General features: G+C 37.7%; 1 protein-coding gene and 1 pseudogene across 1 annotated transcript; both read right to left on the bottom strand.

Annotated features, from left to right (window-relative positions):
- Positions 1-72,298: 72,298 nt before the first annotated feature.
- On the bottom strand, positions 72,299-278,828 carry SEMA3C (semaphorin 3C). Its single transcript, XM_068972571.1, has 18 exons — positions 278,723-278,828; positions 276,565-276,705; positions 163,841-164,001; positions 161,128-161,190; positions 152,266-152,385; positions 143,549-143,639; positions 139,423-139,542; positions 137,873-138,015; positions 136,037-136,151; positions 133,409-133,478; positions 132,395-132,539; positions 123,102-123,324; positions 97,282-97,370; positions 93,721-93,762; positions 90,348-90,505; positions 81,216-81,283; positions 78,794-78,924; positions 72,299-75,065 (listed from the first exon to the last, which is right to left on the bottom strand). Exons 2-18 carry the CDS (start codon positions 276,665-276,667, stop codon positions 74,652-74,654), a joined length of 2,256 nt encoding a protein of 751 aa, XP_068828672.1. The 5' UTR covers positions 276,668-276,705; positions 278,723-278,828; the 3' UTR covers positions 72,299-74,651.
- Positions 243,648-243,798, bottom strand: LOC138080505 (U4 spliceosomal RNA; annotated as a pseudogene).
- Positions 278,829-288,358: the final 9,530 nt, after the last annotated feature.

Below are 288,358 nucleotides of genomic sequence, written 5' to 3'. Positions count from 1 at the left end.
ACAGAAAGACAGATATCATATGGTATCACATGAATGGAATCTTAAAAAAGAATGATACAAATGAACTTTACAAAATAGAATCACAGATTTCAAAAACACATTTACGGTTACCAAAGGGGAAGGTGAGGGGAAGGATAAACTGGGAGTTTGGGATTAACATACACATACTTCTGTACATAAAGAGCTAACAGTGACTTAGAGTACAGTATAAGGAACTCTACTCACTCTGTAACCATTCATTTAGGAAAAGAATCTTTTTTATTTTTTATTAATATAAATTTATTTATTTTAATTGGAGGCTAATTACAATATTGTATTGGTTTTGCCATAAGATAAACTAGACACACTCAGTCGTGTCCGACTCTTTGCAACCCCATGGACTGTAGCCTAACAGGCTTCTCCATCCATGGGATTTTCCAAGCAAGGATACTGGAGTGGGTTGCCATTTCCTCCTCCAGGGGATCTTCCTGACCCAGGAATCGAACCTGGGCCTCCTGCATTGCAGGCAGACACTTTACCCTCTGAGCCACCAGGGAAGCCCATACATCAACATGAATCTGCCACGGGTGTACATGTGTTCCCCATCCTGAACCCTCCTCCCTCCCTGTACCACCCCTCTGGGACGTCCCAGTGCACCAGCCCCAAGCATCCAGTATCATGCATCGAACCTGGACTGGCGATTTGTTTCACATATGATATTATACATGTTTCAGTGCCATTCTCCCAAATCATCCCACCCTCACCTTCTCCCACAGAGTCCAAAAGACTGTTCTATACATCCGTTTCTCTTTTGCTGTCTCACATACAGGGTTATCATTACTATCTTTCTAAATTCCATATATATGCATTGCTGCTGCTGCTAAGTCTCTTCAGTCATATCTGACTCTGTGAGACCCCATAAACAGCAGCCCACCAGGCTCCCCTGTCCCTGGGATTCTCCAGGCAAGAACACTGGAGTGGGTTGCCATTTCCTTCTCCAATGCATGAAAGTGAAAAGTGAAAGTGAAGTCACTCAGTCGTGTCCGACTCTTTGCGACCCCATGGACTGCAGCATACCAGGCTCCTCTGCCCATGGGATTTTCCAGGCAAGAGTACTGGAGTGGGGTGCCATTGCTTTCTCCATATATGTGTTAGTATACTGTATTGGTGTTTTTCTTTCTGGCTTACTTCACTCTGTATAATAGGCTCCAGTTTCATACACCTAACTAGAGCTGATTCAAATATATTCTTTTTAATGACAGAGTAATAAATGTATCTATATTTCTAACTGAATCACTATGCGGTACACTTGAAACTAACATGTTGCTAATCACCAACACTCCAATTAAAAATAAGAAGCTAAAAATAAATTGTGATACTGACACACACACACAAAAAGACCTTGCAACTTTGGAAGATCATAGCATCTGTGAATGGACTGCCCAGTAACTCTTATTTCTCCTCTGTCAAAACTAGTAGCCCAGGAAAAATTACTCAAACTAACTTATGGAAATAGCAAAAATCTTATTATTACTATGCTGCACTACTGTATTTTAGACTTTACATTACTTACAAGCTAATACATTGGCAGGAGACACAGAGACAAGAGACTTCGTTACAGCTCAGTAAAAACATGAGCATCAGCCTATCTGCGTCAGTCTCCCCTGATCTCAAATCTCACAGAGGAGATGCAGCAAATTCAGACAGACTATGCACACGATAGGTTTACATCACAGCTGAGGAAGGCTGAATTTCAGGAATCAGCCACTTTGAAAGCCAACTGGCAGGGAAGCCTTTTTTTTTTTTTCCAGTTGTATGCCAGGCTGAGCAGGGTATGGCAGGTTAATTTTTCTCTATTCTTTTTACCTATATGATAAAAAGCTTGGTAAACTTCGGTAAAAGACACTGATTTCTTCTGGAAGGCTTCTCAGAGCTCTTAATGTGATAGAAAATATCCAAGAGGAAAAATTACTCTTCAATGTTGCCTTTAAATTTTATGACCATGGATTCATTCTACTTAAGAATAACGAATGCTGAGTACATTTTTTTAAAAGCACTGTTGGCTATTGCGATTTTGCTTGCCTCTCATAATTCATTTCTTTGTCTTTAAAAAACACTGTACTATACTTAATCTATGCATGAATATGGGCTTCCCTGGTAGCTCAGCTGGTAAAGAATATGCCTGCAATACAGGAAACCCTGGTTTGGTTCCCGGGTTGGCAAGAGCCCCTGGAGAAGGGATAGGCTACTTGCTCAGGAACCCTATCCCTTGGGCTTCCTTAGTGGCTCAGAGGGTAATGAATCCAAATGCAATGCGGGAGATCTGGGTTTGATACCCAGGTTGAGAGGATCCCCTGGAGGAGGGCATGGCAACCCACTCCAGTATTCTTGGAGAAGCCCAGCGGGCAACAGTCCATGGGGATGCAAAGGGTCGGACACAACTGAGCGACTAAGCACAGCACAGCACATGCATGAATATAAAGTACTTAGTGCAAAAAAAGGTATGTATAAAGTGCTCAGTATTTGAAATGGTTGTTTTCCCTATTCTGTGGCTTTCACTGACACGCCAACCTTAATCACATGATCATGGTAGTAACTACACTGTTTTATGAAGTTTTTGTACCGCATTGTACTACATTCCTGGACTACAGAGCTACTTACATAAGTGCTAACATTCTAACTCCCTGATGTAACTTTCTAAAATTCTTTGCTTACTCTTACATATGAGATATCTTACTATTAATTTAATACTTCTTTATATTCAATATACTCACATTCTGTGCAAATTCTATTCACTATCTAACTACAGTTTGTGTCCCCTGAATTGTATGATAGATGAGTCTATCTGTTAATGCCATGGATATTTTGCTTAAAAAGGGGGTGTTGTCAGCCGTGGCACAGATAGTGGTGGCTCCACATATTCTGTCCGCTCCCCTGAATCCCTGAGACACCTATAATCAGGAGCAGTTACGCAACAAATTCTAGCAGACTAGATGGAACTGCTATGCAAGACTCCCTCAGAAGTGCTACCGAGCACTTAGCTGCTGTTCTACCTGACAACAGGCAGATGAGACGGCGGCTCCCATCAGCTTGACTTCCTGGGAGACCTTGTGGAACACAGCCCCATCAGCTGTCAAGTCTGCAGCATGTGGCATGAGAAGGATAGTCACAGATTATCCGGACTAGGGCACAGTCAGTTTCGGAGGGCCACACTGCTTATTGCAAATGCTAAGTCCTCATAGAGGTCTTCCCTGATTGCACACTATAAAGGAAGTACTCAGCCACTTCATCACATCACCTTAATTCTTTATACAGACTTTTTTTCAAAAAGTGTTTTATCACATAATGTAATGTAAGCTTAGTAAGAAATGAGAACTAGAATCTGATGATCCTGGAATAATATTTGGCACTTTGTAGGTGTTCCGTAAATATTTTCTGGCTGAATTTTAAGCCACTAGGTTTTCTGAACTCTTTGTTTATAAAATTCAGGATATATCCTTGTTTGAGAAACCATTCTGTAAAGAAGACAATTCTTATATTCTTACTGTGTACACAGATATATGTAAACAGACCCACATGCACACGTATATACATGTGTGTGCACACACATGTATTTCTGTGTGTGTGCACTTGTACTTCCCTTAGTTTATCTGCTTCAAAACTTTATAAATAACAGGAAATTTTTCTTATGACTGAGAGGTTAAGGTTCAGGGGCTTTAGGCACCTACTTACATAATCTATTCGCATTTTGAGCTTAAGTTGAGTGTCATCCTCATTTTCTTCCATTCAGTCACTTAGGAGTAAAGCGGCTTCTTTTTTGAGCCAACATGTTCCTTCATTCCTTTATGTTGCACACATTTCTCTGGAGCTCTGGAATATGCATAATCCCTCTGTAACTTAGCAGCCCTACTGAATCGAAGTACTGAACTTTTTTTTTATGTTAGCTTTCCCAAATTAGACTTCTGTGTTGTTACCCTCAATATTTTAATGGAATAGAATTATTCTTTGGTTACATTAAGAAACACTGGACCCCATGAATCACAGCATACCAGCCTCCCTATTTCCTGTACTATCTCCTCGAGTTTGCGCAGCTTCATGTCCAGAGGTGAGAAGTTAGATTTCTCAACATAGATTGTGTCATTTTCATAATAAGGATTTCCCAAGAGTTACCAAGAACAAGCTATGTTATTCAGTATTTCTAAAAAATATATATTTTTGAAGAACAACCTACTGTGCAGAACGCGGTTCTAGGAAATGGTCATCCAGACAAATGGTAAATGGGAAAGAACAGCTGGTTGAAGAATAGACCAGCCCAGAAACTTAGTCCTGGCAATAGCTTTCTGAGTGGATTTCATTCGCTTCTTCTATAAACTGAAGCAACTGAGCTAAACTAAGTGCTATTTATCTTGAAAACACGAATTTTTTTTTTTTAAAAACAAGAGTATATAACTTACCATACACTGTTACATGAGTACACTAAAAAAGTTGGTAAACAAGAATCACACTGATTATATTTTGAAAATAATCTGACTGAAATTATTCAGGAGAGAAAGGCCAAGAAAATAGAAGGTCCCTGAGCTCAGAGCCCCTAGAAAAAAGCAAAATCACAAATATTTGTAGAAAGTAGAAGGTCCCTGAGCTCATAGCCCCTAGAAAAAACCCAAATCACAAATGTTTGTAGGAAAACCATCAGTGAGAAGATCAGAATCTGTGAGAAAAGATCTTCCAGAACTAGAGATTTATTTTTTAAAAAAAGACTAAACACCACAGGGGGGAAAGGCATACCTGCGATACAGTCAGCTAACATACACTGGCAGGGGCTTCCCCATCAGGCTCTGCACCACCAAACACCAAATGAAAGCATGATCAGCATCACACATAATTAGGGAAATGCACATCCACACTACAAAGAGATATCACCTCCCAACGGACACGATGGCTGTCATCAAAAGACTGCAAACAATGAATGCTGGAGAGAGCCTGGAGAAAAGGGAAGCCTCTAGGCCACTGGGGGAAGTGTAAATTGGTAATAGTGCTGTGGAGAACAGCATGGAAGTTCCATAAAACCTAAAGACAGAGATACCGTATGATCCAGCACACCAATTCTTAGAACTCTATCCTGAAAATAACTGTAATCTGGAAGCAAAACAAAACACATGCACTCCAATGTACACTGCAGCTCTGTCTACAGCGGCCAACACCATGAAGTGACTGTGCCGTCTAAACAGAGACGAACGGACAGTCTCCACTCCAGGGTCACCCCTGAACAGACAAGACTAATGCACCTAAAGGATGCTGGGACCTTTGGGCTAAAATTTTGAGCCTTGAAAATTTATCTGGACTCAACCACTCGCAGTGGTTGGGTTCCCATCTCTAGTCTCTTTCTTTAGAGTCGCCCCAGTCACGGCGTGCTGCAGTTCATGGGGTCACAGAGTCAGACACGACTGAGCAACTGAACTGAACTGAGTCAGAAGCCACCGCATCAGCGGCACAGTGGGTTTGAAGGTTTCAATCCTAAAGGAAATCAACCCACAATATTCACTGAAATATTCACTGGAAGGACTGAAGCTGAAGCTCCAAGACTTTGGCCACCTGATGCCAAGAACACACTCATTAGAAAAGGCCCTGATGCTGGAAAAGATTGGAGGCAGGAGGACAAGGGGATGCCAGAGGACGAGATGGTTGGGTGGCATCACCGACTCAATGGACATGAGTTTGAGCAAGCTCCAGGAGATGGTGAAGGACAGGGAAGCCCTGCCTGCCACAGTCAGCTCTGGGTTGCAAAGAGTCAGATGCAACTGAACAACAAAGGCTTGAAGGGGCTGGGATTTGTCCTAGGCATCGGGGGTGGGAGGGCTAATGAGGAAGAAATAATGAGATACAAATGCTTGTATCTGTGTTTTGCCACGTGACACTCTCATTGATGAATTAGAAACAGGACTTTTCACTAAGGCTCTAGTGCTCTAAATAACTAGTTGGGGAATGAAAAAATCCTGCCGCCTTGTGGTCATTCCTCTAACAACACCTTTACAACTTGCGCTGATGGGAACTTATCCCTCACAAGGCCTGAGGGCCTAGAAATGACTGCTGCCCTCAAAAAAAGTTTTCGGGTAGGTAATACCATAAGAATTTGAAACAGGGAAGGCTTTCAAGAAGGCAATTTCACTGGGTAAGTTGTATTCCAACGGATTTTTTTTTTTAATCACACATGTAAAGATCCTCAGTATCACTCAATATTGCATGCGGGTAGGCTAAGTCGCCTCAGATGTTTCCCGACTCTTTGTGACCCTATGGACCACAGCTCTCCAGGTTCCTCTGTGCATGGATTCTCCAGGCAAGAATAAAGGAGTGAGTTGCCATTGCCTCCTCCAGGGGATCTTCCTGACTCAAGGATCACACCTTTTTCTCTTACATCTCCTGTACTGGTTAGTGGATTCTTTACCATTAGCGCCACCTGGGAAGCCACTATTAGAGAAATACAAATCAAAAATACAAGAAGCTATCACCACTTCCCTAACAGCTTGGTAAAGAATCCGCTGCAATGCAGGAGACCCTGGTTTGATTCCTGGGTCGGGAAGATCTGCTAGAGAAGGAACAGGCTACCCACTCCAGCATTCTTGGGCTTCCCTTGTGGCTCAGCTGGTAAAGAATCTGCCTGCAATGCGAGAGACTTGGGTTTCAATACCTGGGTTGGGAAGATCCCCTGGAGAAGGGAAAGGCTACCCATTCCAGTATTCTGGCCTGAAGAATTCCATGGACTATATATAATCCATGGGGTCCCAAAGAGTCGGACGCAACTGAGTGACTTTCATTACGCTATCACTGCTCATGGATGAGAATTATCATCATTTAAGTCTACAAACAGTAAAAGTTGGGGAGAGCCTGAAGACAAGGAAACCCTCTCAGGGTTCAATATAGAGATAGAATATGATCCAGCATTTATACTTTGGGGACTCTACAAGAGAGAGAACTACAATCTCAAAAAGTCACATGCAACCCAATGTTCAACAAAGCACTATTTACAGTATACAAGACGCAGGAGCAACCATAATGTCCATCCATAGATAAATGAAGAAATTGTGGTATATTTATACAGATGAGAGACCGTTACTAAACCACAAAGAGACTGAAATAATGCCATTTGTAGCAACGTAGTAGGATGATCACTAGATCCCTCTAATGGAAGAACTAAAAACCTCAGTGGAAGAAAGATACCATATGGTATCAGTTATAGGGAGAATCTAAAAATTGATATAAATCATTTACACAGACGAAAGAGATTCACATACTTGGAAAATTGAGGGAAATATTGGAGATGAGGAACAAATCAGGATGTAGGGATTAACATGTACGCACTCACGTTACAAAAAAATGCATCATTTACAATGGGCTACACGACACAAAGGGGAATCCCACTCAAATCCCTGAAATAGCCAACAGAGTTAAGGACTCAGAAAAAGGCTAGAAATTGGTTTATGTATACCTGAAGCTCGTGACTGAGCACCTTCAAAAATACAACACTGGAAATGAAGTATATTCCAATAGAAATAGTGATTAATTTCACATGTGAAATGGCTACTGTACTTCCCTCAGGCCTGGGTGTTCTGGGTTAAGGTCACCTCCTGAGGCATCTCTTGGGGGATTCAAGACAGCACTGTGCCTCTCCAGGCAGAGCTGAGGAGGAGGTGCCGGTAAACGACCCCAAATGGACCTGTGGTGTTTCTCCACTCTGAATGAAATCACAGTCTAGAGATCAGAGTTAGCCCTCCACAGGTAAACGGGATTTGCCTGCGTAGTCACGTAGTCATGTCCAACTCTTTGAGACCCCACGGACTGTAGTCTGCCAGGCGCCTCTGTTCACGGGATTCTCCAGGCAAGAACACTGGAGTGGGGTGCCGTTTCCTTCTCCAGGGGATCCTCCAGGCTCAGGGATCAAACCTGTGCGTCCTGCGTCTCCTGCACGGCCCACGGAATCTTTTACCAATGAGCCATCAGGGAATAATAAACAAACGAACCCAAAGAATGCCTGACCTTGGGCTACAAGAGCTTTGAAAACTGATCTGCTCTCCTCCTCCCCAGGTGGTGGGGTAGCCACTGGCACCATCCTTCCTCTATCATCCCACTTTCAGATCGCCCCATCAGCAGGGTGGATTTGAAGGGGTTGGGATTTGTCCTGGGGGTCAGTGGAGACTAATAGTGGGGAAGGAATGAGAAACAAGCCCTTGGGTGTGTGATTTGGCACTTATCACTCTCTACAAGTCAGAAACATGACTTTCACTAAGCCTCATATAACCAGAGTGTGGAATGAAGACATGCGGCTGCCTTCTTGCCATTTCATGTAACAGCTTTAGAATTGATGCTGAATGACACTTATTACTCACAATGACTGTGGGTGTGTAAGTAACACCTGCCCTCATTAATGGCCTGTAGTAGGTAATCCCGTAAGAATTCCAAACAAGGCAGGACTTTAAAAAGCCAATTTAAGTGGGAAAATTTTACTCAAACACGTTAAAAAAAAAAAAAAAGTAGAAACTCTCAGTATCAATCATTACTAAAGAAACGAAAATCAAAAATACATGAAGGTACAACTTCCCACCAGTTATAATGGTCAATTTCAAAACTTTATGAACAATGAATGCTGGAGAGAAACTGGAGAAAAAAGAACATTCCTAAGACACTGGTGAGACTGTAAATGAGTAACAGCCACTGTGGAGAACAGCATGGAGATTCCTTAAAAACCTAAGGACAGAGATACCGTAAGATCCGGTACTTGCACTCGTGGGCCTTTACCTGGAAAGAACTGTAATTTGGAAATGTTTACGCTATTTACACTATTAACAGTACACAGATACAGGAAAAAACATATGGTACAACCACAGATGCATGGATAAGAAATTTTGGTACATTTATATAAGACAAGGAAATGCTAAGTCAGTTTAGTCACTCAGTCGTGTCTGACTCTTTGCAACACCATGGACTGCAACACTCCAGGCTTCCCTGTCCATCACCAACTACCAGAGCTTGCTCAAACTCATGTTCATCAGGATGGTGACGCCACCTAACCATCTCATCCTGTCATCCCCTTCTCCTGTCTTCAATCTTGCCCAGCATCAGGGTCTTTTCCAATGAGTCAGTTCTTCGCTTCAGGTGGCCAAAGTATTGGAGTTTCAGCTTTAGCATCAGTCCTTCCAATGGATATTCAGGACTAATTTCCTTTAGGATGGACTGGTTGGACCTCCTTGCAGTCCCAGGGACTCTCAAGAGTCTTCTCTAACACCACAGTTCCAAACCACACCAGTTTGGAACCACACCAGTTCCAAACCACTGAAATGCTACTCAGTCATAAAAAAGGTTTGAAATAATGCCACTTGGTAAAACATATTAGGAAGACCGCTAGGTCATTCTAATTGAAGGAAGTCAGAGAGAAAAAGACAAATATCTTATGGTATCACCTATGCAGAAAATGTTAAGTTGATACAAAACTGAAAGAGACTCACAGACTTCAAAACCCAACTTAGCGACACTGATGGGGTAACACTAGAAGTGAGGAGTAAATCAGAAAGTTGGTCTTAATAGGTGTGAGTGCATGAGAGCTCACTCAGTCATGTTCAGCTCTGCAATCCCATTGACTTCAGCCTGCCAGCTCCTCTGTCCATGGGATTCTCCAAGCTATAATACTGGAGTGGGTAGCCATTTTCTCCTCCAATTAACATATAACACATTCATATAAAAAAACAGAACATCCACAAGGGCCTCTGTATAAAATAGGGAAAACTACTCAACACTCAGAAATAGGCTAGAGCATGAGGGTATACCAAAAAGGCCCTGGCACTGGCCTACACATACTTGAAATTTGTTGCCTCCATCAAAAAAACATACACAACTTGGAAATGAACTATACTCCAATATAATCAATGATTAATTGCTCAAGTGAAATGTCCACTGTATTCCCCTCAGCCTTGGGTGACCTGAGCTAAGGTCACTCTGAGGCCTGAGCAATGTTGGAACCCGGAGTTTACTGTCCTGGGCTGACAGAGCTGAGAGGGACGTGCCAGCAAATGAGCCCAGATGGACATGTGGTATTTTGTCCACGCTGAATGAAACTACAATCTCCAGACCAAGGTCGATCCTCCAAACTAAACAAAGACTAATACAATCAAAGAACTCTAGACCTCATGGCTAAAAGAGCTTTTAAAACATATTTCACCGCCTCATCTGCAAGTACTGGGGTATCCACTTAACCCTGTTCCTCAGGCCCAATTTCAGACCACAGCAGCATTAAGGTTGATTTGAAGAGGTTTGGATTTATCCTGGGGGTCAGTGGGAGATTAATGGAGAAGAAGTAATGAAATACAAGCCCTTGGTTGTGTGTTCTGGCATTTTCCACTCGCTATTACAACCCAGAAACACTACTTACACTCAGCCTCAGGTGCTCCAATAACCAGCGTGCAAGGAATATATCCTGCCACCTTGTGGCTATTTCTGGTAACAACAACTTTAGTGCTGATGCTGACAGGCCCTTACTACTCACACGACCTGTGGGCTTAATGAGTCCAGCCCTTAAGAATTGGCTTGGGGCAGGTAACTGAGTACGATTTCAAAACCAAGCAGGATTTTAAAAATCCAACTTCAAAGGGAAAATTTTACTCAACATTAAAAAAAAAAAAACCATGTAAAAATTCTCGCTATCACACAATATTAAAGAAATGCAAGTCAAAAATACACAGAAGTATCACCTCCAGCTGGTCAAAATGGCAATCATCAAAAGTCTACAAATAAAGGCTGGATAGAGCATGAGCAAAGGGAACCTCATAAGACACCAGTGAGAATGTAAATTAGTAACAGCCACTGTGGAGAACAGCATGGAGTTTCCTTAAAAACCTAAAGACAAAAACAATATATGACCTGGCATTCCTCTCTCAGGCCTCTACCTGAAAAGAACTATAATTTGGAAAAGACACATGCACCCCAGTGTTCAACAGTGCTCTATTTACAGTCTGCAAGACACAGAAGCAAACATAATGTCTAACCACAATAAATGGATGAGACATTTTGGTACATTTATATACAGACAAGGAAATCTTACTCAGCCATAAGACATGTTTGAAATAAAGCCATTTGATGAAACACAGTAGGATGATCACTAGGTCTTTATAAGTGAAGGATGTCAGGGAGAAAAAGCATATATACCATATGGTATCATCACTTATAGGGAGAATTTAAAGACGGATAAAAATGAACTCAATTACAAAACCAAAAGATTCATAGACTTCTCAGTATATCTTAGTGGCACTGCTGGGGAAACACTGGAGGTGAGGAATAAATCAATAGCTTGAGATGAACACATATACACTCATTATACAAAATATCATCCACAAGGGCCACCTGCATAAAATGGGGAAACACACTCAACACAATGAAATAAGCTGTAGGAACAAGGCCTCAGAAAAAGCCTGAGATTAGTCTATGTACACTGAAACTCGCTGTGTACCTTCAACAAACACAACATTGGAAATGAACTATACTCCAGTGGAATTAACAATTAATTTACAAGTAAAATCTGTACTATATTCCCCTCAACCCTGGGTGAGCTGAACTAAGATCAATTATATGAGAAGTGAGGATTCTTGGGACACAAGGATACAATGTCCTGGGCTGACAGAGCTGAGAAGGATGTGCCAGCAAATGAGCCCAGATGGACGTGTGGTGGTTGTCCACTCTGAATGAAACCACAATCTCCAGACCAGGGTCAGTCCTCCATAGCTAAACAAAGACTGCTGCTGCTAAGTCACTTCAGTCGTGTCCGAGTCTGTGCGACCCCATAGACGGCAGCCCATGAGGCTCCCCCGTCCCTGGGATTCTCCAGGCAAGAACACTGGAGTAGGTTGCCATTTCCTTCTCGAATGCATGAAAGTGAAGTCGCTCAGTCGTGTCCGACTCTTAGTGACCCCATGGACTGCAGCCTACCAGGCTCCTCCGTCTATGGGATTTTCCAGGCAAGAGCGCTGGAGTGGGGTGCCATTGCCTTCTCCAAACAAAGACTAAAGCACCCAAAAATGCTAGATCTTGGGGCTAAAGGAGCTTTTACAATTGACCCTATCTCCTAACCACTGGCGAGTGGGTTACCTCCTTACACCTTGCTTCCTCAGTGTCAGCCCATCTTCAGACCAACTAATCATTAGCAGTGTAGATTTAAAGGGTTTGGGATATGGCCTGGGGGTCGGCAGGAGACTAATGGCGAAGAAGTAATGAGAGAGAAGCCCTTGGGTGTGTGTTCTGTCATTTTCCACTTTCTTACAATCCAGAAACACAACATTCGCTATGGGGCTCTAATAACCAATGGGGAATGAATATATCCTGCCACCTTGTGGCCATTCTTGTAATAACAGTTTTACTGCTGATAACTGATGGGCACTTATTACTCCCAAGCCCTGTGAGCCTGGAAATGACTCTGTCCTCAAGTAATGGCCTGGGATAGGTAAACGGGTAGGAATTCAAAAGAGCAGGATTATAAAAAGCAAATTTTAATGAGTAAATTTTACTCAAACACTTAAAAAAAATCCACACGTAAAATTTCTCAATATCACTCAATATTAAAGGAATGCAAATCAAAAGCTGGTCAGAATGGCCATATCAAAAGTCTAAAAACAGTAAGTGCTGGAGAGGGACTGGAAAAAAAGGAAACCCCCTAAGACACTGGTGAGAATGTAAATTAGTAACAGCTACTGTGAAGAACAGCATGGAGGTTCCTTAAAAACCTAAAGACAGAGATACCATACAATATGGCACTTATACTCTTGGGCCTCTACCTGGAAAGAAGTACAATTTGGAAAACACGCATGCACCCCAGTGTTTATGCAGCACTATTTACAGTTCACAGATACAGAATTGCCATAATGTCCATCCATATATAAATTGATAATAAACTTTGGTCCATTTATATACAGAGAAGGAAATCTTCCTAAGCCATAAAAAGTGTCTGAGAAAATGCTGTTTGCTACAACACAGCAGGAAGATCACTTGCTCTTTCTAAGTGAAGGAAGTCAGACAGAAAAAGACCATCCGGCAAAATGCATGGCTTAATTTATTTGAATAGAATTGTCTCCACTCTTCCCTGTTAACATGTATGTTCACTGAGGTCAAGTACCATGTTCCATCCAGTGCTATGTAGATCTGAACTTGGCCACGAAGGTATACAATAAATACTGAACAGTGTTTAAGCTAAAAAAGAAAAGAATAAGCCAAATATACCATGGTATTATTTACAGGGAGAATCTAAAAATTGAAATAATTGAACTCATTTACAAAAATGAGATTCAGACTTCAAAAAGCACCTTAGTGACACTGATGGGGAAACACTGGAGGTGAGGCATAAATGAGTAGGTCGGGATAGTGTGCATGCTCAGTCGTGTCAAACTCTTTCTGATCCCATGGATTGCAGGCCACCAGGTTCCTCTGTCCATGGGTTTCTCCAGAAAACAATACTGAAGTGGGTTGCCACTTCCTTCACTGATTAACACATACACATTCATTAAAGAAAAACAGATCATCTACAAGGGCTTACTGCATAAAATGGGCAAACCTACTCAGCACCCTGAAATAAGCTACAGGGTCAAGGTCTTGGAAGAAGCCTAGGCATTGGTCTTGGCACACCCGAAACGCATCGCTGTGCACCTAAGATAAACACAACGTTGGAAACGTACTATACTCCAGCACAGACGGGCTTTCTCTGGTGGTTCAGTCAGGAAATAATCTGCCTGCAATGCAGGAGACCCAGGTTTGATGCCTGGGTCAGGAAGAGAGGGGAATGGCAACCCACTCCAGTATCTTTGCCTGGAGAATTCCATGGACAGAGGAGGCTGCCGGGCTACAGTCCATGGAGCTGTAAAGAGTCAGACACGAGTGTGAAACTAATGAACACTCCCAGTCCCTCAGTACAACTGACAAATGATGGCAGAAGTAAAATGAAATGTCTACTATATTCCCCTCAGTCCTGGGTAACCTGGGCAAAGGTCACATCTCTGAGGACTGAGCATCTTTGGGATCCAAGGATTCACTGTCGGGAGAGGGATGTACCAGCAAATGCACCCAGATGAACCCAATGTATTTGTCCAGCAGACTAGGGTCGGTCCTCCATAGCTAAAACAAAGACTAATGACCCAAAGATGTCTATATGTTGAGACTAAAAGAGCTTCTAAACTGATCTTACCTTCTTGACACTGAGTGGCACTGTATCCACATACCCCTTGCTTACTCAGCGCTGGCTCACTTGCAAACCCTTACATCACTAGCAAGGTAGACGTGAAGGGGCTGGGATTTGTCCTGAGGTCTGTGGGAGACTAATGGTGAAGAAATAATGACACTCGACCCCTGACTGCATGTTCTGACGTTTTCCGCTCTCCATTACGAGCTAGAAATATGACTTTCCCTCCGCTTCTGGTGCTCCAGTGCCCAGAGAGGCAATAAAGACATCCTCCCACCCTGTGGCCAATTCTGGAAACAACAGCTAAGAACTGATACTGATGGGCACTTACTACCTTGAAAGGCCTGTGGGCCTATAAATGATTCCTCCCCTCAAGAATTGTCTTGGGGGAGATAACTGCATAAGAATTTGAAACAGGGAAGGATTTAAAAAGTCAATTTCAATGGGTCAATTTTTCACAAAGTGATTTAAAACACACATAAAAATTCTCAATATCACTGTGTTAAAGGAAAACCAGAAATACACAGAAACGTCCCCTCAAGTGATCAGAACTGCCATCATCAAAAGTCTACAAACAGTAAGTGCTGGACAGGGGCTTGAAAAAGGCGAACCCACAAGGACACTGGTGAGAATTTAAATTAGTAACATCCAATGTGGAGATCAGCATGGAGGTTCCTAAAAAGCCTACGACAGAGATACCATATGATCTAGCACTTTCACTCCTGGGCCTCTAGCCAGAAAGAACTATAAGTTGATAAAGACACGTGCATCCCCATGTTCAACACAGCACTGTTACAAAGACACAGAAGTAACGATAATGTCCAGCCACAATATAAGAAAGTTTGGAACATTTACATACAGACAAGGAAATGATGGGATTCCCTGATAGCTCAGTTGGTAGAGAATCTGCCTGCAGTGCAGGAGACCTGGGTTTGATCCCTGAGTTGGGAGGATCTCCTGGAGAGGGGAAAGGCTGCCCACTCCAGTATTCAGGCCTAGACAATTTCATGGACCGTATGAATTCCATGGGGTGGCAGAGTCAGACATGACTGCGCGACCATTGAAAGGTCTAAGTAACGTCATTTGCTGCAACACAGCAGGATGGTCACTAGGTACTTTCAGTGAAAGAACTCAGGTAGATAGAGACAAACATCATCTGGTATCACTTACACACAGAGTCAAAAGACTGATACAAATGAACTCATTTACAAAACTGAAAGAGATTCACAGACTTCAAAGACCAAGTTAGTGACACTGACTGGGAAACACAGAGTTCAGTAGTAAATTAGCAGGTTAACACATACACAATCATTCTAGGAAAACAGATCATTCACAAGGGACTACTGTATAAAGCTGGGAAACTTACTCAACTCCCCAAATAAGCTCTAGTATCAAGGCCCTGGAACAAGCCTAGACATTGGTCTATGTATACCTGAACCTTGCTGTACACTTTCCACAAGCATAGCTTTGGAAATGAACTATACTCCAATACAATTAAGGATTATTTGCACAAGTAAAATGAAATGACTACTTTATTCCCTTTCAGTCCTGGGTGACCTGAGCTAACACCCCTTCTCTGAGGACTGAGCAGCCTTGGCACCAAGGATGCACTGTCCTGGGTTAATGGAGCTAAGAAGCATGTGCCATCAAATGAGCCCCAGATGGACCTGTGATTTTATCCACTCAGAATGAAACCACAACCTTCTGATCCAGGTTGGTCCTCTATAGCTTAACAAAGACTAATGCACCCAAAGAAAGTAGACCTTGGTCCTAAATAACTTTAAAACTGATCTCGTCTCCTCGTCATTGGGTAGTGGGATACCCACCTACCCCTTGCTTACTCAGTGCTGGCCTGCTTTCGGACCACAGCATCGTTAACAAAGTAGATTTGAAGATGTTGAGAGTTGTCTTGGGAGTTGGCAGGAGACTAACGGTGAAGAAGGAATGACACACAAGCCCGTGAGTGTGCTGTGGCATTCTCCACTCTCACAACCCAGAAACTTCCACTCAGCCCCTGGGGCTCCAATAAACCAGAGTGGGAAGGAAGACATCCTGCCGCCTTGTAACAACAGCTTTAGTGCTGATGCTGATGGGCACTTACAGCTCACGTGACCTGTGGACCTGTGAGTGAGTCCAGCCATCAAGAAATGGTCTGGGGCAGAAAACTGCATAAGAATTAGAACAGGGAAGGATTTTAAAAAGCCAATTTCAATGGGAAAGTTTTACTCAAACCATTGAAAAAAACACATCCATGTAAAAATTCTAAATATCACTCAATAACAAAGGAATGCAAATCAAAAATAGAGGGAAGGATCACCTCCAACTGGTCAGAATGCCCATCATCAGAAGTCTACAAACAGTAAGAGCAGAGCAGGGCCTGGAGAAAAGGGAACCCTCCAAAGACACTGGTGAGAATGTAAATGAGTAATAGCCCTTGTGCAGAACAGCACAGAGGTTCCTTAAAAACCTAGATAGATACCATATGATCTGGCACTTCCACTCTTGGGCCTCCACTTGGAAAGAACTATAATTTGGAAAAGACACAGGCACCCTATTGTTCAGCACAGCACTGTTCACAGGATGCCAGTCACAGGAGCAACAATAATGTCCAACCACAAATAAACTGATAAGAAATTCTGGTACATTCATACAGAGGCAAGGAAATGTTACTCAGCCATTTTAAAAAAAAACCTGAAATAATGTTTTCCGTAACACAGTAGGATGATCACTAGGTCCTTCTAAGTGAAGACAGAAAAAGACAAATATCCTATGGTATTATTTATGGGTAGAATAGGGGCTTCCCAGGTGGTGCTAGTGGTAAAGAACCCACCTGCCAAGGCAGGAGATATAAAAGATTTGGATTCAATCATCCCTGGGTCAGGAAGATCCCCTGGAGGAGGGCATGACAACCCACTCCAGTATTCTTGCCTGGAGAATCCCATGGACAGAGAAGCCTGACAGGCTACAGTCCACGGGGCTGCAGAGTTGGACACGACTGAGGTGATTTATCACGAACGCATAGGCAGAATCTATACATTGATATTAATATAAATGAACTCATTTACAAAATTGAATGAGAATCATGGACTTAGAAAACCAACACAGCAACACTGATGGGGAATCTCTGGAGGTGAGGAATAAATCAGTAAGATGGGATTAACACATGCAAATTCAATATAGAATAAACAATCATCCACAAGGGCCTACTGTATAGAATGGGGAAATCTACTGAGCTCTCTGAAATAAGCTATAGAGTCAACGGTCTGAAAAAGCCTAGACATTGGTCTATGTATACCTGAACCTCACTGCTATAAACCTTCCCCAAACACAACACTGGAAATGAACTGTAGTCCAGTACAATTACTGATTAATTTTACAGGTAAAATAAAATGCCTGTTTTATTCCTCTGAGCCCTCTGTGACCTGGGCTAAGGTCACTTCTTTGAGGACTGAGCAGCCTTGAGACCCAAGGCTGCACTAACCCAGGCTCATGACGCTGAGAAGGAAATGTCCCAGCAAATGAGCCCCAGATGGTCCTATTTCCTCCTGACAAAACCACAATCTCCAGACCAGGTTTGGCCCTCACCAGGTAAACCAAGATTAATGCACCCAAAGAACACTACTTCCTTTGGCCTAAAAGAGCTTTGAAAAAAGATCTCCACTCTTTATCTCCTGGCGTTGGCATTCCCAACTCCAGCCTCCTTTCTTAGTGTGACCCACTTGCAGACATCGTCAACCTCAGCAGGTAGAAGTGGGTGGGGCTGATCCTGGCAGTCTGGGGGAGACTAACGGAATAGAAGTAGTGAGGCACGGCCCTTCGTGTGTGTTCTGGCACATTCCACTCTCATTTACAAACCAGCAGCAGGACAAACCACCACTCAGGCTCTCTTTGTGCTCTTTTGTGAAAGTCGCTCAGTCATGTCCGACTCTGCGACTCCATGGACTACACAGTTCAAGGAATTCTCCAGGCCAGAATACTGGACTGGGTAGCCTTTCCCTTCTCCAGGGGATCTTCCCAACCCAGGAATGGAACCCAGGTGTCCCGCACTGCAGCGGATTCTTACCAGCGGAGCCACCAGGGATGCCTGGTGCTCCAATAACCAAAGAGGGGAATGAAGAAATCCTGCCACCTTGTGGCCGTTTCTTTTAACAACTCCACCAGAACTAACTCTGACGGGCACTTACTCACAAGGCCTGTTCAGTTCAGTTCAGTTGCGTCCGACTCTTTGCGACCCCATGAATCGCAGCACGCCAGGCCTCCCTGTCCATCATCAACTCCCGGAGTTTACTCAGACTCGCGTCCATCGAGTCAGTGATGCCATCCAGCCATCTCATCCTCGGTCGTCCCCTTTTCCTCCTGCCCCCAATCCCCCCCAGCATCAAAGTCTTTTCCAATGAGTCAACTCATCGCACGAGGTGGCCAAAGTACTGGAGTTTCAGCTTTAGCATCATTCCTTCCAAAGAACTCCTGTATAAATGACTCCTGTCCTTAGCAGCAGTCCTGGTGCCGCTGCTAAGTCACTTCAGTCGTGTCCGACTCTGGGCGACCCCATAGACGGCAGCCCGTCAGACTCCCCCGTCCCTGGGATTCTCCAGGCAAGAACACGAGTGGGTTGCCATTTCCTTCTCCAGTGCATGAAAGTGAAAAGTGAAAGTCGCTCAGTTGCGCCCAACCCTCAGCGACACCATGGACTGCAGCCTTCCAGGCTCCTCCGTCCATGGGATTTTCCAGGCAAGAGTACCTGAGTGGGGTCCTAGGGTATATATTATTCATAAGGTTGTGTGCCTGTAAATAACTCCTGCTCTCAAAAAATGGCTGTGGTAGGTAACAGCATAAGAATTCAAGACAGGGCATGATGTAAAAAGCCAATTTCAACAGGTAACTTTTACTCAAATAGCTTAAACACACACACATGTAAAAATTGTCAATATCAATCAATATTAAAGGAATGAAAATAAAAAATACAGAGAGGTATCACCTCCCAGTGGTCAGAACACTCATCACCAGAAATCTACAAACAGTAAGTGCTGGAGAGGGACTAAGGAAATGTAAACCTCCTAAGACACTGGTGAGACTCTAAGTTACTAACGGCCCCTGTGGGGAACAGCATGGATGCTCCTTAAAAACCTAAAGACAGAGATACCATATGATCTGGTACTTCCATTCGTGGTTCTCGACTCAGAAAGGACTATAATTTGAAAAAGACACAGTGTTCAATGCAGCACTGTTCACAGGATGCAGACACAAAAGCAACCACAATGTGCATCCACAGATAAATGGATAAAACATTTTGATACATTCATATACAGACAAGGAAAGGTCACTTAGCCATAAAAAAAAAAAAAGGTTTGAAATAATGTCATTTGCAGCAACATAGTAGGAAGATCACTAGGTCCTTCCAAGTGAATGAAGTCAGAAAAAGACAAATATCGCATGGAATCACTTACAGGGAGAATCTAAAAATTGATACAAATGAACTCACTTCACAAAACTGAAAGAGATTCACAGACTTGGAAAACCAGTTTAGTGACACTGATGGGGAAAGACAGAATGTGAAAAACAAATCAGTAGATTGGGATTAACACATACACACTCATTATAGAAAAAGACGATCCACCAGGGTCTACTGTTTAGAATGGGGAAACCTACTTGACACTCTGAAACAAGCTGTAGGGTTAATGCCTCCAAGAAAGCCTAGACATTGGTTTATGTATACCTGAACTTTATGTCTGTACACCATCAACAAACCCACCATTAGATATGCACTATTCTCCAATGTGATCAATGATTAACATGACGAGTGAAATGAAATGCTTTCTGTACTCCCCTCAGTGAAGGTGGCTTCTCTGAGGACTGAGTAGCCTTGGGTCGGTGGAGCTAAGAAGGATGTATCAGCAAGTGAGCCCCAGATGGACTTGTCTTATGTGTTTCTTCTGGATGAAACCACAATCTCCAGACCAGGCAGGCCCTCACTAGCCCTCACCAAGACTAATGCACTCAAAAAATGCTCAACCCGCCAGGCTACAAGAACTGTGAAAACTGATCTCTTCTGCTTGTCTCTAGGCATTGGGGCTCCCACCTCCAGCCTCCCTCCTTAGAGTCACCTCACTTTCAGACTGCTCCATCCTCAGCAGGGTAGATTTGAAGACGGTGGGGCTGATCCCATCTGGGGGAGACTAATAGGGTAGAAATAATGAGACACAAGCCCCTGGGCGTGTGTTCTGGCATATTCCACTCTCACCTACACACCAGACACACATTTTCACTAAGCCTCAGGTGCTCCAATAACCAGAGTGAGGAATGAAGAAATTCTGCCACCCCGTGGCCATTTCCTGTAACAACACCTTTACAACTGGTGCTCATGGGCACTCACAAGGCCTGCGGGCCTGAAAAAGACTCCTGTACTCAAGAAAAGGTCTGGGGTAGGTATTTGCATAAGAACTGGAAACAGGGCAAAGCTTTCAAGAAGCTCTTTTCAACCGGCAAAATTTTTTATCAATGGCTTACAGAAAACACATGTATAGAAATTCTCAGTACCCCTCAATATCAGAAAGATGGAAATCAAAAACCCATAGAAGTATTACCTCCCACTGGTCAGAATGGCCATCATCAAAAGTCTGCAAACAATAAATGCTAAAGAGGGCCTGCAGAAAAGGAAACCCTTGCAGGCCACTGGTGGAATGCAAATTAGTAACAGCCACTATAAAGAACATCTTGGTGGATTCCTTAAAAACCTAAAGACAGAGATACCATATGATCTGGCAGTGTCACTCTTGGGCTCCTATCCAGAGAAAACTAATTCAGAGAAGTCCCACGTACCCCAATGTTCAACCCATCACTATTGATAGTAGCAACCACAATGCCCATCCACAGATGAATAGATAAACATGCTAAGGTACATTTGTATTCAGAAAAAAAGAGAACGTTGTTCAGACCAAAAAAAAAAAAAAAGATTGAAATAATGTCATTTGCAGCAACACAGTAGGATAATCACTACATCCTTCTAACCGAAGGAAGTCAGAAAAGGAAGATAGAAATTATATGGTGTCACTTATAGGTACAATCTAAAAATTGATACAAATGAACTATTTACAAAGCTGAAAGAGAAAAACAACTTAGTGATAAGTTCGAAACATCACTTTGAAAACCAACTTAGCCATACTGATAAACACTGGTGGGTGAGGAATGAATAAGGAGGTTGGGGTTAACATATACACACTTACTATACAAAAACAGATCATTCAGAAGGCTCATCGTATACAACAGGGAACCCTACTCAACCATCTGAAATAACCTATAAGGGTAAAGCCTATGAAAAAGGCTAGACATAGATATATGGATACCTGAATCTCGTTGCTACACATGTTCAACAAACACATTAAAAACGAACTATCAGTTCAGTCGCTCAGTCGTGTCTAACTCTTTGCAACCCCATGAATTGCAGCACTCCAGGCCTCCCTGTCCATCACCAGCTCTCAGAGTTTACCCAAACTCATGTCCATCATATCGGTGATGCCATCCAGCCATCTCACCCTCTGTCGTCCCCTTCTCCTCCTGCCCTCAATCCCTCCCAGCATCAGGGTCTTTTCCAATGAGTCAACTCTTTCCATGAGGTGGCCAAAGTATTGGAGTTTCAGCTTCAGCATCAGTCCTTCCAGTGAACACCCAGGACTGATCTCCCTTAGGATGGACTGGTTGGATCTCCTTGCAGTCCAAGGGACTCTCAAGAGTCTTCTCCAACACCAAAAATGAACTATACTCCAACATAAATAATGATTAGTTTGACAAATATAATAAAATGCCTACTATATTCAGCCCAGGGTGACCTGGGCTAAGGTCATTACTCTGAGGAATGAGCAGTCTTGGGACATAAGGCTGCACTTACTCATAAGGCCTGAGGGCCTGTAAATGACTCCAGAGTTCCTTGCAGGACTGTTTAGACTCCAGAGTTCCTTGCAGGACTGTTTTTTCCAAGATTGGAAAAAACTATCATGTCTATTTATAGATGAATGGATAAATAAGTTGTGGTACATTTATATACAGACAAGGGGAATGTTACTCAGCCATAAAAAAAAATACTGAAATAATGCCATCTGCTGCAACATAGTATGATGATCACTAGGTCCTTCTAAGTAAAGGAAGTCAGATAGAGGAAGACAAATACCATTTAGTATAATGTACGGGTAGAATCTAAAAACGGATACAAATGCACACATTTACAAAATAGCAACAGACTCCCAGACACATAGAACCAACTTAGTTATAGTGAAGAAGAAAAACGGGGGAGGAATAAACCGGTAGGTTGGGATTAACATATGCACTCTCAGGTACTGAAGACGAGAACACCCACAAGGACCTACTGTATACAACAGGGGACCCTATTCAACACTCTGAAATAACCTATAGGGGGAGGCCTGTGAAAAACACCAGACGCAGGTCTATGTACACCTGAGTCAAGGTCTTCCCAGGTTGCTTGGTGGTAAAGAATCCGCCTGGCAATGCAGGAGACGCAGGTTCAATCCCTGGGTCAGGAAGGTCCCCTGCAGGAGGAAATGACAACCCACACCAGTATCCTTGTTTGAAAACTCCCATGGACAGAGAAGCCTGTCCAGTTCATGGAGTTCATGGAGTCACAAAGAGTCACACGTGACTGAGTGTGCAGGCACAGCTGAATCATGTTTGATTATTCCTACAAACACAACATTGTGAATGGACTACATTCCAAATAAAACAGTCATTAATTTGACACATGAACTGAATTACCTACTATATTCCTACCATATATACTATAATTCTCAGTGACAATAAATATTGCCGAAGGCCTGGGGAAGGGGGAACCATCCCACACTTCTGGTAAGCAAACCACACATCCTTACAATAAAGCTGAGTTCAGATTTGACTCAATTACCGCAGTATGAGGTTACATGGACTATGAAACAAATGTCTCACTACAGCAAGCAATATGTGAAGACAACTGTGATATCCCATACGTGAGAGTGAGTGCCTATCAGATCTGTGGCAGGTTAGCACAATGTTTCAGAATACCCTCCAACAAATATTGTGGCTAAGCCCAGTGACGTATGACCCAAGTGCATGAATTGGGAAGTGACCTATCCATTCTATGTAAGAAGAGTGGGTTTCCCTGTACAGTCTGTAACGCTTCTGAGTAATAAACTCTAAATTTCAAATAATGAAATATTTATCTGGAATTTACAGGCTCTTTGAAACGTGTGTTCTAGCACGAAAACTTTCCTCTGTCCTTTCTGTTAACAGTGTTTCACAATAAGGCTTTACCTTCTCAGTTGTTACTGTCATCAGGATAAGCTCTTGTCCTCATTTGTGAAGGAGGGGGAGTGGGTCCATTGTGCCTGCTCTCTGATCACACGCCTCTCTCAATTTCTAGTAATGTCCCTAAACTCAAGCTTTTTCTTTTCATACCTATTAAATTCAACCTCTCAGATCTGCATTTACACTGAATGATAAATGCCTGGTAAATTTAGATTATATTAAACACTGCTTCCAAAGCTTTTCACTTCTTAAAGGAATTACAACACGATGAATCAGGAAGAATGGTTGAGATTTTAAATTATTTCTAAGGTCCCTAAAAAAAAAAAAACAAACATTAGATTGAGCCATCCTAGCATCTTTTACTGGTCTACACAAATGCATTAACTTTCTGGCTTTTTGCTGTGAAATTGAGACAAGATGATTAGACAGAGTAGCAACAAATTGGAAGACTATGCTTGGAATGATTTGAGTTGAAAGAGGCTACATAAGTGCACATCAGTACGCACCGGTTGATACATAATTTTTTATCAACAAGTTATGTATCAAAAAGCTGATAAAGTATACTTTGTAAACAAAGGCTGTATCTAGCCTTTTTCTCTCTACCTGATCCTTCCAGAATTTGGCTTCTCCAGCTGGCTCCCCTGTAGACTCAACCAGTTATACTAATCATTGTTTTGATTTGTTCTCCTTGTTACAAAATTGTTTATGCTTTCTGTCTTTCTCTGGTATAGTAGGATCTTACTAATGTTACTACCTGTATGACTTATTTTGTCTATTTTGTAAGACTGTCTCTTGCATTATCCACTGTGTAAATAGGTCTCCAAAAAAATGAATGAAGACCAAAAATATTGAGGCATTTGATGTATTTACATATATGTAAATTTATATATATTCACTTATATATTTATATACATATATATGAATATTATATATACTTGCACATATATAAAAAATCACTCCATTTAGAATAATTGTAATAGTCCAATTCTAATTATGGGAAGAAGCAATAAGGGGAAACATCTCCTGGATTATCACAGACTAATCAAACAGGTGAAACAGGGAATTTTAGATTATCAACAGGGCCTAAGGCAAACATTAACACATTGAGTGGCCTATCGAAAGAATCTCTGCCTTGTCTAGGAATTAGCCCTCTACGTGCTATAGGACAAAATTGGTCATGGAATAACTCTCAAATGTTGGTTGATTTTAAAACCAAGAGGATGCACTGCTGACAAAGAATGTCACCTGCCATATCAGTCAACAAAGAATGTTGTCACCATCAAACCATCAGCTACTGCAGCTGTCCCCAGACAGTGCACCCTGAGGGGATTCAGGGTATTAGCCTTAAATAGTTAAGGTGCACATCAGAGCACAGATTTCAATGAGCTCAGACTCTTATATCTTCCACACGTAGAGAAGGGCTAAATTCGTTAACCTCAGATGTCTCTTTTTTCTTTAATTAACAATAATCTTTTGATATTCAAACACCTGGTTTTTGTTGCAAAAACTCCTATGTATACCAGCTCCTCCCTTTCCTCTTCAGAACAGTCCCTCAGAACATCAGAGAGGCTGTTTCTTGGGCACCTGAGAGGCTGTTTTTTCTCAGTATGTCTGCTGAATAAAATATTTTACTCATTTTTTAGATGGCTCATTTCTTTCAGTCAACATATAGGGCAGAAAGGGGCAGCTGTGCGGCACTGGGGTAGTGAGGAGCCGAGAGGAGAAACCCCATGTCCAAGGTCAGGAGGGGCGACCAAGAGGAGATACCCCTTGTCCAAGGTAAGGAGCAGCGGCGGTGCTTTGCTGGAGCAGCCGTGAAGAGATACCCACAACCACGGTAAGAGAACCCAAGTAAGATGGTAGGTGTTGCAAGAGGGCATCAGAGGGCAGACACACTGAAACCTTAATCACAGAAAACTAGCCAATCTGATCACACGGACCACAGCCTTGTCTAACAATGAAACTAAGCCATGCCCGTGGGGCCACCCAAGACAGGCGGGTCATGGTGGAGAGGTCTGACAGAATGTGGTCCTCTGGAGAAGGGAATGGCAAACCACTTCAGTATTCTTGCCTTGAGAACCCCATGAACAGTATGAAAAGGCAAAAAGATAGGATACCAAAAGAGGAACTCCCCAGTTCATTAGGTGCCCAATATGCTACTGGAGATCAGTGGAGAAATAACTCCAGAAAGGATGAAGGGATGGAGCCAAAGCAAACACAACACCCAGTTGTGGATGTGACTGGTGATACAAGCAAGGTCCTATGCTATAAAGAGCAATACTGCATAGGAAACAGGAATGTCAGGTCCATGAACCAAGGCAAATTGGAAGTGGTCAAACAAGAGATGGCAAGAGTGAACGTCGACATCTAGGAATCAGCAAACTAAAATGGACTGGAATGGGGAATTTAGCTCAGATTACCATTATATCTACTACTGCGGGCAGGAATCCCTCAGAAGAAATGGAGTAGCCATCATGGTCAACAAAAGAGTCCAAAATGCAGGACTTGGATGCAATCTCAAACATGACAGAATGATCTCTGTTCATTTCCAAGGCAAACCATTCAATATCAGAATAATCCAAGTCTATGCCCCGACCAGTAATGCTGAAGAAGCTGAAGTTGAACGGTTGTATGAAGACCTACAAGGCCTTCTTGAACTAACACCCAAAAAAGATGTCCTTTTCATTATAGGGGACTGGAATGCAAAGTAGGAAGTCAAGAAACACCTGGAGTAACAGGCAAATTTGGCCTTGTGTATGGAATGAAGCAGGGCAAAGGCTAATAGAGTTCTGCCAAGAGAATGCACTGGTCATAGCAAGCACCCTCTTCCAACAACACAAGAGAAGACTCTACACATGGACATCACCAGATGGCCAACATTGAAATCAGACTGATTATATTCTTTGCAGCCAAAGATGGAGAAGCTCTATACAGTCAGCAAAAACAAGACCGGAAGCTGACTGTGGCTCAGATCATAAACTCCTTATTGCCATATTCAGACTTAAATTGAAGAAAGTAGGGAAAACCACTAGACCATTCAGGTATGACCTAAATCAAATCCCTTATGATTATACAGTGGAAGTGAGAAATAGATTTAAGGGACCAGATTTGATAGATAGAGTGCCTGATGAACTATGGAATGAGGTTCGTGACATTGTACAGGAGATAGGGATCAAGACCATCCCCAAGGAAAAGAAATGCAAAAAAGCAAAATGGCTGTCTGGGCCTTACAAATAGCTGTGAAAAGAAGAGAAGCGAAAAGGAAAGAAGAAAAGGAAAGATATATCCATTTGAATGCAGAGTTCCAAAGAATAGCAAGAAGAGATAAAGCCTTCCTCAGCAATCAATGCAGAGAAATAGAGGAAAAGAACAGAATGGGAAAGACTAGAGATCTCTTCAAGAAAATTAGAGATACCAAGGGAACATTTTGTGCAAAGATAGGCTCGATAAAGGACAGAAATGGTCTGGACCTAACACAAGCAGAAGATATTAAGAAGAGGTGGCAAGAATACACAGAAGAACTGTACAAAAAAGATCTTCACGACCTAGATAATCATGATGGTGTGATCACTCATCTAGAGCCAGACATCCTGGAATGTGAAGTCAAGTGGGCCTTAGAAAGCATCACTATGAACAAAGCTAGTGGAGGTGATGGAATTCCAGTTGAACTACTTCAAATCCTGAAAGATGACGCTGTGAAAGTGATACACTCAATATGCCAGCAAATTTGGAAAACTCAGCAGTGGCCACAGGACTGGAAAAGTTCAATTTTCATTCCAATCCTAAAAAGGCAATGCCAAAGAATACTCAAACTACTGTACAATTGTACTCATTTCACATGGTAGCAAAGTAATGCTCAAAATTCTCCAAGCCAGTCCTCAGCAATACGTGAACCATGAACTTCCAGATGTTCAAGCTGGTTTTAGAAAAGTCAGCAGAATCACAGATCAAATTGCCAACATCCACTGGATCATCAAAAAAGCAAGAGCCAGAAGAACATCAATTTCTGCTTTATTGACTACGCCAATGACTTTGACTGTGTGGATCACAATAAACTGTGGAAAATTATGAAAGAGATGGGAATACCAGACCACCTGGCCAGCCTCTTGAGAAATCTGTATTCAGGTAAGGAAGCAACAGTTAGAACTGGATATGGAACAACAGACTGGTTCCAACTTGGGAAAGGAGTACGTCAAGGCTGTATATTGTCACCCTGCTTATTTAACTTATATGCAGAGAAACACTGGGCTGGATGAAGTACAAGCTGGAATTGAGACTGCTGGGAGAAATATCAATAACCTCAGTTATGCAGATGACACCACCCTTATGGCAGAAAGTGAAGAAGAACTAAAGAGCCATTTGATGAAAGTGAAAGAGGAGAGTGAAAATGTTGGCTTAAAGCTCAGCATTCAGAACACTAAGATCATGGCATCCAGTCCCATCACTTCATGGCAAATAGATGGGGAAACAGTGAAACCGTGGCAGACTTTATGTTCTTTGGGCTCCAAAATCACTGCAGATGGTGACTGCAGCCATGAAATAAAAAGGTGATTACTCCTTGGAAGAAAATTTATGACCAACCTAGATAGCATGTTCAAAAGCAGAGACATTTCTTTGCCAACAAAGGTCTGTCTAGTCAAGGCTATGGTTTTTCCAGTAGTCATGTATGAATGTGAGAGTTGGAGTATAAAGAAAGCTGAGTGCCGAAGAACTGATGCTTTTGAACTCTGGTATTGGAGAAGACTCTTGAGAGTCCCTTGGACTGCAAGGAGATCCAACCAGTTCATCCTAATGGAGATCAGTCCTGAATGTTCATTGGAAGGACTGATTTTGAAGCTGAAACTCCAATACTTTGGCCATCTGATGTGAAGAACTGACTCATTCAAAAAGACCCTGATGCTAGGAAAGATTGAAGGAAGGAGGAGAAGGGAATTACAGAGGATGAGATGATTAGATGGCCTCACTGGCTCAATCAACATGAGGTTTTATAAACTCCGGGAGTGGTGATGGACAGGGCCTGGTGTGCTACAGTCCATGGGGTTGCAAAGATTCGGACAGGACTGAACGACTGAACTGAACTGATGTAAAAATGACTTTGAAATGCCCAAGGAGCACATTTCAAAGACACAAGCAGGCAGCCTCCAGAGTGAAATCTACTGGGTTTTATAAATGAAGGCCCCTATGACTTCCAGTGGGCCAAGGAGCATCAGACAAATTAGGATATTTCATATAGAGAAAACACAGTGCTTTTAACTGAAGCCCCCTAAGCTGAGAGTGGCAAGAACAGATCTTCCAAAATCAGGTGCTAATATATGCTTTTCTCTTAAGGAACTCCAGAATGTGTGGTAGAATTATTTACACAGACTGAGCAACACAATGGAGGAACAGTGGTACATAAATTTTCTATTAATAACTTTATTATTATGCTATTATCAAGTTAAGAAAATATGTTAGCATATTAGTACCTGTAGCAGAGTCTGAAGAAATGTAGAATAATATTTTGATAAGTTGCCAACCTTGACATACTTTCTACTTAAACCCCTTAAAGGTGTTAGATGGAAATTGAGGGCCAGCTTTCATCTTACCATTTCTTGCTTAAACTGCTCACCATTTCACCCCTAACTCACAGAGCAAACAGTCTACTGTATCACTAAACTTTTTACCCAGCAAAATGATCATTTTCATGTATTGCCGTATATATTTCTTCAATGCCGTATGAGTGCAGGAAGTATTCTCTTTTCCTAAGGCTAATTCTTCCATCTGAGCATATAAGCATGCTAAAATACTTCCTATCATTCAACTGAAATGAACCAACAAAAATTCCTTTGCTACTGCAGTATTTTAGCTAAGTGGTCAAAGCGATCATTGCCTATCCCAACCGAAGGACATTCCCCTCCCTGCCATTTTCCCCACTCCCCACCCAGTGTATTTTCAACCAAGGAGTCAGAGTGTCCCCGTTAAAATGTTGATCCATGTCCTTGCTCTGCCTAAACCCTCATACAGAGCATAAACTGAAGTTCGTGGCCTCTCCTTCCAGACCCCAGGTGATCACTCTAGCACCCACCTCTAACTCTCGGCCTTACCTTCTGTTCTTTCTCTCCCTGCGTCACCCAGCTCTAGAACTAGTGAGTCTGGACTCAGTGACTCAACCCCTCACCGCCTCGCTGCTTTCAGATCACCTTTCCAGGAGGCCTGCCCTCACATTTCATTCTGCATGCCACTCTTGGTTCCTTCACTCTTGCTCAGGAAATACATGTTGAACAAAAGAAACTACCATACGGGTATGGACTAAGAGAGTTGGTAGGTAGGCTGGAGAGGGGTAGATGGATGTGAGCAATACAGAGGAGACAGAGATGCAAGGCTCAGTGAGTGACGGGATATGGCCTGTTAGTGGAGAGAGAGCCAACAAAGGAGAAGACGCAAGCAAAAAAGCCAGGGACGTGAGGACATAACGAGAGGCGAAGGATGAACTCTTCCTGGAGAGTGGGAAACAGCCAGGATTATCAAGAAGATAGAGACTACAATGCATCCTATTGGATATGGTGGCATGAAGAACTCTGAGAATAAATTTGATAAAACGCTACACGTACTCCAAGATCACTCTTGCATTATGCTTCTTCTCACCAAACAAGCCTCCTCTTCCCTCTTCTCTTCTAATCAGCACACATACATACAAATCTACGTAGCATACACACAAAGCACGCAAATACTCCTTCACTGGGCATGGTGACTCTAACTCACCCACAAATTCTTTGCTATCAAGAGGCAGAATCAAATTCTCTTCCCAGGGAGCAGTCTGGGCTTCAGGGACTCACTTGTAACCAGCAGAATGCGGCGAAAGCAGTGCGGCAAGGCTGCGGAGGGTCGAGTCCCACAAGTTGGCGCAGCTTCCTCCTAGCTTTGTCTATTCCAGCACGTCCCTTTGGAGCGCTAGGCCACGATGTAGTAACACTACGGCTGGCCACTCTGAGACCACAATACTGGAGAGATCAGAATGAGAAAAGAGGGGCAGAGAAATGTCTATGAAACCCCAGTGCTTCCAGTCTTGAGCTGTGTGACTCTCCTCAGCCCCCTCCAACACAGGAGAGAGGAGTCTTTGGGGATGACCTGGGCTTCAAACACCGTTTGACTATAACAACAAAACAGACCTGGATCAGTTAGCTCAGGCCACTGAAACTAGATACCACAGACTAGGTGGCTTAAAGGAAGGAATTTGCTTGCAATCTGGAGGATGGACGTCTGAGACTGGGCTATCGGCATCAGTCTACTGTTCACTAACAAGAAATGGTTAGTAGACAGCTACCTTCCTGCTCTGTTCTCACATGGTGTGGGGAGAGAGAGAGCAAGCTCTCTGGTGTCTCTTCGGTATAAGAGCGCTCACCTCACAACGAGAGCTCTGCCCTCATGGCCTTATCTGGTCCTAATTACCTCCCAAAGGCGCCATCTCCAAATCTTACCACATTGTCAGGTAAGGCTCCAATATATGAATTTTGAGGGGACACAAGACTCAACAGAAATCCTATTCTAATGCCTCAGGCTGGCTCGCACCAGAACGATGATAATAGCAACTCATTATTGCTGTTTTATGCCACTAAATTAGGTATAATTTGATATTCAGTAATAGAAAACAAGAACATTGGTGATTCTTATTCATCTTATAGGCTTCTGCCAGTTATTTCTGCAGAAAAGAATTTTCAGTAGTTTCCTTGCCCATTTCTCCCACTCAGGTTTAAGGTAGCTATTTCTATGTGCTTTCCAGAATCTTTTATTTCATTTAAATACACCATTTATCACAAATGAGTGTAACTGTCTGTGTCCCCTATGAAAGTCTCTGAGGGTAGACAATATAAAATTTAGATTTTACAAAAGTTTGTTGAAAGGATAAACATTTAAACCCATGCATGTAAGGTAACCTTGAAAACAAGCTTGTAGGAAGAGAGGAATTAAGAACACCACCAGATGGGGAAGGAGCAATATATTACTCCTAAAGAAAACACCATCAGTATTCTCAGCAACTTCATCTCCTGCCCAAGAACATGTGTGTGTGTCCTAGAGGAGAGCATCATCAGAGGTAGCATGCTTGTTTTTGATATAATTATATACAAATGATTACATGCAGCCACAGATGGTGATTAACATTGCAAACATTAAACAGAAAAAGATCCAAATGTACTCAATTAAAGCATATTTATTGAACATCTGCTATGTTCTTATTTGCTGTGAGAAAAATGAGAGAATTATAAGGAAGCCGCCAAGGAAGTAATTATCTAATTAGTGAGATAAGACATAAACACAAAAGAAATTTAATGTCTGAGGAGATAAATGGCTTAGTTGAGCATATTAAGATCTAATGCAACCCCACAGGAAATAACTCATATAAATAAGTGACCAATGCTTTGTTGAAAAATATTTTTCAAGGCTATGGCATTTAAGATTTAAGGATATGAGTTACACTGAGCTGAAAAATAAGAGGAATGACTTATACATTTACTAATACCACAATTATAAAAATTAAGAACTCTCTATTTAATTTCCTAATTAAGAAAAACAGAAGTGGTATCCTTTGGGATCTAACAATCAATACACTCACTGACTGATTTTCCTCTTTTAAATTTGTTTCTAAAGGATATTTTCCCCTGCTGTTATGAGGCCTAGATAGTTTTAAAACTTTTCTTGTGACTTATGGAAAAATGCTAAATCAAATTTAATTCAGGCCATCACACAATATAGTAAATTTCTTGTCTTTCTCCTTGAAATTCTTAAATCCAATTCCAAACAATTATTACTTATTTTGTAGGCTTTGAGGCTCAACTTCATACTTTTTTCAACAAAAACTGCAGTTTTCAGTTTTATATATAATGAGAAGTTAATATAAATGCAAAATCAGAAAAAATACAGTCGATGCAAAATGAAGAGATTAGAGAAAGCAAATAGAAATGTGTTAAACTAATCACCCTTTTCCATCCCATCCCTTCCTTTTATTCTCCATAGTAGTGAATGAGTCCATCATTTATCCCACTGTAAAGATCAACTTAAGTGGCTTTCAATTTAGTGGGGATACAAATTGGTAAATAGGAAACTGTAATACAATGTTCATTGTTATAATCAGGTTAAGATAGTAGGCGATGTATGGTCAATCAGACTGAGAGAAATGGAAAAACAACAACAACAACAACAACAGCAACAACCAGGAAGGATCAGAAAACAAATTGTTAACAAAATCAAAATGGAGAGTTCTAAGCAGGATTAATATTATATGAAAACATTTAGAGAGAAGGGAGAAGAAAAAACAAGTTTCATGTGCCTACAGTTTTAAGTGCAAGTTCAATTCAGTTCAGTTGCTCAGTCGTGTCCAACTCTTTGTGACACCATGGACGCAGCACGCCAGGCTTCCTTGTCCATCACCAACTACTGGAGCCTACTCAAACTCATGGCCATCATATTGGTGATGCCATCCAACCATCTCATCCTCTGTTATCCCCTTCTCCTCCCACCTTCAATCTTCCCCAGCATCAGGGTCTTTTCCAATGATTCGGTTCTTTGCATTAGGTGGCCAAAGTATTGGCGTTTCAGCTTCAGCATCAGTCCTTCCAATGAATATTCAGGACTGATTTCCTTTAGGATGGACTGGTTGGATCTCCTTGCAGTCCAAGGGACTCTCAAGAGTCTTCTCCAACGCCACAGTTCAAAAGCATCAATTCTTTGGCACTCAGCTTTCTTTATAGTCTAACTCTCACATCCATACATGACTATTGGAAAAACCATAGCCTTGACTAGACAGATTTTTGTTGGTAAATTAATGTTTCTGCTTTTTTCAAGTGCAAATTAGGGACTGGCAAGACTAGGGCTGAGAGATGAACAGTTAAGAATCTGTGAAGCAGGCTAAAGAGTACTGGACATTCTGAGGGTAAATTAGAGACACTGAAGGTTTTAGGTAAGAAAGTGACTTGACCAGACAGTATTTTAGGAAGATCATTCTAGCTACTGTGTAGAGAATGAATTGAAGGGTGTTATAACAAACTCAGTGAAAGATGTTAGCGATCTGAACAAAGCTAGTTCAAGTTTGAAATGAATGTGGATGGTAGTCAAGACATACGAAGGGGATGGAATTGACAGGATCTGTTGATTAACCTGTGGGCTATAAGATGACTTACCTTAAATGGTTGGGTAACATGATATGTCAGTCTCCAACACAGGCAACACAAAAGTTGGTGGGGTGAAGTGATGTGCTGAGCGATAGATGTGCTGAGATTTTCACAGCTGCATATGGAATGTGTAAGTGGAACTCAAGAGATGGAGTCAGAGCTCTAATTAAAGCCATGGAAGTGAATGAATTCATTGAACAGAAGTGCATAAAGTAAATAGAAAAGCTTAAACTGAATCCCAAGAAACACTAATTTTAAAGGATTGGCTAGGAGAGGAAGCCTTTCCAAAGACACTAACAGGGACGCCAGGAACTATAGAAGGAGAACCACCATGGAAGCCAGGATAAGCCTCTGCTTTAGGAAGGGAAGGAAGCATCAGTGATTAGCAGCATCCATGCTTAAGCTGAACCCTGGAGGATAGCAGGGGCAGAAGGGTGGGGGTGGGAACCAGACTGCCCAAGAGTGAATGAAGTGTTAGAAGTATAAAAAAGCTGTATGTAACTCTTTCAAGACTTCTAGATGAGAAAAAGAGGTCAGCAACTCAACCTCAGAATGTACAGTCATCAAAAAACTAAAAAAAGGGTAGCAAGAATGTTGTGACATGTAAGTGTGTATTTTGTCACTCAGTCGTGGCTGACTCTTTGCGACCCATAGACTGTAGTCCGCCAGGCTCGTCTGTCCATGAGGATTCTCCAGGCAAGAACACTGGAGTATGTGTGACATGTATAAAATGCGTAATTGTCCCTCTGTTACTCAGTGAGCACGTTATCTTCTCTGATAATGCGCAAGCAGACAGTCTTGATGAGTTTACAAAGCTTATAAAGTCCAACTCATCACTAATATAGGGTACACGCTCCTGTATGTGGGTCTCTCGTGTTCACCCAACTGAGGCTGCTGTTACTAAACTCTTCTCCTTTTTCTTCCACCCATGCTCAGTCAGAGGTTAGACCCTGCAATGACTGGGGTAAGGTGGTATGTAAAAGTGATCACTTAGCTTCAGTGCCTAGATAATTCTGGAGAATTAGAATGTGGAAGTTTTCTAACGGCATGCCAAGAAGATGACAATAAAATGGGAAGTTTTACATGATGCTACAACTTTAATAACTGCTGCTGCTGCTAAGTTGCTTCAGTCGTGTCCGACTCTGTGCAACCCCATAGACGGCAGCCCACCAGGCTCCCCCATCCCTGGGAGTCTCCAGGCAAGAACACTGGAGTGGGTTGCCATTTCCTTCTCCAATGCATGAAAGTGAAAAGTGAAAGTGAAGTCGCTCAGTCACGTAAGACTCTTCACGACCCCAGGGACTGCAGCCTTCCAGGCTCCTCTGTCCATGGGATTTTCCAGGCAAGAGTACTGGAGTGGGTTGCCGTTGCCTTCTCCTTAATAAATGCACCACATGCAAATAATGGTTATTTCTGGTCAGAGCTGTAATTTCTAAGCATTTTCGCAGGCATTTCCAAATGCTGGAAGTGTGATAAATACAGCTGTCATGTCTGTTATAAATTTGTATTTATTATTACCAAGCAACTCCAGTCTACAACTGAAAACTCCCTTTCACCCAGCTGTCCTCTTCTTGTGCATGTAATTGACTCAGTTTGGCCTCTCAGAGTCCCAGGGGTGCGCTTTGGCTCTCTGCTCACACGAAGTCCCTCACACATAGCACACTGCACATTTTGTTGTCAGGCGCTCCCACCCAGAACCTTTCTCCTGCTGACTTACATGTGATACTGCCAACTTCTTCCTCATCTTGTTGAGTCACTACTCCCCTGTGGTCTTGCATCTGGCCCAGGGACTTGGAGAATAGGGAGGCAGGCCCAGAATTCCTGGATATCTCTTACTGCCAACTGGGATTAACATCTGGGTGAGCCTAACCGTGCTTTCAGCTTCTATGAACTGGGGAGTGCAGTGAACTAAGCATGTCCAGCATGACAGCTGCCCAAGTCTTAATCCCCAGGCAAAGGTTAAACCTTCTTCGGTACACAGCCAGGATTTAGATTTCTTAATTTTTATCCCTCATTCGATTGCACTAGGACACTCCCATTTTCTTCTTTATTCCACTGCACAATGAAGTTAAAAATGTTTAATATAACTTAAAGAATTTTGTCTTGTTAGAGGATTAAAAGTGTAGTGAAGAAGAAGTGAAGTTGCTCAGTCGTGTCTTACTCTTTGCGATCCCATGGACTGTAGCCTACCAGGCTTCTCTGTCCATGGGCTTTTCCAGGCAAGAGTACTGGAGTGGGTTGTCATTTCCTTCTCCAGGGGATCTTCCTGACCCAGGGATCGAACCCCGGTCTCCTGCATTGCAGGCAGACGCTTTACCCTCTGAGCCACCAGGGAAGCCAAGGTAAAAATCATTGGAAGGCAATATAGAAGCTTTCTACTTTTGCAAGGCCTATTTTGCTTTGGACATGACTCACTTTTAAACGGTCAAGAGCAGTGTCCTCCAAAACATGACCCTGGAATATTGATCCCTAAGAATGTAATGCTATATACTCAAAGGAAAAAATAAAAATAAAAACGAGTAACAGACTGAGAGTAAGTCAGAGCAAAGCTGTTGGAGCACACAAAACTAATCAGGTCGCTTTACTGCAGAACCCTTCAGCTGTTAGTGAATATTAGTCAGTGGGAATACCTAAGAAGACAGGAATGAGTGTACAGCGCGGCCTGCTGGAGCTGCTGGCAGGGGCAGGATTCGCGTTCCACAGAGCACGACTAAGATATGCTCCTATAAGGGCGTCACTACCGACAGGCTCACACAGGCCATGCACACACATGAGCTCCCGATTCATCCACGGTTTTGAATTTGCTTTAGCTCCAACACCGGCGAGGACCATCACCCGAACTGCTCTCTGGTGCTCTTGTTTTTTCCTGTAGAATAGAGAAACTAAGTACACTTGACCCTTGAACACAAGTTCGAACTGGGCACGTTCATTTATGCACAAATTTTTAAAAATACATACAACAGTACTACATGATCCAAGGTTGGTTGGCTGAATACACTGATGTGGAACTGCAGACGTGGAGGGCTGACTGCAAAGTCATAGACTTGACTGTGCAGGGAACTGGTGCCCCTGAGTGCTGCATTGTTCAAGGGTTAACTGCAGTTTACTGACTGCATTACCTCGTGGGTACCAAAGGCATCATCACCTAATCATACAAATATCAATTTCCACTTGCAGTTTCTATCCAAACTGAAAGTAGAGCAAAGTTTATCATCTCCTTGGCCCTACCTCACACTTTAGCATCTTATTGCCCATCATGAGTCCACATAAACAGGGAATTTGACAAAGAAGTTATGTTCAATGAGGTATAATATCCTTTAAGAAATAAAAGTAAAAAGCTGATATTCCCCACCTAGTGACCAGATTTTCTGTATGTATTTCAAGAAACAATTGGTATGCTGAGGATGTTGAAAGCACAATATGAGAACATGGTAAACTATACTCTTCTGGTAACACAGTTGAGTATGACTCATCTTCGAGAGCCACAGAAGTTGAATAGATTCTACTGCCATTCTTAGGGTAAGGGGCTGAGTGGTGGCAGGATAGAAGCTGAGGAAGAATCCGCCTTTCCTGTTTGCCAGCGCTGTGCTGTGTCCTGGAACAGAATATCAGGTTCTCCCATCTATGTGTGGAGAGGTTTTGAATTCTTAGAAAGAAGGGTATCTTATTAGCCAAAAGTTTTCAAAAATAATTTTCAGAGTGTTCTACTCATCTCATATTTGAGGAACAATGTTCTCTTGGGACTTTACAGTTTGCCCTATTTCAGGACATGGTATCCATATACTAATGAGTTGTTACACTCTGAGCACTGGGGTTATTTAACAATGTGCCTCAAAACAGCATCTCCTGCTACAGACTGCCAAGAGGGGCAGTAGTTGCTTAGAACCCAGCAAGCAAAGGGTCTAATTTTCTCACTTCAAACTTAAAGGATAGAATATCAAAGAGATAAGAAATGAAAGCTCTCAGACTCAGCCATCATGGAGGGTGGTTTTCTTATCCAGACAATTGATGGAAGCAAAGATGTGAATATTATTAGCTATAATAATATACTAAAATTAATCTATTTGACAGATCCTTTATATAAGTCATATAATATAAATATATCCATATCATTTATTCACTATATAACACACACAATTTACAAAATATAAGTATTATATATAATACACAATTTAATATATAATACATTATTATATGCACTATATTTATGAGAAACATTTTTAAAAATATGATAAAATATGCCATATATCACCATGAGTATGACATAAATCCTTCCTGACTTTATTTCCCTCATTCACTTCCAAGACACCACTGAGAGAATCCGAGAACATGAGGCTGAGGTGACCATCACACACACAGACCACACCAGAAGAGGAAGAGGAACGGCTACACACTGACCACACCACCCCTCCCCCAGGCCAGAACAGCACGTTGCTAAGAGAGCTACCCTAAACCTTCGGTTCCTCCAGGTGGAAAAGAGAGCCCAGGGTGGACATCAGCTCCCCCAGAATTATACGTTGCTTCCTGGGCGCTTTCACTCCAGTCTTGACCCTTAAGAACTGTGGGGCAGTTGCCAGCACTTGACCACTAGAAATTGGGTTGTTGTGGAGAAGCCATGACAGGCTTGCAATAACTAGCGCTTGGACGGCGGCAGATCAAGTTCCCACTGCCAGGGCCCACAGTGTAGTCCCAACCAGCAGCTTTATCCATCTGCGGAGCCAAGACAACCGTACAGTCTGACCAGGCAACTCAGCAGGGTGAAAGTCTGCCTGATTCAGGTCCTCAAATGAAGAACTTTGCCAATCCTGACCTGCCCCTTCCCAGGCAGGGGAGCTGAATCTTAGTCCAAACGACTGCTGAGTTTAGCTCCCAGCCCCTCCTGACCAGAAAGCATGACTGGGGACACACGGAAACTACCTATCCCAGCAACGCTTGAGTGGCAGAGTCTGTAAACAGAGCTGATTGCTCTTGAAGCAAAGTCAGTGCACTCATCAGCCAAGGAACTTGGGGAGTGGGTTGGCTTGAGTCAAGACCATAAGGAGTCTTGTTGAACTTGAAGCTGGTTTCTCCATTCTGACCAGTCAGGGAAACTAATGCATAGCCCCAGCTATCACTAAACAGTTTTCAACTCCTCTATGAGGAGCACATGGGAAACTGCATAGCACATCCAATAGCCCTGCTTACAGAGGCACCTGAACAGAGTACAGCCCATCACTTCCCCTGTTTGCAGGACAAAATCCTTGACCTATCTGGCCAGGGAACTCAGTTCATAATCTTGCTTGACTTGAGTGCCCCAAACAGTAAGCCACATAAACACACTCCGGGGTCCACTATGTTGAGTAACCCCCATCAAGCCCTGGGCAGAACCTATAATTTATAGGCCTACCTGTGGCCTAGGACAGTACCAAGTCTGATCATCTAGAAAGCCTAGACAACCTAGAAAAAAAATCTGATTATCTAGAGAAGCAAGCAACCATGATGCCCATTCTATATCATTACCTGGACTGGAAACCAAGTCAGCAGACCTATCCAACTATTCTCAACAAGCAGCATCCCCCACCTCAACCCATGAGCTTAGGGCTAGGCAACAGCCTTATTCAAAAGTAAACCTCAATAGTAAGCCCCATCTGTCCAAGGGGTTACCATCAGACATGTCCAGAAAACCAAATCATAAAATCTACAAAAGAAGATGGATGACTCAAATGAACAGATACCAAAGTAAGGAGTCAAGAATTATAATAAGGGCTTCCCTGGTGGTCCCGTGGTTGAGAATCTGCCTTGAAATGCTTGGGACACCAGTTCAATCCTTGGTCTGGAAAGACCCCACATGCTGTGGAGCAACTAAGCCCGTGTGTCTCAACTGTCACAACAACGCAATCCACACACCTAGAGCCCATGCTCCACAACAAGAGAAACCAGCACAATGGGAAGCAAGTACAGTACAAGGTAGGGCAGCCCCGACTCTCAGCAACTAGAGAAAGCAGAAAAGACTAATCACAGCTAAAATAAATATTAAAAAATTATAATAAATCAGGTAAATGTGACGTTATCAAAGGAAACTAATAAAGTTCCAATAACTGACCCTAAAGCCATGGAGATCTATAAACTATTAGATGAACAACACAGAATAATCCTCTTAAAGAAGTCTGCTGCTACTGCTAAGTCGCTTCAGTCGTGTCCAACTCTGTGTGACCCCACAGACAGCAGCCCACCAGGCTCCCCCATCCCTGGGATTCTCCAAGCAAGAACACTGGAGTGGGTTGCCATTTCCTTCTCCATTAAAGAAGTCTAGTGAACTAAAAGAATACACAGCAACTAAGCAAAATTAGAAAAACAGTGTATGACCAAAAGATGAGGTTCAGCAAACAGAAACCATTAAAAAAAAAAAGTCAGAAATCCTAAAGCAGAAAATTACAATGACTAAATTGAAGAACTCAATAAAGAGCTTCAAAAGCAGACCCAACCACACAGAAAAAAAGAATTAGTAATGTCAAGGACAAAACATTTGATGTTACAGAGTCAGAAAAGCAAAAGGGAAAAAGGATGAGAAAAGAATGAAGAAAGCCTACAAGACTTCAGGAACAGGAAAAAAACAAAACAGAACAAAACTAGTTGTACTGTGGGAATTTCAGAAGGAGGTAGGGGGGAAAAAGTATTAATGACTAAAAACTTCCCAAACTTGGAAAGAGAAATGGACATCCAAATAAAAAAGTCCCGTAAGACTCCCAAAGAGTTTGAACCTAGACAGGGCTGTGCTGAGGAACATTATAACTGAATTATCAAAAGTACAAACAAAGAAAGGATTTTCAAAGCAACAAGAGATTAGAGAGAACGTAAAAGGGAACCAACGTAAGACATTCACCAGGTTTCTCAACAGAAACTTTTCAAGTCAGGAGAAAAGGGGATGACATATTTAAAATGTTGAATAAATCACACAGACAAAAACCCTGCCCACGAAGAACTCCATTCCCCGAAAAGTTGTTCTTCAGAAACAAAGAAAGACAATGACTTCACTTAACAAAAGCTGAAAGAGACCATTGCAAGAAACGCTAAAGATTCTGAGTGGAAATAAAAGAAGGCTTATAAACATCATAAAACATAGAAGACAGCAGAAAACGTATTAGCAATACTAAATATAGTCACATTTAAATTCTTAAATATGGCACTGATGGTGTATAAATCAGCTACAACTTTTTTTAAAGTTAAAAATAAAGACAGCAAAAATAACCATAACTACAATAATCTGTCATTGGTTGGATATGAAAATTATGTAAACTGTAACATCAGTAACCTAAATTGTGAAGAGGGAAGGGAGTGAGAGTGTAAAGTTTAGGAATGCTGTTGAAGTTAAGTGGTTATGAGTTTAAATAGGGCATTATAATATTTTTTATAAGATAAAAATAGAGTTGCCACAGGATCCAGCAATCCCACTCCTGGGCATATATCCAAACATAACTACAATTCAAAAAGATACATCCATCCCCATATTCATAGCCACACTATTTACAATCGGCAAGACTTAAAAACAGTGTAAATCTTCATCAACAGAGGAATGGATAAAGAATACCTGGCATATACATATGTGTATATACACAAACACACACACTCAGTGGCATATTACTTAGCCATGGGAATGGGAGCTAATGAAATAACGCCACTTACAGCACGGACGGACCTAGAGGTTATCATATTAAGGAAAGTCAGTAAGAGAAAGACCAATACCATATGATATTTCTTATAGATAGAGTCTTAATATACAAATTAACATAGCTATGAAACAGAAGCAAACTCACAGACAGAGAACAGACTTGCAGTTGCCATAAGGGAACGGAGGCAGGGGAAGGAAGGACTGGGTGTTTGGGATTAGCAGGTGCAAACTATTATACAGAGAATAGAATAAAACAAGGCCTATTGATTCATCACAGAATATTGATTATAGTTCCATGTGTTATAGTTCCCTTCATTGTATAGCACAGAGAACTATAATCAATATTCTGTGATGAATCATAATGGAAAAGAATATGAAAAGGAATATATATATATATGAATCACTTTGCTATACAGCAGAAATTAACACACTAAATCAACCATACTTCACTAACTTTTTTTTAAAAAAGATAACACTGACTACACAATGTGGAAATGAATTAGAAAGGGATAAGCTGAAGAGGAAAAAATATCAGTAGTAGATGATCCAAGGGATAGTGGGTTGATTCTTAAATTGAATGTAAAATTTTCCAAAATCAGAGTCAAGTCATATCTAAGCTATTCTGGCAGCTAAATCACACCCTCTTTGGCTCTGTGTATTTCAGCCAGTGGGGAAACACAGAAAAGTAGGGTCAACAGAAAAGGCAACAGGAACAACCACAGGTTAGTCTGTCTGAATCTGCCGTAAGTGGCTGACCTACAACAGCATCTCTCCATCCTGAAGCTCATCAGAACCACCGCAGAACTTTTAAAATGCTGATGCTAAGACAGAGATACTGATTTAACTTATCTGAGTTGGGATCCTGGAAACATCCCCATGAAGGATCAGCAGGGAGGACTGAGATCCAACAAGAGCCAATGAGTCTACCCAAAAATTCAGGCCTATCTATTTCAGCTTGTTAATTTAGGCTTCACAGTCAAAGGCAGATGATCTCAAACTTTAGTAGGCTTCAGAAGTCCATGGAGAGTTTGTCAAGGCTCTGATGGCCCCTCTCAGAGCTGCTGATTCAGTAGGCCTGAGTGGGACCTGAAAACTTACATGTATAACAGGTATTAAGGCGCTGCTGCTGGTCCAAAAACCAGACTTCGAGAACCACTAGTCTAAGGTAATCAATTTGGAAATCAGAATTTTAAAAATGATTTATTATTTTACTAGAGGAACTGACTTTTCTTATTCTTTTATTACTTTAGATACATAGAATCTTTTTAGTTTCACACCTTGTGTACTGTAAAAACATAAAAATGGAAAAAAAATGAAGAAACTATGGTAGGATTTTATCACAGATGTGAGATGTAAATAGAGCCTTGAAGGATTTCCTCACAATACAATGTATACTGACTCTTATGTTTTTTTAAAATAATTTAGAATGAGAGACTATATAATAATATGATGGTTCACTATTGTACATGATTTAGGAAAAGCTTGCCCACCATAATGATGACTGACCAATGTTTCTGTCTAAAATGAGTCTGCAACTTATGACAAACCCGGCATCTGGGGTTGGCCAGCTATCTCATAACTCAAACTCCGATCATGTTGATTCACTATTATTTTTGTGATACTATTGTTTGTTCAATTCTTTAGGAACCTTTGTTAGTTTAAAAAAGATTATTTTTCTCTGGATAAATATTACCGAAGAAATTTTGATTTTAGTCAAGTCTGATGTGTTTCTTGAATGCACACAAATCTCGAATGTACACAAATCGTTTCAAAGCTCTTATTAAAAGTTAAACCCTACCTTTACTTTAACTGTATAATCAAATATAACTTAGGTCAGGAATTTAATGTCTCTTCATATAAAACAACTTTCAGTATTTTAAAAAAATGACTTCCACAATGTCAAAATTCTTAGCAATACTTTTTCTGCTTAGCATATTAACCTTTCTTATGTCAACTAGTGAATCAAGTCTTATGGATAGCAAGGAATTTTCATATTGAATAATTTTTTAAAATCACATGTTTTAAAATGCTTGGCATGTTTTGTACAAACTATACACCAGTATTATTTTCAACAATAACAAAATGAAATATACTCAAAAGCCAAAACATACCACCACAGACTTTTATTTCTAAAAATGTACCAGTATCAAACATCACCAAAACTATGAATATAAAAATAAAACCATCAAAATGAAATGATGCTGTTTTGAAATGAAGGAACTGCCTGGTTTTTTCCCAATTAGGAGAAAAAAAATCTGGCTCAACAGATTCTGAACTGATCACTGAAGGCAAACAGACTTGGCTTTATTGGATCGTGACCCATAACTCTGGACTTTTCCGTCATTAACTCAGAACACTTTACCAGGCTGGAATATTCTAGAAGTAAGTGGCTGTTAAATCAGCTTTGGGGAAAATCTTAAAAACTGGCAGGAAAAGCCAACAAACAACACTTTTTATTAACTTATTCCAGATTAAACAATGGAACATGAGAACTTTTATTCAATTTTGGATGCTTGCTTAACTGTACCTTTACCCAAAGATTTCCTGATACACCTGCATTCAGTAAGATGGCCCCTGAACACGCCAAAACTCCATTACAAAAGAAACTGTGGTTTCTACTGCAGTCTCACAGTTGTCACTTCCACGCTCTTTAGAACTCTTAATTTATTCAGAACAATTCCAGCATTTCATGGCAATGGGAAATTATTTTAAGATACATTAAAACTGTAGACAAAAGACCTCAAGATGAAGCAGCTGTAAGCCCATAGTTGGATTAACTGTTTATAGTTCACATCATGCAAACGCATTTGAAAAATCACTGTTTTGTCAGAAATAATTTGTGGAGTAACTAATAACCATTCAAGAAACATTTACTGAACACCAATGCAAGACATGGCATCAACACTTCTCAATACAGGTTTAGTTTCTCTTTAAGGTATAGATTGCTTTTCATTATTTATTCATAAGCTAAGGAGACACATTTAGGTAAAAACAATCATAAAATATCTGAATGGTTAAACATACAAATCCATTAGCCACTAAAAGAACATTAGTATAAATTGTATTTTTATAATAAGGAGTATCACTAAAATCAGCAACTGAGATAAAATAGAAAGTTTGCCATATTATTGACTTTTTGATGTTTTAAGTATTTAATATTTTCATTTGGAAGTAAAACCTAATTCAGTTATCTTGTAAGACTGTACAAGAATATGATGATTTTTAATATTTTGAGAAAAAAGAAACAATAAATATGTAAGAAATGGATCAAAGTACAAATTAAATATTTATGGCACTCCTGTCTCTTTCCCCTTTGGTTTGCACCAAGAAGAGTGACAAATTTGAAATACTTGGCTCTAGTCAATACAGTAAATAATGTGGTCAAGCAGGAAGCCCAAAGAAAACCATGTAACATGATTTATGGTTCCTGGAAGTGACTGTGTACAGATTGGTAAAGACACAACTGAATCAAAACACTTTAGAACAAGAAAGAGGAACTAGAGATCACCTATTTCCACAGTCTCATCTCCCCATGAAGAAATTAAAACTCAGAGCTAATAGCAGCCCTCTTTGTAGGTAACCTTTTCTCATATTTCTGTGTAGTATAAATAGCACATCTAGTTGACACTTTTTCATGTGGTCTAGAATAAACTAGGGAAAACATGCCTGGTGCCTCTGAAATTTTCATGTGCCGATGTGTTTGTTGGACAGGACCCACGCCCTGACATCAAGTTCAATAAGTCTGAATTGAGCCCAGGTATACGCAGTTTTAAGTGACTGTGATGAAGTCATCCCAGGTTAGTGCTGAGAAATGCAAAACTGCAGACTGCAAGTTTTTAAAAGGGATATTATGTTGAATGAGCACACTTTTCCAAACAAGTCGCAGCTTTTTCATTAAACTATAATGGCTTTTCCTTACCTTTGCAACTCTAAGGAAAACGGAATGCTTGTTTAATCAAGAAACTGGGGAGACCACAGTTTCTATACTTGACAATCAGAACTACCTGGGATCCTCGTGAGACTACAGATTCACTGGGCCTTTTCCTGTAGAGTGTTATTTACAGGGAGATATGTGATGGGACCCAGGAAATCTGTAGTTTTCAGAGTCTTTCCTGGTAATTCTGAAAACCAACCCAGTTTGAAAAATACACCATGATCTGTTGTGTTAAAACACGCTCCAGCGGTTCTAAACTCTGGTTATAGAATCAACCCGAGGACTCAGGAAAACGCTTACCTCCAGAGCTTCGGGACGGGTCGGTCTGCAGTAGTTCTGAGAATTTGCAGTTTCAGGCTCCCAGGTGGTGTTGATACCTTGGGAAACTCTGGGCTGAACTGTGCTCTGCAAACTGAGGCAGAAGATTCACAGGAAAATGCCCAGAAGCCGCTGCAGTTTCGCTGCTGAAACCAGGGCCTTTGCTCCTGCTGCCTGAAGAACGTGAAAATGGCGGCCGCAGCTTTTTTCAAGCCTGGGGCAGGTGTTGCCAATTCCCAAAACCTGAACGCGAACCTCCTGGGCTAGATTCTGGCCCATGGAGCTCCCAGGCCTCTGGGGCGAGGAGGGGCAGCGCGGACAGAGTGGAGAGGGGCTGGGGGTGGGAAGCAGGAGAGGGGAAATCCTGCTAACAGCCAAAACGAAAGGTAACGCAAATAGGCAGGTAGGTTTTATTAGTAGTTTGTTCCCAAATTAGTTAAATCAGTGATCATATTGGAAACAACACGGGGACTTCCCCGATGATCCAGCGACTAAGACTTCCGGCTCCCAATGCAGGGGAGTTGGCATACGATTGGCCTGCCCTACAATGGCACCCCACTCCAGTACTCTTGCCTGGAAAATCCCATGAACGGAGGAGCCTGGTGGGCTGCAGTCCATGGGGTCAGGAAGAGTCGGACACGACTGAGCGACTTCACTTTCACTTTTCACTTTCATGCATTGGAGAAGGAAATGGCAACCCACTCCAGTGTTCTTGCCTGGAGATTCCCAGGGACGGGTGAGCCTGGTGGGCTGCCGTCTCTGGGGTCGCACAGAGTCGGACACGACTGAAGCGACTTAGCAGCAGCAGCATTCAGCCCCTGGTCAGGGAACTAGATCTCGCACGTGGCAACCAGAGTTAGCAGCTGCAAATGAAGATCCGGAATGCAGCAAGGAAGGTAGAAGATCCGGCCAGTGGCGGCTAAGACCTCGCTTAGCCAAATAAATAAATTTTTTAAAAAAATAATAATAACAAAGTGTGGGTCAACACACACACACACACACACACACGCACACACAAATTACCTCATTTTTCATTGAACTTGTGTAGTGAATGTTACTACGTGCTACCCAGATAGCCCTCACGACAGGCACACTTCCTTCCTCCCTGCTAGGGGGTTTCTGGGAGTGATGCCCAGACAGCAGCCCTCAGCTCTCTTCAGGAACTGCATCATTTGATGTGAGTCACTGTCCTCAGGCCCTGCTCCACTTCAGGAACAGCCAGTATCCAGTGAGTGGACATCTGGGGTCCCTGCCAAAACTGAATGATCTTGTAAACTTTAGAGGTCTCCGCAGGTTGCTAAGGTCTTTATTGCGATTGCATAATACCCACCCGCTCCATCTTCCCAGTCTTATAAATATTTGTTTACTTTTGGCTGCTCTGGGTGTTCCTTGCTATGCGTAGGCTTTTTCTAGCTGTGGCCAGTGGGGGTCGCTCTCTAGTTGGCATGCTCAGGCTTCTCATTGCATCGGTTCTCTTGTAGAGCTCAGGCTCTAGGCAGGCAGGCTCAGTAGCTGCAACTCACGGGCTCTAGAGCACAAACTCAGTAGTTGTGGTGACCGGGCTTACTTACCCTGTGGCAAGTAGGATCTTCCCAGACCATGGCTAGAACACGTGTCCCCTGCATTGACAGGAAGATTTTTAATCACTGAATCATCAGGGAAGCCCTATCTGCTTAACTGTATTTCCTTCTCTTCATTCACCCTTCAAGAAAATGACCCCCAGATATTCCTGCACTCAAATCTCCATTCAGATGATCACATAGCAGGTTCTATTAATAAGAAAAACACAAGAGAAATTAGATAAAATTATTAAAAAGAAAAAATTTCTACCTGGAAAAAAAAAAAAACTAAAGAAAAGGAATAAATGCAAAAACTCATAAAAATTCCATAAGAGGATCAATAAAGGAATAAAACACAAAAATCTATTAAAATCTAAAAGAGCAATACAATAAAATCTAAGGCCCTTCCTGTGTCAACAAATAGAAACTGAAAATGTAATGGCAAAATTCCAGGTAAAAACAAAAAGATTGATCTGCTTAGATAGAATTCTGAAAAGCAAAATAAAGCACATGATGTACATGAAATAAATTTTGAAATTTAAATAATGGAGGGTAATGAGGAGGAATGTTTTATCCTACCAGTTACCAAAATACAGTAATTTTATCAATATTGGATGAGGAATAGATACAATTATCAAACAAGAGTCTAAAACATGCTCATGAATATATGAGGATTAAATTTGTGCTGAAAGTTGCGACATTTACAAGTGGGGAAAGAATGAACTAGTCTAACAACAGCATTGAAATGAGTGACTCAGTTCAGTTCAGTTCAGTTCAGTCGCTCAGTCGTGTCTGACTCTTTGTGACCCCATGAATCGCAGCACGTCAGGCCTCCCTGTCCATCACCAACTCCCAGAGTTCACCCAAACTCATGTGCATCGAGTCAGTGATGCCATCCAGCCATCTCATCCTGGGTCATCCCCTTTTCCTCCTGCCCCCAATCCCTCCCAGCATCAGGGTCTTTTCCAATGAGTCAACTCGTTGCATGAGGTGGTCAAAGTATTGGATTTTCAGCCTCAGCATCAGTCATTCCAATGAACAACCAGGACTGATCTCCTTTAGGATGGACTGGTTGGATCTCCTTGCAGTCCAAGAGACTCTCAAGAGTCTTCTCCAACACCACAGTTCAAAGGCATCAATTCTTTGGTGCTCAGCTTTCTTCGCAGTCCAACTCTCACATCCATACATCACCACAGGAAAAACCATAGCCTTGACTAGACGGACCATTGTTGGCAAGTAATATCTCCGCTTTTTAATATGCTATCTAGGTTGGTCATAACTTTCCTTCCAAGGAGTAAGTGTCTTTTAATTTCATGGCTGCAATCACCATTTGCAGTGATTTTGGAGCCCCCCAAAATAATGTCTGACACTGTTTCCACTGTTTCCCCATCTATTTGCCATGAAGTGATGGGACTGGATGCCATGATCTTAGTTTTCTGAATGTTGAGCTTTAAGCCAACTTTTTCACTCTCCTCTTTCACTTTCATCAAGAGACTTTTTAGTTCCTCTTCACTGTCTGCCATAAGGGTGGTGTCATCTGCATATCTGAGGTTATTGGTATTTCTCCCGGCAATCTTGATTCCGGAAAGAAGCTTGTGCTTCTTCCAGCCCACCGTTTCTCGTGATGTAGTCTGCATACAAGTTAAATAAGCAGGGTGACAATATACAGCCTTGATGTACTCCTTTTCCTATTCAGAACCAGTCTGTTGTTCCATGTCCAGTTCTAACTGTTGCTTCCTGACCTGCCTACAGTTTTCTCAAGAGGCAGGTAAGGTCATCTGATATGCCCATCTCTTTCAGAATTCTCCACAGTTTATTGTGATCCACACAGTCAAAGGCTTTGGCATAGTCAATAAAGCAGAAATAGACATTCTTCTGGAACTCTCTTGCTTTTTCCATGATCCAGCGTATGTTGGCAATTTGATCTCTGATTCCTCTGCCTTTTCTAAAACCAGCTTGAACATCTGGAAATTCACGGTTCACGTATTGCTGAAGCCTGGCTGGAGAATTTTGAGCATCACTTTACTAGCGTGTGAGATGAGTGCAATTGTGTGGCAGTTTGAGCATTCTTTGGCATTGCCTTTCTAAGCATTTGCAAAACTGTCAGATTTATAAGCCATATCATATATTATAAAGTTAACTCTTCACTTACTACTTAATTCTTTAATTCCCATCCTTCTTTTCACTTCCACAAATTCATTGTTGATTTTCCTCATCTTTACTGTATGTTCCTCCTCTCCCTTTCTGTTCTGTCAAGAATGAAGCATACTTGTCTTTCCCATCTTAAACAGCTAGTCACAACAGAAGAAAAACTCTCAACCCCACCTGCTCCTTGGAGCTACCGCCATATTTGTTTCCTTGATGGAAAGAGTTGCCACTGTTACTGTCTGTGCTTCTTCCTCTCCGGCTCCCACTCCCACAGCAGCCTGCCTTCAGACCTCAGGACTCACACTGGGCCTCTGGAAACAGAATCTGTGACCAGAGAATTCTGGACTAAAGGAGTTTGAGGATGTTCTCTCAGGAGATGCACTAGTAAGGAAGTGAAGGGGCAGGATTGAGCAGATGGAGAAAGTGACCTACAGTGCATTAATAGTTCCTGCGGAGGCCCCAGTTGATCCTGTGGGGGGTTCCTCACTTGGAATCCCTCCAAGTGAAGCAAGGGTGCTGGGCCTTTAAGCCCCCACCTCAGACAGTTGCTGGGCTGGGGTGCCTTGTGCACAGTGGTGCCCTGCAACTGAGGACAGCTGCCAGTGCAGATGGGGACTCTCGGCTGAGAATGGAGTGACTGGTCCTACAGCAGGGACCTGGGTGAAACCACAGTATCTGCTCCATCACCGCCCCAGGGACTCACAACCTCTGGCTTTCTAGGTAATTTCTCCCCATCAGTGAAAAAGTTTGCCAGGGGTCTGGTTGGCCTGATTTCCTGGAGGGAAAATTATGAGAGAAGGGCTGGTAAGATGAACTACAGCCCCTGTTGCTGAGTCTGATCTCAGAACTAAAACTGATACTCACCATCTCTCTCTCTACCACCGATTCTAGACTCCCTCTCCCCTCAGCCAGTACCTCTGCTGGTCCAGGCATTTTGCCTGGCTGGATGTGAGCTACACCATCATTCCTGAAGCTCTGGAGCTCCTGGTTACTGTGCCATCTCCAGGCGATGGCTGCTTCTCTACACGCCATTGACACCAGGCATGGCGGTGCCACAGGCATCCCAGCGGACCAACTGAGGGCCAAACATGTTCATTCCTCCCGCTCTGGACCACAGCAGTCCTGCCTCCTCCTGAAGATGGGATCCATCTCCACTGTGGGAGGGTGGCTCCTTTCTTTCCCTGCTGGCCTCGCGGCAGGAGGATCTTAGGTGGCAGCAGGAGTCCGTGCTACTGTTACTGGAAATGAGAGCCTTTAGATCTGTGGAATCTACACTATATGGGTGGAAAACACAAATGCCTTCAAAGTGGATCATTTTGAGTTGTAATCAGAGCCACTCCTACTTTAACCCTTTGGTTCCCAGGCTCCAGAATTCTCCCTACTGTGGACACAGCTCCATGAAATACTAGTTGATTAAGGTTGTAGATGACACCCTGGAAGGTGTAGATGATACCCTGGAAGGTGGTTACATCCTCTCTGGATGCCCCCTTACCCATAAGCTGGCACCTCAGCTATGCTTTTAAGAGGCCAATCCATCTCCATCAGGCTGCTTGGTTCTGAGTTGTGCAGTAAAGTGACAGGCCCCGCAGACCCCCTGATTGTGTGCAAGGCCAGGATAGTGTGAGGCAAGAGAGGCATGTGGGGTACAACACTCAAGAGGCACCAATCTCAGGCCACATCTTTCCACACAAACTGACTGATCAGGTCCACCAATAAGGGCTCTGCCCATCAGGTGGCCAGCCCTGAAAATTCCCCGCAATATGAAAGGGATTATAGTGAAAAGTAATCATCTCCCCTCAGTCTCCATTTTACTTCCCCCTGAAAGATAAACATAATTGTAGATAGCACATATATCTCTAGAAAATCTAAGCATATACAAGCACATACACATATACTATACACACGTGACCATTTTATCTACAGATTGTTAAGTACTTTGTTAGTAACCTTAGTTTGAAAAATGTATCATAGCTTAGAAATGATTTCATTGATTATATAGAGCTATCATTGTATACAGAGAGAGCTGTCACTGTATATACAGATCACTATAATTTATTGGTGGACATTTAGGTTGTTTTCAATCTTTTGTCATGAAAACAGCATTGCAATAGATATGACACAATTAAAGTTTTGACAGATAAATTAAGATTTAAATATTATGGCATTTCAATTTTTGATTGAGGGTGAGCATTGTTTCTTATGTGAAAGACATTCATATTTCCATCTTTGGTGGATGATTGGTTAATATCATTTGCTTATTTTAATTAGTTTATGGACTTTTTTCTCTGTTTAGAGGCTCTTTTACTTATTTTTATAATTTGTGTTATAATTTTTGCTGTATAAATTTACCTTTTATGTTTTTATTTATGATGTCTGTGTCCTTTTTTCTAGCCTCACATAAATTCATATTTTACTTTAGTATTTTATCATTTCATATCCTACATTTACATCTCTTTAGCATTTTAAAAATAATTTGACATAATTTAAAATCTATTTCTGTGATCTCTCTCTGTTCATTCATCTCTAAGTTTGGATAGATCAGCTGGAGGAGGGCTTGGCAACCCACTCCAGTATTCTTGCATGGAGAATCCCACAGATAGAGGAGCCTGGCGGGTTACAATCCATAGGGTTGCAAAGAGTCAGACACGACTGAGTGACTAAGCACAGCACAGCACATTACCTAATTAATTTTAACAATGCTTTTACTCTTTAATAACTCTCACTCCCACTCACTATAACTTTATGTATGAATGTGCATATTGGCTGACCACGCCATAATATATTTATTTAAAAATTTTTTTCTAGGATACACAAAATGACTTAATATGCAAAGTTACTGAGACAATTTACTAGTTTAAAAGGTATAGGCAATAGTTATTTCCTTCTTCTTCTGTCACCATTGCTATACTTTTCTCCCCATTAGCTAGAACTTCACGCTAGATGACTTGCTTCTTAAAGGTTTGGAACTCTCATGTGCTTCAATATTGCCACTGGGTTTACTGCAATTGCCAGTTAGACTCCTGAGCTCTCAAGAAAATACCGGAAGATGATCCAAGGAACCACATCAATATACATACCCCCATCTTCCCACACTGTGTTGCAGCACCTCCTCTTTAAGGCATTCAAGACCACGTCCAGCGACAATGGTAACTCCTTCCTTCACCTGCTTTCCATCCAAAAAGAAAAATAGAAAAACAAAATACCTGTGAAAAAAGATCAGATCTGTGGCTACTAGAGACAGGTGTTGAGGGAGGGAAAATTGGCTAATGGTGATCAAAGGTACACATTTCTAGTTATAAGACAGATAAGTACTGGAGATATAATGTGCAACATGGCTACAATAATATCGACATACATATATAGCTCCATATTCTATATAAAAGTTGAAGTAAATATTAAAAGTTCCCATCATAAGGATAAAAAAACACATTTTAAAAATATTTATATGAGATGATGGATGTTAAACTTATTTGGGTAATTGTTTCACAATATATACAGGTCAAATAATTATGCTGTACACCTTACAGCACTTAGCGTATAGCAATTACACAGTGGTATAGATCAGTTAAGGGCTTCCCTGGTGGCTCAGGCTATATCGAATCTGCCTGCAATGCAGGAGACCCAGGTTCAGTCCCTAGCTAGGAAAGATTCTCTGGAAAGGGAAATGGCAGCCCACTCCAGTATTCTTGCCTGGAGAATTCCATGGACAGATGAGCTTGGAGGGCTATGCTCCATGGGGTTACAAAGAGCTGGACATGACTGAGTGACTAACACACACACACACACACACACACACACACACGTAGATCAATTAAGTCTCAATAAAACTGGGAAAAAGTAAATTAACAGAAATATAAACCTTAAACATACTTTTAAATGTAATTATTTGGGAAAGAAAGTTAATTTATATAATTGTGTGTGTATGTTCAGTTGTGTCCAGCCCTTTGTGATCCCATGGACTGCAGCCTGCCAGGCTCCTCTCTCCATGAAAATTCCCAGCCAAGAATACTGGGGTGGGTTGCTATTTCCTACTCCAATTTATATAGGTGATTAACATAATATTAGAGCATGTGTGAGTGTACTAAGTTGCCTCAGTTGAATCTGACTTTGTTGACAGTACAGACAGTAGCCTGCCAGGCTCTGCTATCCGTAGGATTCTCCAGGCAGGAATACTGGAGTGCATTGCAATGCTCTCCTCCAGGGGATCTTCCCCACCCAGTGTTCAAACTGTGTCTCCTGCGACTTCTGCATTACAGGTGGACTCTTTACTTTTGAGTCACTGGAAAGCCCACTGGAGCTTGTAATGAATCATGAAGAGCTAACTTTTCCAAGGCAATTTTGATTTTCAAACAAGTCACACAAATCTCTGTAGGGGAAAGAGAGTGCCATGCCTGGTTACTTGCTTTGGAGTATGAGGGCCTTCATATTCTTCTGCTTGTAAGAGTGGAACAAGCGCCCTGAGAACAAAATAAAGTATCTCCTTAATCTATCCTGCCACAGTTGAATACAAACGCACTTTCAATAGTTCATTTCCGATACTCATGTAGTTCTATGGTAAAAATTGTGTCATCCAATCTACCAGTCACTGACCTTCATGTCACTGTGACCCGCATTAGTTATCAGAGGTGATGGTTTGACACTATGCACTCACTCCTTTGTCTTGTCATTCATTTGCTACATCGTCATGAGCCGTTGCACCTTGTGCAGCGTGCTCTCTTCTTCCTTCCACAGGGCTTCAGCTTCACTCTGCTGCTGCTGCTGCTAAGTCGCTTCAGTCGTGTCCGACTCTATGCGACCTCATAGATGGCAGCCCACTAGGCTCCCCTGTCCCTGGGATTCTCCAGGCAAGAACACTGGAGCGGGTTGCTGTTTCCCTCTCCAGTGCATGAAAGTGAAAAGTGAAAGTGAAGTCGCTCAGTCGTGCCCGACTCTTAGCGACCCCATGGACTGCAGCCCACCAGGCTCTTCCGCCCATGGGATTTTCCAGGCAAGAGTACTGGAGTGGGGTGCCATGCCTTCTCCGCAGCTTCACTCTAGCATCTCGTTTTCCCAGGTCACCATACTTTCTGTGAGTCACCTTTGGATTTCTTGTGCCGCATTTCCCTGTTTGCGTCTTCTGTGAAATTTTCTGTTGCTCTTTCACAAGGAATTTTCTTTCTCTTGGTTACTCTATTTCCTTATAGACTCTGTTATGATTAATGATCAGAATTACGACATATTTTTATTCTTCCAACATAGTATTTCTAACGCTCACTCTATTGTGGCTATTGCAGAAATTCTGAATGTATAGCACTAGAGATTAGGTGAATAAACTTTTATGATTAAAATGAACTCATTTCTTCTGTACATTTGTCCTCCAGCTATAGTGGTATAGGGCTGTGTGTGTAGTGGAAACAAAGAATTAATGAAAGTTTTGAAACAACTTTTCATTTATGAAAGGAAGTTAAATCCTTCAAACTCTAGAATGCCTAAATTAAATACCAAGATTATCCCACTATGAAATGCGGCATTCAAATTCCAGTCCTATTCAAGGCACACAGATAAATCTGCATTTTGGAAGCCCTCCCTGATAAACACTAGTTGTAAGCAACCATTTGATTGATTACACACATTTCATAAATCAAAGGCACTGACCTAAAAGATCCTGATGGAAAACCAGCCTCTTTGAATAATCAGGTAGTCTGCCCTGTACTAGGTCCTGGGAAGAATTCAAAATAATCTGAAGCCTTTGCTTCTGCATACATACATGAAAGTTAAATGAAATATATAACAAGCAAGTCCCAAATATCAAAAATTGTACCTTTTTTCAGATAAATTCTATAGACAATATTCAGTTGAAACTTGTGAGAAATTAGAAATCGCATGAGCAGTTATTCAGTTGGTCTTCTGTTTTATTTCAAAAGGTTATTCTTATTGGTACTGTAATTTAAACTTAGGGCTAGAATTCAGAGATGTTTTAAAAAGAGAAATGGCAAAATAAGGAGTGGGGAACAGGAGTAATGTAGGGGAAAGCAAGAAAAAGAAGGGGAAGTGAAAGGGACAGAAGTGAAGATACAAGGAAGAGAGAGAGAATGTCATAAGTAAGAGCCTTTCTGCTGAGGTGCCTCTATGCCACGGGTCCCGGGATGCCCTCTGCAATAGCACAGAATGTCCAGGCTTGGATGGAAAACAAGTTCATGTGAGCTAATGACTTAATTTACCTTAGTCCCCATTTTCTTCCTTTCTATAAAGGAAGACTCTGACTCCAATGACCACCAAGACTCCTTTTTGCTTGAAAATACGAAAAGTCTATGAGAGGTCACACTCTAAGCCAGGTGGCAGCTGGGCAACTCAAGTAAGTGTTTACATTCTAAACACATTCCAAAAGCACCCTGTAGAGTTTGAAAAGGCCCCTGAATTTGTCCATCAAAAATTCTTAAATATGAGCTGCCCTTTGGACTTTGTCGAAGCGTTTCTTCTTTTGTAACAGACCTCTGTCTGAAAAAGCCATCTGGGAAATATTCACCTCAAGTTTCCTTGTAGGGTGGAAACATGGTTGCTTGCTGACTGCCTAGAATGAATACAAATCCACCCAGTGGTCATCAGCTGCCATCAAAACTCTAACTCACTTCAATTTGGAGGAGGCATGTGTGTTGGGATGGGGCCCATTCAATTAGTCTGTTTTAGCTGAACTCAAGTGAAGCAAGACTTAAGCCAATTCTTAACAAATACACCAGATTTTAGCATCTGGAAGGAAACTGATCCAAAACAAATTCTATGATCCATATAACATGTAGCTCTGGTGTGTTATCTGATTCCTGAGCAGTGACCATACTCTGGATGAGTAAGACGAACTTTTAACCCAACAAATGACAATTTACCAAACAACAGCTGCCCGGCCCTTTCACTAGTAGACCTATAAAAAGGCAAATAAAATAAATTGTGTTTACACTTATTAAATAATGGCTATTTTTTCTTTTCTTCTTTAGTCTGCAGAAAATAAGAAAGCTTGCAGCAATCACAAGGTTCAGCTCTTCTTCAGGAGATAAACCATGCCTTAGAAAAGCAGATAAGATTAATGTCTTTTCTTCTTTGGCTCAACTGGCTATTTGATTTTATCTTGAGCTCTGTTTTGAATCTTTTCTAAGGCAAAGCAGAATCTGTCTTGGATGGTTTTGTTAACAACGTGGGTTATACTATGTTTTATGACTAATTAAAATGAGACTGAAAACTGCATAATGGTGACGCAAATTAATTCACCCCCCATTTGGTCCACCCAAGACTTGCCTCAGCAGGTTTTGCCTAATCCTGTAGTTCTAGGCACTGTCAGGTGGTTATTGATTGAATTCGCAGATTCAGTTACAGCAAATGACACTATGTGTCCTGCTTCTTAATTACTTAATGCAGTCTCTATCGGTCATAACAATAGCACATTAAAGCAGGGGGCATAAATTTAGCTGCAATGAGCCTGGTTGAGGCAATTTTTATAAAAGCTGCTCTACCCAAGTGGGAGGATCTCAAATTCAGTTAGGCAAAGTGTTTCAGTGAAAATAGTGCGTTATCTTAAAAGCCATTTGGAAGATTTTATCTGCTATATATGAAATGACCAAATGAAAAAATTAAATTGATAACAAAAGCATAAATGTCTATATATTAGGGTCTGGGTGGGCAGGATAGTATTTTGCTTGACAGCAAGCTCCTTTTTAAACTAGGATAAATAGGGGACATGATGTCTAATTATTAAGCAGGATTCAGGGAGTCACGTCTACATACTCGATATGGACATTGAGTAACCCACAAGGCAGGAAATAAATTTAACAATAGTATCTATCAGTTTTATTAGAGTTTGAATACTTTATTATTATTTGAAATGAATTTACTTTTTGTTTTTTATTCATTTTTGGTTGGAGCTGACTGGTTAGCTGTTTGGTCCAAAAACGTTACAAGGAAAGGCCAATGATGAAGATTTAGTAAAAACTCCCGAGGTCAGCAGTCAGTGTGTAGAAAAGGTCTTTAAAAGATTATCTTCAAGATTGTTAAATGTCCTATGAGTGGTTGAAAGTCGGGTGTATTTTCTTACCGATTCATCATGTCGTACTGCCTGGATGTTCATCTGCTTCTATTAGGTCCTTTGCCTATCAACCGTGGCTCTTGTGTTTTTTGAATGATAGAGATTCAGAACCCAGAATCAAAACGCTACATGTCACTCAATAGCATATCCATCCCTAGTTTTCAAAAAATGCTACTGAAACTACAAAGACTGATCCAACTTGTTTTTCCAAAGGTTAATTATTGCCAAAATATAATTGCTTTTATAGCCTCATTAGTCTAACACTTGGAATGCTTAATATACTCTATTATCAAAGTTATATTTCGTATTGATTCTGTGGCATGTAAGGGAGGTAAACGGAAGGGATGTGTCCACTAGAAGGATAAGGTTACTACTCTTCACTAACCAAGTTTGTTACTAAGAATGAAGAAAAGTATCATAGGAACTAGTTTTTGGTCAGAAAGTTATCCACAATAAAGATACAGCCAGCAAGACTTTTCAGACCTTGGTTACTGAGTAAAAGACCAAGTTTTGAAATGTCTAGTCTATTGCTAAACTCCAACAGCTAGGCTTTCTTGCCTACTGATTCATCAGATTCATGTAGTTGAGATCATGAGACTATAGCATTTCTTTAAAAATAAAGGAACTTGGGTAATTCTCTTGTGGCATATACAAACCACAGCTCCTGTGTCAGTTGAACTACTCTGGTGAGTGGCTTCATCTTCAATGGAAGTGATGGACAAGTTCCTCCTCACTGACCCTGCTGCCATCTGTCATCCTGGATTCCACCTATAGTGCATTATCTGAGCCACACTGAGCAGGTTTCACCCTGGCCAAGGTCACTGCCCAGCCAATCAGAACTGATGGGGTCACTGCAAATATCCAAATTACTTCCAAATGGAGGTGCTGACAGACACTGTTAATGAGGGCTGTTTTGTCAGACTTGTTGATGACCTTTGACTATATTGCTCTTCCAGACTGCCAAGAGGCGTCTAGTTTTTCTCCCTCTGACATTTAGGTGGTATCTGATACTTAAATGCACTTTTGAGGGTAATCTGAATACAGTGTCCAAAGATACATTTGCACAGTGATAAAATTGAGAGCATCGTTACCCATTCATTAGCTAAGAAAATATTTTAGTCACTTTTCTTAAGACAGATCTAAACCTGTACCTCTGCATAACTATTATTAGAGAAGCAGATGTTAGATACATTAAACTATATAATTGTAAGTGCAGTACAATGATAATAACAGTGCAAATACTTTTACTTCTAAAAGATGTCGCATACCTATTTTTCCATTTGTATCCTGTGCTGATCAGTGAGGTGCTAAATATGAGAGAAAATAGATTATTCAAAGCTATAATTTACCTTCTAAAATAATGACATCTGCATCTGCTTAGATATTGTGATAAAACAACCAGGCTTATTATCAAATAAGCTCTTTAGTCATAGCCTTGACCTCAATATTAGATAACATTTCCAGTTATCTTTTGTAATAAATCAGCCAAGTCTCAACATTCTCAAGAAGTCACTTAAAATTATAAGGCTTTAGAGTGTCTGTGTGTGTGAGTGTTTGTATGAGTGTGTGTGTGTGTGTGTGTGTGAAGGTAGGAAACATATATAGCTAGATCACTGATAAGTCTACAGTTAAATGAAACATTCAGATTTTAAAAGTTTAATATATAATTTTGTTCTTTCATTTTAAAACTATTCTACCCAGAAGCTTTCTATTTATTTCCATATTTTTAGATATGCATGTCTCGGAGTTCTACTTAAATATCACTTTGTTTAATAATTCTTCACAGTCTCTTGATTCTTTGTTTTAATTGTCTAAGAGTTTAAATTATGTGAAGAGAGATCCTTGTATAATTCTGTTCCTTAGCTTCCAGTGTAGGCTCCATTGCCTGCCTGTTTTCTGCTTCCTCAACTAAATTTAATCTCTCTTCTCATAAGCAAACTCTTAACCACCTCGTGCCTCTCTCAGGATTCTATCATTCTCCTTTCTTCCAACTTAAATCTGGAAGGCTGCTTCACGACTTTAGATAAAATTATATTTAGTTTCAGAAATTTCCTTACAATAGCCACAACTTAGGAAATACTGTCTATTCTCCCTAAAAGTCACAGATGATCACTTTAGATATTTACTCTATGAATACTTTTTTTTCAGTAAAAATTATATCTGTAAACTTAGTCTTTTTCTTTCTTCAAAAAGAGTTTAATGGAGTCAATTTTTATGCTCCCCTTCTTTTGTAGTTCAATATCTATTTTTAAAAATCATTTACTATAAAGGAGCAAAGACATTTAGAACATGACTTATGATCTAATGTCTGGGGAACAAACCTAAAGTTAACTATGAGACAAAGATAAATTCAACATAAGACTTAATATAGATACAAAATTCTACAGAAGATGATCATCAGCATTCTTTATCCTTTGTAATTTTCCTTGAGTTATGCCATCCTTCCTTGCAGCTTCCACTCTCCACTTCTAGAGAGCCTCTTAGTGACTCCTATGCCAGTTCTGAAGGCTTTTGTATGAATATCCTCCTGGTCTTGTATCTGGTGACCTCATATTGGTAACCATGGTGGTGGTATTTTTACCACAGAAATGGGTAAATGCTACACATTAGGGGCTTTGTTCAGAGAAGGAAATGGCAACTCACTCCAGTACTCTTGCCATGGACTGAGGAGCCTGGCAGGCTGTGGTCCATGGGGTTGCTAAGAGTCAGACACGACTGAGCATCTTCACTTTCACTTTTCATTTTCATGCATTGGACCTCTCCAGTGCTCTTGCCTGGAGAATCCCAGGACAGGGGAGCCTGGTGGGCTGCTGTCTATGGGGTCGCACAGATTTGGACACGACTGACGCGATTTAGCAGCAGCAGCAGCAGGGGCTTTGTTGGGTTTCCCTGGTGGCTCAGATGGTAAAGAAAGAATCCGCCTGCAATGTGGGAGACCTGGCTTGGATTCCCTGTTTGGGAAGATCCCTTGGAGGAAGACATGGCAACCTACTCCAGTATTCTTGCCTGGAAAATCCCATGGACAGAGGAGCCTGGAGGGCTACCGTCCATGGAGTCGCAAAGAGTCGGACACGACTTAGCGACTAAGCACAGGACAAGGGCTTTGTTTTCTTTCTTTCTTTTTCCTTCTGGAGAGCTAGTTAAAACTTTGACTAGAACATCACTGATTTTAATTCCATCATAATTCAGATTAAACCTTGGTGAAAATAACATTTGTTTTTAAAATAAACATACAAAATCACATTAATTTAATGAGTTATTGCTATGAAAAATAAACAATGTGTCTTGGAGACATGTTGTCCCTATATTATACACAAGAGACAGGTAACTGTGTGCAAAGATAATTGTATACCTTCAAGTCCGCTTCAGCTGTCTCAGTTGATTGTCATGGTTGGCAAAGAAATGAAACAATTATTTCACTGTGAAGCCTGTGGGAAAAGGAGAAAGAAATCAATTGTCTCTTCTCTTCCTCCAAAATCTACCGTCATCCTGTCAACTATCAATTATAAAAGAAATAGAGCCTTACCACTCAAAAGTGTAATCTGCAGACCGGTAGCCACTGGCTTCTCCTACCAATGGGTTAGAAATGCGGCCCTCCGGCACAATCCTATCAGATGAAAAATCTACCTCTTAACGAGGTTCAGGTGATTCATACACTCATTAACGCTTGAGAAGCACTGGAATCGAGGGGATGGAAGTATAGGAGAGGTTGTAAAAGAAAGGGGCTTGGGCTGGTGATGTTGGCTTAGGCCAGAGGCGTATCCGTTGGGTTGTCAGTACAGAGTACACTGGCTTGTCTACAAAGGACAGACACAATAGATGAGAAACTTGGACTTTTTACGAACATTTGTTTCAGATGACTTTTCTATGCCCTACACCTGTGGTTGCTTGTCCCCCTCCCAGCAGCTGTTGAAGCAGACAGTGATGCTGACAAGATACACTTCAACTGAGAAAAGTGGAGAAAGTTGTCGCTGTGACCCGAGGGTGAAGCTCTTCATTTTTTCACCAAGTAGAAAACGTGGACTAAGGAAAAGCGCATTCTTTCATTTTGGCCTGGTTTTATACTGAGGCCATGTGTAGTGAACAAAGCCAAATGAGACTGACCCCCAAAAATCTGGTCTAGTTAGCACAACTGAACAGCATCCAGACAATCATTTGGAATCCCAGAAACAAGTTTTTACTTATTTGATGCTGACAGCCAAAAAGAATAATTTTTTGGTCTCATATGCACTTTTCTGCACTATACAACCACATCTCTAGGTCACATATAAATATGGAAAGAACCCTACATTGAGAAATAAAAGACCAGCCTTAATAACAATATATGTGACCTCTCTGCAGATCTCAGTTTTACCATCTGTAAAATGGCTGTGCATGTCAACTCTTGGGACCACCTTGGCCTTTCCACTTGTCCTCACACATTTCACCCCAGAGTATTCTCATCTGAAAGAGCCATTCACTAAGAACGTTTATTCTGTGGCTCTGTTTCAGTGTGTCCTGACTGTGTTCCCCTTGCCCTAGATTTTTTGAATTCTTGAGCCATACATTTGTCAAATTTGACAGAAAGATTTTATCAACTAAAATGTGCAGAAATATTGTAAATAATTCTACATATGAGTGTTATTTTAACCTAATCTTAATCGTTGAGTTTTCTTGTGATTAAGTGATGTCCTGAGATGCTACAATTGTTGTTGGTGTAGTTGGTAGTTACTAGAAATTCTGGTATGCTGAAGCCATATTATCTAAAGAGATAAATATCTATAAATAGGAAGATAAAGCTGGAATTCCTAGTTAATAGATATTGGTATAATACTTCCTATTAGAATTTGTTACCAACATTAAAGATCACTTTGAGTCTGACAGAGTACCTATGAATACATTATAATATAACAGGGTCTCATGGTTTAGAATACCCTACTTAGTCTCTTATTAATGTTAAATTTCTTAATATTTTTATGCCTTGGTTTCATCATCTGTTAGAGGGTAAACAATAGTAGTATATAATTCCTGGGTTTGATGATGAGAATTAAACAGAATAATGTATATAAGCAACACTACCTGGAAGTTACTGAGCATACCATTGACACTGGCTGTATTGTCATTATAAATAGCAGTGGTAGTAGCAGCAGCAGTAGAAGTATTTCTCTTATATAAAAAAACTAAATAAAGCACCATGTAGGAAATATTCTAATTCATTCAGCAATTATTCAATTAATCCACATCTAAATATTAACATCAAGGGCTTTCTTAATTTTGACACACTCATGCAATATAAACCTAACCTCAGTTTGCCCACTGAGTTATTGAGAAATGATAAATATTAATTATTCTTCTAGAAGGTTAAGCTTATCCATCTCTAACGGTATCCTCTCACTTCAAATTCCTTTGAGAAGCAGCCAGGGGCATCCATCCATCAAGCAAAGTAAATGTCTGCCCCTCATTTCTTCCTTCTTAAATATATCCTCAAAAACAAAGAGCAAACCATGTTTATTTCATCATTTACTCCACTTGTGTACATGTCTAACTTTATCTTTGTTCTTCCATACCTTTGACTCTCAAAATCAATCAATGGATTCTTTTTTGCATATCTATTTGGTTTCCCACTTCTGAAGCTCCAGAAATGTCCTTCTTCTCCCACATTAAGCCATGTGAATTCTATTCACCACAGTCCATTTGAAGATCTATCTGCAGCCTGGAACCGTATCTGGTTAATATAGTGAAGTCTCTGTTCTCTCCACTGCTATTCCTTGAGTGGTATGGGACAAAAAGGAAAGGTCATTTTCAACTCCAGTCTAGATGCTTGCTAGCTGTGGAACCTCTGGGCTTGTTTTTTCATCCATAAAATTCATATCACAATGCCTACCAAATCATTACTGCTGAGGAAATTAGATGAACTACTGAAAACATTGGACTTATGGCTAATCGAACACTAATAGAACAAAAACAAAGTAGATTATTTTAATCATGTCCTCTTGCTCTGGTGATATAAATTATTTCACTGTTGTTTGTCATCTTTTATTACTACATATTTAAAATTTGTCTTAGCTTTCTCTTCTAGGATTGAGATGGGGTTATTTATTTCTCACATGGAGGTAGATTGTATATTTCAAATTATTGATCATAAGTTTAAGTGTTTAGTTACCATAGTGGATTTGCAAACCAGTAGTTTCATATTCTGAAATCTGTATTACAGCACATAGAATTGATCCTCTCTTCATTATACATTATACTTCAAAATGATTTACTATGTACTATCCAAAAGGGATGACCCTTTGTGTTTATTAAGCACCTACTATGTAGTTAACAATATCCTAGATACTAAGAATAAAAAATGATTAAATTAAAAGCCCACAATGTAGCTGGCAAGAGAGAAAAATAAGACATTAAATGTTAATAAATGGAGTAAATGCTGTAACACAGATGGATAAGTCATGTGGAACAGCACAGAGGGATAAGCCAACCTTGGAAAGTGGAAGAAAGCCTCATAGAATTGCAATTTTTTTTTCCTCAATAAAAGTGTTGTAAGGAAGTCTGCAGAAAAGGTTTTATGACTTCTCTTGATAACTTTTTTAAAAAAGTAAAACAAGTTCTGGTAATCTCAGAAAACGTTAAGCACTTCCTCTACTGGTCTCTGGCTATAAATATTTTTTTCTTGACCCAGCTAGCAGTTTGAGTGGTGGCAGTGGTAGGGATGGTGCAGGGTAATGCTCTTTATTCAGAAACAAATGTCTCTTATTACTTCTTTCTTTCCTCAAATTCATCTTTCATAAATATTTTTATCCTCAAATATCCATAATTATTCTGTTCCTGAGAACACACCTGAACCCCCTCCATTTTCAAAGCCTCAATGCCAGCTTCCAAAGAAGCCGTCTCAAAGGAGTCAGAACCCATCTTTATAACACCACTTAATTTCCCTTTTTAACATGGCAGAGGAAAGCAGTCATCTGAGGTGGGGAAGTGTTGATTATGAGGAGCTATAACATTTCCAGAATCATTACTTCAATGCTGACCCTGGTGCCTTAATTAAAGATTTGAGTATCTACATACATTGCATTGTAATTTCACCCTTCTGAAAAAGGATATTTTACCACACACTCCATTCTCGAAATGGTCCTCTCTCACTTAGACCGCTTGTTTCTAAATGAGGGATGAAACTGTATCACTTGCCAGGTAAATAAAATCAGTATTAAGTAACTGGGTTATTAAGGCAGCTGGTCTTTACAAACTGTTGGTCTCTCGGTCACGTTGCACTGTACCTTCAGGAGGTTATTTATTGTGGACTCTCATCCATAAGGGTTGTTTGCATCTTCTGCTATTTACAGCCACTGACCATGTGACCCCAGCTAGACTTAAAACATTCACATATCATTGTCATTAATGGCTCCTGGATTTTTATCCATGACTCTTTGAATTCTGAGTATTGAAACCTAAGTCACATCCTCTTCTGGATATTCAGTTCAGTCGCTCAGTCGTGTCCGACTCTGCAACCCCATGAATAGCAGCACGCCAGGCCTCCCTGTACTGAGTAATAAATCCCTCTTTCTGTCAGTTTCTGCATTTTCTAGCTCCAGGACCAACTGTAGGGCTCTCTACAAGCCACCTTTGACTTCTTTCGGTGTCCTGTTTTCCATTTGGAGACATACCATCCCAACAAGTCTTCCTCAACCTCAGAGCATGAATACTGTCTCATATCACCCCTGCCTTCTTTTTCGAAAGTACACTCCAGGAGAAATTATTACCGGTTGTTTATACATCTCTTTAGTGAAAGTCAATATTTAAACCTACCAGTTATGTGCTCTTGTATGTCTTTGGCTCCTATTGATCTTTCTGTTCTCTTTGTTTGCATTCTTTGCTCTCAAAAGTCCTCTGAAATACAGCCAGGGATGTTTTGTATTGATGTAAATCACTCATGTAACATCTTGCCTTCATGACTTTTGTATTTCTTATGATAAAACCTAAACTTCTCCCTATGGTCATCAGGCCCCATGTGACTTGATTTCTCTGCCTTTGGGATACAGTTTAATACTTGACTCCTCTTCTTTCACTTGTATCGAGCCGCTCAGGTTTTATTTTCTTCCTCAAATCTGCCAGAATTGTTGTTGCCCTAGAGCTTTTACTGGCTTCTTGCTCAGCCTGACATATTCCTTTCCCCTGATCTTTGCATGATTTTTTCACAGTTAATTTCCTTCATAGAACTTATCTCAGCCTAAGTTTTACGTAATTATTTGTGTGTTTGTTTTGTCTTTTCTATCCAGGAAGTAAATTTCACAACAACAAGGATGTTGCTTTGTCAACAGGCTGGTTCCAAATTGGGAAAGGAGTATGTCGAGGCTGCATATTGTCACCCTGCTTGTTTAACTTATATGCAGAGTATATCATATGAAATGCTGGGTTGGATGAAGCACAAGCTGGAATCAAGATTGTTGGGAGGAATATCAATAACCTCAGATGACGCCACACTTATGGCAGAAAGCAAAGAAGAACTAAAGAGCCTCTTGATGAAAGTGAAAGAGGAGAGTGAAAAAGTTGGCTTAAAATTAAACATTAAAAAAACTAAGATCATAGCATCCAGTCCCATCACTTCATGGCAAACAGATGCAGAAACAATGGAAACAGTAAGAGACTTTATTTTTGGGGGCTCCAGATGGTGATTGCAGCCATGAAATTAAAAGACGCTTGCTCCTTGGAAGAAAAGTTATGACCAACCTAGACAGCATATTAAAAAGCAGAGACATTACTTTGCCAACAAAGGTCCGTCCACTTAAAGCTATGGTTTTTCCAGTAGTCATGTATGGATGTGAGAGTTGATCTTTAAAGAAAGCTGAGTGCCGAAGAATTGATGCTTCTGAAAGTGTTGCAGAAAACTCTTTTGACAGTCCCATGAACAGCAAGGAAATCCAACTAGTCCATCCTAAAGGAAATCAGTTCTGAATATTCATTGGAAGGACTGATGCTGAAGCTGAAGTTCCAATACTTTGGCCACCTGATGTGAAGAACTGACTCGTTGGAAAAGACCTTGATGCTGTGAAAGACTGAAGGCAGGAGGAGAAGGGGACGGCAGAGTATGGGATGGTTGGATGGCATCACTGACTTGATGGACATGAGTTTGAGCAAGCTCCGGGAATTGGTAATGGACAGGGAAGCCTGGCATGTTGCAGTCCATGGTTTCGTAGAGTCGGACACGACTGAGCTTCTGAACTGACTGACTGATACCTTCAAAGCCTAAAATACTGCCAGACATATAGTAAGTGCTCAATAAATATTTGGTGAAATAATTAATAAATTATATTCCCAGTATCAAAACATAGTAGTAAGATAGTTAATACTACCTGTATTCATGTTACATCAAGTCAGTTTTGAGCACTTTACATGAAGTATCTTGATCTTGACTTTCTCATGAGATTGGTATTATCAAAATGATCTCAGACCTGTAAAGTTAGGTGGTAGTAAGTTAGAATATCTAATCTAGGCATTCTGACTCCATGGCCTGGCCTCCGTGTTACCTAGTGTCCTATAAGTTATACTATGAAGGCTGTTGAATATGATTGTTTTTGTAGTGGAAAGACTTCTTTGTGAGATTCTAGGTAATGACACATGGAAGATACTTTAAGTTTGCATCTAAACTCTTTATACTTCATACTTTGTCTTCTTTAGAAAATTATTTAACTCAAGAAAAGTAACTAAATGCACTTGACTCTCAGTTTTGCCAATTTATAAAACAGACTAATACCTTCAGCAGATCCTATGAATAAAGCAGGTAATTATGTATAGTGTGCACCTTTAGGCTCATAGGAATTCTCCCAGAAAAATGCTCAGTAAATAGTTATCTTTAAGAGGATGTAATTGTGATAGTTTCATGGTACTATCTGATGATGCTGGGAGTTGCCTAACACATAGTTTGCCTTCTTTGCCAATATGAATTCAGACATGATTCAGAAAGAAAAAGCTGCTACATTCATCTCATATATATCTTCATTCAAGATTTTTTTAGTGATTTTTGTTTAGTGATTTTCAAAATTTGGAGTGGGTTTGTGTTCTTTGATCAAATTTGACAGCTTGTAATTTTAACTTAATCTAAAAGAAAAATATTATTACTTAGAGTCGTAGGGTCATGTGATACTTTAAATAAGATTTAGATAATGGTAATTAATAGTTTTGAAAATATAAACCTTGTTATAGTAGCATAAAATTGTGTGAAGCAAATAGAATATAAATATGGGAATATGGAAAATAGGAATCATTTACAATTTCTGTTAAAAAAGAGCTTGTTCTTTATGATTTAAAAATAAAATGGTTGGTACCAAATTCTATGTTTTGATTTTATTTTTGTCATTTTAGACTGTAATAAAAGTAATATAACTTTCATTTTAAAATGTCAAAATTCATCTTACTGTAAATCATATCCTTTCAGCTACTAAAAAATAACATTTGAGATGTTATTGTAGAAATGCACTCTGGGCTACATAGCTTTTCAAACTTCTATTAGAGGGTACTTGGGTGTCAAAGGGTGAAATCTCGTCAAGCTCATGGGAGATATTTAATGATTCCTCTTTGTTGTCAGTGGCCACGGCAATGAAGGGTGAGCTGAGGGGAAGAGATGGTGAGCAAACAGAGCTATGAGTTCTGTATTTCTGCCTCGCATCTAGGATTGTGTCCTGAGAAGGAACAATATCGTGTAAGGGAAAGTAACACACACATATACACAGCTCCTACTGGTTTTAGTGTAAGTGGACTTTGGCTCATCTTCCACAATAGTGCAAGAAGAGCTGAAAAATTCCTATTTCTCTGTGTGTTTGGATGTAGTGGAAAGCTCACCTGCTCTGAAAGGCTGTCTCGGCAGCAAGAGACAAAGCAGAGGACAGCTATGAACTGTTTGCAAAAGTTAAATAGAAAATGACACGCAAATTTACAAAGCATCACTGACTCGATGAACGCGAGTCTGAGTGAACTCCGGGAGTTGGTGATGGACAGGGAGGCCTGGCGTGCTGCGATTCATGGGGTCACAAAGAGTCTGACACGACTGAGTGACTGAACAGAACTGAACTGAACCACATTTTTAAAAGGAACAAAACAGTACCATTTGCAGAGATGTGGATATAGACTTAGAAAATGAAAGTTGCTCATTCATCTCCAACTCTTTGCAACCACATGGACTATACATGGAATTCTCCAGGCCAGAATACTGGAGTGGGTAGCCTTTCCCTTTTCCAGGGGGATATTCTTAACCCAGGGATTGAACCCAGGTCTCCCGCATTGCAGGTGGATTCTTTGCCAGCCGAGCCACCAGGGAAGCCCGGATAGACCTAGAGACTTTCATAAAGAGCGAAGTAAGTCAGAAAGAGAAGCGCAAATCTATAATATTATTTACATTACAATATTATATTCAAAATATTGGTTAAATGTATAATATTGAAATCTACAAAAATGATGCATATGAACTTATTTGCAAAGCAGAAATAGAGACAGATGTAGAGAATAACTTTATGGACAATTATGGATAGAAACTTAAGGTGGGAAGAAGAGGATGGGATGAATTGGGAGACTGCAGTTGACATATATACACTACTATGTGTAAAGTAGGTAACTGACGAGAACCTACTGTGTAGCCCAGGGAACTCTACTCAGAGCTACATGGTGACCTAAAGGGGAAGGATATCTAAAAAAGAGGGGATGTGTGTATACATAGAGCTGATTCACCTTGCTGTACGGCAGGAACTAACACAACATTGTAAAACAACAACAACAACAACTATACTCCCATAAAAGTTTAAAAAAAGAAAAGAAAAATGCTGCCACCACAGACACTAATATAGATAAATGACATCAAATATCAGTTGAACCATTTAGATATAATCTGAGGTAAAAGAGGGACTAAAGTTCAAATACTTAAAATAGTTTTGCTCTCCTGATGGAAAAAATAATAGCATACACTTCTTGAGCTTTTACTATGTGTCAGACCATAAGAATTCCTCGTGTATTAATTCATTTAATTCTCACAACTACAGGATGTGAAAGGTATTACTATAATTCCAATTTTAGAGAAAGCAGCAATTCATCAAGAAAGACATAACATTCCCAGGCTATATCATTTTCAGTGGAGGAGTTGGAATGGTAACTTGGAGCAGAAATTGAGATTCATTTTGAAATAATAAAAAACTGATTATAGCTGGTTCGGGGATCTCGACATGCATAACCTGTGGATACAACACACATACACCTGCATCCGTACAAATATCACTGGGAATTCAGTGAGTGTCTCAGGCAGATGTGGCCTGGATAGTACCTCCTCAGTTATTTTGTTTCCAGTGGTTGCTTTTCCTATTCATGAGTCAAGCTGACTCTCAACATCAAACCACAGCTTACAACTGTGAATTTTCAACTCAGAGGTACTATGGAGGTCCTAAGTTCTTTGTTTGATGAGCTACGGTACAGCAGAGATGGGAAGTTGATTATAAATCATACCCTCTCCACCCCTCAACCCACATACATGAGTAAAGGGGGAAATAATAAAACAAGAGGTTATAATTTCTTTTCCTACATAGAATTGTAAAAATGACATTTTGACAAGATCTAAGAAAGTAGGAAATTACTTTCATCTTATTGTACCCCCTTATGAGCCAAAGACTGTATGTATATTGAAAAATATTCAGAGAAACAATAGGAATGGCTTTGATTTTTATAATAATTCCATCACATATCCATTTGGCCATGCAGAAGTCATTATGCTTTTGATTTCATAAAATGTTTGGATGACATTTTTATATAAATAATTCAGAGGAAAAAAATCACTTAAGGAATATAATTCACCCTACTTTTGCACTTGAGGTTTGAGAGGTAACCTTACAAAGAATAAAGAGTTTCAATGTGTTTATTATCATCTCATTCTTCAATAGCACTTTATCTAAGTAACACTCACACATGGCAACATAATAGCCCTGAGAAACACACAGTTTAACCTGGGTGGAAAGTATTGTGTTATGAGGTAAATGGACAAATGCATTAGCCAGTAGAGTGAAGATGGCATTTTCTTATTTTGGAGCTAGTTCTTCCAGTTCTCAGTATCTGTGCACCAAGAGAGTAAAGTTATGAAATTATAAAAATTGAAATATATACCAGAGGCCCACTAGGAAAAACAGTTCATTGACAATGAAGTGCACTCAATGGCACATACACAAAATTTGTTGCAACTGGTTTCAACTTTGCAGAGGGGCTTGTATTTCCGTGCAAAAGGTGATTGGGTAAAATGACAGAGGCATAAACACTTATAAGGAAGTTATTTTTCACAATAGTCTTCCAGAGTTTTGTTACCATGCATAAAATTCAAATAAATTCTCAATGCCACTTGTTGAGTAACTGTTTTACTTAGTCTGTTTATTTACTTGTCTAGATTAAAGCTTTCAGTGGACTTGACTGTGCTGCAAAACAAAGCTGAGACGTGTCTCTCTTTACAGCCAGAAGAGTAAATACAGGAAATGGTGATTCTCTTGTTTTCTTAAAACTTGGGTATGAAATGTAAAGCATCAGAAAAATACTAAATTTATAAGAAATGCATTGATTAAAAAAAATAATTTTAAATTCAAATATAAGCAAGATACTGGGAAATGAAGCAATTAGGGAGTAGTTCAAAATCATCAGGTTGAAAGATTTGCGGAGATTTATTTACAGTTGTTCTTTTCCCTGTGGCTTCCTTCCCCTCACTTTCATTAAGGCTCATATAAAGTCTTACCCTGGTAAGGTATCATCTCATCTACTGACTACAGGCTCCCTGGCCCAGACCACTGGCATTTAACTTGTCAAAGGACACAACTGAAATATTCCTTCCTGTTGCAGCAATAGGGCACTTTCAAAATAAATAAGATATTAAGATATTTATTGAGCACTTATTATATAAGTTCTGCCCTAATACTTTACAGGTATTAATTTGGGCAAAAACTATAAATAAATAAAATAAAAGAAGTATTTATTAAATATAGCAATTTTTATCTTTAATAATAATTTTAATTAATAAATACTAGAATTGGAGAAGGAAATGGCAACCCACTCCAGTACTCTTGCCTGGAAAATCCCATGGACGGAGGCGCCTCGTAGGCTACAGTCCATGAGGTCACAAGGAGTCGGACACGACTGGGCGAGGACATGAGAATTGATTTCCCAGCAGTAATTTACCTCTGAAGTCATGCAGAGGGCTACTTGACATTTAGGGACACTGTGGTGAAAATTGAGAAAAAGGAGGAAAGAATTAAGTATTGGACTTTGGAATTTATGTTTGTCTTTACTAAATTGAACGAGGTCCTTCCTTACCTGGTACAAACTGCTAGAAATTATGAACACTTAGAATCAGATTGGCTATGTAATTTGCAGGGTCTGGTACAACATGAAAATTCAGGGCTCCTTATTTAAAATTATTAAGAAGTTCAAAGAGGTGACAACAGAGCATTAAAGTAAGTATGAATCCTTCTGACCACAGAAATATGTGTGACCGAACAAGTCTAACACCCATGAAACCAACCCTGATTGGAATATTTTTATAGAATAGAGAAAAGAGATTTGGCAATTTTCCCATGATAAGACTTCAAATTCTGGCAGTCTGGCTCCACACTCAAGCATTTATAAACTATACTTCCCCCTCCCCCCAACTGTAGACACAAGTCTGAATAAGTGTCCACAGATGTGAGTGGATATAAAATGTCTCTTAAAGAGAAAACAAATATGAATTTGCTTGCTGTGTATAATGTATCATGGAAATATACACAAAAACTGACAATACTGGGTGCTTCTGGGGCAGGACTTACATAGAGGTACAAGGAAAGTTTTCAAGTGTATCCTACTGGAACTTTTGAATTTTGAAATATCCAGATGCATTACTTTCACACACACACAAATAAATAAATGGGGAAAATAAGAACAATTGTAAGAGTCAGCAGATTCTATCATATCAACAAGAAATTATAAACTCAACATTAAAAAGGAAAATTAAAGACATCTTTGGGGAATTCAATATGTTTTATTTTGCCAGGCACATGATTTCTTCAATATCCAATTAAATATTACTGTGCTAACTACATTTCCTTACACAGAGTGAACATTCACTGTAATGACAGTTTCATCATGCTAGAATCTATTCACAAACCTACACTTTGAAAAAAAGTGCATTTCTAGGAAATTTTATGTACAATACAAATGAAAAACACATCAAGTCATTGAACTGTCAAACTACACAAAGTAAAATCAACCAATCAACCACCAACATTTAGTATGTGTTAACAATATTTTTGAGAAAGAAAATTTTCTTTACATTTGGCAGTTTTGTTCAAGAAGGGTCTCTATAATTTTAAAAGTAAAGTGATAAAAGTATATACAATATAATAATGTTTAAAGCAGAAGGCATTAAATAGCACAAATAATGTTATAAAACTAAACACCCTTATTGTCTATCAGTTTGCGTTTACATGAAGCAAGGGGACCTGTATAATTTACTTTATCCTTTGAGTCTAAAACAATTTTAACTCTGTACATAGAATAGATTGACCACGAACACAGAAGATGGTTTCAGCTTTACACACATTTCTATTTGTGTGTGTAGAGTGGAAATAAAGAACTACTTGTATAACAAACTTCTTTAGAGGCTACTTTAGAATCATACACACATTTGGAACAATAGCTCTTATTAATACCTTTCTTTTTGAAGAAACATTATTTATGTTGTGTTTGTCACTGCTACTTTTGCTCCATTGAGGCCTCCCCTTGTAATATCATAATTTACCACTTAAATAAGTTACTCATATTCTTAGATTCTGATAAGTGATTAGATTAATTTTGACAATGATTTCAGTTCTTGACACTTTATACTATAGTGCTTAGAAAAGTAATATATTTATCTTGATTACTTTCTTTATGGATTGTTAACTACAAATAAAACTTTTGTATCAGATTTTGATTAGGTATATTTCTCTTTGCACCTGGAAACATGGAAATTGTTAAATGTAAAACAAAACAGCAAAAGCTGTATTTTTAAAAGAAATACGAGGATATGAAGAAAATTTTATACTTCTCCCACCTAATTGGTATTTGGAATAAAAAAAATGAATATTAAATTACTCTAAACACAGGATCCAAGTATATAATAATAAGATAGTTATTTTATTCATCACAGACTTACCACATTTGTATTTATATACCAGTGAATATGATGTACCAACATTCTTTTAAAATAAAGTATGTCTATTATTGTTCAAATTAGAAATTTTTTCACTTCTCCATAAGATGAGTGTCTCTCCAGCATATACAAAAGAGCATTAAAAAAAAAAGAATCGGTGACTTAAAATTCCATAATGGTATCTGACGTTGGTAAAGTAAGCTAACCAATGAAATTAATTACTGAAGTTAAAAATTAGTAATATTTTTAATAAACTTCTGTCAATAAAATTTCTTTTTTTACCTTGTTTTTCTTTTTTCTCCCATTTTGATGGTTTTAGACCTCATATACAAGTTAGTATTTCAAAAAATTTTTCTTCTTATATTTTTTAACCTGCCATGCAAACTACAAAATTAGAATAAACATATTAATTGATTAAACTGTGTAAGATTATATTCTCTGAGTCTAAAATAACTTAAATATCTTCCAAAAAGGAAAGTGCTGTTGTTTGGAAGATGACTATGTGACAATATAAACTTAGAAGCTTCACTGACATAACTCCAGTCAGATATTATTGGTGAGGGTTCCTTTTATCTTCCTGAAACAAGGGAACAGAGATCAGTGACGGATATCAGCAACTGACAACTTTTGCCATCATAAAAATAACTAATACCATATTTCACTGGAAGCATATAAACTCCATATTATCTTTTAATGAACTGCTAGTGTTTTATGCAACTTTTAGATTCCCTCTTCCTTGTCTTTATTTTTTTATTCTACATTTCTTTTGACTCTGTTACAAGCATTTATTTCACTTTTACTATGTAAAAATTGTGAACTTGGCATTTGCTTTTGTATACAGATGACTATCAATTAGAAACCTAAATCCTTAAAGCAAGGATAGAAGGTCTCAGGTTATAGCCCTCATTCAATTAAGGGATGTAAGAATTCTAGTTTCACAGCCGCCATATTGATTTTGAAGAAAAGGTATATAAAGATATAAATAAAATCTAGGTTAAGTTAAATCTTTCTATGCACCATGAGGACCATGACATGTCTAGGGTTGTCAATATCATACAAGAAAATGCATACTCATTTCAGTTCATGTAACATTCACCTTTCTCAGTGAGTAACCACCTTCTTTAGGAGTTCCCCACGGGTAAAGCACAAGATTCTTTGCTAAAAATTTGATCACTGAAGACAGACCTTTATTAATGGAAGCATAAGCCCCATTTAAGACAACATTATGACTCTGGCAGCTGATTCCTCCTATTTCTACTTTTCCGGCTATTGATGAGAGCTTTTAACTTGCCGTAGTCCCCTCTCATCTTCTGAGATTCTTCTCCCTGTTGATGCTGCTGCCGAGTGTCTTTGCAGTACTGATTAATCATCTGCATTTCTGAATGGCTGAAAGCCCCCATGATGTCCTTCGGATGGAAGGGTAAAGCCCTTACAGAGCCGGCCCAGGTCCATGGAGACCATTTGTCTGTAACAACTGCCACCATTTCGGAATCTAAAACTTTAAAGTTGATTTTGGCTATGGTCTGCTTGAAGCTGTTTTCTGTTGCAATGCAGTGATACAATCCTTGGTCGGAATCCTGAACAGAGCGGATAAGGAGTCCTTGTGAAGTGGCTATGATTCGTTCATTCAGTTTGACCTAAAACAGAGATACCAGAGTTCTGAAATTCAACTCTATATATGCTAAAAAGGTGTGACTTGTAAAAAGAATTTCATAAGTTTTACAAAAGTATTGAGTATTAATTAACTTCCATCTTAGTGGACACACATTTTTGGCAAATTCCATTGCCTCTTTATTTTTTATTTACTTATTTTTGCACAGGAGATCTGGTTTCAGGGATACTGAATGTATTAAAGAGAAAGTAAAGGTATCACCCATATTGTCCCAAATAGCTTAAAGTGCATTCCCTTTGGGTAGAAGTAGTTTATTCACATCTAAGTGAGAGTTTTGAATGTTTCTAGAATGTAAATTACAGACAACATATATATATGAAATTCACAGTTTAAACTATCTATTTTACCCTGTATTTGTTGCCTGTTATTATAACAAAAATACTTATTGAGTAAGAACATGAAGCCATAATTAAATCATTGAATTTTACCTTTTTTTCAATGAATGAATGAATATTCTCCTAACCAATAATTGATTAAGCTGAGGCAGAGTTCTGAACATTATTGAGGAGTTTTTCCAATTATGTAACACAAAGAATGACTAAAAATAAGCTGGAACTTATTATAAGTACTCCAAGTGATTTTACTTTCCAAGAAAAGTAATAAGCTATGAGGTGAACATTTAATTATTTTACAGGCTTATGCTGGAAAAATATTATTTTCTGGATGTAAGCTAAATTCTGAAATCCATTTCCTTACAGGGCCAGCTATAGTATTATCAGTGAACACACAAAAACCTAAGTGGTAAGTAGTTCCTTCATATATATACTCAGGAATGCTCTTTCATTGAGGGAAAGAAATTTGACCCAAAGAAAAATAAGAATGAATGTGAAATGTTTTTCTAAATGATAAATTTCTATATAAATACATATTTTATTATTAATGAAATACAAACCAAAGATAGGTTGTTTTAGATAAAAAGTAGCTCACATACAAAAGCAGAAAAAGGAAAAATATAGCACTGAAATATGAACAGAACTGAACTAGAAAAGAGAGATTAAGAAAAAGGACTGAAACATATAAAGCAAAACTTTTATGTTCATTCAGTTTTTAAAACTTTACTATGCCTTAGAAATAGCTTAAATCATGTATAAATGCATACAGAAGTAAAAAATAGAGTCTTTCCTATTTGCATGAAATTGAGAAAAATTTTGGAGGCTAATTTGATAATATTCATTAATGTTTATATATAAGATTCAGTGCAGATATTTTATTTATAGGAATTTATATAGAATACGTGGTCTAACTAACATGCAGATATTCACTCACATGAATTTTCAAAAATTTTAAATTATTTTTTGGCCACACCATACAGCATGCAGGATCCTTGCTCTCTAATTGAATCCATGCCCCCTACAGTGGAAGCATGGAGTCTTAACCACAGGATTGCCAGGGAAGTCCCTACCTGATACTTCTGATAAGAGGAAAAACAAGAAATAATGTAATCAGTAGATAGCTTTAGTAAAGGCAAAGTATGGTCCTATAGTGAATACTATGCAGCCAAGAAAAATAAAGTGGCTCCATACATACTAATACTGAAATGTGTGTGTGTGTGTCTCACAGAGAAAGAGATACAAAGAAGGAAAGAGAGGAAAATAGGAAAATTATGGAGACTAGTTGGAGGACTATATAATTCTTAGCAGCCTATACTCTGAGAAGTGGGAATGAGTACTGAAGTGGAGGAGAGGAGGGCTTTTAGTCTTTATGCTATTCAATATGAACTATCTGCATTTTTCTCTGAAAGTTTTTACCACTTGTCTTACTAAAAAAAAAAAAGTTCAGTATTTACACATCATAAATGTGAGAAATATGTGCATGTTTGCCTAAATTACTGAGGAAGAATTAAGATAAATTTAGTTAAATATTAATAGCTTATTCAAATAAAGTGATAGTGAGTGGAAATGTGCTCTGCTTAAATTCTAGACAGACCAGAGTTTCATAATTAGGGTTAAGGTTTTTCATTATCTTAAATTATAGTATTCTTCTGTTTTTGAGGTTGGGAGAAAAATCAAGATAGCCATGCATGTCTCCACATTTTTGAAATTCTGAAATAAAACATTATAAATATCATGAAAGAGATAAAACACAAGATACATTCCTTTTAAAATTTCATTTGTTAATTTCTGTGACATGTAGTCAAGCCTGTATATATTCATGTATTTTAATTTTACACAATAGAAATTATATTCATCCATTACATATTTTTCCACTGAACTTTCTACTGAATAAAAGAACAGCATTTTATCTATGTTAGGTAAGCCCCTGTTTGAATTGTGGCTTTCCAACTCACATGCACATATACAGACTTTTTTGGCAGGATGGTTCGTGTCCACACGACATGTTCAAGCCTAAGAATCCATTCCTGTATGATGATCATCACCGTCATACATTATGACTTCTACCCCAGAGTAGTCTATAAGGCAATCATTCTTATGCTCCACATCCACTCCAAACAATTTAAAATTAATTAGACTGCAGATATTTCAAGACTAATTTGGTGATAGATAGCCACAAAACAAGCCTCAATATTTTTTATTAATGAAAAAATTTAAAAAATTTTATAAAGTTCTGCAGCAAGAAGGGGCCCTGAAGTCCACTGAGCCCATCTTTTCCCAGATATTTAAGTCTCATCTATGCAAGTCGTCATCAGCTTATGGTTTAATATTCCTGTGACAGGGAACACAAAATTTCCTAAACAGCTCGTAACATCTTTGAATAGGCAGGTCTGAGAGTTGGAAAGCATTTCCTCAAAAAGAGCTAACATCTACTTTAGTAATTCTGATGCAATGCTTCGCTTAGGACTGTATCCATTCTACGTAGCTCTCATTAACCTAATATGTAGTATGGAAACTGCGCAACAGAAAACACCCAAGTGCTGAAGGCTCTATTCTTCCCTTCCCTCCATCACGCTTTGTGATGTACTGTTAACACCACTGCAGTTTTGGGTACTTTAAGGCTTTATATATACATATGTATTTTTCTTCTTATCCCCTCATTAGTTAGGACAATGTGACATCAATATTACGGAATTCATTATTTATAATATTTCACTCTATGCTGTTTTACAATGTTTTCCTTTTAAAACAGCTCTTTATAATCAGTGAAAGGTTAATACAAGTGTCCTTTCATTTGAAAGTCAAGGTTTTTTTTTTTTTTTTACCTATCACTTAATAAAGGCAATGGTCCCATAAATAATGATTCCACACATTACCTATAACAAAACCCCAAGAGTTATGAATATTAAAGCAATGGAAGCATTACCACACAGCGGAAAAATGCTCTTTACCATAAAGGTTATGGTTAAGTGGAATTTCTTGTTGAGAAAAATTGAACTTTTTCAAAAGTCCCCTTTATCTTGTGAATCACACAAAGGTGCTGTTGTGTGAGAACATGGCTTCTGGATTTGCGCACATCTTGTTTCTTTTACAAATGCCTCCTTACATCAGTACCCCCATCTGAGTGTGCAAGCTCTTGCTTTAATCACTGTGTTATAGAGGTGAGCAGGCAGATAGGATTTCTAATTAATCCATCAACTCAGTGGACAAAGGATTTTAAAGAAGGTGGCACTTGTCATCCCAAAGACATTAAAGGATGTTCGTGCGTCCTTCCTTTTTTGTTTGATCTGTGCCTCACTGAGGGAAGGTGATTTAATGCTCTTTCCAAGCCCTGATTGATTGCTGCTCCCGCATTACTCACCTCTTTCCTCCTGTCTTTGTCTTTCTGTAACAACCACTTGATAGATGCCTGTGGAGACTTGGGGGCACACTCAAGAAAAGTGGTGTTATTTTTTACTCCATACTGAACAATTTCAGCTGCATTTCTGTATGCTGAAGAACAAAAATAAAATGAGAGAGAAGCAATGGAATTTGGATCATATTTTCTTATACAAATGTTTATTTCTCTATAAAATTGTGAGCAACTAAAGCAAAGCCCAAAGACAGTCTTAATTAGTTAACAAGTTTATACATTGTTTAGTGTGTTTAATCCAAAAGGAAGGAGAGAAAGATACAAGGGCATCAATGTTTATTCAAGAATTACTTAAAAAAAAAAAAAGAATTACTTTACACCAAGGAATGCACTTAATATCACCTTGAACATTTAATTATTACAACATCTTTGTGAATTACATTTTCTCAGCTTTCATAGGCTGTGAGTTATGAAAAAAACATATCCTAGGCAAAGAGTTAGTAAGTGCCAGGCAATACCAAGGCCAGGTTCATCCCGCCCCTAAACGCCACACTCAGTGTGGTATAGATGAAATTCAGAAACACTGGGAAAAGGCAGAGAGCAAGGTGTGGCCACAGTGGGATGCCATGGTTGAGAAAATAGTCTTTGACCTCAGAGATACCTGAGGTAAAATCTTGGCTTTATCACTACCAGCTGTATAACCTTAGAGAAGTTATTTAACATCTCTGTGCTTCAGTTTTACTTGGTTCTAAAACAGCTATTTTCAGACATTGTTATACTTAAATTCTTAAATTAGGAAGAGTATTCAGTATAGTTATGTGGTAGCTTAGACATGGGCAGTAACCTCATTCATAAAGTATGAATAGGAATAGATCCGACTTTGGAATAATTTCTTGAGCAGTAAGTGACATAATCTATTTTAAAAAGCACTTAGTTCAGGTTTTGACACAAAAATCGACACTGATGTTTGTTCCTCATGACCTCTGTTGCCAATACTCTTACCACTATGACTACTGCTACTATAAGTGGGAACTGACACACAGATTTCTAAAATACTCAGCAAACAGAGAAATAGTAATCTGGATTTATTCCCTCAGTTAGATGTATGAAACAATTAGCCAAAATGCGTCTTAATTTTCTTCTTGTGGTTTGTGTAGTTAGTGACAAGAATGTCATTATTTAAATAAAAACAAAAAGGCCCATGCTCACAAAGGTTAGCGACAGGAGTCTGTGTTAACCGTGAACTACAGAACCTCTATAGCACCTTGGTAAGCCTCGAGGAAGGTCTGGTGGGGTGGAGGTGGAGGGAGGGGTTCAGTGGAAAAATTATAACATAATGTCTCTATGTCAGGATGGGAAGAAAGGAATTAGATTAATCGTAAGACACACGGCCAGACTGCTGAAACTGTATAGTACGGTTGTAAACTGTAAAATTCAGAGCAGGATAACTCGTAATGGCCAAAAATTGGAAGCAGTGCAAGTGTTCCTTGACGGATACACACACACACACACACACACACACACGCACGCACAATGGGTTACATTTTTGCCTTAAGCAGGAAAAATATTCTGACACACGTTACAACATGAATGAATCCTAAATAAGACACTGTTGTTGTCTGGTTCACTGCTGGGCTCCTTCTGTCCATGGGATTTCCCACACAGGAATTCTAGAGTGGGTTGCCATCTCCTCCTCTCAGGGATATTCCCAATCCAGGGACTGAACCTGTGTCTCCTAAATTTCAGGCAGATTCTTTATTACTGAACCACCCAGGAAATCTTGAAGAAGACATTAGGCTAATAAGCCAGTTATAAAAGGACAAATATTATATGGTTCCACTTATATGAGATATTTAGACTATTTAGATTCATAGAGACAGAAATTAGAACAGTGGTTGCTACAAGTTGGGGAAGGGAGAATAGGGAGTTAGTGTTTAATGGGTATGGAGTTTAACTTTGGGATGATGAAAAAATTTCAGTGATGGATGGTGGTACTTGTTGTACAACATCGTCAATATACTTTATGCCACAGAACTGTACACTATAAAATGGTTAAAATAGTAAATTCTGTTATGCTATTTATCACAGGAAAAAACAAACAAGATATCTTTTCTTCAGAGGTAAACAAAAATAAAGTACATTTTTTCTTCAGAAAGAAAATAATGGCTAGAAAAATCTATAATAACTATCTTTGTGAAAGACTTACCAAGTAACATATCCAAGGATATCTGTGTTCCTGGACTTTTCTTTTACATAAATCTTAGTATACGTACAAATAATATGTAATTTTTAATGACCATAATGAATGCCTCTAATTTGCACAGTGAATCTTTATTTAAAATGACACATTTTGATTTATCACAGATTTCCTTTACTAAAATATGATATGGAGCACTGCTACTCTTTACCAAGTTTGACCACTTATAATTACCTTTTAGGTTAAATCCTCTGCATTGAGTCAGTGGATTTCCATGTCTCACATCTTGTCTTCGGCTCCTCCTATGAAGTGCAGAAATATATACAAGCGACTTAGAATTAACATTGCCAATTATGATGTATTTAAAAGACTTCATTTTAAATTGTGCAATCTTATGATTGCCTAAGGTTTCATAAAGGAAAAGGATCTGATTACCCGTATTTTTTGTTCAGTGCTTCAAATATCATGTGGGCACTTTGTTTTCAATTTGAATTAATTCAGAGTTTCCCTATCTATCACTCACGATAGATGAACCTCCTATTATATGTACTTCCTACATAGATGCTAGATTCCAAATTAGTAGGGTAAATTTTTATTTTAGAGACAGTCCTAGAAAAGTTTCTAATACAATAACCTCCAAAGTATAAACTTACTAGCATCTTCCACTTTATAATTTTTTCTTACTTTCAAACCATTTCCAGAAACATTAAAAAGTGTCCAGAACCAGAGAGACAAAGAAAATGGATATTCATATAAGGTTAAGCAAAATGTTTCATTTACTAGACTAAGCATTTTCCTTCATGCTCTTATTGTAAAAATTTTCAAGGCTGTAGAAACCTGGATATACACATACAACGAATGATGGCAACCTACACTCATAAATCGTGCTGCGCCACGTTTATATGTTCTCTCATATCCAAGTATATGTTATACACATACTACATATGCACATATATGAAGATCTTTAGAAAACAAGTTGCAGACATGATAATTTTATATGCTTAAATGTATGTACCTTCTAAGAATGAGTAATTTCTCTACATAACATTATAATTATCCTAACCATATCAATATTTATTTAATGATATCATATAAAGTACATTCTATATTGAAATTTCACTAGCTTTGCTACTCAAAATATTCCTTATGCATTTTTAAAAGTTTATTCAGGATCCAAACAAGGTTCAATCATTGCCTTTAGTTGTTACATATCATCGATTTAAGCATTTCAAAATTTTAGCTCATCCTTTTAAAATTGTTCACTATTTAAATAAAAGTTTAAAATTACTTGCAAACTAATTTCTTGTCTTAGATTCACTTATCTATTAGTGCCAATTGTATTACATAATACAACAAATCAAAACAGAGTGATTGAAATGACCTTAGCAATGAATTATGGACATGAACCTTGTTATAAAGGAGAAGGAACAGAATGTTCTTTATTGTGATTAACAGGGGTAAACTGATTGTCTATTATCAATTCTGAAAAGTATATATGGATGAGCATATCATTTAACTGGGCTAGTGAAGTTTCTCTTAATATTTTTATCCTTAATGATAAATTAAAATATTCAGCAAGAGAAAGAAAATATTAACACTGGGCTTATAAAATTTGCAAATCATAATTAACCTCAAGGTCAATAATAATGAAAAAAAAGTTATGGCAAACAGATAATAGTTTATATAATCAAAGGATTATATAAATCTATTTATGAAATATAGGTATAAAACTTTGTGTCATTTAAGGATTCTCTTCCCCCGAAAGCCACATGATCCCTATTCAGTTGAATATTTCTTGACAATTACAAACACAAACTAGTGAAAGTCACTCTTGTCTCAGGAATTATGATTAATACTGTACTTTAGAATAGGTCCTAAATCAGGTTTTTACTGCATTGTATTTGGTATATTATGAAGTCACACAATTATTTACTACCAGCCAACTTGTGAGTATATATTGTATGAGAACCACGTGATAGTTCTTATAGTTGAACTGGACATTTTTAGCCGTCTAAGAAGGAAATGGCAACGCACTCCAGTGTTCTTGCCTGGAGAATCCCAGGGATGGCGGAGCCTGGTGGGCTGCTGTCTATGGGGTCGCACAGAGTTGGACACGACTGAAGTGACTTAGCAGCAGCAGCAGCAGCAGCAAGTAAGCAATATTGTTCACAATAGTTTAATTTATTGTCACAGGATCAGCACTATGTTATGGTTTACTCAAGTACATGGGCCTTTATGCTTAGCAATCTGAATTTGCAGTATCATATTCCTTCCGGACTTTTAAATATCGAAAAACATTGCTACAGCTTTGCTTTAACGATGAGAACAATAAGGCAGCCATCTGAGTTCTCTATATCTGTCACCCAGGGATCAAACCTGGGTCTCCTGTACGGCAGGCAGACTCTTTAATGTCTGAGCCACGAGGGAAGCCCCTTCTATATGTATACATTCCCTTTTAGGTATTTGTAGAACATCGTGAAAGCATGATGGTAGACAGTCATATTACACTGCATGCGGGACTGGGGATTTGGCTCAAGATGTCAGTTTCCTCCATTATAGTCTATTCTTTTAGATAAACAATGAGATTATTTTCTTACTGTGTAAAAAGCAGATATTTACTTGAAGGGTAAACTTATTCTCGTTTTAACATTTCCAACTACATGTCTATATCCAGAATAAATAACATTAGAGATTAAATTGTATGTAGTTATGTATGGATGTGAGGGTTGAACTAGAGAGACAGCTGCGTGCCGAAGAATTGATGCTTTTGAACTGGGGTCTTGGAGAAGCCTCTTGAGAGTCCTTTGGACTGCAAGTTAATCCAATCTGTCAATCCTAAGGGAAATCAGTACTGAATATTCACTGGAAGGACTGATGCTGAAGCTGAAACTCCAATACTTTGGCCACCTGATGCAAAGAACTGATTCAATGGAAAAGACCCTGATGCTTGGAAAGATTGAAGGTGGGAGGAGAAGGGGCAACAGAGGATAAGATGGTTGGATGGCATCACTGATGTGATGAACTTAAATTTGAATAGGCTCTGGAAATTGGTGATAGACAGGGAAACCTGGTGTGCTGCAGTCCATGGGGTCACAAAGAGGTGGACACGACTGAGTGACTAAACTGAACTGATACAAATGCACAAATATTTAATGTGCTTGAGGATAAAGAGGAAAAATGCTTAACGTTGTTTACTATGAAAAACAGTAAAACATTACTATGAAAAAGATGTCTTTTTAAAAAAGAAACTACTCAACCAACGACATTAACAACCTTATTATGTCAAAGTACACCTCCCTTGATTTCCAAGTATAGCTGTACTTCTTTGTTTCCATACAAAGGGACATGCTTTCGATTTTAATGCCTATGAATTCCTCTGCATGATTTTGTCTTCCAGTTACAGTGCAATCGAAAATAAAACTAAACTAGTTAACACTATCAGATAAGATAAAAATACTCCAAATGATCCTTTACATTATTGCTATTTAATCTCCAAACAAAATAACTACTACATATGGGAATTTAGGAAATAATTCATACAGCAAACATGTTTTGCATTCACTAAAACTGTATGCTTTAAAAAATTTGGGAATAATGTGGAGAATTTAAATACTATAGATAGTTTTAATGAAACTCCCAGTATGCTAGCCAAAGACAGGTAAGGGTAGACCAAGTAATATCTTATAGATGTGTGTATACACACACACACACAGGTCAAAACCATAAAGAGACATCACTTCATACCTATTAGAATGGTTTAAAGAGTGGGGAGTTCTCTTGCTGTCTACATTTTCTTTCAGGAGTTTTGTGGTTTCATGTCATGTTCAACTGTTCAATTCATTTTCAGTAAATATTTGCATATGGCGTATGGCAGTAGTCTAGTTTCATTCTTTTCTTTTGCACGTGAAGGTCAAGTTTTCTCAATACCATCTACTGAAGAGACTGTCCTTTCCACTGTGTATTTTTTTGGCTCCTTTGTTGCAAATTAATTGACCATAAATGCCTAGGTTTATTTCTGGCTCTCTAGTTTCTTCTATTGGAGAAGGAAATGGCAACCCACTCCAGTGCTCTCGCCTGGAGAATCCCAGAGACGGGGGAGCCTGGTGGGCTGCTGTCTATGGGGTCACATAGAGTCGGACACGACTGAAGCGACTTAGCAGCAGCAGCAGCAGCAGCAGTTTCTTCTATTGATCTATGTACCTGTTGTTATGCCAATACCATACTCTCCTGATTACTATAGCTTTGTATAGTAATCTGAAGACTATACTCCCAGTCTGAAGTCAGGGAGCAAGATTCTTCTTTCTAAGATTGCTTCAGATAGCCAGGGACTTTTGTAGTTCCATAAAAATTTTAGGATTCTTTTTTCTATTTCTGTGAAAAATATCATTGAAATTTTGATACGGATCATCTTTAATCTGTTTATTGTTTTGGGTAGTATAAACACTTTAGCAATATAAATATTCTAACCCAAGAGTATGAAAAAACTTTCCATTTATTTGTGTTTTCTTCAATTATTTTTTCCATAAAAGACTTACAGTTTCAATCTTTTATCTCCTTCATTAAATTTATTCCTAAATATTTAATTCTTTTTGATGCAGCTATAAATGGGATTATTCTCCCTTAATTTTTCTTTCTTCTGGTTTGTTATTCAGTTCAGTTCAGTTCAGTCACTCAGTCGTGTCTGACTCTTTTCAACCCATGAACCACAGCACGCCAGGCCTCCATGTCCATCACCAACTTCCGGAGTTCACCCAAACTCATGTCCATTGAGTTGGTGATGTCATCTAACCATCTCATTCTCTGTCATCTCCTTCTCCTCCTGCCTTCAATCTTTCCCCACACCAGAGTCTTTTCAAATGAGTCAGCTCTTCACATCAGGTGGCCAAAGTACTGGAGTTTCAGCTTCAACATCAGTCTAGTCAATGAACACTGAGGAAAGATCTCCTTAAGGATTGACTAGTTGGATCTTCATGCAGTCCAAGGGACTCTCAAGAGTCTTCTCCAATACCACAGTTTAAAAGCATCAATTCTTTGGCGCTCAGCTTTCTCTATAGTCCAACTCTCACATCCATACATGACTACTGGAAAAACTGTAGCCTTGACGAGACAGACCTTTGTTGACAAAGTAATGCCTCTGCTTTTCAATATGCTATCTAGGTTGGTCATAACTTTTCTCCCAAGTAGTAAGCATCTTTTAATTTCATGGCTGTAATCACCATCTGCAGTGATTTTGGAGCCCCCCCAAAATAAAGTCAGCCACTGTTTCCACTGTTTCCCCATCTATTTGCCATGAAGTGATGGGACCAGATCTATTTGCCATGAAGTGATGGGACCAGATGCCATGATCTTCGTTTTCTGAATGTAGAGCATTAAGCCAACTTTTTCACTCTCCTCTTTCACTTTCATCAAGAGGTTCTTTAGTTCTTCTTCACTTTCTGCCATAAGGGTTGTGTCATCTGCATATCTGAGGTTATTGATATTTCTCCTGGCAATCTTGATTCCAGCTTGTGCTTCATCTGGCCCACCATTTCTCATGATGTAGTCTGCATATAAGTTAAATAAGCAGGGTGACAGTATACAGCCTTAACGTACTCCTTTTCCTATTTGGAACCAGTCTGTTGTTCCATGTCCAGTTCTAACTATTGCTTCCTGACCTGCATACAGGTTCCTCAAGAAGTAGGTCAGTTGGTCTGGTATTCCCATCTCTTTCAGAATTTTCCCCAGTTTATTGTGATCCACACAGTCAAAAGCTTTGGAATAGTCAAAAAAGCAGAAATAGATGTTTTTCTGGAACTCTCTTGCTTTTTCAATGATCCAGCGAATGTTGGCAATTTAGTGTAAAGAAACACAATAGATTTTTGTATCCAGCAACTTTACCTAATTATTTTATTAGTTCTAGCAGAAAACCCATGATACAAGGTTTAATAATGTACATCATATCGCAAGATTAATAATTTCAAGAATGTTTCAGTTCTTTATTAAGAGCATATGATTAAAATAACAATTTGTTGCATTAGGATGACAATGTGGAAACTATGCTGAAGTACACATTTTAGAAAAGACTAGTGGGAGAATATTAGAACAAATGAGTTAACTCATATTTCAGCAGAAACTTTTATAATGTAAAAAACACATGTAAGAATTAAAGATTTTAAAATTAAAAAAAAAAGAAGTCAAAAAAAAATCTCAAATATTCAATGATAGTTTTTGAATAAAGTATGGAATTTTAATTGTGAAATAGTTTTTTTTGTTAAATAAAAATGCTTGGTGGCTAAAGCCAATGTCTGAAAATTTTGCAGGGAAGGAGTACTCATTTTCAATTTCTTCGTGTCATAGAGAAGGCAGATTTGTGTATAGGACTATGGTAAGATTCACTGTGTGGTCCCTATATCACTTTCTTTCTTAGAAAGTGTAGTGCTTCAGTTCCCTTGAGCACTAAATTTGTTTAATAATAGATTGAAGATTGTTTTTCAAGTGTTTTGTTGTTCTTTAGTCCCTAAGTTGTATCTGAGTCTTCTGTGACCCCCTAAAGACTGTAGCTTGCCAGGCTCCTCTGTCCATGGGATTTCCTAAACAAGAATACTGGAATGAGTTTTCATTTCCTTCTCCAGGGGATCTTCCCAAACCAGGGATCAAATGCACATTTCTTGCATTGGCAGGTGTATTCTCTACCACCTGGGAAGCCATCTGGGTGTTAGACATGCCAATTTTTAGAACTGCTTACCAAGAAAAATTAATTATTGCCTTAGTAATAGTTATGAAAATAGTTTTTAAATATTGCTGCTATCATAACTGTGAGTGAATATATAGTCAAAAATACCACAAGTGAGCACAAAAATCATTTTTTATCTGAGATTAGTTAGAATTTGCTTCCCTCATACTTTGTGTCCAGGTGCAGACACATCTCAGGATAATGAAGTCCAGAAATTCTATGTAGAAATGAAAAGAGGCCATAGACCTCCTGATTAAATCTTAAAATAACATGGTGGAATATGGGTCTTTGAAAACAGATACTAAAATCTTCTGGGTAAAGAGGGGGACTTTTCATCATACCTGATGCCTTTAATACAGAAGACTTTGAAATTATCTGGGCCACTTTTCCTTACTCAGATTCAGATGTCTATGCCTATATGACAACTCCACTTGAATACCTGATAGGCATCATTAACTTAACATCGTCGTTTTCCCCACAAACCTGTGCCTTTCCTAGTCTTCTCTTTCTCAGGAAATGACATGCAGATATTTCCAATGCTCAGTTCTGAAAAACTGGCTTATTTCTGAGTCCTCTATTTCTATAACAGCCCAACATGCAATATGTTCGCAGATTCTGTGCGCCCTATCCAGAATCAGAAGACTTTTGACCACCTCCAGCTCTACCAAGCCACCACTTTCTCTCACGTCGATCATCAGTTAGCAGTCTAACTGTCTCGCACCTTCTGTTTCCTCCCCTCACATTCTCTTTCTATCCCAGGGCTTCGATCCCAGCCAAACCCACCAGATGAATTTTTTAAAACAAAATTCAAACAATACTACTCCTGTGCTCAAAAACCCTTCAGCAGTTTTCCACTTAACTCTAAATAAAAGTCCTTTGCTGATTTACTAAATCCTGTGTCATCTGGCATTTTGATCCCATTTCTTCCTACGTTTCCCCCTGCTCATTCTAGAATAGATAGCCTCATTAGTCTTGGTGTTGTTTTTTGGACAGTCTTGGCACGCTCCAGCTCTAAGGGTTCTGGTGCTTCTCTCTAAAATGCTATTCTCCCAAATAACGCCATAACACATTCATCCTCATCACACATCCTCACATTCAAGCTTTTGTTCAAATATACCTTGAGTAAACCTCCCCTGACCACCCATTTAATACTGCAGTCCCCCGCTTCACAGCCCCTATCTCTCTACCCTGCCCTTCAAAAAGTCATAGGTCTTACCATTATTTGATATACCTAGGGTTTCCTTGTTAATTGTCTGTATTCCCCTTCTAAAACTTATTCTCCCTCCAGGGAGGGATTTTTGCCTTTTTGTAGCTATTTTTTTTTTCAATGTTATGTGCCCAGCTCTAGAATCAGTTCAGTTCAGTCGCTCAGTCGTGTCCAGCTCTTTGCTACTGCCTGGCAAACAGTTTCCCTATGATACAAATACTTTGAAGTAATGCATAAAAGGATCAGAATAATCTTGATATGCAGAAGTGCTGGGTTGTTTTAATCTGTCAACCTGTTACTTGAAAGATCACTGGCACTCAAGGCTAGGCGTATTTGCTGTCTCCTGATGACCCTATGTTTCATGGGTTTTCCCCTTGTCACTCATCATGACCCATACTAAACTTTGAGTGAAAATAGCTGTGACTTTGACTGATCCTAAATTCCGCATATTCTTTGCTTTATAATTTCATTACTGGTATTTCCTTCCAACTTGGTGAAAGTTGGTTCAGAGTTTCCTTCCTAAGTCTTCTCTTGGCTAAAACGCACTGTGCCTCAGACTACCTGAACCTCTTAATCTAACCAATAATCATACACTCACCATTGCAGGGGGTAAAGCATGGTTATCAAGGTTTCAAAAGTATTCAGGGTATCCATTCTGGAGCGAGCTCCTGTTGCCTGAACTGGGACAAGTGTTTGATTACAGAAGAATTAAATGGCACAAGGAAACCCTAGGAAAGTTAGGTTTAAGGATATCTGAAGCATATAAAACAAAAAAGATAAACACTGGGTAAATGTGAAAGTTAAATGCTGCTTGACATATTTTAAGGGCTGCAGGTAGAGGATTGTGTTGCAGAGGAACTTTAAAATGAAAAAGAAATTTTTCCAAACTGCTGCTGCTGCTGCTAAGTCGCTTCAGTTGTGTCCGACTCTGTGCGACCCCAGAGACAGTGGCCCACTAGGTTCCTCTGTCCCTGGGATTCTCCAGGCAAGAACACTGGAGTGGGGTGCCATTTCCTTCTCCAATGCATGAAAGTGAAAAGTGAAAGTGAAGCTGCTCAGTTGTGCCCGACTCTTAGCGACCCCATGGACTGCAGCCCACCAGGCTCCTCCATCCATGGGATTTGCCAGGCAAGAGTACTGGGGTGGGGTGCCATTGCCTTCTCCTTTTTCCAAACTACTGCACTCTAATATTTCTGTGAGAATCCCAAGTTAAAATTTGTCCCCTCCCCTGACACCCAGCCCTCTGTATCCTTTGGTAACCACACGTTTGTTTTTTATGAGTGGCCATTTTCTTTATTTGAAGACTACATATGGCGCTGAACACAGCTACTACTTTTAGTGTCATTTTTACAGGATACTGCAATAGAACTGATTCCAATAATGTGGAGCATTGCTTAACCGTCTGATGATACTGATTTTGATTTTCAGCTGAATATTCAGTACTCACCGCTTTCCGGTTGGATAGAACCTAGAGCAAGAATGGCCATCCCAGGCACAGTAGGGATCCCTTGCCAGGCAGCAGTCAGCGCAGGCTGACCCGTAGATGTGGCAGCGATGCAGAGACACTTGGGCAAGTCCTTCATTGGAGCTCACATACAGCTGTTGCTATCAGAAGAATGATGGTGATTTATTTCAGACGTGGAAGTTAAAAGAGACCTTTCAGCAGGAACACATAATATATGCCCACAGACCCTTGGATGCATTTTGAAACAAGAAGCAAAGTACAGAAGGGTATAATGCCAAAATAAATAGACTTTCCCTATGTTAATACACCTATAACATTACCTGACTCGTTTAAAAAAAAAGCAACAACAAAAAACTCAGAGCATCATGTACTCTGAGTACCATGTCATGTGTTTTAGACGTTGAGATTCATTGTTCTCTCAGATTTGAGCTGATGTATTACAGATTTAAATTGTGATGTTTGTGTTTTTTCTTTGAATGCTTTCTCTTGGCAAAGCACAAGGGAGTGTTCAAGTTTGGCAACTCATCACCTTGTAAATTTGAAAAAGTCAAGTCTAAAATGCAGGACATTTTTAAGTTGAGAAAAAATAGTAAGCATTAGATAAAAATTTTAAAACAATTTTCACCTGCTTTTGAAAGTGAATTATTACTCATTAGAGCAATTTTAAAACAATTCAGAGGACTGTATTTATATTTAGACATGTTTTAAATGTTCTGTATGATCCACAAATCTTCAAGAGCCTAAGTTATAATAAAGATTCCATCTTCCTTCATTTGCATGGTGTCAAGAGCTTATTATGATACTGCCCCAGTTCTCTTGGCTATGCATAAAGTGGTTCTCAGGAGTTGAAGGGATAAGTTTCCAACTCAGAGTCCTTATTTTACAAAGGACTAATGATGTGTAACTCAAGTTAACATAGAATTTCTAAGTTGGAACTTGAATATATGCACATGTACACAAACGTGTGTATACGTGTGTGTATATATATATATATATATTTGCAAATTATATATAGATTCACAATTAAATCAGTGAGGGCATCATTGGTCTAACAGATTCTGGAGGCATATCTCTGAGATTCAGATCCCAGCTTCCAAAATTTTGCTGGGTAACTGTTCTAAATCTCAGCTTCCTCTTTGGTAAGATTGGGACTATGCAGCACTTACTCCATAAATGTTTTGTAAGAACAATATAAGGACTAATTCCACATAAATTGCTTAAAATAGTTTCTGGGACCTAAGTGTTTAATGAATATTAAGTAATAGTAGTAGTTGTAATAGAGTAAACTACCAGTGAACAAGCTAGCAATTTATATATTTTCAATTCTAATTAATTATTTGAATCACATCTCAGTTTACTGTGCCTAATATAAAATACTTTGTTCAGATCAATAAATTTTTCAGAAAATAGGCTGAAAATTACTGATCCTCATTTGAGACATTCAAGCTATAAGAAAAAACTATATGTTTCAATAATAATCATTTCCCTAGAAATATTTTAAATAAATGTTTATTGAATACATTAACAAATAATACATCAGCTTCATTAACTTATTCCAAGGAAATGTATTTATGTGAGGAAAGGATACAGGTAATTTCATTCTATAAATAACCTTTTTATTAATCTATTTTCTGTCATGGAATGCAAGGATAAATTAGAAAATAGAAGAGTATAAAATGAACAATAAATTTTTTAGTTTGAGCATGAGAAAAGGTACTAAATTCACAGAATTTAAATATATACAAAATACCATTGTCGATTTACAGTTCTTTTACATTTAAAAAATAGTGCAATATGTAGTTGTTAAAATCAATTTCCCCCAAATCAGTTACCTTGCCTTGAATATAATTGATTTAACTAAAGATTGTAAATGATCTGTAATAGAAGAAGCTGAGACATATTTAATACTTGGATTTTCCTGTGTATGTGTGTGTTGTACATTGTAATTTAATGGAGTGGACTGTGTATTACAAGTTACCAGTTGAATTAGGAGCTGGAATCTATAATTGTTTATTGGGCTACTATGACACACAAATGGCTGTGTCCATTTTGAATTTTGCTCTGATACTTTCTCTTTCCATTAAACTACTTTAAACGAAAGGATTCCCTGCTGACTTCAAAGATTTTCTGACTTGAGATCAGCTCGCTAAGAAATTGGGGAAAATGACAAATGGCTTCTTGCTACTTGGGAAAATGTTTGTTATGCACCATGCAAACATTTTGACAGATGAGATCTTTAGCTTCCTTGTACCCTATTTATTTTTCTTCATAAAATGTCATCAAGTGAAAATAGTACAAGACTGATTGGAATACTTCTTTACCTATAACAGACCAAATATGGTGAAGAACACCAAAGTTATATCATTAGTTATGCTAACACATAAAAACTTTATTCCATATTCCAAGAAAAATAAGTCTTAGGCTCTTACAACAAGCGTTACCACTTTAATTTAGGCAATTTATGTAAGTTAATTCATTTGTGAGAAAAGCATTACCTTGCAGAGGCAGATATAGGTCAGTGAAGTTAATTATTTATAATTTAGGGTCAGGTTGGTATTCAAATGCACATCACTATCATTCTGAAGCCTATCCCATTTTTGACTAAACTGCTCTGCCCCTTAGAACTTTTGCTTAGCAGATGATAGTGCCTTTAGGGTCTGGAGAGGTGCATGTTTTGCAAATGTAGAGACTGGAATTGGACTTTTTCTTTCCATGATCATTGTGTATCTGCATATGCAGGTGCAAATTAGATCAAACATTTCTGGTTAAAATCATAGTAAAACATTTATTCCCCAAACCTTGAAGCCTGATATGGCTTAGATTTGAGACATTCAGATTTTTAAAGTGACAGGTAAACCTTATAAAATAGTACGTTCTTAGAAATAAGCATAAAAGAACGCACTGCATATTTCAAACATTTGACAGTAGCAGGAACTCAAAAGAGGAAAAGAGGATTGATTACGCATTTCAAGTCCCTGAGAATGCTTGTGATGTTATAGTAGCCCAAATATTATGCTAAATTCTTCCTTCAGAAAGATTATTTTTATTTTGGTTGGCTTCACACACTGTAATATTTAAGAATAGAGGATACAAAAAGATTGGAATATCTTGCTGCATATACACACACACACACACACATACATATTCTACTCTAATTAATTTCTGTACCAAATAAACCTATTTTGTCTTCCACTAAAGCTAGTAAATTCCATATCAAAATTAAATGTGTGGTATATTATGAACAGTATTAATTATTTTGCTAACACCAAATTGAATTTTCAAAGTTATAAAATACATTCTTCTACAATAGTAAAATTTTTAGATACAAAGAAAATAAACATGGTCTTGTTTTTACCTTTTTGGATGAAATCTTCATTGTTGTTATAGGAGCATGATTCTAAAAAAAAAAAAAATTGTTAGTTGCTCAAATAATCCTTAAAAAGGATTTTACATGAAATACTTTTTATGCTAAAATTCAAGAAGTCATTATTTCTCTATATATGCACATATATTTTCAAAGTTTAGCAATAATTATCTATAAACTTCATTTCTTCTGTTCAAAATAAGGATGGATTTGTTACACAAATATATGCCTAAACTAAAAAATTAAGTAGAAATTATAACACATCTATCAATATAGTCATTAGAAATAAATGAAAATTAGCAAAACTTGAGATAATTGAAAAAACTGTACGCGAAATATTGAATGCAATGAATAATTCAGGATTGGATCTGGGTGCTTGGGTGGGGGGCAGTGGAATGGTACCTCATTTTATTCCTCCACAAGAAAAGCATTCTGCATAAGACACTATTGTTCACCTGTCAAATGCTGCTATGAAAAGAAGTATTTGCCTGAACTAGACATGTATGGGTGTGAGAGTTGGACTATAAAGCAAGCTGAGTGCTGAAGAACTGATGCTTTTGAACTCTGGTGTTGGAGAAGACTCTTGAGAGTCCCTTGGACTACAAGGAGATCCAACCAGTCCATCCTAAAGGAGATCAGTCCTGAACGTTCATTGGAAGGACTGATGTTGACGCTGAAACTCCAATATTTGGCCCCCTGATGCGAAGAGCTGACTCAATTGAAAAGATCCTGATGCCTGGATGGATTGGAGGCAGGAGGAGAAGGGGACGACAGAGGATGAGATGGCTGGATGGCATCACTGACTCAAAGGACATGAGTTTGGGTAAACTCCAGGAGTTGGTGATGGACAGGGAGGCCTATCGTGCTGCAGTCCATGGAGTTGCAAAGAGTTGGTCACAGCTGAGCGACTGAACTGTACACTTATTAATTCTCTTAGTTGAAAACAGAAGAACATTGTTAGATAAGGTTTTCTTTTGATAAGTGTGAATTAGTAAAAGAACCTAACAGTTATCTGAAATAGTTATCCTTTTTTAAAATTCCTCTGTTCTTAACTTTACTTGTTACATATCATTAGTTCCTTTTAAAGATTAAGGATTAGATTTGTGATTATGTGATAAAGTTTTGTGAAGCATGATCTGAGTAACTCAAGTGTGCACATGCTGCCAAAATCAACTCTGCCCATAATTATTTCACTTTCTGGAGTTACGTGTTCATAAAAACATTTAAAAAAGAATATAGTGATATCTCTAAATACTCAATTGCAACAAACCATGACATTCATTTAGAAATGCACACACATACAGGGCAAGATTTGCAATTTGTATCCACCTAAGGAAATATTAATAGCTGTATTTCGAATTCAAGTTAAGTTTAGGGAAGTTGGACATATTTTCAGAAAGAGTTCTGAAACGAGGATTAAAGAAGATATTATGGTTCTGTGCTCTTTAAAAACAAAGTGCTTGGTTTTTAAAAGTTACATTGAGTTTTCTGCAGTATATCAGTGTGACACTTGGCTAAGGATTTTTTTTTTCCAATTTAAATGTATTATTTCCTCAAGTACCTATCACCGTGTATCATACACACCCAATTATTTTTACCTCACCTCAAAAAATGTGACACAAACACCATGCTGAAGACAGTAACTTTATTTGGTAACTGTGTCTCTCAGTTTAGCCATATCAATCACTGCCACACACATCCGGAAGAAAGCTCAAGCATCCTTAGTCTCTCTTGGGTTGATTTCCTCCCACATGCATTTGGACTGACTCTATTTTTCCACTGAGAGTTTATTCTTTATGATGATAACACCAGCATAACTCATATAACAGATCATAAGTAGTTAGCACATGATCAGAATACCTCACATTTTTAAGACCTTTCCATAGAGTATATGTTTGGGTTTGTGTCAAACTCAATTAACATTTTCCAATTATCAAAAAAGATATTTCAGAATTAAAAATGAAGTGCTGAAATACAATCTTTGTGCTATCTTCAAGAAAACTACTGAATAAGACACTTCATACTATTTTGGCCACTCATGTTGCCCCTATTGAATTGAATGAGAAATGTATTGTTTGGTAAAATATGATTTTGGTTAATCCAGTGACATTTCTTTACAAAGCAAGGCATAGAAATGGCACTTGAATGCACATGGTTAATATTTTATGAGCACAATATTAATCCACTAATCACAAGGAACCTGATGCCAAAGTTAGTCTAACATTAAAAATTGTAACTTTAATAACATAATGGGAAATTGCCAGAATTACTCAGATTCTGTATTGGCTTTTTAAAAAATATTTCTTCATATTTAAAATGTATTAGCATGATCTAACATCATTGTATCCTAGTTACTTATGTGCTTAAAATACAGTATCTTTGGTGACTGTGGGAACATACATTAATACATTCTGAGTTCAGTCAACTGAGCAAGGCAACTTTCTGGATTAGCAATAGTTTGCAGTGAGGAGTTTTGAAGTGCTATTTTCACTCCAGTACAAGCTCACTCCGGTCTTTTGGTGTCCATGACCATTGTTTCTTAGTTACTTTAGTAAGAAATGTAAGTTTGCAGTGAATTGACTCCATACCAAAGTTTCTTCAAAATCTGGCTGTGCTTTACTCATTTTTCCAAATGCAGGTAAGAGGGATCATTTGAACTATCAATTTAATGACCTATACCTTAAGGAGAGAAGGGTTTTCAGGACACCATGTACCTGTTTCCCAGGCTCACGCATGTGAGCCTCTGTGCTAAGTTGCTTTAGCCATGTCTGACTCTTTGTGACCTTATGTAGCCCACTAGGCTCCCATGGGATTCTCCAGGCAAGAATACTGGAATGGGTTGCCGTGACCTCCTCAGGGGATCTTCTCGACCCAGGGATCAAACCTTCATCTCCATGTCTCCTGCACTGGCAAAGGGTTCTTTACCACTAGCATCACCTGGCCTGAATTTTCCTCTATGCCTTTTTTGTTGTGTTTTCATTTCCTTTTAACCCAAATTCAAGGACAAAGAAAATAAACAATGCAATTTCAAGACGGAACATGAAGTTCTAAGTTTAAAGAGACAACAATGTTTGTTTTATTTAACTGGAGTGACATTTGAATTGAAAGCAATAAAACAAGAGAGAACAAAGCAGTTTTTCTTGAAGTTCCTGGCAAAAAAATATGAGAAAGTTTTTCTAACAATCAATAATGTGGAATTATTTGGGTCTCAGTGGCTTGTGAAGCAAATGATAAAAGCCCTTTCAGGGCAGATAGTCTAGACCTTGACCATAAGAACTCATTTAAAAAAAATAATGATGACATCAAAATTCTTCAAGTTGTGATGATAGCTAAAATACTAATTTTTTTAAAGATAACTTGAAATGTAAAAAATGACTTCAGAAAAATATTTGTTCTATTCTTCTCATTTTATCTGGTATTTCCTACTCTCAAAAATTTATAACATTCATTTATTTGATCTTTTATCAATTTTTTTTCCTCCCAAGTGGTCATAAGATTACAGAATTCCATTTAACATGCATGTGCTGAGGTTAACAGAATAGATGTTCAAACCTTAAAGACTTCCAACTCCTCCAGAATGAGCTCACTGCGAGCAGAGCTGTTAGTAGGAAGAACAACCACCTTCTGCACAGTACCCCGATCTAAGAGAAAGAAACAATGAGATGTAGGAAACAAAGACATTTAGACATAAGACTACTGGCTTAACAATTTACAATATTATTTATATAATTACTTAGTCATCAAAAATGAGACTGTATACATTGAGCTATTACCATTTGCAATATTCTTATTTCACTGTAAGTCTTATATGTTTAAATTGAGATTAATTCAAAAGGAATTAATAGGAACATTTTATTACATTTTGCACATGTGCAGTAAAGCCATTTAACTATGAGAGAAGAAAAGAATGTCCAAATGTTGTATGAAGTCAAAAGTTCTGTTTCAGAACCAAGTATGTGAAATAGTCTTAACTTTAAGTTTAGCCCTTAAGAATATTACTCCTCCTAACCAACATTATAAAGTGACAGTTTCATATTTCTGTTAACATTGACATATAATGATTTGATTATGAGAAAAAATTATTATCTAAAAATATTATTATAGAAAAAATTATTATGAATGAATTTCTGTAATCATTGTCTTGTAAATCACTAGTACTAGAAATTGGCATTCGATCTGTAGCTGCAGAGAGTTTAGACATAGTAAAATGTTTCACTCACAATTCAAAATAATTTTAAAAGCAGAAACCTAGCTGTGGCTTTATTTCAGATGTGGGCACCAAAAGCTATGACAAACCTAGACAGCATATTAAAAAGCAGAGACATTACTTTGCCGAAAAAGGTCTGTCTAGTCAAAGCTATGGTTTTTCCAGTAGTCATGTATGGATGTGAGAGTTGGACCATAAAGAAAGCTGAGCACCAAAGAATTGATGCTTTTCAACTGTGGTGTTAGAGAAGACTCTTGAGAGTGCCTTGGACTGCAAGGAGATGCAACCAGTCAATCCCAAAGGAAATAAGTCCTGAATATTCATTGGAAGGACTGATGCTAAAGTGACGCTCCAAAACTGTGGCCATCAGAACTGAAGAACTGACTCATTGGAAAAGACCCTGATGCTGGGAAAGATTGAAGGCGGGAGGAGAAGAGAACAACAGAGGATGAGATGGTTGGATGGCATCACCGACTTGATGGACATGAACTTGAGCAAGCTCCGGGAGTTGGTGATGGATAGGGAAGTCTGGCGTGCTGGAGTCCGTGGGGTCGCAAAGAGTTGGACACAACTGAGTGAGTGAACTGATTCATGGAACAATTCTATGATTTTCATGATTATCGTTTTCAGTTGGGCATGTTTCTTTAGAATATTTAAACTATAGTGAAAGTTTCAAGTTAGATGGGTCAAGTGAACTTAAGTAAATAAAAAGGTACTTGTATTTGGGTCTTCCTTGGTGGTCTACTGCTTGCAGCTATAGACAACACAGGTTTGATCCCTGGTCCAGGAAGATCCCACTTGCCATGGAGCAACTAAGCCCTCAGGCCACAATACTGAGGCAACTACCGACAGCTGCCCACCCTAGAGGTCAAAGAGAAGCCATTGCAACGTGAAGCCTGAGCACTGCAACAGAAGATTACCCTGGCTTGCCACTACTTGAGAAAGTGCCAGCACATCAATTAAGACCCCGGGCAGCCAAAAATAAATAAGTTATTACATCTTTAAAAAGTACTTGTATTTCTCAATTAGAGACTGCCAAAACGAAGATGTCTAAGTAAATGCAATATATACAGAAATGTTACTTATGTCAAAAAATTTAGTTAAGAAAATTTCATCTGCAACATAAGCATTTTCTAAACATATAATTGTTATTCTACCAAGCACTTAAATTTTAGGTTTAAAAAAAACTAGTTGCAACTTGGTCATGTGAGGTTAAAGTAAATTTTTGAGTGCTTTGAGAAAGTAAAAATATATTTCCTCACCAAAATGTGTTCCTGTTAAAATAACTAATGAGTTGCTTTGTGAATATCAAGTCATCACTCTCTTAAAGTACGAGCATGTAACTGTGAATTTATAATTTTGACAGGTGCATTATCATCAACAGACACTAAAGCATCTTTTAATTCTGTTGAGAAATGTCACTAAGAAGAGATACTTGAACCGAATCGTACAGGACTTAACAACTAGGAGTCTATTAGAGATGAATTTCCGTTCTGGCTTAGCTGGTAAAGAATCCACCTGGAATGCGGGAGGCCTGGCTGGGTTCGATCCTTGGGTTGGGAAGATCCCCTGGAGAAGGGAAAGGCTACCCACTCCTGTCTTCTTGCCTGGAGAATTCCATGGACTGTATAGTCCATGGGGTCGCAGAGTCAGATATGACTGAGTGACTTTCACTTAAAAGAAAAAACTTGAAACCAATACTACAAGTCCCAAACCTCACATCTCAAGCTGTGCAATTACATAGCTAAGCATTACTCTGACATAAAAATTCCATTTATTATTTATAATTTCTATTTTATGAATCTAACTGTACAATAAAATAATTCTTAATAAAAACTAAACTCTAAGATTTTACCAACTAAAAAAATTAAAACCTACAAATAATAATAGTGATGTTTATACAGAAAAATAAGACCTAAGAGATTTTGTCCAAACAATCCTTGGAACTTTACAAGGATACAAAGTTTAAGCACCTAAATGTTAAAGTTTCAAACTACACTCTGTAGTACAAAATTCACTTCTTAAGCCATACTTAAAAATACATAAAAATCCTAAAGATTTGTAGGCTCTAGGCATAATTAAGAAACCTAGAATTTACTGTTTCATCGATTAACTTCTTTAGAATTAGTTCTGTACCAATTTGTGCTAGTTTCTTGGAAGATAATTAATGTAGGTATAAACTGGAAGTGGAAAAACATTTAGGCATATAGTTCAGAGACACACCACAACTGAAAATAGATGAAGGCGCTTGGAGGTGTTTCCTAGTTTCTGTTAAGAATTCAGCACAGAGAATAGTGTACACTTCTATGGGAATAGTATATACCAAAACCCCTAAAATTAAAGCCTTGAAATTATAACACCTAGGGAAGGATTTGTGTGATATTCTGTCTGTGTATGTGGTGTCTGTGTGCGTGGCTAGGTGAAAGTTTAGGGTGTAAAACTATCTTTGTTTTAGGTCATGTTATCATAAAGATCATCAGTTCAGTCCAGGTCAGTTCAGTCGCTCAGTCCTGTCCGACTCTTTGGACTCCATGAATTGCAGCACACTAGGCCTCCCTGTCCATCACCAACTCCCAGAGTTCACTCAAACTCACATCCATCAAGTTGGTGATGCCATCCAGCCATTTCATCCTCTGTCATCTCCTTTTCCTCCTGCCTCCAATCCCTCTCAGTATCAGAGTCTTTTCCAATAAGTCAACTCTTCGCATGAGGTGGCCAAAGTACTGGAGTTTCAGCTTTAGCATCATTCCTTCCAAAGGAATTCTTTCCAAAGGAACACCCAGGACTGATCTCCTTTAGAATGGACTGGTTGGATCTCCTTGCAGTCCAAGGAACTCTCAAGAGTCTTCTCCAACGCCACAGTTCAAAAGCATCAGTTCTTCGGCGCTCAGCTTCCTTCACAGTCCAACTCTCACATCCATGCATGACCATCGGAAAAACCATAGCCTTGACTAGATGGACCTTTGTTGGGAAAGTAATGTCTCTGCTTTTTAATATGCTATCTAGGTTGGTCATAACTTTCCTTCTAAGGAGTAAGCGTCTTTTAATTTCATGGCTGCAATCACCATCTGCAGTGATCTTGGAGCCTAAAAAAATAAAGTCTGACACTGTTTCTACTGTTTCCCCATCTATTTCCCATGAAGTGATGGGACCAGGTGCCATGATCTTCATTTTCTGAAAGTTGAGCTTTAAGCCAACTTTTTCACTCTCCTCTTTCACTTTCATCAAGAGGCTTTTTAGTTCCTCTTCACTTTCTGCCATAAGGGTGGTGTCATCTGCATATCTGAGGTTACTGATATTTCTCCCGGCAATCTTGATTCCATCTTGTGCTTCTTCCAGCCCAGCCTGTCTCATGATGTACTCTGCATAGAAGTTAAATAAGCAGGGTGACAGTATACAGCCTTGACGTACTCCTTTTCCTGTTTGGAGGCAGTCTGTTCTTCCATGTTCAGTTCTTACTGTTGCTTCCTGACCTGCATATAGGTTTCTCAAGAGGCAGGTCAGGTGGTCTGGTATTCCTATCTCTTTCAGAATTTTCCACAGTTTATTGTGATCCACACAGACAAAGGCTTTGGCATAGTCAATAAAGCAGAAATAGATGTTTTTCTGGAACTCTCTTGCTTTTTCGATGATCCAGCAGATGTTGGCAATTTGACCTCTGGTTCCTCTGCCTTTCTAAAACCATACTTCTTATTTTTATTTTTTTTTAAAGTCACAACAGTTTTATGGTTTCCGGCTGAAGCTTGCAAGGACCAGTGTCATCCTCAGTTCAGTTCAGTTCAGTCGCTCAGTTGTGTCCGATTCTTTGCAACCCCAGGGATCGCAGCTCGCCAGGCCTCCTGTCCGTCACATGGCAGCAATGAACACTTCTTGAGTGGAGACTGTGCAAAAGCTATGAGTGGAAACTGAGCACAATCTCAAGTCAAGCTGCGTGAAAGGGAATCTTGATTAAAGCCAAAACTATCAGCTTTGGAAATAATTTCATTAAGTATTCTCAAATGAGAGAACTGACTACTGTTTTTACCTAATGTTTTAACTAACTATGTATGTGTTAGTTGCTCAGTCGTGTCCGACTCATTTCGACCCCTTGGACTGTAACCTGCCAGGCTCCTCTGAGCATGTAATTCTCCAGGCAAGAATATTGGAGTGGGTAGCCATCCCCTTCTCCAGGGTATGAGAACATTATTGTACAGAAACAATCATTTCTTCTGAAAAATTCCTATAACAAACATATTTTATTCCAGCCATTTACAAAATAGAGCACAATGAACAGCTATAAAATTAGGCTAATAAGAAGCAAAAACTTACTTTTGACTCATTCGTGATGAAAGTTAGAACATTACTTTTATTTATTGTTTGCTTTCCTATTTTAGTTCCTTTTTGTTTTACTGTTAATGTGAGTAGATTTCCCTTGAGAGATTATTAAAAGATAAAAATACAGTTTCTACCTAGTAAAACATCAACTTATCTGAAATTCTTACAAAAAATCAGTTAAATATTAAATATCAGTAATTTAAGTATCAGTTTCTACTGCAAAATTAAGTTTAAAAAAATCATAGAAATGCAAGATCCCTATAGAGAAACAAATATTTAATGGATGCCTACTGTGTGCTTGGATCTATGATAAAAATACATTGTTCCAAGGAATTAAATATGCATTTTAATTCCTGTACTATTTCATATTTATACTTGAATTGACACTCTATGAGGTAGCATACCTCCAGAGTTCATTATACTGGTCCCTTTTTCATCAGTGTGTCACAAATGAACACATTTGTTCTCATTCTACATAATAAAGCTTTCATATACATAAATTAGAATAGTCATTCAAATTTGTGGATTCAAATATGAATGGAATAGTTTTAAATCCTGTGAGAATCATCACTATTAACAATTCAGATTTTGAACTTTGAGACTTTGAACTTTTATAATAGGGTTACTATTGTAAGTAAAGTGAAAGTGAAGTTGCTCAGTCGTGTCCAACTCTTTGCAACCCCATGGACTGCAGCCTCTCAGGCGCCTCCGTCCCTGGGGTTTTCCAGGCAAGAATACTAGAGTGGGTTGCCATTTCCCTCTCCAGGGGATCTTCCCATCTCAGGGATTGAACCTGGGTCTCCTGCATTGCAGGTGGATGCTTTACCCTTTAAGCCACCAGGGAGGCCCTATTTTAAGTAAGACAATACATAAACACAAAAAAGAGAGCTGTTTGGCTTTTTCCCAAACACTTAAAAGTGAAAGTAAAAGTGTTAGTCGCTCAGTCCTCTCTGACTATTTGCGACCCCATGAACTGTAGCCTGCCAGGCTCTTCTGTTCATGGGACTTCCCAGGCAAGAATACTGGAGTGGGTTGCCATTCCCTTCTCTAGGGGTTCTTCCTGACCCAGGGATAGAACCCAGGTCTCCTGAATTGGAGGCAGATTCTTTACCTTCTCAGCCACCAGGGAAGCCAGTTACAAATGAAGAACTCTAAAGTTTATGGTAAGTCCAGCTCTGACAATTAGTCTAATTTTCTAAAAAAGAAAGTTTTTATAAAACTGGACAATAACACTTTAAATTGAAGAATACCTAATTATCCAATGAAACCTTGCCTACAATATCTTACCACTACAATTTTATCATCCAAGATCAGTTTTAACATGTAGCAAAAGGTTGGAAAATTTCTTCATTAGTTGAGTGTAAATAGCTCTACCGCCTGTCTGTTTTATTCATTGGCCTTTTTTCTGCAGGCAGATTGGTGGCTCAGACGGTAAAGAATCTGCTTGCCTTTCTTCTACAGCTGCCAAGAATACACAGTACTCAATCTCTTTCTCAGATCTCTCTGAGTATATCTTTATACCCTCCACACTCTGTTTCTCTGGTCTAAACATGAGCACTACGTTCAAGTAGGTCTTTTTCAAATTCAAAAATCAGATCTTCTTACCTGCCATTCTCTGAACACCCTGCAGTTTAGGATTATCCTATTTAAACTGTGATGCTTAGAATTATCCATGACTATTCGGTTGTTTCACCACTCTGCAGACCTTGCTGAGATGGGACTATTTAAAAGACACAGCAGTAGTTTTCCTAGTTGACCAACAAACTTAGGTGACTGGTCAGGATCTCTAGTACTTGTAATCTCAGAAACAGCGATCTCAACTCCAGTGTGTACACACTGACAAGGCTCCACTCTAGATGTGTTTGTATTTCTGTTCCTCTTACAAACTATCTGACTCCTATAGTCTCCAGTTCAGATTTTCAAGAGACAGATTTAATTTGGTTCAGTGTAGTCATTATGAAGGCACACTGTAAACTGTTGCTTGGTTGGACATATCAGCTGTCAAGTGCTAATCTGTCATTTCAATCAGTTGGGGAACCAAGCCAATATACATGAAATTCCCCATGGCTACTCTCTAAGCTGGCCCAGGTTAATTGGATAATTTCTCTCAAAATGTATGGTAGACAGTTCTGGTTTCTTTTCCAAACTTATTCACAAAACCTCAGTTCCATATACAGAAAATACTTTTGAGGTATCCTTGGGCGAAATCACTCATTACTAAGTAAATAAATGGATTTAGGTTGTCTTCCACCAATTTCTACATATAGGTTTAAGAAAAAAATTACTAATGTCTCAAGAGCTCAAAGTCTAAAATTTGCTTTTTTTAAAAAATGATTCTTTAATAGTGGGTACCCATTAAATGTTAGTCATTTAGAAAATATGTATTCCAGAATGTCTATAAAATTCCCAATTACTTATGTCTACATAAAGTCATCTCTGAATCTATTAGCTTGAAGATGATAATACAGTTAACAAACGTCTTCCTTCTGGAGGTAGTGAGTCATTCCTTGAACATATATAACATAAATTTCTTTTATTGTTCTGAAGGATTGGGATATACAATACCTTATATTTCCTCAGGAAAAGCATCATGCCTGCAATATAATTACAGTGAAGCAGAGTGTCTTTCTTTTCTCCTTAAGCCTCAGTTTGCTTGTGTGTAAATATAAATTACAATGATAAATTTTGTAATGAGTCTCTGTTACTATGGTCTATCCAGAATCACTTTCCCTTTCTTGGAAATAGCACCCTGAGACAACTTTTGGAAACAACACCTCTCTCATTCTCCATCTACACAGTTAAGGAGTGGAGAATCTCTCAGCCCCAGGGAGATGCCATGACTTAGGTCTGTGCAATTAGAACATGTCTTTGCCCCTATGATTCATGCAGGAGTGGGCATAGTAACAAGTCAAGGCTTAGCCCTTCTTGGGAATTAGATAGGTGGGAGCCTCTTTCTATCTGAGATCAGGACTATTAAAGGCTTGTAAATCTGGAGGTCATTCCTGCCACCACAAGCACAGACTCCATCTGAGAACAAACAATAAAGAGGAAGACAGAGCTGAAAGATGGTGAGATAATTTCCTGAAAACATCACTTCAACACAAACTCAGCTATATCTGAAGCTGCCTCCTACATTTCCCAGTGGAGTACACAAAAATTTACTATTTTTAACTAGTTTAAGTAAAGTGTAAACAAAGTCACTCTCTGTTGAAAAAGTTCTAATAAATCTAAACGAATAATACATGGAAACTGCTTAGTATGATGTCTAGTACATAGTATACCCTCAGTAAGTGCAAAATATTTTAGCTCGACCACTAACTCAACTTTTTACATGATTGGAGTCACAACTTTTTCTGAAGACCAACTGTCTTATCTATGAGATATACATAATAGGCATGCCTTGAAAACAATAAAGCACTGTGACATGAATCAAGCAGGACACACAGGAGAGCTGCACAGTATAAACTTATATACAAAGATACCACAGTAGAGCCATCAACCCACATGAGTGCTCCTAATTTTCTTTTATTTCATTGAATCTTTTAAGAAAATTTCCCAGACAAATTTCTTTCCTGTATTATAACCTTATTTCCTGTATTATATATTGTATACCATCTAGGGTTTGTTTTTTTTTTTTCTTTGTAGTGCAAGAGATGATAGCAGTATTATCTTTAAAATTTACCATAGTCTCCAGATAAAAGAACAGCTTGTATTTATAGCATAGTTTAAAAAAACTCATTACCAGGAGGTTATCTGAACTGTCCTATGTGTATCTAACTACTGAGTCTCATCTAAACTAGTTGTTAGAGGTTTCCCTAGAAATTGTTCTGCCGAACTGTGTGCTTGCCACTGGGCTTCTGGTTGCCTGGAGATTTAGAAGAACTCTGCCTCCTTAATGAGATTTAGTCAGTTTCATAAACCTGGTTGTTATTCTATAAAAATATTCCAATCAGGGTTGGTTTCATGGGTGTTAGACTTGTTCAGTCACACATATTTCTGTGGTCAGAAGGATTCATACTTACTTTAATGCTCTGTTGTCACCTCTTTGAAATTCTTAATAATTTTAAATAAGGAGCCCTGAATTTTCATGTTGTACCAGACCCTGCAAATTACATAGCCAATCTGATTCTAGGTGTTCATAATTACTAGCAGTTTGTACCAGGTAAGGAGGGACCTCATTCAATTTAGTAAAGACAAACATATAAATTCCAAAGTCCAATACTTAATTCTTTCCTCCTTTTTCTCAATCTTCACCACAGTGTCCCTAAATGTCAAGTAGCCCTCTGCATGACTTCAGAGGTAAATTACTGCTGGGAAATCAGTTCTCATGTCCTCAATCAGTCTTGTCTGACTCCTTGTGACCTCATGGACTGTAGCCTACGAGGCGCCTCCATCCATGGGATTTTCCAGGCAAGAGTACTGGAATGGGTCGCCATTTCCTTCTCCAATTCTAGCATTTATTAATTAAAATTATTATCAAAGATAAAAATTGTTATATTTTATAAATACTTATTTATTTATAGTCTTCTACATCAATTTGTATACTGAATTTAAGAAATATATTTTAAAGCTCCCCCAGAAAAACAACTGCAAAAGCTCAGTTTAGTAAATGAACCCTCTATAGATAATATGATGATGAGAAATCTTGCATTGTTAATCTCTAAATTAGATCTTAACAATTGGCTGCTTTAGTTTGTACTAGTTACAGTATAAACTCATAAAAGATTTCCTTTTCCAATCAGGTTATCAAACTGCTGTTACATGCTTTTAATAGTATTTTTTAAATAGTATTTTTAGTATTTATAGTATTTTTTAAACTTGAGAATATAGTTGAACCATAAGTTTATAAAATTTCTATTAGGAGTTTAGTGAATACACCTTTAAGATGTGGTGACTCTATTCATGTACGCCCCCAATTTACTACATATATATGTATATTCCTAAACTAGGTCATCCAGCACATTCTCTCACGTTTAGCAGAGCCTGTCTCACTCAATAGGTAATTTAAATGCCGTGATGGTGACACATGTAGCTTCAGCTCTCGGGTAGTTAGGGCCCTACTAAATCATCAAAGGCGTCTCAAATATCTTTATTTGATGGGAAGTCCTTGGAGTTGACTGTACCAACAAATGTTCTCTATTCTGCATCTCCCAGAGTGTGATAATGTTAAAAAGTTTGCAGAGTTAAGTAACTTGGATTTTAATTGTGTGCAGTGTGCTCAGTGGTGTTGGACTCTGCGACCCCATAGACTGTAGCCCACGGGGTTCCAACTGTCCATGGAACTTTCCAGGTAAGAATACTGGAGTGGGTTGCCATTTACTACTCCAGGGGATCTTCCTGACCCAGGGATGGAACCGGTGTCTCTTGTGTCTCCTGCGCTGATAGGCGGATTCTTTACCACTGCACCATGTATTAGTACTAGATTAATCTAAGTTAAATAGGTTTCTTTGCTCTTTACTCCAGAACCTTTCAGAACTGTTCAAATACTTTTCTGCATTGTGAAGAAAATGTAGTATTCAGTGACTTTCAAGTTTATTTGTTGATACCATAACTTCATTTGACTCCCAAGCACCTACCACTCATGCTCTTTTAGAAATCAGGTCCTATTTTACAAACAGTTTCTCAAAGTGTGGTTGGTATTCAGTCCACCTCACTCAAAAAATTAGATAGTTTCAAAAAATTTTAGATGTTTATTTCCATGTCAGATCACAGATTTATCATTTTTAGAAGTGCTAATTTTAAATAAGCTTTAAAAAATAAATATATATCTGCTCAAACATTTGAAAATCACAGAAGATGAACAATGTAATTCTTTCTAATATATTTCATTTTTTGGTAGCTGTCTGTAATTCCCCAAAAAGCTGCTAAATTAATTTTCAAATATCTCTTGATTTTTTTCTGCCTAATTTCAGCTAAAATAACATCTTTTCTATGAATATGTAAAACCAATGACTTATTTGGAATATACTTAAGTATTCTGGGAGAGTCCCCAGGCAAAATTATAACAAAAAGTTTCAGATATTTTGGAAATCAAAGTGTATATATATATATATAGTATATAAAAGTATACATATATGAAAAAGTACATATATCTATCTACATGATATTAAAAAATTACTTAATCTCTAAACATTACAATAATATTAAACCTAGAGCTGGTATGGATATAAACATGCATTTTCATATACTTTTGGTAGAAATGCATTTTGAAAAATCTTTCTGGAGGGCAATATGTTGGTTGGTCATGATGCTATGACTAGAATATCCTTCTTGCAAGAAGTAACTATAAAACTGGATGAATTATAGAGCTAATACTTTCTAGGTAATGAACAACTGACAGCAAAAGACTAAAAGAAGAAAAAAGTTCACAAGGTAGTCTTCATGATTATTCCACCTTCAACCTGGGAACAATTTTTCAACAGAGGTGCAGAGAGCAGGCGTCCAAGTAGAGCAGAGCCATCCCACTGAGATGAGAAGGCAGGTATGAGAATTTAGGGCAGCGGAAGTAAACTAATTCTGTGGCACACAGTATCAAGAGAGGAAGCTGTCCAGAAAAGCGGTTCTAGAAGGCCACGTGGCAATCTCCTATGGGTCTATGGTTGATTACTGGGCTATGTATTTGCAGGAGGACACTCCCAAGGCTTAATGGATTGCAGCCTCTAATAGGAGTATGGAACAGACAAATTATGGGTGCAGCAGCTCTGGAGAAAGGCAGTGCTGCATTAAACTGTAGTTCTGGCTCTATCCGAATATACGGATCACACTGACACCTTGTTAGAACTTCTGGTATGCAGCTGACACACAAAAAAGCTGATGCTGTAAGAATAAGTGCCATGTTCTATAGTTAAGACGTACTTTAAGTCTGTCCTGACACTACTTGTAACCAAGATCTGAAAACACATACAAAGGAGAGAATGTGGAGTTTGTGTCCTGCTAAATTAGAGTGACTTACTTTAGCACTAGAATTTTAACACAGAGTAAATCAAGTCTTAACAAATTCAAGCTGATAACTGAATGATTGAACCTAAAGCCAAGGTATTGTCTACAATGTCCAGGATCAAGAACAACAAAAAGTATTGTACATGAAGAGAGAGAGAGAGGAAGAGAAAAAATTGGATGAATCAAGGGATGGTCTTCAGGAAGAAAAAGAAGTAAAGTTATCCAAGATGCTGAACTTAGTAGGCAACAACTTTAAAGCAGCTATTATACAGTTTTATAACTATGTTTAAAAAATTAAATCAAAACAGAAATGAAAAGAAGATATGGTCTTAATAAATGAAAATATATGAAACACTCAGCAATGAAATAAAAACTATAAAAAGTCAAATGGATATTTTAGAACTTAATTATGATAGCTAAAATAAAATATCAGTTTTATAGACTTAATAGCAGTTTGGGGTAGAAAGTCAGTGAATTTGAAGCGAGATCAATATAAATTGTCCAGTTGCAAGAACATAGAGAAAAAAATTAAAACAGTCTTTTGGGCATGGCTGACATCATCAAATGGTCTTATGTACATGTAATTAGAGTTCTGAAAGGAGAATAAGGGAAGACTGGGGAAGACAAAGCTATATGAAAAAATAATGGCTGAAAATTTCCCAAATTTAATGAAAAATAACCCACTCAAGTATTCTTGCCTGGAGAATCCCATGGATGGAGGAGCCTGGTGGGCTACAGTCCACGGTGTCGCAAAGAGTTGGACATGACTGAGCGACTTCACTCACTCACTCAATATATTGTAGATCTAGGAATTCCATGAGATCTTAGCTAAACAGATATAAAAGTCACATCATATTTAAATTGCTGAAAAGAAAATTTACAGAAAGAAATCTCTGAATGCAGCCAGAGAAAAAAGGCATTATGTTTTTATTACAAACAATGGTATCTGAAGACAACGAAATAACCATTGTTTAATTAATGAAAGAAAAAAGTTAACCCATAATTTTATATCCAGTGAAAATATTCTTTAAAAAATAAGATGAAATCAATCATTTTAGATAATGAAAGCTTAGAAGTTTTTTTGCCTGCAGACTCCCTACATTTGAAGAAATGCTAAAGGATGTCTTTTAGTCTGAATGGAAATAATAAAAAATAGAAACACTTCATAGGAAGATTAAAGAGAATCCAATATGACCTCTATTCATCAGGGTTGATTGGTTGGTCTGTAGATATGTTTTGGAATTTCTGAAGCCATTTGAAAAAATGAGAAAGTTGACCTAAGACCAAAGCTTAACTCTGCCCCCAGCTAAGGAGGACAGAGCCAAAAACTCCAAAAAAAGAAGCTGGGGCCCAGGTCAAACCACATGTAAAATCAGTCTACAATTGTGTTTTCCCATTTTGTGATCCAATAAATCTGTGAGAAAATGTAAATAACAATATTTCTGAGAATCGTGATACTAAAATAAAATACTCCTCCCTTCTCCCCCAAATATGTCAAGCAGAGATATTTGTGATATTTTACAGAGTAAAAAAAGTATTTATATTATAATCCCTCTATATAAGTAGGGGGTTACACTGTATTTGTAATGTGGGCTTATAATCTTTTTTCTGCAGCTCTAAATTTCAAAAGTTTTTTTTTTTTTTTTAATTGCTTTGATGGTAAAATCTGTTCTAACTTGAACTACTTCAGTCAGAAAATCTGACCTGCAGTTACCTAAGGCTACTTATAACCTGTATTCGTTATACTTACTTTGAGGACTTTTAAGTTTCACTGTAGCAATAGTACTATGGATTTCCCTGTGATCCAAGGTTCTGCAAGCCATTTTACCTAATATATTAATATATGTGAATATTACCTTTTCCTATTCACATACTTCTGAACACTGAAATACATTTAGTTTCATATTAGGGAATGTGAACTAGGATTGCTTTTTCTTCCTTTTTCTTTTTGCTCACCTATTATTTTCTTGATTAAAAAATTAACATTTAGCTCAAGCAATAAAAAATAATTTGAGATGTAATTAAGTCAAGCTATAGACTGAAATCATGTTCTGGTTATTACTGAAAAAGATAAAGTAGAATGTAAGTATTTAAAATTAGACCTATTAGAAATAGATGGGGAAACAGTGGAAACAGTGTCAGAGTTTATTTTTTAGGCTCCAAAATCACTGCAGATGGTGACTGCAGCCATGAAATTAAAAGACACTTAATCCTTGGAAGGAAAGTTATGACCAACCTAGACAGCATATTCAAAAGCAGAGACATTACTTTGCCAACAAAGGTCCGTCTAGTCAAGGCTATAGTTTTTCCAGTGGTCATGTATGGATGTGAGAGTTGGACTGTGAAGAAGGCTGAGCACCGAAGAATTGATGCTTTTGAACTGTGGTGTTGGAGAAGACTCTTGAGAGTCCCTTGGACTGCAAGGAGATCCAACCAGTCCATTCTGAAGGAGATCAGCCCTGGGATTTCTTTGGAAGGAATGATGCTAAAGCTGAAACTCCAGTACTTTGGCCACCTCATGCGAAGAGTTAACTCATTGGAAAAGACTCTGATGCTGGGAGGGATTGGGGGCAGGAGGAGAAGGGGACAACAGAGGATGAGATGTCTGGATGGCATCACCGACTCGATGAGTCTGAGTGAACTCCGGGAGTTGGTGATGGACAGGGAGGCCTGGCGTGCTGCGATTCATGGGGTCGCAAAGAGTCGGACACGACTGAGCAACTGAACTGAACTGAAAGCTACTATATAATTCAGGACACTGCTACTGAGTCTGCCTAATGCTATTCACATTAGAAGGAATACAACAAATTAGTACCGTTTTACCATAGGCTGAATGCTTACTACAAGTGTAACTGTGCTCTATGATGGTTCTCTTTTTGCTGTTAGCTTTCAAGAGTAGATAAACATTACTCATTAACAGCCCAGTTAATGGCAATCTCCACACTACTACTGAAAAGAACATATACCTGTTTCCCCAAACCTGCAATAGTGTCCACTATTCTTATTCTGGTCTTAAACTTGACAATGGTGTGAACTTGAACAAACCTGCCTCCTGTAATCCTTTGTGTTTTTCTATAACATGTGGATATAGTATTTGCTTTACAAATCTGACAAGGCTGTTCAAGATCAAAGCCAAAATCCTATATAAACCTTATCCAAGCAGTCCATCCTGAAGGAGATCAGCCCTGGGATTTCTTTGAAAGGAATGATGCTGAGGCTGAAACCAGTACTTTGGCCACCTCATGCGAAGAGTGGACTCATTGGAAAAAACTCTGATGCTGGGAGGGATTGGGGGCAGGAGGAGAAAGGGACGACAGAGGATGAGATGGCTGAATGGCATCACTGACTCGATGGACGTGAGTCTGAGTGAACTCCAGGAGATGGACAGGGAGGCCTGGCGTGCTGCGATTCATGGGGCTGCAAAGAGTCGGACACGACTGAGCGACTGAACTGAACTGAACTATAAACTTTACAAACAGTATACTTTTATTCTCAGTGTTCCGAAATTGTCCTTCCTTATTGTGAGTCTTTTTCTGTTACATAAATTACCTACTGTTCTTTTATACCAGGCAGATTCATCTATGATCTGTCATGAAAGGTTTTGCTTCCTTTCTACTTTTCCTAACACAGTGTACTCAAATGCTGTAAAACGCTGTAAAATAATTATGCACATATTATTCATAGCCTGTTTCCTCCCACAAGAATATAAACTTTAAAGAGACATTTGTGTATTTTGTTCACTGCTTATTCTAGTTAATGGCATCAGAATTTGCAACAGAATTCAAAAATACTTGTGTATTCACAAACATATATATGTATAGATAGTATGATTGATGTCAATTTATATATATATACACACACTGTATAGATACATACATATATGTACCTGTCAAATGCTTACCAATTGTTAGGCAGTACACTCCAAGTTTTGTACACATCATCTCATTTAATCTTTAAAATACATCCATAGAGTAGTGCAATTAAGAAAAGCAGGCTTAGAGATGTTATATAATTTGCTCCCAGACATAAAACTGGTAGATGGTACATAGCAGGATTGAAACATAGGTCTTTTGAAGTTAAAGCATATTTCCTAATCCTTAGCCTAGTCTAACAAGTTACTCTGTTTGCAACAAGGTTTAGGAGAAATCCCAAACATAATTGGAATTGGTTATTGTAGGAATATCTTTGGGAATTTTAATTTCCCATTTCACACTACCATGTGTAGGAGCTAGGATTTTATACATGCTTTGTACCCATTACTGCTGTGGAAAGCTTTGGGAGTTACATATTTAGATAAGTTAATGGAGAAGTAGATTTCTAGGGCAAATTTTAAGGCCAATGATTTTACTGATCTGACAATTTTATAAGGAGTGACTAAATTATAAGCTTTGATTTAGCTGAGACTTACCAAAAAATAGAATACAGCAAAATGCGCCATTTAAAATTTTTGATTTGATTATTTTTTCAATTAAAGTTTCTGTCCTCATGCAAAATATCTATTAATGATATATCTGATGTAGTAAAATGTGTTTAATAAGTTACAGTATAATATGTTCTGGTTCTCAAAGCGAATTTTCCCTATAATGATTTAGAAAAAAAATCTAATATTAGACCAAGTGATATTCCATTAACATATGGCTTATTATAATTATTTCCTGGTGACACAGCTAAAAAGAATACTCAAATAGAGTCTCAGGAATCACCAACATTAATGTTTTAGGATTGTGTAAATTACCAAAATGTACAAATTACTTTTCCGTATCTTTTGTTGTATTGTATTATGAATGTTTTATTTACAGTATCAATTTAAAATAAATGGATTTCCATGCAGGTATCTGTCGTATGCAAGGGTTTATAGAACCGACACAGGATGAAACAACCAAATTTCCAATGATGCAAGGAGCTAACTCTTTCTATTTAATCCTTTAAAATTTGCGGAAAGAATTACTCATCAGAGATTAATGGATTTTATGGTCACTATTAATTAGTTTATTTTCTGCACCAGTTTTACCATAAGATGGGTGCTTCTACAATAGTTTGCAAAGACTAAAGCACATAGAGAAGCTGGCCTGGCTGCCTACATTTTTGGGTGCTCTGGTAAAAAGAGGAGGTTTCCCTCTTCATCTAGTCATCTCTCAATACACTTGCTCATGCTAACCCATTCTTACTTCCTCCTGTTCACAACCCATTCTTTCCACTGAAATGGTTATTCTCCTCTCAAGCTTCACTGGTCTTCGAGAAGACAGGCTAATGAGGAAATGAACCTATTACAACGGCACTCGGACAGAACTGTCACAACTGGTGATCTTGGCCACGGCTTTTTTTCCTGCCTGCTATTCTCTTTTCTTGAGGTCACCATGATACTAATTCTTATTTGCCTGTTACCTTAAGATCACTTTTTCTCCATTTTCTTACTAGATAATCTTTACTTTTCCTACCCTTTAAATGAGCTTCCCAGAGTTAAATCCTTATCTGCATAGTTCCTAGAGTGACCTCAAGAACTGTCAAGGATTCTGCTAACACCTATATAGCTAATGACTTCTGTATCTGCATCTCTAGCACAGCCCTCTCTGCTGAAGTGTATCCGCAACAACACCCTCTTTGGCTTATCCATCTGAGTGGTCCACAGAATCTCTAACTCAGTGGGAGACAGACCTGGGTTGGAATTTAGTTACTGTTTCTAATAGCTTCATAACCATAAGCTAGCCATTTAATTATCAAAGCCTCAGTTTACACAGTTCTAAAATGGGGATAGTGATTCTCTCTCATTCAGTTGCTATGAGATTTTAATGAGATAATATATTTTAGGTGGTAAATTCAGCTTCTAATCATAACAGGTCATAGGAAAGGACAGGTGTGCCCTTCAAAAGGAATCCACTACTTTCCAAATTTGATTGCTGATTCTATATTCCCTTGTTCAATGAATGGTACTTCTGTTCATCCTTGTGACAGACCATATGTTTACAAAACACCCTAGGCACGTTTTTCTTTTTTTTCATCTGCCTACTCTTCCCAAATCAAGTTAGTCACTATTAGGTCCTTTCTTCTTCCTAAATATCTCTTGATAATCCCTCTCAATCTCTGACTTCTAGGACCTGTTTTAATTTAGGCTCTCATCATTTCTTGCCTATAAAAAACCAAGTCTCCTAACCAGCCTTTTTTCTCTGTCGGTAATGTATCCTCCCTATCAATGCCAAAGGGAGCTACATAAATGTATCTGGGAAGTGACTGACCTACTCTAACAAGAGCCTTCCTAAGTCACCCTTTTGTGTAACTCCTCCCCTTGAATAAGAGTAGATGTGTGATTTGCTTCTAAAACCACAGAATGATGCTAAATGGATAGTATGTCAATCCCATGATTATGCTACATTGTATGAGACTCTGTTTTAGCAGACAGAAGGAACAAACAGGTGTTTTTTGAATGGAAATGGCAGGGAAAGGCAGTACCTCATCCCAGCATCAGGAAGGAACTTAATTTTTCCAAATACTGTGTGAGTTTGGAAAAGATTTTGAACTCTAGAAAGGAACGCAGTCTGGTTTACACGTGTGGCTTTGTGGGACCCTGAGCAGAGAGAGCAGTTCCCACGGATTAGGATGTAATCTTTGGGGGACTATTATTGTGCTCACTACATTAGTGAAAGAGAAAATATGCATACAACTAAGGAAAACATTTATAACTCTAATAACACAGACTCACCTCAGAAAATCCACTTTCAAACCTTCTGGGTTCAATTCACACTACACTTCATATTCCAAATTAAATCTCTCTCTACACTTTCAACAATTTGAAAACTTTTCTCAGTTCCATACAACTTAAAAACAAAATAAAACAAAACCGGCTTTCAACAAAGACCACCCCCACAACTGGATATGTACCTCCTTAGGTAGTCACATAGAGAGGGCTGGCCAGGCTGAGTAATAGGCTATGAGAGTTTCTCTAAGGGACAGAGGCTGCTAAGTCTGCTTCAGGGAAACTCGGCAGTGCATCAGGAACAAGAACATAGTGTGATTATTTCTTGTTAAAACACAGACAAAAGACTTTATAACTTAATGTCTTTGGGTTAGAAATTTTTTTACATTCATGAAAGAGTGAGGGTTAAAATGAAGGCAACCTACAGGATTTAGATTTGCTTGCACATGTCTTATATTAGTGAATAAATAGTAAAAGCACCAGTAATAAAGAGCATATCATTGCCATCTCCTCTGGTGAAAGGCACAAGTTTTAAAAGGCACAAAGGTTTAGTAATACATCAAAAAGTGAGATGAATTACTCTTCCATTTCAGTACTCTCCTCTCCCCCCAAAATATTACCTCCTTCAACCCTAAATATACGGTGGCTGACATAAAAAGATACGAGATTCACAGGTTAACTGGTTAATTCACAAACAAATCCAGTCTGTTCCAGGTTTTCTCTGTCACATTGCTGAGATGTATCTCTTTCACACGTACGACTTGGTGACAATGTGTGGATGGGCAAAAGTGAGTGATGTTATTCTAACAAAGCAGTGCTGAGCTAATGTTGAATGTCAACACATCAGCAAATATCTCCTGACATATGTGAGGAAACATTTAATTCACAGTAAAATGAGACAATGGGGCTTCCCTGGTGGCTCAGCAGTAAGAGAATCCGCCTGAAATGCAGGAGATGTGGGTTTGATCCCTGGGTTGGGAAGATCCCCTGGAGAAGGGAATGGCACCCACTCCAGTATTCTTGCCTGGGAAATCCCATGGACAGAGGAGCCTGGCGGGCTATAGTCCACTGGTGTCCCAAAAGAGTTGGACATAACCTAGTGACTAAACAACAACAAAATGAAATTACTTTAACTTCATAAAAGGTAAATAAAGTGGTGATGGTGGATGAGGTAATTAACTTGAAGAGGACAAATGCTCACAATATGAAATCAGATACCAAAAGGTTATATTCTGGTTGTATCATACACTCAGTATCAATGTGATCTTCAGTTATCTGAGCTTCAGTTTAAACATGCTGGAGGATAAATGCCACTTATCCACTCATTCACTCAAAGAATATCTGCTGAGTGACAACTTTGAGTGATGTGCTATTCTGAGGATGTACCAATGAATAAATCAGACAAATATCCTTGCTCTCAATGGAGACTACATTCTCACAGTTCCTCACAGGGTAACTCCAAGGTTTGGATGAGATTCAATAACATACCTGGCAAAAGATAAGCATTGTAAATAACCTTAATTAGCATCACTATACTAGTAATAAAATAGTTCCAAAACTTGAAAAAGTGTACTTATTTGCATAAGAAGTAGCATATTAAAGAGATAAATAATTCCAGCAAACTAGCAACACCAAAATTTGTATAATGATTATGTGAGATTTCACACTATCTTTAATAGAATGTTTCTCTGAAAAGCAGCTTAAAGGAAAAGACTTATGCCTTTTGAAAAATATTTTGCAGCAATTATCATATATTTATTCTTGGTAAACTTTTTTAAAAGTAAAATTTAAATAAGAACATTTGTCTCTAGATTAACCATCGCAATCTGGGCTCTCTTGCATATTTTTCTCTTCACATATTGCCTCTGCTACTCTTCTACATGATCAAGCAGTCATCGCACCATAATCCATCATCTTTCCCCTTTCAATTCAGTCATCATTCCACTCTGTTCTATTAGTATTTCCTGCTGTGACAATCCCTGTAGAATCCTTGGTAAACTCTCAGATGTTTCTAGATTCTGATTTGGAAAGCAATGAACCACAATGTTATTAAAAACCAGTGACTTATAAAGGGATTTGTTCCTTACTTCTAAGCAAAGGGCAAGTCTAGACTAGACATTATCCTTAGAGTAACTGACACGCACAGTTTACAACTGATAGTCGTCTTTTCTGAAGTCAAATGCATGGCTCCAGCTATCAGATTTTACATCTTGGGTGTTTTTAGTTTAGGGAGTTCTGTAAAAATCAAAATGCCTAGTTCTGCAGTTCATTAGGTATACATTTCAAAGGATGTGACTGTCAGAACTGGTTAGTTACTATAAAGGCAGTGACCCTGTAATGCTGCAAGGCAAATATATTAAGGCTTTACTCACATATGTGGCACACACTTCAAATCTCCACATTTCCAAAGGACTTACTGGAGCCAACATTCAAAGTTAGTAATCATCCAGTTAAACAGAAGCTAGTACGAAGCATGAAACAGTACATACTATATAAGAATTTTGGCAAAGCACTACACGTATCAGCCATACATTAAAAAATCATAATGGCATTAAATCATCCTAAACCTCTAACATCCATTCACAAGAACATTCTCTCTTTCATCAGAAACCACATGTCATTCTGATTCATATTTAGTGCTAAAAATGTAAATTTGACAAATGTGTCTAAACTTGACCCAGACACTTAACTATTTTCATAACTCCAGAGGCAAGAGGGAAACAGGCAAATCTCTTCACTGTACTTTATAGTCAACTTTGAACAAATAGCCGGGGTATAAGAGTAGGTGGCAAAGTTAAAACAGAAATGTTAATCCTATGAGAATACTTGCCTGCTATTTTAGTCTTTCCTAAAGACTGAAAAAAGAGACTAAGGAACAGTAAAAATACCCATCATCTTAACACTAAAAATTAATCTCAAAAACAAACAAAAAAAACCTAAACCCCAAATTCTACAAAATATCAAATAATACTACCAGATTTTAAAAAGCGCTGATTTTAAAACACACACACAAAACCAATAAATAATAGGGAGCACAACAACAACAACAAAAATACATTGTTTCAACCTGTGTTCCTTGTTAGGGGCATAGTAGCAGTAATGAATTGGAAAATAATCAAGTAGCATGGTTTCTAGTTTAAATTTTAATAGACATAACAAGACATTTTTTACTGGAGACTAAATAAGATGTTTTTATACGAAGCATCATTATAAATTATTGTATTATAGCTACATCCTAGACAATAGCTTCTTTCAGAACTCTTAATTTTTCTACAATTATACAGTTATTAAACAAAAGTCATCCAACTTTTTCTGTTAAAGGTCAAATAACAAATAATTTAGGCTCTATGGGCTGAGTGGTCTCTTTGGCAAGTACTTAACTCTTCTGTGGCACAAACTCAGCCACAGACAAATGTAAGTGAATGAATGTGGCTGTGTTCTAATAAAACTTTATTTGTGGGCACTGCAATCTAAAAATCTTACAACTTTCGCTGTTCATGTAATATTCTTCTTGCCATTTTTCTTTCAGTCATTAAAAAATTCAAATTATTCTTAGCTTTTAGACCATATTTGTAGCAGGCTGTGGGCTATCTCACCCATAGACTAGACGTTGATAATGCAAACCAAGAAATAAAAGATGACAGGACAAAATTTACTTTTCTTTCTCCTTCCCTTCCTCCCTCCCTTCATTGCATTTACTGACTTACACAAGTACCTATGTATGTATGTGTTTGTTTATTGTGCCAGCTCACCGTACACAAAAAATAATGAGGCAGTCCTAGAAGAGTAGAAGGCCAGAATACCAGCCTCTCAACCTCAGCCAGAGTAGTAAACTACATAGGCTAAGTGTAACATTTACCGAGCATTCAGCCTGCACAACTACAAATCATTCCTATTATTCAAAGTGGAGACAGTTACAAGATTTCCTGTTTGCATTCCAATGACTTGTCATGTAAGTTTTTCCTATGGCGACTTTTTTGACAACCAATATCTTCATCAAATTCCCTTTAACTCTCCATGAAGATCCAGAGAAAAGGGAAGCCATGAGAGAAGCTTGCTTAATTGTGGCAATAATTGAAACATCATTACTTATTAATAACAACTAAAGAGCTATTTGATACTTGGGGATTTGACAACACAAAAGACATACTATAATCCTTCCTAAGACATTTAGATACAGAAAGTTAAGAAATTCTGGGAATAGTGAACCATGATTCTCCCAACTTCTATTTCAGAAAAGGCTGTTTTATTCACTTTCAGTAGCAAACAAACATAGAAAACTTTCTTTTGAAGAAATTTCACCAGAAATTCAAGATCTACTCAGGTAGAAAATATTTCATAACAATATACTGTTTGTTAGAGTTTCAGGCAAGTTGAAACCAATTACAACGAGATCTGATATAACCATGAGGATTAGATTCAATGGTTAAGTGAGTTACCATTTATCCAGAAAGACGCTCTTGGCAGAGGCATTTCACAGCATAAATTTTCCTATTAGAATACAATCTTCAAGAGACTTATGTGGCTTTGTAAGCAGTCATTAGTGGAGCTTCCCACTACAATTAAAAACATATGCCTAAATACTGTTTTTGAAAATAACACGTGTTTAAATACCAATATAAAAATGTCCGAGTAAAGGTGCCAGATACTTATGTAGTAAGAAAAGTCAAAGAACTTGTGCAAGGCAAGTTTCTTACTGCTTTCTATCTAAGTGAACATTGTTGGACAATTTTTAAAGACTAGAAAATTCCATCCATGAAACCTGTGTATCTTATGTAGACTTTCATGAAAAAGCAACCCAAATGTGACATCAGAGTCCAACTTTAAGAAACAAAAACACTAACAGCAGAATATATCTGCACCTCTGTGTTCACTGCAGCCTATTCACAATAGACAAGACACGGAAACCGCCTAAGTGTCTGTCTACAGATACGTGGTTTATACAGAATAGTATCAACAGGGTATATGCCTCGATATCAATTTCCCATTCTTCCCAGGGAACTCTGCTTCATGTACTGACTGTGGTGACCTGAATGGGAAAGGAATCCAAAAGGGAGGAGATATATGTGTATGGATGCTGAGTTATTTTGCTATACAGTAGAAAATAACAACACTATAAAGTAAAGCAACTATACTTCATTCAAAAGTCATGTTTAAAAAAGGAAAAATAAGTGTGGTTTAAAACACAACCGAATATTTTTCTGTCATAAAAAGGATGAAATCTTGACATTTGCGACAACATGGATGGAACTTGAGTGCATTATGCTAAGCTCTCACTTATATATGGAACAAAAAAGCAAAAACAAAATGAAAAACCACATTCATTACCAGAGATGGGGAGAGGAAGAATTAAATGAAGGCAATCAAAAGGTGCAAGCTTCCAGTTATAAGATACATAAGTACTTGGGATGTAATCAACACCTGTACAGTTATGGGATGCACTAGAGTTATACTGCTGTATGAAACATATGAAAGTTGCTAAGAGAGTAAATCCTAAGAGTTCTCATCAGAAGGAAAAATATATTTTTTCTTTTTTACTGTATCTATATGATATGATGGATACTTAAAATTACTGCAATTATCATTTCACAATATATGTAAGTCAAACCATTATGTTGTGCACCTTAAATTAATACAGTGATGTATGTCAATTATATCACAATAAAACTGGGAAAAGGGTCCACCTTTAAGACTGGCTTCAAAAGGAAAATAAGAAACCAGTCATTTTTCCCTAAGTACTATGAGACATTAAGGACAGGTGTAACTCTAAACGACCAATTCAGGAAAAAAAGTTTGTTGTTTTTTTTTTTTAAATGCGAACTCCACAGTGGATGATCCGAATCAAGGCTAAAAGATTGTAGTTACTTATATGGAGACAACATCTTTTGAAACCATAGTTTTTAAGCAAACAAAGATTCATTTCTGCAGTCATTTATGAATTCATTTCATTGCATGAGAAGCAATGGATATAGTTATGATTTTCAATTCATCTTGACAAATATTTACTGAGTTTACCAAGAACTGTAATATATCTAGAGAGAATGACATATCAAGGAGAAACAGAACCTTGAGAGGAACGTGTAGCAGTGAATACAAACATGGGAAACTAGACTGAGCATTGGTTAAGCAGTCTTAGAAGTGAATAAACTGAGTTTGAAGCATGCTGTTTGAAATGTTAATGGGTTATACAACTTCTGTTACCTAATAATAAATTGTAAATACTAATACTGAGCTCATAAAATTGCAAGGACTAGAGATACACATTTGGGATTTGTTTGCACAGATGAATTAAAACCAAATGAGTGAATGAGATGGCCAAGGAATGTAAAAAGAGGATTATGGACAAAACCTCAGTAGATACGTACACTCATGAGGAGATGGAAGCCAGACTAATGAAGGGACTGAGACGGAACTGTTGAAGATAAAGGAAAATTATGTGACTTGTGGCTGAAGCAACAAGCAAAGAGTGATTCTACAATATCAAATGATACAAGGGCACGGAGGCATTTGAGTGGTTAAAGGATGCTGGACTCTTTATCATGAGAAAGCTGAAGGCCTCGGCAGAATCAGCAGCATAGCAGAGGCAGAGGCGGGTGAACGCACAGGCCTGATCTCATCTGCTGGCATACGTTTGCTAAGCCAAGGTTTCAGGGGAGGATGAAATGGAAGAATAAGGTTTGTACTAATGCAATTGATATTACATTGATATTAAAATGTATACCTATGGCTGATTCATGCTGATATCTGACAGAAAACAACGAAATTCCAAAAAGCAATTATCCTTCAATGAAATAAATAAATTTTAAAAAAGTAAAACAAAAAATTTAATTGATAAAGAAATGTCATAGAGATGGCAGGAAAGCATAGATGGCTTCATGTGTTTATGAAGAGGTCACAGAATTTGTTTTAGCTGAGAAGACACTCACTTAAAAATTCCCATCCCTTCATTTATTTCATTATCTTATTTCACCATATTAGGTGCCAGGAACTGTTTAAGGTGCTTTACATATGTTAATACTAAGCCATTGGATCCTCCCAACAATCTCATAAAGTAATTTATTTTAACTCCATTTTACAAATGCAGAAACTGAAACACAGGGACATTTAACACCTAAGAGTCAGACAACGCAAACATTGGAGTTTTTCTGATTTCAATATCATGCCCTCAACAACCATGTTCTTTTACTACATATTAAGAGTAGTTTTAGCTAAAATACTTACCTGTTCCAAGAAACAGGACGTTGTATGTACCATCAGCAGCATTCACTCGGTCCACAGCTATTTTTGTGTACTTATAGTCGGTGCCTATACGAACAATCAAAGGCCTTCTATGTACTGGGTAGATGGAATTGTACATGAGGGGGTGGTTCCGAATAAAAGTGACAACATCATCTGGGAACTCCTTCGTGGTTCGCATATTGGGTGTAAATGCTCCTCCTGGGCACTAAAAAAATATTTTTAAAAGGACTACATTAATACAATTGTAACTTCATGTTAATAATAATCAAAAGACCTCTATTTTTCAAAATACGTAGGAGCTCCAGTTGTTGTAAGTGTATTTGCTAACTACTGAGGAAAAAACAGCATGATTATACATAGTACGATCTGAGGAAAATAAACATACAATGTATATAATTTGACCATTTAAATAGGCTAAGTTCAAGTATCCTGTCCTGTTTGTTTTCAGAGTGAAGCTGATGTCATCCGGTTCATGATGTAACTTATCACCCTTCTCATCCATCACTTTTATATTTCTTATCCTTTGCCAGGTTCAGTGTTGCTAGAAAAAAAAAATGCTCTTGCGGATATAATCTAATGCTGCTGTGTGTTAGTTGCTCAGTTGTGTCCGACTCTTTGCCACCCCATGGACTGTAGCCTACCAGGCTCCTCTGCCCATGGAATTCTCCAGGCAAGAATACTGAAGTGAGTCGCATTTCCTTCTCCACTAATGCTGCTACTGGCTAGAATAAATTAGATCATCATTATCAAATTCAATCAGAACTCTAAGGCAAGACTTTCATTCCATCTGATCCCCTCCCTACCAAAGAGGACTCTCTGAAGTTGGAGCTTGGATTGGACATGGTCAATACACCTGGTAATTTCCCTCTGGAAAACTCCAGTAACTTCCATTACTCTCAGAATAAAATCCCAGCAACTAAGCACGGCTATAAGCTCCTGAGTGTCTGGGCTGCATCATGTCTGCCACGGCCATGGTCTTGCTTTTCCTGAGCCTCAAGTCAGCTCCCCATCGAGGACCTTGGCACTTGCTGTTCCTTACCTGGATTACTCTTCTCCAGACAACGCCATGGTTTTCTCTGTTGCCTCATTCAATTCTCAGCTCAAAAGTAGCTTTCTTTAAGGTGATGAATTAAAAATAGCTCCCCATCACCATTTCTACCCTCTTATTTCCTTAGCTTGCTTTATTTTTTTATACACAGCTCTGTATACCTGTGTGTAACATATTTGCTGTTTGTATCTTTATTGTCTGTTTCTTCCTCTAGAAAGTAAGCTGTGAATTATTCTCAACTGGGTATGTTTTGTTCATTATTTTACCCTCAGACCTATAATAAAGCTGACAAATATTAGATATTTGACAGAGTAGTTGGATGAGTGAAATACTCTATGATATCTGTCATCCAATTTTGGTGTAGGGGCTATATGAAACAGGGGCATTAATTCTGGTGAGGAGGGGAAAGACTCAGAGCATCAGGTATAAAGAGGCAGAGAGAAAGCAGTAATGAGACCTAAAAATGACTGCAGGACAGTTTCAGCAGTTCTAGCATGACAAGGATTTCCAAGAAGAGGATTCCATTTACAAGTCACCTGAGGACAAACTCAAGGGCAGGCTGGGAGGTGCTGAAGCTTGAAACTTGAACACATGCACTAATAGGAGCTGAGTATCAAGTTATATGAGCAATGTATAATCTTTTTTAACACATAAAACATTATTTGTCTAACCCTATCAAACACTGTCAATATCTCTACTTTCAGAAACAAAAATACTTGGTTATATTTTTTTTAAACAAAAGCACTACTGCTCTAGTTTTCATTTATCCTCTTTAGAGAGGTACAAATGGAAAGGAAAGCAACAAATCAAGCTTCCTGATCAACAGAAATAGGTACAGTATCTGTGGTGAATAGCAAGATGTGATACAGTAAGTAATAGATGAAAATTACAGTTTATTTAAATGTGGCAGTGAAGACTTATTTCTAGGTGACTGCTCCTATGCAGGAATATAAATCTAGTGTGGTTAAATTTCAAAGGAAAACAAAAATGTAGAATTTTATGTGATGGGAATACCAGACTACCTTACTTATCTCCTGAGAAACCTGTATGCAGGTCAAGAAGCAACAGTTAGAATCAGATATGGAACAACAGACTGGTTCCAAATTCGAAAGGAGTATGTCAAGGCAGTATACTGTCACCCTGCTTATTTAACTTCTATGCAGAGTACATCATGTGAAATGCCAGACTGGATGCAGCACAAGCTAGAATCAAGATTGCCAAGAGAAATCGCAATTACCTCAGATATGCAGATAACATCACCCTAATGGCAGAATGCAAAGAGGACTAAAGAGTCTCTTGATGAAAGTGAAAGAGGAGAGTGAAAAAGATGGCTTAAACCTAAATTTTCAAAACCTGGAAAAAGTGGAAATAGTGACAGATTTTATTTTCTTGGCCTCCGAGATCACTGTGGACCACAGCTGTAGCCACAAAGTTAAAAGTTAAGCTCCTTGGAAGAAAAGCTATGATCAAAATAGACAGCATGTTAAAAAGCAGACACATTACTTTGCCAACAAAGGTCCATCTAGTCAAAGCTACCAGTATTCATGAATGGATGTGAGTGTTGGAACATAAAGAAGGCTGAGCACTGAAGAACTGATGCTTTTGAACTGTGGTGTTGGAGAAGACTCTTAGGAGTCGTCTGGACTGCAAGGAGATCAATCCTAAAGGAAATAATCCTGAATTTTCATTGGAAGAATGGATGCTGAAACTCCAAAACTCTGGCCAACTGATGCGAAGAGCCAACTCACTGGAAAATACTCTGATGCTGGGAAAGACAGAAGGCGAGAAGAGAAGGGGACAACAGAGGATGAGATGGTTGGATGGCATTGCTGACTCAATGGACATGAATTTGAGCAAACTCCAAGAAATTGTGAAGGACAGGGAAGGCTGGTGTCCTGCAGTCCATGGGATCACAAAGAGTTGGACAGGACTGAGCGACTGAACAACTGCCAAAATTTTAATGTTAGCCCAGTGCAAAAAGAAAAACAACTTTAGGGACCAAACGCAACATGGCAACCTCTGAGTTAAATTCGTGTAATGGCTATCCCACAATGTCAGTGCTTCTGGGCCATTACTGCCAGGCAGTCCTACATTTGCAAATAAGCCTTCGCAAACTATGAGTGTGCCCTCCCTCATTTGAATTGTATCACCTGATGCTGGGAGTGATTGGGGGCGGGAGAAGGGGACGACAGAGGATGAGATAGCTGGATGGCATCACTGACTCGATAGACGTGAGTCTGAGTGAACTCCGGGAGTTGGTGACCGACAGGGAGGCCTGGCGTGCTGCGATTCATGGGGTCACAAAGAGTCAGACACGACTGAGCGACTGAGCTGAACTGAATGCAATTTTTAGGACTTCCCTGGTGGCTCAGACAGTAAAGCGTCTGTCTACAATGCGGGAGACTTGGGTTCGAGCCCTGGGTTGGGAAGATCCCCTGGAGAAGGAAATGGCAATTCACTCCAGTACTATTGCCTGGAAAATCCCATGGACAAAGGAGCCTGGTAGGCTACAGTCTATGGGTTCACAAAGAGTCAGACACAACTGAGCGACTTCACTAATGCAATTTTTAGACTAACTTTAACCAGTTAGCATTACTAGAATATTGTATAGGACTAGTAAATATAGTTCTCTTTTTGTAGAAAGGCATAAGGAGCAATTCAATGACTTCACTAAAGAGAGATAATGAGACAAGTAATAAAACTAAGCTTCTCATTCATTATCCCATTAACAAGACTTTCATCTAGGGTTCATATGCTTGTCTTTTAGGCAAAAGTATTTTATTTAAGTATGCATATTTATAAATTAACTACAATAAAAGACCAAACGAGCACAAACAATTTCATGTGAGTGTATTCTAAACTGATGAAAGTGTTCCATACTTCTGAAAGATGTAGTGTTATGGGTATTTTCCACTGTCATTTCTCACACAAAGTGGAGAAAGGGAAACACAACAACCAGAAGACGCATGTGGATCATGAGTTTTCACCGAATGAAAACATGGAAAGTACAAACGCATGGGCAATTTAAATAGCTCCAGCCTTTCAGAAAACACCACTTAAAGGATGGTTTCCTGAGCTGTCTCCTTAAATATTTGTAACCATTGTTTTCATACGTTCCAGGATTATCCAAAATTAGCATAGATTACTAGGCAATTTCTAAAATTTCCAGCTAGCAATTACTTTCATAAGCTTTTATTAAATTACACGTGTCTAGTTTCTGGGTTTTACTTAATGGTAACTGAAATTTAGCTAAAAATTATGTTTCAGTTGCTCACAACCATAGTTACTAAATATTGTGTGTGCTCAGTTGCTCAGTCGTGTCCAACTCTTGGTGACCTCTATGGACTGTAGCCCTCCAGGCTCCTCAGTCCATGGGATTTTTCCAGGCAAGAATACTGGAGTGGGTTACCATTTCCTCCTCCAGGGGAACATCCCAGGAATTGAACCTGCATCTCGGTATCCTGGGTCTCCTGCATTGTCAGACAAATTCTTAACCACTCAATCCAGGAAGCCCCAGTTATTAAATAGGTAACCCAAATAAATCAACTGAAATCAATTATTTTATATTCATTCAAATGTTCTCCATGTGGGACTTTTATATTATATTCACAATAAACTTTTTACTTGGAAACAATGTCTCCTAGTAAAAGTATATTTTCAAAATTACAGAAGAATTCCTTTAGTTAATAATTAATTTTTTCCCATTGATTCAGGGCGTAAATCTTGCAGATAAGAGAAAGAATGAATGACAATGATGTGACAAGAATGAAAACTGATTACCCTTTGCAGACTATCTGGACTTGTGAGTTTGCTCAGTATAAAACTGTCACGTATAAAAAAGATGCAATTAACATATCCCTCACCTTGTGATATATGAAAGCATGTGTACTGAAACCTTAAGAAAATGTAATACCCACATGCTACTATAAAATAAAGCCTTTATCCGTTAACTGGGCAGCTGTCTCATTCATAGGAAGGATAATTTTGCTCTACAAATAGTCATTAAGTAATTTTGGTTAAACTTCCCCTTCAGGTATTTGTTTTCCTCTAGTTTTAGCTCTCTGTTTATCAAGTGATGATAAGCATTCCTTTCTTTGTGTAAACACATTTTAAGCATTTCGATTACTAAAGTGCTAAAGTGAAATGCTAGGAACAATGAGGATGCCATGTATCTTACTGGGAAGTATCTCTAATTTCCTTCCTATTCTCAGGTATTCCTGAGTATCTGCTCCTAATCCACTCACCCATTATACTGGTTTTCAGCATTAATGTGTTCACATATCAATTCATATGTCAATTTTTTGGATAGCTTTTATTCAAAATGCATTTTGAAGCACTCAGCGGGGGATTTAAGGATAGGAAGCAACCACTGTCTTCTAGACACAAGTGTTCTATGGACATATTCAAAGTAACATAACAATTGTGACATATAATTTAAGATAAATGTAAAATAAAAAGAGTTTGACTCACAATCAATAAGAACCAATATTTTTAAAATGAATTTATCAGAGAACTTAAGGCTACTAGAGTTAGTGAAGAGGTTTAGAGATTTCAAAAATAGTTTGCAATATTCTGGCAACTACAATGCCTGGAGCAATCCTAAATCATGAATCACAAAGTGAAGGGAAGAAGTAGGAGTTGACACTAAAGACAGGTAACAGAAAACAAAGGTTAAACTAATTACAGAAGGAGTACCCAGCACGTTCAAAAGGAGCTTGACCTAACACTTGAAGGACAAACGGCGTGTGGATAAATAAATGGACATAAATAAATGATATTCTAGAATCTGGGCTAGTTTTTAGTCTTTGAAACTTGTGTTCTGAAAGAAATTGATCTGATGTTTAAACCCTTGGTAATCTGGGCCCTTTACTTAAAGTCCAAAGAATTAAATAGCTGAAGACTTGAATTTATGCACCAGCTGGCCCTCATTTTTCTGGTATTTATCCTCCATGACTGAAAAGAGCCCTTTGTTCCAGTCCAGCTAGCCCATGCAGAGCTTCTAGGACTCACTGATTAATTTCTATCTCTGCCTTGTAATGTGCACAGTAACCTTTGCCTGAAACATCCTTCCTTACTTATTCAAATTATCCACAACTACCCTTCAGGGCCAGGTCAATCTCACATATTTTTACATGCCTTTCCAAACCAGACTGTCCCATGACAATCTCTTTTTTCTCTAGATTTCAATAATATTTATTGTCTGATTTATTCACATGCCTTGAATACTTAAGTGAAACAATATGTAATTAACTTTTCATGTCTATATGCCTTCTGTGTTGAATTTTATTGTAAACTATGCTAACAATGTTTTAAAATATCTATGAGGAACTGAAATGCTTCTACTGTAAAAACAACCAGAAGATGCATGCAATTGACAAAAGTGTCAGCAAAAACGTTTCTTTTTCTTCTTGAATTTATGCACCAGCTGGCCCTCATTTTTCTAGTATTAACTAACTTTCTATTAACTATGTAGATCATACATTTTCTGTGTTCTTTTGCTGTACCAGGTTGTAGATCTATTCAAAGCACAGTGAATGAAGCAGATGGTTCTGGTCCACTTATAAACACATGTTAAAACTGATCATTTTCATGAGGTTCTGCTTTAACAGTATGAGGTAAGCAAACACAGTCACAGTCTTCTACAGAAGCTTATACATGTTGCATCAGAATAATGTTATATGTTAGCTCAGCCACAGAGAGAATCTGCAGTCTTTGGCTGCCCTTTGCAAATACCAAAGGTGTCCTGTTTCTTCCACAAACTTGTATTACTTATGGAAAAACATTATGACACAATTGGCAGGCTTCTTCCTACTGACTTGGGCTTGCTGGTTGGGACAGTTTGCGAACACAGCTATCAACCCTGCTTTACGAGAAGCACCTACAGGGAACATTAGAATGAGGGTATCAGATTTCTGCTAGTGTCATTTCTTTAAGAATCCAGTCATACAGTTATGAGGTTGACCCAGCAACTGGACTACATAGGGAATTAAAGTATGATGATCATAGTTGATCTTACATTGGGAGGACTTCAGAGGCAACATTCTTAACCCTAGAGAAAAAGGAATGTTTTGGGTCACTTGGCTGTGAGTCTTCTGGCTACATGAATGGATATCAAACCTTAAAAACCTAGGAAAAAGACATATGCAGACTGCTCTGAGTCAGAGAGCTGACTTCATGGTGTTTTGCTCAGTAAAGGGTGGAGGGACTGAATCTTCAGGAAGGTATGCTTTTCCAGGAGGAGTTCCAGAGGTTATTCCTCCACCCAGCCTTTTTTATTCTCTAAGGATCACTCATCTGACAACTTTTTTTATTTTAAAGGAGCTGCTGTGATCTCAACACCAGATGTAAGCAACCACATTATAGAAATATGTCTCAAGCACTGACAGCTCACTCCCTTTTTTCACAGAGTCTGCTCCAGATGTGCCACTAAGCCCTGGCTTATTTCACACTGCTTTGGAAGAGGAAAAATGCTTATGCTTAGGAGCTCAGAAATAATGCAAAGTGGGACTGTTAGCAGAATCTTCTAATTTGGCAGTGGTTTACATGCTTTACTAAAAAGGAATTATCTACTCTCATGTTTTATGTACAATAGAAGTTTGACATGAATGTTTTTCTCACTGTCATTCTCAGAGTCTTTTTGAGCTGCCATTGGGTGAAGAGTCTTATAAGGCACTGCGGGACCAAGGGGGGTGGTTTTCTTCAGAGGAAAAAAAATCCTAATTAGTAACATCGTCAGTTTCCATGATGCAGGACTCCATCCATGACTGATTTCAAATTGCTACTATGATCTCTTTGACTGAGATGAGGTGAATGCAATCTCTTCTTGCCAGTCAGGCACAAGCTGACTCTAGCACTCATAGAGCTCTGAGGCCTCAAACCGTTATTTACCTGGCATGGCTCTTCTTTATGCGTATCTGAGGTATTTATCTTAAGGATTTATGGGAGAAAATGGAATTTTATTCAGTTTACAAATCAATTGCTCCTGTATTAATCCCACATGTACTTTGTTCAATAGAATAACTGATGAAAACAAATGCAACCACAACCATCTCTTAATTTTCTGACTTAAGATGAATCAGTGACTTGATCCAATTCAAATAGCAAGTCATTCTCAAAAATATGACATATCTTTGGATACATTATCAGTGAATAATTTGAAAATACATGAACTACATTCAATGAAATAATGCGAGCCTTGAGTCATGACGGATTTTGAAAGTTATTCAGCTTCCCCTTCTTTTATATAATTTTCTCAACAGGGGATCTTCCTGACCCAGGGATTGAACCTACGTCTCTTGCATTGCAGGCAGATTCTTTACTGTCTGAGCCACCATGGTCTTCCCAGGTGGATTCCCTGGAAACGGAAATGGCAACCCACATCAGGATTCTTGCCTGAAGAATTCCATGGACAGAGGAGCCTAGTGGACTACAGTCCATGGGATCACAGAGTTAGACATGACTTACCACGTGCCCACATGCATACACACACACACACACACGCACACACACACATATTAAGACTATGACCACTGTCCTGAAAACACTCAGTTCCAATCTGCCAGTGCACTGCGTATACCTTGAGCTGGAAAATGTAGTTTTCAATCTATTCCTTAATAGAAAAATGCTTCAAGACATGTTTATATTTGAATAACTCAAAACTTTTTCTTTGAATTATAACCTCACTTTAATTGTCATTATTTGGTCACAAATACCATTTTATTTCCTTGAGAAATATACAATACATAATTTTTAACTAAATATATTCCTAAAATTGAAATAGCTTTGCAGATTGATTACTAAATTAATTCTCACATGAGGATAATTTCATTAAAATAGATGGGATTTCTTAATATAAGAAAAATTGAGAAAAGCAATTTGAATTCAAATTAGTAGACTACCTCCAAAATGTTACCATTTTCCAAGCTATAGTTTCTATGCCATTAAAATTAAGAAAATATCTCTTCCCTATCTAACATATCCAGCTGTCTTAAAATATAAATGAGATTTGATTATTAATATCAAGAGCGTTTAGAAAAAAATGTATAGAATTCTATAATATGCATATTTGTAAAATCCCAAGTATAAGAACTCATCCAGTGAAACATTATAATGAGCATACCAGTAGGTCTATGTTTGTATTTAATTAACATCAACATGATATTCATTTCTCAGTAAGTTATATCTTTTTAAAAAGTAAAGTAACAAAGAACATTTGCTGGATACTTACAGTTCCAGGGCGAGGATATGGAATTCTCCCCTGGTAGGAAACCAGCTGATGATTGGGCCCTTCTTTGTGTGCAAAAGGCCCATTAAACACAGTCTGTATATCAGAGAAATGATACACACATACTGCTGATCCTTTAAAAACTGAGCTGAAAAAAAAGAAAACAGAAAAATATTAATTTTACTATTTCCTCAATTTTAAAGTGATTGTATTGGTCATAATGTTGTACACCTGAAATCATCACAACGTTGTTAATTGACTATGTGTGCTCAGTGGCTTCAGTAGTGTCTGCTTCTTTGTGATCCCATGGACCACAGCCCACCAGGCTCTTCTGTCCATGGGGCTCTCCAAACAAGAATATTGGAGTGTGGTGGCATTTCCTCCCTCCAGGGGATCTTCCAACCCAGGGACTGAGCCCATGTCTCCTCAGTCTCCCATTTTGCAGGTTGATTCTTTACCACTGAGCCACTGGGAAAGCTCAATTGCAATGTAAAATAAACAGTTAAAAATAAATAGATAAATAAATTTATATACAACTTTAAAATAAATGGCAAAATCAATGATAAAAAGTTGAATGTTATGGTACACAAGTTAAGCAAAAAAACTTTTGAAATAGCCATTGATATAAAAAGCATTAAGACATTTATTTACAGTCATCCATGAACGTAGTAGAAATTAAGTTATAAAAAAGGACTCAACGAATCTGGCCCAAAATATAGAACAAATCAAAGTAATTTCTAACTGGTTTGTTTTGGCACCAAAAAAAGAACTGATGATTTATTAAAAAATATGATTTGAATTCTAAGTCATTATTGATACAGCCTATCATAGTTTAACTCACAAAATAAATCTTACTGATAAGGGAACAGTCTATCTCCTTGTCTTAAGATTATTTTAATGTAAAAGTGCTCTTATAATGTCATAAATAATTAAAGAGTTGAAAGAATGTTTTTATAATTACTATTACTCAATAAAGGTTATTGTTTAACTCATACAATTTATTTGTTTAATAATTACCTTGATGTTGTAAAAATGCCATACACTAGCGTTGTCCTTGGGTTATCCATTTCCAGCAGAAATACATCCTCTGTAAGAGGGAAAAATAATTTTTTAAAGTTTCCAAATATTTAAAAAATTTACCCTAAGAGAACAATTTCAACTATGAAAAGTATTATTCAGAAAGATATTCCTGCAGCATTATTATAATTTGACAAGAACTAAAAGATAAGCACTTGGTAAAATAAATAAAATATTCAGTTCAGTCGCTCAGTCGTGTCTGACTCTGCGATCCCATGGACTGCAGCACGCCAGGCTTCCCTGTCCATCACCAACTCCCAGAGCTTACTCAAGTTCATGTCCATTGAGTCAGTGATGCCATCCAACCATCTCATCCTCTGTTGTCCCCTTCTCCTCCTGCCTTCAATCTTTCCCAGCATCAGGGTCTTTTCCAAGGAGTCAGTCCTTAACATCAGGTGGCCAAAGTACCGGAGTTTCAGCTTCAGCATCCATCCTTCCAGTGAATATTCAGGATTGAGTTCCTTCAGGATTGACTGGTTTGATCTTCTTGTTGTCCAAGGGACTCTCAAGAGTCTTGCCCAACACCACAGTTCAAAAGCATTAATTCTTGGTTGCTCAGCTTTCTTTATAGTCCAACTCTCACATCTATACATGACTACTGGAAAAACTATAGCTTTGACTAGATGGACCTTTGTCGGCAAAGTAATGTTTCTGCTTTTTAATATGCTGTCTAGGTTGGTCATAGTTTTTCTTCCAAGGAGCAAGCATCTTTTAATTTCATGGCTGCAGTCACCATCTGCAGTGATTTTGGAGCCCAAAAAAATAAAGTCTATCACCGTTTCCATTGTTTCCCCATCTATTTGCCATGAAGGGATGGGACTGAATGCCATGATCTTAGTTTTTTGAATAAACACTAAAAGAATTTTTGAGGAATACTGCCTTATGGAAACCATGTTAATAAAATAATATTAAGTAGAAGAGGCATAAACTTATTTAATATGAACTAGACTGAGTGACTGAACTGAACTGAACTGAGAACCATGTAAACCTTTAAACTATACGTCAAAATACAAGATGACCAGTCAGCATTTCTGGTTGACAAACCTACAGAAATTTTTATGTTTCTTCTTTTTTTCCTGAAATTTCTAAATATCCTTTAATGATAAAATACTACATTTTAATTTAAAAAGTATTACAAATCTCAATTTCTTTTTAACCTAGGGTTAGAATTTGAACATGGAAGAAAAGTTTTTCACAATGACTTTATAAAGTAAGACCTTTTGTCTTTCAATCAAAATTGCTATAATCATTTTAAACTATATGGAGGCAAAAGGAAAATTACAGATGGTGAGGTGCAGGTGCAATAAATGACAGAATCTGGGAGCAGATTTCTGATGGCAAATCTCAATAATAACCAATTGTTATAAATACAAGAAATATCTGGATTTAGGGGCCTTTTAGCAAATAACATTCTTTCTGACCAATACAAAGAAAGATGTATTTTTATTCACAATAAATTTAGGACATCTTAAGTAATAAAGTAATAACCCCTAGTCTTTCTATGTGTGAACAAAGGTTGGCACTGTCTAGCTCTCCCTAAAATAAGGAGAAACTGCAACATTCCAAGTCACTGAAACATAAATATACAATACTTGTAAAGAATTCTGGAGAAAATAGTGACTAGGTTATAACACAAAATCATACTTAAAACTTTTTTTCTAGAAAAAACTGAAGTAGAAATTTGTGTTTCTATGATCAACATAATGGCTTTTCAGGAGACCAAATGTCTACTTCAGTTGTTGTAACTGCTAGAATCATATTTGCACATGAATTTGAGCAAACTCCGGGAGATAGTGGAGGGCAGAGAAGCCCAGTGTGCTGCAGTCCACGAAGTAGCAAAGAGTTGGACTTGATTTAGTGACTAAACAACAACAGAATCATATTATAACACCTTTTGATTACTTGCCTCGTCAATCATTTTATACTTTAATGAATTAAAGCAAAATAAAAATCATTTCTAAACATAACTTGGTAAACATGATACTATGATATGTACCAAGTTATTCTGGTTAAAAAGAGAACCGTTCATTGGTAGAAAGGAATCAGATTGTCTGTCCTTATTTGACCTGGAACGTATAACCCTTCTGACGTCGCACATGCTGAGAATATTTGGTCCCAGGGTCACCAAGAAGAACTACAACTGGAGAATAAGTCTAATTTCCACTCTGACACTTCTCTAACCTTTAATTCTCTTCATTAACTGTGGTAAAAATGTATAGCTATATTTTCATGCAAACTGATTTTAAACTAGAATATCTGAATTCAAACATATTTGAAATACACAACCATTTTTTAAAAGCACAAGCATATAATTACTTATATATAAATTATACAAGTACTTCTCTCTGTCAGTCTCTATGACACATATACAAACACACATACAGAACACACTGATCTATATATCATGGTGGATTCAACAAACTATATGTTTCAGCGGTGCACTTAGGGGTAAGAAAGATTTAAAAACTACTTCAGGAAATTCATGAGTAGTACCCAGATCATTAATTCAGAATTGTAAACTTTACAAACTCTCTTTCAAAAGCATTTTTAAATCTCACATTTATGTACCTAATTCATCAAAGTGTGTCTCTGGGCCATCTTCATCAGTTACTGAGCACACCAGCCTCGCCTTTAGGAAAGTAGTCCACTTGTTGACAAGGCTACGCAGTCCACCGGTGTCATTCTGAAATCATTTTGAAAACATATTTCAGACGGCTTAAATAAACATTGAAATGTATTTAAAATTGAATTTGGATTCTTATTATTTGGGGATTTGTTATAATCTGAAGGATGGAAATGTTAACCAAATCTGCATATCAATAAAGAGGAATAGTTGTTATATGTTGCTGCTGCTGCTGCTAAGTCACTGCAGTCGTGTCCAACTCTGTGCAACCCCATAGAGGGAAGCCCACCAGGCTCCCCCGTCCCTGGGATTCTCCAGGCAAGAACACTGGAGTGGGTTGCCATTTCCTTCTCCAGTGCATGAAAGTAAAAAGTGAAAGTGAAGTTGCTCAGTTGTGTCCAACTCTTTGCGACCCCACGGACTGCAGCCCACCAGGCTCCTCCATCCATGGGATTTTCCAGGCAAGAGTACTGGAGTGGGTTGCCATTGCCTTCTCCGAGTTGATATATAGTAATTAAAAAAAATATTTATACTGTTATTCTTCTATTTTCAGTTCAACTGAAAATGTATCAAACTGAATTGAATAAACACATACACCTCAAAACTTTCTAAATATCTCACTGTCTTCAACACAAACATAAATTAATGTATACAGAGAATCTGGCAGATTCTACAGTGGTCAGGAGAGTGGGTTTGTACTTATGCCAAGTAGTTCCCATTACTTCTATTTTCCTGCCTTCATTTCTCTGCATTATTATTTAATTCTTAATATTTCTAATCAGATGATTTATATGCATATTTCTCTGGTGAGGGCAGAGAAAATGGTATTTGGATCATTCACAAATAGTCTCTATCGATAACATTTTTTTTTCCTGTACACCCTGAAGCCTTTTACCTCAGCAGGTGGTCTTACCGCCTTGTTCCAAACGACTGAGAAGCAGATGAGCTCCACAATCAGTGGAATATTGCAGCACTTTAAATTATACTACTTTAAATATTAAATGCTTTAAGAAATGCTTGTGTACAAAAGATGCTAATCATAAATACATCAGGATAAGCCTGTAATACTTCTATGTGAGAAGACATCATGCGTTTTGAGTCGTGGGCTTCCCAGGTACCTCCGTGGTAAAGAACCTGTCTGCCAATACAGGAGACGAGGGTTTGATCCCTGGGTGGGGAAGATCCCTTTGAGAAGGGAATGGCTAACCACTCCAATATTCTTGCCTGGGAAATTCCAGGTACAGAGGACCCTGGCTATAGTCCATAGGGTCACAAAAGAGTTGTACATGACTTAGCAACTAAACAACAACAACATGTATACTCACTGTTGATTAACAAGCATATTTTGATCCCTGTTTGTAACTAGAACTGTATTGTAATTAAGCATTTCTTAATGTCACTATTGTAGACAATTCTTCAATATTTGTCTTTTACTGTTGCTTTGCTGTATTCAGAAGAACTGCTTTATTTTTTTCTATAGTATACAATTTAGCAATTTGTTTTTAATACTAATACTTTAAATGCAAAAGCAAAATTAATAAAAACTGCTAATTTTTATAAAAGCATGACAAATTTCCTTGGATTCATTTTTTACTGAAATAGTATGCTTATCTCATATGACTAATGTGAAAAAAAATTAAGTCTAAATGTATGCTTTTAATATTTTATTAATTGGTAATAGAAGATAAAAAAAAGCAGGAAGATAAACTTTTCAAAAAAGAAAATGTGTTTATAAAACATGAATTTCTTACTCTTCCAATTAGAACAACTTTAATACTTACCGGACATATTCTAGCAATCATGGAATGGATCTGTTTCGTACTCCTGCTATTGTCAGCCAGCTTCTCTTTGAAGAAGAAATACACCTTAGCATCGTTTGGATCAGTGCCATCTGGTATGACATGTGCATCCACAAACATAGGTTCTAGAAAAAAATACAAAGATGATATATATAGTCATGATGAAAACCCTTCTGCTCTCCATCCATGTAGACCACAGATATGTGCTTTCTCCATCTTTGGTATAAAGGAACAATTCAACATTCATAGGCAAAAAGTCTAAAAGCAATTAATTATATTCACTAAACATACTGCATTTGGAATATCAAGTGCCACAAAGTACAGCTATAACATTATAGCTTAAACTATTTTCTTCTGTCTGCAATACATTCTGAAAGTACAGTAATTGCAAAATGTGTGCCTTGATGAGTTTTAAAAAATTGAAGTTTTCTACCAGCTATTTCTCATGGGATCTGATAGCCATTTCACAGAAAAAAAGTTTGTTTTTAAATGTGTGGCTTTCAATCTAGTACATATAAATTCAAATTCACTGAAGCAGAATGAAGAGTTCAGAGTCCAAGATCTGAAAAATACATTTTTCTTAAAATACAGCATGTGAAATGAAGGAGAAACTTTTCAAGACAAAAAATGCAGTCATTTGAAGGCATAGAAGGATTCCTTATTTCAAGAACAAAACAACCTTTAGAATACTCTATTTCCAGATGTACTGGAGGAAAAATCTGAAGAAGCAAATGGACAATCAATGCTTTCTTATGCTGGTCTATCAGTGAAATAGGATGCTCAACTATAGTGATTCATGCTTAACTGTGCAATGTTGAGTGAATTGCCAAATTTAAGGTCAGTTTAAACTATCCCCAGGGTGAAACGACAAAGATCTTAGTTTCTTCCTCCTCTAAACAATAGCAATCGTACAATGGAGCAAATGTACAATGGAAGTGTACATTAAAGTCAAATGAGCACTTTCCATCATGTGAATTCCATGTGACCCTCTGAATAAGAAACATCTGAATACTGAATATAATAAAATTAGCATACTTATGGTTTCCATAAATTATTGGTCAATTTGTGAAAAAAAAAATATATACCACTTTTATAGCTTTAGAATCTAAGCATAAAACAATTAGGAAGAGCTTCTAAATAAGCCCTACTCATTATATCTGTCATAAATTTTGGAAAAATTTTAGATTTGGCATTAAAATATAAAAGCAGACCAAATGAATAAATGACACTTCATTGTAATATGCTACAATTAAACAACTGGAGAAGATTCTTGTCTATAGGCCCATATGATGAATATCACTGTCATTTTATTATTAATATATCCTATGATAATTCTATAATTGTTAATAAAGAGTTACAATGTGAAACCTGGATCATTTCATTCATATATTTAGCCTAAATATTTAAAATCACAGAGTACAAAACTGTTGTCACTCATAATTTTTTAACAATTTTAATGTAATTTTCATTACGATATTAAACAAAGTAGTTTAAAGTCTGGCTCTCAAAAAATGGATAAACTGTTATCTTACCACTTAGCCATTTGGAATTGTGTTGATCAGTTCTGACTGCATTCCTCTTGGTTAAACTTCGAAAAATAGCTGCATCTGTCCCCATGAAATCTATATACATTCCAGAGAAAAGCTCTTCATCTATAAAAAAGCAAATGTCAACAAAATTAAAAGCAAATCAAATGTTTTAAAGGGTATTTTAAAAATCTGCTTATTAGATCATGACATATATTACAGAGTATTTAAGTGTTTAAGTTGCTAATTGCTTTCCATTGTCCACCAAATAAAAAAATTTGGATAAAGTTTAATCTGGTCTCATCACTACCAAAACAACATTTCCTATACAGAGATAAAATTCCTCTGCCTGACTTAGCTACAGTAAATACCTATGTTCATATACTGTGCATAAGTAATGGCAGAAATAATATATAAATTAAAAAAAAGAAATAACTTACTTATTACTTGTTTAATACGTAAAAACATATTCTAAGAATCAGAAAACTTGATTTCCAATTCTGGCAGGAATTAACAAACTGGAAATTAGGGATAAATCATTTAGCACCCTGAATATCAATCTTCTATGGGAACTGGATTATGATCAGATAATTCTTGCTGTTTATTAAAAACTCTATGATTAATACAATTTCATCATTAAAAGTATATGTTTTGTTCTTTGATGCTAGAAGGTTTCTGTAAGGTAAACAAAGTGCTACTTTATCAATTGTAGCACATAACATATTAACATTATGTTAATAATATAATACAATTTTAATAAACCATCTATAGCTTAACATATTAACTCACATAAAATAAAATTTAAAGACAAGAAAAAAGATATTTTAAGATTGAATTAATTTATCATTTTTATTGACAAAAATAAGATATCCTAATCTGTATGTGCATAACATTCAACATTTTGCTTCTTTGTTAACATCTACATTAATTTTTAGTCTAGTAAGGAGAGTAAATAGCAAATTGGTATGTGTGACTTTTTTGTACAAAACAATAGTTTAGTTGAAAAAATAATAAAGTTTATCAGGTCTGGCCCACTGACCTACCAAGCATCTGATGTCCTAGAATTACTCCCCTCGCCACTTCAGATTGTGGTCATTTTGACAGAACTGAAACATTTTAGAGCATTCTAAGCTCACTGTTTAGTAATAAGCAATCCCAGTTGGATTAGGATAGAATGAAGAATGGAATGTTTTCAATATGTGCTCACCAGGTCACAAACTGGACCCCTACCAGTTAGCAAGTGGGTATGTCAGGCATTGTGTTGCCTTTTCTGCTTCCTAGTAGAGAGCTGAAGTCCATGGGAACAGATTATAGGGAGACAATGAAAAAAGAGTTGTATGAAAGGATTTTGAGCAATTAAGTTTCTTTACAATTTTGTGAACGTTTGTGAAGCATCTATGCAAGTATTCTGTAGATACAATGATTGTTAAATTGAGATAACTTTGTAATTAATTATTTCACAGCTTTGTTATACCCAATTATGCCCCCAAAGAGTAGGTTATACATTTTTTATATTCAATAGATTTATTAGCACAGCTCTGAATTATAATCTCATATCCGTTTACAGGAAGAAAAAAAAAAGGACACTCAGAGGATGGTTTATTGTGGAGGGGACTGATTCTAATCCTACTGCATACCACTTTTTTAGCTTTGTCTTAAAAGGGCTTCCCTGGTGGCTCAGTGGTAAAGTATCTACCTGCCAATGCAGGAGATTTGGGTTTGATCCCTGGGTTGGGAAGATTTCTTGGAAAAGGAAATGGCGACCTACAGCAGTATTCTTGTGTGGGAAATCCCATTGACAGAGGAGCCTCAAGGGTTACAATCAATGGGGTCACAAAAGAGTCCGACATAACTAAGTGACTAAACAATAAACATTACAAAAGAATTAGATGGCTGATCTGTGTAGCATGGCAGAAGCCAACACAACATTGTAAAGCAACTTTCCTCCAATTAAAAATAAATTAAAAATAAAGAAATAAAAACGATAAGATTATTTTAAAAGAGTTAGATGGTTAACTGGCTTCATTTCCTGTCATAAATTCTCAGTAACTTTAACAGCAAGTTAAAATAATAAAGTTTCTTCTTTATTTTGTATAAGAAATAATTAATTAACATCACTTTGGAAATAATTTTGTTTAAGAGTAGACAATTTTTTTCAGAATTTCATTGTAAGGTTTATGCAAAGATAAACTTGCTTCTTTTAAACTTTAATCCAAAAACATTTTGATTTCCAGTTGTACTTCCATTGACTAAAAAATATCTCAAGAGGTTCTGGATAGCTTCCTTAATAAGAGATGTCATCTGACTTTGATGTGCTACAACAATTACTAAAAATAGCAAAAGAACACTAGTGCGTTGGGCCAGATGCCATGCTATATTGTGAAATTTGAAATTCGTCTAATTCTCAACATTTCTTGGCACTTTAATATTTTAACCAAATTATATAGTGCATTGCAATTGAACAGAAATGATAAAACATCAAATGGCAAAGTGAGATGGCTACACAAAGAAATGCACAATATTGGAGATAATATTACAGAGATAATCAATGGAATAAATAAAATGATAAATACAAGGTTATAAAACTTCATGCTCTTTTTAGTTTCAGCTAAGTTAAGCAAATTGTTTAATGATTCTCTTTGATAGTAAGAATCTTGTTAACCAAAATGTTAAAAAGTATAGTGTAAGAACGTGAACCTAGGAATCAAAGTCTTAGGTCTTTGAAAAATGAAGACTAATTATTATCTTCATTTTGTAAATGAATCTAATTCGCTAAGGGCAAAATTATTACATGACTTATCATAGTTTAACAGAAAAATTTATAATGCCTTGTTTTAACTCTTTTTTGTCCTAAGTAATACTTGATGAGATAAAATTTCTAGTATCAGTGTTAACAATAATTTTGAATTTCTAAGTTTAGAAATTCATAGCATTTAACTTGAAATAAGTGAAAACTTTTTATATTTATCTAATAGTATACAAATCATAGTTTCTAAAGGCAAATACTTTCTGAGACATTGCTTCTACTAAATAATATTTGGATACTTATTTGAAAATACTCTGCATCAGACTTAATTATATATCCTGTAGTTTCAAAGCTTCCTAATTTTTTGTCCTAATGATACACTTTCATTTCCTCCCTGACCAATCTGAATGACTATATGGAAATAATTTACTGGATAATTTCCAAGTTCACATTTTAGTCAATGCTGGAGTACTTATCTTAATTTAGTTTCCAGATCTGAGAAAGAAAGATGAGTTGCTTTTTAAAATGAATCAAAGCAAAGTCTGTTGAACATAATAATTATTTTCCCACCTGTTCTTTTGTTAAATGATGCGATTTTACCACTGGCAAAACATAGAGAAACAGAAAGGACAAAGTTTTTACTATATAATTGGCATACTGAAATTTAAGATTTGTCTTATAGTCAACTAATGTTAAGTCAGACGTATTCCAGCAGTGTCTTAATTACATATGATAATATGTCTTAGGACATATTCTAGAGTGTCTTTCAAGTGAGTTATAGATAGGCACTGATGACTGAGACTCAAGTACATTGATTTGTTTATGTGGGTGGCAGGGAGAAATTGGGCCTGATTCTTAACTGATATAATTTATAAAATATGAGGAAATAAAAAAGTGATTTTACTAATACCTGTTTTTTTTGTATGGGAACTTTTAGACATTTCATAGGGAATGTACTTGGCTAACATATGCACTTTGCTATTTCTTCACATGAAAGAAATACCAGTTTTAATTGTTTGTAAAAGAGAACTAAAACATCAGAAAAAGAGAATACACAAAATACCAACTACACTGCAATTTACTTCCTAATATATATTGATATATGTATGCATAAGATATTTATTAACATATGTATAGATACATACACTTTTTAAATGGTTGACTTACTCTATGAATGACATTAGTCATATTAGATGAAAAAACACATGGCTATCATTTACTCATGAATATTCTTAGAAATAAGAAATTAGAATTTCTCACAACTTGCTTTCTATTATTTCACTCCTGTACTATCATCCACACAACTATTCAAAATGGACATATGGTATAATGTATTCATTTTCTTTAATTTCCTTTTTTAAACCTTCCCTTTTATTTTCCACTTACTGATCATAACAGACACTGTGTTCACATTGGGGTTGAAAGAGCAGCGTCCTTTTCCAGATTCACACTTGGAGTCAATCATGAAAACTTGGTCCTTTATTATAGATAAAATTGAAAATGTAAAAAAAATAAATTGCTTTATCTTAGTTAACCAATTGTTCTTTAGTAAAACAAAGCATCATGATGAATAACACGCCTTCTACTTGGTGGCTTATGCCTTCCCAATTTTACTATGTTAAAGTTTTCTTGGCCTATATGAAGAATGCATCTGTAAGTTATAAACTAACCTTAGCACGTCAAGTTCTCATCCTATTACACTCCCCATAAAGTTAATCCAACAAGTTCTCAAATCAACATCAATAAAAACACTTGGCTTAGAAAAATGGTACAGATAAGCCTATTCCAGTGTAAGAATAGAGATGCAGATGTGGAGAATGGACATGCAGACACAGGGGAAGGGGAGGGTGAGACAAATCGGGAGCTTAGGATTGGCATATATAAATTACCACGTGTAAAAGAGAAAGCTAGTGGGAAACCTGCTCTAGAAGCTCAGCTTGGTGCTCGGTGATGACCTAGTGGGTGGGATGGGGGTGAAGTGGGAGGGAGACCCAAGAGGGAGGGGATATATGTCTACTTATAGCTGATTCACTTATTGTACAGCAGAAACTAACATTGTGAAGCAACTATACTAAAAAAATATAAAAAAATCAACACTTGGAAATCAAGGATCATTGTAAACCTGAACTAGATAGGTTGAACATTGTCCAAAAGAAGGAAACTGTTCACAGAGAAACAATGTGTATAAGGATTATGATACTTTCAAAATAATCAAGATCTTTTTTAAATACAAAATTTTATATTACCACTTTGTTATAGAAAGCATTGTACTAGATTTGACAAAATAATTCATAATTTAGTTTAAAATGCATCATTTACTCATTCATTTACTTAACACAAACGTAACAAGCATCTACTATGTGCCCAACACTGACAAAACATTGGGGACAGAGTAAACAAAACAGTCAAAAATTCTTACCTGTAGGTAATTTATAAACCAAAGATAGAGAATGGAAATACAGAATATAAAAAGAATCAACATGCAAAATATTGAGTATGCTAGATGGTATTCAGTGCTTTGGAGAAAATTTAAGCAGGGAATGGGGGCAGTGGGTTCAATTAGAAATATAATGGTCAGTGTAGCTTCACTGAGAGGGAGCATTTTGTTTGTATATTTATCTTTTTACTTAAATAAAGTTAGTAAAAGCTACTACTAAAATTCAAAGAAAAAATGATTACATGGTTTATTGTATTGGAAGATGGAAGTACTTAATTATTAAGCTGTTTTCCAAAATTATCCCAAAGAAAATGCAAGCTCAACATTTTTTGGGTATGGAATAAAAGGATCAAAACATTGTTTTAAGAAGATTGGATCTTATCTTGTTCTTTAAGGAGACTGAGAATGGTGGTTTTAAAAACAGACACTGAATTCAAGGAAAATAAATTTGTTTTCAACTCAGTAGTCCAGGAATTAGAGAATAATTATCTGACATGCTAGGATCTCTTGGTTAGGGTAAAGATATGAGAAGATCTGTAAAGTGAAAATAGATAGAGCTTGACAATAACTAATTAGATATAGTTCAAGAAGATGAAGAAAATAAAGTTGATTCTGAAGTTTTCTCTTTAAAGAAAAACTATTTCATTTTTGTTATACTGAGCTTAATGTATTGCAAGAAATCTCTGAGGTAATGGGAAATCATAGCGCTTCAAAAGAATCACAGTGCTCTAGCCTAGAAAGGTCCTACAACCCAATACTCTTTATGGATTGACTCCAAAGATGAGGAAAATATGGCTTTTCCAAGATCACACACAGATAAATAGTGACAAAAGCAAAATTCAGTCATGTCTGCTTTCCAAGAGGGTATTGTTTATATAATGTTGTTGTTCAGTTGCTAAGTCACATTTGACTCTTTGCAAGCCCATGGACTCAGCACAAAAGGCTTCCCTGTCCTTCACTATCTCAGTGAGTTTGTTGAACTCATGTCCACTGAGTTGGTGATGCCATCCAACCATCTCATTCTCTGCACCCCCTTCTCCTTTTGCCGTCAATCTTTTTCAGCATCAGGGTCTTTTCCAATAAATTGTCTCTTTGCATCAGATGGCTAAAACATTGGAGCTTCAGCTTCAGCATCAATCCTTCCAATGAACAATCAGGGTTGATTTCCGTTAGAGTTGGCTTGTTTGATCTCTGTGCTGTACAAGCAACTCTCAAGAATCTTCTCCAGCCTGACAATTAGAAAGCATCAATTCTCTGATGCTCAGTCTTCTTTATGGTCCAGCTCTCACATCTGCACATGACTACTGGGAAAACCATAGCTTTGACTATAAGGAACTTTTGTCCAAAGTGATGTTTCTGCTTTTTAATAAGCTGTCCAGGTTTGGCAAAGCTTTTCTTCCAATAAGCAAGTGTCTTTTAACTTCATGGCTGTAGTCACAGTCTGCAGTGATTTTGGAGCTCAAGAAAATAAAGTCTGTCACTATTTCACCATGAAGTGATGGGACCAGATGCCTTGATATTCGTTATTTTGAATGTTAAGTTTTAAGCCAGCTTTTTCACTCTCTTTCGCCCTCATCAACAGGCTCCTTAGTTTCTCTTCACTCTCTGCCATTAGAGTGGTATCTTCTGCGTACCTGAAGTTGTTGATGTTTCTCCCAGCAAACTGGATTCCAGTTTTTAAGTCATCCAGCCCAGAATTTTTCATGATTCACTCTGCAAAGAAGCTAAATAAGCAGAGTGACAATATGCAGGTTAGATGTACTCCTTTCCCAATTTTGAACCAGTTGCTTGTTCCATGTCAGGTTCTAATTGTTGCTTCTTGACCTGCACACAGCTTTCTCAGAAGGCAGGTAAGGTGGTTAGGGATTCCCATCTCTTTAAGAATTTTCCAGTTTCTTGCAATCTACACTTATGTATGAACGTGAGAACTGCATTATAAAGAAAGCTGAGTGCCAAAGAATTGATGCTTTTGAACTGTGGTATTGGAGAAGACTCTTGAGAGTCCCTTGGACTGCAAGGAGATCCAACCAGTCAATCCTAAAGGAAATCAGTCCTGAATATTCATTGGAAGGACTGATGCTAATGCTGAAACTCCAATACTTTGGCTACCTGATGCAAAGAACTGACTCATTGGAAAAGACCCTGATACTGGGAAAGATTGAAGGCGGGAGGAGAAGGGGACACCAGAGAATGAGATGGTTAGATGGCAATCCTGACACGATGCAGATGAATTTGAGTAAGCTCCAGGAGTTGGTGATGGACAGGGAAGTATGGTGTTCTACAGTCCATGGGGTGGCAAAGACCTAGACACAACTGATCGACTGACCTGATCTGATCTGACAGTCAGAGGCTTTAATGTAGTCAGTGAAGGAGAAGTAGATGTCTTTTTGGAACGCCCTTGCAGATGTTCACAATTTGCTCTCAGGTTCCTCTGCCTTTTCTAAATCCAGTTTGTATATCTGGAACTTCTCGGTTCACATACTGTTGAAGCCTAGCTTGAAGGATTTTGAGTATTATTTTGCTAGCATGTGAAATGAGCACAACTATATGGTAGTCTGAACAATCTTTGGCATTGCCTTTCTTTGGGATTGGAATGAAAACTGATCTTTTCCAGTCCTGTGGCCACTGCTGAGTTTTCCAAATTTGCTGGCATATTGAGTGCAGCAGTACTTTTACAACCTCACCTTTTAGAATTTTAAATAGCTTAGCTGGAATTCCATCACCTCCATTAGCTTGGGTCATAGTGATGCTTCCTAAGGCCTACCTGACTTTGTACTCCAGGAGGTCTGGCTCCAGGTGAGTGATCACACCACTGTGGTTATCTGGGTCAATAAGATCTCTTCTGTGTATTTCTTCTGTGTATTCTTGCCACCTCTTCTTAATATCTTCTGCATCTTCATAACATTTATCTCCTTTATTGCACCCATCTTTGCATGAAATGTTTCCTTAGTATCTCTAATTTTCTTGAAGAGATCTCTAGTCTTTGCCATTCTATTGTTTTCCTCTATTTCTCTGCATTGCTCACTTAAGAAGGCTCTCTTATCTCTCCCTGCTGTTCTCTTTACTCAGTTGGACATATCTTTGCTTTCCTCTTTTGCCTTTAGCGTCTCTTCTTTTCTCAGCTATTTACAAGGCCTACTCAGACAACCAATTTTCCACCAATTTTCCTTCTTGCATTTCTCTTTCTTGGGAATGGTTTTGGTCATCATCTACTATATAATATTACAAACCTCTGTCCACAGTTCTTCAGGCGCTCTATCCAATCTAAACCCTTGGATCTGTTTGTTCCTTCCACTGTATAATCATAAGGGATTTGATTCAGGTCATACCTGAATGGGCTAGTGGTTTTCCCTACTTTCTTCTACTTAAGGCTGAATTTTCCAGCAAGGTATTCATGATCAGAGCCAGTCAGCCTCTGGTCTAATTTTTGCTGACTGTACAGAGCTTCTCCATCTTTGGCTGTAAAGAATATAATCAATCTGATTTCACTGTTGACCCATCTGGTGACATCCACATATACAGTAGTCTCCTGCATTGCTGAAAGAGGTTGTTTGCTACGACCAGTGTGTTCTCTTGGCAAAACTCTGTTAACCTTTGCCCTGATTCATTTTGTACTCCAAGGCCAAACTTGCCTATTACTCCAGGTATCTTTGACATCCTACTTTTGAATTCTAATCCCCTATGATGAAAAAGTACATCTTTTTTTGGTGTTAGTTTTAGAAGGTTTTGTACATCTTCATAAAACTGTTTAGCTTCAGCTTCTTCAGCATTAGTGGTTGGGGCATAGACCTGGATTACTCTTTAAACAAATAATGATAAACTTGCTGGAAAAAATAAAATTCAGTAAACCTGTATGTGTAGCCAGAGTCATATACCGATTTGACGGTAACAGTGATAGTTGTCACTGCAGGAATTGAGGAGATTGCGTAGGTATCACTGACTTCTTTCTCCATTGCACAGCCTCCTTGGGCTCATACAGTAGAGTCTAAATCTTGTCATCACCAGGAACGTATGTGGTAGACCCAAACAGTCACTAATTCAAGCATCCTGCAACAATTCTTCAAACTCACTCCTAAGAACTCTATTTTTTACAATTCATCTTTGTTTTCCCTTCTTGCTTTCTCATAACCAGTTTATGGTCCATGCTTTTTAATCTTTTTTTTTTTTTTTGGCAAAAGTGTTAATTTCCTTCTTTCTGTGATTTTTCATTGCACCCACAACCTGTAAACACATGTCTATCTACTTTCTTCATACTTGCCTCCAAACATCTAAGCGTTTTGCCAAAGGTGATCCAACAAGGTACATTCAACATAGTACAGATTTGTGATCATCAACTTAAAATGAATCCGCTATACCTCTTGTATCTTGCAAAGGTGCTATGCCAACTGGTTCTTCCATTAATCACTTCAAACCAATGCCACTATTGTCAAATCTCCTAATTTATTCTCAGCTCATTTGATTGACATGTTGTTGAGAAAGTGAAGTCCTTAAATGAGACATCTTGAGTTCATCACTACCAAATACATACACTACTAAAAACTATAAACTAACGCATCCACTAATACATGAGAGGAAACATTTCTCTTACTGCAAGGCCAATCCTTCCACCAATGTTTCAGATCCTCTTAGTCTTCTTAGGCACACTTAGGTGTACTTTCCATTGTCCTTACTATTTCTTTAATTTTATTAACTGGATCCTTTCCAATATCATTTCAACAACTCCTTCAGTTCTTAAACATTGCTCTTCTTGAGAATTACATTTCTTAGAGACTAACATACACTTGTCACCATTTCTGACTTCTTACTTTCTTCTCAATCCATTTCAGCTGAGCAACCTCAGTTGCTCTATTGAAAATCATTTTGACAAGATCCCTGATGCCTATCATGTATACAATTCAGCACTTATATTTTTAGACTTCTTTCTTGGATCTCAATGGTATTTGGGATTGTTGCTCACTTGTATCTTTTTATAATGACTTGTCTTTATTCTCAGCATCAACACATGCTTGGTTTTTTCCCTCTCCTTCTCTAGTTTCTTAGTCTTTTTTTGGAGATTCCTTTTCCTCCATGTGGCTATCTAATTTAGAAGATCCTCAAGTCTCAATCATAGTCACTCTTCTCTTTTCAAGCTGTATTCTTCCTACATGATTAACTTACACTTTGTTTGGGCTTCAGTTACTCCTGTAAGATAATCACTCAAATATTTATATAGCCAATTTTATACTCAGCTGCCTACTTGATATTTTTACTTGTATCTTTCAGTAGCATCTCAGACTCAAAAGAATCATATCCAGGCTAACAAACAAAATGAACAACAGAAGAGTCAATGTAACACAAAATAAAAGTGACAGCGCAAATCTGTTCATGACACTTCCTGCTTAAGATTGTTTCAGTTGCTTCTCCTTTCACACAAGACAAAGATCAGTACCCAAAAGGTAGCTTACAAGTTCTGACATGATTTTTTTTTCTGCCATTAAATGAATACATCTTTGTAGACTGGATCGACAAGAGGAAAAAATAGGACCAGAAAGACAATACATGGTGAAAGATCAGGAAAAAAGGCATAGCAAAATATGCCATGGCCAAAGATGTCAATAAAGGTGCTGAAAAATAGAGGGCATTACATGCTGTAGCTTGGTCTAGGAGAAAACATGCTGATTAGGGGAGTCAATATGACCACTGAGAGTCCTGGTTGTTAGGAAAGAGTTTTAATTAGTAGGTGAAAATTAAATTCAGATTAGGAAGGTTTAATGCAAGATAGGGAAAATAGGAATATAAAAACTGAAAAATAGTTTACTAGTCCAAGAAGTTTTGTGAAAAAGTAAAAGGGAGTGAAAGGAGAGGGTTGGAAAAAAGTCACAGGAAGGGAAACCTACTGTTAAAAAAGAAAAAATAATGCAGGGGAAAGGAAAGAAGATGTAAAACAGTGATGAAGGCTAAAGATTAAATAACTTTATTGGTAAGAAAAATGCACAGCTTTTCTTCTGACATGAGAAAAACTACAGTAAGATGAATAAAAAGAAAAGTTTGGTGATTAATTTGCTTTAAAAAGCACAAGGAATAAATTGAATGCCTGTGATATTCGTGATTAGTCAAAGTCAAAGTTATCTGATTGATGAGTTGCAGCATTAGGAGCTTAAACAGTATTCACTTATGGGAACTGATGTTATAGATGCATCTGATAAAAGCAATCAGAGATGAGATGTAACATTCTAAGACTGCACAGCAAAATTAACCAATTGTTTCTTATTAATGTTTTATTCATTATTTAAAGTCATCATTTACTTGTGTCGCTTTTTTCTTTTTTTTTTTCCAGGACCAGAAGACAGGGGATAAAAGAGAAGAACCATGTTAGGATCTATGCAGCAAGAACTGTAGACTCTTTGAGAAGCATCACTAAAGGCTCTAGGAAAGCACTGACTCAGTTTCACAATATAATGGAAGGGCCATAGAGTCTAATAAAAGTATGTGATGTTCCAAACATCAAGCAGGGTTATATAATATCCTTTGAGAACCAACAAATTGCTATTAGACAGAGAGGTAAAAAGGTAGTGGACAGTGTCTCAGAAATAAAATGTAATACTTAATGAATGTGCCACCCTAACCTTCATTTTCAAAGTGGTTTGAAGTACAAGAAACATGCCCTATCTTAGTACAAACAGGATGTTAGCAGTAAGTACCGCCTCTGATTACTACAAAATACAGTGTTAGTGATGAATAAATAGAACTCTCTCAAAATACAATGTTCTGCATCACGGCCTTTTAGTTTAAACTAAATAAAATAAATACATTAGGTGTTTGATAAAACTGTGCATTTTGTATTTGTATTATTAATTACATATTATAGATATGTAAATATGATGTGGAAAAACACTGATTTAAGTTGACTATTAAGTAAAGCATATAAAGCTTAAAATTTTATAACCCTTTTCACACTTAAATATGCTCTTCAGATATTTAAAGGGATTAACTAAGGGAAATGCTTCCCCTTTGAAACATATCTTTTGAAGTGAGACTGAAGTAGTTATTTAGTAAAGTGATTAAAATTTATTTCATGCTGGTTTTCCAAAGGAGATTACTTTTTGGACCAACTTTCTAATTAAGGCTTGAAGTGTATGTTGGGCAATTTGCACATGGGAAAATGATTTTACTTAAAAATCTGTGCTCTGAAAAGTGCTATGCTGTCACTGGCCTGTACAGTGACTGCACGCCCTTCTCAGTGGAGTGTCTGACAGACTGCAGATGTCTGGGGAAGTAGTTATTTAATCAATTGATCACAGACCTGTGGTTCTAATGACAAGCTCAATGCAGACAACTGTACTTTTCTAAGAAGCATAGCTTTGCTTTTCTTTAAGAATTTTAACATTTCATATCATCTTGAACCACTTGTAAACATCCCACTTTGGGATCAAATATTATCAATACCTTACACTTTAAGTAATTATGAAATCACACCATCTCCTTTCTTTATTTTCTGCAGCTTGTACATTTAGTTGAAGGAAAAAAGGCTACATTTTAAGTAACCTTGCAAATAGGAACCAAGCATATTTTGTGTTTCAAGGGCTTGAAATTGTTTATGGCCACTAATTATATTTCCAAGTTTTTACTGTTTTAAGAAATCTTTGACACTGACATCAAAATAAGAATGAATTATTGTTACACTTACCTCTGATCTCCTCCCTCTGTTCAAATAAGCACAGACTGGGCTGAAAGCACCACTCCCACAAACATACAAATGCGTGCGGTTGAAAGCCTGAATTACACGGACAAAGTTCCCGCAGCCATGCTAAAAGAAAAGGAAAACTGAGCAGTAAGTAAGCCAATGACTTTTATTGCTGTTTCTAAGTATTACTGTGACACTCTGCTGTACGTTTTTCTTTATGCCCTAACTTTTTAATTAGTTAGGAGATAACAAGAGAACATGGTTTATTCCATGGTGTATTTTAGGAGGAAGGTTGTCTAACAGATAATGAGTAAAATGATATGTCTCTTTCATATTTCAGTATTTTTTATATTGGGTATGTTTTTATGTTCTGAAATTTTATTAACTTACTCTTTATCTAAGAAAGCTTAGAAATTGAAAAGTATACCAAACTGTTTCTCAATTTTTCCTCAAAACGTTACACACACACACTCACCCATGTTATATAAAACATGTGAATTAATTGTGCTTATAGAAGGTCCATGTGTTATCATTAGTTACAGTGGCAAACAGTATTAGCCTTCATAATGGGGTGACTAAGACAAATGTTACACAAATGCCAGCATCGTCGCTTTCTATGAAAATTAACGGAATCATGATCTCTCTGCTCTTGGTCCCCTAAAATACTTTCCTCTTTCCCAAAACTCCTTTCTCACCTGCTCCCAGTCCAAAGGCTGTCATTTATTCACTCAATGAAATGCAAAACGATTATGGTGATTATAAGCTCATTATGACCTTGCAGAAATACATAAATACGATCAGCACCAAATGCAGAGCTCAGTGACTGAATTAACCACTGCGTGTTCTACACTTACAGGGTCACTATCCTTTGCTGAGTACACATTAATCAAGCCTGAGGCTGAATAGTCTTCCCTTCACAAAGTCATTGTTCTAGCAATGTTTAATAATATTACACATTAGAGACAAACATTTTCATAAAGAAATATGTCAGACTCAGTGGTTTTCCGATAGGTGTTCATACAGTGTATTTTTTTCTCTTTTAGGTACCACATACTTTACTAATATTTTATAATGCACATTTATTATATTATTAAAAAGTTTTACAGCTTGCTTGGGGTTGGTGCATGGGGATGACCCACTGAGATGTTATGGGGAGGGAGGGGAGGGGGGTTCATGTTTGGGAACACATGTAAGAATTAAAGATTTTAAAATTCAAAAAAAAAAAAAGAGAGAAAAAAAAATAAACAAAAAATAAAAAAAAAAAAAGAAAAAGTTTTTAAAAAATTGCCAAAATTTAAAGTCAATATTATTTTATATTTTCTCATCATCTTCTCCTTTTATCCTCATTATTACTTGTCAGCAAATATATGCTTATTTTCATATGTAGTAATTGTATACATATATATGATTCTGTTATGGATTTTTATTGTTAAATAATCAATCACCAACTCTGCTGTTATATAAATTTAACCTTACAGAGCAGACTATACTCTTTATTTTTATTTTAAGACATTAAGAATTTTTGTTATATATATAGTGTCATTGTATCTTGACACCTGTTCATAGAGGTGCCTAGAAACTGACTACATACTGCAGCTGAAATGTGTTTCTCTGGAGAAAAATCATAGATGAAGTATGGTGTATATACGGTATGTCTATGTTTAAAGGTAAATGTGAGCAATGAGACTTGTGTTTATTTTTTTTCATATCCAAGTTCAGTCATTCTGGGATTCTGTACATAATATTTTCCTGCAAAACATGAATTTGATTCAATTCTATTAATAAGAGGTTTGTCTGTTTCATCTTGAGGTTTGCAGATTTTTCCATTATGAATTATTAGTATTGGGATAAAGGAAGAAGTCACTAATATCTCTTTTACACTTCAAATACAGATTATATTTGTTTCATGTATATGTTTATGTCTACATATATGTTATATATATGTCTTTATTATGGCTACTATTTTTGAAAATTTATTATGCGTGAGACACGAGAACAATCATTTTATATATTTAACCTCTTTTACTTTCCAGGAAGATTGATTTTTTAACCTTTAGAGATCACATTTATTGAGCAAACTATGTATATTCACTAGGGTTTTCAACTTGGGTTTTAGAAGCACAAAGTTTAGATCTTGTTTAGTTAACTCGCCTAAGGTCATGTAGCTAGAAATAGGTAAAGCAGATTTTCAAACACAGATTGTTTAACATCGAATCTTGTGCTTTTAGCCACTTTATAATTTGCCATTTGGTAAGAACCCCACAGTTGTTAGACAGAAGTTTTTATAACAGTTACTAATATTTACAGAGCTCTTAATCTTTTTTTTTAATTTTTATTTTTACTTTATTTTACTTTACAATACTGTATTGGTTTTGCCATACACTGACATGAATCCACCACGGGTGTACATGCGATCCCAAACATGAACCCCCCTCCCACCTCCCTCCCCAATCTTTTGATGTTTTTAATCTTCCCAGCAATGTTCCAATTAAAATATTTAGTCCCATTTTAGTGATGAGGAAATTGAGTCCACCAAAAGGTTAAATGAAGTGCTCTAGGTTTAATAAGTAACTCAGTATGAATTTGAATATGTCTTAAATATGGTTGTCTATACCATGAAGGCTTCCCTGGTGGCTCATATGGTAAAGAATCTTCCTGCAGTGCAGAAGACCCAGGTTTGATCCCTACATCAGAAAGATACCCTGGAGAAGGAAATGGCTACCCACTCCATTATCCTTGCTTGGAGAATTCCATGGACAGAGGAGCCTGGTGGGCTACAGTGTATGGGGTCCAGACACGACTGAGTGACTAGACTTCAACCATGAAGGCAAATTTGTATACTATCTGATGATGTTTTACTGTGCTCTTCCAAACCCTCTTCAAAGGGAAAAACATAAAAGGAAAAATAAATCAGTCATTTTAATTATTGAAAATCATATTCTAGGTCTTTTCCGTTTCCGTTGTATTTAGTTTCTATACACATTATTTCTGAACTAGACCACTGCAGTCGTGTCAGTTCCATCCAGAAAATATTTGTTTACTGAACTCATTCTGTACAAGCATTGTATATGGTGCTGCTGCTAAGTCACTTCAGTCGTGTCCGACTCTGTGCGACCCCATAGACGGCAGCCCACCAGGCTTCCTCGTCCCTGGAATTCTCCAGGCAAGAACACTGGAGTGGGTTGCCATTTCCTTCTCCAAGGCATGAAAGTGAAAAGTGAAAGTGAAGTTGCTCAGTTGGGTCCAACTCTTCACGACCCCATGGACTGCAGCCTACCAGGCTCCTCTGTCCATGGGGTTTTCCAGGCAAGAGTGCTGGAGTGGGGTGCCACCACCTTCTCCAGTATATGGTGCTAGCAACACTGAAATAAACAGATTCAATTCCCATTTTCAGGGCAAGGAGAGCATATACATCAGGCTGTAGCAGATGTTATAATAAGGTTATTTTTTCAAAATGTGCTATACAAGGAAAGAAGAGAAAATGAGTAATACTGAACTGGGTATAAAGGTTTGAGAGTGAATGTCATCTGAGCTGTAATTTGCAGAATAAGCTACAGATTTTCACAGGCAAAAGCAGAAGAAAGGGACATTCCAACAGAAAACAGCATGAACAAAAAAAACTGAAGGCGTGACAATGCAGGGATAGTGCCTTGAGGGTAGAGAGGATTTCTATGTGATGAAACTAGAGGGGCAATTAGAACTGGACTATCACCATGCTGCAGGATGATGGGCAGCAGAGTGTGAATTCTCAGAGCCAGATGACTTAGGTGCAAACTCTGATTTTATCTTTTACCAGCTGTTTGAGCTTGAGATATGTACTTGCCTCTGTGCTTCAATCTTCCCTGTAAATGGTGAGGATAGTATTTGTTGAAAGCAGTATCCCACTAAAGCACTTGGAACAGTGTGTGGCACATAATAAATATACCCAACATTAGGTATCAGATGTTTTCATATATATTTTTAGTTCCAACTGTCAGTACAAATCCTGTGTAGTGGACAGAAACTGTCCTGCATAAAGTTAGTACAGGTCCTGACCACAACAGACATCCATAAAAGGTTAGTGACATGAGACATTAGGAAAATTCAATACTGTGGATGCTTTCTTTTTATTGCTTAATTCTCTTTCAAAACTATTTCAAGGTATAAAGCTAAAAGAAAAATGAAGCTTCTAACATTATGGAGAATATAATACCATTTAATGTATATACACACACACACACACACACACACACACACGACCTATACTAAAATGCTGGAAGACTATATCTCAAATTTTTAAGTTACTAACTTTGGGTAGTATAATTTATGTTATTTATTTAACAGTGTGTGCTAACTATGTGCTATGTACTGTTCTAAGCTCTCTGCAAATGTTAATTCACTAATCCCCTTAGTAACTCAATAAGGTAGGTTTTATGTATGCATCCATTATACAGATAAGAAAAATGAGGCACGGAGAGGTAATGACACTGTTTTTTGTTGCTCTCTATGAGGTCTTCTGGGCCTTCAAAGATTTTTGTGTTGAACAGGTATTAGTTGTATAATTTCAAAATAGATGTTTTTAGAAAATATGTCTTGGAGCTCAGATTAATAGGGCTTTAAAAATATGACTCTTTATGGTCCATACTACAGTTTTTCCTCTTGGTCTGGGGAATGTATCAAGGTATTTTGATATATTTATTGCTAAAGAAAATACATTTTCAAGTAGTTTAGGGTCTTCTGGTCACAGAAACATGGAAATTGATATTTTACAATTAATAAATCAAGTTTGACATTGTGCATATGTAATGTATATAGGTCTAAATATATGCAACCCTGCTTAATTTTTTAAATGATCTCTTACAGTATTTACTTAGCACATTCATTATATCCTATCTCATTGGATATGTTTGACAGCATGTGCTATTGTTTAGGACTCAATTATTTATAGTATTAATAAAATATCAACATTTAGAAATAAATGGAGCATGTAGGAATGTAAATAAATAGGGGCAGAAAGGGAAATTGGGAGGTAAGTTATACTCTCTTTAGCTGATGTAGAAAATAAGCTATATTGCTACCATGATATTTTATTTATAAACATTAGTTCATTATATAGTATTATTGTGGTATTACCTTGGGTCAAATTTCAAATTAAATTGAATTCTTTTCTAATGAATGAGCATTATTTTTATAATTTTAATTAAAATTTCATACATAAAAAATATGAAGAAGTAAAGGATGTTGGTATGCTTTTTGATTGCTATAGAAGTAGGAAGTCTGTTACTAGATTATGCTTTTATTAGTAGACAACTAATATAATATTTTAAAGTAAAACATTAATTTAACCACCATATATCTTTAAAATTATACATAATGAATTTATAAATTTAGTAAGCTAAAGGCATTAATAACTCATTATCCAGTATGTCCTACTCCCAACATGAGACAAAGACTTGGAATAGATTCCCATGCTTACTGCTTCCCTTTCTGTTTTTTCCAGATCTTGTTTAAATTTTATGAAGTGCCTAGATACAGATCTGGGCACTAGAGATAATGACACTTACTACCTGGCATTTCCAACCACTAAAAAGGCAGTGAAATAAGTTCTAGAGGGTTTCAAGTGCACACACAGGGAAGGGCAGCTAGCCTAGTTCTCAGTGGCAATAGAAGATTCTCCAGAGAAGTGACAACTGAACTGTCATTTGAAAGGGTGTGCAGATGATTCCAAGGCTAAAAAGATGGGAAGGTAATTGTTCCTTGGAAGAAAAGCTATGACAAACCTAGACAGCATATTAAAAAGCTGACTAAGGTACATATAGTCAAAGCCATGGTTTTTGCAGTAGTCATGTTTGGATGTGAGAGTTGGACTATAAAGAAGGCTAAGAGCTGTAGAATTGATGCTTTTGAACTTTGGTGCTGAATAAGACACTTGAGGGACCCCTGCACTGCAAGGAGATCAAAACAGTCAATCCTAAAGGAAGTCAATCCTGAAGGTAGGACGATACTGAAGCTCAAGTTCCAAGGCCACCTGATGTGAAGAGCTGACTTGTTAGAAAAAACCCTGATGCTGGGAAAGACTGAAGGAAGGAGAAGGGGATGACAGAGGATGAGATGGTTGGATGGCATCACCGACTCAAAGGACATGAGTTTGAGCAAGTTCTGGAGATGGTGAAGGACAGGGAAGCCTGGCGTGATGCAGTCCATGGGGTCACAAAGCATTGGACATGACTAAATGATTGAACAAAAACAAATCAAACAAGAAGGGAGTCACCTAAAGCCTGTACCAACGGCTGAAAGAGGAAAAGGGTACAACTTGTTTGAATCTCAGTATCACTGAAATAAACAGGGGAAAAGTTAACATAAGACCTAACATAGCTGCCACCAAATCTATCACATTTTTCAGAAATACCCCACCTGCGATGAATTTTTCTTTGTCTTTTGTGTGTATCCTTAGCATTTATCATAATCTCCCTGGAGAGGGGGCGTTTCATCAACTAAGAGCAAAAGATCTAGAGTCATACGTGCTTGAGCCACACAGAGGCCTCTCACGGGTTAGCAGTGCAGCTTTGGGTGAATTCCTCACTCTCTCAGTGATTCAGTTTATCTATCTTAAAAATGAGGATGATGACAAGGTCCATCTTGTAGCACTGTCACAAGGATTAAAGTAAAACACTCAGAATAGCACCCAGCCCGGTCTATCAGGTATTGGCTAATATTAGTTGATAATTACTGTGTATATGTCACATAATCTCTAGTATATTGTAGAGACTCTTAAAGTTAGGAATTCCACTTTAATCACCGCTGGTTTCTTCATAAGATCTAACTGATTTGTACAAATTAAAATTATCAGTTCCTGCATTTTAAAAAAATGAAATATTAAGTAATTAAATGATATTTATTTCAAGAGATCCAAAAGATTCTTAAATATTTGGTTTCATGAGAAGTATAATTAAAACACGTTGTTTGTTCTACAGAACTTCTATTTAACTATCATTCTACCACTAGTATCTTGACTTAGAAAATTGTTTATAAGAACCTCACATGTATTAAGTGAGATGAATTTGTCAACATTCTCCTCTCTTGCAAAAAACAGAACATACATTTGAAATTTAGTTTGATGTTTATTTCCTAGGACCCAACAATGTTGGCTCTACTACAACTCTCTACAGTTATCTCTGCTATATATATTAACTGGCTGTTTGGCAAAATATAAAGATATTCATGGATGACATCACACCATGATAAAAGTATGTAAAGACATAAGTATGTATTAATGGCTTCATCTATGGGGAGGGAGGTGGGAGGGGGGTTCATGTTTGGGAACACATGTAAGAATTAAAGATTTTAAAATTAAATTTAAAAAAATTAATTAAAAAAATAAAATAAAATAAAGACCTTTAATTATAATAAAGCAAATAGCAGAGCATTTCTTCCTTGCCAAAGGGAGAAAGGAATCAAATGACCTGGCTAATATCCTTAAGAAAATCAACAACATTTTTTGGAAAGAGAATGTGCAAAGGAATCTAAATTCTATATATTCTGCCTGTGGCAGTTTGTATGAGTGGAAAAAAAAATTAAACAAAGAACAATTAAATACAGTTAACTATAGCCCAGGATATTATTGCGACTAAAGGTGAGACATGTTCATCTATGCATCCATGGGAAAAATCTCTACATTAGAGAATTAAAAGAAAATAGTTTACTTCATGTAAAATTATTGGAATAATAGCTTCAGGGAACCAAAAAAAACTGTTTTTTTTTTTACAACATTAAGCTTCATTCTACTATTGGTTTCCAAGAAGGCAATTACAATATACTCTTTTGAATGTTTCTTTCACATTTTTCTGGATTTTTTCCTTTCTGATTTTGGTCCACAAATCCTGTGGGTAGCAAATATGCTCCAGTGAGTTCCTGTCCATTTTGAATTTTCTCTTAAAGGTGAATTTTAAGCTGAGTCACTCCTGATAAGCACTCTTGCCAAAACATCATCTGGTGATACCTGAAGATCTTCTGTGGCCCTGCCTTACGGCAGGCTTTTTCAGAACCTTGTATTGATACCTAAACTGAATCAATAAATATAAAATTTAAGTTCCACACTTCTTCTTCCACAAAGAAAAGTCTGAGACAAGAGGTGAAATGAATATAAGCTTCATTATAAATGTTAAATGTAGCAAACAGATCTTACATGCTGCAAGCATGGCAAAAATAAACAAAAACAACGAAAATCATTAAATGACTTGTGCACTTAAAGAGTTGCTCCATTTTAAAAATAACATTCAAGAATAATTTAATGTGTCCATTTCAGCAAGCTATTTGTAGAAATAAATATAGACTTATTTCTTGACTTGTATATGAAATCTCACCTAAAGGAATACATTTTGTAAAAGTGTCGCACACTGAACACTTACTTATGCTTATATCCGTCTTGATTTTGTTTCTGTGGTTATTTTTAATCAACAAAGATACCAGTCATTACTGGTGATTTATACCTCTGGAATGTGCTGGCTAACCATAACCCTTTGCCGAGAATCTTTCTTTGGAAAAGCCCACATTGTATCTGGGAGCTACTCCAGACACTTGAATTATCATTATTTTAGCAGCATGCTGAGAATTCTGCAGGTTGGATCCACTTTGAACAGGGGTTATTACTAAAATCCATCATGAAAAGTGTCAGGGTGCAATAATAAAAGCAAAGCAGGAAATTTTCACCCAGTCAGGAATTTTTAAGTTACAGTGTTTAAGAGTTCCAATCACTTTGCATTTACATTTTTTGCCATATGTCCTGCAGAGGATTCAGAACACCAACACCCTTTGTCTTACTTTTGGCTTCACTTAAAGTACATGAATTCAAAGACCATAAGTTTTGGATTTTTTTTAAGCACTCACTGTGGGATCTTTGCCAGCCATTTTGCACTCTTCGACTTTGATTGCAGATGCTGGCCAGAAAACCTGCTCAGAAAGGAAAACAAAGGTTGCATAATCTCATTTGTACATATGACAGCCCAATGTTCTTCATTTACTTTATGCTAACAGATATTTTAAAGTTATTTCTATATTTATATTTCAAAATTATTCTTTCACTTATGAATTCAAGTTAATAAGGTTTTATTACTTTATTTTAGCAATTATGTTTTTGTTTCTTCCATGAATTTTTCCTTTAACAAGTCTTTCTATGATAAGTGCCCATTTACTAGTAGTACAATTTTTCAAATAAGGAAATTATTAAGATGCACAGTATAATGTGTATTTCCCTCCTTCTGATTTACAGTACACTTTGCACAACTGGTCATATCACAGTGAATTTATGTTCATATTGCTATCTCATTTTTTCCAGTAAACTACAGAGCTAGGCTGATAGATTTACCTGAAACTATGTACTTCAACAGCTAAAATGACTCGAATAAAGACTCTGTCTGACATTCTGTGACAGCATTCTAAGTTGTTGTAGCCTTGGATTAGGGCTGGTGAGGATGATGTTTTTTTAATTGTCATGTTAAAATAATAAATTCAAAAGTCTCCTTGTAACAAATTTATAATTAATCTACTTTTATTTCTTTACTCCAATGAACCTCATTTTATTTCCTTGCTGTGAAATATTTGGGTTGGTGCAGAAGTAATTGTGGTTTTGCACTGTTGAAATTTGCTGTTTAACATCAGAATATATTCATAAATAAATGTGGATATACTGTTCATTTTAATGCACATTTTTGTTTTATGGGGTTTTTTTGGTATGACTTATTACTTACTTTTTATTTTATATGTATTTTAGACTATGGAATGGAGAAGGAAATGGCAACCTACTCCAGTAGTCTTGCCTGGAGAATCCCAGGGACAGAGGAGCCTGGTGGGCTGCTGCCTATGGGGTTGCACAAAGTCGGACATGACTGAAGTGACTTAGCAGCAGCAACAGACTATGGAAATAATATTAGACAAAAAGCAAATTTGAGTGATTTTCTTACTAAATTTCAAAATCAGTTGTAAAGCAGCAGAAACAACTTGCAACATCAATAATGCATTTGACCCAGAAACTACTAATGGACATACAGTGCAGTGGTGGTTCAGGAATTTCTGCAAAGGAGACAAGAGCCTTGAAGATGAGGAGCATGGTGCCTGGCCATCACAAGTTGACAACTACCAATAGAGAGTCATCACTGCAAATTGACAGCGACCAATTGAGATCAATCATTGAAGGTGATCTTCTTACAACTACATAAGAAGTTGCTGAAGAACTCAATGCCACTCATTTTAAGGTTGTCTGGCATTTGAAGCAAACTGGAAAGGTGAAAAAGCTTGAGGGTGCCTCATGAACTCACCGCAAATCAAAAAAATTGTTGTCTTGAAGCGTTGTCTTCTCTTTTCTGTGCAACAACAACAAATCATTTCTTGATTAGATTGCAACATGTGATGAAAAGTGGGTTTTATATGACAACTGGTGATGACTAGCTCAGTAGTTGGACTGAGAAGCAGCTCCAAACCACTTCCCAAAGCCAAACTTGCATCAAAAAAAAAAAAAAAGGTCATGAAGGTCATGGTCACTGTTTGGTAGTCTGCTGCTGGTCTGATCCACCACAGCTTTCTGAATCCTGGCAAAACCAATACATGTGAGAAATATGCTCAGCAAATCGATGAGATGCACTGAAAACCGTGACTCCTGCAGTCAACATTGGTCAAAGAAAAGGCCCAATTCTTCTCCACAACAATGCTTGACCACGTCACACAACCAATGCTTCAAAAGTTGAATGAATTGGGCTACAAAGTTTTGCTTCATCTGCCGTATTTACCTGATTTCTCGTCAACTGACTACAACTTCTTCAAGCAGCTAGACAAGTATGGAAAATGCTTCCACAACCAGCAGGAGGCAGAAAATGTTTTGAAAGAGTTTGTTAAATCCTGAAGCAGAGGTTTTTATGCTACAAAAATAAACAAATTTACTTCTTGTTGGCAAAAATGTGTTGATTGTAATGGTTCCTATTTGATTAATAAAGATGTGTTGGAACCTAGTTTTAATGATTTAAAATTCATAGTCTGAAACCACAATTACATTTGCACCAACCTAGTACAATGAAATAGTTAACCCTTGAACAACTTGCTGGTTAGGGACACTGACCTTATATTCCAATTCCACATCTAAAGATTCAATCAACCATGTAATATATAGTATTTATAACCCTCAAAAATCTGCATGTAATTGGACCCATGCAGTTCTAATCCCTGCTGTACAGGCCACACTTGTTCACAGAACAGTGAATTTAATAACTGTGTTCCTTTCAAGGCTGTCTTGGACTACATACAGATGACAAGGTAGGTTATCCTTTAAACTAACCATTTTTCATGCTATACTCCATGCTTCTCATTTGATGTATGTATACATAGGAAGGATTTTCTCACTTAGTTTCAAGTTTTAGATGGTTAAACCTATGAAAGTAGACATGGAGAATTGAATTTATTATATTTTCAGTCCTTGAAATAAGTACTTTCAACTATTTATTGACATGTGGCCTATTCTAATGAAATTCATAATTTTTTGTCATGTTTGAAAGTTTTAAAGAACAAGGCATCTAGGAATTCAGCACTGCCCTCATGAAAATGATAAACTTACACTCAAAGGTTCTTGACTTATGTTGTTAATATTCAAGGAAAGAATGTGATCTTTGCTGCCCACGTACATCCGGTCCTGATCTTCATCCATTAATAATATCCTGTAGTCTAAAGGGTGCTGGGATAGGCTGAAGTATTCAGATGTCTTGGTTTCTCGAAGCTCTGAAATGGTAAATACCACAAGTGAAAATTGAGAATCTTGATCTTATTATTTTAATGAAAATTAAATTACTGAACTATTTACCAAAAAAAATCAAGATATATTTTCCTCTTACAACAAATTAATTTTAAAACAGTTGTCTTATTGGATTTTTTAATTTATTGCCTTTATGGTGAATTAAAACATATATCAATAAATGCAATGTTAAATAGTAGTATTACTTGATTATAAAATTATACACATTTCATAAGATCTCAACTCAGTTTTTTAGTTTCTCATCAGCTCAAAACTAGTTAAGATAAATCAACCGAAAACAATTGAGTAGACTGAACAAAAACAAAAGCAATGACAGCGTAAATGTCCTCCTAGCTTCTCTTAATGTTTTATTGTTGGATTCAATATGTTCATCTTTTTAGGACTGTTATTTCCAACTTTAAATATTTATCATATACATATGTATCGAAAGTAAAACATGAATTTTCAAATGTTCTGAATTTTTAGATTTTCAGTATCTCAATGGTCAGTGACATATGTTCATTTAAATTCTTGTACATTAAATATGTGTCTGTATAGCTAAATTTTCAATACAATGAATGTGCATGACAATTAAAAAAATCAATAATCATTGTAGTAGGTTCAATTTTCTTGCCAGTCAAAATGCTCCTTTGCACAATTAAAGACTTTTCCACTCAAATGGTTCAAAAGTTGTTTGTTCTTTTGATTATGATCTTAAGAAAGTGATAAACTCTACAAAACCGTCTGTTTTCAGGCATTACTCTTTCCATGTTGAACTATTTCTAAATTTTAGTCATTGAACAGCAAATACATTTCGAGAAATTCTCATAGGGCTGTGATTTGACCTAAAACAAAATTAAACATTCTGTGAATTCTTATCGGCAGCCATGAACTTTATTCTGTGAACATTCAGGCTCAAGTGTGAAGACAGAGAACAACAAAGTTAACCTGTTTTCTGGGCACACCAGTTCAGAATGCCTGTCATAATATCTTTCAAGTGGTTTTATATCTAGCCAATGATCTAAAAATACTGTGGGAACAGAATAGTGATTATGAAGCCAGACTGTGGCACCAAACTTCCTGTGACATTGAGCAATTTACTGCACCTCACTGTGCCTTAATTTCTTCATTGGGAAAAAACAACAATAATGGTATGCTCTACTGAGAGTCTATATGAAAATCAATAGAATTGATACTGTAAATATACATCTGAAATGAATAACAAGCTATTCAATTATAATAATCTTTACTGTTGGTCTGAATAATTTGAATTACTAGTTATAGGAAAGCATAATTAGAAAAAAGATGCAAATTTTCCTATTTTTTTCTTTTTCTTTCTTTTTTAATTTAAAAAGCTAGATTCCTAAAATTACTAACACATTCTCTTAAATCATAGTCTCTGACATTCTGTCCACTCAGTGACAGTAAAGCGCAAGATTTTTTTAATGTGGAAAGAACCATTAACAACTTAGTAAAGTATTTCAGAAGAATCTTAAGAAATAAATCATGAGAGAAGACAAGAACAAAAGATATAGAAAGACCATTTAAATAAGAGACTCAGATGACAGATCTTTGGAAATAACAGACATGAGGGCGTAGCATGCTAACCTAGTTACTGAGCCTCACTAGATATCACAGACAGCCAAGCGATGCAGCTGGCAGTCCTGGTGTAACAGGCCTGGAAACTGAAACACCTTCTTTCATGAGCAGAGTGAAAAAGAGTGGAGAGATGTCATTCAGGAAAAAAAGTCAGTCCTTGCTAGATGAGAGGTTATTGTTGAAATAGCAAAAAAAAAAAAAAAAATCCAAGACTTCAGAACATGGGAGAATATAAAATACAACAAATGTCACTCAAAGGGTGGAGAAGACACATTCTGCTTAAATTTGCCTAAAATCCAGAGTGTTTAATAAAGCTTGCTTTTCACCCTATGGAGCAGATTCATGATTTCGCAATTTCCCTCTTAAAACATCATTTGTAGGGTTCCAGTTGGGTGCAGGATCGGAGAAGGCAATGACACCCCACTCCAGCACTCTTGCCTGGAGAATCCCATGGACGGAGGAGGGTGGTGGGCTACAGTCAATGGGGTCTCTGAGAGTCCTACATGACTGAACGACTGCACTTTCACTTTTCACTTTCATGCATTGGAGAAGGAAATGGCAACCCACTCCAGTGTTCTTGCCTGGAGAATCCCAGGGACAGGGGAGCCTGGTGGGCTGCCGTCTATGGGGTCGAACAGAGTTGGACACGACTGAAGCGACTTAGCAGCAGCAGCAGGATAGATTTTCAACAAACACCTCACGAATAAGAAACTCTCCAGCAAAACACATGGACTAAGTAAAATGCAACTGAGCGGATCGCATCTGGGATCTAACCACCAGAGTCTGAATGTTGGCCCTGCCATTTCATTTATCGATATACTTGGCAAGTGCCTTTACCCCTCTAGACTCCAGTGTTTTCACCGGTTAAGTCAAGACAATAATAGTTCCTACATCACAGGGGTATTGTGAGGTTTAAATAGTTAATATGCATCAAGTGCTTAAAAGAGTATCTGTCTTATGGTGACGTGGGTTACATGGGTTATGTATTATTATGACTTGGGACAAGACAGCAAGCTTCAGCCAGACAAGTAAGAAGGACAATTTGTTACAAGGGAGCAAATATGGAGGGACCACACTGTCTGATTTATATTTATTAATATATATATATATATATAAGATTTCTGCTTTTCCCATGTAGAATCTACTCAACTTATTTGAGCAGGACTGTAAAATAATAAACTATCTTTAAGAATAATAATTTGAGTGTGCAGGATAATTTGAGGGCATGTGAGACTGGAAAACTAGGAGATGCTGTTCCAGCTATGATGTTAATAAAGATCTGACATGCCAGAAATAGATGTGAGGGATACTTGAAAGGATTTGGAATGATTTTTTATGAAGCTGGCCCTTAGGTATAAGGAAGAGGCAATCATCTTCCAAAGTTGTAAACTAAGAACAGGATGAATTGAACATGGCATTTACTACTTTTGAGGGATTTGAGATGGAAATTTCTTTAGTAAAGAGATTAAGTGTTGATAGATTCAATTCAAACAAAAGCAGATATATTCCACAAGCATGTAAAATTTAGATAACTAGTTTCCCATCAGGAATATGAAATCTTCAGGGAGAGACCTCCAGTTCCTCTCATGGATGATATGCAATTCTGAGAGTACACAGGTCTGAAGAAGTTCTGGGTAGAAGCTCTAAAGAAGAGTAAATATAAGTGAAAAGCAAAGAACAGAGACACATTGACTGTTAGATCCAAAAAGAGTAGCTCTGTAATCAAAATTCAAAGTGTGTCTTGAAGTATTGAAGCAACGTGATATTGTGGAAAAAGTACAGAGCTGGAGTCAAACAGTTCTGAGGTGAAATCCCAGTTGCATCACTTACTAATCTGTTTTTTTAAAAAAATCAAAAAACAAATTACCGCTTTTCTCCCGGGTTTTGATGTTCTCATCTACATACTGGTCATGTCAATACATAGTTCAAAGCTGCACTAGCACACGGTAGAGGATCCGTGTGCTCGTTTCTGCAGGAAAGATCAGTGACCCTCTGTCTAACAGACAGCTTCTTTTTCTTTCCTGTTGGCAGAACTGGTCTGTGCCAACTACACTGGATCCCCTAGAAAGCTAGTGTCTAAAATGTGGCCACATGACTAGTTCTGACCCAACAGACATAGAGAAAGTCTTCTGCAAAGTTACTGGAAGAGGGTCTTGGGTCTTAAAACTGACACAAAAGAGAGGTGCCTTCTTTTTCTGCCTCTGGATATTGGCATGTAAGCACAATATTTCAGCAGTTGCTGCCACCAAAAAGACTGTTTTCTGAGAATGCAGAAATTAAAAAAAACAAAAACAAAAAACTCAAGTTCTCTAAGAAATCATTTAATGCCCTAACTAGCCCTAGAACTGCTCTATTACAGGACTACTTCACTCATTTTTTGGCCATACTGCATGGTATGCAGGATTTTATTCCCCAACCAGGGATGGAAACTGCCCCCCATGCCGTGGAGGCTCTGAGTCTCAACCACTGGCCCAGGGAAGTCTAAGGACTACTTCTGTTACATATGATTAAAGAAAAAAAAAAAATCCTTGAATTTTTTAAGGCACCTTGAGTTTCCAGTGTTCATAGCCCCTAACACCTTCTCACTCTTCCTACCATGGTTTGTTGAGTTTGGGTATTTTTTTTTTCTCAAAATATTCTTCATTTTTTTCTTTCTTTTTGCCTTATTTTCCTAATCTATATTGAAATAAAACCAAGAGTGTTTATAAAACTGAGCTGGGAAAACAGCCTCAACCAAATTTTATTTGCAAGTAACAAACAATGGCAGTTCTCTTTACCTATTTCATTAGAAAACAATCAATTTCTTGCATTAAATTCAAATACCAGAGGGAGCAATAACTGCATTAACTTAAGACCTTTCTGGTCCAAGGATTTTATCTCTTTTTGTGGGCCATAAAGCTATCTTCAAATTTAATTACCTGTAGCTCATTGACAGTTGACAGCTGTTAAACAAGGAAGATTTACTTTAGAGGTGCCTCTGTTAGAAGCCTAAAAGCTGAGGTTATTTTTTTTAAACTCTATTTAAATTGCTGTTACTTAGCCAAAATTGAACTTTGGTGCCTGGGAAAAACTAAAAAAAATATAAACAAACATTTTTTTTCCTCCCTTAAAGAATAAAGAGAGGAGTTCAAAGCATCCAGAACTTTTATCTATAAAAAGAACAAAGAATTCATCATTTTGACTTAACACAGACCCAACTTAAGTCAATGAATGATTCAATAATTTGACCACAGTTACAGAAAATAACTGATACAATGATTTGGCAACAGTGAGAGAAGGAAATCACAATTACTAGTCTCTCATCTAAACAAGTCAAGGAATAGCACTGTCCTGCATCTGTCTCTTTATATCTTAATAATTATGTCACCCTTTTTACAGCATTGGAAGTATATCCAGTTGAACTGTTTCTCAGGACATGTTCAACTGATTGAGAAGGAACTTTGAGAATAAGTGCTATTAGAAAATGCAGTGGCACCACAAAGGGCAGTATAGGTCTCTAAGTCCCTGGGAAGATCTCCTGGGAAACAGTATTAAAACAAACAAACAGCCACAACAAAACCTGCACGTTTCTAGTTTGAAATCCACATTACTGTAGAGTTCAAGGGTAGAAAATTATTGTAATGTCTTCCATGCCAGGGAGGGAAAATTTGTAGCATTATATGCTTACCTGGAATTCCTGTTTTGATATGGAAACTACTGTGAGCCTTAAGAATTTAACCAAGGCTGGGAGAACAAGAAGTTTCCCCAAAATATAAACTCTAGCAATATAAATTTCTAGAACCACTTGAATATCGTCAACATCTTACTATAGCAATTAAAACATAGTTTAATTTACAGAATGTATTCTCTCTGTTAACAACACTCTTTCCCTAACCATATTAAGAATTACCCTTTGTATTCTGGGCTTCCCTTGTGGCTCAGCTGGTAAGGAATCCGCATGCAATGCCGGAGACCTGGGTTCGGTCCCTGGGTTGGGAAGATCCTCTGGAGAAGGGAAAGGCTACTCACTCCAGTATTCTGACCTGGAGAATTCCATGGACTATACAGTACATGGGGTCACAAAGAGTCGGACATGACAGAGTGACTTTCACTCTGTACTCTGTTAGCGATCTTACCAATTCCAAGGTGACTAAGAACTTATTCCTGTGATGTGGAATGTGATCTTGGTGGAGGAAAGATGGGAAAGTCTAGGATTCTCTTCTATCAATAATATATATCTGTTAAACTACTAAGTAGAGGAACTTATTCCCTCAGAATACTATCTCATCTTTCAGGCTATTATAAATTTCAAAACAAACAAAACATTGCTTGATTGAAAAATCAACTCTTAGGAGTCTCTTTATGAAAAGCATATGCAACAGTCATTTAAAATTATATTTAATAGTTCATGATGTGTTATTAATTTATATATTCAATGCATATTTATTGAGCCCTTATCACAGCACATGCTCACTCCTTGGAAGGAAAGTTATGATCAACCTAGACAGCATATTAAAAAGCAGAGACATTACTTTGCCAACAAACATCCGTCTAGTCAAGGCTATGGTTTTCCCAATGGTCATGTATGGATGTGAGAATTGGACTGTGAAGAAAGCTGAGTGCTGAAGAATTGATGCTTTTGAACTGTGGTGTTGGAGAAGACTCTTGAGAGTCCCTTGGACTGCAAGGAGATCCAACAAGTCCATCCTAAAGGAGATCAGTCCTGGGTGTTCATTGGAAGGATTGATACTGAAGCTGAAACTCCAATACTTTGGCCACCTTATGTGAAGAACTGCCTCATTGAAAAAGACTCTGATGCTGGGAGGGATTGGGGGGAGGAGGAGAAGCAGACGACAGAGGATGAGATGGCTGGATGGCATCACCGACTCGATGGACATGAATTTGGGTAAACTCCGGGAGTTGGTGATGGACAGGGAGGCCTGGCATGCTGCAGTCCATGAGGTCACAAAGAGTCGGATACGACTGAGCGACTGAACTGAACTGAACTATCATGGTACACTACATATCTGTTCACAAAAGAGGACACTAATATGAAAATATCAAGCCTCTATGACAATTATAAATCTTGCCTTGTTCTTGTTGTTTTTCAGTCACTAAATGGGGTATGACTCTTTGCAACTCCACAGATTGCAGTATGCCAGGCTCCCCTGTCCTTCACTATCTCCCTGAGTTTACTCAAATTAATGTCCATTGACTCGGTCATGTTCTCCAACCATCTTATCCTCTGTCGCCCAAGTCTTCTTTGACATTCGCTCTTTCCCAGCATCAGGGTCTTTTCCAATGAGTCAGCTCTTTCCATCAGGCGGCCAAAGTATTGGAGCTTCAGCTTCAGCTTCAGCATTAGTCCTTCCAATGAATATTCAGGATTGAATAAAGGAAAGTTAGCACTGACTGGCTTGATCTCCTTGCAGTCCAAGGGATTCTCAAGAGTCATCTTTAGCACCACAATTTGAAAGCATAAATTCTTCAGCCCACTCAGCTGTCCTTACAGTCCACCTCTCATATCTGCACATGACTACTGGAGAAACCATAGGTTTGACAATACGGAACTTTTTTTGGCAAAGCGATGTCTCTGCTTTTTAATATACTAAGTTTGTCACAGCTTTCCTTCCTTCCTCCTAAAGAGCAAGCATCTTTTAATTTCATGGCTGCAGTCACTGTCCACAGTGATTTTGGAAAACAAGGAAATAAATTTTGTCACCTCTTCCACTTTTTCCCCTTCTGTTTACCTTGAAGTGATGGGACTGGATGCCACGATCTGGTTTTTTTTTTTTTTTTTTAATGTTGAGTTTTAAGCCAGCTTTTTCACTCTTCTCTGTTAATTTTGTTTGGTTAAGTCCACCATGACAGTTTCCTTACCACAAACCTCACCTCACCTATCTGCAGAATGCACACCAACAGATTTTAAAGAAAATCCTTAGCATATCTTTTACTTTCAGGACATTGCTACTCAGAAAACAATTTCCTCTCCTAATTGTCTTATCTCAGAAGAATTTTAAGTAGAGTGCTCTTAAGTGACCCATTCTCTCCTGGAGGCTTACTATCTTGAAACTAGGATAGAAATTGAACTTCACCTACCCCTTTAGGACAAACAGGCAGATAAAGATAAGAGCACTGAAACTTCAGCAGGCTGACACTATAGTTCCTAATTTCTAAGGCAAAGAGAGACCAGAAGGAATGAAGTAAAAGTTCATTTGTTCAAAAATAATAGTCCCAAATAGCTATCATTTGTGGGATTACCGGTAGGAGAAATTAACTATTCTGGGTACTTAAGAAGCTTATTCCCATTTGAAACCTTTGTGTTAGGCTTTAATACTATTCCTCTCCATATTTAAGGAAACTAAACTTCAGTTAATTTGAACAATCTAACCAAGGCCAAACAGTAATGAATACTGATAGAAGAGGCCAGAGCCAGGAATCAAAGCATGGTGGGTTCCTTCATCTGTGAAGTCAGTCAGACACCCTTTTGTTTTTCAAAGGAGTCTGACAACTTAAACACTTATTTATTGGGTTTTTATCTTGCTCTTGACCTGCACATGAGTCTGTGTGTTACCTAGTCCAAGTTTGGTCTGCTTGCAACATGCCAGGCCAATTAAATGAGAGATGAAGTATTGAGGAAAGGGATATGACTTTATTTAGAAAGTTGGCTGAACAATAAGATGGCAGACTAATGTCACAAAATAATCATCTCACAGGGAAAAGATACATTCAACTGAATGCACAGTTCCAGAGAATAGTAGGCAGAGATAAGAAAGAATTCTTAAGTGAACAATGCAAAGAAATAGAGGAAAACAATAGAATGGGAAAGACTACAGATCTCTTCAAGAATATTGGAGATACCAAAGGAACATTTCATGAAAAGATGGGCATAATAAAGAACAGAAATGACAAGGAGCTAACAGAAGCAGAAGATATTAAGAAGAGGTGGCAAGAATACACAGAACTGTACAAAAAAGACTTAATGACCCAGATAACCACAATGGTATGATCATTCACCTAGAGCCAGACATCCTGGAGTGTCAAATCAAGTGGGCCACAGGAAGCATAACTACAAACAAAGCTAGTGAAGGTGATGGAATTATAGCTGAGCTACTTACAAATTCTAAAAGATTATGCTGTAAAAGTGCTGCACTCAATATGCCAGCAAATTTGGAAAACTCAGCAGTGGCCACAAGACTGGAAAAGATCAGTTTTCATTCCAATCCCAAAGAAAGGAAATGCCAAAGAATGTTCAAACTACTGCATAACTGCATTCATTTCACATGTCAGCAAGGTAATAACCAAAATCCTTTAAGCTAGGATTCAACAGGATGTGAACTGAGAATTTCCAGATGTACAAGCTGGATTTAGAAAAGGCAGAGGAACCAGAAATCAAATTGTCAACATCTGTTGGATCATTGAAAAAGCAAGGGAATTCCAGAAAAACATCTACTTCTGCTTCATTGACTATGCTAAAGCATTTGACTTTATGGATCACAACAAACTGTGGAAAATCCTTAATGAGATGGTAATGCCAGACCACTTTACCTGCCTCGTAAGAAACGTGTATGCAGGTCAAGAAGCAATAGTTAGAACCAGACATAAACAATGGACTGGTTGAATACTGGGTAAGGAGTAGGTCAAGGCTGTATATTATGCTGCTGCTGCTAAGTCGCTTCAGTCTTGTTCGACTCTGTGCGATCCCATAGGCGGCAGCCCACCAGGCTCCACCGACCCCGGGATTCTCCTGGCAAAAGTACTGGAATGGGTTGCCATTTCCTTCTCCAGTGCAGGAAAGTGAAAAGTGAAAGTGAAGTCGCTCAGTCATGTCCAACTCTTAGCAACCCCATGGACCGCAACCTACCAGGCTCCTCTGTCCGTGGGATTTTCCAGGCAAGAGTACTGGAGCGGGTTGCCATTGCCTTCTCCGATTTAACTTCTATGCAGAGTATATAATGAGAAATGGAATATAAGCTGGAATGAATCACAAGCTGGAATCAAGATTGCTGGGAGAAATATCAACAGCTTCAGATATATAGATGAAATGAAGTGAAAGTTGCTCAGTCATGTCCAACTCTTTGTGACTCCATGGACTGCAGCCTGCCAGGATCCTCTGTCCATGGATTCTCCAGGCCAGAATACTGGAGTGGGTAGTCATTCCTTCTCCAGGGGATCTTTGCAACCCAGGGATCGAACCCAGGTCTCCTGCATTGCATGCAGATTCTTTACCACCTGAGCCAACAGGGAAGCCCCAGATATGCAGATGATACCACTCTAATGGCAGAAAGTGACGAGGAACTAAAAAGCCTCTTGAGGAGAATGAATGAGGAGAATGAAAAGTCAGCTTAAATCTCAATATTCATAAAACTAAAATCATGGCATCTGGTCTCAACACTTCATGGTAAATAGATGGGAAAAAGTGGAAACAGTGACAAATTTTACTTTCCTGGGCTCCAAAATCACTGCAGACAGTGACTGCAGTCACGAAATTAGAAGACACTTGCTCCTTGGAAGACAAGATATGGCAAACTTAGCGTATTATAAAAGCAAAGACCACTTTACTACTAAAGGTCCGTATAGTCAAAGCTATGATTTTTCTGGTAGTTATGTACCGATTTCAGAGTTGGACCATAAAGAAAGTGGAGTACCGAAGAAGTGATGCCTTCGAGTTGTGGTGCTGGAGAAGACTCTTCAGAATCCCTTGGACAGCAAGGAGGTCAAACCATTCAATGCTAAAGGAAATCAATCCTGAATATTCATTGGAAGGACTGATGCCTAAGCTCCAATACTTTGGTCACCTTATTGGAAGAGTCGACTCGCTGAAGACGACCCTGATGCTAGGAAAGATTGAAGGCAAGAGAAAAGGGTGGCAGAGGATGAGATGGTTAGATATCATGACCAACTCAGTGGACATTAATCTGAGCAAATTCTGAGAGAGTGTAGGACAAAGGAGTCTGGTATGCTGCAGTCCATGGGGTTGCAAAGAGTGGGACATGACTTAGCTACTGAACAATATTAACATAATAACAAAAGCAACTGAAAAGAAAGGTTAAAGTCAAAGAAAGAGATCCATCATGGAGTCAGAATTGGATCTTTCCTGCAACATGTCCAGTGTCAAATATAGAATAACAAATGTCTTAGTCTCTCAAATTTTCTTTATTTGCCAGTTTGATGAGTGAGGGGGCTACATGGGATGAGGGGAGGAGCACATTCTCCAAACAATTTGAGAATAGTCAAATTCTCAGTGATGCTATTCTCACTGAATCATCATAGCAAGTCTGAGAAGAACAGCAGTCAGACATAGATTCCTGTAAGAGGTAAAAAGGTTCCACTTTTCTATGTTTTTGATGGATGGGCATGATTGGCTAAGTGGAAGCCAAACTGCCAAATGGATGAAAGAAAGAATAAGTAATAGAGTTCTATTCTGTGACTCTGGCCAAGGAAGGGTAAAAGTAAACACAGAATGTATCTCCCAGGCATTGCATCCGAAGGAAAATTAATCAATATAAGGATGATTCTCATCTTAACTTGCCCCAAACAGCGTAGTTTGGGGTGTTTATCAGTATAATTATCAATAGTGCCCTCTTTAGACTCTCAAGAGATTCATGTTTAAATGATCATTTTAATTTTATGTTCTCTCTTCCTGTCTTGAATGGGTTTCTATTACTTTTAGAACAAAATCAATAATTTTTAACATGGTTTTTGAGGCCTGATGTAATCTGGTTCAAGACTATCTCACTAGAAAATCTCAATCATCACTATTTGTTCACTTTTTTGTGTGTTCTCGTTCTCCTGACCTTTTCACATCTTCAAACTTACCTTCCACCTTTCTGCCTCAGGGCCTTTGTATTAATATATACTATTCCTCCTGGTAACAGGATTTTTCCTGCCTTTTACTAGCTCCTACTCATAACTCAAGCAGTAATTTCAATGCAATTTAAATTGGACTGTTTCATAAAGGCTTCGGAGAAGGCAATGGCACCCCACTCCAGCACTCTTGCCTGGAAAATCCCATGGATGGAGGAGCCTGGTGGGCTACAGTCCATGGGATCGTGAAGAGTCAGACACGACTGACCGACTTCACTTTCACTTCTCACTTTCATGCATTGGAGAAGGAAATGGCAACCCACTCCAGTGTTCTTGCCTGGAGAATCCCAGGGACGGGGGAGCCTAGTGGGCTTATGTCTATGGAGTCACACAGAGTCAGACACAACTGAAATGACTTAGCAGCAGCATAAAGGCTTTCCTGATCCTCTAGATGATGTCAGGTCTCAGATTTGCTGAAATTTGCTTTATTTCCCTTAGAATTTTCTCTTTTCTTAAAGGCTGCCAGGAAGATCATTTGAAATAGTTTAGATGTCATGGATTAGGGGTTGGGGGACTACACTGTAAGACTTGCTAAGACCCACTCTGTCTTCTGTATAGTTTTGCAGATGAAACTGCTTCTAAGAGATAGAATTCTTCATTTATTCACATTCTACCCTATTTTACTGTTATGTTGAGTTTTATGATCTTTTAATCACACACGCTAGTAAAGTAATGCTCAAAATTCTCCAAGCCAGGCTTCAGCAATACATAAACCGTGAACTTCCAGATGTTCAAGCTGGTTTTAGAAAAGGCAGAGGAACCAGAGATCAAATTGCCAACATCTGCTGGATCATCGAAAAAGCAAGAGAGTTCCAGAAAAACATCTATTTCTGCTTTATTGACTATGCCAAAGCCTTTGACTGTGTGGATCACAATAAACTGTGGAAAATTCTGAAAGAGATGGGAATACCGGACCACCTGACCTGCCTCTTGAGAAACCTATCTGTAGGTCAGGAAGCAACAGTTAGAACTGGACATGGAACAACAGACTGGTTTCAAACAGGAAAAGGAGTACATCAAGGCTGTATATTGCCACCCTGCTTATTTAACTTATATGCAGGATATATCATGAGAAACACTGGGCTGGAAGAAGTACAAGCTGGAATCAAGATTGCCGGGAGAAATATCAATAACCTCAGATATGCAGATGACACCACCCTTATGGCAGAAAGTGAAGAGGAACTAAAGAGCCTCTTGATGAAAGTGAAAGAGGAGAGTGAAAAAGTTGGCTTAAAGCTCAACATTCAGAAAACGAAGATCATGGCATCTGGTCCCATCACTTCATGGGAAATAGATGGAGAAACAGTGGAAATAGTGTCAGACTTTATCTTTTTGGGCTCCAGAATCACTGCAGATGGTGATTGCAGCCACGAAATTAAAAGATGCTTACTCCTTGGAAGGAAAGTTATGACCAACCTAGATAGCATATTCAAAAGCAGAGTCATTATTTTGCCAACTAAGGTCCGTCTAGTCAAGGCTGTGGTTTTTCCAGTGGTCATGTATGGATGTGAGAGTTGGACTGTGAAGAAAGCTGAGCGCCAAAGAATTGATGCTTTTGAACTGTGGTGTTGGAGAAGGCTCTTGAGAGTCCCTTGGACTGCAAGGAGATCCAACCAGTCCATTCTAAAGGAGATCAGTCCTAGGTGTTCTTTGGAAGGATTGATGCTAAAGCCGAAACTCCAATACTTTGGCCACCTCATGCGAAGAGTTGACTTATTGGAAAAGACTCTGATGCTGGGAGGGATTGGGGGCAGGAGGAGAAGGGGACGACAGAGGATGAGATGGCTGGATGGTATCACCGACTCGATGGACATGAGTTTGGGTGAAGTTGGTGATGGACAGGGAGGCCTGGTGTGCTGCAATTCATAGGGTTGCAAAGTCGGATACTACTGAGCGACTGAACTGAACTGAATCTTGCTAAATTAAAAATTAGGAGCATGAACGAATTTTTTAAATTAATGTTTTCATGATAATAATTTATTACTATGAAAATGTAAAGTAGGGGGTAGGAAAAAAGGTGCAATTTTGAAATGAACCAAATGGAGCTGAATTTCTAGCTTCACCATTTGTTGATACAGGGCTTGGTTTGCCCCCCTTCACCCAATTACCCATCTTTCTACTTCCCCTGCCTTAAGTTATACATCCACAAAATAGAAGGAAGAATGAGATTATTTATTAACCAGAATGATCTCCAATGTTCCCTGTAGCAATAAAAATGTCCATGAAACTAATTCCTTTTTATGTGGTTACAAGTATTATCTACTATTGCAAAATATCTATAAAGCCAATGTAATCCTTCTCATTACTATAAATCTGATAAAAAGAAAGAGCCTCTCTAAATATCTATCTTAGAAACATATTTATACACAGTAATACTGCGTCCTTTCTAGAAAAATAAGCTAAACCAAAACCCGAGGCTTCCCCCACCCCCACCTAAAGCATATTCCATTTGTGTTGTGTGATTCAGTCAGCCAGAGACTTATAAATTCTGACTTCCCTTCTTCTAAGGTTACTTGGGAGACATGGACGCTGACTTCAAACATGTTAGATGCCAATCTTTGGCCCAATGTACGGCAAGTGGTGGCTGGAGTCTATCTCAGAATAAGGAAAATATACAATTTGGGGATGGCTAAGATGTCTTGAGAGTCTTTAAACTCGTCTGGAAAGTAGAACCAAATCTACTTCCAAGCTGTGGAGGACAGCACTGATGAGCTGAAATGTCTTTATCATCGACATTCCAGCTATCAGGAAGGCTTTAGAGTGCCCACTTAAGATGTAAACAAGGGAGGTAAACTTGTGGAGGAGGAAACACTTCATCTGACACCTTCTTTCTAGAGCTCTTGACACTTTTGGAAAAGCTTCTTTGGGGAAAGTTATTAAAACAAAACAAAACGGTGGGTCCAAGGTGAGAACAGTAGGTAGGGAGACAACAGCTCAGATTCAGATGTTTGCAGTGGGGAGGGGTGAAGCACTCACACTATAAATCAAGCCAGCAAAATTCCAGGGCAGAGAGAATACAACAGACCCTGTGTTCCTCAGCTCTAATCCCCAAGTGAACCACTGCCTATGCAAAGCATCATATGGAAAGATTTTTACAGTAGCACTTAATACTTGATCGACATTTAATACTTGTCTACCACAACATTTAATCACTCTCAATAAAACATTCTTTGGATACCTTGAAGCCCTTCAGTGAGAATTTCTAGTTAGCATACTTGATTAGAGCAAGAACAGCAGGCGATCCTATGTGTTAATGAAGTCTCTTTTCCTGTCTCACCCCGTAAAGTTCTTTGACCCTTCATGCTACAGTTCCCTATGATACAAAGTGAAAGTGAAAGAAAGTGAAGTTGCTCAGTCATGTCCAACTCTTTGCGACCCCATGGACGGTAGCCCACCAGGCTCCTCCGTCCATGGAATTCTCCAGGCAAGAATACTGGAGTGATTAGCCATTTCCTTCTCCAGGGGATCTTCCTGACCTAGGGATCGAACCCAGGTCTCCAGCATTGCAGGCAGATGCTTTAACCTCTGAGCCACCAGGGTTAAGCCTACATTAAAAAGATGATATAAAGCTTACATTTAAAAATATATATATACACACTCACACATAACAGGTTGTTCACAAAATTCAAACATTTTTGAGGTACATATTTATTCAATCATTCAAGAGACAGTATATGAGAAAGGGGTCAGTAAAAGATGAAAATTCTTGGTCTTTCCCCTCAAAACAGATAGTTCAATGATGGAGGTACACAAATAACTCTAGTACAAGATGACGCATAAAGTTAAGGGAGCATTGAGGACGGAATATTAGAGCTTTCTGGAAATAACAAGCAAATCTTAAATAGAAGGACATGCCTGACTTTATTTCTTCATTCAAGAAATATTAGTTGAGCTACTCTATTAAATTAATAACCACAGTACTAAATGCACGTGTGTGCATGCTAAACTGCTCGGTCATTTCCAACGCTGTGTGACCCTATGGACTGCAGCCTGCCAGGCTTCTCTGTCCATAGGATTCTCCAGGCAAGAATACTGGAGTGGGTTGCCATGCCCTCCTCCAAGCGATCTTCCCACCCCAGTGATGGAACCCATGTCTCCTGCAGCTCCTGCCTTGCAGGCAGATTCTTTACCACTGAGCCAGCACGGAAGCCACACAGTATGGTAAAAGACAGGATAAATGTTTAAGGCAAGGGCAGTTGCTTTACATCAGGGATCAGAAAAAGCTTCTGTGAGAGTCACATAAGCAGTGATCTGAAGGATAAAAATGTTAATAAAGAGACGAGTATTTTCCAGGGAGAAGAAAAAGCTTATGTTGAAACACTGAGGTGGGAAATTCAAATATATTTAGAATTTTATAGAGTTGATAAAATAGAGGATTTGGGTGGGCACAAGCAAGGAAACAAGCAGGAAGAAAAATTGCAAAATTCTTGAATGTCACGCAAGTAACATTTAAAGATACAAATTCCTCCTATGTCAAACTAAAGTGATTGAATTTTTTCAGAGTTGCTTGAGAAACCAATGAAGAAAATCTAAGAAAGCTCATTACATGATAACTTACAAGCTATACAAAGATCATTCTACTAGTAAAGAATTGTCCGGAGTGAGATTATTTTATAATGCAATATTAAGTAAATAAAGTAGAATAAAACCTTTTGTACAACTAAAGTGTAAGATGCCTGCATAGAAATAAATATGCATGGACAGAAGTCTTGGAAAAAATTCAACTTATTAACATTCTTCTTCATGATATGTTGAATTAGAAATAAGAGACTGATAATACTGATGGATCAATTCAACATTCTGTCAGTTTAAAGAACTGTAATTACTCCTTAATCAAGAACCAAGCAGCACAAACTTTCTCTACAGACATTTGTAATTTAAATGCATTCTCATAATGGACTCTGGTTGCACTGCATATAACAAAACGCTGAACTAGACAAGGAAAGAAATACCAGTTATCACTAACTGGAAAACAGCTACATATTGCCAAAATTTTTCAATCTCTAGATTCTTAGAGTATGATGGAAGACCACCCACAAATTTCAGCAGACAATCTGGAAATTAACCACCCACTTCCTCCAACTTATCAAAATTCTTGAACTCTATTTTCACTTGATGCATCTTTAAACCCATTTTCCTTTGCACACAGGAAAAAAGATATAATAAACTGTATACCACAAAATCTCAAATTTAAAGAACCAGACTTTATGAACAAAGAATACTGAGATGTTTTCCTAAAGAGACAGCTATTTTATCTAAACACTATTTAATTCAACATGACTCATTGTTTAGCCGAGTTACTGCATTTGGCTTAAAAACAAAGAAACAACTTTGGAAAAATGTAGAGGACAGAGGAGACATGTTCATTACACTTTAAACACATTCATCAGTCATTCAAAGCAGAAGCCCCCTTTTCTCTCTTTCTCTTGTATCTCTATCTCCTGACACTGTCTAAAATACAAGGTCAGTGACTGCAGCACTCAGCTGCTGGAGAGGAGAGTTAAACAGTCCTTGGGAGCGTGCCTCTACATAGAAAAAGAGCTACCCGGTGATTCTTTTCAAGGGAAGCACAAAGGATCTGACCAAGTTTCCTGCAACTTTGAAAAGCCCAAGACTCATCATATATACAATGGCTTTTCAATGTATATGTAAGAGGTTTCTCTTTACTTCATCCTATATTGGGAAACCATTTGTTTCCAAATCTCACATGATCCGATTTTGAGATGGAGTGGACGCAGCCTTACTCAATCTTTCAAAATAAAAGATCAGTGTTGCACTTTTCTGCTTTTGCTCTGGGACAAAATATTTATCATTCCTGCACGCACTTCAAGGATAAGAGCAGATTATAGACTCAAAGCTTATTTATTTTACGAAATGCTGTTGCTTCCATGAGGTAAGCATTAGCCAAGGCTGTCTCTTTAATTTTCAGGGTACAAGTAAAATCTTTTGGAGGAAATAAGGCACACTTAAAAGAGGAAGTAACAAGCTCTTAAGAGCCAAAAGTTGACCTGAATATTAACAGCTCACTGTCGCCTTTTTAATGTGGATGGAAGTTTGATTCACTTGATTGATAACCATTTTTATCCCTGAATCTCAAAAACACACCATACTTTTATTAGGCAAAATGACAGGTGTAGATAGTTGGAATAGTGTTATTTGAGGGATTTCACATTACAAATTCAAGTAACTTAGCAAAACTAAGTCAAACAAGCCACTTAATGTCCTAAAACCAGAAGAGGTTTATCCTAAAACCCGTTTATCCAGGTTTTAGGTTTAAACAGGTTTTAGGTAGGCATTTACCTTTGGCTTATATTCACCAAATATATACAAGTTATACTTCCCAAATTGAAAAACTCTACAAGCATGATTACTCATAATGAACATAAAAGCAACCAAGATTGTCTTTTAACATCCAAGTGGAAAATTAAATCAGTACAATTCAAACCCCAAAAGTGTTTTTATCCCACTATATGTTGCTGTTGTTTAGTTGCTCCGTTGCGTCTTTTGCAACCCGATGGACTGCAGCCCGCCATGCTGCTCTGTTCATGGGATTTCCAGGCAAGAACACTGCAGCAGGCTGCTTGGAGCGGGTTACCATTTCCTTCTACAGTGGCTATTGCCAACCCTGGGACTGAGCCCACATCTCTTGCATTGGCAGGCAGATTCTTTACCACTGAGCCACCAGTGAAGCCCAACCCACTATATACAGGTAATTCACTTTTTTTTTTTTAATGCAGTTTTCTGGAGTAAAGATTGGTCTTTTTGGCACTGCATCTAACTAATTATGTGGCCTTAGGCAACCAACTTAAATTATTAGTCACTAACTGTCCCCAGCTAAATGATGGAAATAATAGTATCTATCTCAGGGGACAATTGTACTAATTGAAAGAGAAAATAAGTGTGAGGCACCTGGAGCATAGTAGCTATCACTCAGCTGTTAGTTTCCATGCCAAGACAAGAGTTTCAGGTTTAAATCGGGTATTTGTACACTGTCATAACTTTGGAGCATTATTCTTCAGTTGCATTCTGAACCAATCCTACTAAATAAAGTTTGTTAACATTTAATTCGTATTGAAGTGCAATCTGTGCACCAATAAAAATGCTACAATGTGTAAAAATTCTAGAAAAACTGATTCTCAAATTCCAGCACAAAAGTAAATGATTTTTGTAGAATACAATTTTTCTTAATCTTATCCAGTCTGCCTCTATTAAACTATCACTCAACACTACCTACTATCTATAGAGAACATACAAAGTCCCTAATTTACTGAGAAAAGTTTATACCATTTCACCTAATCTTCATAACAATCCTAGTAACTTGCCCTATTGTTTTCTGCATGAGACATATGGAAAAAATGGTTGATGAATTTTGGGTAACTTTCCCAAGTTTTCAATTTAAGTCTGTAGGACCCAAAGTCCATGTTCTCCAATTCAAGAAGGATAAGAATGCCCAGCTGAAGAACTTGGTTTCTTTCACTTTTCCCTGAGTACAGTGGTGGTTTTCAAATTTTAACATACATGAGAGATACATGAAATGCTTACTAAAAGTAAAAAATTACAGGAATAAAATTAGTTCCTTCCATAATCATTTATTCAGAAGGTCTTCGCAGATTCATCTGTTGAACACAGTCCAGGGCTCTTGTCAAGGAGACTAATCAGATCTTCCAAAGATTGGTTCTTTCTTCTGATTCTAATCTGAAATGACACCAAATCTGGAGGGATAACCCTTTTCACTTTATCTAAGGAAGCCTCTTCTATTTTGTTTTTTAGGGATTTGTTCTGTTTTTATTATCTTCAAGACCTTAAAATTATTTCTGGCCTTAAGATTCAGATTTGTTTTAAATATTATGTGGCTGATTATAGAATTAATAACAATGTGTGACTAGACTGACTTTTGAGTCTATGCATTTGTGTGCTAATTTTTGACAATTTATTTGAAGCCATCTAACAAAGAATTCAATATCCTTTAAAAGATGAGCTCACTTCTCTTCAGAAGACTTTGTAAAGATCAGATTGCCCAAATCTCAAAGAATTTGGAAAGAATCTGAAAATTATGTGAGAAGGAAACTGGTTAAAGTGATTGAAGTCTTATGCACAACTATTGAAAGCTTGTGCAGAAAACCTTTTTCCACAACTTTTGGTACCACAAATCCCAATCTTTTATACAAATATGATCCAAAAGTGAATGAGCAAGCCAGTCATTTGAGATTCAAAACTAAATCTTCCTTTAAAAACCCCATGTTATAAGTTGTACTGAGGTCCATAGTTTTTCCTGAAAACTTAATTGTTGTAGCAGTATTACTAATGAAAATATTGAATCAAAAGTTTGTCTAAGATTTTTCATAAATTACTTCTCTTCATTACAGTCCTACAAGGTTTATAGTGGTACACAGTATAGGTCCTAAGTCCAGAGTGCCAGAGTAAATGATCTCTTTGATACTTACTTCTGTGTTATCTAGCAAAGTTACTTAATTCCTTGAAGCCTCTGTTTAGTATCTGTAAAATGGGGCTAATGATATCATCCATCTTGTGGATTTGTGATTAGGGTAAATTAAGTTAATAAAGCAGTAAGAATAGTTACCGTCACATTATATTGCTCATAATATAGTAACTGTTATTGTTACTCCTATTTTCAGGAACTAATGGTTAATATTTCTCAGAAAGATCAGATACCTTTCTCAAGATCACACTATTGAAAACAGCCAATGGAAGGAAATTGAAGTTAGGTCTTCCTGGCACTAGAAACACTGTCCTTTCCAATTAACCATACCATATTTATATACTATCACAGCACTAACCTTTGAACTCTACCCAATCATCAATGAATGGTGTCTTTTGGGGAAATTCATGAAATATGCTAATTTAGTACATCATTGCAATCATTTTCAAGACATACAAACACAGCCGTATTGAATATATCCCTCTAAATTCTCTGCATCTGTTCTGAGAAAACCTATCTCTTTGTCAGAAAGTTTCATTCCCTACCTGCTTGAGGAGCAGAACTTGCCAAATGAAATCAGAAAGTCAAAATATAAAATAGATCAGCAAGAAATAGCTCTTTTTGAGTCTCTAGTAGGAACCCCTAAAGCCTACCTGTCTGACCTCTCCTGCTGCTGCTGCTGCCGCTGTTGCTAAGTCGCTTCAGTCGTGTCCGACTCTGTGTGACCCCATAGACGGCAGCCCGCCAGGCTCCTCTGTCCCTGGGATTCTCCAGGCAAGAATACTGGAGTGGACTGCCATTTCCTTCTCCAGTTCATGCATGCATGCTAAGTTGCTTCAGTCGTGTCCACTGTGTGTGACCCCACAGACTGCAGCCCACCAGGCTCCTCTGTCCAGGGGATTCTCTAGGCAAGAATACTGGAGTGGCCACCTGGTGCCATTTCCTTCTCCATCCGACCTCTCCTACTTCACTACAAAGCACAGTCATACTGCTCAGCTTTTCACTTCCATTCCTGAAGAAGTTTCTGTTCCCTCACACAAAGTCAAAACAGTTTTGTGAGGCAAAAAAAAAAAAAAAAGACAAAAAGTCTGAAAAAAGGATACAAAAGTAATCGCTCTTGTGGGCACTAGAAATTGAATTATACCCTCTATGGTATCTTTAATTTTTTTTAAGCATATATTTTTTGAGTACTTCTTGGCTGAACACTGCTAAGCCAACTGCTAATTACCATAAAAATTAAAAAGAAAAAAATTTTCTAGACACTTATAATCTTCAAGAAAAGATGTGGTATGTTCAAACTAATATAATATAAGGTAGTAAAAGATAACTGCCTTTAAAGAGAGGCACAGACACCAGCATCATTTATCCAACCTATAAACCAGGAAGTCATTCTTAATTCTCCCCTCACAGCCAATCAGTCAGTTGCTGAGTCGTACTGATTTACCTCTAAAATGTATACAGATCTGACATTTCTTGTCCCATCCCAATTATCACTCTTTAATTCTAGACACTTATCATGTCGTCTCTGACTAGATAATTGCATGAACCTTCTAACTGCTCTTCCTGCCTTTAGTTTTATCCTTTGTTCAAACATTTATTGAATGTTGGAGAAATGATGGGCACCATGGGGCAGTCTGTGTGCTGGGAGCTAGGGATAAAAGACTCAGACACCAGGCTATAACTCAAGCGGAGTTCTCACACCAGCTTCACGTTTCTATCGGAAACAAATGCTGTCCAAAAGCTAAACATGATAGCGTCTTTTACACATAGCGCTCCTGTCCCACTTTAAATCCATTGTCAGTGACTTCTATTTTCTAAAACACTAGTCATGAGCTAGTTCGTTAGAAGCCATGGGGTACTTTTTCTCAAAAATTTCATATATGAGCACAGTCATAAATCATAAAATGTGTGAAACTTCAGGGTGTCAGTTATATGCTGGAATTCCTTCAAGTACACCTCCATATTCCCATGGAAGAAGCATGCATAGGAGGGAGGGGTACTCATACACTCAGGTTATCAATGTCCCACCTAAAGGGAAACTTTGTTACCTCCAAATATACTAAGCAAGACACTCCGTGACCTGACCCTTGCTTACCTCCTCAACACAGTACTTGGCTTTTCCTCCTTGATCTTTATGTTCCTGCTGGTAGATCTGCCTGTAATGTCTTAAGAATGATCCTCTTAAATCATGCTTCTCAGCTATGTTCATATTAGTTTCTTTGCCTTGATAAATTTTCCTTATTTTTTAAGGTTTAGCCAATACTACACTTTATATAAAGTCTTAGCCAATTCCCATTTTCTCTTGTGATAAAATTTAAATAATTACTTACCTTTTTAATAACATACTATTTTACTGGCACTGAGATATGTGCTTTAATTGTATACATTTAATCTTTGCACTATGAGGTGTACATTTTGTACTTCATGTCCTATACACAAAGAAATTATGCTTAAAGGAGTTAAGTGTGTTGATGATTATAGCTGGGGAGTGGTAGAGTCTTGATTGGAATCCAGGAAAGCTAGATTTTAAAGTTTTTTCCATTGTAACATAGTGAGTATACATCCATTCTTACACATATTAGACCACACTGGATACGTCTGTCTCATAACTATGGGTACTTTAAAAAAATGTTATTATTTTTTAGAAATCTTAAGAATGCTTTAGAAAGATAGGAAGACTGTATTTGTTCAATAAAAATTGCTTAAAATGGCCTTCAATTTTTAACCCAGTTTCTGGGAGAGGGAGGAGAAAGAGAAGAGAAACAATTATTTGTCCAAGCAGGTGTGTGTGCACGTGCTCAGTCGAGTCCAACTCTTCTCAACCCCATGGATTGATCAAACCCATGTCTCCAGCAATGGCAGGTGGATTCTTTACCACTGAGCTACCCAGGAAGCCCAGGTAAGACTGAGTGCTCACTCAGTCACTTCCAACTCTTTGCAATCCCAAGGACTATAGCCCACCAGGCTCACCCGTCCATGGGATTTCCCAGGCAAGAATACTGGAGCAGGTTGCCATTTCCCTCTCTGTCCAATCAGGTAGTGTTGCCTAACTTCAACTATTTGCCATTCACTAGGGAGGGAATTTGAAGCTCACTCAGGGAGAAGGCAATGGCACCCCACTCCAGTACTCTTGCCTGGAAAATCCCATGAATGGAGGAGCCTGGTAGGCTGCAGTCCATGGGGTCGCTAAGAGTCAGGCACGACTGAGCGACTTCACTTTCACTTTTCACTTTCATGCATTGGAGAAGGAAATGGCAAACCACTTCAGTATTCTTGCCTGGAGAATCCCAGGGACAGAGGAGCCTAGTGGGCTGCCTTCTATGGGATCGCACAGTATCGGACAAGACTGAAGCGACCCAGCAGCAGCAGCAGGGAGGGAATTTGAAGCTAGAGTTCTACAGGCTAATCCTTTTCAAATGATTAATGGACAAGTGTTTTGTTTATGTTTGTAACATACAGGAAAAGTGAATGGGTAAATGAAAATTAAACAACAACTCAACAATACAAAATTCAACCCCAAATTTTTTAACATTAGATTCAGTTGACATTATAGTACTCTGTCAAGTGGTTGTACTCTTAATTTCTGTATTTACCTCTTTGTGGGCATAACAACTGTGAGCCTTCTCTGCCATTTCTGGAAGACTGAATCTGAACAGTACTAGTACAGAGTAGTTTTTTCTTTTTCCAAAATTAAGAGCAAATTTGCTTGGCATTCTCATTTTGCTTATGAAGCATTTCAGATGAGTCAGCAATGCAGTCAACAAGTCTTCCAAAAATAAATAGTTTGGAGTTAACTGTGGCAGCAAGGATGAAAGTTTGTGAGTGTAACTACTAAACAGTAAGTATACACTATGTATAAACCAGGCAATTTAAACATTATTATATTTTGGATGAGAGCTTTGCCACTTTCATATCTCCATATCCTGAACATAGAATATGGCCAAGGTCAGGTCATGGAGCATGGGTAAATATTTCTTCCCTTAATATATCTGGGGGAAAAAGAGGCAGTCTTCTTTAGAGAAGTCTAAAACAACATCTTAGTCCCATCCTTTTTATAGTTTTTGATGTTTTTATTTTTCAAAGGATTTATACTCTGCCTATTCCTTTATTAAGTATATTTAGAAAATATAGGCAAAATATTCTGAGTTCAAAAATTTCTTCCAACTGAGCATTCTTTTCCATCAATCTTCATTTATCCTATTTTAATGATGTTATTTCTTTCTTACATATAATTTACTCAGCCTTTGTATTTTATAGAACATTGTCATTTTCATCCATATTTTCTTTTAAAAATTTTTTAAGAAACCTTTTTGTTTTGTATTGGGGAATAGCCAGTTAGCAATGTTGTGATAGTTTCAGATGAACAATGAAGGAATGAAGGAACTCAGCCATACAAAAGAGATCCAACCAGTCCATCCTAAAGGAAATCAGTGAATATTCATTGGAAGGACTGATGCTGAAGCTGAAACTCCAATACTTTGGCCACCTGATGTGAAGAACTGACCCATTTGAAAAGACCCTGATGCTGGGGAAGATTGAAGGCAGGAGAAAAAGGGGACGACAGAGGATGAGATGGTTGGATGGCATCACCAACTTAATGGACATGAGTTTAAGTAAGCTCTGGGAGGTGGTGATGGACAGGGAAGCCTGGCACGCTGCAGTCCATGGTGTCACAAAGAATCGGACATGACTGAGCAACTGAACTGAATACTGATTCTCCCTCAAACTCCCCTCCCATCTAGGATGCCACATAACATTGAGAAGAGTTCCTTGTTATTAACCGATATTCTCTTTTCATTTTTCAATCTATGATGGGTCTATTTGTGACAATTTTGTTATAGAATCTAGATCAAGGAATTCTGCCTTTTCTAACTCTAGAATCCCTCTCTTGCAATTGCCCATAGTCTCTTACTTGGGGAAATGATAAGAAGATTGCTCATAAATTCACTTTGCACCCTTCTTCTTATCATGTTTCACAGGAACACATTTCTGAACGCAAGAGACTTCACAATCTTTTTCATCCATCTTTTTAATGTTATATAAAACATCATTCTGTATCTAAGTTTCTAAATTTAGCTTTAAGTGTGTCTAATACTACTGTGGGCAGGAATCCCTTAGAAGAAATTGGAGTAGCCATCATGGTCAACAAAAGAGTCCAAAATGCAGTACTTGGATGCAATCTCAAAAATGACAGAATGATCTCTGTTTGTTTCTAAGGCAAACCATTCAATATCACAGTAATCCAAGTCTATGCCCCAACAAGTAATGCTGAAGAAGCTGAAGTTGAACGGTTCTATGAAGACCTACAAGACCTTTTAGAACTAACACCCAAAAAAGATGTCCTTTTCATTGTAAGGGACTGGAATGCAAAAGTAGGAAGGCAAGAAACACCTGGAGTAACAGGCAAATTTGGCCTTGGAATGCAGAATGAAGCAGGGCAAAGGCTAATAGAGTTCTGCCAAGAAAATGCACTGGTCATAGCAAACACCCTCTTCCAACAACACAAGAGAAGACTCTACACATGGACATCACCAGATTGTCAACACCAATATCAGATTGATTATATTCTTTGCAGCCAAAGATGGAGAAACTCTATATAGTCAACAAAAACAAGACCAGGAGCTGACTGTGGCTCAGATCATGAACTCCTTATTGCCAAATTCAGACTTAAATTGAAGAAAGTAGGGAAAACCACTAGACCATTCAGGTATGACCTAATTCAAATCCCTTATGATTGTACAGTGGAAGTGAGAAATAGATTTAAGGGCCTAGATCTGATAGATAGAGTGCCTGATGAACTATGGACAGAGGTTCATGACACTGTACAGGCGACAGGGATCAAGGCCATCCCCATGTACATGAGTCTGAGTGAACTCCAGGAGTTGGTGATGGACAGGGAGGCCTGGCGTGCTGCGATTCATTGGGTCACAAAGAGTCGGATACGACTGAGCGACTGAACTGAACTGAACTGAACTGAATTCTACCAAGAGCAGATAATTGCTTCCTTTTCTACAGTTACTGTTCTGCATTAAAAATCACACAAGAATATTTATTTAGCCTTCATTTGTATCACTTATAAACAGTTTTTCCACCTAGAGTTTGAAAGCAGAGGGGAAGTAGCAAGACTTAAGTTATAGTAATAGTAACAATTAAAGAATGTTGATGCTTTTGTAGAGTAGATATGTAAACGGAAAAATTACTATTGTTGATATAAAATCTTTTCCTGATTTTAAAGCCTTAATATACATTTTATACTGATAAACAATATGCTATTTTTACCATGGTCTCTGCTACATGCATAATAAAAAGATCCATAGGCATAAAAATACATTTTCTGGACTCCCCTGGTGGTACAGTATTTAAGAATAATCCACCTGCCAATCCAAGGGACAGGGGTTCAATCCCTGATCCTGGAAGATTCCACACGCCTCAGAGCAACTAAAGCCCATGCACCACAAATATTAAGCCAAAGCTCTAGGGCCCATGAGCCACAACTACCGAGCCCGTGTGCCACAACTAATGAAACCCACACGCCTAGAGCTTCTCTTGTTCTCCACGACAAAAGAGGCTATTGCAAAGAGAAACCCAAACACCACAACAGAGTAACCCCTGCTTGCCACAACTAGAGAGAGCCCGTGTGCAGCAATGAATACTCTGCAAACAAAAATAATAAAATATTTTTTTAAATACATTTTTAAAGGAGGAAGTGCTACTGAATGTAGTAGATAATAATGTACATTTTCATAATAATTTTTCAAAGAAAAAAGAAAATAAACACTATAGAGGAGGGTACTCTTAATCTCAGTTGGTGAACAAATCCCCTAGAGAACAAAATAAAATACTATTATCATGGCCTTGGAATAGGTCAGATTTCTTTCCTTCTCTTTCTTTTGTCAGCATGTGGGATCTTAGTTCACTGATCAGGGGCTGAACCCTCGCCCCCTGCATTGGAAGCACAGTCTTAAGCACTGGACCACCAGAGAAGTCTGGGATAGGCAAAAATTTCTTAAATAGAGCAAAACCCATGTAAGTCTTAAGGAAAAGAATGATGAATTGTAATAAACTAAATTTGGTGTTTGCATTTATACAAAAGCATCAAGTGTGTGAAAAGCAAGCCAAATAATAGATTTGTAAACTCACACGTATAAACTATAAAGGGCTGATTTCCAAAATGTAAAAGAACTCCTAAAAACAAAGAAGAAAAATATAAACTAAATAAAATAGGCAGTGTCTTGTACCCTGCAAGATATCTACATTACCAATAAACATTTGTAAAAAGTGTTCAAATGCATTAGTAATGCAGAGAATACCAATTAAAACTACAGGGAGATATTACTATATTGCTATCAGATTCGTTAAAATTTTTGTTTTAATACAAATAAAAAATAAAGATGACCATTTCCATTTTTTCCACCCAAAATAAATGACAACAAAAGTAAAAATAAATAAATAAGTAGGGCTACATCAAACTAAAAAGCTTCTGCACAGCAAAGGAAACCATTAACAAAATGAAAAGTCAATAAACTGAATAGGATAAAGTATCTGCAAATTGTATATCTGATAAGAAACTAATATCCAAAATATATAAAGAGCTCATACAACTGAACAGTGAAAAAAAAAGCGGGGATAAACAATCCAATTAAAAAATGAGCAGAGGATTTGAATAGATATTTTCCAAAAAAGGCATACAGGCCAACAGGCACCTGGGTACCTGAAAAGATGCTTAACATCACTAATTATCAGGGAAATAAATGCAAATTAGAGCCAAAAAGAGAGATGACGTCACATCTCTTAGAGTGACTATTATCCAAAAGACAAGAGATAACAAGTATTGGTGGAAACATGAAGAAAAGAGAACTCTTGTGTACTGTTCATAAGAATACATCTTGGTCCAGTCACTACAGAAAACATTATGGAAGTTCCATGAAAAATTAAAAACACAACTATGAAATGATTCAGCAATTCTATTTCTGAAGAAAATGAAAACAATAACTCACAAATATATGTGCACCTCTAAGTTCATTGCAACATTATTTACAATAGTCAAGATATTGAAACAACCCAAGTATCCACTGGTAGATAAATGGATAGAGAGAATGTGAGAAATATGTGCATGCTAAGTTGTTTCAGTCATGTCTAACTCTGCGACCCTACGGACTGAAGCCTGCCAGACTTCTCTCCCCATGGGATTATCCAGGCAAAAATACTGGAGTGGGTTGTCATGTCCTCCTCTAGGGGATCTTCTCAACCCAGGATCAAATCTGCTGCTCTTATGTCTCCTGCACTGGCAGGTGGGTTCTTTACTACGAGGGCCACTGGGGAAGATCTATATCTATATCCATCTACACACACACACAGTGGAATATTATTTACTCCTTATTTCATTCAGAGAGAGTGAAATCCTGCCATTGACAACAACAAAGATGAACCTTGAGGGCATTATGCTAAGTGAAATAAGTCAGACAAAGAAAGACAAACACTCATGATCACATTTATATATAGTACATAAAAACAAGCAAACCAACCCAAGATCAAAGATAGACAGAACAAATTGATGGTTGCTTGCCAGAGGTAGAGGGTTGAGGTGGGTGGAAAAAATGGGTCAAAAGGTACATACTTCCAGGTATCAATTAAATAAATCACGGGGATGTAATAACACAGCATGGCAACTATAGTTAATAATACTGTATTGCATATTTGAAAGTTAAGAGAATAAATCTTAAAAGTTCTTTTTAAGAACATTTTTAAGAACAAGAAAAAAAATCTATAACTGTGTGATGATAGATACTAAGTAGACTTATTGTGGTGACCACTCTTTAATTATACATGCAAATATTAAACCATTATGTCATATATCTGAAACTAATATAATGTATGTCAAATATACCTCAGTATAAAAATAACAAAGTATGGTCATGTTCATGTGTAGCAAAGATGTAGAACAACTTCATATACTGTGAGAAGGAATATAATTTTGTATAACTACTTAGAAAAATAAATTGGGTTTATCTATTCAGTTTCAACATATGTGTACTATATGACGCAGCAATTCAATTCCCAGGTATGTACAAGAGTTCAGAGTGGCTTTATTCATCATAACCTCAAATGGGAAATGACACAAATGTCTACGAACAAGAGAATAGATAATACTTTGTGGTATCTTCCTACAATGGGTGATACTCTGGAATAAAAATGAATAAACTACTTTCAGTCTTAACAATGCCAATGACTCTCTCAAACAAAATATTAAGCAAAATAAGTCTGATAAAAGAGAAAATATACTATACAATTTCACTTATATAAAGTTCAAAATCGGGCTAAATTCATCTATGGTGTTAGAAACTGGGACAGCAGATACATACAAGGGGAAGGGAAAAGATGTTTATTTAGATGGACAAAAAGGAATTACATATATTTTTCAACCTGGGTGGTAATTAAACAAGTATGTGCTAACTCATGTGATAATTGACTTTTAAAGAAGGTTTTTATAATTTTTCTGTATCTATGATTTGTGGAAAATTGTATTTTTGAAAAGAAAGGGTATTTACATTTACCCATGATAGTTTCTGAATCAAAGTGTATTAGTTTCCTCATTGCTATAACAAATTATGATGAGCTTTGTGGCTTAAGAAAAGAAATTTATTATCTCTCAGCTTTGTACACTAGAAGTCCAAAATCAGTATTCCTGGGCTAACATGGACGTGTTGGAAGGACCACATTCCGCCCAGATACTCGAGGGGAGAATCTGTTCTTCGCCTCTTCTCGTTTCTCTTGGCTAGAAACCACTTCATTCTACTCTCTTCCTCTGTAATCACATTACCTTCTCCTTTTCTTGTGTCAAATCTCTCTTAAAAGTAAACACTGACAGTATTTAGGGCTCACTTGGATAATCCAGGATAGTTTCCAGGTCTCAAGAGCTTACTTAAATTTATTCACATCTGTGAAGTCGATTTTGCTATTAATATATAAGGTAACATTCTTGGTTTCAAGGATTCAGATGTAGTTATCTTTCAGTGACCCACTACTCAGCCTACCATACCTAGTGCTATTGACACTAATCACTATGAGTTCAGAGAGGGGAGAAATAACCAAGTACAAGAATAAGCTGAAATTCCTCATAAAACAGACGTAGGGAAACTGCACTTTCATGAATAATGGTATTGGAACACGTAGAGAAAAACAGGCCATCACAGTTCAAAAAAAATGGCCACAAAGGACGCCAAGTGATAAAGAAAAACAAAGTTTAATGTAGTCCACTATTAGTCAAAAGAAATTAAAAAATGTGCCTAAACATGGTATATTTTCATGAACTGCGAGAATATTAATTTTAGCTATATTTTCCACATCAGAATTTATACCAGTGAAAAATTTAATATGAGCACATTTTAATGTGATAAAAGTTAATTTTAATGTGATAAAATGATTAAAATGTGAATATCATCAACAATTTTCATGTTGGTTTGTTTTCCACACTTCTGAAACCTTTGCCTTCTTTAAATGCCTGTGCTTATTACAGTTAAGCAGAGTTAGTTAGGTTGCTAACGCAAACAAAATGAGAGTGTTGCTAGAGATGAAGTATTTCATCATCACCCTGGCACTGCAACACGACTCAGACACAGTTTGAAAGCAGAAGAACCCTTTCACTACAATCCCTAGTTGGGTCTCTGAAAGCAATCCCTCCGGAAAATCAAGATACGCTCATACATCTGCTCCTCACATTATTGTTAGAATCGCAGTTTAATCCCTGGCCTTTACTGATGTCATTGATTTGCAATGCAGGTCTGTTCCTTCAGGAGAGTAGCTGGTGTCACTATACTATTTACACATTTCTTCAAAACAAAAGGAGATTTTCTTTTGTGACATCCTTACAAAGAAAAATATAATTTCATTGCCATAATTGAAAACTACGGTTACTACACGATTAAAAATTATTTTACTCTTATATAGTTCAATTATAAATTAGGCATTAAAATGATATTTAAAAATAGGTTATGTAGTTTTAAGTGAGGTTATTGAAATACATTCTTTTAATTCTGCACCCCCAGCCCCTAATGCTGTCAAAGACAATGACTGAAAGCCTTTCCAAGTGTTTCCATCTGTCCTTAGCTTGAGTAGATCTACAGAGCAGACTCCATGTGAATTTACACAAGCTTATGAATTTACATGGAAAGGGCAGATACATTCTCCTTTATCTGATTATGCTTTGGAACAGTTTTCTTATGCCATCCTTTTCCAGTGGGGCTATTAAAGGAATAGTGCAGATACCTCCCATTAGAAAGGTTATAGCCTTATGCTACAGCCAAGTTATGGCGATCCACAGCTGGGCAGAAATAATCCTCTTAGTTCTTGGATCCTGTGTGAGACAAAGGTTCTCCGGCAGGGCTTAGGCAACCACACTGAGAAAGGGCAATCTAGGGATTTTTGATATTTTAATACCAGCATAGGTACACTGATACTTATCAGGTGAACTTCAGACTTGTATCCATTGTATTGAGTGGCCATCTGTGCTCTTTTACATCTTTATGGAGAGGATGTTTATCCAAAAATTAAGCCCAGCTGTATTATGGTTATGTGATATGGTATTATGGTTAATGTATAATATATCATTTGCCTAAAATAATACCTGCTTGAAAGACCAAGACAACTTCCATACATGTTTTCTACCAGTAACATTATTTTTCATATTTGCATTTTATTAATCACAATGAAATTTCACAATGTAGACCTACCAATACAATCACTTTGTTTCTATATTTATATATAAGACAAGATGCAACCAGATTCTTTGAAAATGCAGAGTATTTTGGACACCAATGCTATTCCACTCTTCACGTTATTGCACAGGGCATGTACAAGTCCTGGATTTCCCTTGTCAATTCTGATTTTTTAAATACTGGAATTACACTGGAATTAGACAAAAATTATAATAATCTTACAAGAAATACAATGATCTTACATTTATAAGATTTATAAACATTTATAACATTTCTCTAAGTCCTTTACATAATTGTGAATATTTACTATAGCAATTTAAGAAAAGAAACGCTATAATTTATCAATTTAAACAGGACATTTTTGAGTGTGAAACAGAGAGCTGGTAATAATTATTTCAGGACAACTGGCATAAATGGCAACTGTCCCTGGCAAACTAAGATGGATGCTACCATATATACGAGAATTATTTTTATCCTCACACAGTGGAAGAAACTAGCATTTCAGCTTTTCAGTATTGAAACATAGATTTCAATAATATGCCCATGTTTATAGTATTTAGTAAGTGTCAGAATCAGGCCTGGCTCCTTGGGTAGCCTGCCTCCAGAGTCCTTGATCTTAAATGTAATCCTGGAGGACTGTAGTAGCATCAACACATGGTAAGCTCTAAGGAACTGATAGAGATAAAAGATTATAACGTTAACAATTTGTCTTTGAAATAGTTGTAACACCAGTTTGAACTGAGGAGAAAACCTTTTTTATTTGTGTTTAGATTTCACTTCATCATGAAGCTCTTTTTAAAAAAGAGCATTCTTTTCTGTCACTTATGTTGTTTTAACTAGATTTGGTATATTTTTAGCAGTCTTATTTAAATGTATTTACAGAAAAGATAAGCCTTTATGAATTTATTTCTTGCTTCTTTAAAAATGGTTTGTGTGTGGAGGGATATCTGGATTAAATATATTCAGTTAACATAGTTTAAAATAGTTTTTCATAAATTAGAAAATTAATTTTTAATTAACTATTGTTATGAATTTTTAATTTTAACATTATAATTATTTCTTAAAAGACTATCCTTGAATATGCAGATAAAAATATACTGTTCTTCCAATTTCATAAGTGTGTCAGGATAGCAATGAATTTGATAGATAATCTAAAATTAAAAAGTGATCCCTTCGAGGCTGCATTTTTGTGGGGTTTTTTTGTTTGTTTGTTTGGTCCATTTTTCCTATGTATTACAGGTAAAGCATGTCAAACAAAAAAAGAACAAGAATTTAAATTCACCATGAACTAACAAAACGATAATCTGGAAGAAATAAGAATTAGCAAAAGCAAGGAGAGGCTGGCACTATTGTACTGCACTGCATTCAAAATAATGGTGCCACCCTGACCAGAGATTTTCAAAGGACACACAATCCTACAATGGTTGGGTAAAGTAGGTTAGAAGAAGAATTTATGCCAACAAAAACTGCACTTTAATCTTACAATTTAAGGATTAATAAACAAAGGAACAATGTGGATATAAAATATTTTCTGGAAAAAAAAATTTTAATAGTATCTTATCTTATACTTTTCTGACTGAGTAAAATTCACAGAGAAAAGACTGAAGGTAAAAGGAGGCAGGAGTGGCAGAGGATGAGACGGTTAGATAGCATCACTGACTCAATGGTCATGAATTTGAGCAAACTCCAGGGGACAGTGAAGGACAGGAAGGTCTTGCATGCTGCAGTCCCTGGGGTCACAAAGAGTTGGGCATGACTTAGCAACTAGACAACAACATGTCTCTACTGCTGAAGGAGCTAGAACTGAAAAGAAATAGATCTGATTCTTTACTGGGTCCTACGGCCCCACCAATGAAGCACACCCTACCCCAACATATGCCACCGAATCTGGACGAAATTCAACTTGTTAATCAACTTAAAAGGTCACTCCATTTGTCTCCCCTATGCTTTGGGATGAAAATTAACACCTCTGGGGTTGAGCCTGAAGTAAAAATCAACATTAGCTCCATCCTCCCCTTCCTCCCTCGTATTTCATTCTAACAACCACATGCCACTGGATAATGGTATCAGGATGAACAGTCACTGAGCCCACAAATTTCATCATCAATGTCTTTTAAAGGAAAAGAAAGTCTCTCTTCAACTTCACCTAATAAGCCTTTCATTAAATTGATTCTTGAATTTAATCCATTTTCTTTTCTGCTTATATATGTACTGTACATGTATTCCTTAAATTCAAGTCAAATTCCTAACTTCCAAGAAGAGGATATAAATACTTCAAATGATGCAGTCTTTGGTGACAGTGATAAAGAGGTCCTTTACCAAAGGGAATTTGAATTTTTAAGGATGTGCTCATGTGCCATATATTCTTAAATCAACAAAACAATACTTTCAAAAGTGTCCAGCAGTTAAAAGAAAGGAAAGGACAAGGCAAGAAAAGACCAAAAATGAAAAACAAAACAATGTTTTAATTTCATGACTAATTGCTAAATTAGAATTATTTATCACTAGATAAAATATTTGATTAGAGTATATTCAATTTAAAAAGTTATGCAGATTCTTTACCATCTGAGCCACCAGGGAAGCCCATAACAATTATTACTGATATGAACTTTTTTCTCCATCCAACAATACATCATAAAATTTAAAATGATATATTTGTATTTAAATCTGTTAAAAACATTTTCTGATGAAGATGGCCAGTTCTTGCCTTTCTCCATAGTTCTGGTCACCTGACAATAATATTAAGGGAATATTTTGATTAGACCAACTAGCTTAGAGTTAGCATGACAAATATTTTACAGGAACTAAAGATTCTTTGCTAACTAAACACACTAAAAATTCCTACCAGCTCAAACATTTTTACCAGCTAAACATTTACCAGTGTTTAAGTTATACGACATGTCTGTTAATATCTTGTTATCAATCATGATGTTTCTAAATATGACTAAGGATAGTCTATGTTCACAAAGTTGGAAAGTGAATCAAATAGCCTGGTAAGGTTTTCTTTTCTCCTTAAAACTTCTACAGTGTTTCCATATTAGACCTTGATATGGGGAGTTTTGTTGTGTTATCTAAGGTATTGCCTTAATTTCACTTTATTTTGTTAAGCATCTAAAGGACTCAACCACACTTACAGCACTGACAAACTGAAAATGCCCTTAGGCATTTGTAATCCTAGGTTCTGCAGGCTCCTATATCTGTATATAAGGAAGGCTTTAAGGAGAGTCATATAAGAATATGTATCCTGGACCCTACTGTAAACCACTGGATGACAATTCCTTGAGGTGGGGCTCAAGAATGTGCGGGCCTCTCAGGTGCCTCAGATGGTCAAGAATCTGTCTGCAATGCAGGATCAAATCAATGGGTTCGATCCCTGCGTTGGGAAGATTCCCTGGGGAAGGAAATGGCAACCCATTCCAGTATTCTTCCCTGGAGAAATCCATGGTCAGAGGAGGCTGGTGGGCTATAGTCCATAGGGTCGCAAAGAGTTGGACAAAATGTACGCTATAAATAAGTCTTCCTGAGAATACTGAAGTTCAGGCAGGTTTGAGACTCATCAATCTATATACATGGGCTTCCCAAGTGGCTCGGCAGTAAAGAATCCGCCTGAAATGCAGGGGATGCAGAAGATGCGGGTTTAGTCCCTGGGTCAGAAAGATCCCATGGAGGAGGAAATGGCAACCCACTCCAGCATTCTTGCTGGAGAAATCCCATGGACAGAGGAGCCTGGCAGGCTGCGGTCCCTGGGGTCACAAAGAGTCGGACATAACTGAGCACACACACAATCTATATTATGAAAGAATGAAGATATTTGCCTGCAGGGCTTCCATCTGGTTTAACTGATGACTTGACACTAAGTCCCAAAGGAAAAGTTTTAGTTATGCAGATACCCAGATATTTTCCAAAGTGAAAAACCTCTGTGAATACTCTACAGCAAACTAAGGTACTACTCTTCTTTTATTTTTTTAATGCACTACTCTTAAGAGACTGTGAGATTAGAGTTTTATGTTGTAGTCATAAAAACAAAATAGCTTTTTGGAGGAAAAATTTCAGTCCCTATTTTTACAAACAATGAAACCATCAAATAAAGTAAACCCTACATCAAGTATTGGTGTTTACAAATCAAACATACTCAAACGAAGTATATAAAATGAATAAAAATAAATTAATGCACAATAGTTCAGTCGGTAGAGAATCTGCCTGCAATGCAGGAGACCCCGGTTCAATTCCTGGGTCAGGAAAATCCCCTGGAGAAGGGCTGCTAAGTCGCTTCAGTCGTGTCCAACTCTGTGCGACCCTAGAGACGGCAGCCCACCGGGTCCCTGGGATTCTCCAAGCAAGAATACTGGAGTGGGTTGCCATTTCCTCCTCCAATGCATGAAAGTGAAAAGTGAAAGTGAAGTCGCTCAGTTGTGTCCGACTCTTAGTGACCCCATGGACTGTAGCCCACCAGGCTCCTCCGTCCATTGGATTTTCCAGGCAAGAGTACTGGAGTGGGGTGCCACTGCCTTCTCCAGGAGAAGTGCTAGGCTACCCATTTCAGTATTCTTGGGCTTCCCCTGTGGCTCAGCTGGTAAAGTATCTGCCTACTGCAATGTTGGCAAGATCCCCTGGAGAAGGGAAAGGCTATCCACTCCAGTATTCGCCTGGAGAATTCCATGGACTGTATAGTCCATGCGGTCACAAAGACTTGGACATGACTGAGTGACTTTCACTTTCACAAGATAAACTGAAGTAAGAAGCTTGAGATACATCAAGTTGAGCCATCCAATTCATAAATTTGCTAGGTGTAGATCAGAGCCCATTCTTTTTAAATCCTCTCACACTGCCCTGCAAAGTTTAATTAGACCAGATGCATTTTACCCGAGACTGGGTCCAGTTTTATGTAGAACAAGTATGAATTAGAGGTAATTCTTCATTCCTCTCGTCCATTTATTTTAGGAATCTTAGCTAAGAGTCAGAGAAGACTGACTGACTTCACTTTCACTTTTCACTTTCATGAACTGGAGTAGGAAATGGTAACCCATTCCAGCGTTCTTGCCTGGAGAATCCCAGGGACGAGGGAGCCTGGTGGGCTGCCGTCTGTGGGGTCGCACAGAGTCGGACATGATTGAAGCAACTTAGCAGCAGCAGCAGCAGTTTAGGGAGAAAACAAATTTTTCCAATACAACTTCAGTTTGAATATAACTGACCCCTAGACATATAGAACTTAATGGTATCTAAAGAGGATGAAGTCTGGGCTCCTGACTTAAAAGCTGTATATTTTGTCTCCTTCCCTGCAACACTCAGACTTTATAGGACCTTGTGATTTTTTAAAGCATTTTCCCTCTCTTTCATCTTTCATCATTTGAAACTGTTATTATTTGAAAATCCTGCCTAAAATTCCCTTCTGAAACAGGCCTCCATCACACTTGAATTCTTAGACCAAAATTACAAGAGAAAATAGAGCTGAAAACTCAAGATAATTCCCCATTTTTTTCTATGTAAAAATAAGTACATTTATATTATTTATGTAGATGAGGCATTGTGATAATTTGGCCTAATTATATGCTTCAGTTCAGTTCAGTTGCTCAGTCGTGTCCGACTCTTTGCGACCCCATGAATCACAGCATGCCAGGCCTCCCTGTCCATCACCAACTCCCGGAGTTCACGCAGACTCGAGTCCATCAAGTCAGTGATGCCATCCAGCCATCTCATCCTCTGTCGTCCCCTTCTTCTCCTGCCCCCAATCCCTCCGAGCATCAAAGTCTTTTCCAATGAGTCAACTCTTTGCATGAGGTGGCCAAAGTATTGCAGTTTCAGCTTTAGCAAAGAAATCCCAGGGCTCATCTCCTTCAGAATGGACTGGTTGGATCTCCTTGCAGTCCAAGGGACTCTCAAGAGTCTTCTCCAACACCACAGTTCAAAAGCATCAATTCTTCAGCGCTCAGCCTTCTTCACAGTCCAACTCTCACATCCATACATAACCACAGGAAAAACCATAGCCTTGACTTAGACATGCTTAGACATGCATATTTAGATAACATTTTTGCCCCTTCATGTTTACGGGTCTAGAAATCACTTCCTTTGGTTTTTATAACAAGTGTACTACTAAGTTTAGGTATGCTTGTCTTAGAGTTTTGGTTGTTTCAGAAAAGTACCCTTTCCAGAAAGGATAACTGATCTTCTCTATCATTTCCAAATTCATCCTAAAGATTTATGTCAAGCCTCAGGTGGGTCTAATGAGTTCACAAATGTTTGCAAGGGCCTCTCTAAGTCAGGGGAACAACTAGTCATCTCATTCATGGCTATGCAACTGCATGAAGTGAATTCCTTATGTTGAAAACAAAGATATGATCTTTGCCATGTGTATTTTCTATGTTAATTTGTTCAGGAGCATACATTTTGAGTATCAGCACACTTCCATTGCCACAGTTTGGTGACAGCCTCCATTTGGGTGTCTTTCATGTTCACTGGATGGTAAGCTCCTCTCTGAGACGAGGCATGAGGCCTTATTTGGTGCTGATAACTCAGCTCCCAGCTCAGTGGCTGGCACAGAAAATGTTTCTGAACTGAACTGAAATTTAGAAATCTCTAACACCTTTTGCATATGTTTTGGCTTAGGAGTCCCTTTGTAAATCTGCCAGATACAACTTATTTTTTAAACAATCAGTTTTCAAGAACGTCTCATCTATTGGGCTATAAATTTATATTTAAACTTGGGAAAACTATTTTAATGAAGATGTAAAAAAATATAAAAGGCTATTTATACAAAATCCACTTAACTTTTATTAAAATAAGTCTTAATTTCATTGAAATAGTCCTTGTGGTTAAATGTATGGCCAGTAAATGAATATAGGCTAATGTTTTTTATCACACTCACGTTTCAGCAATACTACTATTCTTTAGGAGATATGAACTATTGTCTATATTTTACTGAATAAAGTAAACTGTGACTAAAGTCTAACAGCCTAAGTTTATAATCATAAAACTAACCTTTTAAAAAAGGTTATGAATCGTCTATGAGTGCCAATTATTTTCTGGCTTCTTCATTAAGATTTTAGAAATGCATGAATACTGTTATTGCTTCCCCAAGATATTTTACCATCTCTATTACAGCCACTTTTCAGAGTGGAACATTGTCATATTTCTGCTAACATGAGGCTCTGGACATATAATGGTCCAACTATGTTCCCTGAAACATTGCCACAACATGACAGAAAAAATTGATTTAACTTGGTAAAACCTATATGTAGTTTGAGCTCTGATCAAAAGCCTGAGTGTTACAGAGACATTATCCTGTTTCTATTTGATAATAATAAAAAAATAATCTGAGTCAGGGAACAAGACGTAGGTTTTAATTGGTAGAAACCCAAGTGTAGGTTTGAGAGCCAAACCTTGCAGAGGTCAAGGGCCCACTGCCAATATTCTTCCAGCAGTGGCAGAGACAGAACCAGGAAGCACATTTAATCAAGGGGATGGACAGTGAGTAGAAGGCCACCCACACAAACCTTTGCTTGCTTGCTTGCTTCTTGCCACAGGATACCATGAAGACAGATGCTGTAGGGCTTGATAAATTCTGTTTGGGGAGACCTACTTATTGGTGCGTGCTTTTGCTTCTGTAGGTACCTCCAAAGCACAGTTTTGCATTTCTTCTTTAATTGATGTTTGTTTATTTAATGTCAGTAGTGTTGACATAGCTTTATTGTGTGACTTTAAATCAAAGACAAACAAGATGAAATAATACGGATTTTCACTTAATTAACAAAGACCTTTATCCAGTTGAACAAACATGAGAAAATGAGATCTTAGTAGTATGAGCATTCTTTGTAATTTATTTCCTGACAACAGCACTTTAGAACAGATTTTAAGTATAGGACATATGAAAAATATTTTCTCCTATATTCAGTAAAACTTTGATTTTTAATTTGTTCATACATCCATTACCCCTAAACCATAAAAATGCCTATACTTACAAGAAAAGAGATATATATCATAAAGTGTTTTCAATGAAGACTGTTTCCAGATGAGTTAGTTCTGAAAATTTATTATAAATATATTAGAAATAATTCAGCCATTTGTAACAATGTAATATGCAGTTGAATTCACTGAGCAGCATGATGTCACAGTCACATATTTATTTGCAATGGTTTTCAATATTATGGGTCTGCCTTAACTATCCAATAAAATACCTCAATTTTATACATTACTTCATTTTATGGCTATATCACATTTTATAAGAATTATTTGGAAAATATATCAAGTGAAATTAAATGGTTAAAGCCTTTAGAAAGATGGTCTTAAAGTTTAAAAAATGTAGCTATTACTGCCATGCAAGGTTAATTATTTCAAAGAATATTCTTGAGTGCATATTATTTGCCAACTACTAGGCTCTGACAATACAATGATGAATTAAACACCATATTTCTCTCCTCACAGAGTTTTTATTTAATGTTTAATTTATTGCTGTAAGGATTATTATACAGTTACTAAAGAAATCTTCAATTATCTACTGATTAGAGAAAATATTGACAAAGATTGGATATAATGTAGGAGATTTAAAAAATAATAAAGCTAAGCAAACAAAACTTCCACTAACATCTTAAAGCCTCCAAAATATAGCTGACCTTTGAGCAACATGGGTTTGAACTGTGTGGGTCCACTGATATTGCACTTGAATTTTCTTTCAATAGTAAATTCTACAGTACTATACAATCCACCACTGGTTTAATCTGTGGATATGAAGGAATTGCACATACAGAAGGCTGTCTATAAGTTATATGTAGTTTTTCCACTGTGTGGATGGTCAGCACCCCTAAACCCTGTGTAGGTCAAGGGGTAGCTGTGTATATACTCAGACAATAATATTAATTAACCTCCCTAGCCATATCATGGCATCTGGTCCCATCACTTCATGGGGAAAAGATGGGAAAACAGTGGAAACAGTGTCAGACTTTATTTTTGGGGGCTCCAAAATCACTGCACATGGTGATTGCAGCCATGAAATTAAAAGACACTTACTCCTTGGATGGAAAGTTATGACCTACCTAGATAGCATATTCAAAAGCAGAGACATTACTTTGCCAACAAAGGTCCATCTAGTCAAGGCTATGCTTTTTCCTGTGGTCATGTATGGATGTGAAAGTTGGCCTGTGAAGAAAGCTGATTGCTGAAGAATTGATGCTTTTGAACTGTGGTGTTGGAGAAGACTCTTGAGAGTCCCTTGGACTGCAAGGTGATCCAACCAGTCCATTCTGAAGGAGATCAGTGCTGGGTGTTCTTTGGAAGGAATGATGCTAAAGCTGAAACTCCAATACTTTGGCCACCTCAGGCAAAGAGTTGACTCATTGGAAAAGACTCTGGTGCTGGGAGGGACTGGGGCAGGAGGAGAAGGGGACGACAGAGGATGGGATGGCTGGATGGCATCACTGACTCGATGGACAAGGGTTTGGATGAACTCCAGGAGTTGGTGATGGACAGGGAGGCCTGGCGTGCTGTGATTCATGGGGTCACAAAGAGTCGGACACGACTGGGCGACTGTACTGAACTGAGCCATATAATTCATGATAGCCTCTAAACTTATCTTTCACTCTGGCCTACTGGTCTACATAGTAGGTGTGTTTGTGTGTGTGTGTGCGCTCAATCATGTCTAGCTCTTTGTGATCCCATGGGCTGTAGTCGACCAGGCTCCTCTGGACTGTAGCCTGCCAGGATCCTCTGTCCATGGAATTTCCCAGACAGGAATTCTGGAGTAGGCTGCCATTTCCTTCTTCAGGGGACCTTCCTGACTAAGGGATCAAACCCGTGTGTCTTCTATCTCCTGTATTGGCAGGTGGATTCTTTACTAACTGAACTACCTGGGAAGCCTCCTATTAACATGCTACAAACACATTCCAATCACTAGATCTCCATGTCTTGAATTTTGTTGTCTCTTTTATCTGGAATGTTCTTTCTCGAAATTCATTTTTATATCTTTAAAGATGCAAACCAAAGATCTACTAGATTTTCCTGGTCTCTCTAGTTCCATTGTCCATAGCCCTTAATTTATAGTGCTTGTACTCTGCTTGACATTATAGTACCTAACTATAAATATATTAAGAGGAAGCACCATATTTTGCTTTTCTTTCTATCCCTGAGTGTCTAATTCAGTATTTTGCATATAATATTGAATAAATATCTGTTTCATGACATTTATCAATAGTTATCTAATAGTTGGAAATTATAGGTAATGATTCCAAAACTGCTTTCTGATATTTCCTCAATTAATATGCACAAAATCCACAGATTTAATTTATGTATAAGGAAGTTGATTCTTAGGTAAGTTTTTTGTCAAGATTATATAACTGGTGATTATAGAAACTAGCAATGAGGATACTCAGGCCTGAGGTAAAAAGAAAGACTGTTTTCTGAGGAGTTCAGTGTTTTTTTTCCATAATATCATGGTCAAAAATCAAATTAAAAGAAATGTATTTGAACAATTAAAACCTCACTTTAATATTATCTTTCTAACACAAGTATTTTTACTTTTACTTCTTTTTCATAGTTCTTTAAGAAGCAGTCATGTCACCTGGTTAAAGTCTATTTTATCAGTACATTCCATGTTGATGGCTATGCATAATTATAATCAGCACTCCTGCAAGGTGCTAGGGCAGCCAGATAAGGTGTTTGTTTTGATTGAAAACTAGGCATTCTGAAGAAACAAGCAGTGAAGGGGCTCATTCTCATAATTTTTTGTAACTCTATAATAATCTAAAATAATCACTCAACATATAAAACATTTAAAATATATAGAACATTTTATGCATTTAGAGACACTGCATTTTAACATAATATTTCTATGGTATAAAAATTAAATAAGACATATTTGCTTAACTAGATGTGCTTAGAGAGAACACAGAGAGTAATGTGACACTGAGGATATGGAAACAATGATGCTTGTGAACCGACAGAAATGATTAGGTTTCTGATAAGCAGAACAAATGAGAGAATTCCAGGGAATGGGTCCTCCTGGAATGCCTATTTTAGGAATACTTATTTGGGAAGTATTTGTTTGTTAGTATATGAGATAAACAATAAATTACCAATTTAACATGCTACTGTGAGAATTAATAATATTTTATGTTAATGGTTGCAGGAGAATATATTGAAATAATCAAAATATGTCCTTTCATGCAAAAAGAAATGTATTTATGCTGGTATATACATAAGGCAACTATTTTCATATTGGGAAAATATCCTAATGAAAATGGCAGTATTTGAAAGTATTACAGTTTAGAAATCACTAATACGTAAAAATATTGTGAAATTAATTCTACTCTCCTTTGTAAAAAGTGTTGAGTCTGTTGACCTCCCTGTGTTTCCCTTTATTATACCAGGTGCTTTGTGAATGTGATAAATTTGAAACCAGGGAAGAAAATGAGGGTATAAAGTGGCATTATAGTGCTGAGTGTACATTTATCAATTCTTTATATATTCAGTATAAACACACACACACACACCCCACACACACACTAGTTAACCTTGTCCCTGAAGAAAATATCATGAGAGGGAAGCATTCTATATCTTTAGAGACCATATATATAATGCAAATGAGTCAAAAAGGCCAGGAGATACTATAAACTGATGATAAATAGAAACTTTTTCAAATTCTTTTCCCTTTTAGGTTATTACAGAATATTGAGCACTGTTCCTTGTGCTATATAGTACATCCTTTTTAGTTATTTGGTAATATTATTTAAATATAGCAGTGTGTACATGTCAATTCCAAACTCCCAATCTATCTGTTCCTCCCCCCCACTTGCCCTCCAGTAACCATAAATTCTTCTCGAAGTTTGTGAGTCTGTTTCTGTCTTGTAAATAAGTTTATCTGTATCATTTTTTTTTAATTTTGCAGATTTTTTTTAATACTGTGTAGATCTGAGGGTCAAACTGACCTGCAGGTAGCAAACTGTGACTTCTAGAAGAGAGGATGCTGAACTTCTGTTCTCCAGTTAAAACAAACAAAACAAATGACAGACTGATGCTGAACCAGAAACGACAATCACTTCTTTTCTCTCTAGGTCCCTACTTATAATTCAATATGGGATACTGATTATTAATACAGATATTCATCAGTCATATATTTGTAACCAGCTGATGACCATATGCTTTCCTTTCACAGGAAGCAAAGATTATTTATGAAAGTTATATGATGATGTCCAAGTGTGTGGTTTGGAGTAGGAGGAGGAGAGTTTATTGTAGTAGGCTGGAGAAATTCCACAAGTAGCAGACTGCAGGACTCCATAGGTGATGTCTGTGTGATTCTATAGTTGCTATTGTGGCTATTCCAGGTGTCATAAAGGGAACTAGAACAAACAACTAACAACATCACGGAAAATAATTTATTATTAAATTGGGAATTACCCATATTAAGTGCATTACAGGCTTGTTTTGTCAAAGCAGAAGTTATAATACTAAAATACACATTTAAAATTATGATAGACTATTTACTATTCATAAATCCTATGTTAAATGTATATTTAAGAGTATAAAATGCCTGGTATATGTCAAATGGATAAATTATGAGTAACTAAAATTTTAACTGCAATGAGGATACAGGAGATTTTTCAAAAGGGTATTTTAATATAAAATCCTGGTATTATTATAACTCAGTAAAAATTTTAGTAATTTGGATGAATGAACTAGAATGCCCCCATGCACACACAGATTTGGCAAGCTTGTAAGTAATCACATATGAATTTAATGTTATAATTAACTGTAATTAGCTACCAAAATGCTAATGTAAGTGTGGTTTTTAGCAGCAAAGAAAATCAGCATCTCATTACAAGAGAAGCAGAAACCACTTGATATATAAACCTACTTGTTCATAGATCAATCCTTAAATGCTAAGAGCACAAATTTTCTGTGTTACTTTTAACATTTATAGCCTCATAAAAACTCTCACTGAAGAAGTAAAAATGTGCAATATATGATGCTTTTCTACATAGCTTCATCTCTCTTTCTACATTCTTTGCTTTTCCAGATCCCACACCAGAGCCCTTGCATCAGAGCTGGACTCATATTTATGATGCTCTCCATGCCAGGCACTGCGGCACGAGAGAGGTAAATCAGAGGAGCTGTGAGCACCTCAAACATGTTTTTGACTAATATGTTTTCCTCTATTGCTAGAAGTATTATTTTCTTTCCCCCAAACCAGCTTTTCCTTTCCTTTGAACACTATTTACTTAAACACATCTTTCCAGTTTCTGGGATGCAGACCCCAGTATCATCCTTGACCCTCATTCCTTCATTTCTCAAACCAAAAAAGAGCCTCATGTCCACCGGTTTCATGTCTAGAATCTCCTCATCTATAACTCTGACTTCAGGTCCCTCTTTCTTCCAGTTACTTTCTCAGACTTTACTCTCACTTCTCACCATCTCTTCCCTTGCCTTGTTACCAAAGTTTATTTTTTATAGAAGAGATGACCACAGATGATCAAAACCTCTCAGGTCCATAAATTTTCAAAGTGTCTCTCTTTCTTGAAGAGTGAAAGCCCAATCTGTAACTCATAAACTTCCATGTTCTCTACAGTATTTCTGAACTCTTTTTTCCCCAAATTAGGTTTCCACTAAGTCACCTCCTATTGTGTGCTAAGTACTGTATGTGCACTCCTCCTTATAGAAAGAGGTTCAATCAGAACCTTTCCTACCTGGAATTACCCTATCCCACTTGAATTGCATAAAACCTTTCTATGTCCAAAGTCCATCTGAAAAAAACTCCTTTCTCTTTCATGTCTTGTCTGATGACAATCAAAACTGCCATCTTCCTTTTCCATGATTCCACAGCATCTTGTAGATGCCTCCATTAAAGCACTCTACAGAGTGTATATTAGTTCTTTCCCCATCATTAATTTTTTAAAGAAAGTTATTATGCATTCCATTCACTCAGCACATCCATTTGTTAAAAAACATTTTCTTCCTTTTAACTGAACTAAAGTCAGCTGTCTCTTATTTTTATTCATCTAAATTAGGATATCAAAGCTTAGATATGCTAAATTACTTGCGATTTCTTAGTCATTTAGTTCTAAAGTGAGTTCTCCTTAACACCCAGTCTCCTATGCTACCCACAATGACATAACAATAAACACTAACACTGCCAGAGGACATACCACATGTAGGGACCACACCAATTGTCTTTACACATGTTATTCAGTTCTCACAACAACTCTATTGGTGTCTCTATTTTACAATGCATAAACTAAAGCATAGAAATGTTTAATTAGTTGCCCAAGATCATGCAGCTAATATAACATAGAGGCAGAATTAAATACAGCAGCTTGGTACCAAATTCTTAACGTTCTCTATGGGATTTGTATTTTAAAAGAGCACAGCAGAAAGAGTCACTTCAAAGAAGGTCTCTCTAATGGTAGAGTTTAAACACTTGTGCCCCCTGGGTGGAAGGAGAAAGACCTCCCCTGGAGCCCTTCAAATTACATCACAGATACATCTCCTTGCTTTATATTAGCAGCTTGCCTTGGAGGAATATGTGTATTTTTGCCCCAGTGAGTTCAGACTTTTAATACTGCCCACATTTAATTTATGTTCCTCTATAAAAGTCAACACGAGTTTCTGACTATAAATTTGTCATGCCTTACTAATGAACTAAACTGTGTTTTCTGTCAGTGTTCCATTTAAATTGATATGACCTCATTCATTAGGACATAATGTATTTACAGCTGTAAGAAATGTACATGGGTTTCAAAAACTTCCTCCTCAAAAAGCCAAAGGAAGAGTAGGTTGAAGAGTTGACAAAGATGTGTAGGAAAAAGAAAAAAAAATAAGGATAATTTGATTTCATTTAACTTCTACTATAAAGTAATTTCTTAAATACACCACTTACAACTGTTACTTCCTCATTCGTAGACCTTTAATTTTCTGCATTAAGTGCATGATCAATTTCACAGCCCTTCCTCGTATGCTGGACTTTTTACAGAGCTTGCTCAAACTTATCCTTCCAAACAGAATTCTCATTTACACATCTTATGTTCATTTACTAATTCACTTATTCCCCATGTTTGCTGAGTGTCCATTATGCTTCAGGTACTGTTTTAGATGCTGAAGATGGTTGAAGTGGTGAATACAACAAAGTACCTACCCACAATGAACCTCTATTTTAGTGGAAGAAACAAGTAAATAAAAGGCAATTTTTGTGTTTGATATATACAATATCTATAAAGCAACAATTCTCAAAATTTTGGTCTCAAGACTCCTTTCATCCTTAAAAATTATTATGTACATCAAAGAACTTGTTTTGGGTCTATGTTTAGTGATATTTACCATAACAGAAATTAAAATTGAAAAAGTTATAATATGTATTAATGTATTAAGAACCACCATAAAGCCCACTGCATATTAATGTTAGTCATGTGATTTTATGAAAATATCTATATTTTCAAAGTAAAAGTTTAATGACAAGAGTAGTGATGTTTTTCAGATCTGTCTGGATAATAGAAGAGAGTAGAATTTTCATATCTGCTTCTGCATTCAGTCTGTTACAGTATCACCTGTCATATGGCTTCTAGAAAATTCCACTACTCAATCATGAAAGAATGTAAGTGAAAAGAGAAAGCAAAAACAATGCATCTTACTACTACAGTGGAACTAGTTTTACTTTGTGGGCCCTCTTGAAAGGATCATGAGGATCTCCAGGGACCCCGAGACCACACTTTTGAGAACCAGTGGAAGAAAGGAAGGAAACAAAGGGCAAGGGGTCAGGTAACAGTTTTAGACAGGAGTCAGGAAATACTACTCTAAGGGAGTGAAAGTCTTGCTGAGGCCTGAAGAATGAGAAGGACCCCCAAACAACTGTAGACAGAGAAAAGAACAAGCATGAAGGACCCAGAGGATGGAAGGGATCAACAATTTTTATAATGTGAAAGGAAGCCACTGCGGCGAGAACGCTGTGAGCAGGAGAAGGTGTAGTATGAACTGGGGGTGAGGAGCAAGGCAGAGCCAGACCGAGCAGAGCAGAGGTCAGACACTAGCGGCCCGTGGCTCTGATCTAGACATCTGTCTTACAGATGTATTTTGTCTGCACAGTGCTTTTTTCTTTTTTTTTTCTTCCACTTATTCTTATTGAGCCAAATATTTTCAAAAAGGGATTTCACATAAAAATCAGGATTTCTGGATGCTCTTAAATGGACCAGAATACCAAGCAAAAGAAAAGCTCCTTCTACATGGGGCAGTTGGAGGGGAGTAGGACTTAATATAGCATTTGAGGAAGCCACAGGCTCCACCACTCCTCACGGCTTCTTCAAGACCGATGCCCTCCCCAGAGCTATCTGTTCTGGCCTGATTCACTGACTAAAGTCACCTTTCTCTTCCCACACACACTGTGTGGGTGAGACTTCTCAGCAGGGACTCATTCTGTAGCATTTGGTTCTTGATTCTCTGTGAAGTATAAAATTATTGAATTGCAGTATACAGGGAGAAACACTTTCTCATTTGTTTTAAAAAGACAACCAGTCATTTTGTGGAAAGTAGATCATGAGGGGCAAGAGCGGAAGTTTCAGTGAAATGTTCACCAGGCTCCACACCTTTCAGCTCTCAAGTGCACAAGTGCATCATGAATTTGGTCTTTGCTTTTGCCTTTCCTAATGATTAAGCCCTTCCTCCCACCTACACCTTACTTTACCTTTTCTTCCTCCAAGATCCACCTCAGAGCCCCTTTCTCGGAGTGGAGATTTGTGGGAGGTATCCTTAAACCACAACTGCCCCTCTGAGACTCTTATGCTACTCCTTGTTTACACTAAAAATTTATAATCCATCATTTTACAGTTTTTCACAGTATGAGTAATTTCAACAATTAGACTGCAAATTCCTTAAGGGCCTGCTTATTGCTTCTACTAGTTAGAACAGACTGTTCCAACCAAACCCTACAAGAAAAAGTCACAACTAGCAGTTACAGTTCCTCAGGTATCTTCCTCACACTGTTTAGGCTCTCACTATCTCTTGCTTAGTGGTTGATTGATACAATAAGCAAACGAATTATATCTACACAGTATGCAATTGCTTTTACCACAGATGTATCACCTTGTTCTACGCATTATTTAAAATGCTGTGGGCAAGTTACTTCTCTCTCTAGCTTCTTCATCTGTAAAATGAAGTTATAATAAGCAACACTTTTCTCATGGGCTATTGTGAAGATTAAATGAGATAATACATACACAGTGCCCAGATTTTGTTAATTACGAGCAGCAGGATGACTTTTAGATGCCTGTTTTCATGTATAAGAGAAATGTCTGTGCCACTTATAAATCAGAAAAGGAGTTGGGACATTTGTATAAAGTCCCCCCACCCCACTAAAAGGCACATGAAAGCATATCTGTTTGGGGATGTTAATTTTTTACTAATAAAAAGCATTTTTCAGTATCCTTAGTATATATATATTTACACACACACACACATGATGCAGAAGATATAAGAGACTTGGGTTCAATCCCTGTGTCAGGAAGATCTCCTGGAGGAGGCTACGGCAACCCACTCCAGTATTCTTTCTTGATACTCCATGGATAGAAGAGCCTCTCGAGCTATGGTCCACAGAGTTGCAAAGAGTCAGACACAACTGAAACGACTCAGCATGCATATTTATATATATATATATATATATATATATATATAGGCACTTATAGTGCCTTTAAGCTTTATATATATATAACTTAAAGGCACTTTTCTGAGGAGAAATTTATGAGTAATCAATTCATATGTTAATAATTTCTCTAATGATCTATTTTTTAGTATCTTTGGAATTTTAGATTATCTTCCATTATGTTTTCAGTATCAAGCCCCATAATCTTTATAGGTACTACTTTGCTACACAGGTAGATTGAGCATTTTTAAGAAACATACAAGGCAGAATACAGAGAAGCAAAATGACTAAGAACAAGGACTCCGAAACTAGATGTCTTGGCTAGGGCCCTTGATCTACCACTGGTTTTGTGTCGTAAATTACTTCTCTGTGCCTCATTCACCACCTATAAATTGGAGCTAATGATAATATCTAACTTATAGGGTTGTTTTAAAGATTAAATTAAATGAGTAATTTACAATGTATGTCTTAAAATATAACAAAGTATTATCAAGTTATTTAGCAAACAATTTAAATATAGTTGATATTGCTTTTTAATCATTAAAAGCATTTTTTTTTCAAAACCGTTTTGAGCTATTCAGCTCCTTCTGCAATATAAATAAAAGACACTCTGATAATATTTAAATTAGGTCACACAGGAAATTGATAATTTTTTTTTCAATTTTCTTGTCAGTTTGATTTGCCACATGAAAAATACTTATTCTCAAGCTGTGTGAAAACACTTGTCAGTAAAATGAAAATGCTACTGGTTTCAAAAAGCTCCCATTTCTTTGCTCTTTCTATCACTGCATTGCTTCCAGCAGTTTCTGGGGAACTGCTTTCAGGGTCACGCCAAACTGGACCCAAGAGATTGCAATAATTACATCCCAGTGGTGTTGACATTCAGCTTTGTCCCACAAGCTGCTTAAGACAGGCAGGGCGCCATCTGTCATGTTAGAGGGCCACTAGCTAGCTGTAAGTTGTGGAGATTACATTTCTGATATACAACAGTTTGCTTCTGAGCCAACTCTGTAAAGTCCAAAGCAATTATGGTTATCCTGGAAAAAGACAATGGTAAGATTATGAATGTATGTTGATCATATACAATTGCAAAATTTAAGCACAATATCACAGGAAATGTGTAAATCATTCTTAATGACAAACTTTCTCTGCAGAGGCTACCATATATTTTTAACAACTGTTCTAGCTTATTATGCATTCCCAGTTATAATATTTGTTAGTCATATCCTACTGAATTTTTTTTTTTCAAATTTGGAATGTTTTGCCTCATTCTCCTACAACTGTTAAGTTCTTTGTATCCTGAGATTCTTTAACTTTGGCAGAAACACTTTCCTTTATACTAAATGATTATTATTTTTAAAACTCCTTTAAAGAGTGATCTAAAGTGTGATTTTAATTACCATATACTCCACCATCTAATCTTATCTCAATGTTATCTTTGGCCACTGGTGATAATGACCACTGATGTTTCAAACAGTATTTTTACTACATTTCTCTTGAAATACACTTATTAGTTGACAGATGTAACTAAAAATATATATACACACACACACACATATATATATATTCACATTGCTTTTTCCCTCTTTTCTTAAAATTAAATTTCATTTTTACAGTTTTAGAATTATGTACTTTAAATATTTCCCCATCCTAGTCTTTTGTTCTGCATTAAGAAAACAGATTTAACAAAGTATTTTGTATTTAAACTTTTTTCTCCAAATTAACTCATGGACATTGAAATGTAAAATATAGTTCATGACATGTGAGGTTGGATATAGTGCAACTGGAAGCAATATGACTCAAAAAAGGCAAAGTTTTTCTCAATAGATCTTATGTAATGAATGATCACTAAAAGTAGACTTATTTCTCTCAATCTAAATCACACTTTTGCTTTTGCAATGACAAGGTTAAAATTTATACATTATTTGTTCAAATTTAATAACTTTTGATGATTAGAGCCTCTTCCTTTAGTGTGAATTTTATTTTCATGATGGAATTTATTGTATCTGTTTCAAGTTTTATAGAATAAAAATAAACATAATTTCACAAAAGTTTACATTGGGACACAGGTAATTTAGGAAGTTTTGTGTTATAAACTATAAAAATCAAAGTAATTGATCATACAGGGGCAGTGAAAAAGGAATTCATTATAGTGCTCAAAGAGAATATATTCTGTATGCTACTATAGTGATGGATATCTGTCATTATACACTTATCCAAACCCACGGACTTTGGGTGATAATATTGTGTCATAGTAGGTTCACCTGTTGTAATAAATTTCCCTCCCTGGTGGGGCTATTAATAATGAGAAAGGCTGTGCAAGCGGAAGAGTATATAGGAAATCTTTGTACCTGACTCTCAATTCTCCTATGAATTTAAAATTGCTCTTAAAAATGGTGCTCAGGTTCTTAGCTTGGACACTGGGGTATTTAGGGCTGCCATTCACTAAATATAGGGCAAAGAAGAGAAAGATGTTTGGAAGATGTTTAGAGTTTGACATCTTGAATTTGAGGGTGCTTATGGGATATGGATTTTCACACTGGTGTCTAGGACACAGTTCTACGTAACTGTGATGAGACCTCAACTGGAGATACATCTGGGAAGGATGATACCATGAAGATACTGATGGAAGTTTTGTCAGGAGTTGAGACTGTCCAGAGTGTGGAAGGTGGCCCTACAGACACTGGTATTTACCAAGTTGGTACAAAAGAGGGATTTGAAAAGATTAGAAAGAAGTTGTGTTGCCTTAAAAGTAGAAAATAACTTGAAATAATATTGTCACTGAAACCAAAGAAAAGAATATTTTCAAGGAGAAATGGGGTCCATTGCCTCGAATGTTATAAAGAGATCAAATCAGATAAAGAATGAAAAGAACACTAACAGCAGTAAAGAGGTAGCAGACTCAGCGGTGAGATAACAGGGGAAGAATCCCAACTGCAGAGGCCTGCAGATGAAAGGGGAGGATTTGATGTGCAAACAGCAGACACAGAAATGCACATAAAGAGCCTGGTATTGAACAGAAGAAAACAGACGCTGCTAGAAAACTGGACCTACAAAGCAATAGCTTAATGACTGGAGACATCGAGCAAGTATTAACGGAAAAGGTCCTTTAAAGCGGGATTTGTTGGGGGACTTCCCAGGAGGTCCAGTGGTTAAGATTTCACATTCCAATGCTGGGGGTGCAGGTTTGATCCCTAGTTGGGGAGCTAAGATCCCATGGGAATTGCAGATAAAAGTAAAAATGTAAAACAGAAACAATACTGCAAGAAATCCAATTGATTTTTTTAAAGGTCCATATAAAAAATCTATATAAAAAAACAGAATTTGTTGGATACAAGGGACAAAAAGTAACAGAACAAAATCCCTTCACAGACAAAGGCTACAGAATTTCAAAGCACAGGGAATCTAATAGTACTAGAAAAAGTAGCACTTGATTCTTTTCAGTCAGGGGGCAAGAGACAGATATAAAGACAGCAAGACTGCAGCCACCTGATAATACTCACAAGATGCTGCAGAAGGAAGGGGGCGCCAAGGTGCACAGATTTCAAACACATATAACACTCTTTCAGGACATGTATTAAATTATTCATGAAATTTTATGAACCATATATGCATTTATTCATGAATATTTATTTATATACATGAATATAATTGGTCCTAGAAAAGAAAATTTCTTTCTAGTCATCCACCCATCCATCTAGTTTTGTGTGCATGTATATGTGTGCACTTTATTTCACCACCAGACACATCCACACATGGGCACTGCTTCCACTTTGGCTCAGCCTCTTCATGCTTTCTGGAGCTATTCCTCCACTCTTCTCCAGTACCATACTGGGCACCTTCTGACCTGGGGAGTTCATCCTTCAGTGTCTTACCTTTTAGTCTTTTCACACTATTCATGGTGTTCTCCAGGTAAGAATGTTGAACTGGTTTGCCATTCCCTTCTCCAGGGGACCAGGTTTGGTCAGAACTCTCCACCACGACCCATTCATCTTGGATGGCCCTACACTGCCTGGCTCATAGTTTCATTCACTTAGACAAGGTTGTGATCCATGTGATCAGTTACTTAGTTTTCTGTGATTGTGGTTTTCATTATGTCTGCCCTCTGATGGATGAAGAAAAGAGGCCTGTGGAAGCTTCCTGATGGGAGAGACTGGCTATGGGGTAAACTATGTCTTGCTCTGATGGGGAGACAACGCTCTGTAAATCTTTAGTCCAATTTTCTGCTGATGAGTGGGGAATGTGTTCCCTCCCTGTAGTTTTTATTCCAATCCCAAAGAAAGGCAATGCCAAAGAATGTTCAAACTACTGCACAATTGTACCCACTTCACAGGCTAGTAAACTAATGCTCAAAATTTACCAAGCTAGAAATTTTACAGTACGTGGAGTGAGAACTTCCGGATGTTCAAGCTGGATTTAGGAAAGACAAAGGGACCAGAGATCAAATTGCTAACAGCTGTTGGATCATAGAAAAAGCAAGAGAGTTCCAGAAAAACATCTACCTCTGCTTCATTGACTATGCTAAAGCCTTTGATGATGTGGATGACAATAAACTGTGGAAAATTCAAGAGATGGGAATACCACACTACCTGACCTGCCTCCTGAGAAACCTGTATGCAGGTCAAGAATAGTTAGAACCCGACATGGAACAAAGGACTGGCTGCAGACTGGGAAAGGAGTACGTCAAGGCTATATGTTGTCACCCTGCTTATTTAACTTAACATGCAGAGTACATCATGTGAAACGCCGGACTGGAGGAAGCACAAGCTGGAATCAAGGTTGCTGGGAGAAATATCAACAACCTCAGATATGAAGATGACACCACTCGCATGGAGCAAAGCAAAGAGGAACTAAAGAGCCTCTTGATGAAGGTGAAAGAGGAGAATGAAAAGCTGGCTTAAAACTCACTATTCATAAAACTAATATCACGGCATCCAGCCCCATCACTTCATGGAAAATAGATGGGGAAACAATGGAAACAGCAACCGACTTTCTTGTCTTGGGCTCCAAAATCACTGCAGATGGTGACTGCAGCTAAGAAATTAAAAGACTCTTGCTCCTTGAAAGGAGGTGAAGTCGCTCAGTCGTGTCCAACTCTTTGCGACCCCGTGGACTGTAGTCCACAAGGCTCCTCCGTCCATGGGATTTTCCAGGCAAGAATACTGAAGTGGGTTGCCATTTCCTTCTCCAGGGGGTCTTCCCGACCAGGGATCGAACCCAGGTCTCCCACATTGGAGGCAGACGCTTTAACCTCTGAGCCACCAGGGAAGCCGGAAAGCTATGATAAACCTAGACAGCATATTAAAAAGCAGAGACATTACTTTGCCGACAAAGGTCCATCTAGTCAAAACTATGGTTTTTCCAGTAGTCATGTATAGATGTGAGAGTTGGACCATAAAGAAGGCTGAGTGCCAAAGAACTGATGTTTTCAAACAGGTTTTGGGGAAGACTCTTGAGAATCCCTTGGACTGCAAGGAGATCCAATCAGTCTATCCTAAATGAAATCAGTCCTGAATATTCATTGGAAGGACTGATGCTGAAGGTGAAGCTCCAACCTGATGCTGGGAAAGACTGAAGGCAAGAAGACAAGGGGATGGCAGAGGGCGAGATGGTTGGATGGCATCACGGACTCAATGGACATGAGTTTCAGCAAGCTCTGGGAGATGGTGAAGGACAGGGAAGCCTGGCGTGCTGCAGTCCATGGAGTCAAGAAGAGTCGGACATGACTGAATGACTGAACAACAACAAATGTGTATGCACACGTGTGCATTCGCTAAAGCTACACCAGCATGGAGTACAAATATAATAAGAGAAGATAAATCATGAAGTGATTAGCTGGTGTTTAAAATGAATTTGGACACCATACCAAACCTAATTCCAAATAACCTTGAGCCAAGAGATTTAAAAAGTTTCTCTATCCAGTCTGCAGAAGATCCAGTGCTCTTCTCTGAAAGGCAGTCATCATGGTACTGTCTTAAAGGTATCTGCAGCAACCTGTCCCTTCAAGGCATTTTTACTTTGAGGTGGCTCAGCTGGTAAAGAATCTGCCTGCCCATGCAGGAGATGCAAGAGATACAGGTTTGATCCGTGGATTGGGAAGATCCCCTCAAGAAGGAAATGGCAACCCCCTCCAGGATGTATTGCCTGGAAAATTCATCAGCAGAGAACCCTGGAGGCCACAGTTCTTTGGGTCTCAAGGGGTTAGACGTGACTGAGCACACGTGCATGCATGCACATCGCTCCATCTCTCTCTGCTTCAGTCGCACTGGCCTTCTTCTTAGCACACTGTAGGAGTGCTCACTCACCCCACTGGACCTTTACTCTGGCTCTTTTCCTCTGTCTGGAATGCTCTTCCCACAGATACTCCCTGGTTATCACACATCTTCTTCAAGTCTCTGTAAACCTCACAGTCTGAAAGAGGCCTACCCTGACCACCATTTTAAAACTGCCACCTGACCTCCCCCACCTCTGCAAAGCACCATCAACCTTTCCGTTTTTCTTTTCCATAGTATTTACTACTGTCTAAAATACTAATTTACTTATTTGTCCTTTTTTTTTTTTCCTAAATCGGTCCCCTTCCACAAGAACATAAGGTCCACAACAGAAGGGGGATCTGTTGTGTTCACTGATGTGTTCTAAGTGGATAATAGTGCTAAATAATACATACTTGTTAATTAAATGAATGCATTTGAATGATGCCCTGGAGATTCACTATGTTTAAAAATCACAGTGGTTGCTTGTCTTAGAAATACATGCTACATAATTGATTGAAATCTTTCAAAAGATCTGTGCCTTTTAGGGTTTTGAAATGTTCACTCTTATCTCCATTTAAAACAATAACCTACCCAAATATAGACCATACTGCAGTAAGAAATAAATCAGCATGTCCCCTGCACTGTAAATATTCAATAATAATCATTCTTACGCAACTGTAACTTTTTGATTGCTGGGATGTACAGTGTTGCTTCTTTAAAGAATGATCTTCTACCAGAAAGTTTTAAGCCTGTTATTTTTTTATTGCCCGGGGACACACAGACACACAAGAGTCTCAAGTTTATCAATCATTTTACCCAAGAACTCATTAAGACCAACACTATTATTCTTCCAAAAGAAACTCAAATATTATTCTATCTATAGAGAAGTGAAGTTGCTCAGTTGCATCCAACTCTTTGTGACCCCATGGATTATAGCCTACCAGGCTCCTCCATCCATGGGATTTTCTAGGCAAGAGTACTGGTTTCCATCTCCTTCTATCTATAGTTCTTAGCTAATCTTGGGTCATATTAAAAAACAACCAGTAAGATGTGGTTTATGGTGTTGATTTTTAACATTAATGTAGCAGCACTAGCTTTCAAGAAAAGAGATTAAAACTTTTCTCTGAGTACACTCTGAGTTTTACACATTGCTTACAAGAAATAATGGACAAGTTATAGCACCACTGGAAGAGTTCTGCATGTGTAACTGATTAGGAAACAATGCTACAATTGCTATTACATTCCCCAGAGTTGATCTTTTGTAGTATGAAAAAATCAGTCCTCTCTTACATGTGGTATTTATCTTAGTAATCATGGAAAGAATTATTTGCATCTATAATTGGTTTCATAACAGCAGCAGGAGCAGCAGCAGTGAGTTGAAATAAAGTTAGAGAACTGGACTGATATTGTTCCCTGTGGAGATAACCAATGAATAGGACTAAAAACTCCTGATTAACCAGTGCCCTGGGTCCTGTTCTAATGGGCAGGGCCTTGCTCAGTAAATCTTTAATCCAATTATCTGTGGATGGGTGGGGCTGTGTTCCTGCCCTGTTTTTTGACCTGGGACTAAACTCTGGTGGAGGTAATGAAGATAATGGTGACCTCCTTCAAAAGGTCCCCTGCACTGCTGCACTCAGTGACCCCGACCCTGTAGCCGGAGACTCCTGGACACTCACAGGCAAGTTTAGGTCAGTCTCTCGTGGGGTCACAGCTCCTTTTTCCTGGGTCCTGGTGTGCCCAAGGTTTTGTTTGCGTCCTCCAAGAGTCTGTTTCCCCAGTCATGTGTAAGTTCTGTAATTTACAGAATTTAAATCCCAACGGCCTCCAAAGTCAAATTCCCTGGGGGTTCAGACCCTTTGCCAGATCCCGAGGTTGGGGTACCTGTTGTGGGTCCTAGAAGTTTCTTAACAGTGAGAGAATTTATTTGGTTTAATTCTTCTGCAGTTTGTGAGTCTACTGCTTCAAGGATCTATGGTGGGGTTAATGGTGACCTCCTCCAAGAGGGCTTATGCCCCACACTGTGTGACCCAGGTCTACTGCACCCAGAGGCCCTGCCCCTGCGGTAGGCCACTGATGACTTGTACCTTCGGAGACACTCAAACACTCAAAGGCAGATCTGACACAGTCTATATGGAGTCTCTGGGTCCTGGTGCATACAAGATTTTCTTTGAGCCATTCAAGCATCTCTGACGGGTATGGGATCTGAGTCTAAAGGCAATTTTGCCCCTCCTAAGGTTTTGCTGGGCATGGCCTCGGCCATCTAAACAAGACCCAGTATCCTCCACAGTCAGTCTCTCCCATCAGGAAGCTTCCATAAGCCTCTTATCCTTAGCCTTCAGAAGGCAGACAGAATGAAAACCACAATCACAGAAAACTAATCAAACTGATCACATGGACCACAGCCTTGTCTAACTCAATGAAAACATGACCCATGCCATGTAGGACCACCCAAGATGGATGGGTCATGGTGGAGAGTTCTGACAAAACTTGGTCCCCCGGAGCAGGGAATGGCAAACCACTTCAGTATTCTTGCCTTGAGAACCCCATGAACAGTATGAAAAGGCAAAAAGATATGACACCAAAAGATGAACTCCCCAGGTCGGTAGGTGCCCCAATATGCTGCTACTAGAGAAAAGTGGAGAAATAACTCCAGAAACAATGAAGAAATGGAGCCAAAGTGAAAACAACACACAGTTGTGGATGTGACTTGTGATGGAAGTAAGTCCAATGCTATAAAAAACAATATTAGGAACCTGGAATGTCAGGTCCATGAATAAAAGTAAATTTAAAGTGGTCAAACAGGAGATGGAAAGAGTGAACATCAACATTTTAGGAATCAGTGGACTAAAATGGACTGGAATGGATGAATTTAACTCATATGACCATTATATCTACTATTGTGGGCAAGAATGTCATGGAAGAAATGGAGTAGCCCTCATAGTCAACAAAAGAGTTCAAAATGCAGTTCAGTTCAGTCGCTTACTCATGTCTGATCCTTTGCGACCCCATGAATCGCAGCACACCAGGCCTCCCTGTCCATCACCAACTCCCAGAGTTCACTCAGACTCGCGTCCATCGAGTCAGTGATGCCATCCAGCCATCTCATCCTCTATCATCCCCTTCTCCTCCTACCCCCAATCTCTCCCAGCATCAGAGTCTTTTCCAATGGGTCAACTCTTTGCATGAAGTGGCCAAAGTACTGGAGTTTCAGCTTTAACATCATTCCCTCCAAAGAAATCCCAGGGCTGATCTCCTTCAGAATGTACTGGTTGGATCTCCTTGCAGTATTTGGGTGCAATCTCAAAAACAACAGAATGATCTCTGTTCATTTCCAAGGCAAACCATTCAATATCACAGTAATCCAAGTCTATGCACCAACCATTAATGCTGAAGAAGCTGAAGCTGAATGGTTCTATGAAGACCTGCAAGACCTTCTAGAACTAAAAAAGATGTCCTTTTCATTATAGGGGACTAGAATGCAAAAGCAGGAAGTCAAGAGATACATGGAGTAACAGGCAAGTTTGGCCTCAGAGTACAAAATGAAGCAGGGTGAAAGCTAATAGAGTTTTGCCAAGAGAACACACTGGTCATAGCAAACACCCGCTTCCAACAACACAAGAGAAGACTCTACACAGGGACATCACCAGATGCTCAATACCGAAAATCAGATTGATTATATTCTTTGTAGCCAAAGATGGAGAAGCTCTATATAGTCAGCAAAAACAAGACCAGGAGCTGACTGTGGCTCAGATCATGAACTCATTATTGAAAAATTCAGACTAAAACTGAAGAAAGTAGGGTAAACCACTAGACCTTTCAGGTATGACCTAAATCAAATCCCTTACGATTATACATTAGAAGTGACAAATAGATTCAAGAGATTAGATATGACAGAGTACCTGAAGAACTATGGATGGAGGTTTGTGAAACTGTATAGGAGGCAGTGATCAAGACCACCCCCAAGAAAAAGAAATGCAAAAAGGCAAAATGGTTGTCTGAGGAGGCCTTAAATAAAGCTGAGAAAAGAAGAGAAGCGAAAGGCAAAGCAGAAAAGGAAAGATATACCCATTTGAATGCAGAGTTCCAAAGAATAGCAAGAAGAGATAAGAAAGCCTTCCTCAGCAATCAAAGCAAAGAAATAGAGGAAAACAATAGAATGGGAAAGACTAGACATGTCTTCAAGAAAATTAGAGATATCAAGGGTACATTTCATGCAAAGATGGGCACAATAAAGGACAGAAATGGTATGGACCTAACAGAAACAGAAGATATTAAGAAGAGGTGGCAAGAATACACAGAAGATCTATACAAAAAAGATATTCATGATCCAGATAACCACAAAAGTGTGATCACTCACCTGAGCCAGACTTCACAGAATGCGAAGGCAAGTGGGCTTTCAGTTCAGTTCAGTCACTCAGTCGTGTCCGACTCTTTGCGACCCCATGAATTGCAGCACACCAGGCCTCCCTGTCCATCACCAACTCCCAGAGTTCACTCAGACTCACGTCCATCGAGTCTGTGATGCCATCCAGCCATCTCATCCTCTGTCATCCCCTTCTCCTTCTGCCCCCAATCCCTCCCAGCATCAGAGTCTTTTCCAATGAGTCAATTCTTCGCATGAGGTGGCCAAAGTACTGGAGTTTCAGCTTTAGTATCATTCCTTCCAAAGAAATCCCAGGGCTGATCTCCTTTAGAATGGATTGGTTGGATTTCCCTGCAGCCCAAGAGACTCTCAAGAGTCTTCTCCAACACCACAGTTTAAAAGCATCAATTCTTCAGCCTTCAGCCTTGTTCATAGTCCAGCTCTCACATCCATACATGACCACAGGAAAAACCATAGCCTTGACTAGTTGGACCTTAGCTGGCAAAGTAATGTCTCTGCTTTTGAATATGCTATCTAGGTTGATCATAACTTTTCTTCCAAGGCCTTAGGAAGCATCAATATAAACAAGGCTAATGGAGATGATGGAATTCTAATTGAGCTATTTCAAATCCTAAAACATGATGCTGCTAATGTGTTGCACTCAATATGTCAGCAAATTTGGATGACTCCGCAGTGGCCACACAACTGGAAAAGGTCAGTTTTCATTCCAATCCCAAAGAAAGGCAATGCCAAACAATGCTCAAACTACCACACAACTGTATTCATCTTCTATGGTAGGAAAGTAATGCTCAAAAATCTCCAAGCCAGGCATCAACAGTATGTGAACAGTGTACTTCCAGAAGTTCAAGTTGGATTTAGAAAAGGCAGAGGAACCGGAAATCAAATTGCCAGCATTCAATGGATCATTGAAAAAGCAAGAGAGTTCCAGAAAAATGTCTACTTCTGCTTTATTGACTACACAAAAGCCTTTGACTGTGTGGATCACAACAAACTGTGGAAAATTCTTAAAGAGATGGGGATACCAGACTATCTGAACCTGTCTCCTGTCAAATCTGTATGCAGATCAGGAAGCAACAGTTAGAACTGGACATGGAACAACAGACTGGTTGCAAATTGGGAAAGGAGTTCGTCAAGGGTGTATATTGTCACCCTGCTTATTTAACTTATATGCAGAGTATATCAAGCGAAATGCCAGGCTGGATAAAGCACAAGCTGAAATCAAGACTGCTGGGAGAAATATCAATAACCTCAGATATGCAGATAACACCACCCTTATGGCAGAAAGTGAAGAACTAAAAAGCTTCTTGATGAAAGCGAAAGAGGAGAGTGAAAAAATTGGCTTAAAGCTCAACATCCAAAAAACTAACATCATGGTATGCGGTCCCATCACCTCATGGCAAACAAGGAAACAATGGGAACAGTTAAACATGTAAGAATTAAAGATTTTAAAATTAAATAAAAAATTAATTAAAAAAATAAAAAAAATAAAAAAAAAATAAAAACACTGAAAAAAAAATGAAAAAAAAAAAAAAGACTTTATTTTGAGGGGCTCCAAAATCACTAAGTCATGAAATTAAAAGACACTTTCTCCCTGGAAGAAAAGCTATGACCAACTTAGACAGCATATTAAAAAAGCAGAGACATTACTGACAGATGTCCATTTAGTTACGTATGGATGTGAGAGTTGGAGTAGAAATAAAGCTGAGCGCCAAAGTATTGATTCTTCTGAACTGTTTTGTTGGAGAAGACTCTTGAAGGTCCCTTGGACTTCAAGGAGATCAAACCAGTCAATCCTAAAGGAAATCAGTTCTGAATATTCAGTGGAAGGACTGATCCTGAAGCTGTAATTCCAATACTTCGGCCACCTGAATTGAAGAATTGACTCACTGGAAAAATCTCTGATGCTAGGAAAGATTGAAGGCAGGAACCAAGGGGAAGACAGAGGATGTGATGGTTGGATGGCATCACCGATCGATGGACCTGCGTTTGAGCAAGCTCTTGGAGTTGGTTATGGACAGCGAAACCCCCCGGTGTGCTGCAAGTCCATGGGTTGCTAAGAGCTGGACACGACTGAGTGACTGAACCAAACTTGAACTGAGCCAGTGCACTACGAGAAAGACAGTGTGAGAAGAAAATGTCAAGCCACATAAAATTTGTAGTGACAAAGAAAGAATGCTGAAAATCATAAAAGGTGAAAAAGTTTGGCCATAAATGAATACAAACAGTTACTGGCTGAAAATAATGAAATACGCTACTCAGTGATTCTGTTGATTTAATATAATAATAAATATTTTGGAATACATTTTATTTAAGTAAAACCTAAATATAGCTTTAAGAGGGAAAAATCATAGCATACAGAAACTTTGGGTACCTAGGAAGTGACTGTATTCTTTTAAATGTCCTGATCATTTTTTAAATTTGCTGTGATCATGTGAAAAAGAACCACATTCACAGTTGACATTAGTCATTATAAGTGATTGTATACGTTACTACATCTAGCTCCCCAAACACTATGATTCAATATTGCAAGGCTTAGATCACTAAAGTGTTCCTATCCCATCTCAAATAATCTCAATATATGAAATGAGATGTGTTAGTCATATCTATGAACACAGTCTTCATTTACTGGGAAGTATTTTCACGGCCTAAACTGCAATATGCCTTCTAGTATTTTTATTTTCTCATAGGCTAGACTGTAGCAATAACTTTGAATCACTGTATAGCACTGAGTAAAATCTCAGAATACATTCTGGAATTTTTAGGAAATGCATTTTTTTTTTCCTGGTATTTGACACTGTCAACTGTGCCTCATATAATTTACACATTTGCTGAAATGCGAGCATATGAAGAAAAACCATTTAACCGAGCTCCTGAAATAGTAAGTATTCATCGAACATTTGGTGATTTGTTAAGCGCTAATGTCAATGAAACATTTCATCTCCAACCAGCACATTAGAAGCCAGATTAGTACTGGCTTCTCCCTTGAGGAGTCACGATTACCTCATGTCTCACTTCAAACAATTTATTTTTCTTGTATGCATGGCTGGGTTCAAGAGTTCTTTCCTTGTTTTAATTGGATATGGTCTTTGTTCCCTTTTCTTGGTATAAGTCTTATAATACAGTAAAGACATCCAATAGAATTCTTTGAGAGCTCTCTGGAAAACTTTCATACACAAATGTTTAAGTTGGACAGTTTCCACATAAAAATGGATCTACACATATGAAAATTTTAAAGAGAAAAAGATCCTGAATGGAAGGTTCATATCAACAAGTGAAATGCATTTAAACTCATTTTTGAAAAAGGAGGAATGATAGTAAACACACTTGGAATAAAAGAATGAGGATTCCATGGCCTGACATTCCATGACACTGGGCATTTAGGAAACAAGTGTTCTCTTCCACAAAGTAATGACTTCTCTCATATTTTACTATTATAATACATTTTTTTTTCTTGAGTATTTGCTAATATGCCACAACCTTCCGTATGTACTTCTTTTTATATTTAGCAATCAGTAAAAAAAAAAAGTACAAATTGCTAATTCGAACATTTAGCCTCTTTCTAAAATCGAAAGGGGCCTAGAAAAGTAGATTCTACCTAAGTACATCACAGGAAACACGGAATTTAGAAATTGTTCCAACTCTCAGGGAGCAGAAGCATACACCTTTAACAGTATCCCTTGTTCCAAATTACAAACAGCAGTAGTAGGCTAAGAAAGGTCTATGTTTGGGCTCTGTCTCATCTGGGGTAGTTTCAAACTGAAGCAGAGGTAACTCACTTGGAATATCAAATAAAAGTAATTCTATAATTCAATGGTATAACCTTCTCAGGGAAAAAAAATTGGTTTTATCCTCATTACATGAACTTTTGAGACAAGACAGCTTATTTCCCCAATTTGGTTTCTGCATCCTCAGACATAAGGTCACCACTCTCTCTGGAATGGCATTCTGTGTTTTTGTCCTATGACTCATGCATGCTTCTTGCTGCTCCTTCCACCCTGGACACAAATAAAAGCTCGCAATTTTTCCTAAGACATACTTCACAAGCAGCTTTGCAGTGATTCACTGCTCTGCAGACCTTCACAGTATCAAAGCATATCTTTAAATCATGAGGAAAAGACCCAAGATGTCAACAAAATTACCTCATACCAGCATAACCCATCATTTGCAAGAATCATCACTCATCTTTCATTTTCACTTGGTAGCCATTATTTCCTATAAGAAATGTTTCTAGAGTCCACACTAAGTGGGAGGCACTATGATAAATGCGAGGAATTATACCCTAATCTCTAGAGTCAGTCAGTGTCAAGGTTACTTTGTGAGTAAAACTGGCATTTCAGTAAAAAACATCTACTATGTTAACGCTCTTCATTTGAATTTTATTAGCTTCAAATTTAAATTTTAATTCATAGGTAGACTTATTTTCCTTTTATAGTCATAAAAACAGTTGTAAGAAAAAGAAATGCATCCCTAATTTTATATACTGACATATATGAGTAAAATTTCATATATTTGATAAACTTATTTCCCTTAAAACCTTTGAAATATTTTAGATATAAGGATCCGTTTGAATTTTACAAGTAAGAAACACGTACAGGTGGGAAATTTGAGACTGGGCCAAGATCAAAAGGCTGTTACAGAAAGAATCAAGGTAAATTAACTAACTTTTCAAACATGAGAGACATTGTAAGAATATCTGATTTTAAAAAATACTACTATGAATCCTTTCACAATATATATTTATGTGAAATTATCACATGTACAGTTTAAATATCTTACAACTTTCTTTGTCAGTTATACCTCAATAAAAGCAAAAGAGATGAGACAAAAAAAAATACAACTATGCTATACTATGGTGAAAAAATGAATAAAAAACTGTGTTTTTACAGCCTTTTGTACTGACAATTCTATAGTGAAGATGAGCACCAAGTGTCTCCCAGCAATCTAAACAGAAAGCCCTAGTAGAAACTTTAACCTCTTTGATGGGAGAACATCAGCAGTCTATTCTCATACAAACAGTAGAACTGTTTTTCATGGAAGCTTGTGCAAGGTAGCCAAGATGTAAACTCTAGCCACATGTTCAGCAGAAATACTGAAGTAACTGTTTCTTTGTAGAAGAATTCTTTATGTGTATATTACTGCTTCAATGTATACCATAAATTTCTGCTAAAAGGTCACAAGATTGTGTTGAAACATCACAATTCAGGTTGTAATAATATGTTGACTGTAAAGAAAAACTGTGAAATTAACTAGAGAATAATAAACATTAAGGCCAGTGCATGAATTAAAAAACATAGCTTTAGTGCCTGTATAAAAGTCTTCTAAGGAAATCTCTGGTTCCCATGAGGAAGTATATGTAAAATAATTTACTGGTGAGTTGAACTCATTCTTTTTATGAGATCATTTCATTTGCAAGCTTTCATAAGATTACAATATGGTGATAATATTTCACTTTAGAATGAGACAAAGAAGATAATTATTATGATTGAATTTAACTTGTTAAATGTTTTACATCTTGGGATTTTTGTATATTGTTTCTGAAGCAGACTATTACCTGATCTCTTAAATATACATAGACTTTCTTTTTATTTTTTTCAGACATTCGAAACATAGCTTTTCCCCGTATTTGATCCTTAGATTAATTGTGTAAAGAATAACTTTTGCCTTTAAAAGAAAATGGTACATTGGTAAATTCATATAAAATTATTATCATTTAAAATAAAAATTAACAGCTGTTTGATGATGAGTTTTAAATGCATGGGTAAATTCAAAGTGAGTGTTACATCCATGTAAATTTGTTACGTTTAAAATGTTTTCAGTACTATATTCCAACACAGGTACCTATGAACTCTGACCCACACTCCTGTCTGGCCCTCTTTCTGCCAAAAAAACACTGCATTTATATAGTTGCACGTCTTGCTGCCCCAGTGATTCTGCCTATGCAGTCATTTAATATAACTGTCTTGTCATGCCTAATAAGCCATTAGCTCATACAAACCTGCTGTGCTAAGCATCTATTACAACAAACCTGCTGGTGACATATTGATTTTTTTTTTTTTTTAGTTTCAGTTGTTCCCCTTCAAGATTATAAAGCAGCTGTGCTTTTCTAAGAGCCCACTCAGCCCAGAGCATACTCACATTACCCATTCAAACTAATTCAAATTGAAGGACAGTTAACCACTACTGAATGCATGTCCTGTTGAAGATGCCATCTAAAGGTAAATACCAATCAGCAAATTAATTAATTATAGCTTTGCACATATTGTCTTTTTTTTTTTTTACTTTCGTGAATTTATTTCTAACAGCTGGTAAAGTGTTTCTAAGCTGGCATTAGTGCAATAAACTTATACTGTATGTGCAATATGTATTGATATGTTCACGTATAAGGCTCAGCTGAGTCTGTTAATACTTACAGTCAGAAATTAAACTTCTTAAAGGATTACTTGCATTCTCAGGCTTTCCCATTGCAAACAACTTTTAGAAATTTCTCAGTGAGCAAAGATTCAGAATTCTAGGAGTTAGTTAAATGCAATATGTTAAAATTTATTGAGCCAGCTTTGTGCTAAAAAGTCACCAGAATTCAGTCTTGCTTTTAATGCTGAAAATATAGTTGAATTTATATAAGTATTTAAAAATTTCACTAACTCAATATTTCCTTATAACAAGACCAATAAGAAAGTTATTAGAATATTTCTAGGTAACAAATATTGATGGATTTTTCTCTCATTCCAACACTGACCACTAGGGTTTTTTTAATGTGTACATCTATGTGTAAAATCAATAACAGGTTTTTTAATAAAACCATGGCATGCATTGTCATTCACTCAGTGTTTAGTTTATACTCAGAGTTATTAGATAGTTAAGTTAAAATGTCCAATGAAAAGGTTTATATTTTAATGGAGCTATGTAATTTTATAGAGCAGATGCAATTTAAAGCATAATATATCAAGTAAATTTACATTTTCACCTGAAATATTTAATTAAATTTATTTAAATATTAAAAAAAATTTTTTAAAGTAACCAAAGTTTTAAATGGACAGAGGTATTGAATATCTAAACAGATTGAACCTAGCAATTTTTAGCTGGTGCCCAAACAATTATTTCAATTTGGTGTAACAGAAACAGCCAGGTTGAAGAACTAATGTTAATAAATAGAAAAGAGTGACCCTCTGACATTTTATAACTGAGTTTTTGAGTGCCTCTCACTAGAGTTATATCTTCAGGAAATATACTGAATTTATAATAAGCAGAAGAATTAAAACAATGGTTCAACTCCCTAAACCAAGATTAAATGGATGAATCAAATCACCAAATCAAAGTACTGGTAGTATGTCTAACAAATTACAGTAATGAAAACTACAGTAGCCTTGAGGCAAAGGTTAGATTATTATCTTCAATCTTTCAAACCAGTTATTGAGATGCTGGTTACAGGTTTCACACTTCTGAGTTAATTATAACACAGATTTGAAAGCACTGCCTATCCGAAATATAAAGAGTAACTGAGACTGTATTTCATGCAATTACATATCTATCGTGGAAAAATAATCTTAAGACTCCAAAGATATTCATCTCTTTACAGAAATATTCAAACATTTAACATAATCCAGTATAGAAGCTTTATGAATATTGATTTTTATGTCATCTTAGATACAAGCCTGTAATTTGAATTTTAGTTCATCAATAGTAAATAGTCTATATACAGAATGTAGTTTGGAGGACGATATGCAGAGTACATCATGAGAAAAGGTGGACTGGAAGAAGCACAAGCTGGAATCAAGATTGCAGGGAGAAATATCAATAACCTCAGATATGCAGATGACACCACCCTTATGGCAGAAAGTGAAGAGGAACTCAAAAGCCTCTTGATGAAAGTGAAAGTGGAAAGTGAAAAAGTTGGCCTAAAGCTGAACGTTCAGAAAACGAAGATCATGGTATCTGGTCTCATCTCTTCATGGGAAATAGATGGGGAAACAGTGGAAACAATGTCAGACTTTATCTTTTGGGGCTCCAAAATCACTGCAGATGGTGACTGCAGCCATGAAATTAAAAGACGCTTACTCCTTGGAAGGAAAGTTATGACTAACCTAGACAGCATATTCAAAAGCAGAGACATTACTTTGCTGACTAAGGTCCATCTAGTCAAGGCTATGGTTTTTCCTGTGGTCATGTATGGATGTGAGAGTTGGACTGTGAAGAAGGCTGAGTGCCGAAGAATTGATGCTTTTGAACTATGGTGTTGGAGAAGACTCTTGAGAGTCCCTTGGACTGCAAGGAGATCCAACCAGTCCATTCTGAAGGAGATCAGCCCTGGGATTTCTTTGGAGGGAATGATGCTAAAGCTGAAACTCCAGTACTTTGGCCACCTCATGCGAAGAGTTGTCTCATTGGAAAAGACTCTGATGCTGGGAGGGATTGGGGGAAGGAGGAGAAGGGGACGACCGAGGATGAGATGGCTGGATGGCATCATTGACTCGATGGATGTGAGTCTGGATGAACTCCAGGAGTTGGTGACGGACAGGGAGGCCTGGTGTGCTGCGATTCATCGGGTCGCAAAGAGTCGGACATGACTGAGCGACTGAACTGAACTGAACTGAACTGAATGTAGACTAATACTATTTGTCTAAAGAAGTCTCTATAGGTTTTAAAGATAAAGTAATTTATATATTATAACACGCAGGAAACATTTTAGAAAGATGTTTACTGGCAATTTTCCCCCTTAAACCACTTAAGAGATGATTGCTTAGGTGGCCTCTAGGAAACATAAAATGAAAGAACTCTGAGAACTTTGATGAGATACTGACATAAAGAGTAAGCTTGTAACACTAACGTAGCCTCCCAGGTGGTGCCTATGGTAAAGAATCCACGTGCAAATGCAGGACACACAAGAGATGCTGGTTCAATCCTGGGTCAGGGAGATCCCCTGGAATAGGACATGGCAACCTACTTCAGTATTCTTGCCTGGAAAATTCCATGAACTGAGAAGCCAAGTGGGCTATAGTCCATGGGGTTGCATAGAGTGGGAGACGACTAAGCATGCACTCGTTACACACAGTACACACACTATAATAATAACGTAGTGAAGAGAGATCTGAAAGGAAGGAAGTATACACTAAACACATATTTACCCCGTTCTTAACAAAGAATGAGGAAGGTCTGGCACCGTTCTTAGCTGTTTGCTTTTTTGTCTACACCACTAATTCTGTTCCATGTCTCAAAAGTATAATGACCCTTAAACTGATTTTGATTATCCTTAGATGGAAACCACATTTTAAATATTTATAATGACAATTATTGATATTAAATAAATTTACTAAGTTTAATTAATGAAATAAAGTATGCTGTATTTTGTATCTTAGTTTAGGGAGAAAACATATTTTGATTAAACCTTATACTTGAAATGCAAATGTGAAGAAATAGAAGAAAACAATAGAATGGGAAAGAATAGAGATCTCTTCCGGAGAAGGCAATGTCACCCTACTCCAGTACTCTTGCCTGGAAAATCCCATGGATGGAGGAGGAGGACTGTGCAGATCACATAGGCTGCAGTCCATGCGGTCGCTAAGGGTCGGGCACGACTGAGCAACTTCACTTTCACTTTTCATTTTCATGCATTGGAGAAGGAAATGGCAACCCACTCCAGTGTTCTTGTCTGGAGAATCCCAGGGACAGGGGAGCCTAGTGGGCTGCTGCCGTCTATGGGGTCGCTAAGAGTCGGACACAACTAAAGGGACTTAGCAGCAGCAGCAGCAGCAGAGATCTCTTCAAGAAAATGAGAGATACCAAGGGAACATTTCATGCAAAGATGGGCACAATAAGGGACAGATATGGTATGGACCTAACAGAAGCAGAATATATTAAGAAGAGGTGGCAAGAATACACAGAAGATGTATACAAAAAAGATCTTCATGACCCAGATAATCATGATGGTGTGACCACTCACCTAGATCCAGACAATCCTGGAATGTGAAGTGAAGTGCACCTTAGGAAACATCACTATGAACAAAGTTAGTGGAGATGATGGAATTCCAGTTGACCTATATCAAATCCTAAAAGATGATGCTGTGAAAGTGCTGCACTCAGTATGCCAGCAAATATGGAAAACTCAACAGTGGCCACAGGAATGGAAAAGGTCAGTTTTCATTCCAATCCCAAAGAAAGGCAATGCCAAAGAATGCTCAAAATACCATACACTGCACTCATCTCACATGCTAGGAAAGTAATGCTCAAAATTCTCCAAGCCAGGCTTCAACAGTACGTGAATCATGAACTTCCAGATGTTCAAGCTGGATTTAGAAAAGGCAGAGGAACCAGAGATCAAATTGCCAACACCCACTGTATCATCAAAAAAGTGTAAGAGTTCCAGGAAAACATTTATTTCTGCTTTATTGACTATGCCAAAGCCTTAGACTGTGCAGATCACAACAACCTGTGCAAAATTCTTAAAAAGATGGGAATACCAGACTAGCTTAACTTGCCTCCTGAGAAACCTGTATGTAGATCAGGAAGCAACAGTTAGAAGTGGACATGGAACAACAGAATGGTTGCAAATTGGGAAAAAAGTACGTCAAGGCTGTATATTGTAACCCTGCTTATTTAACTCATATGCAGAGAATATCACGAGAAATGCTGGACTGGATGAAGCACAAGCTGGAATCAAGATTGCCAGGAGAAACAGTAATAACTTCAGCTATGCAGATGACACCACCCTTATGGCAGAAAGTGAAGAAGAACTAAAGAGCCTCTTGATGAAAGTGAAACAGGAGAGTGAAAAAGTTGCCCTAAAACTCAACATTTAGAAAACGAAGATCATGGCATCTGGTCCCATCACTTCATGGGAAATAGATGGGAAACAGTGGAAACAGTGAGAGACTTTATTGTTTGGGGGCTCCAAAATCACTGCAGATGGTGACTGCAGCCATGAAATTAAAAGACATTTGGTCCTTGGAAGAAAAGTTATGACCAACCTAGACAACATATTCAAAAACAGAGACATTACTTTGTCAAGAAAGGTCCATCTAGTCAAAGCTATGGTTTTTCCAGCAGTCATGGAAGGATGTTCGAGTTGCACTATAAAGAAAGCTGAGCGCCAAAGAATTGATGCTTTTAAACTGTGGTGGTGGAGAAAACTCTGGAGAGTCCCTTGGACTTCAAGGTGATCCAACCAGCCCATCCTAAATAAAATCAAGCCTTAATATTCATTGGAAGGAATGACTGATGTTGAAGCTGAAATCCCAATACTTTGGCCATCGGATGCGAAGTACTGACTCAATGAAAAAGACCCTGATGCTTGGAATGATTTAAGGCAGGAGGTGAAGGTTGAGATGATAGGATGGAGTCACCGACTCAAGGACATGAGTTTGAATAAGCTCTGGGAGTTGGTGATGGACAGGGAAGCCTGACGTACTGTAGTCCACGGGGTCGCAAACAGTTGGACACGACTGAGTGACTGAACTGAATTATACTTATGTTTCGAATTTTCAGTTCACTTCAGTCAGTCAGTCGTGTCCGACTCTTTGCGACCCCATGAATCACAGCATGCCAGGCCTCCCTGTCCATCACCATCTCCTGGAGTTCACTCAAACTCACATCCATCGAGTCAGTGATGCCATCCAGCCATCTCATCCTCTGTTGTCCCCTTTTCCTCCTGCCCCCAATCCCTCCCAGCATCAGAGTCCTTTCCAATGGGTCAACATTTCGCATGAGTTGATGACTTTGAATTTTATGTTCCATTTAATCTCCCTGTAGCCCTGCTTGAAAAAAGGTAGTTATAATTATTTTAATCTCAATATGAGAAAAGGAAAGTTTGTGAAGCTTAAAGGAGTAAGACATAGTAAAATTAAAACTACAATTAAGTCTCAATATCAATTCTATATACCCTGTGTTACATATAATCAATCACCTTATGTGTTATAAATAAATTTGCAAATAATTATTATTCATGATTTTCTTTAGTACCAGTTCCAGTTCAGTTGCTCAGTTGTGTTCGACTCTTCCCATGAATCGCAGCACGCCAGGCCTCCCTGTCCATCACCAACTCCTGGAGTTCACCCAAACCCAGGTCCATTGAGTCAGTGATGCCATCCAGGCATCTCATCCTCTGTCATCCCCTTCTCCTCCTGCCCTCAATCCCTCCCAGCATCAGAGTCTTTTCCAATGAGACAACTCTTCGCATGAGGTGGCCAAAGTATTGGAGTTTCAGCTTTAGCATCATTCCTTCCAAAGAAATCCCAGGGCTCATCTCCTTCAGAATGGACTGGTTGGATCTCCTTGCAGTCCAAGGGACTCTCAAGAGTCTTCTCCAACACCACAGTTCAAAAGCATCAATTCTTCAGTGCTCAGCTTTCTTCACAGTCCAACTCTCACATCCATACATTACCACTGGAAAAACCATAGCCTTGACTAGACGGACCTTTGTTGGCAAAGTAATGTCTCTGCTTTTGAATATGCTGTCTAGGTTAGTAGTAACTTTTCTTCCAAGGAGTAAGCGTCTTTTAATTTCATGGCTGCAGTCACCATGTGCTGTGATTTTGGAGCCCAGAAAAATAAAGTCTGACACGGTTTCCACTGTTTCCCCATCTATTTTCCATCTTTTAGTACAGAACATATGAATTTTCTCTTTCTTATATTACCTCACATTCCTGTAAGAGATCTGGCATCTGTTATATTGGCTTGAAATGATAATTTAGTCTAACCTGCAAATCGTATCCTTAAGGAAGCATGGTTACAAATATATTATGCATTATTAGTTATAATAAGTATTCAGTTCAATTCAGTCACTCAGTCATGTCCGACTCTTTGTGATCCCATGGACTGTTGTACACCAGGCCTCTCTGTCCATCACCAATTCCTGGAGTCTACCCAAACACATGTCCACTGAGTCGGTGATGCCACCCAACCATCTTATCCTCTGTCATCCCCTTTTCCTCCTGCCCTCAATCTTTCCCAGCATCAGAGTCTTTTCCAATGAGTCAGTTCTTCACATCAGGTAGCCAAAGTATTGGAGTTTCAGCTTTAACATCAGTCCTTCCAGTGAATACCCAGGACAGATCTCCTTTAGGATGGACTGGTTGGACCTCCTTGCAGTCCTAAGCACTTTCAAGGGTCTTCTCCAACACCACAGTTAAAAAGCATCAATTCTTCAGTGCTCAGCTTTCTTCATGGTCCAACTCTCACATTCATACCTGACTACTGGAAAAACCATAGCCTTTACTAGACGGACCTTTGTTGGCAAAGTAATGTCTCTGCTTTTGAATATGCTACCTAAGTTGGCCATAACTTTTCTTCTAAGGAGTAAGCATCTTTTTATTTCATGGCTGCAGTCACCATCTGCATTGATTTTGGAGGCCAAAAAAATAAAGTCTGCCAGTTTTTGCATATTATTTTAGATAAAATAAAATAATCAAATCAAAATAATTATCTACATTTCCAAATAGAACACAGTGTTTTAAAGGCTGAGCTATATTTATCTTAAGCATAAATATGATGACAAAAATGAGGACACATTCTATTAATATACTGTAAAAAGAAAAAATGATTTATTTGCAGCACCCTCTTAAATAATGTCCAATGATACAAATATTTTCCCATTTATGACAATTTTAAATAGCACAATCACAAATAACTAATTCAGTGAAGACAACCGCGTGGAGTTGAGAGTGGGTGAACAATCATTCAAATCATAACTTTGGCAACTTTATGTAAAACTGGAAGGCATATTCTTCATTCTTCAAATGCTTGCTTTCCTCATATGTAGTCTATTGTCCTCATAATTGGGAAAAGTAATTAAAATGTTCAGAAATGAATCAGATTAGATGTGTGTTAGGGGAAACTTTGTTTTTAGAAGTTTGGCATATTGAAGGCATTTACATTGTGGTTAAAATGTCTGTTGTCTTTGAGAATCTGGGCACTTGTTCAATTTAATTTATCCTATTTTCAGTAGATAAATTTTTAATATCCACTGCTATCACTTTTGGATAAAATTTTACAATGGCTCGAGCAAGGCAAAGAAAAAAAGAAAGCTTTTTTTAGAATTATTATGTCCTCCGTGGTTGATAGGGGCAAATGCTTTCTTAAGGAAGGGTCTTTCAAAGTTCCAAAGGTATCTTTCCCTTTACTTGTAGCACCCTTTTCTATACAGACCATGCTGCTGCTGCTGCTAAGTCGCTTCAGTCGTGTCCGACTCTGTGCGACCCCATAGATGGCTCCCCCGTCCCTGGGATTCTCCAGGCAAAAACACTGGAGTGGGTTGCCATTTCCTTCTCCAATGCAAGAAAGTGAAAATGAAGTCGCTCAGTGTCAGACTTTTCACGACCCCATGGACTGCAGCCTACCAGGCTCCTCCGTCCACAGGATTTTCCAGGCAAGAGTACTGGAGTGGGGTGCTATTGCCTTCTCCATAAAGCTCAATAAGAATGAATGCTAAGTTTAAGAGTGTATAAAGAAATGAAAGTAAGTTCAGAAAACTTAAAATCTTGAAAGGGCACTTGGTAAAATAAACTTTGGAAACCACTTATAAACAACTAAATCTAAAGACTCAAAAAATGACCAAAGTTGCTCTTCACTTGAGGTTTGGCTGAGTTATTTTATTATATATACTTTCTACTTTTTTAATCTGTTGGTTTGAAGGTGGAAATATACATGTCCAGCAGTAAGTAACCTTCACCAGCTAGTCTGGCACACTACAAAATTCATGGAGTTCCAAAAACATCAAAGAAGAACCAAAAGCTCAGTATCAGAGAAATGTCTCCATAGAGAAAGTTTAGATTCTGACAAGGCTTTAGACAAATACTATCAAAGGCCATATGATATTCAGTTCAGTTCAGTTCAGTCGCTCAGTCGTGTCCGACTCTTTGCGACCCCATGAATCGCAGCACGCCAGGCCTACCTGGCCATCACCATCTCCCGGAGTTCACTCAGACTCACGTCCATCAAGTTAGTGATGCCATCCAGCCATCTCATCCTCTGTCATCCCCTTCTCCTCTTGCCCCCAAACCCTCCCAGCATCAGAGTCTTTTCCAATGAGTCAACTCTTCGCATGAGGTGGCCAAAGTACTGGAGTTTCAACTTTAGCATCATTCCTTCCAAAGAACACCCAGGACTGATCTACTTTAGAATGGACTGGTTGGATTTCCTTGCAGTCCAAGGGACTCTCAAGAGTCTTCTCCAACACCACGGTTCAAAAGCATCAATTCTTCTAGCATATTACTACTTTCTCCAAAATCCAAAGCACCAGTCAAATGCCTAATGCAGCAAATGCATGCATTATTTAGGTGCAATGCTATTATTTTATGATCATTGTAGTACTGGATGTCAGTGTTTCTTTGAGAAATATATACACATACAATCTATATATTACCTGAGGCTTCTCTGCACTTACAAGATGTGGTGAATCTTGTTTCAGACACCATGTTTCTGGGGTTGATACAGTTACAAATCTAGGAATTCTACAACAAATTCTGTTGTGTTTTTTCTCTTTCACCTGTTGGTTCAGAACAATCAGCATGCATCTACACTATGTAAAATAAGGCTTGTGAATTTCAGCTTTTTGTTGGCTTCCACTGAAATTTTGGACACATTTAGCATCTGTGATGCTTAGCAAATTTACAAATAGTCTATGAGTGAGATAGGAGGGGGTCTCACCAATCATTGAAACCCTCAGCCATAGTTTCTCTGTATCCCTTTTGAGTCCAAACTCCTGATAATTGTCCCTCTTCACTGTGCACAACCTGTTGCAGAAGGAATCTCCCCACTTTTCCTCCTCCTCATGATATCTCAACTACTTCTGTAGTAGTAATAGCCTATAGGACCAGCTTATCTTCATGGACTTCACCCATCACATTACACACATGAAATTGTCAAATAATTTGGGATACAAAGAATGGAATGGAAATGAGCAAAAGAGAACAGAAAAAGCAAAGAAAACAAGCATATTTATATATGTTTCCTTTTCATGCTTTTCCCCTTGTTTTAAATAAAGTTCATGAGTAAGATAAATTGATAAAACTATATTCAAAGAAGGAAGTGCCAAATTTCCTTAAAGAACATACAAGATTATGCAAACTATTTTCTTTAAGCTCTGGGAAAAAAATGTCCTCACTTTTCTGCTAAATATAATACTCAAAATCAAACTAGAAATTACAAAGTGACAAAGACTCGTAACTTTGCCTTCTTATATAAAAAAAACATTCTCCAGATAATGAACTATTACACTTTCCTAAATGAAGAATATTTTCCCCATGCTAACTAGCAAATGGTATTACTATTACATTTACTCTTGAATATAAAAAGCATTGGAAATTGTAGTTGTGGAATTCAAGCAACAGTGATCAACTACGAAAATTTATTTTTTCTCTGGTCTTTCTAAAAGTAAATATATGGTTATGATAATAACATTATCAAAAGTCTGAAACAGGTAATATTTTTAAAGCACATATATTCCTCCATTTATTTTTCTGTTGGTAATCAAAGTGAAAGTGTTAGTCACTCAGTTGTCCCTGTCTCTCTGTGATCCCATGGACTGCAGCCCACCAGGCTCCTCTGTCCATGGAATTCTCCAGGCAAGAACACTGGAGTGGGTAGCCACTCCCTTCTCTAGGGATCTTCCTTACCCTGGGATTGAACTGGGTCTCATACATTGCGGACAGATTCTTTACCACTTGAGCCAGCAGGGAACCCAAAGTAGGCTGTTTCATTTAAACATATAAACACTCAGCATAATGGTACTACTTTAGAATCACATATAAAATAACTGGCTTGTGTAGGTAATATATTTACAGGAGACAATAAACTATCGCTGTACATATTCACTAAGACCACTTTGACATTTAATTCATCTTACAGTTCTCTGTGATATTTCATAGTTAAAGTTGATTACATATCAGTGTTTTTATAGGAGACAGGACAGATTATTGAATTGTATTTATAAATCAGTTTTAATTTTACCAGTTAATGTGGGTCTTTTTTTATCATTATAATACCAAAATAATTTATATCCTTCACTTACATGGATTCTTTCCTTGGGGGTATATGCACAATATTTAAAAGACAGTCATGATGTTTTCTTCTTTCAAGACAATTCTCTGCTTCTTATTATAGACCTAACTGTGATTAAGTTCAGTGTGTACACTGTCTAAAAGGGAGATAGAAGTAGGTCCTAGACATGATAGGGAAATAATACACTAAAACACTTTGAAACAGAAGGGAAAAAAGAGCAAGATAATATTCTACATCTAATAGATACCTTAGGGGCAGTGATCTTTTTTGAGTTGAGGAGTATTAGCTACTAAATCATTTTTCATAAATATAGACTATTGAAAAACATGCCAGCTAACATGCATTTTTTAAAACAGGCATTTCTAATGATTCAGGTGTAAAGTACTTTGCTCTTTATCTGCTCAAGTTCCCAACAAAACTCCTACTCTGAATAACTACCTCCACTGTTAAAGTCTGGAATGTGTGGCTATATTATCATCTTTTTCTCTACTTTTTATTGTTCTAACAAGAAAAATATTATATTTCTTGTAATTTTATTCTGAAGGAGTATTTTGACATTGACTATTGATTATTCTACCATTCTCCAGAAAGGGATGGAAGCTAGGAATGGTGCTGCACTGGATAGTCTGAAGTTGTACTAAACCTTATGAAATCTTTTGTACCTAAACTCTTTCATTAGATAATTAATGAGGAAGAGGCAGAAAATGTGATATCCAGAGTTTCTACTTTTTAAAAATCATAATAATCCCTTTCACTAGTTCAGTTTACATTGATTTCCTGCCTAGCCCTTCATTCTCCTTTTGTTGTACCTTGAATTCCACACAACTGCCTTGCTATGGCAACCAGCCTCATCATTAGGACCACATATTAGCCAGGTTAGTTTCTCCAATCCCATTTCATCCTAATCCCTATAGTCAACATTATTCAAATTCATCACATGCTGTCTTAGACTCAAACAGATTGAGTTGAGAAATTCATTTCTATACCACTGTCTATCAGATGCACTCTCTACCATCTTTCTTGGTTATATATTCTTAAACTGTATTATTTCTTCAGGTTTCAGGTTAAGCTCAGATTTTATATCCCCACTTTCATTTTTTTCCTTATCTCTTTAGCCTCCAACACTAATCATAAACAATGTCATCTGCTCTATAGTTATTATTCTCTTCATCTTCTTAATGGGATTGTGAATTCCTGGAAAGCAAGAAATCAGTCATTTACTGATATTCTACTCAACAGTGGAGATAATGCCTTAAATGTGGTAGGTTCTCAATCAGAACATTTTAAATTAGAAAATATACTGAAAGGCTAAGGGACATGTCAGATTCATATGTACCATTATGAACTGTGTTAGTTTTCATCCTGTATTGATGTAGTCTCTTATTCTGAGATTTCATGAATAATTTAGGTAATTATATTAACATAATTTCCAGAATATATCAGCTAATTCCTAAAAACTAAAGAAAGATCACTCTATCAAAAAATTAACTTAAATTGCCAGTTAGTCATTATGAAATAGCCAAGTACTTTTAATGTAAACAAATCCTTAAAAGTTAGAAGACTTTTAATGCTGTACCATGACTGAAAGGTAACTGAAGACATTTCTGTTCTTTGAATACTACTGCTATGATTCATTTGAGTTTTAGCCTTTGTCACACATGAATGCTGAGAAAACTAATCCTACCTCTCAAAGATAACCCATTTTTGCCACTGTTATGAAATAAATATTCAATTTATAGTACAACAATGAGATAATTTTTCCCTTGGTAGACAGTACAAATACTTCAGACTGGTTTCTGAATGTTGTGAATTACAATTTTCTTGTGGCAGTTGCATAAGAGTGTATTAGAATATATTGATTTTTCTTATTTAATGTGTTGACATCTATTGGTAAAGAATATTTTAAAAAGCAGTGAATTAAATTTAGATACATGTAAAATAAAGATAAATTCTTTGTGTCTCCCAAGTAAAGTGGAATATAAACTATATGCTTTATAGTTATTTCACATTATCATTGCAGTAGTATGTTTGTTAGAATTAAACTTACATGACTTGTTTTTTTCTGATTCTTTTCCCCTACAATAAATATGTCAATTTTTCAGAAATGTAGAGATCATGGATATATGTTTCTACCAACAGATGTTTTGTGTGTGTGTTTTTTAAGTCATATATTTCACTAAAGAACAAGTTTCCAATGTAGAGAGATTTGGACCTTCTCAGATACCAGCTAATTATCACTTAATGGATTTTTGGAGGCAGATGACTGTAAATGCTTTAATTTCATCTTTCTTGAGATCAAACTGCAAATAATAGGTATTTTTTAAATCAAATAATTTTCATTTGTTTTTAGTCCCAAAGCTCCTAATTAATTGGTGTCAGTTTACCTTTCACAATTATGTATTTTTAAAGCCTGATTGGCTCCATTCTTATCTGCTCTCATCTTCCTTCACACTGAATTTCCAATTTCTCCATGTACCTCTTTAAAGGATAGGTAGAAAAGAGAGTGACGATGATGTGGGAATGCTATCTGCAATTAACTACTGCTGATGTTGCTGCTAAGTCGCTTCAGTCCTGTCCGACTCTTAGCGACCCCATGGACTGCAGCCTACAAGGCTCCTTTGTCCATGGGATTTTCCAGGCAAGAGTACTGGAGTAGGGTGCCATTGCCTTCTCTGATCTGCAATTAACAAGTATACCCAAATTCTACTTATTCTACCTACTAACCAAGACATTTAATCTCTTTGAGTCTCAGTTATAATATAAAAGACCAGATTATGTGATATCTAATTTCCCTTTCAGCAACAAAATTTTGATTCTAAATATAGTAAAGTGATACATATTCTTTCTGGTCACTAGGCTGCTACTAAGCATTTTTACCACAGTTAGTTTCAATTAGCAATAGTCTTGCCTCAGATAAATGTCATTGGCTACAATACTGCCACTGTGCAAAGCTGCATTTGTACTACAATTAAACTGTACATTTTTACTACAAATAAGACTGCAACAGAAAACATGTCTCAATGACTAATGGCACTCAACCCAACCACTATGATCTGATTTTTTCCTTACTGATTTACCCAGACAAACATACACACACACAAACTCCATAAATCAAGATTCTCTTCGAAAGTGCCATTTATTTTAGTTAAAACCTTTCCTAAACTAGTCTTTACTAATGGTGCTTAATCTCCGTTGGCTTAAAGTAACAAACTAAGGAGTCTGTGTGTGGTGAGCATGTGGTCATGAACAAGAGGAAACCTGAATTTAAAGGGCAGAAAGCAATGGAAAATGGAAGCCAGCCGACTAACTCTGTTTTTCCAGCTGTTTCACTACTAAAAAAGTTCTAATAAAACAGATAGTATTTCTTTATAGCCTCATTAGTTTTCCCTATGTAAACTGACAAAGCAGGGCAGTGTTCCCTGCATCCAGTGTTCAGATACAGCAATCTTTTAATTTTAAAAATGTATCTCTTTGCTCAAAAAGTGGCAAACTTTCATAAAGGTGTTAAATAAAAATACACAGAAATTCTAATCACTGATAAATAAAACAAATCCAAATTTCTAACATGCTCACAAAGCTATACATTAGCAAAGAATGATTAGAAAATTGTATAGATTAAGTTTAAACAAAAAGGGGTCTAGTAATACATGCAATCTTTTAATTACCTAGATCTAGAAAAATGAAGGACACTAAAAAACACACAGCAGAACACCTAAAAAAGTCTCCTGTTAAATATCCAAACAGTTACTTCATTTTCTAAAATATTTCTGTAAACTGGAAAAAGGAAGGATGATTCAATCTAGGGCTATCTAAAGCAAAGTTTATCCTACAAAAATCGATTGTTTCAATTGCCATCATTTAAAAAGTTTTCTTATACAATTCACTCTTAAATTAACTGATCTTTAGGGCATATGATACTATTATATAAATAAAGTTTGTTGTGTTGTTCAGTTGCTAAGTCCCGGTGGCTCAGAGGGTAAAGGAGTCTGGCAGGCTACTGCCCACGGAGCTGCAAAGAGTCAGACACAACTGAGTGACTAAGCACACACACAGTCATATACCTAATGTCAAAAACAGGTATATCTCAGTTTACCTTTTGCACAATGATCTAAACAGAAAAATATACAGGAAAGATAGAAAGGGAAACATAAAAAGTCATCTTACAACCACCTGTATCAGCCCAATAGTGAACTGGACCTCAGCTGGAGTACACCAGTAGCTCTAATGGTTGAATGGGTCTCTTATGATCCTCTATCAACCCTAGTAGTTAGTTGCTCCTTTAGAAGTGCCATCACTTCTGTGTTGTCTACTCTAGTATTGTCATCTTGCAACACAGCTAGCCTGCATCTTGGCTTCTTTTCCTTTTATGCCAACTTTTATTTTGTATTAGGCTTCTTTCTGAATTAACCTCTCAAAAATGGAGATCTGATAAGACTCTGTGGTAAGGCAGCAAGGCTCGAGGAGAACACGGCTTTTGGGGAGAGATGGGGGTGAGAGAGACACAGAGTCACACAGACCCCATATGGCAGCATGGGGCTATGCAACCATCCAGCAGCTTGCATGGCCCAACTAATCCACTGGCCTATATGCTCTGAAAATAGGTAATTCTCTTCCCTTCACCTTCTAGTTTCCCTTTTCAGTTCAGTTGCTCAGTCTTCTCCAACTCTTTGCAACCTCATGGACTGCAGCACACCAGGCTTCCCTGTCCATTACCAACTCCTGGAGCTTACTCAAACTCATGTCCATCAAGTTGGTAATGCCATCTAACCATCTTATTCTCTGATGTCCCCTTCTCTTCCTGCCTTCAATATTTCCCAGCATCAGGGTCTTTTCAACGGAGTCAATTCTTTGCATCAGGTGGCCAAAGTATAGGAGTTCCAGCTTCAGCATTAGCCCTTCCAATGAATATTCAGGACTGATCTCCTTTAGGATGGACTGGTTGGATCTCCTTGAAGTCCAAGGGTCTCTCAAGAGTCTTCTCCAACATCACAGTTCAAAAGCATTAATTCTTCAGTGCTCAGCTTTCTTTATAGTCCAACTCTCATATCCATATATGACTACTGCAAAAACCATAGCTTTGGTTAGATGGACCTTTATCAGCAAAGTAACGTCTCTGCTTTCTAATATGCTGTCTAGGTTGATCATAGCTTTTCTACCAAGGAGCAAGCGTCTTTTAATTTCATGGCTGCAGTCACCATCTGCAGTGATTTTGGAGCCCAAAATAATAAAGTCTCTTCCTGTTTCCACTATTTCCCCATCTATTTGCCATAAAGTGATGGGACCAGATGCCATGATCTTAGTTTTCTGAATGTTGAATTTTAAGCCAACTTTTTCATTCTTGCACAATTCATTTTAGATCTTTATTTTTTACTATCTACTAAAAGGGAAATTTCCCTTAAAAAATAAAGATCTAAAATGAATTAGAGGTAGATGAACTATTCATTTTTTGATTCCTGGCTTGTGCAACACAGTATGGGGATGTAGGGCACTGAATGGCAATATTAAACTTATGAATTTTCACCAAAACATAAAAAACAAAAAATCCATTAAAAGTCAACATTTATTTCTTTTGTTCTTTGAGGAATAAGGAGATACCCAGAGGGAAGGAAGGTCCTCCTTTTGGCAGGGGCTGGGGGCTGTATAAGATTTAGTGGTAAAATGGTTGCTTCAGTAAGTTTTAAACCACAGTCTTCAGACTTAGCTGCATGTCTAGGTCAATTTCAGTCTCCCTGCAAGAACACCAGAGAAGAAAACTGAAGGGAATGCGAAAATGAGCGGGCATGTACACGACAAGAGCACACAAATGGAAAAGAGTGTTCAGAGGTAAAGAAGGGAGGAATGAGAATCAGGACACTCAAAGAGAAGAAAGATAACTAGCTAAGGACAAATGCTGGAAAACAGTGTGAAGCTAATGAATTGATTGTAAGATTTGATGCTGAGGAAAACAAAGAGTTGAATGGAAATTCAGGCTAAGAGAACAAGGTTGCTGCATCTATAGTTTAAAGATTAAACCTGTGTGCTACTTTGACTATGAATTTTCAAATTAGGATTTTTTCAGTTTGCTATGCAGTACCTTTACTTATTGATAGTACAGTCAGACAGTACATAAATTATGTTTGAATGAATACATAACTTTCTAAACTTTTCATGAACTTGGAAATTGTATTATTTTTCTTTGTAGTTACAGCTTAACATGCCTTGCTAAAACTCCTGCCAACTGTCATAAAGAATAACAAGGGAGCATTTAGATACAGTTTATGTTGACCATTTCCAAAAGATTGACTTTCTCTAGATAATCTCCAAGATTAAAAAATGAAAAATATATAAACCCAAATGCTAAATGTGAAATAATTTTTGTTAAAGATGAGTAACACTGAGCTCCATTATAAGAACAGAAACAAATATGTCATAATACATAATAATAATAATACAAAAATTTATGTACACATTGATACATATGCTCCAGGCAGTGTTATTTTGTCTGGTAATATTTAGCAAAATATTTGTTGTTCAGTCATTGACTTGTGTCTGGACTCTTTGCGATCCCATGCACTGCAACACCAAAGGCTTCCCTGTCCTTCACTATCTCCTGGAGTTTGCTCAAACTCATGTCCATTGAGTTGATGATGCCATCCAGCCATCTCATTCTCTGTCACCCGCTTTTCCTTCTGCCTTCAATCTTTCCCAGCATCAGGGTCTTTCCCAATGAATCGACTCTTTGCATCAGGTGGCCAAAATACTGAAGCTTCAGCTTCAGCATGAGTCCTTCCAATGAATATTCAGGGTTGACGTCCTTAGGATTGACTGGTTTGATCTCCTTGCTGTCAAAGGGACTCTCAAGAGTCTTCTCCCACTCCACAATTCAAAAGCATCAATTCTTTGGCAATCAGCCTTCTTTATAGTCCAACTCTCATATCCGTACATGATTATTGGAAAAACCACAGCTTCACTACACATATCTTTGTTGACAAAGTGATGTCTCTGCCTTTTAATACACTGTTTAGGTTTGGCTTTTCTTCCAAGGAGCAAGCATCTTTTAATTTCATGGCTAAAGTCACCATATGAAGTGATTTTGGAGCCCAAGAAAATAAAGTCTCTCATTGTTTCCATTGTTTCCCCATTATTTGCCATGAAGTGATGGGACCAGATGCCATGATCTTAATTTTTTGAATATTGTGTTTTAAGCCAATTTTTTCACTCTCCTCTATAACCTACATCAAGATGCTCTTAAGTTCCTCTTTGCTTTCTGCCATAAGGGTGGTGTCATCTGTGTATCTGAGGTTATTGATATTTCTCCTGGTAATCTTGATTCCAGCTTGTGTTTCATTCAGCTTGACGTTTCACATGATATACTATGCATATAAGTTAAATAAGCAGGGTGACAATATACAGCCTTGATGTACTCCTTTCTCAATTTTGAACCAGTTTGTTGTTTCATGTCCAGTTTTAACTGTTGCTTCTTGACCTGCATACAGGTTTCTCAGGAGGCAGGTAAGGTGGGCTGATATCTCCATCTCCTCAAGAATTTTGTAGTTTGTTGTGATCCAAAATCTTACCACTTTTGCAGCTCACAGTTCAGTTCATCACTCAGTTGTGTCTGACTCTTTGTGACATCATGGAATGCAACACGCCAGCCTTCCCTGTCCATCACCAACCCCCGGGGCCTGCTCAAACTCTTGTTTATCAAGTCAGTGATGCCATCAAGCCATCTCATCCTCCATCATCCCTTTCTCCTCCTGACTTCAATCTTTCCCAGCATCAGGGTCTTTTCTAATGAGTCAGTTCTTTGCATCAGGTGGCCAAAGTATTGGAGTTTCAGCTTCAGCATCAGTCCTTCCAGTGAACATTCAGGACTGATTTCCTTGAGGATGGACTGGTTTGATCTCCTTGAAGTCCAAGGAACTCTCAAAAACCATAGCTTTGACTAGATAGACCTTTGTTGGTAAAGTAATGTCCCTGCTTTTTAATATGTTGTTTAGGTTTGTCACAGATTTTCTTCCAAGGAGCTCATGTCTTTTAATTTCATGGCTGCAGTCACCATCTGCAGTGCCTTGGGAAGGGAAGGGAAGTCGCTCAGTCATGTCTGACTCTTTGCAACCCCGTGGACTGTAGCCTTCCACCATCCATGGCATTTTCCAGGCAAGAATACTGGAGTGGGTTGCTATTTCCTTCTCCAGGAGATCTTCCCGACACAGGGACTGAACCCGGGTCTCCCACATGGTAGGCATTATAGGCAGACACTTTACTATCTGAGCCACCAGGGAAGATAGGAGCCCCCCAAATTAACGTCTCTTACTGTTTCCATTGTTTCCTCATCTATTTGCCATGAAGTGATGAGACCGGATCCCATGATCTTTGTTTTTTGAATGTTGAGTTTTAAGCCAACTTTTTCTCTGTCCTCTTTCACTTTCATCAAGAGGCTCTTTAGTTCTCCTTTGCTTTCTGCCATTAGGGTGGTGTCATCTGCATATCTGAGGTTATTGATAGTTTTCCTGGCCATCTTGATTCCAGCTTATTTGTCATCCAGCCCAGCATTTCACAGGATGTACTTTGCATATAAGTTAAATAAGCAAGGTGACAACATACAGCCTTGTATATACAGCCTTGGAAACTCCTTTTCCAATCTGGAACGAATCTGTTGTTCCATGTCCAGTTCTAACTGTTCCTTATTGACCTGTATACAGATTTCTCAGGAGGCAGGTAAGGTGGTCTGGTATTCCCATCTGTATAAGGATTTTTCACAGCTTGTTGAGATCCACACAGTCAAAGGCTTTGCCTAGTTAATAAAGCAGAAGTAGATGTTTTTCTGAAATTCCCTTGCTTTTTCTATAATCCAAAAGTTATCCACAATTTGATCTCTGGTTCCACTGCCTTTTCTAAATCCAGCTTGAGTATCTGGAAGTTTTCAGTTCACATACTGTTGAAGTCTGGCTTGGAGAATTTTGAACATTACTTTGCTAGCCTGTGAGATGAGTGCAATTGTGTGACAGTTTGAACATTCCTTGGCATTGCCTTCCTCTGGGATTGAAATGAAAACTGACCATTTCAAGTCCTGTGGCCACTGCTGTAGTTTCCATATATCTGGCATATTGAGTGCTACACTTTAACAGCATCATCTTTCAGGATTTGAAATAGCTCAACTTGAATTCCATCACCTCCACTAGGTTTGTTCTTAGTAATGCTTCTTAGGCCCACTTGACTTCACATTCCAGGATGTCTGACTCCAGGTGAGTGAACACCCCATCGTGGTTATCTGGGTCATTAAGATCTTTTTTGCATAGTTCTTCTTTTTGGTATAGTTCTTCTTTTCGGTATAGTTCTTCTTTTCGGTATAGTTCTTCTGGTATATTCTTCACACCTGATACTATTCTTTGCTTCTCTCAGGTCCATACCATTTCTGTCCTTTCCTGTGCTCATCTTTGCATGAAATGTTCCCATGGTATCTCTAGTTTTCTTGAAGACATTCCTAGTCTTTTCCATTCTATTGCTTTCCTTAAACATTATGAAAAATAGGTACATGATGGCAGAGTAGAAGAATATGCACTAATGTTTTCCTGCAAGAACTCCAAAATTGCTACTTGCTGCTGAACACCCATCAGCAGGAGAATGTTGAATCCCACCAAAAAGAGAAATGCCATATCCGAGAGCAAAGGAGAAGCCCCAACAAAATTGTAGCAAGGACGAAATTGCATTTATAATCAAACCCCATACCTGCCAGAAAGGCTCAGAAGACACTCAAACAAAACCTTGTGTCCACCAGGACCCAGAGACCACACAGAGACTGAGCCAAACCTGCCTTTGCGCGTTTTGAGTGTCTCCTGCAGAGGCATGGGTCAGCAGTGGCCTGCCACGGGAACACTGCCTCTGGCTGCAGCAGACCTGGGACGTGTGGCCTGTGGCATAAGTCCCTGAGCAGACGACCCACAAACCACAGAAAAATTATACCAAAGAAGTTCTTGCACTGTTAAGAAAGTTCTAGGATTCACAACAAATTTCCCAACCTGGGGATCTGGCAGAGGGACTGAGAATCCCCAGGAAATTTGACTTTGGAGGCCACAAACAAAAGCTTGTGCTCACCAAGATCCAGGAAAAAAGAGCAGTGTTCTCACAAGAGACGGAGCCAGACTTGCCTGTGAGTATCCAGGAGTCTCCAGCAGAAGCGCGGGTCAGCAGTGGCCTGACACAGGGACACTGCCTCTGGCTGCAGCAGACCTGGGACGCGTGGCCTGTGGCCTAAGCCTTCCTGGAGGAGGTTGCCATTAGCCCCACCATACAGTCCCTGAGCAGACGACCCACAAACCACAGGAAAATTATACCAAAGAAGTTCTTGCACTGTTAAGAAAGTTCTAGGATTCACAACAGATATCCCAACATGGGGATCTGGCAAAGGGACTGAGAACCCCCAGGGAATTTGACTTTGGAGGCCAGTGGGATTTGATTATAGAACTTCCACAGGACTGGAGAAACAGACTCTAGGAGGGCACAAACAAAAGCTTGTGCTCACCAGGATCCAGGAAAAAAGAGCAGTGTTCTCACAAGAGACGGAGCCAGACTTGCCTGTGAGTATCCAGGAGTCTCCAGCAGAAGCGCGGGTCAGCAGAGGCCTGCTGCAGGGTCAGGGGCACTGAACACAACGGTGTGGGCGTAAGTCCTTCTGAAGGAGGCTTTCTTTACCTTCATTACCCCTATCATAGTTTCACCTCAGGCCGAACAACAGGGAGGGAACACAGCCCCACCCATCAACAGAAAATTGGACTGAAAATTTACTGAGTATGGCCCTGCCCATCAGAACAAGACCCAGATTCCAGAGTCAGTCTCTCCCATCAGGAAGCTTCCATAGGTCTCTTATCCTTATCCATCAGAGAGTAGACAGAATGAAAACCATAATCACAGAAAAGTAACCAAACTGGTCACATGGATCACAGCCTTATCTAACTCACTGAAACTATGAGCCAGGCCATTTAGGGCCACCCAAGATGGACAGGTCATGGTGGAGAGCTCTGACAAAATGTGGTCCACTGGAGAAGGGAATGGCAAGTCACTTCTGTATTCTTGCCTTGAGAACCCCATGAACAGTATGAAAAGGCAAAAAGATGTTGCACAGACATTGTTCAAATGGCTCAAACATAAATTGTGAAATATTGAACTATTACATCTCATTTCATAACAGTGCACTAAACACTTCTGGCATAATTGGGTGGTAGAAATGAGTCATAGTTTTGCCTGATGAAGAGGGTGGTACAAAGAATTACCACACTTCACTTTGGTGGATGAACTCCAGAAATGAATTAAGAACCTGATGTTATAAGACAATGAAGCAATTTTTTCAACTGTCATTAGAATTAAATGATAATATAAGTTTAACAACAATATTCTAAAGCTAACAAAAAAATAAAATACTCCAGGAAAAATTAAAAACTACCTTTGAGTACATGATGCCACGATTTATCAATGTGGCTATTTTAGTATTTTACAGAAGTAATTTCCACTTAGCAAAGTGATTTTTCATAACCTTCAGATAAATACAGTTGGGAAACCTACATTCTGATGCACATGGAGTTGTATTCTTACAGATGTTGATATTTATTCCTGGAAATATTTTAAGCTTTTATTTCTTACTTGTCAGTTCCCACTTACTTTGCTTTGCCTATGTACTTTGCAAGACCTGCCACAAAGTCCTAAATAATAGGAACACATTAAATCTAATTCTTTCAAAGGCAAGATGCATACCTTCCCATTATAGGTCAATCAGTAAAGTTATAGATGGAAGCATGGAAAGAATGACATCTTAGCTTCATATGACTAGAATTCTAAAAACCCACACTGACCTAGAATGTAATTTATTTTTTCATTTAATAAGATGGCTGCCCTTTTTTTTTTTTTTCCTTTCCTAAACTGCATCCAATGAGCAAAACATGTTTTCTGAACTTGCCCATCTGAGGTATGCTATACATTTTAAGGTGTTGAACTTACAGTGTCCATAAAAAGAGTTTTTCTCGATTTCACCTTTAAGGAAAGACATCATATTGGTAAGTAAACATATACTACAATGCTCCTGACAATGGCCAAGTAAATTTTTAAACCCATGTCATTTTAATAAGAACAGGTAAACCTGACATGTCCTTCACACCCAATACTGACATTTTCAAAGATCTAAAGTTCTCAGCTTGTGTTCTGTTTACTCTTGACTTGCCCATAATATTGCTTAGTTTATTTCTACCATAATAACTTGGTATTGAAGGTTAAAACATATTAAGAAAGTCCTCTTTGAATTACTGGCAACTTATCATCCTGAAACATAAACTTGGAAAGGGTTTTATTCACTTTTTGTTTCCTGACCTACTTCTGCTCCCTTCTAGTTCTCTAAAACTGCTAATGAAGACATCATTCATTCATTCTTTTACTTTTAAGAATTAATTGAGCATCTACTATACATCACTAAAGAGACTGGAAAAAGAATGATATACAGAAAAAGATCAGGACCTATTGCCATAGGTGATTTTTTTTCTGAGAAGAAACCTTCCCTATCTTCCACTCCCACTCTGCCTACAACTGCCATTATAGAGGGCCTCTTTGCCTTAGCGAATCTGATATCCCACATTTAGACACAAATGCGTACAAATGAAATTGTCTGTGAAACAGTACAGATCTATACTGAATTCTCTTGGCATCAGGCTCTAGGTTAGACCATAACCTAAGTCAAGACTAGCTTAGACTTTCAAGAATCTCACTGTACTACATTTCAAAGTATAAAGGAAAGAGAAAACAGAACATAATTTTCCAAGTCATGACTTTGACATGACTTTCACATCTTACACAGAAGTAAGTGAAGGGCATCTGCTCACTCAATAGGCGGTGAACCCTCAAGCAGCACTGTGGCTACATTAATGATGATTTCTCTGGCAACGAAAATCTCCACTGTTGAGTAAAGTGACTATATTTCAATGTTTAGCAAAGACTCTATTTTGGAAACCATTAGAGCAACAGACTGAATAGAATTATCTTTTATCATTAAAAGCTCCTTGGAGAGTACACATTCTCCAACAGAAACTGAATCTGGGGGGATTTGGAGGCAGTGGTCTCTAAACATGACTGCAGATCGGAACCACCTGGAGTGGTTTAAAGACAATAGTGGCTACACCCCATCCCTAGAGATACTGACTTAATTGGTCTGGGTGTGGTCTTGGAATCAGAATTTTAAAGCTCCCAGGTGACTCGAATGTGTAGCCAACACGGAGAATCACTATCACAAATTCTTGGGTTTAACTTAGTCAGTGTTTTCAAACACGTATATTTATAGATTTTTTTTTTTTCCTGGTCTAAATTCTTCTGTCTTGTAGTTCTTATGACGAGATGGCAAACTGCTGATGGGAATGAAAACTCAGAGAAAGGAACTTCTGACCTCTAATATGGAATTCATTTTTGTGCATAACAAGATATTTGTGAAGAGCTATTTAGTTTGAATCTATTTAGTTAGATGTTTAAGGCAGGCTGCTTCAAGTCTTTATTCCATCCTTCAAATATGGCCAACATTGTGTGTGTGTGAGAGGGAGAGAGGGAGGGGAGAGAGAGGGAGAGAGGGAGAGATCAAATAAGAGAATGAGAGAGATCTGGAATCTGAGAAACGGAGAAGACTGAAAATAGTCCCCTACCCCTACCACTTCTATAGAGAGTCTAGGGGATTTTAAATACCCTGGGCATTTGAGGACAGTTTGGCAAATTGGTGCTAATCTACTTGTCAGTATATCACTCATAATGATTCTACATTGCACAGGCCCTGCTAGAGATTTAGAGGTGAATAACAAGACAAAACAAAGCCTAGCAAAAGTGTTTTGCACCAGAGGCTTAGAGAGCCTTGGTGAAGCGCAATAACCTCTCCATCTGCATTCCAACTGAACTCCCCCTCAATCCAGTTTATAACCAGGATAAAACTGTAGCCCTGCTTGCAGAATGATTAATAACCACAATGGGTTTAAAGCCAATTTTCAAAACCAAGTTAAACATAATGTTTTTATTTCAAAACTGGCATCTTCTGTCACTTGTTTGTGCCTCTTTTGTGGCACACATTAGGTAGTACCTGGTGTAATATTTATATAGTTGGCTTATCTTGTTGACTAAATAGGTGGTCAGTGAGGACAGGATTTGTGCCATACTTCTCTTTGTACCTATATATGTAGCAATCACATTGTACAAGGCAGGTTCTCTAAAATATTCATGGAATTCAATGAAGTTCTTCGTGTCTCTTTAAAAAACTGAACAATGTATTTAGTGGAATCTCTCCAAAGTAGGGTGGATGAGTGGGGAGTAAAGAGGTAAGAGACAGGTGGATAGAACATTATTTATAAAAGCCTGAAAGCTATTTTCTTACATTGACTCACAATTTGCCAACAATCAACTCTAACCAGATTTTCAAGCTTCTAGTTTAAGGTGAACATAATGTATGCTGTTGGAATTTAATACAGATACTTGTATATCTTGAAAAATATCCATGCTTTATTATCAATGGACCTCAGCAAACTTATCTTCAGTTATTGAAATTCTAGCTTTCTTTCTCTTAACCCAGAAGCAATTTTAGAAAAGACGTTAAAATTCTGCTTTAGCATCAAATATTTATTGTAAAATTTGGAAACCAAAGATAGTATTGCTTTAACAATAATTTCATCTAAGTGTCTATGGTGCTAAATTTCATCTCCAAAGCACATATGAATGACGCATCTTCACTCCAGGCCATCGTTACCTCCGTTCCTGCTACATGTTCCATCAGGACATTGGCTCTGAGGCCTTCACCGTTCTGTGAATAAGTCCAAGCTAAGCTTCATGATCTTTTTCTTAATTAAATTAAAAAAGAAAAAAAAAAAAAACAAAGAAGGAATGCGAGGAAAAAATTAGAAAATTTCTAAAGTAATATCTGAAATGTCTATACATTGCGATAAGTATAGAAAAGTTTCAAATAAGTATCAAAAAAGTAGAAATATATAAGATGAAGTAAATCAATGAAGATCATTATAAAATATCTACAAAGACAAACTGCTGAAAATAAACACTTTATAAAAGGGACATAGATATTACAGACATGATAAAAAGAGAGATAGTCATTTCCTTCCACCTGAAGTCAGAATATTTTATTATCTGTAGCGAACCGATAACTGATTCTTTGTCCTTCAACATAATAGAACCTATTGAATGTTCTTTTCCTCCCATAATAGAAAATTGCTTATACCACTGTAGTGAATATAATTAAATGAATAACCAAGGTATATGACTAGTATAAAGATCTATGCTAGATATCATGATAAAAAGTAACTTTCTGGAACATATGCATTATCAGGTCCCCCTGGAAAAATATGTATAACTAGATTTTCACACAAAGGTTTTAAAAATCCAGTCATATCAGCAGGTTTTGAGTACTAATGGAAAATGGAATTGATGCAATTATTTTGAACAGTGGCAGGAAGCATGGCTTTTAGGAGAATCAGCTTAAAGGGTAAAAAAAAAAAATCCCAATTGCATGTGCATTAAAGCTGCCAAGACTCTAAGCTAAAGATCTGCTCTCTGTGCCAGCTAAACCCTTACCCGCCTCCGGAAAGTAACTTTCTGAAGCCTTGCCAAGCCCTTTGCTTGAAAATAACATCCTAATTGGTTTCTTCTAATAAAATTCAAAATGCTCTTTTGGTGATGATAATACCTTCATTGTTTTATTCCAGCTTAATGTTCTGGTCTCCTGGAATGTTCTGAGTATTACCATTCAGGGGAAAGAAAAAAAAAAATCCATGAATGTGAATTTATGGAGTGACAGTCTGGCTGGATGGACCAACAAAAGTTGGAAATTTTGATGCCAGAAAAACGGCCTCTAAAAGCTATGGCTCTATTTAAACCTTTAAGACTTGTAAATAACAGCAATGAGATTCCAATCTTTTCCCACTGTCTACATCATTATTACACAATAACATTTAGATACGAATACAGAACCAGTTTGATCCTTTTTAGAGAAAGCTTAAGGTTCTTATTGACAACTGACACAATTAATTATCCAGAGAATCTTTCAAATGAAGAGACAATTTAAGGCATGAGGTCTTGGTTTTGCTTGGATTAATGACAACTGGTGTATGTTTAGGGCTTCCCTTGTGGCTCAGCTGGTAAAGAATCCACCTGCACTGCAGGAGACCTGGGTTCAATCCCTGGATTGGGAATATCCCCTGAAGAAGGGAATGGCTACCCGCTCCAGAATTCTGGTCTGGAGAATTCTGTGGACTGTGTATTTAAGAGGCTGGTAAACTTATAAAAAGTGCTTTGAAATATTCACCACATCATATTATCAAAACTTCTGCATGCCTTATCATCATCTTCAGTTTATTTTATATAAATAAATATATTTAAAATTCAGTCTACTGAATGATTTGATACATATAGATGTAATTCTTAATTCCATTATGAAATTCAATGGAATGCTTTTTTATACAAGCCAAATTTATAATCACTTCATTAGAAAAAGAGGTCCTGTGTTAAGAATTACAGTTCTGTAGAATTGTAAGTCTCTACCATTTAAAACAAAGTGTGGCCACATACACCACTTCTACCTGACCCAAATAAACAAGGAAAGGAGTATTAAGACGCTCTGTTCTATTCCCCTTACTCCCAGTTTCTAAGTATGTTAGTGTTGTCTTAAAGGCTTCAGATCCTTGTATCCATCATAAAATTTCAGTAATGAATGAAGCCCAAGCTTGGTGCACTTCACATCTGTTTGTATAGAGTTATGTTTATTTAGAAAAGAAAAAACAAAGATTTTCTAATCAGAATTTTGCAAAGATTTTAGAAAGAGAAGCTCATAATGAAAGATTATGTTTCATATGCTATAATTGGGACCCTGCTAAGTCCTTGGTAATTGATGCTAACCATAGTTAACACTAGCAACTTGGGTTGGGAGACTTGAATTGCTGTAAAAGAAGCAAAGGTTGTAAACAAATTTAGGTATTTACTTTATAGTTACTTTACGTATTGTTTTTGTCCCACTCACTTCCTTTAAGTTCCTATTATCTATGCTAAGGATGGATTACTTTGTTCTGGCAACAGGTCATTTTGTTCCCACCAGTACTAGCCATCAGTAATGGGAGGGAGGAAATGCTCAAATACATAAGCCACCAATTTCTTGTCCTGGTCTTCAGTGCAACTGTACTAGCTATTACTGTATAACTGTTACATTAATATTTATAGTACTAAAGTGTTTGTCAAGCTGATTATCTGATTATTAAATGACAAATTTGTGGTAATCACAACTTTTAAGTAAGAAAACATATAAGAAATGCATAATAAAAGTGGTGTCAGGAATACAACTCTTTCTGTTGTTGTTACTTCTCAGGTTTTGTTATATGCACTTAGAATGCACACTTAGGAAAGACTGAAACCATACTGAAATATAACTGACCTGTGAAAGCGAAAGTCATTCAGCTGTGTGCCACTCACTGCAACTCCATGGACTGTACAGCCCATGGAGTTCTTCAGGCCAGAATACTGGAGTGGGTAGCCTTTCCCTTCTCCAGAGGATCTTCCCAACCCAGGGATCGAACCCAGATCTCCTACACTGCAGGCAGATTCTTTACCAGCTGAGCCACCAGGGAAGCCCAAGAATACAGGAGTGGATAGTCTATCCCTTCTCCAGGGAATCTTCCCAACCCAGTAATCAAACAGCGGTCTCCTGCACTGCAGGCAATTCTTTACCAGCTGAGGTACCAGGAAAGCCCCTAACTAGATCTTTACCCACAGAGTATGTATATGTACATGCTCAGTCATTCAGTCGTGTTTGACTCTTCGAGACCCTGTGGACTGTAGTCTGCCAGGCTTCTCTGTCCATGGCATTTTCCAGGCAAGAACACTGGAGTGGGTTGCCATTTCCTTCTCCAGGGGATCTTCCTGACCCAGGGATTGAACCACGCTCCTGTGTCTTCTGCATTGTAGGCCGATTCTTTACCGCTTGGCCACCGGCAAAGCATATGTGTATACATGTATGTGTATGTAAAGACTGTGCATTTATCTCAACTCAGATATATATCCCCTCTCCATAAATAATTTATCTTTAGAAAGTAAAAAGCTGGACTTCCCTGGTAGTCCAATGCTTAAAAATCTGCCTGCCAGTGCAGGGGACACGGATTCGATGCTGGAAGGGAAGATCCCACGTGCCATCAGGGCAATTGAGCTCCAGTCCACAACTCCTGAGCCCTTGCCCTGGAGCCCATGCCCCTCCAGGAGACTTCTCCATGTTACTACCACGAGGAGGAGTCTGCGCAGCCCTGGGAAGAGGAGCCCCACCTCACCACAACTAAAGAAAGCCTGTGCGCGGCAACAAAGACACAGTGCTGCCAAAAAAAAATAATTAATTTAAAATTTTTACAAAAGGAAAAAGAAAGTGAAAGCCTATAACAAGGGAATAGGAAGTTTTTCAAGAAAGAATTTAACATTCGTTTCTTTAACACTATTGCTCCTAAAGAGACATGATTTTCTTTTTGCATGATCAGCAGTCTGATCTTCTTCTTAGAAGAAACAGCAATTACCTTCTGCAAAATTATGTTGGTTTGACTCCTTCGGTCTATCAATTCCATGTTGGCTAGAGACTTGACATTAGTTATTACATTATATATATGATTTAATATAAGCAATCATATCAAAGTCTGGTACCTGCTAATTTTTTATAAGAAAACAGTTTCAGTGAAGTAGTAATTTAGGAATTAATTACGTAGAATATTTTTCATTTTTATTATCAAGAACCCTAACTGCTAGAAAATGTTAAAGTTGAGAAAGGCAAGAATATTTGGCACTTTCATTGGCATCACTTCAAGTCAGATCTTAAGATTATTTAAATGATTGCTTCCTTCTAAGATAATACATAGAATATTCTCTTCTAGGGGTTGACAAAGGAGAAAATATAATCCTGATGTACACAGCACAGCAAGTGAAACTCCTGACTACAAGAGCAGTAACTCAGAGAAGGCAAGACAAAGAAAGTATGTTCATTAACTTACATAAATTAGAAATAAAAATATGAAATTTTGGTATTTCTGTATTGCCTCAATCTTTTCAAAGAAAATTTAGAGACATTTCTGATTTACTATTCAATATATTTGCAACCTGACATAATAACCCATAAATTATTGCTGTAGCCCACCAGGCTCTTCTGTCCATGGGTCAACCCAGCAAGATTCCTATAGTAGCTTGCCATTTCCTTCTCCAGGGGACCTTTTTGACCCAGGCATTATTGAACCCATGTCTCTTGCGTCTCTTGCATTGGCAGGCAGATTGTTTACCACTGAAACACCTGGGAAACTCCAAATTATTGCTACAAATCAGTAATTAACAATTTAAGGTAAGTTAAAGCTACAGTGTTGTGTATAATTTGGGAAAGCAAACAGCAGGAGACAAATTTGCTAATATTCAAATTAATGGCCTGGCATTTCTTCAGATTTTGTAATATGCATTTGCAGAATGTCTCTGATTCTCTACATAATTAATTTGCTTCTTCCTATACCATTTCCCTCTTCCAGTCTTGTCTCTGCCACCATCAAGCTGCAGGTCCTTAGCCAAGACCTGCAGTCCCTCAGGGACTCCATGCCCACTCATTTCCTAAGAATTCTGTAATAAATGAGATAACATGTGGAAATTCTCTGAAAAGTTGAAAAGCACCCTGTAGAAGTAACATATTACTACAGAGGGCTCAAAGGCAGTTCATTCTTACTAAACAAGGAGGGAAGGTTGAAATGATTGTTTCTGAGCATGTTCCTTGGAAAAGTAGTATGTACTTGCCATCTTTTACAGCTCAGCACATTGTTTCATAGTTAGTGCTGCCCTAAAATAGCACATGGCTCAGGACTGAGCTCTGCCTTTTATGTGCCCTTCTTGCCAACCATACTCTGCCTTAGAAAATGTCTAACCTTTCTGCTCCTCGCTTTTAACTTTGTTTTCATTAACAACAGAGGTTCTAAGTAACACACAAATGAAAATGTAGAAGGCAAAAATGAGTATTGGAATTTGCCCAAAGTTTGCAGCTCTCTTTCTCAATACTTTTATTTTAGACAGTAATGGAACTAAATCAAGATGACTGGATTTTTTTTACCTCATTATATAAAAGATATTTGGGAAATGAAAACATTGAATATCTCTCACAGCTATAGTCACTTGACACTGTAATGGTATTCATAAACAAGAACACATGATTTTTTTTTTCTTTAAAAGAAAATATAGGCTATATTGAACTTATGTAGACACATCCTGATAAACCTGCATAGTGAGGTGAGGAGAGTGAATAACTTGTTTTCTATCATTTCTGAGTTTAGGCTTAACTTTCAGAGCCACAAAAGGAGACCTCAGCTATAGCAACAAAATAAACTTGTTCCAGAGGGCTGATTCCCTCATCGTCACCTTGATGAATCTGAAACTGAAGAGGGGATTAGGAATGGTGTAGAGAATGAGTTTTATATCCATTATGTTCATGAAGGTTTGCTGTTTCAAGAGGAAACCAAAAAATATACTGACACCTTTAATGTCAGTGATAAAGGGAGTTATATATGACTTCCACAGAAAATGTTTTTTTCTTTCCATTGTGATTTTTTGTGGAGCTTAAAACTAATTCTAGCAGTATTTCCAGAAATGGTTCCACACTCTGATTGCTCATGCTTTATCATGTTCCTTTCCATTCCTGTGACCTTAGGCAAGTTACTCTGTACTTTTTTACGAGGATAAAAATAGGCCCTATTCACAGTGTAGTTACAGAATTAAATAACATGAAGTGTATAAATAGTGCCTGGCACAAAGGCAATATTAATGTTAGTGATTACTATTATAATGCATCAGTTCAGTTCAGTTCAGTCGCTCAGTCATGTCCAATTCTTTGCGACCCCATGAATTGCAGCACGCCAGGCCTCCCTGTCCATCACCAACTCCTGGAGTTTACTCAAACTCATGTCCATCGAGTCAGTGATGCCATCCAGCCATCTCGTCCTCTGTCGTCCGCTTCTACTCCTGTCTCCAATCCCTCCCAGCATCAGGGTCTTTTCCAGTGAGTCAACTCTTCGCATGAGGTGGCCAAAGTATTGGAGTTTCAGCTTTAGCATCAGTCCCTCCAATGAACACCCAGGACTGATCTCCGTTAGGATAGACTGGTTGGATCTCCTTGCAGTCTAAAGGACTCTCAAGAGTCTTCTCCAACACCATAGTTCAAAAGCATCAATTCTTTGGCACTCAGCTTTCTTCACTGTCCAACTCTCACATCCATACATGACCATTGGAAAAACCATAGCCTTGACTAGATGGACCTTTGTTGGTAAAGTAATGTCTCTGCTTTTCAATATGCTATGTAGGTTGGTCATAACTTTCCTTCCAAGGAGTAAGCGTGTCTTAATTTCATGGCTGCAACCACCATCTGCAGTGATTTTGGAGCCCCCAAAAATAAAGTCTGACATTGTTTCCACTGTTTCCCCATCTATTTCCCATGAAGTGATGAATAAATTATCAAAATATTTTAGAAACACAGAAGGCAAAATGGTAGCACACATCTATGAAGGATGGAAAATGCATATATTTAGTTCTAGGTATAATTATCTAAATCAAAACTGCAGAGAAAGTCTATGTAACATACATCATTATTCACTCTTGTGAAGAACATATTCACATATTTGATCAATATAAAAAGAAAAAAGTGAAAATGTTAGCCACTTAGTCGTGTCCAACTCTTTGTGACCTCATGGAATGTAACCCTCCATGTTCCTCTGTCCATGGAATTCTCCAGGAAAGAATACTGGAGTGGGTAGCCATTCCCTCTGGACCAAGGGATCAAACCCGGGTCTCCCTCACTGAAGGCAGATTCTTTACTATCTGAGACACCAGGGAAGTCCTGATCAACATGTAAATGTATTAAAATTATCTAGCATCATTTGAGCCATCTTCATTTGACAGTTCAACCACTAATATTCACATGTATCTATCATAATCATGAAATATAACATCCTTTTTCCATGGAATTGCTACTGATGGTTGACTAACCAGATAACATAAGCTCACTCTTCTGATTTCATTTCACTGAAGCAACCCTCTTTGTTTCCAACTGCAGAAACCTTGTACCTCTAGGAATGGCTTAACATCACAGCATCATCCTTTGGCAACATAATTAAGCTTATTAGATTCTGAGAAAGCTTACCTAGTACAAGAATTGACAGCAAAATACAGGTTTCCAACTTTTTTCTAAAAATCATTTAGAAAGAGATTCACAGCATATCACTGTAATGCATTTTTGTACTAATTAATACAATTAATTAATCAATACAATTCTATAATAATTTCTAATATTTCCCAGGAGACAGTCTTTGAAATAATTAAAACTTCTCACAATTCAAGGCTACGAAACAGATTCTGTCTTATTTGACTACTAGAGTCTCGTGTCAATATATTCCTTACAGAAAAATATACATTCAAAATTTCTGACAATTTCTTCTCATTTTCTGTCTCCATAGTATTTTACAACTATTTTAACTTGCTCTTTACATAACAAACTTACTGTTACTCTACTTAAAAATCTTCATGCTTTAGGTAATGTCCAACTCACACTTGTATTCATCAACCTCTTCCTGAGTTCAGTGATTCTCTCAGAGGAGAAGAATGCTAAGAGCTTCTTATTCACACAGCACCCCTTGTTGAGCTAAGTTTATTAAAACATGCAGGTGTTATTTAATATGTTTAATTGATGTTTAACTGAGACCACTGGAAGGGAAATTAAAGGAAACTGTAGAAGCATAAGTGTTCCCAAGAACTAAATATTTCAGAAGATTCCATACAATCAGAGTGAGCATTCTCTAAGATTAATGGAGAAACCAAGAACAATTGAGTTTATTTTTATATCTTGGGCAGCCATTAGACAAACAGGTTTCAACAAATGTGCCTTGCAATGTTAATGCTACCAGAGTTCATAAAGAGGTGATTTATTATTTTGAGTTTTTTGTCCAGTAACAATTCATCAGCATTTAGGTTTAGCCTATGAATTCACAGGGGTCCTTTCACTTATTGTCTAATTAACTAAGCTTCTTGTCAAATAAGACAGATATTAAAAGAGAAAAGATGTTTTGTAAAATTCCATCATCTTTCATTTATATATTATCAATGACCTGGAGATTTTAACAACTTATTAATTAAAATATAGCACTGAAAGAAGGCAGAAAGAATCACAAGGTAAATAACTGAAAGAGCTTATACTCTTACGCAACCCTAGTCTCTGCAGTTAATACACTTGTTTCCCAATACAACTCACACTGACATTTTTATGTTTTTAAACTGCTCTCATACATATGTAAATGTAACTGTAAAACTCAACTTCAGACTGGAAAACTGGCCAATAATAGCTATGCATCCAAATAGTAAAAATCTTCATTGAGTTTTAATCTTTTAATTGTCATTTTTCTTTTGAGCTTTAGGAAATTAGTCACAGGCTTAAGTGGGAGTAGAACACTTTAGCAGTGGGAAGTCATAACTATTTTGGTGAACATAAGCAAAAAATTACTAGCAATCACAAATAATGGACTTTTCTGCCATGCGTTTTACTATCAGTGAATTTACTTGTGAGCATTCACAGTTTTATAAAGCATTTTAAAATAGTTCCATAGGTACCATGATAACTCATAAGAGTTTTTAGCCAAAAGAAAACCTGAAGTACAGCCAGGCAGCTGCCTGTTTAGTAAAATGATATTTAGACTTTTTGAACCCTGTGTGTTAATTGAGCACACCTTAGTTTTATCCTACTTCTTTATTTCAGAATATTATCTTTCTAGATTTAAAAACATATAATAAAAAAAGATAATCCAGTATTTTTTAGGATTACTTAAAAAATCAAGTCTGATAACTTAAAGGATTATACTAAAAAAAAAATCCACATGATTGAATTATTGCTTCTTTGGTAACTGAGGGGACGCTATTGTGTGATGCACGGTAAGTTAACTTCTGGATTGCAGCTGATACCTGATCTTAGGGGTTTTCCTGGTGGCTCAGTGGTAAAGAATCCGAGTGCAATATACAAGATGTGGGTTCAATCCCTGGGTCGGGAAGATCCCCTGGCGAAGGAAATGACAACCCATTCCAGTATTCTTGCCTGGGAAATGCCATGGACAGGGAGCCTGGTGGGCCATAGTCCATGGGGTCACAGAAGAGTCAACAACAACAATCCAAACTTAAACACACACACACACACACAATCCAAGATACTGTACTCTTTCAGAAAGTTAATAATATATATCTTCATTGGTTAATATAAAATTAACAAATCCAGTAATTCTCAATTAAAATATCAGACTTAAGGTATATTAAATTTTCTTATACAATGCAAATATTCCTGAATCAATTTCAAGTACATCAAAAGTATGAAAAAAACAAACTATTTAACAACCATTGTTTTGAGTGTATGCTCATATTTGTTATTTACATGGGTATATTTATATTTGTGATTGATTTTATTAGCATGTTTTTATGGTTATTTTTATACACATAAATTTTATATTATAGTGCAGAAATGGATCAGGAATCATCCCACATGCTCTCCTTTCTGAGGTTTTATAATACTCTTAAGTGCGCCAAGAATGACAAATTGTTGTCTACAATTACAAGCCACATACTATGTGCCATGACAGTCAAAAAGTAGATTATATGCTTATAAGTTTAAGCTCATCATGAAAAATTCAACTTTAGAAAAATAGAATCTTAAAAAAATTATTCATTTGGGTCAATACTTCCAAATTCTAGACCTATCTAGATATGCCAAACATGCTAGCATACATAAATGCCAAGGACACTGAAGATTAAGACAATACTACCTATCAATTAATACTATTAATACTACTGGCAGGTTACCTATCAATTAATACTATTAATACTACTGGCAGGTTACCTATCAATTAATACTATTAATACTATTGGCAGGTTACCTATCAAGGGCCTCTATGCAGTATCTTTCATTTAACACTGGAAGCCAGGCTTCTAATCAAAAAGCACAGAAGTTTCTCTTGTAGAAAATGTCCAAAATTTTACAGGTTAGATGTTGATGGGGAAAGACACAGAATAATTAGAAGTTTGAGAATTAACTGAAATGGGTCAACATAGAAAGGTGAATTCCCGGACCGCACTGAATATTTAGCGTATACTGTGAAGAGTTTGGAAGTAAATAGAGGTTTCCCTCGTAGCTCAGTCGGTAAAGAATCTGCCTACAATGCAGGAGACCCGGCTTTGATTCCTGGGTCAGGAAGATCCCCTGGAGAAGGAAATGGCAACCCACTCCAGTATTCTTGTCTGGAGAATTCCATGAACAGAGGAGCTTGGCAGGCTACACTCCATGGGGTTGCAAAGAGTCAGATACAGCTAACTCACGCAACAACATGGTCTTCATTTGTACTGTCATTCATTTCACTCCACTTCGCATGGAGACTGCTATTTGTTATTGCTCAATAAATGATGAAGGAACATAAGTTTTGATACCCATTTACCACTACACATCCGCAGGCAATAAAGCTTTTGTACAGTATAATCACTCTTCAGGGAATTTTAATTTTTTTAATGGATAGATACCAGGTAAGATGCAATAGATACTCATTTCTTCACCATAGCACCAGAACAGGAACAGCACGAGAGAGGAATTTTTGTTACTTTTTACACAAATGAATTTAGATCTATCCCCTGCTATACAGGTGATGGTCAGGTATTTTCTGGTGGTGGTTTAGTCACTAAGTCCTATCTGACTCTTGTGACCCTGTGGACTGTAGCCTGGTGGGCTCCTCTCTCCATGCAGTTCTCCAGGCAAGAATCCTGGAGTGGGTTGCCATTTCCTTCTCCAGGGGATCTTCCTGACCCAGGAATCAAACCCAGGTCTCCTGCATTGGAGGATTCTTTAACGTTTGAGCCACCAGAGGAGGCCAAATGAAGATCATATTTACAAACAATAACTCAGGCAAGCCTTCAAGTATAATAGAATGAACACTACATACAACATTAAACACTTTACAAACTTAACTCATTTAATTTTCAAACTGATTTTATGAAGTAGTATCATCATGTTACAGATTACAAAATTCTGGATTAAGAAAATTAAGTGACCACCCCAATACAGCATGCCCAGAAAGGAGCAAACAACTATGATTGAAAACCAGTAATAAAACCCACGAATTTTTAAAAAATTGTTTAGGTTTCTTTTCTTCCACTTGCCTAGGTTCTTCACACAAATGTTCTTAAAAATACTAAGGGTATTATTGTGAAAGATTTACTCAAAGGAGGTCATATTTATAATATAAAACTAAGCTCAAATATCATATAATTTTACCAACGGCTATAGCAAGGGGTCTTAGAAACAATTTAATCCAAATTTTTTTGTACCTGATTGAGGAAACCGAGGTCCTGACAAAGTTTCACAGTTAATTACTGAAGAAGTAAGGACTGAAACCCCTGAAGGATTTATTTCCATGTAAACACTGTTCTCATTATACCACACTGCCAATCTAATATTCATACATTTATGTACATAAAAATATTTGTTTAAATGTATTTCATAATATTTTATTAACAATTTCCTCAAGGGCACTGAAATCATAACTAATATTTCCCCCACTAAATTATAATTAAATTTTTGTTAATATTTTTCATTCTACCAGAAAAATGAAATTGTTACATTCAGACAAAATACATTTCAGAAGAAAAATTACTACCAGGAATAATCAGAGATATTTCATAATGGAAAAGAGCTAAATTTATCAAGAAGTGTAACACTCCTAAATAAGTCAGTACTTAATAACAGAAATTAAAAACATGACTATAAAATCACTGCAGATGGTGACTGCAGCCATGAAATTAAAAGATGTATTCTCCTTGCAAGAAAATCTGTGACAAACCTTGGGAGCATATTAAAAAGCAGAGACACTACTTTCCTGACAAAGGTCTGTCTAGTCAAAGCTATGTTTTTACCTGCTCATATTTGGATGTGAAGGTTGGACCATAAAGAAAGCCGAGCTCCGAAGAACTGATGCTTTTGAACTATGGTGTTGAAGAAGACTCTTGAGAGTCCTTTGGACTTTAAGGAGATCAAACCATTGAATCCTAATGAAATCAGTCCTGAATATTCATTGGAAGGACTGATGCTGAAGCTGAAGCTCCAAGACTTTGGCCACCTGATTCGAAGAACTGTTTCATTAAAGTCCCTGATGCTGGCAAAGATTGAAGGCAGGAGGAGATGGGGACAACAGAGGATGAGATGATTGGATGGGATCACCAACTCAATGGACATGAGTTTGAGCAAGCTCCAAGAGTTGGTGATGGACAGGAAAGCCTGGCATGCTGCAGTCCATGGAGTCACAAAGAGTCCAACATGACTGAGCAACTGACCTGAAATGAATTTGGTCAGTTCAAGCCAAGAAACATAGGAAGATCCTGAACTCACCATCTCACATGAACACAACCAAATCTTCTACTACAAAAGGAATGATTTCCTCTAAAAAAAAAAGAGCTAGAAACTAGGTAAACAGCTCAAAGCATAAAAGGGGCAGGACAGGCAGAGATGTTTTCTTGCCAAAAAATCCATCTCTGGTACAGCAACCCACAATCAGCTCACAAATATGGAACGTCTCCTTGAGGAGTGGTTTGTGCCCCATATCAAGTACCTCAACCCTTGGTGAGCTCCCATATGTCTGCCTTTGAAACCAAGGGATTTATTTCCAGGGGCTTATGTTCAGGCTCCAAAAGGCTGTGAGAGCCTAAATTCTGCTATTTAAAGACTTATAGACAACTCACCTTGGGACTCAGCAGAAAAGTAGCAGCCTAAAAAGTTCCTAGTCTATACGTGAAGGTAATTCATTCAGTCTTAAAGCATCTGCTGGGGTCGGGGGTGGGGCGAGGGGGCAGTGCGGGGGAGGAGGAGTGGACTGCTGGGACTCTCTCTGGGGACTGAGGTGTTGGGGAGTGACATTTTTTGTGTTCTCCCCAGTACCTGGCTAGTGCCAGTAGGCACAAACAGTCACAGCACTCTCCTGTTGCTCTGCAATATTCCTGGCATTGGTGACTTGCCCTGTGCTCTCCTGCTGCTTTCCTAAAGCTGGAAGTTGCATTACTGCACTCTTCTGCTTCATCACTACTGTTAAAGTCTGCAGATTCATCATGACCCTGAGCTCTCCTGCTGGATCACTAAAGCCAGCAGGTATGCCCAGTCCACACAGAAGATGCACCCTGATTATATGGCTTGGTGGCCTGGCGAGCTTTTTGGACGGAAACAATCAGAGTCAGTTGTTGGGAGGCTACCACACCCAGGACATTGAACAGACACAGCATAGTGAAACACAACCCGACTTTCTGTGGAAAAGAGAGAGAGAGAGAGAGAGAGAGAGAGAGAGACCTATTTTCTTGAGCTTCAGTCTTAGGGGGAGACTTAACATTTGCCACACACCAGAGGCTATGGAAGTGCTCTCAGGGAATGTAGGCCAGAGAATGCCATGGTTGTACTCTCCTCTGGCCTCACTTCAGCTCACTAGTACCTACCAGAAAACAGATTATACACTTGTTTGGAGCCCTGAGTTTCACAACTGTCATCTAGGGGACACCTTCATATCACCTGGTCTAGAGGACAGCAGGGCTTAAAATTGTGGTCCCACAGAGCTGTATATATTTGCATATCTCAAAAGCTGCTACATGAGGAAAGTCTTCCAATCAGCCTGAAACTAGGTTTTTCCTGAGATCCCTTGCTATGAAACTCTCACAGTCATTGTTACATCCTCATCTGTGACCCATCAAGAATGAATCAGACTGCTTAGACAATCACAAGGCTTCCTTAGACAATCAAAAGGCTTGCAGAAGCTGCCTGCAATGTGGGAGAGCGGGGTTTGATCCCTGGTTTGGGAAGATCCTCTGGAGAAGGGAATGGCAACCCACTCCAGTATTCTGCCCTGGAGAATTTCATGGACAGAGGTTACAGTCCATTGGGTCACAGAGTCAGACACAGCTGAGCTAAACACTTTCACACTTTCAGACAATCACAAAAGTTTGAGAGACAAGTAAATGTTAGCTCAAGGTTGAACAATTAAGGTTCATCTCCTACATAAGATCATTCCTTCAATACTGAGGAAGGTAGCTATTTCATATAATACACAGAAACAAAGAGTCAAGCAAATGAGGAAACAAGAATATGCTCCAAACAAAGAACAAAATAAAACCTCAGAAAAAAATCTGAATTAAATGGAGATGAGAAATTTATCTGATAAACAGTTCAAAGCTTAAGTCATAAAGATACTCACTGAATTTAGAAGACTGATGAATACAGTGAGAACCTGAACAATACAGAAAAGATAAGAAAGTACAAAACAGAAGTCTCAGAATTAAAGAATATACAAACTGAACTGAAAAATACAGTAGAAGGGTTCAACAGCAGACAAGATCAAACAGAAGAAAGAATCAGTAATCTGGTGACAGGGCAGTAGAATTCACCCAAACAGGGAAACAAAACAACAAAAAAAAAGAATTTTAAAAAGTTAAGATAGCTTTGAAGGAAATGGCTACCCACTCCAGTACTCTTGCCTGGAAAATCCCATGGATGGAGGAGCCTGGTAGGCTACAGTCCACGGGGTCGCAAAGAGTCAGACACGACTGAGCGAATTCACTTCACTTCACAGTACCTATATGACAACATGAAAAGGAGTAACATTTGCTTAACCAGGGTCCCAGAAGTAAAAGAAAGAGAGAAAAGGCAGGAAATTTATTCAAAGAAATAATGGTTGAAAACTTCCCTAATTTTGGAACAGGACATCCAGATCCAAGAATCCCTGAAAGTTTCAAATAAGAAGAACCCAAGAGATCCACACAATGGCACACTGTAATTATAAGGTCAAATTTAAAGATCACAAAAGAATCTTAAAAATAGCAAGAAAGGGGAAAAAAAAGCAACTTGTTACATGGTTATATATAATGGGATCCCTATAAGACTTATCATAAGAATTTTCAGCAAAAGCTTTCAAGGACAAAAGAGAGCAGCATGGTATATTCAAAATGCTGAAAGGAGAAAAAAAAAATGTCCAACCAAAACTACTCTACCCCACAAGGTTATCATCCTGAACCAAAGGAAAGATAAAAGTTTTCCAGTCAGGAAAAAAACAAAGGAATTCACAACCAATAAGCTGGCCTTATAAGAAAAGTTAAAGGAACTTCATTAAGCTGAAAAGAAAGGAAACCAACAGGTAACAAGAAAACATATGATAATAAAAATCTCACTGGTAGATAAAAGATAAGAAAAAAATCTGAGCATAACAGTAAAGAAAGCCATCAAAACACAAAGGAAGATACCCTGTAAAAGCCTATATGGGAAAATAATCTAAGAGAAAGAAAGGAGTAGATATGTGTATACACATCCCTGATTTAATGCACTCCACAACAAAAACTAACGCAATACTGTAAGTCAACTGTGAGGTGTGTGCTGAATGGCTCAGTCATTTCAACTCTTCGTTTCCCCATGGACTGTAGCCTGCCTGGCTCCTCTGTCCATGTCATTCTCCAGGCAAGAATACTGGAGTGGGGTGCCATTCCCTCCTCCAGGGAATATTTCTGACCCAGGTATCAAACCTGCATATTCTGTGTCTCCTGCATTGCCAGATGGATTTTTCTACTGAGTCACCTGGGAAGCCCTGTAAATCAGCTATATTCCAATAAAAATTGGAAAAGAGAACTATAAAGCAATAAAAAAAGAAACAACAACAACAAATGGACAAGGGAGGAGAATAAGAGAAGAAAGGAAAATAGCAAGAAAACAATTATTAATAGAAAAATCATACAGACTTGTTTAATATTACCTTAAATATAAATGGAATAAATTCTACAATCAAAACACACAGAATGGGTGAATGGATTAAAAACAAGACCCAACTACATGTTTCTTACAAGAGGTTGACTTCAGATGTAAGGCATACATACACTAAATGTTAAGGGATGAAAAAAAAGATGTTCTTTGCAAACAGAAACCAAAAAAAGTTGGAGTAGATATATTTATATCAGACAAAATAGACTTTAAACCAAGAATGTAAAAAATAAAACAAAGATGGTTATTATATGATAAAGTTGTCAAACCAACAAAAAAAGATAAATTTATAATATTTATTCATCTAAAATAGGAATACCTAAATATATAAAGCAAATATTAACAGTCCTAAAGGGAGAAAATGACAGCAATATAAAAGGAGATAATTTTAATATCGCCTTTAAATCAATGAATAGATCATCCCAACATAAAATCAACAGAAATCGGTCTTGAACAAAACATTAAGCCAGAAAGACTTAACAGATACATATAGAACATTCTATCTAAAAGCATCATAATAAACATTCTTCTCAAGGGCACATGGAATATTTCAGGACAGATCACATTTTAGGTCATATGCATTTAAGAAGACTGAAATCAAATCAAGTCTCTTTCTGATCACAATAGTATAAGACTAGAAATCAATTACAAGAAAAATCTGAGAAATAAAAACAAAACTCTGCAAATAGGTGGAGATGAAACATGTTACTGAACAACTTGAACACAACTTAGCAGTTAAACAACAACAACTAAACAACCAACTGGTCAATGGAGAAATCAAAAGAAAAATTAAGAAAATATCTTGGGACACATGAAAATGGAAATACAACACACCAAACTCTATCATGCTAGGCTATGCTATACTAAGTCCCTTCAGTCATGTCCGATTCTTTGCAACCCCATGGACTGTAGCCCACCAGGCTCCTCTGTCCAAGGGATTCTCCAGGCAAGAATACTGGAGTGGGCTGCCATGAAAATCTATCATAAAGGACACCAAACACACACGCAAATTATAGGCCAATATCCCAGATGAACATAGGTACAAACATCAGCAACAAACTATCAGCAGACAGAATTCAACAATACATTAACAGAAGCATACACCATAATCAACTGGGAGTTATTCTAGGGATGTAAGAATGCTTCAATACCTGCAAAACAATCATCATGATATGGCACAGTATCAAAATGAAGGAGAAAACCCAGAAAAACTGATTGTCTTAAATAGATGCACAGAAAGTATTTGACAAAATTCAACATTCATTTACAAGAAATATTAAGTGTAGGAATACAGGGAACATCTTTCAATATGCTTGCTCCTTGGAAGGAAAGCTATGACAAACCTAGACAGCACATTAAAAAGCAAGAGACGCTACATTGTAAACAAAGGTCCGTAGAGTCAAAGCTATTGTTTTTCCAGTAGTTATGTATGGATGTAAGACTTGGACCATAAAGAAAGCTGAATGCCAAAGAATTGATGCTTTCGAACTGTGGTGCTGGAGAAGGCTCTTGAGAGTCCCTTGGACTGCAAGGAGATCAAAGCAGTCAATCCTAAAGGAAATCAACCCTGAATATTCATTGGAAAGACTGATGCTAGAGATGAAACTCTACTACTCTGGCCACCTGATGTGAAGAGCCGACTCACTGGAAAAGACCTTGATGCTAGGAAAGATAGAAGGCAGGAAGAGAAGGGGACAACAGAGGACAAGATCATTGGATGGCATCATTGACTCAATGGACATGAGTTTGAACTAGCTCTGGGAGACAGTGAAGGACAGGGAACCTTGTGAGCTGCAGTCCATGGGGTTGCAAAGAGTCAGACATGACTGACTGACTGACTGAACATTAACAATTTAATATTAGCAATCAAAACATGTTCTGTCTATTTATGTACATAGCCTTGCTTTTCCTTATGAACCTTATTGGTCCTAAAGATTTTCTGGAAAGAATATGACAATAATGTTATGAAATATGAATCCATAAACTACTGTGTTTTTTCAAGAAAAATTCAATTCAAACAAAAATAATTTGCATGAACTTTTTATTCATTTGAAAAGCTATTTGGCGTAAAATTTTATGAAACACAGTATCTAATCGGAATAACAGCTCTTTTAACATTCAAGATTTATCCAGCATACATAATTATTTAATAACACCTGAAGTATATTCTCCCCTAGGAGTGATAACCATCTGGGTGACCTTGTGCTAGATTAATAGGGAAGGCAAATCTGTAAGTCACTGTTTCCCAAATGCTATCACTCCATCACTCCACCACCACAAGAAGGGACAGAATGTGTATGGGAGAAGAGATCTCTTATTTCACACACCTTTAACCTGACTGTGATTCTTAACTGGACAGTAAGACAAAACTGAAAGGATTCTTCTAATGGGTCACTCAGAAATTTTAAACTATTAATAAATGAAAGAAAGTATATATGTCAACCCTGTATAAAAATGCTATATCTTTAGTAACCTATTCAGTGTGATACTCAGACAAATCATAATAAGATCACTGAGACACTTTAAGTAATAAGAAATTTGGAACAAGACTTCAAGCAGGTACAGTCAAATCAGTTAAGAAAATTACTATGACCTAATGATTAAAATGTATACATTTTAAACAACTGGTTTTTCTCAAGATACTTTTCCTATTACATAGTTAATTTTTGGAGGGTTTTTTGTTATTAATTTATAAATTGTGGGATTTCATTATCCTTGGTGATATATATTTTTAAAACAGTATCCAAATTAAGTGAATTCTATATAGTTATTTCCAAGTAAGACTCTTGGGAAGAATAAAATAGGAATTATAAGATTTTCAGATAGTTATCTTATCTAATCATGCTGTATTCGGCATATGTTATAAATTAAGCATTATTCTATAAGATTTTTTTTTAAATTTCAGAGCACTTAAAATTTTAGATATACAGTATTTTAAAAAGTTCATCATAATTTCCAGTCATGTTGTAAACAGTAGTCATTATCCTATAAGATACTGAAGTCTGGTTTCAAAAGACTGTATTACTTAATTTCCTCTTTAAAAGATAAAATGTAACTGTCTTTTCAAAAACAGCCTTGATGAACTATCTCTAGTGACAAACTTGTTTTTAACAGTTAAATATTCAAGCTTAAGTTTCAGTTTAAAATTTTTTAATTAGTTTCAGTGTAACAGAAAGCAGGTTTAGATACCTAACCTATGCGATCACTTCATCTTCCTATGCATGCATGCTAAGTCGCTTCAGTCGTGTCTGACTCTGTGCGACCCTGTGGACAGCAGCCCACCAGTCTCCTCTGTCCACGGAATTCTCTAGGCGAGAATACTGGAGTGGGTTGCCATGTCATCTTCCTGTATACTGAGAGAAATATAGAAAACAGGGAGGGAATTGCACTGCTCCTTAATGCCTTTATTTTTTTACTTGATTAGATAATTCATAGCTCTAGGGCTTCCCTGGTGGCTCAGTGGTAAAGAGTCCACCTGCAAAGCAGGAGATGGAGGTTCAATCCCTGGGTCTAGAAGATCCCCTGAGGAAGGAAATGGCAACCCACTTCAGCACTCTTGCCTGGGAAACGTCACAGACAGAGGAGCCTATGGGCTATAGTCCATGGGGTTGCAGAAAAGTCAGAAACAACTTAGTGAGTAAACAACAACAACAATTCACAGTTTTCATCCTGGGAGAAGAGGTGAAAGCAGCCAGCAAGTTGTGTTAGTAATTAAAAAAAAAAAAAAAAAAAACAGACATTTCAAAAGGTCTTTTTTCTTCCCAACTTGATAGCCACGGGTTCTTGAGGGGAATGGCTAATTCAGAAGCTAAGGAAACAATCAGAAGCTCACACACTCTAAGTTCCAAATAAGGCTCCTTCAGTGCTTGTGATGACCCTGGGGAAAGTACTGGTGATTTAAGAAACTAAGAAAAAAGATGGACATTTGACTCATAATTGTCAGTCATACTGCTGTTTGAAATTCAAAATAACAGAGTTTCAAAGGCTCACAGCTATATAAGGCCTGAGAGTATACCATTTCTCAAATGAATGAAAATATGCCCAGTGACACTAATGTTTATGCAGAGATAAAGCTGAAAGGAGCAATAAAAATATAAGTGACTCTGACTGGCAAGGTGATCTTCCTGATCCATCTCTTATTCCATCTGTCCAATTATTTTGGGTTACATGACAACCAAAATCATCCATCTCCAAGTCTTTTATATTATATACATTAAAGCTCACGCACACATTTGGCAAACCATTCCCTCAGAGGACCTTAATATGCCTTTCATGTTCGTGAATATTTGAAATCACACTCATTTTCCAAGATTCGGAAGAGAGCATTTGCATATAACAGCAATCCAAAGCATATTATTTTAGGTCCTTTTTAATTACTTAGGAGAGTTTGTCAACCTCAGGATCTCCTCATGGAAATAGAAGAACACCATTAGAACAATATATGGAGAGACCCAGTCTTGAATTTAAGGCTCAAAAGGTATTAGAAAAAAATTTCAATAACTAAACCTGCACAGCTCTTTCTATGGATGAGAAGTTCCATATAAGGGGTATTCTTCATCCAAGGTAAATGACTACTAAGCTTAAAGACCTTAGGCTTTGGCGTCCTCACCATCTCCTCATGCATGTACGTGTAAACACAGAAGGAACTTCAAAAAAGGGCAGAATCCATTTCAAACATTTTCATAAACAAATGAAATAGAGGGTTTTGTCTGGTAATCAATAATTTAAAACAGCCACATCATCCAAAAAGCAATCCAGTAGACATTTTTTAATACTAATCAATACTCAATTATTATTTTACTCTCTTTACTAATTTTTGTATCTGGATTAAGAAAAAAAAACAGACTTCAACATTTTTCTCAGATTGTTTATCAACTTTCTTACCATCAAATGTTAAGTAAACTCTTGCTTGGGGCTGAGACGATCCTTTCGCATAGGTAGAACATACAAATACTCCAACCAAGAGGCAAACTGCCTGGAATGCCATTTCTTCAGATTTGCAAGTTAATATCCAAGGGAAAATACCTTTACAATAAAGATAATAAGTTTGTTATATTTTACTTCACACTTTAGGAGCACACACCCACCCATACACACAAAACCTGCAATCTAGACAGCACCTTATTCACAAAGACATATCTGAACTTTCAGAGTCATGCAAACAGTAGGAGGTGCTGTGACTTTCTGTCTTACATGTGAAAATTTGGATTTGAATTCATTTGTGTCTGGAAGTCTTTGTTAAAAGTGAAATTATTTCATCATCCAGCAAAATAATGTGAATATTAAACAAAGCAGCCAGGAAAATGTTGTCAATTCCCAAAGGAAAAACCAATATTTAAACTTGTTATTCTCTTTAAACAACAACAACAAAAAACACATTACATTGAAAAGATTTGAGAATGGTGCCAATAGGGATTAAGAGATGGAAACTTCTCTTTCTACCATAAATACAGTAGCAGTAGAAAAACCTCACATAAAATTTCACTTCCACACACTCATTAGCTCTTTGGAGTAACCATCTCTGAAATGATAGTTCTACACAAAAATCTACCAGGGCTCAATTCCTCATCACTTATATCACTGGAATTAGTTATCTGCCAGTTTATACAGATGACCATACAGCTGTTAAATGATGTAGATGAGGTAACCATGAATTTGTGCCAAATACAAACCAATGACCTAGTGGTGAGCAATCCAGTGAACCATGTATCCCTCAATGCTTTTTTAAAATAAATCACCTAGAAAGTGGGCTGTCAAAATTTCAAAGGATAAATCAGAGGGACAGGTATTACTGTTTAAAACCATATCTATATAATTGATATATGCTATTAACTAATGTCTGAACACCAGAGATCACATGTGTAATATCAAATCTATAGGAGCTCCAGTAGCCACATGCAAAATAAACTCAGGACCATCAAAAAGAAAAATCATTTTGAGTCTAACACAATTATACAATGAGATGACATGACAGAGTTTAATCTAGAAATTTATTTTTACAGGTTATAACAATACTGATCTTCAATAGTATGTGGCTTTTAAAAGTAAAATCTTACCACAATCATTCAATAAAGAAATGCCAATAAAATTTGACAAGTAATACAGTACAGGAGCAATAGAGAAGCTTCAGTAATACAGAATCAAAGGAACAATTAAACTGAACACGCCACTGTAAACAAAACTTATATTGATTTCTTAAGTGGTACATGTAAGAGGTAGAAAAAAAAATTCTATGCTTCTTTTACCACACAGATGGAGAAAACCCTAGAGATGTTTGTGTTCCTAATTTTCAAAAGAAACACTTTCTTCCTGCTTCCACAACCTCTTCACCTTGTTATCCCTAAATTAACTTGAAAGAAAACCGATTTTCTAGGGTGATTTTCCCTTAGTAATTTGCTCCCTGGTTTTGTTGACTTCATAGTTAAATTCCCCACCAAATATATAAATATGCCTAATCTTTGCCTCTGTATTAAGCAGGACAATAAATACACATTTTTACATACTGCTATTATCAATATGTTATCTGATATGTCCCTATGAAAGCAACATATGCCACAAATTGCAAAAAATAACATTGGAGATGAAATCACAGGTCAAGTGGAGTGAGTATAAAGAGCAACGTGATTTCAAGCCATCCAGAGATGAGAAGTGAGAGAAAGTCAAGTATCTTATACATGCCCCCGCCCCTCACATTTTATGACTTTTCCCCTTTCACTCAAACACTTAAGACACGATGCTTACTGTGTTCACTTGTAACGACTGAACACTAATAACATGTAATGAAAGGCCTCTTATAAAATTCTCTCCAGTAATTTTGCCTTAGAAGGCAGGGATACTCAACTTTAAACTCTCCGCAGGTGTCATAACCTAAAAAAAAAATTCCAGCCAGGCTCTCTGCTAGGGAAACACTTCCATGACAAACTACATGCGCTCTTAAGAAAATGCCCAGATTTGAGAACACAGATGTGTGAAAAGTCTATACACAGATCCAAAGTTGTATTTTGCTAAATTTGTAATGCTGAAAACAACGAATCCAGCTTACCGAGGTGGAAAGAGATCAGCGCGGAAAAGTCGTCAATGTGCTACAGGTTTGGATCCTCTTTTCTAGCGCTTTCCCCAAAAGACCGTAATTTCTAGGGCGTCCCAGCGATGAAATTCTTTCTTTCCTGCCTTCTGAGTTCCTTTGTAAAGGAATCCTCAGCGTTGCCGCGGCGCGGCACCCGGAGCCCTGCTCCGCGTCGCTCAATCAAGCACTCGGGAGTGAATGGAAAGTGGCCGGCGCAAGGGGCGAGCGCTCGGGTGTCCGATTACAGCTACGCGGCGCACGGCTCCGGCTGCCCCGGCGCGCCGCCCAGCCAGCTCACATCACCCGCCCAACGCACTCGGCCGCATCTCCACCGGCCGCGAGGCCCCACCCAGAGCGCGCCCGCGAGAGGGTGGCAGGGAGCCGCCAGGGCGGGGCCGACCCCAGGACAAGCTGCCCTGGAGATACGGGAATGCGCTGCAGCAGGCTAGGGGGCCAACTAAACAACTCTGCTCCTTTCTCACTCCGCGGTGGAGTGAGCAACTTAAAGGGTGTGTTCCAAGGTTTTTGTTTGTTACCGGCTGCTCTGGGAAGGCATTCAGGATTAAGCTTGGCCTTAACTATCAAAGTGCAAAGCAGTTTTTGCCAGAAAAGGATCACAGCATCCTTTTAAGGCAAGTAGATGGGTTTTTAAAAGGCATGAGTCTCGTCCTTTTCCTGTAGAACGTTTTCTGAAACCGGTCGACATAAAACAGTCTCATCGCGGAAGTTTATCCTTTTAATGGGTATTGTTTCCTATTGTGCTTCCTTAATGTCCCCCATGCAGTAACTTTGTCGACCTTTCCACGGTCACTCATATACAATACCCTACCTTCCGGGATACTCCCAAAACATAATTATAAGAAATTATTTCACAGTTGTGTAGAAGAAGCCTGTTTTGAATTATACCAACAGAGGTTTACGAATCTAGACATCAAGGGTATATATTTCCAGCACTACCTTCAGGTAACCTTGTTAAATTCTGGAACTAACGTTGATGTTTAAGTGAAAACTATTTCTCTGGATCACAATTAACTACATATTTGTACTTGGGGAGGAATGAGCTTCCATCTCCGTAAAATGAGCAGGTACTTGCTTAAAAATCACTGTGAGCTACAGCCCAGTAGATGTCACTATACAGAGAGAACATGGAGTGAAATTTCTCTACCGTGTTTCTTATAATTTTCTTTATGAAATAAGTTAGATCACTAAATTCTTATAAACTATCATAGAAAATACTTCTGAGAGTGCAAAATCTTTGATGGAGTGGGACAGCTGAGCTAAATCTCACTAGAAGGAAGAGAAGTGATTAAGACACATCTTTCATGTATCTAAGCACCACTTCTTATGTTATGCCACTAACTTTTTCTGTGCAGTGAGATATGAAGGGATTATGCCAAATAAGAATGCAAACGTGTTCAAAAATTATATTCCATGACCAATATTATCTTCAGACACAAACTATGTTTATGAAAGAAATTTCAAATTAAGTGGATCTGTTCTTTAAAAAAAATCTAATACAGTTAAATTATTTTTGTGATAATTAGTGAAATAAAAATGCAAGCAGCTCCTTGACATGTTTGTAATAATGAATTTAACTGACAAAACATCTGACAGTATTAGAAACCAGATGTAAACATGAGTAAACACTATGCATGGTTTTCTCTGAAATACATCTGAAACTGATTAAGATCCGAGTTATAGTGATCATTATTACTTTCCTACTGATGTATTTGTATATATCCTTCAGCATTTGTAAATTAGGGAGGGAAAAGAATAAATCATTAGAAAGAAGAATGCAGTGAGCATTAACAAACTGTATAATCCTTAATTTCCAAATGTGGAGTCATTAGACACTTGCTGCTGCAGTTGCTTAGTCGCTTTAGTTGTGTCTGACTATGTGTGACCCTATGGACTACAGCTCACCAGGCTCCTCTGTCCATGGGATTCTCCAGACAAGAATACTGGAATGGGTTGCCACACCCTCCTCCAGGGATCAAACCTAGATCTCCTACATTGCAGGCAGATTCTTTACTGCTGAGCCACCAGAGAAGCCCCATTAGACACTGATTAATCTGTAAACCCATGCAAAGTAGAATATATTTACACAGGGAACCAAGATAAAGAAATGCAAGGTGAAATGCATGCCAAATTTACTACCAAAACTCAATTCTTCAAAAGGCTTTAGAGGGTATGAAAATAGCTTATATTTAACCAGTCTATGAAACTTGTGCTATGATACTCTCTTTCCTTGCTGAATAAACTTCTTTCAGTGTATTTAACTGAACGATATTTGCCCAGTACTGAGACGTTAATAGTATTTGCACAGGACTCAGACATTTACCATTGACCACACCTCAAAATGAGTGATGAAAATATTGATAGGCATTAGTCAAGTCAGATTCAAGCACAAGGACACAATTACTTCTCATGTTTGACTGAAACTTGGGCCATATAGTGAAATTTTAAGAGGGTCAATAGGTGACCATAATAAGATTTATCTCTGCCCCTCTTTTTCCAAACTACTTAGAAGCCTAAAAAAACCTTGACACAGGACTTATATAAGAAACATTAATGGCCAGTGACACTTTTCTTGGATGCAGTTTTGACCCTGTCCTCATAGGTGGGAAATAACTTGAGCTAATTGAATGACTTGTCTAATTTTTTCAATGTGAGTTATATTGTATGTTTCCTCCCTTCTCTAATTCTCTTCTCCTCTTTGACTTTCCTGCCTCCTAACTTCCTCATTTGCTCAAATTCTAGATGATAGCATTTTAAATCTCCTGAACCATATCTTTAGAACGTTTGTACTGCAAACGGTTATTGACTTTGTTCACATTAGCATTCTCTTTTAGTTACCTTAGTTGTTCTGAGACCAAGCCAGTCAAACAGGTCTGGTCTAGAAATATGTGTGTGGAATTGCTATCTGCATGGCTAATAGGCTTTAGTATTTCCTCCATTAAAATCATTCCTTATTTCAATACGATGAGTGTATCTCTACTTTCATTCTTAACCCATTGCTAATCTATATCCTTGACCCTTGATCTCTTTCTCTTTTGATGTGTTCTAAACCCTAGGCTTCTCAACTTGTAAAGTTCCTGGCATTAAACAAAATAAACTGGTGATAGTGGTTTGCTCTGGAGAGAGAAACTGCCAGAAAGAAATTGCTGCTTCTTTGCACCTTTTTGCCTTTGTGATTTTATAGCAGGTGAATGTATAAGATTTTATAAAATGTGAAATCTAGTTCAGCATTACTTTAAATACTTTTAAATTGTTCATACACAATAAAGCTCTATATTTCCCAACTCAGCCAAATAAAAGTATGTTCCCTCTAATGTCTATATATTACTGTATTTCAAACACAGAAGTAGAATGGTAAGGAATTTCAGTAGTAAGAGTCTGTTAGTGATTTTATTTTATTTTTTATGTGCACATGACAAAGCTTGTAAAACAGTATTGTGGTCACTCATAGTATCACAGGGGTAAAATGTGAACTCTGCATTTGTTTTGTCCTTATAGGAATATTTCACGGGAAACTTCATGAGGGGAGTAGTATCTGTCTTCAAGATCAACTGTAAACAACTGCAGTTGTGTTTTCATACTGTTCATGGCAGAAAGTGAAGAGAAACTAAAGAGTCTCTTGAGGAAGGTGAAAGAGGAAAGTTAAAAAGCTGGCTTAAAATTCAACATTCAAAAAACTAAGATCATGACATCTGGTCCCATCACTTCATGACAATAGATGGGAAAAAAGTGGAAACAGTTACAGATTTCATTTTCTTGGACTCCAAAATCACTGTAGATGGTGATTGCAGCCATGAAATTAAAAGACAGTTGTTCCTTGGAAGAAAAGTTATGAAAAACCTAGATAGTGTATTAAAAAGCAGAGATATCACTTTGCCAACAAAAGTCTTCTAGTCAAAGCTATGGTTTTTCCAGTAGTCATGTATGGATGTGAGTTGGACCGTAAAGAAGGCTGAGTGCCAAAGAACTGATGCTTTCAAACTGTGGTGCTGGAGAAGACTGTTTAGAGTCCCTTGGACAGCAAGGAGATCAAACCAGTCAATCCTAAGGAAATCAATCCTGAATATTTATTGGAAGGACTGATGGTAAAGATGAAGCTCCGATATTTTGGCCACCTGATGCAAAGAGCTGACTCCCTGAAAAAGACCCTGATGCTGGGAAAGATTGCAGGCCGGAGGACAAGGGGACAACAGAGGATGAGATGGTTGGATGGCATCACTGACTCAATGGACATGAGTTTGAACAAGCTCTGGGAGTTGGTGATGGACCGGGAAGCCTGGCAAGATGCAGTTCATGGGGTTGCAAAGGGTCAGACAAGACTTAGCAACTGAGCATCAACAACTGCAGTTGCAAAGTAAATGATAGTTCCTTAATAAATAGAGTTTGCTAATTGAATATATGCACACACACACACACCATCAGACTTTGCTTAAGAAAGGCAAACCATTTGCTAGATCTATTGTATCCTGAGCTCTGTTTCTCCATCTGGCAGTATAAAACTCTTTCCCACATGTTCTCACAGGAGAGCTACAAGAGGCCAATGTGAGCACCTCTGATTGTCAGATGTGTGTAACAAGGCTCAGAAATAATTACCAGCTGGAGCAAAGAGTTCAGGATTGTTAGTTATAGCTGATTCCCATCTACAGCTTTTTAACCTAGTCAAAGGCCTTTTCCACGTTATCTTCAAATTTTACTACTTTTCTATTCTTCATGAACCTTAAGTGGTTGATTAGAAAGTAGAATATTAAATTGTATAAACAACTTTTACATCCTAACAAAGGCAGTTTCATAATGAAAATTACATGACAAAGTCGTCTTCTCTACCATTGATCTCTGGGAGATGAAGGCTGTGTGATAAATTTTAAAAACATCAACTACTTGTTATTAATTTTAGTCATGATAATTAGTGCTTTGACGTTTCAAGTGAGGTTTAAAAACTTTAAAGGAGATAAACAATTTTCATTTTTTTAAAAAAATGTGACATAAGATATGCAACTTTGGGGTACATTTCCACAAAATAGCTTTTCTTTGATGGATTGTATCCATGGCAATGGGCTTGTTGAATTTTAGACCAGAAGTGTACCAGAAAAAGGAGTATGAGTTAGAAGAGAATATGTTATTTAATGAGCTCCCCGGGTGGTCCTAGTGGCAAAGAACCGGCCTGCTAATATAAGAAATGTGGGTTCAATCCCTGGTTTGGGAAGACTCCCTGGAGGAGGGCATAGTAACCTACTCCAGTATACTTGCCTGGAGAATACAATGGACAGAGAAGCTTAGCAGGCTACAGTCCACGGGGTCACAAAGAGTCAGACACGACTGAAGCAACTTAGCAAACACACACATACTACTTAATAGATATTTTACAAAGAATATTTCTTTTAAACTCCTTAATGGTCCTAGAAAGAAAATATAAGTGCTTACATTATGCAAATAGAGAGCCAGTGCAAAAAATTGAGTCACCTGCTCTTACTTGGACCCTGTCTCTAGGCAGTGAATTCAGATCTGCCTGTGTCAAAGTCCACTTCTCACTACTGTGAGTACATTGGTTCAGTCCCGTAAGCAGGAAGAAGTGGAAAACTTTACCTTGCTTCCTATTTAGGTCCTGAAGAAGGCTAGTTAAGTCCTGAAGAAGGTTTTTTGTTTTTGTTGGATACTAAATACTTTATCTCACACATCTGAATTTTATAAATTCAGATGTTTTATTATCACCATGAAAGTATAGGAAGTTTCAAAGCAAAATCACTATGTATTTCTCCTTTGCATTTATAGAATCGCCAGAACTGCGATGATTAATGAATAGCCTTGAAATATAGATGGAGAAGTATTTCAGGAAATATAGGTAGAAGAAGGAATCAATAATAAATTGACTAGGTAAAAGACCACACAATTATGAAACAAAATTCCTGAATAACTTTTTATCATCTATCCGAACATATTTATAGTTATATAACAAATTAGTTCTCTTCCTTTAAGTCTAGTTTGTTACTTGTGTAAATATAGTAAAAGCCAATCCAGAAACAAATCTGCACAGTGAATTCAAGCCTAAGTAACATGAGGTTCAGTGATACCAAGGCAGGTCACACCTGACTTTTAAACGGCAAGTTACAGGTTACCTGTTACGCCAGTTGTCACCAGGGTTTCTGAATAGTCTTTTGTTCATTCACTGGGGATAATGTTCCAGCTTATTTTCATGGCTCAGACATTCCCTTTCACTGACTGGTCCAAGATAATCCTTCATTCCCCTCTCACCTATTCCTTCCCCTTGCTCCTTAAACGTCTATATATCAAATGCCTCGCCTTACAATTGTTTGACCATACTGTACCTCGTCACCTTTTGTGGTTTTCACATGCCATTTCCTCTGTTTTCCTCCATCTCACCCACTTGGCAAATTCTTTCTCATTCATTGAGACAAATCCTCTCTGTAGAACACTCCTACAATCCTAGGCAAACATTAGTGAAGTCGGGTATTATACATAAAATGATAACATCAATTTTGATGTCAAATAGATTTTTATTTATATTTTTGATACATTAACTTACTATTTTGAGTATCGTGTGATTTTCAGTTTTATTTTTATTATTTTTAAAATGAGAATTATACCAACTACTGTTAGCTTGATGGTTAATTAGATATTATAATGTATGATGACACCTTCTCTCTCATTATTACCATAAATTTCTTTATCCCTCTGCTGTATACTTTAAAAAATACTTTTTTTTTTTTTTTTTTTTGGCTGTACTGTGTCTCTGTTGCCACGCTGCCTTTCTTCCAGTTGCGGTGGGAGGCGGCTGCTCTCCCTTGCGGTGTGCGCGCTCCTCACTGCGGTGGCCTCTCCTGTTGCGGAGCACAGGCTCTGCGGGCGTAGGCGCTGTGGACGCGGGCTTCGGTAGTCGTGGCTCACGGGCTCAGTTGCTCTGCAGCATGTGGGATCGTCCCAGACCAGACATCGAACCCGTGGCCCTGGCACTGGCAGGCGGATTCTTAACTACTGGGCGACCAGGGAAGTCTCTGCTGTATATTTTATGTTACCATCGTGTGAAAATGTTCTCCTTTAACTCCACTGCCACAGGACAGGACATCGACCTGTAGAGATTTTGTAGCCAGAAGCAAAGTCAAGTCGGTACACAGTGACTGCTTGATAAATCGTTGCTCAATTAACTATATCAAACTTTTCTTTTAGTAATGTTTTGTGGACCTGAAGAAGCCTAAATAACATATTTTATTGTTACTAATAGTGTTTCATTGCAATATATGGAGTTTCTTACTGACTTTTTAAGTAACTACTTTCCAAGGTTCATAACTTTACTCCCGAAGGTAATTATGTTTGTATTTTCCTCTTCAGGCTGCATTTGAATTTTAATTTGAGTTTGTAAAATCTGTGAGAACGTTTGAATTGGCTTCATTCTTGATAATCAACTGCTATAAGAACATGTGGTATGAATTAATTCAAATTTTAAACTTTGAGGTTTAAAATTAAAATTCAGAAAACATGTTTTGAGTTCTCTGTTTAAAATTTAAAACAAGGTTCTGGGAAACTCCTATCACATTAAACATAAAAATAACAGCATACATGATTAAAAAGAGCCTAGTAGCAGCAACTCTTGGGATAGAAAGGGAAAAAAATATCTATTTCCAATAACTGAATATAATTTTGTTTCTTCTCATGTTTTACTCTAGAGTTGTTTCATTTAAGCTTTCTTCTACCAAGGTCTTAATCTGAACCAACAAAAGTATAATCTTTTAAGATTTAAACTTTCTACAAATTTTATTTTCATATTCTGCAGATTTCATCCCAATTTCATTACTTTTAAGTATATATCATTTAACAAAATATCATATATTAAATATCTTGGATTACCTAATGCTGTAATAATAGCATGAGTTTTAAAAACTTACTTTATCAAAGGGTTCTTCAATCGATCCAAAAATTTTATTTAGTTGGCATTCATGGTAAAAGCATATATATATTTTCAGAATATATCTATGGTTTAAATGAAGAGCTATAAAAAATAACACCAATAATACCAATTCAGTTTTAAAATTCTGTGAAGCGTCTTTCTTGATAGTGTAGTGGTTAAGAATCCACTTGCCAATGCAGTGGACACAGGTTTGATCCCTGCCCAGGGAAGATTCCACATGCTGCAAGGCAGCTAAGCCTTTGCACCACAACTGCTAAGCCCTTCCTCTATAATCTGTGAGCCACAAATTACTGAAGTCACCATAATGAGAAGTGCATGCACCGCAACTAAAGAAAGCCTGCATGCAGCAACAAAGACCCAGCACACCCATAATTAATTAATTAAAAACAAAACAAAATTCTATGATGAGTCAATTAATGCAAAACATTTATAATTATAAGCATATTATTTCAGGAACACATGGTATATTATTTTTATTTATCTATAGCAAATTCATATCAGCTAGGGGAAAAAAAGCATTTGTACTTCCTATATTTTTCATAATAGAAAATATGAAATTTTTATAAAAGTTTGATAAATTTTAAAAACTTCAAAGATTTTATAAAACTTTTATAAAATATTATAAAATGTACAGAAGTTTTTTTTTTATATATAAAATCTTATTGAGAGACACTGAGCTCCAGCCATAGGATTAAGTGCTAGTGTTGGATACTTTTTTATCGATCCCTTAGAAAGTATAAATGTGCACCTGTTACCCCAGAAAATTCATTACATTGTAAGATTTTTATATGGAGAACTTTTCTTTTCAGAATGAACTATTTATTTTCCTGGAGTTAAAAACAGCACCTCTCCTATCCCCATGCATACCCATCTATTTTGAAGAAATATTAAAAGTTTCTAGGAATATTCTGACTCTGGATCTACAGTTTAAGAATAAACATTAAAAGATAATATAACTCTGTTAGAACATAGGTATACTGAAGGTATCATCTCAGTTTTGAAAATACAAATTAGAACTTGCATCCAAGTATTGATGCTGTCATTTGCCTATGGATGTATGTATAGACCGAATATAAAGGTTTCTAAAAGGCAACAATTTTTGACATAAGAAATATTTCATTATTTAATGTATAGACCAACTGTTAAGGTTTCTAAAAGGCAACAATTTTCGATATTAGGAAATATTTCATTATTTAACTTCCATTTAAGTCTATCTTGGGAGCTCCCCTGGTAACTCAGCTGGTGAAGAATCCACCTGCAATACAGGAGACCCTGGTTCAATTCCTGGGTCAGAAACATCTCCTGGAGAAGGGAACAGCTACCTACTCCAGTATTCTGGTCTGGAGAATTCCATGGACTATCTATGGGGTCGCAAAGAGTCAGACACGACTGAGAGACTTTCACTTTCACTGTAAGTCTCTTGAGTGTGCATAAGCTCTTGGTCACAATATGTTGTTTCTCCATGGAATTTATGTTCTTTATATACTTTAACATCATATGCACATACATACCCTGGGGTATGATTTTGTTGTATATCACTTTCATACAAAATATGAATGTTCTTATGATTCTTACAGTCTTTCATTTTCATTTAAGGCACTCGTAACTCCAAAATGTTCCCCCCCCCCTTTTTTTTTGCATTTCCTCCCTTATCAGATTTTTTTTTTATTATT

Source organism: Capricornis sumatraensis, chromosome 5 (assembly GCF_032405125.1).
Source record: "Capricornis sumatraensis isolate serow.1 chromosome 5, serow.2, whole genome shotgun sequence".
Lineage (NCBI taxonomy): Eukaryota > Metazoa > Chordata > Mammalia > Artiodactyla > Bovidae > Capricornis > Capricornis sumatraensis.
The sequence above is the reverse complement of the archived record's forward strand: the minus strand, read 5'-3'. Positions and strand labels throughout refer to the sequence as shown.

What these genes read in the sequence shown, in the direction of transcription:
- SEMA3C (XM_068972571.1), bottom strand. Translation starts at nt 276,667, where the DNA reads ATGGCATTCCAGGCAGTTTGCCTCTTGGTTGGAGTATTTGTATGTTCT. An exon ending in GACACACTTTGATGAATTAG is followed by an intron (nt 133,479 to 136,036) that starts GTACATAAATGT and finishes TCCCTCTTACAG; the next exon opens with AGGATGTATTTCTGCTGGAA. An exon ending in CGTCCTGTTTCTTGGAACAG is followed by an intron (nt 97,371 to 123,101) that starts GTAAGTATTTTA and finishes TCTTTCTCTTAG; the next exon opens with ATCGGGGTACTGTGCAGAAG.